At 44.0% G+C, this 286,992-nt stretch overlaps 4 protein-coding genes, 3 long non-coding RNA genes and 1 pseudogene across 11 annotated transcripts; 1 reads left to right on the top strand and 7 right to left on the bottom strand.

Annotated features, from left to right (window-relative positions):
• Positions 1 to 16,233: 16,233 nt before the first annotated feature.
• CCSAP (centriole, cilia and spindle associated protein) lies at positions 16,234 to 38,676 on the bottom strand. 2 transcript variants are annotated; one of them, XM_045391896.2, is made up of 4 exons: positions 38,573 to 38,676; positions 37,771 to 38,185; positions 21,905 to 22,173; positions 16,234 to 20,574 (listed from the first exon to the last, which is right to left on the bottom strand). In XM_045391896.2, exons 2-4 carry the CDS (start codon positions 38,135 to 38,137, stop codon positions 20,398 to 20,400), a joined length of 813 nt encoding a protein of 270 aa, XP_045247831.1. In that variant the 5' UTR covers positions 38,138 to 38,185; positions 38,573 to 38,676; the 3' UTR covers positions 16,234 to 20,397. The 2 variants fall into 2 exon arrangements, with proteins under 2 accessions (XP_045247831.1, XP_073855966.1); XM_073999865.1 differs by lacking the exon at positions 38,573 to 38,676 and having other exon boundaries at positions 37,771 to 38,228.
• A 60,802-nt stretch (positions 38,677 to 99,478) lies between these two features.
• On the bottom strand, positions 99,479 to 126,681 carry LOC141407479 (uncharacterized). 3 transcript variants are annotated; one of them, XR_012416812.1, is made up of 3 exons: positions 112,731 to 112,806; positions 111,960 to 112,140; positions 99,479 to 99,757 (listed from the first exon to the last, which is right to left on the bottom strand). It is a non-coding gene; the product is annotated as an uncharacterized lncRNA (long non-coding RNA). The 3 variants fall into 3 exon arrangements; XR_012416789.1 differs by lacking the exons at positions 99,479 to 99,757; positions 112,731 to 112,806 and adding an exon at positions 125,702 to 126,681 and having other exon boundaries at positions 110,773 to 112,140; XR_012416780.1 differs by lacking the exon at positions 99,479 to 99,757 and having other exon boundaries at positions 110,773 to 112,140.
• Positions 108,020 to 110,044, bottom strand: LOC123573454 (uncharacterized). The gene is made up of 2 exons (XR_010588245.2): positions 109,792 to 110,044; positions 108,020 to 108,678 (listed from the first exon to the last, which is right to left on the bottom strand). It is a non-coding gene; the product is annotated as an uncharacterized lncRNA (long non-coding RNA).
• ACTA1 (actin alpha 1, skeletal muscle) lies at positions 126,679 to 129,523 on the bottom strand. Its single transcript, XM_005539819.4, has 7 exons — positions 129,433 to 129,523; positions 128,422 to 128,562; positions 127,991 to 128,315; positions 127,701 to 127,862; positions 127,425 to 127,616; positions 127,152 to 127,333; positions 126,679 to 127,073 (listed from the first exon to the last, which is right to left on the bottom strand). Exons 2-7 carry the CDS (start codon positions 128,548 to 128,550, stop codon positions 126,930 to 126,932), a joined length of 1,134 nt encoding a protein of 377 aa, XP_005539876.1. The 5' UTR covers positions 128,551 to 128,562; positions 129,433 to 129,523; the 3' UTR covers positions 126,679 to 126,929.
• Positions 129,524 to 137,629: 8,106 nt separating this feature from the next.
• NUP133 (nucleoporin 133) lies at positions 137,630 to 206,776 on the bottom strand. Of its 2 annotated transcripts, none has more exons than XM_005539816.4 (26): positions 206,485 to 206,776; positions 204,484 to 204,602; positions 200,211 to 200,314; positions 198,972 to 199,079; positions 197,907 to 198,041; positions 196,293 to 196,463; positions 194,093 to 194,248; positions 193,707 to 193,777; positions 188,199 to 188,346; positions 185,732 to 185,879; positions 184,620 to 184,777; positions 182,412 to 182,503; positions 175,705 to 175,868; positions 174,061 to 174,155; positions 168,380 to 168,604; positions 164,420 to 164,542; positions 163,194 to 163,293; positions 162,080 to 162,331; positions 161,002 to 161,135; positions 158,206 to 158,364; positions 155,311 to 155,446; positions 149,612 to 149,730; positions 147,461 to 147,541; positions 146,079 to 146,143; positions 141,553 to 141,641; positions 137,630 to 137,971 (listed from the first exon to the last, which is right to left on the bottom strand). In XM_005539816.4, the coding sequence occupies exons 1-26, from the start codon at positions 206,664 to 206,666 to the stop codon at positions 137,835 to 137,837; spliced, it is 3,471 nt and encodes a 1,156-aa protein (XP_005539873.3). In that variant the 5' UTR covers positions 206,667 to 206,776; the 3' UTR covers positions 137,630 to 137,834. The 2 variants fall into 2 exon arrangements, with proteins under 2 accessions (XP_005539873.3, XP_045247807.2); XM_045391872.3 differs by lacking the exon at positions 137,630 to 137,971 and adding an exon at positions 140,070 to 140,176.
• An 8,609-nt stretch (positions 206,777 to 215,385) lies between these two features.
• Positions 215,386 to 259,006, bottom strand: ABCB10 (ATP binding cassette subfamily B member 10). Its single transcript, XM_005539815.4, has 13 exons — positions 258,217 to 259,006; positions 249,308 to 249,508; positions 247,555 to 247,757; positions 242,063 to 242,197; positions 240,138 to 240,284; positions 238,988 to 239,123; positions 230,999 to 231,094; positions 229,564 to 229,773; positions 226,927 to 227,006; positions 225,313 to 225,493; positions 220,636 to 220,679; positions 217,648 to 217,682; positions 215,386 to 217,205 (listed from the first exon to the last, which is right to left on the bottom strand). The coding sequence occupies exons 1-13, from the start codon at positions 258,731 to 258,733 to the stop codon at positions 216,974 to 216,976; spliced, it is 2,217 nt and encodes a 738-aa protein (XP_005539872.3). The 5' UTR covers positions 258,734 to 259,006; the 3' UTR covers positions 215,386 to 216,973.
• On the bottom strand, positions 234,409 to 234,560 carry LOC123570680 (U4 spliceosomal RNA; annotated as a pseudogene).
• A 206-nt stretch (positions 259,007 to 259,212) lies between the features above and the next one.
• LOC135969387 (uncharacterized) lies at positions 259,213 to 271,779 on the top strand. Its single transcript, XR_012416656.1, has 2 exons — positions 259,213 to 259,416; positions 271,599 to 271,779. It is a non-coding gene; the product is annotated as an uncharacterized lncRNA (long non-coding RNA).
• The last annotated feature ends 15,213 nt before the right edge of the window (positions 271,780 to 286,992 follow it).

Here is a 286,992-nt window from a genome sequence, read left to right as displayed (position 1 = left end):
TACTGTGCTTTTTCTGGAATTCAGTAGAATGGCATCACTGCCTGTTTTTCATATCTTTTGTTTCCTGTTCATTTTAAGGAAACCTGCTAAATCCAGTTAATATGAAAAGGACACCACTCATTAAGAAATTTCTTTATGGCTTCTGCTGAATACTTAAATGCCTTACTACAGTTATCAAGTTGACATGTTTTTAATTCATTTAAGGTATATTGGGTATATTGAAGTATATATTGTATTACAAAGACTTGTTCTTATATTTTAAAATGTCAGTGCAAAAAATATATGGTGGAACCTTTCTTTAAAGTTGAAATACAGTATTATTTAAGTCTGAAAGGTTAAAAAGCTTTCTTCACCTTATATATGTTCTTCCACTGTGACTTTTTAGTTGAAGACTAGTAAATTAACTTTTAGTTAGAAGATGCCTACTGCTTTTGTTGTTTATTTTAATCAGCAGAGCACAGAGACACACAAAAACTCTGGGAAGTAACTAGGATAAAAATACCAGTATGTATCTGTTTTAGATATTTTGAGTTTTGCTTTTTTTATGCCTTGAATATTTTATTTCAAAAAGTATCTGAAGCAAATTCTCAGACTGAACTACTTCTTAGACCTCACTGTAAGAATGTTTTATTCAATGTCTCATTTATGATAGATTTGCAAGCTGCTCATTTTTGAACAGCTTTTTGCATGGGATAGGAGCATGTCTATTCTAACACATCAGCTTATTCAAAAGCAAGAATTTTAAAAATAAGATAAATGTAAAGTTGTTTTATAAACGATCCTGTTAATTAACCCACAGACACCATATATCCTTCTGCATCCTTTGACCAATAAAAGTTGCTGGAGAACCAAACCATGGTGGTTCTTAATCAGGCTTTGCCTTTAGGGAGAATGAGGAGGGGAGATAATTCGGTATTGTTCAGGCTAGTAATAAATGTTATGTTTCTATTTCCCGTAACTCATTAAGTTTTCAGGAAGCTCTTAATTTAGATTTCTAGGAAAGTAATTATTCCGTCTTCCTAGAAAAAGATTATAAAGACCATTTAAACTGGAGATCGTAATTTATTCTTTTACAGTCCAGCATTTAAGTAAAAATGAGAACATCACAATTTGGGAATCTGTAATGGTTTTGTTGAAAACATTACTTGTGGCTTGTATAAGACTTGCTGAATTCAAGAACATTGATTCCTAGCAGATCAATAATAGTATTTAAAGAATCTGATGCTAAAATTAGAAACCTAAATGATCTGTAATTTGTACTGTGACACAGCAGATGATGTTTCCTTATTTTCTGTCATCTTTTTATGTTTTTGGAGAGGCAAATTAGAGGTGCTTTAAAAAAAACCCGTGAATTTTTAATGTTTTGTGGTGCCATTTGTGAAGCACCTCTTTCCTGATCCATCTAACTACTCATGTACTTACAATCTGAGTTTGTTCCACTTGTTGACTTGGTTACTTCCCTATTGTATTTATTTCTTTAAAGGGTTGTTTTAGAATTTTAGAGGAATTTATCTAAGAACACAAGATCTACCACTTTCAGTAGGACAAGTGACCCAAGTTGTTGGTCACCAGCCTCAAAGGTTAGGAAACACTACCTACTGATAGAAAATAATGTGGTTAGGGAATCTGTTTTTTCATTTAAAAGAGCATTTATGTACTTTTTTCCCTTCATATTTCCCCCTCATTTTTTGTTCTTTTTCTTTCTTTCTTTCTTTCTTTTTTCTTTATTTTATTTTTTGTAGAGACAGGGTCTCACTGTGTTGCCCAGGCTGGTCTCAAACTCCTGGCCTCAAGGGATCTTCCCACCTCAGCCTCCCAAAATGCTGGGATTACAGGCATGAGCCACCATGCCTGGCCCCCCCCAGATTCTCCCTTTATATACTTATAAATTTTTTATAATGAAGATTTTCAAATATACACAAATATAGAGAAAAATAGCCTAATGAACCACTATATCAGCCAGCTTTAACAATTGCCTACATTTTGCCATCTTGTTTTCTTTATCTTTACCCAGCGTTTTCATGCTATATATAGTACTTGAAAACATCTGAGGCATCTGTCATTTCACCCAAAAATACATCAGGGCCGGGTGCGGTGGCTCACGCCTGTAATCCCAGCACTTTGGGAGGCTGAGGTGGGTGGATCACTTGAGGTCAGGAGTTCAAGACCAGCGTGGCCAACATGGTATAACCCCATCTCTACTAAAAATACAAAAATTAGCCAGGGGTGATGGTGGGTGCCCGTAGTCCCGGCTACTTGGGAGGCTGAGGTGGGAGAATTGCTTGAACCCAGGAGGCAGAGGTTGTAGTGAGCTGAGATCATGCCATTGCTCTCCAGCCTGGGCAACAGAGAAAGACTCCATCTAAAAAAAAAAAAAAAAAAAAAAATAGGTCAGTATGCATCTTTGACAATAGCATTTTCTAAAAATTTTATGAAATTTTCCATACCATTGGGAACTTACAAAGCCAAGGCTATTTATGTTTTTCATATCTTGCAATCATATAAAGTTGGTTTTCTGGTATGTGCTAAAACAGCAAAATGTGTCTTTCGTGAAGCATTGGAGGCAGTGACTTCCCAGCGTGTGTCCAGTTGTACAGAAGTGCTGTTCCCTGGCTCAGGGGCAGTGTACCTTTAGCAGGGACACCAGGACCATCAGCCTGCTATACATAACCAGCATGGCTTTGGAGGGCTGGTACCCCTTGTTGTACTGGTTTCAAAACACTCCTGCCAATGTAGTAACATGAGGCATATTTACTTTAAATCATCTCTACAAATTTAAAGATCTCATCTTCAAACTACTCTATTTTGAAGAATGTATTTTACTGTAAAGGAAACATTTAACTTTGATGCACGCTTGTCTGGACCATATGTAACTATATAGAAGATGGGTTGAGCCATTCCTTTTTTTGTTTGTTGTTGTTCTTTGTTTTCTTTTTTAATTTTCAGAGACACAGTCTTGCTGTCACCCAGGCTGGAGTGCATTGGCACAGTCATAGCTCACCACAGCCTCAACCTCCTGGGCTCAAGCAATTCTCGTGCCTCAGCCTCCTGAGTAGCTGGGACTACAGGCATGCACCACTTAACCTGGCTAATTTTTTTTTAATGTTTTGCCTCCATGTTTCTTAGGCTGGTCTCAAACTTCTGGCCTAAAGCATTCCTCCCATCTTGACCTCCCAAAGCCTTGGGATTATAGGCATGAGCCGCCACACCTGGTCCTCCATTTCTTGCAATAATCTCGGTGTCCTTCTTCATGCTGTAGGGCATTGTCATGAAGTGTCTGTGGAAAACTCCATGGAAATTGGATAAGCCTGTGCTCTCAAAACTAACTTCTTGATGCAATGTGTAAACTTCATTTTAAAGAAAACTAGAGTGAAGAAAACAAACTTGCTTAATTTCTGAGTATTTTGCATTCTAAAATGTCATGAAAATAATTAAGTTTACTAAATATTGATGGACCAAGGAATGATGTATGATGGTAAAAATGCTAATTTCTGTATGTTTGAGTGTGAGCCCTCAAAGAATTTTAAGTTGAATAGGAAATTTTATAATATGATTGATTTTGGGTAAATCTACCACATTATTACCTTTTACAGAAAATTCATCATATTGGTTTGTGTGGCCATAAAGGTACCTACCATGCCCTTGTACTATTCTCACTTTCAGGGGAAAATGGTGCTTTTATAGGACACTCGTGCACATCTCTGAACACCCTTGGCTTCTCACAGTCTCTGTGGGGACTCGAGTTCCTCACCCGGAATGCTCCTCAGCCAGCCCCCCAAGTCAGTCGAGCGAAAGGCCTGCTGCTCTTTGGGGTGCAGTGAAAACTTGTCTGCTGTGACGCTGTCCCTGACCTCAGCATATGCAGACACCTAGCACTCATGATTCTCTGTCCGGACCTCCTTTCTTGCTATTGATCTCATTGATTGTACCTTGTCCTTGTTTGTCTTCTCTCCTGGGCTGAGAGCTCCCTGGGACACAGCTTTGGTGTGCCTGATGCCTGGCACATAGGAGGGACCCCAGGGCTTGTGGGAAAAAATGATCACAGAGCCAGGTGTGTCCCTAAGACTTCCCAGCGCATCTGCGTATCGCTGGTGCAGCCTATCCCCTGCAAGATCCCCCTTCGCAAAATTTCCAAACAGGCAGTTAAAACCCTTCCTTCCTGCAGCAGCTCACTTTGTTTTTGAATATTGACTACAGTACATGTTTGACCTTCCGGGATTGATAGTTTCCAATATTTAGGCCTCGTGTTTTGTTGTCAGGTAAACAACAACAGGAGTGCACAGGATTCTGTCTGCACTCCTTCTTGACTCTTGGCACATCTCACAGCACAGTCTGTGAACAAGCAGTTATGCCTGCTGTGTTCTCCATCTTAGCAGGATTTGATATTGTAAGAATGGGGAGCTTTAGCTCGAGGGTTGTCAGATGCAATTGAGGTTATAATTGTCCATGAGCCTCTGATCTAAGGCCTAGCCACGATCAGTTGTTGTAGTATTTTATGCTGCCTCATAAATGATTAGGGGTGAAATGTGTTGAATCTCTCACTTCTGTTAATTACACACTCTTAAGTTACAGTTGACAAGTCCCCATGTTGAAGCAGAGGCCAGAACTATAATTAGATCTTGGAAACTTAGTAACTCTGCTGCCTTTTCAAAGGAATAGAGGAATGACAAATAGTTTTCCTGCCCTAATTTTAAGACTCACTCTTTTCACCTGACACTTAAATTCTGAATTCTATTTAGGTTCTTTTTATGTGTTTCTATCTGATTTTTCCAAACTTCAGCCCTATCTGAGCTATAAGAACTTGACTCCTGCACTTGGAGAGATCCCACTGTGAGGATCTGCGGTTGCTGAGGGCTCCTTTTGCTGTTCACTGCATCTCCCATCCCTTGACAAAGTATAGGACTCAGTGGCCACCTTTCTTTTCTTCTTTAAAACCATAGTGTGCTGGAGAAACACTAGATGATATTTAGTTTAACAAGAACCTGTTTATAATACTATCAATTGAAATGTCTGTAACAGTAAAACCTTGAAGGGGCATAGCATATTTTACAACTTGAGCGTATTCTCACATTTAGCATTTAACCTGCAGAACCACCCATTGCAGTGGGTCATTAGGCCCATCTCACAAATGAGGGGCCTGAGCCACCCAGGCAAAGGGCTGGCCCAAGGCCAAACCCAGAGAGCAGGCAGCAGCCCTGGTTGCAGGCCCCTCTGCACGGCACAGTGGACGAGGAACTGGGATTTCTGTTGACTGGAATCCTTTTTCCCCAACATTTTATTATGAAAGTTTCAAATATTTTGAAAATTTGTTGTAAGAACAATAAACAGTTCTGATTTTAATTGGTATAGGAGTATTTTCCATTAAAAAAAATACATATTTTTGAGACCGGGTCTCAGTGTGTCACCCAGGTAGGAGCACAGTGGTGCAATCACAGCTCACTGCAACCTCGAACTCCGGACCTCAAGCTGTCCTCCCACCTCAGCCTCTCAAGTAGCTGGGACTACAGGAGCACACCACCATGCCCAGCTAATTATTTTTATTTATTTATTTATTTATTCATTTTGAGACAGAGTCTCACTGTCGCCCAGGCTGGAGTGCAGTGGCGTGATCTCAGCTCACTGCAACCTCTGCCTCCCAGGTCCAAGCGATTTTCCTGCCTTAGCCTCCTGAGTAGCTGGCATTACAGGCACACACCACCACACCTGGCTAATTTTTGTGTTTTCAGTAGAGACGGGGTTTCACTATATTGGTCAGGCTGGTCCTGACCTCATGATCTGCCCATCTTGGCCTCCCAAAGTGCTGGGATGACAGGTGTGAGCCACCGCACCCAGCCACTAATTATTATTATTTTTTTTTTTTAGAGATGGGCTCTCACTATTTTGCCCAGGCTTGTCTCAAACTCCGGGGCTCAAGTGATCCTCCTGCCCCAGCCTCCCAAAGTGCTGGGATTACAGGCATATGCCACAGCACCCAGCTAGTACTAAATTATCTGGAGTGAGGGGTAAACTTATCATTGTGAAACCATGTTTTGATTTTTTAGAAAATCTTGCAAGTTTGGTAGCTTGCTTTTTTTTGATTCTGCCTCCACCAAATTGAATTCATTAAATTAAAAGTATTACAGGTTGGAAGTACATGAGTGAAAACGCATGTCAATTGACTTTCAGAATGCCTGTCACAGTCTGCTTCTCAGCGGTTAAGGCAGTCTGGTACTGACGTGTTGGTTAGATCTTCCTCTCATCAAGGTAAGAAGGTGCCTGTGAGGCCTTCGCAGGGAGGCTATTCTCCATCCTGTATGATTGGATCTGCCTTTCTAGCCGCAGCAGTTACTGTATTCATTCTGGCAGCATTCCTGTGCTGTCTGCCAATAAACTATTGACCCACGCTAGCCCTCACCTGCGCTACTCATCTCTACTTAGTCCTTGAGCAAGAGTAGAAGAAAAATTTCATTTTTCACTCATGAATTTTTCTTTAATCTGTAACTATGCAAGTATTCTACTACTGGCTATCCTCTCTTCCTCTTTTTTATTTCCAGGAATAATTTTGGCTTTAAATGCTAGCCTGTTGCTCCAGACTTCTACCATATGTAGTTACATTTTAGGAAACGTCTAGTGGCCTGAAGTTTAGGCACGGAGTCTGGTGTTTGTTCACAGGGATCTTCTGTGGGGATGATACCTTACTCTGGTTTGTACCTTGGCTGGGTGATATTATACAGGTTTGTTCCATGGCTGGGTGACACTACACAGCAAAGGAATACTTGAGCTGGGCTTCAAGGAAACATTTAGCTATGTGGTCATTGCAGAAAGCACAGATGACAAACGGGGGCTGAGTGTAAGTATCCACAAGTGAGCACAGGTCGAGGCCTGAGGGCATCGCAGGAGCAGGCTGGGTTGCCATGCATTGTCCATGGGGCAGCACGAGAGGTTGTCCTAGGAGGCTGTTGCCAGAAAGTATGTGCTTAGTCCAGACTTCCCAGGTTCTCAAAAACCAGACAGCATCCTGGACACAGAGGAACTTCCCAGTTCTTCTGAAATCCTGATACTCTAAAACAATGAAACAGAAATGGATGCAGCAGTTGTCACAGGTATTAGTCAATAACCTAAGTGTTAAGAACAGTAAAACATGAACTAATAGCGATGTTAATTTTCACAAAATAGTCATCCCTTTTTTTTTTTTTTTTAATGGAGTTTTGCTCTTGTTGCATAGCCTGGAGTGCAGTGGTGTGATCTTGGCTCACTGCAACCTCCACCTCCCGGGTTCAAGTGATTTTCCTGCCTCAGCCTCGTGAGTACAGGTGCCTGCCACTATGCCCGGCTAATTTTTGTGTTTTTAGCAGAGACAGGGTTTCACCATGTTGGCCAGGCTGGTCTCAAACTCCTGACCTCAAGTGATCTGCCCACCTTGGCCTCCCAAAGTGCTGGGATTACAGGCGTGAGCCACCACACATGACCAAAATAGTCATCCTTAACTGGTTTGGACCATCTTTCATTAGTAAAATGAAAAGCATATGTGCACAGTAAAATTCCTAGCTGCAGATACAGGCTCACCTCCCACTGCCAACCCCTTAGCCCCTTGAACTGCTCATGTGAGGACCTCAGACGCACTTCTCTGAACACCGCGTTTCATATGAAAATACTGGAGGCAGAGTGTCCTTCCATTTGTGAGTTTCTGTTATTTTTGAGACAGGATCTCACTTTGTCACCCAGCCTGGAGTGCAGTGGTGTGATCACAGCTCACTGCAGCCTCAACCTCCCGGGCTCAAGCGATCCTCTTACCTCAAGCCTCCCAAGTCGCTGCGACCACAGTTGCACACTGCCATGTCTGGCTAATTTTTTTGTTTTGTAGAGATGGAATTTTGCTATGCTTCCCAGCCCAGTCTTGAATTCCTGGGCTCTAGCGATCCTCCTGCCTCGGCCTCCCAAAGTACTGAGATTATAGGCGTAAACCACAGCACCTGGCCCATTTGTGTTCTTAGCATGCTTTAAGACTCTTCCACGCTTTCCTTTTTTGCATTTCCTCCTGTCGAGGTCCAGCTTATGACTCGAGGCAGGCAGTGTGGATGTGACACACTCTGATCCGTGTCCTGCACCGTGTGAACACCTTTGTTCAGTGTGTCTGCACATATGGATGTATCAGAAAACTTTTAGGAGCAAAATTGCTAAATCAAAGGCATACTCCTTAAATATCAATAAAGCTACATTGCCCTCTGAAGAACTTGACCAGTTTACCCTCCCACTTACAGAACAGGAAACCCAACTATTTAAAATGCACAACTTTTTAAAAGAGATTTATGGTTTACATTTTGTCTTTATTAAATTGTAATATTGGCCATTTTATGGTAGCCATGAAGACTGTGTCCTTTCATTCTACAAGTAGCAGTCACACAGGCTTCTGGAGCATCGCATTATGCTGCACACATGGTGGGACGCCCTGGCGACAGTCCCTGCTGTGGAAGAAAGTGGAGCAGAACCTGGGTCCAGAACAAGGGAGAGATGAAGTCACACCCAGGGCTTTCAGAAATGCTGAATGAGCATCAGCAGCAGTCCGAAGATGCTGTACTGTGTATTTTATTGTGGGTTAACAGAATCATGTCAAAATTCTGTTCCTAGAAAAGGTTCATTGTTTTGGTGAAAATCCAGGATTTATACCTTATCATCCAAAACTTGCAGAGTTTTAAATATTGTAATGTGCCAGAGCCCCATTCCAGACCAGCAGGAAGTGGAGGGGTCCCGCGCTGTTCTCCTTTCCGCTGCCAGACAGTGGCCTCCTGAGTGGGAAGCTCCACTTGCAGGACCCTCCAGGCGGCTCGGTTATTAGTCTAGCTTAAGAATCACACAGCTGAGACTCTTCAGTGGGAGGGCATATCTTGAAGAGTGGTTGTTTGTATTTGTTTCTCTTTTGTTTTCTCTAGGATTATTTTTTAATGGTTAATGCATTCTTATGGTTTAAAAATCAAGGCCGCATGAAAAGGTGAACACTGAAGGCTCCCTGCCCATCCCATCACTCCATTTCTTCCTCTAGCCCTGCAAGCAGCCACTAGTTAGTTTGTGAATCCGGAGGTTCTTAATGTAGATACAGATATTTTCATTGGCCTTCACTTTCTTAAAAGGTAACATGTTACGTACAGCATCTTTTGTACACCTAAACTCTCTTGGAGCTCTTTCCACTTCTCAGTACATTGAGAGCTTTCCATTAAAGGCTACATAGGGTTCCATTTTGTGGAAATAATGTTTTCTTTAGCCAGTTTCTTACTGATGAACTGGGTCATTTCCAGTTCTCTTTTGAGGTAATTGCAAAACAATTTGGTTAATGACAGCATCCTTAATTTTTGTTTTCACTCATATGCTCCTCCCATTTATCAGAAAAGGTAATAATTTTCCTTCCAATTTAGTCCTTTCCCTACACATCGGCAGGAACCATTTAGAAAATTTGATGGAGGTGGGGAGCAAATCCAACGAGAGGTGTGCAGGACTTTTTATTCATGAAAACTTTAAATCCTGCTGAAATAAATATAGGAAGACCGACCTAAATGGAGACATACTATATTTGGGGATAAAAATACTCAATATTAGAAAGCTGTTAATCTTCCAAAATTAGTAAATTCAGTGCAGTTTAATGAAACTGCCAAATGGAATTAAAAATAGAATTTGACGTGCTCATTTTAAAGTTTATATTTAGAAAATAACCAAGAAAAGAGAACAAGGTGGGCATGTGGAGACTTGGCCTCCCAGATACGAAGTAAATGCAAAATTTATTTTGCAGTTTAGAAGAATATGGTGAGCTCAGGTTTGTCCAAACTGATCCATAGAAGAGCAGCACCTAAAAACCTTCCCATGTATCTATAGGAATTTATTTTTTAAAAAATGATGTAACACTCTATATCAGAAAGGACTGTTCACCAGATGGTGTTAAACCCATCTGCTACCCATTTGATTAAAAAAGAAAGGTTGGGCCAGGCAGGGTGGCTCACGCCTGTAATCCCAGTAATTTGGGAGGCTGAGGCCAGCAGATGGCTTGAGCCCAGGAATTGGAGACCAGCCTGGGCAACATGGCAAAACCCCATCTCTACTAAAAATGCAAGCAGTAACCGGGTGTGGTGGTGCATGCTTGCTGTCCCAGTGATGGGAGGCTGATGTGGGAGGATCACCTGAGCCCAGGGAGGTCAAGGCTGCAGTGAGCTGTGGTCACACCACTCTACTCCAGCCTGAGCAACAGAGTGAGACTTGGTCTCAAAAAAAAAGGAAGGTTAGATTTTTACTTCATATTCACAAAAAATTAACTTCCGTTGGATTAAAGCACTAACACCGGAAGCAAGGTTTTTCTTTTAAACCATTGGATGACAATGTTGCATTTTTTATAATCGAAGGGTAAATCTTTCTGAAAGTGACACAAAGTCCCCCATCTGTAAAGGAAAGGTTTCAGATTTGAGTATGCAAATTGATATTTTCCATAAGACAAAAGAAAGCATAAAGGAAAGCAATGGGCTGTATAAAATATTCACAAAATATCTGTCTGAAGATGGATATCAGATATATAGAGAGACCCTAACAAGGTCAGTAAGAGAAAGAAACTCACTTAAAAAAAAAGTCAGTGAGCTTTTCTATATTTTTTTCCAAAACAATTTTAAAAGGATTGGCAAAGCACATAAGCAGGCCATTCATCAAAGAAGTAAAGATGACTGATTAATAAGAAAAAGATGCTAGCATCACTAATAATCAATAAGTTCACACCTGACTTTGGGATCCCTTGAACCCAGGAGTTCGAGTCCAGCCTGGGCAAGATGGCGAAACCCTATCTCTACAAAAAAAATACAAAAATCACCTGGGTGTGGTGGCACATGCCTGTAGTCCCAGCTACTTGGGGGGGCTGAGGTGGAAGGATCACTTGAGCCCAGGAGTTCGAGGCTGCAGTGAGCCGTGTTTGCGCCACTGCCCTCCAGCCTGGATGACAAAGTGAGACCCAATTTAAAAAAAAAAAAAATCAGTAAAATGTAAATCATTGCATTCCTGATGTTGATATGCATGGCTTCTTTTTTTTAAAATGTTCAGTCTTACTAGAGGTTTCTCAATAATTTTTTCAAAGCAACAGCTCCCGGCCTCATTCATATTCCATTTTTGTTTTCAATTTCATTGGTGTCTGCTTTTTTTCTTCCTTTGTTCTGCTAGATGTGGGTTCATTTTACTTACAGTTTTCTGTTACTGTGGAAGCTCAGATTATTGATCTGAAACCTTTCATAATAAAAGCACTCAATGCAATAAATGTCCCTCTAAGCACTGCATTATGTGTGCCCACATACTTTAATATGCTATAATTTCACTTTTCTTCCCTTTAAAATACTTTCTGATTTCTCTTGAGAATTCCTCTTTGGTGGTTTATTTATGAGTATGTTGTTTAACTTCCAGGCAATTTCAGATTTTCCTGTTACCCTTCTATGACTGAATTTTAGTTCAATTCCATTTATGGTCAGAAACAAATTTTGTATGATTTCAGTTATTTTACATTCTTTAAGGTTTATTTTATAAACCAGGATATGGTCTTAGAGAATGTTCCATGTGCCCTTGGAAGAATATATGTATCACGCTGTTGTTGGGTGGAGTGCTATAAATGTCAATTACAGCCACTTGATTAATGATACTCAATTCTTCTGTCTTGGCTGATTTTCTGTTAGTTCTATTACTGTTAGGAGTATTAAAGTCTTCAACTGTAATGGTGAATTTGTCTAGTTCTCCTTTCAGTTGTCAGATTTGCTTCACATATATTGCCTCAGCACAATCTTCTTTGTCATGTTAGCCTTTTTCCAGTAATTCACCTGTCCACCATCACCGTCTGCTTCCTGTCATAACCCTGCTTTTCCTGGGCATACGGAGAATCTTATGTTCTATTTTTCTTGTACTGTCTCATTTTTTAGGGATGACGCTTGCCACACTTAGAGTAAGTCCAGCAGGTTTTAGAGAGTGTCACTGTGCTTATGCACTGTGGGCACAGAAGCTCTGTGAAGTTCTGCTGCCAGGTGCATACACCTTTAAACGTGGTGCATCTTCTTGGTGAACTGAACCTTTTGTATAAAAACCCTCTTTATCCCTGGTAATTTCCTTTGCTCTGAAATCAATTTCGCTATTGCTTTCTTTTTTGGTTAGCGTTTTTATTATATTTTTTTATTTTTTATTTTTTATTTATTTATTTTTTTGAGACAGAGTCGTCCAGGCTGGAGTGCAGTGGCGCGATCTCGGCTCACTGCAACCTTCACCTCCCAGGTTCAACCAAGTCTTAGGCCTCAGCCTCCTGAGTAACTGGGATTACAGGCATGTGCCACCACACCAGGCTAATTTTTGTATTTGTTTTTGTTGTTTTAGAGATGGGGTTTCACCATATTGACCAGGCTGGTCTTGAACTGGCCTCAAGTGATCCCTCCTCAGCCTCCCAAAGTACTGGGATTATAGGTGTGAGCCACCGCGCCCGACCTGGTCCATCTTTTTCTGTCCTTTGCTATTAACCTACTCATATGATTGCATTTAAAATGAATTTCTTACAGACATCATATAGCTGAATCATGTTTTTGAAAAATCATTCTGATACTTTTAGTTGGTGTGTTTATACTATTTACATTTAATGTAATTACTAATGTGTGTGGCTTCTTTTTCTCTGTTTTTTGTTCTTTGGTTCCCCCTTTTCCTGTTTTCTTTGGGGTTATTTGAACTTTTTTGTTGTTGTTGAGATGGAGTCTTGCCCTGTCGCCCAGGCTGGAGTGCAGTGGCGTGATCTTGGCTCACTGCAAACCTCTGCCTCCTAGATTCTGGGTTCAAGTGAGTCTCCTGCCTCAGCCTCCTGAGTAGCTGAGACTACAGGCACCCACCACCATACCTGGCTAATTTTTGTATTTTCAGTAGAGACAGGGTTTCTCTATGTTGGCCAGGCTGGTCTCAAACTCCTGACCTCAGGTGATCCACCTGCCTGGGCCTCCCAAAGTCTTGGGATTAACAGGCGTGGGCCGCCACACCTGGCCTATTTGAACATTTTTAGTATTCCATGTTATCTATTATGATTTTGACCATATCTTTGTATAAAGTTTTGAAAGGAAAACATTAGCCTATTTAGAACCATTTTTGTCACTTAAATTTACTTGGAATACAGAAACCTTCCCACCATGTGGGTGCCTTTACTCGCCCCTCTTTCTGTTACAGTTGTCTTACAGATTGCATCTACATAAGTTGAAAACCTTATCAGATGATGTTATATTTTTTGCTTTCAACAATCAAACATGTTATAAAAACTCAAGAGGAGACTAGTCTATTCTATTTTACCCATTTTGGTTGCTTTTCTTCATTCCTGACGTTGCAAGTTTCCTTTTGGTGCTGTTTTCCTCTGAAGGACCAGCTGCCTGTGCAGTTCCTCTGAGCAGGTCAGCTGCTGCCAGTCCTCTCTGTTTTCATGCCTCTGACAATGTCTTTATTTCACTTTCATTCCTGAGGGATATCTCATTGGATAAGAATTCTGAATTGACAGTGATTTTCTTGCAGCACTTTAAAAAATGGGCCACTTCCTTCTGACCTCCATGGTTTCTGATGAAAATTCTGATGTCATTCAAACTGTTGTTTCTCTACAGATAATGCGTCATTTTTCTCTGGCTGTTTTCAAGATGTCTTTTAGTTTTTAGCAGTTTATGACGCGTCTGGGCGCTGACTTCTTTGAATTTATCCTGTTTAGGATTTACTCAGCCTCTTGCATCTGTAAGATTTCACCCATCTTGGGAATTTCTCAGCCATTAATTATACAGATGTTTGTTAAGCACTGCACTTTTTTGTTTGTTTGAGAGAGTCTCGCCCTGTCGCCCAGGCTGGAGTGCAATAGCACAACCTTGGTTCACTAAAACCTCCGCCTCCCAGGTTCAAACGATTCTCCTGCCTCAGCCTCCCGAGTAGCTGGGATTACAGGCACCCACCACCATGCCCAGCTAAGTTTTGTATTTTTTGTGGAGACGGGGTTTTGCCATGTTGGCCATGATGGTCTTGAACTCCTGACCTCGTGATCTGCCCACCTCAGCCTCCCAAAGTGCTGAGACTATAGGCATGAGCCACCGCACCCGGCCAGCACGGCACTCTCTTATCCATCTGGGACATGACTGAGACCTGTCAATATCATCCCACAGGTCCCTGAAAGTCTGTTCGTTTTTCAGTGACTTTTTTCTGTTCATATTGGATGATTTTATCAATCTGTCTTTCGTCATCTCCATTCCATTGAATCTATCCAGTTAATTTTTAAAATGTTATAGTATTTTTCAGTTCTAATACTTTCCTTTGTTTCTGCTTTATATCATCTATTTCTTTACTGATAATTTCTATTTTAATATGTTTCAGGAATGACTGCTTATTTAAGCTTTTTATTATTAACTACTTTAAAGTCTATAATGACTTCTGTTGTCTTTTCTCATTAGAATTATTTTCATGGTTCTTTATATGCTGAATAATTTGGGATTGTATTCTAGACATTTTGAATGTTACATGACGAGACGCGACTTTTAAGTCCTATAGAAAATGTTGATATTTTTGTTTTATTATAGCAGGAAATTGATCGGGTGAGGCTCACGCCGAAGACTCCAACCTTCCTTCTCTGAGTTTTGGTCCCAATGTCACTTCAGTCTTCAAAGCTTTTGCAATGCTATTTGGATTCATCCCATATAGGCCCCATCTTGCGGTCAGTCTGAGGCCTCACAGGGCTCACCTGTAAGCTCAGTTCTCTGCTGTCTTTGGTATAGACTTAGGATCAGCTCTACCCATAAGCACTGTGAACAGTGTGAGTAGGTGGGGAAGGGCTCAGGTGTTCATAAACAACTTTGTGGAGTCACTTTCTTAAGCTCTTCCCTCTCTGCTCTCTCCCTAGCACTTTCTAGTTCCCTGGGGCTCCCCTTTTTTTGGTCCTCTGGCCCAAAATTGCCCACTTCTGCAATTCAGCCATATCCTTCAGAGAGAAAAAACGCGCATTGGCTCACTCCCGCACTCTTGGTGATGCAGCCCTACTCAGTGGAGATGTGCGAGGCTCTCCCTCAGGCTTCCGGCTCCTGCAGGCTCCCACTGGCAGCCAGGGGGTTACCTGGGAGCTTCAGCACAAAAAAAAATGAGGAAAAGGAGAGGTAAGGGGGGCATTTCCCCCACTCTCTGAGCTTCCGCTGTTCCCTCCCCTCCTGTTCCTGGAGCCAGGCTGCTTCTGGATCTCCACACCACAGTGCTCACTTCTGTGTTTTGGCCTGTGTTAAGGCTGGACGATACGTGAATAATCAAAAAAAAAGGAAGACTCACCACCACTTTAGTGGTCCTTAGAAGTCTAGTGTACCCAATCCGTGTGTTGCTGTTTACTTTTCAGAGTCCTCAAATAGCTGTGTGACGCAGTCCATCTATATTTTATAGACGTGTTCAGTAAGAACAAAGTGGGGGAAATGTGTGCTCCCTCCATCTTCCTGGAACTAGACTCTTCCCTAAGATATTAAGGGGAAAAAAATTGGAGAATGTCCATAGCGTTATCCAATATTTGTGCAAAACAAAACGTGTATGTATCTCCATAAATGCTTAGAAAAAAGGTCTGCAAGTTTACACACAAAATTTAAAAATGATTTATTCTAAGAAGAGGAGTAGAATTTCGATGAGAAGGGAACTTTCACTTTTCACTTTTAACTCTATACTTTTTTTTTTTTTTTTTGAGGCGGAGTTTTGCTCTGTCGCCCAGGCTGGGGTACAATGGCATGATCTCGGCTCACTGCAACCTCTGCCTCCTGGGTTAAAGCGATTCTCCTGCCTCAGCCTCCTGAGTAGCTGGGATTACAGGCACATGCCATCATGCCTGGCTAATTTTTGTATTTTTAGTAAAGACAGAGTTTCACCATGTTGGCCAGGCTGGTCACGAACTCCTGACCTCAAGTGATCTGCCTGCTTCAGCCTCCCAAAGTGCGGGATTACAGGCATGAGTCACCACACCCAGTCAAGTCTATACTTCTTTTTGAGTTATTTTAACCATACACTATTACTTTTGTAACTTGGAAAACAATAAGATGTGATGGAAAAGACTGGGAAAAATTATAGCTCAACTCAAAGTGTATAATACACTATCTTCTCATGGACATAACTAATGTATCTTATTAAACATTTATCTACTGAAACATCCATTTAGGAGTCAATATGATCGTACATTTTCTTCAAGTCATATATGTACTAAGCAGAATTACTTCTCACAAGAGTCTCAGCCTGTAATGTTAATTAACTTTATTCACATTTTTCCAAGTAAATACAATATTAACTATAAGCTAAAAACAATACATAGTTCTTAGAAAATACAACCCCAAATTACTGTGTGGCCTGGGCTCTATGATTATATGTGCCCAGACTTTGTTCCTCCGAATTCTTAAAGTGAATGCAGTGCTCAAAACAAACTTACAATAGCACAGGGAAACCTTCCCTAAATAAAGTTTTGTTATAATTATAAGATACATCCAAAAAGAAGCCTCTACCGTCTTCATTCAAGTGTCCAGAATTTCAAAATGGAAATAATATTAAAAGAGCAACCGATTTGTTTCCATCTCACACTAGTAGGCTTGAAGGAGGCAAATTTGGACCAAAAATCTAGACATACCTCCTTGCATAGGGTTTGGTATTAAGCGCACACTTGCACTGAATAACTCCATATCCACCCTGTAGTACAAAAATTCATTTCGAATGCAAACATTGTGAAATGACCAGGTCATATTTTGAAGATCACTCTTTAAAATATCATTTAACTGATCACAAAATTATATAGTAAGGACCTTATATGGATCAGGTATTAAGTTTGATACCAAAGCAACTACAGCATCAAGCTACATAGATATTAGCACCATTTTTTATCTAGTCCAGTGAAATGTAAAACTGTGCATCACACGGTTTTTTAACCAAAGCAGTCAACAAGAAAAATTGTTTTAATTCTGATATATGCTTTGCTCCCCCCTCCTCTTTGCTGGTCATACTTTTGAACACTTTAAACAAAGTGCAGTTGACCCTTTATCCGTGAGTTCTGCGTCCATGGATTCAACCACATACAAATTGAAAATATTTGAGGGAAAAAAGGATGGTTTCATTTGTGCTGAACATGTACAGGCTTTTTTTCCTTGTCATTATTCCCTAAACAATACAGTATAACAACTATTTACAGAGCATTTACATTGTATTAGGTATTTTAAGTAATCTAGAGATGATTTAAAGTATACAGGAGGATGTGTCTAGGTTATATGCAAATTCTACACCATTTTATAGAAGGGGCTTGAGTATCCGTGCAGTTTGGCATCCTAAGGGAGGCCTGGAACCAATGCCCCATGGATACTGAGAGGCGACCGTACCATAACATACAACAGACTTTGTAACATAAATTACAAAGTCTGTGCCCAGTACAGCATTATCAACCTAAAAAAGGATAGTGGAAGACCCTACAGATTTTTCTTAACTTACAAATTGTGCAGAATTCTCTTCTGGAAGTTATGGCTTCCAATAACAGCCATGTTGCTTGCTCTCTTTCTTACCATTTAGTCAGCTGAGTTCAAGTGACCTAAGTATAATACCCTTCAAGTTGCTAGCAGTTGTGTTCTTTGATGGAACACAATGACAAAGATACTACATATGAAATGGTATAAATATGTGCCTCCTACATAATATGCAAGATCATCTATAGCCTATTATACATCTATTCATTTTTAAAATGAATCATGTGCTTAGAAATTTTAGGGGGGAGAACATATATATAACCAGAGGTGCCAAGTATTTTAACAGCTCCTAAATAAGGGCAGTTAAAAGACAAAAAATCGATTCCATTCACTTCTCACCCACAGACTTAATGTCCAGCAGAGTGCTAGACAATATTGCTTCAATATTCTATTACTTTTATCTTATATTAAAATTGGTAACATAAAAAACAAAAAGCATATTTATGACAAATTGTTTTAATTAAGAACTTAAAATCAAAATTTTGAAGTTTTATGTAGCATTTATTTTTAAATATCATTGGATTCTCGGTTTCAGGCTTTTTCAACATGAAAGGTAGTTTTTAAACTATCTCACTGTCTTGCAGGTTGTCCCAAGAATTAGGAACATGATTACAACCACATTCATTTCTAGAATAAAAAGAAAGAAGTAGGATCATCAAATTGTAACAACTATAAAATCTGCACAGGTTCAAAAGGTAATTGTCACTCTTTAAAAAAGAAAGAAAAGAAACCCTAACCAACTAAGGACTTGGACATAAGATGAAGGCTTACAATTCATACTGATTTATTCACTATTCTTGCACTTTAAAAGTACTTTAAAAATCCCGTTCATTTGTCTTCCACTTTAAAAGAGGAAAAAATTTGCCCATAATTGCTTTCTATGTTTTATCTCTGTCTGGAGTTTTAAGTAGCAAGTACATTAAGTACAACTTTGTTTTCTAAACGAGAGAAAAGTCTGGCTGTTCAAAGTCTAGAGGAAGTTGGGTTTCTAAGGCAGTCCGTCAGTGTGGGGTCTGAACCACTCTCTAAGGCCATCTTTCCTGGATTGTCAGCTGCAACACAAGCCTGAGCTGGATGGCTAACACCGAACATGCAAGAAGCGACTTTAAAGGAACAGTTTTCACAATCAGCTAGCTACACCATCACATATTGCCACATTAAGGTGATCTTTAGATACCTGTGTCGTTTAAAGACTTTAATAATAGTTAATACCAAAATTCACCAGTTACTAGCAAGGCTGTTTTGGACAACATGTAAAATTTCCTCTTTTGAAATATGCATCTCAATGATTAGGAAAGATCTCTAAGGAAACAAATTCACCTCAAAACGATGCAAATATTTTAAAAGGTTTTTTAAGCTCACAATACTTCAGTATGTGTTTTCAAAGCTTAAACAGTTATGATCATGTGTGAAGATTTTATGGGGAATGAAAGCAATCTGTTCTAAAAATTGACTATGGTCTTCCAAAGACCCGGAGAAAAATACCAAGGTAATGCTCAGCCTCACGTCCACTCACACATCTTCGGTGCCAAGCTGGCACAGGCAAAGCACCTTTCTTATCTCTCATAAGAAACTTAGCATATGTCCTTCTAGCAGATTCTTGTCTCCACAGGATGGAGAAGATGTCATTCATTTGATGGAAACCAGTGTTTGTTAAAACCATCTTCTACCCCCAAAGCAAACACACTAAAGAGAAGGAGCACTATTTACATAAATTTCTGCCTACCCACACACCACCATTCTCTCCCATTGAAGTGTAGATAAGATCTACTGGCTAGGAATCAAAGAGTAATGTATTTCAACCTAAAGTCTGAATACTGTACATCATACATCATCAAGACTTTGTTATTGTTAAGTGCTGTAAAGAAAAAGTAGAGAAAGTAGAGGTGGGCAGTCTGTCTTAACAGGCATCTTAACACTGGTCCCCATCCCAGTGGAACAAGCAATGCCAGTGTACCAAATGCAATTCCAGATTGTAAGTTCAAAATGTCATTGCCAGCCATTACAGAAGAGGCAAAAGTCCACAGGGGGTGTATGCCAAAAGGTCAAGTGTGACAAAGGACTGAATCCACAGTATGTGTTCTAAAAAAAAAAAAAAAAAAAAAAAAAAAAAAAAACTTGCAATAAAAATGGGAGTCTTTGACTACTCAAAAGAAACTTACTACTACTCTACACACATATTGTGTTGTGTGCACTTTGTCTATTGGAATGTATTTGAGCTATTAAACTATTAAATAATAACTGCCTAGATGATCACTGAAAAAGAGACCCTCGCCCAGCCCAGATAATTCTTAAATATCACAGTCTACACAAAGATGCTGCTGAACTGAAATACAAATAAGTTAAAATTTTTCAGGAACTAGCAAAGTTCTAGTTTCATTATACATGGAATCAATAGTAGTGTTGACACTCATTTTTGACTTGATATTCTTTCACAAACAAAACAGCACATAAGGAAAACGAGTCTTATGCTGTAGGATGGAATGATCTTATAGCTATGGAATCTGGAAAGTTATTTAGAACAAGATGAAAATAGGCTCTACCTAAACTTATGAAAAGAATACTGAAGTGTAAGCATCTGTCGCCATTTAAAGGCATTTGGTGTCAGTATCTTAAAAGATTAAGATGCTTTAAAACAAAACCCTTATAAGAATATCAAAGATTTAGGGAATTATCTTCATAAATAACCAAATATCTATGGCTTCAACTGTCTGCCCTACTGCCGAGGTAGGTGACCAATATTCATCAAAATAAAACAATCTTTTACAAATTCCCTAAAAAAAACCTTGCATAATCAGTTGGTTTCTTAAACCTGTGTCCAGTTTCTTTTGATGGTTTTTGTTTTGTTTTTCCTTTCAGTCATTTACACTTTTTAAAAGAGGCTGTCCACGCAAGTGTTTCTTTAAGCTCTTGCCGAATAGCACCTCATGTATTCTGTCATCCACGGGTTCTCTGACGAGGAAGCCTTCACCTTTCTGTTCTTCTCCACATCCACAGAGTGAGCACGCTGTCTTTGAGCAACCAGTCTCCTTTTCTCCACCTGTCTTCTGTTCTTGGCTCGTAATGCTGATTCATGAATCTAAAGAGAGTTCAAAATAAAAGGATAGCAACTTAACGGGCTATTATACTAATGTTCAACAAAGGTTGCAATGAAGCTGGCTACTGCCAGGTCACCTGCAGCGGGGCAGAGTCAAGCCCTGCCTCTCTATATAGTTCTTCTTTACATAAAACCTTCCACAGAAGAGCCATTCTCACTTCATGCTATTCTCACTTGATTCATATCAGGGATAATGAAACTAAGCAACAGCAAACTAAATGTTAGAAATGGTAAGCAACCAATTTGCATGTACCTCTAGAGTTGGCTCTGGAAAGCTGTCCGAACTGCTTAGCATTAAGCATAAGTATTTCATCAAACACTTATAAACAGGTCATAAAAAGCAGGGAAAATAAAAGAACTTTTAAATGTTTAACATCAGTAGACCAAAGACATCTCAAGGGATTTTACCACCTAAGATGTCTTATACTACAGATAAATCCTGTTAAAATTAATCCCATGGACTTGTCAGAGATCTTTTGTTAAACAGCAGCTTTGTTGTCTCAAATATCACTCCAAATAACACCATCTGCTGGGGTTCAGATGTCTGTTCAGTGCAATTTTCATTATGCTATTTATCCAGAACTCAAGCAGTTTGCAGTTTCCCTTTCTGCTTCCTTAAACGCATCCTTTGCTTTAGGCTATCCTAACAGTATTAATGCTAACATACATGTTTTGTGACTACACCCATGAAGGTCCTCTCATTTGAAATGTTTCCGGGTCTTGACACAGGGAGACAAGCTAAGGCTAAGTCAGGGAAGGACTAAAGCTCCTGAGAGTAAAATGCATTTGTTACAGATGAACAGGGGAAATGCAGCCATTTGAATTTAATCAGAAGAGCAAAAGGGAGTCTATGGCAGATGCCAGGCAATCAATCAGACAAACCAAAGATAAAGGAGTCAAAGAAGTGCCAGGTTATCCAAGCTGAAGGAAACTAAAATGGCTCAAGAGACCAGTGGCAAATCCAGATGGGCCATTACCAGCCTTGGCTGTGCTGCTCCTCCTGACCTCCCGGCCCCGCAGGAACTTGCGAACCCCAACTCCATCTACGTCTTTGCCTGGCTTGGTGTCACTAAACCCTTCTAGCTAACTCCCAGCCAAAACCCCTCGCTCTCCAGGCCACCAACATACAGAATCCTCCTTTGGTTAATCAGAGGTTCCATTCTGGAGTTCCCCAACCCACCACGTCATCCCCTAAGATTTCCCATGGGCCCAAAGCACTCAGTGACCAAAGGACGTGATGCCAGATGACAGGCGCATGGCCCAGCTCGCCACTCTCAAAGAGAACACAGAACCACAAGGGCCCAGAGCGCACCTCGTGCACAGGAGCGGACGCGCAGACGTTGTGAGTCTTCTGGCTTCCTGTATCCGTCTGTTTTTCTCCCCAGCCATAAAGAGCAAATGGATGCTTGTTTTCTTTTATTTTACTCGATGATCTTTGGGGACTTTTGACCGCTTTCCTGTTTCCTCTAGCAAATAAGGCACTTGGTTGCTGTCGAGGCTCAGTACTGGTGGGTGATTTGTCAGTTTCTCTTGTTCTGGTTTGTTGTTCAGGTTTGTCTTCTACATCTTTCACTGGCAGTGCTTTTGAAGAGAGATAAATGAGATGAAAATACTTTGAAATCAGATTTATATGTAATTACTTAAAATATTTAGGTTGAAAAATCATAATGCTTAATTAAGTCAGTAACATTTTCACGTATGGCTCAACTCACACGATCCACTTAAAGCAGAAACACGGGAACAAATTAGCATAATTTTCAAACCATTTATCTCATTTTAAAATCAACAACAAATATACCAAGATTGAACCAAGCCTATTCAAAAGCAACCACTGCCACTCTGATTCTGAGATTTGGCACCTGGAATGTTAAAAGCTAGACAGCACCAGGCCCTAAGGGCTTTCTCCGCAATCCCCCAAAATAAATCCAATCATCTCAATTTTGCTTTCCTTCAGGGAAAGATCTGGATTTGTGGTCATTCTCCAGCAGCTGCAGAAAGTAGATGTTTGAGTTACTCCACCCGAAAATGCTCCTTAGTCCTTCCGGGCTCCTCCTGAGAGCCGCCTCCTTCACTGGAAAGCCCCTCCACCCAACAGGCAGTGGTTTCCATGTTACGGCCTAGGTGCGCAGCCAGGCGTTCCCCGTGGGGAGAGTTAAAAATGAGGGCCCCAGCCGGGCGCGGTGGCTCACACCTGTAATCCCAGCACTTTGGGAGGCCGAGGTGAGCGGATCACAAGCTCGAGACCATCCTGGCCAACATGGTGAAACCCTGTCTCTACTAAAATACAAAAAAAAAATTAGCCTGGCATAGTGGCGCGTGCCTGTAGTCCCAGCTACTCGGGAGGCTGGCGCGGGGGAATCGCTTGAACCTGGGAGGTGGAGGCTGCAGTGAGCCGAGATTGCGCCACTGCACTCCAGCCTGGCGACAGAGCGAGACTCTGTCTCAGGAAAAAAAAAAAAAAAAAGACGGCTCCAGTTTTAAGGGAGCTTCCCCAACACTTGCAACGGAAATGACTCCATGAATCAGGCTCGGGTCTGTACCACAGCCCTAAATTCTGGGGAACCCCTGCTGGCTGCCCCACCTAAGGGGAACCTCAGATAGCAAGGATGTACTCCAAAAAATACCTCTTCCCCTGAATTACCTTTTATGATTTTCCCATTTATTATTTTGTAAGGTTTTTTTGTTTTGTTTTTTGTTTTTTTTGAGACAGTCTCACTCTGTCGCCCAGGCTGGAGTGCAGTGGGCAATCTCGGCTCACTGCAAGCTCCGCCTCCAGGGTTCACGCCATTCTCCTGCCTCAACCTCGTGAGTAGCTGGGACGACAGGTGCCCACCACCATGCCCGGCTAATTTTTTTTGTATTTTTAGTAGAGCTGGGGTTTCACAGTGTAACTCGATCTCCTGGCCTCGTGATCCGCCCATCTCGGCCTCCCAAAGTGCTGGGATTACAGGCATGAGCAATCGTGCCCAGCCAAGCCTTTCTTTTTTTATGAAATCAATGCAATTCGGTATAAACCCTTTGTGAGCCTGTTTCCTTCCACCTATAGCTCCGCTGAAGTAAGAGTTCCTGATGGGTCTAGGGCTCCATCTGAGGGGCCCCAGTTGTTTAGGCCACAGGAGACCCTTTGTTTCAGGTGCTCCAGAGTTTTGCTGTTGGTCATGATGTTATTTTTTTGTTTCCTTTTTCAGAGACAGGGTCTTGCTCTGTCGCCCAGGCTGGAGTGCAGTGGGCACAATCATAGCTTACTGCAGCCTCAACGTTCTGGGGTCAAGTGATCCTCCCACCTCAGCCTCCTGGGTATGTGCCACCAGGCCCGGGTAATTAAAACAATTTTTTTTTTTTTTTTTTGTAGAGATGGGGTCTCACTATGTTGATCAGGCTGGTCTTAAACTCCTGACCTCAAACAATCCTCCTGCCTCAGCCTCCCAAAGCGCTGGGATTACAGGCCTGAGCCACCGCACCCAGCCATCAGTGATGATTTTACAGACTGCTATTACAATCTATATAAGGTCTCATCACCTCTGTAGGACAGAATTTTGCCATTACTTTTAGTTGTGACTCTTCTCTTGGCTATTTCTACTTCCCTTTAAAGTTGAAGGAACCCCTGCGTGGGCAGTGCATGCAAACTGGCACATACTTGTAAGAAACCTTTAGAGGTCATCTGCCATGTCTGCCTTCAGGGATGACCCTGACTCTAGCAAACCATTGCATTTATTACTAAACATCTGAAGGAACAGACACTTCATGTCTGAATCTGGGTGTAATGTTCTGCATTGGTGTGCATCGTCTCTTTAAACCCAGCACTGGAGTTGCTGGGGATGAGGCAGGACACCAGCCTTCCATTTCATCATGAGACGATATCCATTCACTGCTCAAACGTTTATCTGAGTGATGTGTCCATACACTCTCCTCTCCTCTTCCCTGGTGTTTAAGAAGAAAAGGAAAGAAGAGATCATCAGGACCAAGACGAAAGGGAAAGAGAAGTGGGGAAGTGCAAGCAAGAACTGTACAGTGGCACAGTGATACTGAGAGACTCTGAGAGAAGAGCAGCCACCCAGGTCATCTTCATTGATTCACTTCCCCTCTCTTCCTCCTGTTCCAGGCGTGTCTAGCCCAGATCTCCCACAGAAGCCTGCCCATAGAAGGCAATAAGGATTTTGCTGAAAGGGCAATCTGGGGCTAGCCGGGCAGAAAACAGGAAAGAGAATTCCAGAAAGAGGGCGTGGCTTCTTCAATGGCACGGAGAGAAGAGAAAAAAGGGAATTATAAGTAGTTCAAAATGGCAAGTACGTAGAGGCCATGGATGAAGGCCTGGAGCAGATAGCGTGGGGAAAATAAAGGCTTTCCATGCCAAACTCTGGCATTTTTATTTTATTCTGGAAATGAAGAATCATCATGGGAGGACTTTAAGCTGCAAAATGACATGGTCCTATTTGTATTTTAGGAATGAGGCCCCTGGCTCCACACGTTGGAGGATGGGTGAGATCAGAAATAGGGGCAGAGAGGCCAGTTAGAAAAACACACTGATCAGATCAGCTGGGAGGTGGTGCCAGGATGCTTTTTTTTAACAAGGCCCCTCCAGCCAAGCACGGTGGCTCAATCCTGTAACCCCAGCACTTTGGGAGGCCAACGCTGGTGGATCACCTGAGGTCTGGAGTTCGAGACCAGCCTGACCAACATGGTGAAGCCCCGTCTCTACTAAAAGTACAAAAATTAGCCAGGCGTGGTGGCACACACCTATGATCCCAGCTACTCGGGAGACTGAGGCAGGAGAATCGCTTGAACCCAGGAGGCAGAGGTTGCAGTGAGCCGAGATCGCACCATTGCACTTTAGCCTGGGCAACAAGAGCAAAACTCCATCTCAAAAAAAAAAAATAAGGCCCCTCCAAAGCAGACAGCCCAGCAGCACTGCATCAGACTTACAGGTGGATAGACAGACACCATGAGGACACCAGGAAGGACCATGTGGGTGCTGGGTTCTGTGGCTCCTGGAGGTGTTCTGAGTGGATGGTCATGCTGCCCTCTGGCATAGACTCCCCAAAGGATCAGGAAAGGGTGCTTGTCACCTCGGATGCAAGACACTCCTGGTCCCAGCGGCCAGACCTTCAACTGGAGCTCAGGAAAGACAGCATGAGATGAAAGCCACGGCTCTGGGTGTGGACCAGGTCACCCAGAAGAAACGCAGAGCCAGAAGACAGGAGGCACAAACAGGCCTGGGGACACCGTTATTTAATGCGCAGGCAAAGAAAGGAGAACTCGAGACGGGGGCACGGGAAGGGTAGCAAGAGAGTAAAAAAGTAATAACCAGGAAAGAGGCTGAGCAAAGAGTTCCAGAAAAAGAAAGCACAATTAACAGTCCAAAAATTATAGAGAGATTGGTACGATGAAGATGAAGAGACTTTGCCATGGCAGCTCGGTGGTCATTGGTGCCAGAGGGGAAGTGTGGGAAAGTCCAGGCTTTGGAACCAGACCCCAGCTTTTAGAACCAGACCCCAGCTGGCTGAGGACTGAACAGAGTGGAGCCTACCCATCCTGGTTCTGGGAGGCCACTGGACACACCCTCCCCACTAAGGATGACGTGGAAAAGCTAAATGAAATTCAAAAGTGGCCCCAGGTTAACAATGTCTATGGGTACCCAACACAAGAAACTAAAAAATCTTCTCAGGAAACCCTTAGGCCTCAAATTATTCCTAGAAATAGCTTTTCCAACACAAAGACCAATGTGTGGTAAAGATAACCAGGCACACAGGAGGGCAGGCAACAAGGGGGACCTGGAGAAGCAAGAGGCCTGAAATCCAGGGAGTCTTATTCAGACAACAAAATAGCTGTGCTTATAGAAAAAGACACAGGAATTATCTGCAACAGGAGGAGAGAAAAGATGGAAAATACAGAAGAGAAAAGGGAAAACTCATCACCGTAACATTAATATTTATAAAACTCTTTTGTAAAACTCTTGAAATAGTGGCTGGCACAAGAGAAGTGTATATAAGTGTGGTATTATTATATTCGTGTGTGTGTCTCTATGTGTATTCGTTTTTGTCCATAGTTCGTGGCTCCTAACTCCCATAGCCCTTGTTCCAGCCTTTTGTTATAATGTTGGCTGTGTTAAACCTCAGGGGCAGGCCCCCAGAAACCGAATCTCTCCTGCTCTCCTTTGCCCTGCCCCTAGGCAGGACACTAATCTTTCAACCTTCCGATTGTAGCTGAGCTCAGGAGGTTCCTGGAGGCTGGCGAGAGAGTATGGAAGCTTCTCACCCCTTTCCCCATATCTCACCCCGTTCATCTCTTCATCTGTGTCCTTTCTAATATCCTATTATTATTATTATTATTATTATTATTATAAGAGACAGAATCTTGCTCTGTTGCCCAGGCTGGAATGCAATGTTGCAATCTCAGTTCACAGTAACCTCTGCCTCCCAAATAGCTGGGATTACAGGTGTGTGCTGGGCTCAAGCAATTCTCTCCCCTCAGCCTCCCAAACAGCTGAGATTACAGGTGTGTGCCACAATGTCCAGCTAATTTTTGTATTTTTAGTAGAGACGGGGTTTCATCATGTTAACCAAACTGGTCTCGAACTCCTGACTTCAAGTGATCCACCTGCCTCGGCATCCCAAAGTGCTGGGATTACAGGCGTGAGCCACCGTGCCCGGCCTCTAATATCCCTTATAATAAACTCGCAAACATTGTTTCCCTGAGTTCTGTGAGCCACTCCAGCAAATTAAACCTAAACAGGGATCATGGGAACCCCAGTTTGAAGATGGTCGGTCAGAAGTTCCCAAAGCCTGGACTTTCGACTGGTGGGAAGGAGGGGCCAGTCTGTGAGACTGAGCCTTCAACCTGTGGGACCTGACGCTATCTCCAGGCAGACAGTGTTGGAACTGATTGCTTGCTTGCTGGTGGGGAAATAGCCCCACATATTTTGGGGTCACAGAAGTCTGTGTTGATGGTTGTTGTGTGACAACAGAGAAAAGAGTTTGAGAGTTTTTTCCAAACAGTAAGTATATGTTTCTAAAATCCTGTTTGAAAATATAGTTTAAAATACAGACTTCTTCAAACAAAAACAGCATTATCCACCAGTTACGGTGGAAGATTACAATGCCCCTCTCAGTAACTGGCAGATCATTCAAATAAAAATAAATTCAGTCTCAATTTAGAACTGGGCGTTCCAATACAATAGCCATGAACCAGATGTGGTTAGTAAATATAAATTGTAATTAATTAATTAAAAGTAAATAAAATTAAAGATTCAGTTCCTCAGTTACACTAGTTATCGTTCAAGTGCTCAATACCCACATGTGGCTAGTGGCTACCCTGGTAGACAGCGCAAATGGAGAACACGCCCATCATCACAGAGAGAGCTATACCGAACATCTGATTTTCCAAATGTACTTAAACAGAATTAATAAACTTGACCTAATGGGTATATATAGAACATTGAACCCAACAACTGCAGAATATAAATGTTTATCGATCATACATGGAACATTTATATGAATCTGCATATCCAAGGCCATAAAGAAATCTTAAGATATTTACAAAACTGAAATTTTGTAGAACGTATTCTCTAACCACAATGTAATTAAACTAGATACAACAAAAAAAAACTTCAAAAAATCCCTCCCAGTTTTGAAATTTAAAAACATTTCTAAATAACCTATAGGTCAAAGTGAAAACAGGGTTGCACAAAAATGTGAAGGTACTTAATGCCACTGAGCTGTACACTTTATTTATTTATTTATTTATTTATTTATTTAGAAATGGAATCTCACTCTGTCGCCCAGGCTGGAGTGCAGAGGCGTGATCTCAGCTCACTGCAACCTCCACTTCCCGGGTTCCAGCGAGTCTCCTGCCTCAGCCTCCCCAGTAGCTGGGACTACAGGTGCCCGACACCACGCCTGGCTAATTTTTTGTATTTTTTAGTAGAGATGGGGGTTTCACCATGTTGGCCACACTGGTCTCGAACTCCTGACCTCAAGTGATCCACCCACCTTGGCCTCCCAAAGCCTTCCAAAGTGCTGGTATTACACACGTGAGCCACTGCGCCCAGCCAAACTGTACACTTTAAATCAGTTAAAGAAGGCCAGGCACGGTGGCTCACGCCTGTAATCCCAGCATTTGGAAGGCTGAGGCAGGAGGATCACTTGAGCCCAAGAGTTTAACACCAGCCTGGCCAGCATAGAAAAATCCTGTCTCTACCAAAAAAAAAAAAAAAATTTTTTTTTCATACAGGGTCTCACTCTGTTGCCCAGGCTGGAGTGCAATAGCATGATCTTGGCTCACTGCAACCTCTTCCTCCCAGAGTTAAGCAATCCTCCTACTTCAGCCTCCTAAGTAGCTGGGACTACAGGTGCACACCATCACACCTGACTAAGTTTGTATTTTTTGGAAGAGACAAGGTTCCATCACATATCCCAGGGTTCAAGCCCAGGTCTTGAACTCCTGGGCTCAAGTGATCTGCCCACCTCAGCCTCCCAAAGCGTTGGGAGTATAGGCATAAACCACTATGCCCAGTGCCAGCTCCTCCCCACCGTTTTATTTTTTTTCTTAATTAGCCAAGTATGGTGGCATGCAGCTGCGGTAGAAGCTACTTGGGAGGCTGAGGTGGGAGGGTTCTTGAGCCCAGGAGGTTGAGGCTGCATGCAGTGAGTGATGACTGTGTCACTGCACTTGAGCCTGGATGACAGAGCAAGACCCTGTTTCAAAAATAAATAAGGCCAGGCACATGGCTCACGCCTGTAATCCCAGCACTTTGGGAGGCTGAGGTGGGTACATCGCCTGAACCAGCCTGGACAACATGGGGAAACCCCGTCTCTACTAAAAATACAAAAAATTAGCCAGGTGTGGTGGCACATGCCGGTGGGCCCAGCTACTCAGGAGGCTGAGGTGGGAGGATCACTTGAACCTGGGAGGCAGAGGTTGCAGTGAGCCAAGATCATGCCACTGCACCCCCGCCTAAGTGACAGAGTAAGATTCCATCTCAAATAATAATAATTAACAAATAAATAATAAAATGGTTAAAATCATAACATGTATTATGTGTATTTCAGCACCATTTTTCAAAATTTCAAGTAGTGGTAATACAGGGCATTCCTTTCTTTGATATTATTGGGAATGTTTCTAGTTTTCTCATTGAGCATAACGTTTGCATTAGGTTTTTTTGTTTGTCTGTTTGTTTGTTTTGAGACAGTCTCGCTGTCACCCAGATTGCAGTGCAATGGCGTGATCTCAGCTCACTGCGACCTCCACCTCCTAGCTTCAGGTGATTCTTACGCCTCAGTCACCCAAATAGCTGGGATTACAGGCACGCGCCACCACACCCACCTAATTTTTGTATTCTTAGTAGAGATGGGCTTTTGCCATGTTGACCAGGCTGGAATATATGTTTTCTTTAAAAAATAAATGTTTCTTTATGTGAATACTATATATAAATGTTAAATTTTATGAATTTTTGTGACTATTTTTAAAAATCATAATGAAAATTTGAAAATGAGTTAGAATAAAAATGTTATATGGCAAAACATATGTGATGTAGCTAAAACAGTTATCAGAGGGAAATTTATAACCTGACATGAACATATCAAAAAAGAAAGGCAGGGGGCAAAAAAATCAATGATAAGCATCCATCTCAAAAAGTTAGAAAAATTAAACTAAGGAAAAAATAATAATAAATGAATGAAAATATACAATAAAGAGAATCCACAAATCCTTAGTATAGGGAAAAACTAAACAAATTCACAAACCTCTGGCAAGTCTGATCAAGAAACAGAGAAAAAAGTAAAAATAAAAATCAGTTAAAACAAATATAGCAAATTGGAGGGTTCAGGTTAAATTTGCACTGAAAACCTGTGCCTTATAGTTCCTTAAAGCTTAGAGTCTCTTCCTCTCCAAATCCTACTAAAGCGAAGGAAAAAAGGTATAAAGCCACAAGGACAGAGAGCAAGGGAGGTGATGACATCAGGCAAAAGGCATCAGTAAAATTTGGAGGAAAAGAAAAGCAGGTGAAGAGGTAAAAATGGCCTCACAGAACTGAGTAGGATGAATCCTAACTGCCAGAGGGGAAAGGCCTCCAGGACAGAAGCTGAGCCCTAGAAAGAATGACATGAGCCAGGTGTGGTGGCTCACATCTATCATCCCAGCACTTTGGGAGGCCAAGGCCAGAGGATTGCTTGAGCTCAGGAGTTTAAGACCAGCTAGGCAACACAGCAAGACCTCACCGCTACTAAAAATTAAAATTAAAAATTAGCCAGGTATAGTGACGCACACTTGTGGTCCCAGCTACTCAGGAGGCTGAGGCTGGAGGATTACTTGAACCTAGGAGGTCAATGCTGCAGTGAGCTTAGATCATGCCATTGCACTCCAGCTTAGGCAACAGACTGAGACCCTGTCTCAAAAGAAAAAAAAAAAAAATGAAATAGTTGTACAAGGCACCAGCTTCCTCAGAAAGCTAGTGAAGTGGATTCTCTTTTCCAAAAGTTCAGTATCACTCAGCACTCCAGCCCTCGTGCTCTTCTGACTATAATATGGATGTGCTCTGCTGAGAGTTGGGATCCATGGGTCCTCCCCTTGAACCTGGGCAGACTTTTATAATAGGGTGTTGTGAAAATAATTGCACCAAGTAATAACTTCCCCAGCGAGGGTAGAATGGGGTGAGAAAAGGCCTGCAAAGCTCCCGAGGATAAAAGAGAACAAGCAACGCAGCATCCACCTGGGTGTGTCTCCGGACGCTGTCCTTATAGGCCAGCCAGTGTGTTCTGAGGAAGGCCAGGCACAGGAAGAGGTCATGCATGTGAGGGTCCCAGCAACAGCCCAGCCGGGTCCCTCCAGCCTGGAGCCTTCCAGTACAGGCTGCAGACAAGGTATCTCACTGCCCAGGGCCAACTTCCAGCCCAGGAAACCACAGCAGCAGCAAAGGAGGACAGCAGGCCGGGGGCCTCGGTATCCGGGGGTTCTGCATCTGCAGACTTACTCAACCATGAATTGAAAATATTTGAGAAAAATAAACAAAAAATAATACAACAATAAAAAGTAATACAAATTAAAAATACGGTAGAAAAACTACATAGTATTTAATTGTATTAGGTATTATAAGTTATCTAGAGATGATTTAAAGTATTCGGGGGATGTGCACAGGTTATATGCAAATACTACACCATTTTATATAGGGACTTGAAGATCCACGGATTTTGGTATCTGTGGGGGTATTTTGGATGCAATCTCTCACAGATACCAAGGAACAACTGTTTTTACTAATTTTAAGCTACTCATTTTCAAGGTAATTTTGTTACACAGCAATTGACACTTCTATATTCTTTCCCCTAGCTCATGTGCCAGGTAGTCGCTCCTCTCCTACCCAGAAGGCCTGTGGATTTCAGTCTCAAGTGGCAGAAGCAGGGGAGGCTTGGACTTCAGATGACCCTAGGGACAGCAGAAGCCAAAGGAAACAGCTTCCTGAAAACAGAATTAGGTGAAAGGCCTCATGGTAAAGGAGACCCCTCCTCAGCACCTTCCTCTGCCTCTGTTCCCAGGATGCTGGTGGTGCCAGGCTTATTCCCCATGAGACAGGAGACTGCAGATGCACTGTCTGGGCAGCTCACTCAAGAGACGCTGGCAAGTATACATGTTTGGAGTCCCCAGAGGAACAGCTGGGTCCTCATCCAATTACAGAAAACAGGCATCCCCCATGCACAGCTCTCCTAAAAAGCTCTTTCAGGCCTTACTCTTAAATATGAGCAGACAGGCTAAGAGCAAACATCTGAGCACATCCTCTATTAGTAAGGAAGAGACCAAAATGATGCAGAAAAAGGCAAGGCAGGAAATGGAAGACAGCTTTGAAAAGATATTTCTGTCCTTTTCTTTTATTTTATTTTTATTTTTTTTTCTTTGTAGGTTAAAAGAAATGTGAAAACAGAATGCTATTTTTTTTTAATGTAAAGAACATGCCGGGCGCGGTGGCTCAAGCCTGTAATCCCAGCACTTTGGGAGGCCGAGACGGGCGGATCACGAGGTCAGGAGATCGAGACCATCCTGGCTAACACGGTGAAACCCCGTCTCTACTAAAAAATACAAAAAAGTAGCCGGGTGAGGTGGCGGGCGCCTGTAGTCCCAGCTACTCGGGAGGCTGAGGCAGGAGAATGGCGTAAACCTGGGAGGCGGAGCTTGCAGTGAGCTGAGATCCGGCCACTGCACCCCAGCCTGGGCAGCAGAGCAAGACTCCGTCTCAAAAAAAAAAAAAAAAAAAAAAAAAGAACATTAGGGACCAAAAATAGATGATCTCTTGGGAATTTAAAGCTAAGGTGAGAATTAAAAATTTCAATAGAAATGTTGTGAGATAAAATTGAAGGGTTCTCCCAGAAAATAGAACCCAAAATTCCAAATTCCAATGTAGAAACATTTTTAAGTAAAAATGTTAGAAGACTGATCCAGGAGGTACACCATCCAACTAAGGATAATTATAGAAAGAGAAAATAAAGCATATGGAGCACAGAAAATTATTTTTAAACAGGAAAATAGGAAATATCACTGAACTGAAAGAAGCTTCCAGAATGAAAAGGGCCAGCCAAATGAAAGAAAAAAAGACACACACAGGCACATCACAAAATTTCAGAACATCTCCTAAAAAGATAAAAAGATAAAATAAAAAAGATAAAAAGAATCTCCTAAAAGTTTCCAACAAAACAACAAAAACAAACATAGTGGGGTCACACACACAAAGCGGGTGTCAGAATGGCATGGTACTTCTCAACACTATGACCAGAAGCTAGGATTCAGTGTTATTATAACGCCTCAAATGCTGAGGTTTCCAATCTAGATGTATCTACCTTGCCAAAATATCAAACCTGGATATAATAAAGGCATTTTCAGATATGCAAGGTTACAAAATTTCTAATTCCCACTCTGCAGATCCTCAGGATCTACAGAGGATGTGTTCCATCAGAAGGAAGGAATAGGCCAAGCAAAAGGAAGACTTGAGATGTGCAAGACAGGGGATCACACAAAGGAGGGAAATGGTAAAGAAAGCCCAGTTCAGCAGCTGTGCCAGGGCTGGACAGTATAAAATCTAGACTGGAACAAAAAGATCAAGGGCTCAAAAAAAAAAAAAAGTCTCCAAGGGAAAAAAATAAAATCAGATGAATAGAACACCCAATATATCTGACATATGGCAAGTTTCACAGTACTATCAGACCATTTCAGGCATTAGTGATAGCTAAAACAAATAAGAAATAAGAAACAGTGATAGGCAGTGATAGGTAGCTTATTTTTAAATAATCCTATTACTGGAGTAGGCGCAAAAAACAAAAACGAAATGAGCAATAAAAAAGTGAAACAATTATTAATTTCAGGAAAACCATAAATTTTAACAAAAAAAAATGTAATCAGATATATATTACATGGCTCACCTGCAAATATTTACACAGTCATAATTCAAACACAGAACAGAGATTAAACAAAGCAATCATATAGTTAATATTGTGGGGATCTGGTGGAGATGGGTGTTGGTATGTGTCTGGGGGTAGAGTAGGGAAGGCAGAGCTAAGATCCTGAGCTAAATCTTCATCTCCCATAATGGGAAGTCAGTAAATAATGTTCACAATCAAAAAAGCCAACACATAAGTTTAAAGGAAAAGAGGGTGGCCAATGCTGAAAGGAAAGTGAAATTGAGTTGAAAGCAGCAAGGGACATACGTGGGAAATGGGGCAAGATCATATTTTTTTCATTTTAAGTGAAAATTTTAAAATTACTGCATATGTAAACTTTGCTAAAAATAAAATCTAACCTAAAAAGAAAACGTGACTATGAAGTAAGGAATGGGAGACAGTCTAGACCACTCTTCACAGCATATTGGCTATAGGAGGAAAATAATCTCACACACACACACACACACACACACACATACATACACACATACACACACAGAATTTCCTAACAGCTTTTTAGTATCCATTCCTTAAATAGGAATAAAAAACCAAGGATCATTAGACATTTCAGAAAAGTGCCTAACATGAAATAGAGAATTGCCAGCAAAAAGAAACAAAGAGGCAGGGGTGAAAGACTGCTGAAGAAACACAGGAAGAGAAGAAAACAAACAAAAACTTCTAATATATATCCTCAGTAAGATAAAACCCTATATGCATGAATCAGGAACCAGATACTGTGTTTTAAAAAGAAATAAAAAGGGAAGGAAAGGAGTGAGGGAAGGAAGGGAATAAATGGCAGCCCAGAAAACAATTCAAGAGCTCTTAAATTTAAAAGAAAAATAGGATCTGAAAGACCCTGAAAGCTTCCTGAGAGGGACACGTTACCTATGAAACATCAAGATGAAGAATCATAATGATGCAGGCTGTAACATCAGCAGTCATAACACATAAGGAGGAATGCCTCCAGACAACTTTTCCAACCTAGAATTCCATGCCCAGCCACACTCACCAAATTGTAAGGGTAGAATAAAGCTACCTCTTGGCATTCAAAGAAAACTAACCTCTGAACCATCCTTTCTTGGGAATCTACTAGAAGATGTGCTCCACCAAGAAGGGGTAAACCAAGAAAGAAAATGACATGAGAGCCACACGACAGAGACTCAAACCTAAGAGAGAAGCCAAGAAAGGTCCTAGGAGGATGGCCAAGGGCCCTCCCAAGATGCCAACCAGGCAGCAGGCCACAAGAGCAGCAGCAGGCCACAGGAGCAGCAGCCAGCCCGGACAGAAGTAGGTCAGGGGCCCTGGGAGGGGTGACTTTAGATGACAAGAGTGATAGAGAACCTGATGTGTTGGTTATATTGTGAAAGAAAAAAGGGAATCATGGGAAACAGTATGGGTCGGCTTTGAGTAACTTTTTCCATGGGCACAATATGGTAGATACTAATTATGAATCCAACAAACTCTATGACGACTGTACTGAGCAGGTGTGGAGATGGGTCGTGTCTGTGTGGGTGAGGAGAGCAGTAAAAAAGAATTAAAGTCAACAGATAATGTTAAAAACTGAAGAAAAAAAAAGCAATCAAATATCAATAAAAGTCATGTTACTTAGAGGTACAGAAATAAATACCAAAGGAAAAACCAGGGTGTTATGTGTGGCAGGAGGCTGATGTGCTTTTGTAGTAAGTCAGATGGAACTACGTGATTCTATATGCATCTGTGGCTTCAGGGAAAGTGAGAACTTTTATATTTCATAGAAACTCAAAAGAGTGCTCATTGCACTAGTATTTAAAACCATCCACTTAAAAACCAGGATATTTAATCTTGTGCAAGCAACACAGGAGTCAAGAGGGCCTCTTACAGGTGGGAGCAAAACAAAAGATGCTGTGATTGTGAGTCCTGAAAGCAGAAAATATCCTTTCTTCTTCCTGATGCCTAAACCAGAAATGTGAGCAGGGAAGAAATAACTGAGAGGACGCTCTCTCTAAGGAAACCAAAAGGATCATGAACTCAGAGCTTACCCGAGCTGGTAAACACAGGCACCATCCATAGCACAATGCTGCCTAAAAATTGTATTTACATTGCATATAAACATTTGACAGCTCCATCACAAACCATAAAAGATGGGGTAGAGAAAAGCCATTTAGCCTGATAAAGTACATCTCAATTTAGCTAGCAGATCAGCACCCACAGGAATAATCTGGAAGGCATGTTCCCTACCCCCTCCACCTTCTGTTATTTGCATTTCTAGCAGTGATCACTGAAGCATCAGGATTTGTGGGAATTCACAAGTAACATGATGATGGCAGGAGGCAGCCCTGCCTCCCATGATGTGCTGAAAATAGCTGAAGATGGTAAAACCAAGAGCAAAGCAACCCGGCTCACAGCCGAAATTTCATCTCCTCCTCAGCCTCTCACAGAGAAGCCAGGAACAGTCTGATTGGCTTGCAATCGGGTAAACAAAAATAAACACATAAGTGAATAAAGTCACTGATTCTGAGCTTCCGTTTCTTCATCTATAAAACTGAGACTAGGGCCGAGCATGGTGACTCACTCCTGTAATCCCAACACTTCGGGAGGCCGAGGCGGGCGCATCACGAGGTCCAGAGTTTGAGATCAGCCTGACCAACATGGTGAAACCCCGTCTCCACCAAAAACACACAAATTAGCCGAGCGTGGTGGCGCGTGCGCGTAATCCCAGCTACTCCGGAGGCTGAGGCAGGAGAATCGCTTGAACCCGGGAGGCAGAGGTTGCAGTGAGCTGAGACCGCGCCACTGCACTCCAGCCTGGGCTACAGAGCGAGACTCCATCTCAAATGAAAACACACACACACACACACACACACACACACACACACACACACACAGATTAAAACAGGGTCTGTTTGGGGATTGTTTTGAACATTAAATGACAACATACATATTCCTATATCAGTGATTGATCTAGGAATACATTTTCCAAATACATCTTCCATGTTTTCCTCACTCAAGCCTTTTTAAAATCCAGTGATCTGGTGGTGCCTGGCCAACGTAAGAGGAGCAGGAAGGAACCATTGGTTACTCCAGGCTGTACTGAGGCGTTGAACTGGGTCCTCGGCACCAGCCTCACATGCTGACAGTCCCCAGTCTACAACCCTCTGGGCAGGAAAGAAGGTGAAGGGCCATGGCTGAAAACACGCGCAGCGCCACCGGTGCTTTCGGATCTGGAGGGGCGAGGGAGGATGCGGTGGGACGGAAGGGGAGAGGACCTAGCACTTACAAAGATGCTCTCACAGCCAAGTTATACAACACTCCATGTAAACAAATGCAAAATATTCTTTAGGGACAGCGCAGCGAGGTCGGGGAGTTAATACGAAAAACAACGGCCCCATTCATCAGACAGAAAGCTTAGTCCTGTGGTTCTTAACCTTTTGGGTCACCTTTGAGAATGTGATGAAAGCTGGGGCTCCTCTGATCAAAAATGGGCGCTTAGAAATAAGCAGATGGGACTCAGTGGTTCGCCAAGCCGCAGAGGCCCACAAGGAAAGACCCCGGACTCAGCCAGCGGCGTTTGAATTGAGTTCACCGCTGGCTCCATCGAAAGCCACCTAATTAAGCAAATAAAGGGTGGCAAAGGCTGCCACCTGATTCTGTCAACCGGAAAAAAAAAAAAAAAAAAAGGAAGAGCCCACTCCAAGCGGCGCAAGAAATAGAGATCAGCTGCTGCGAGCTTCGAGCAAACTGTCCCTGCGCGCAGGCCCCTCGCGTTCCCCTCCAGGCCCAGTACCTGGCAGAGCCGCGTCCTCCGCGTCCTCGGCCTCCGCGTCCCCGGCCTCCGCGCCCTGCTCCTCCGGGGCCCCGCGCGCCCGCCGTTCCGCTTCCTCCTGGACAGCCTGCTCTACCGGCGGCGGGGGCGAGGGCGGGGCGCACCGGGGTGCTGGGCCCCCGGCGCCCGACGACTCTGACGACGCCGAGTCCTCCGAGGAGCCGGCCGGGCCCCAGTCGTCCCAGAGCCAGGGCGCGTGCGCCTGCTCCAGCAGCCGGCGGCCCAGGCGGTAGTGCAGCAGCTCGCGGTAGCACGGCCCGTACTCGTCCCAGCGCGGCTCCTGGTAGCGCTTCATGTACTCGCTCTTCACCCCGCTCCCCGGGGACATGGTGCCGTCCGCCGTCTCAAGCGCCAGCCGCTCCGCGCTGCCCGCAGCCTACGGGACCCGGTACACGACACAGAGGCCGCCCCGCCCCTCCGCCGGCCCTGCCCGCCGCGACGTTTAAACCCGGAGCCCCGCCCGGACGGGAGCAGGGGGCGGGTCCCGGCGGGGGCGGGGCGGGGGCGGCCTCACTCGGCGGCCCAGACCAAGAGCAGAGGCGGGGACCCGGGCTGCTGGGGTTGAGGGGCGCGACGCCGAGGAGGGCTGCTCAGAGGGTGGAAGGCAGGGAGGCTGCGGGCTGGGGCGAGGGGACCGCGGGAAACGGGGGCTGAGCGGGAGGAAGAGCGAGGCAGGGGAGCGGCGGGGCCCGTGATCGGGTGATCCTGGGGTCTCCCGAGACGCCCCCTGAGCTAGGCGTGCGGTCCCGCGGGGCTGCCTTACCTCCTTCCCGCCACGCCCGGCCGATCCTCTGCGCCCAGGCCCGAGGTGCGCGTGGCGCAGCAGCTAAAGCGCGCCTCGCTCTCCCGCGCGCTTTCCTCCTGAACAAGATGTCGCCGCGGCTGCCCGCGCTCCAGCAGCAGGCGGGAGGCGGTGGCGCCGCCTCAGTCCGGGAGCCTCCCCGCGCGCTCCTGGCCCCTGGGCCTCCGCCCGCTCCGTGGGGGCGGCTGCTTCCGTGCAGAGCGCGAGGCGTGGGGGTGCGGGCGGGCCTGACAGTCCAAGGGGCCCAGGCCCAGGTCCCTGGCCCACTTATTCGAGGTGCCCGCTCACCCTGGTCCCAGCACGCGTCACTCTGCAGGAGTCGTCAGTTAGGGGCAAGAGATGCTCCCTTCAGAAATGTAGCCCCCCAGGCTGAGACTGGGGGCGACACTCTCTGTCCCCATTCGAAGCCTACCCGTTCTTCCTCTGTGTGTTCACAACACCTGTTACTCTGGCTCCCTTTTATGTCTACACCCCCCAAATTCTTTTAGATTTTCATCAAAACCATTTCACTTGCTCAGAGACCCGTTTGCACATAAAACCTTGACAGATTCAGTTACGTTGTGCAGAAGTGTACAACATTGCCCCATTTGTTACAGTTTCCAAAGTGGCCCCGCACTATTTTCCCTTTTTGCACTTAAAACCTTCACAGATCCAGTTACGTTGTGCAGAAGTGTACAACGTTGCCCCATTTGTTACAGTTTCCAAAGTGGTCCTGCACTATTTTCCGTTTCTTAAAAAAGAGCCTTGATACAGTAGCCGCAAAAAGATTTGAAAGGAAAAAAACTTTTGGAAAATCAAAATATATGTAGCAGTTAAAAAGCAGGCCCAGGTCGTGAGTAGCACTCACGGCTTCCACGTCAGGATTCCCACGAATTCACCTACTTTCTACGTGTCCGCATCCTGCCTCCCACCAGCGCCCCCCACCTCATCATAGCTAAATGATTCAGAGGCGGGTACTGGCCCAAAATGGGGAGGCTCAGACCGTCTGCTCTGAAAACTTGAAGTTACTAGTCCAGTCATTAGCACGGGATTGTGTTAATGGCAGTCTCTTCTGGACGGAAACTCCATGATACCCTGCTGCTAATGAGTCCGCGGACGCCGTGATTTCTCCGCTTCCCAACTTTATTTTCTCTTCCTTGACTTACATTAGGAACATTCTAATGCACTTTCCTTTTGTTTAAGCTGGCTGGGGTTGGTTTATGATGTTTGCAACCAAAGTAGCCTTAATAAAGATTTAATAAGGTGGGAAAATGGTTATATGCAGTTCTGTGGGACATGCAGGACACCATCAGTTTCAGCTTTTGCTGCATAATTCACTCCAAAACTTAGTGGTTTAAAACAGCTAAGATTTATTATTTCTTATGATTCTGAGGGTTAGCTGGGCAGTTCCTCCACAGCTGGATTCTGATGGAGAGACAGCAGGGTTCAAGATGACCTCCTGATATAGTTGGGATAATTCTCTCCTCCAAATTTGAAGTTGAAATTGGTCCCCAATGTTGGAGATGGGGCCTAGTGGGAAGTGTGTGGGTCATGGGAGCAGATCCCTCATGCATGGCTTGGCGCCGTTCTTCAGTAATGAGTGAGTTCTCACTCTTTTAGTTTGCATGAGAGTTGGTTGTTCAAAAAGATCCTGGCATGTCCTCCTCTCTCTCTCGCTCCCTTTCTCTCTCCATGTGACATGACAGTTTCCCTTCCCTTTCCACCATGATTGGAAGCTCCCTGAGGCCTCACCAGAAGCAGATGCTGACACTATGCTTCCTGTAGAGCCTGCAGAACCATGAGCCAAATAAACCTGTTTTCTTTATAAATTACCCAGCCTCCGGTATTCCTTTATAACAGCACAAAACGAACTAGTACACCTCCCTCACATACCTGGCAGTGGGGTGGGCTGTGGGTTGAGCTGTCTTGGTCACACCCTCCAGAAGGTTGTACTGGCATCTCAAGGTCATATACATCTCCTGCTGCATTCTCACGTTTAAATAAATCACAAGGCTAAGAGTCAAGGGAGAGAAATAAACTTCCCTTCTGCATAAGGGGAGAGGAAAATTCACATTCCAAAAGAGATTGCATACTGGATGAAGGAATTTGCGGGCATATTTTACAATCTTCAACACAACACACACGCACACACACACACGAATATAAGGGTACTCTGGGAGGCTAAGGCAGACGGATCACCTGAGGTCAGGAGTTTGAGACCAGCCTGGCCAGCATGGCGAAATCTCATCTTTACCAAAAATACAAAACTTAGCTGGACTTGGTGGTGCCTGCCTGTGGTCCCAGCTACTCTGGAGGCTGACAGGAGAACTGCTTGAACCTGGGAGGCAGAGATAAGCTGAGATCATACCATTGCACTCCAACCTGAGCAACAGAACAAGACTCTGTCTCAGAAAAAAATTAAAATAAAAATAAATAAGGTTAGGAATGATTTAGGGTTTTTCTTTTTACTTGTCTCTATTTTTCATAATTAAAATGTATTACTTCATTCTAATATTTAAGCATATTATTATGTCAGGACTTATCCATTTGGAAGTGACAAAAAAATTCAAACTAGCTTAAACAGAAAGGATATTTGTGGGTTCAGGCAGAGCTAGAGCCGGGGGTTCAACCAATGTCACTGGGACTGTCTTTCCTTCTCTTTATCTTTGAGCTCTGTTTTCCTGCTGAAGGCTGGCCTCTTCTTCTCCCACTGGAAAAGGACTTCCTCCATATACCTGGAGAAAGTGCCACTTATAACCTCGAGCTTATATTGTCTGAGCCAAAGACCACCAGCAAAAGAGAACTTCTTGGTATTCCAATTATAGACAAAGATTCTTCCAGTTACATGCGCAGCTGTTTCCAGGGGCATGAGATGATCTGATTGCCCAAGCCCAGGTCACATCCCTATCCCTGTAGATGGGGACAGAGTGGGAGGCTGGGGTCGACAGCCCCGCGAGAACCACAGGGGGACAGGGAAGAGCAGTGAGCAGATGAAGCAATAAGTGGCCATCTATACATTTGCCTTTGTGTTAAAATAACAAGAAGATGATGAGAAAGACCAAATTGGACTGCACTCATGGGGTGGGAAGGGATATAATTGACTATATGTAAGGTCCAGCTGTTAAATAATCAAATATAGTCACAAGCAGAATCTCTAAGATTGTATTTCTAGATCAGAGGAGGTAAGCCTTCCTCCAGAGAATCCCCCATTGATACAGCACTGAAGGGCAGACACAGTGGACGAGGGTGTCCATTTGTTCTGCAGATGAGATGAGGACTGACGAGCAGAGATAAAAGATAGGACTGTGGCAAACGTTACTGGCTTGGGACTGGTTTCTTAAGCAAGAGGGAACTTTTAGGAATGGCCTAAGGCAGTGGTCCCCAAACTTTTTGGCACCAAGGACCAGTTTTGTGGAAGACAATTTTTCCACGGATGTGGGGTGGCAAGGCAGCGTGGTTTAGTGATGAAACTGTCCCACCTCAGATCATCAGGCATTAGATAGATTCCCATAAGGAGTGCGCAGCTTAGATCCCTCGCATGCACAGTTCATAAGGGGATTCGCACTCCTATGAGAATCTAACGCTGCTGCTGATCTGACAGGAGGCTGAGCTCAGGTGGTAATTGTTCACCCGCTGCTCACTTCCTGCAATGCGGCCCAGAACCTAACAGGCCACTGACGATACCAGGACCCCTAGCCTAAGAGGCTCGCAAAAAAAAAATGGAAAGAGTGGAAATTTAGGAGACACCAAGGGGACTCCAGAAACCAGGCTGCAAGATCCAGGCATAGGCAGGAGAGTCTGTGCCCTTAATTTCAGCAGAGGAAGCCCTGGCTGGGAGGCAGCCCTGGGTGAGGAGGGGCATCTCCCCCTGGTGGAGATTGGGGAGCCAATAGAAAGGAAGATCTGGCCGGGCACAGTGGCTCACACCTGTAATCCCAGCACTTTGAGAGGCCTAGGTGGATAGATCACCTGAGGTCAGGAGTTCAAGACCAGGCTGGCCAACATGGTGAAACTCCATCTCTACTAAAAATACAAAATTTAGCTGGGCATGGTGGTGGGTGCCTGTAGTCCCAGTTACTTAGAAGGCTGAGGCAGGGGAATCGCTTGAACCCAGGAAGGGGAGGTTGCAGTCAGCCAAGATCGCACCACCATGCTCCAGCCTGGGCGACAGAGTGAGACTTCATCTCCAAAAGAAAAAAGGAAGGTCTGGATCTGTACATCTGAAAGATAAACAATAGATATTTGCCACGTAGGCCTACAGATTCCACATGAGAAAACCTGCTGGCGACCAAGTCTGGCCAGGAGCAGAACAGGCAGCCTCACAGGGACATGAAGGCTGTCCACCTCTCAGGGGGCGTGGCTGAACCTCTCAGAGCCCTTCCACCCTAAGCCTCTGGCACTATCACTCCCTCGGCTTGCCAGCCCATCCTGTCTGAATAACTTTTTTCTTCTGAGCCAGGGGAGGCCATCCTCCGAGGGCTTCCTTGACTTCCCTCTTCCTTGCTTCTGAGAAAAAGCTGATCTTCCATCTCGCATGCTCTGAACCCACTCCTCCTGACTCCTTCCCAATTCACGTGCTCTGTATCCACTCCTCCCACAAAGTGCTCCCTCCCTCCACTGCCCTCTCCTTCCCATTTGTCTCTGGATGGTGCTGTTCTCTCTCTCGGCCCCCCACCGCTCCTTCCAAATACAAGCATACTCAGGAGACATTCCCTATCCACTTGACACTTTTTATGGATTCCCATGCCAGTGTAGAAGCTAGAAAAGCCAGATATTTGCAAGCCTTCCTTGTAAATAGGGTGCAGTTGTGAGACCTACCTCTGCTCTCCAGGTACCCCATCCCCAGACTTCGATTCAGGATCTATGATGCATAGAAATAAAGACCAGGAGGATCCCTCTTTGACTGAAATGCCAATTTAAAGACCAAACTCTTAGAGCAGCAGTGGCCACAGTGCTGAGAAAAATGTCAGCATCTAGAGCTAATGGTGTCAGTGGTGGGATACAGCATATCTAGTACCCCAAAAGAGTGGCAGTCTCTATTGGTATTCTTCCTGCCAGAGCACCAAACCTGGTGTTTCAGCCCTTCCAGAGAATCTTTTAGATATGTGTGGTTTATCCTAAAATTAACCAGAGTTGATTTTTTTCTTTTTCTTTGTCTTTTTTTTTTTTTATGGGGTCTCATTCTGTCACCTAGACTGGAGCACAGTGGTGCAATCACCTTCTTTGGGATCCCATGATCCTCCCACCTCAGCCTGCTGAGTAGCTGAGACTAGAGGCATACACCACCATGCCCGACTAATTTTTTTTTTTTTTGTATATTTTGTAGAGACAGGGTTTTGGCATATTGAAGGCTGGTCTTAACTCCTGGGTTTAAGCAACCCCACCTCCCAATGTTCCAGGATTACAGGCACCTGCCTCCCTCTGTGCCCAGCCCAGAGTTGATTTCTATAGTGTGCAATTAAGTATTTTGTTTAATACATTGGACTGTCCTGCCTCCTTCCTCTTGACTTGGCCTCTCAGTTTCTTTGATAGCTTCCTATGCCTTCTCTTCCTTTTTTTTTTTTTTGAGATGGAGTCTCGCTCTGTCTCCCAGGCTGGAGTGCAGTGGTGCAGTCTCCACTCACTGCAACCTCTGCCTCCTGGGCTCAAGCGATTCTCTTGCCTCAACCTCACGAATAGCTGGGATTACAGGAGTGCAACACGACGCCCAGCTAATTTTTGTATTTTTAGCAGAGATGGGGTTTCACCATGTTGGCCAGGGTGGTCTCGAAATCCTGACCTCAAGTGATCTACCCACCTTGGCCTCCCAAAGTGCTGGGATTACAGGCATGAGCCACTGTGCCCAGCCTCTCTTCCATTTTAAACCAAGGATTCCCCATCCTTTCCTCATCTCTCTTAACATACCATCTCTGCACAGGTGACCACATGAGGGTCATTATAAATATCTCAATGTCTGGCCTCTCTGGAGGTCCAGACCACCCTTTCAACTTTACTAATCATTGTCTCCTTGTGCACAGCTTGCCAACACCTTCTGCTGTGATCATATCTACATTTTTCTTGTCTTCCCCCACCTCCATCCTCCAACAGTCCCTTTTTCTATATTCCTGATTTCTATTAGTGACACTTTCTTTCTCCCAGTCACAGAATCAGAATGTCAGACCCACCTCTGAGACTGGGTGCCTTACATGCAATAACTTGCTAGGGTGAGTCTTGTCTATCAGACCATGTCTCACTTGTCTATCCCCTCCCTTATCACCTTGGCCGGGGCTGACCAGCCACAGTGTCCCAAGTGGTACACAGTCATACACACATCAAGCCCCTTCATTGCCCTGCAGAGAGGAAAGACCAGATCCACACAAAGGGTCTGCAGGCAGGGCCCGCCTAACTGAGCTTCAGCACTCACAGAGGCCTAACTGAGCTTCAGCACTCACAGGGCCTCCAGTCCACGGCTGATAGGAGCCACAGCTGCGGTTTAGGAGGGAGCTGTCAGAGCTCCCAGCTCCCAGGCTGATCCAAACTGCTAAATGGCAGCAAAGAGAAAGACCTAAAAAAAAAAAAAAAAGCAAAAAACTACAACCATTACTGTTTAACTGTCCTATTTTCCTTCTTGTCTACATGAAAACAGCCAGGAACTAGCATAAGAAAAATGTATGCGTGTAGTTACTATTATATGGACAAGATTTAGCCTAAGCATTTGTTCTACTGGATTACTCCTGGTAGTCACAATCTTATTTCTCAAGGCCATATTAGCCACAGGAAAAAGTAAGGATATGTGTTAAAAACAGCGAACTATTTAGCCTGAGTTCCTATCAAGGAGCCTGGGGAAATACTCCCAACTAGGTGGCCTGGATCCACTGTTAACAGGAGGAGGATTGCTGAGCAAAGGCACCATCCACATATCCTGTCTCCATGCAGAAGTCACAGCTACCAAGACGCCCACCTACATCAGGGCCTTCTGGAGCCCCACAAGAAAACTACCTTGAGACCTTAACTCACTGAGAAGCAGCAAAGGGATGTTCTGGGCCAGGACCCACCAACCACAGACTCTACTATGAGATGAGCTCCTGAAAAGCTACTGAAGACCCTTGTGTCCCTTCTCTGCCCTTCCTTCACTGTGCTGCCTTTTCCCTACAAGTGACTTCTCTGAGCAACCAACGGAGTCTCTTCCTCTCCCTCTCTACTGCCTTCTCTCTCCTTCTCATCCTCTCTTCATTCCCTCTTCCCTCCCTCCACCTCCCACCCTCCCTCCATTGGCTTTTCCCTCTCTTCCTTTCTTTCTCTCTGCATCCCTCCCTCTCTCCTTTCCCTTTCCCTCTCCCTCTTTCTCTCTCTTCCTCCCTCTCCCCCTCCTTCCCTCTTTCTCTCTCTCCCTCCTTCCCCTCCTTTATCTTTCCGTCTCCCTCCCTTCCTCTCCCTTCCTTCCTCTCTTTTTCTCCCTCCCCTCTCTCCCCTCTCTTTTTCTCTGCCCCTCCCTCTCTCTCCCTCCTCCCCTCTCTCTCTATCCACCCATCCCTTTCCCCCTTTTCCTCTCCCCCACCTTCTCCTCACTTCTAAGTTTCACAGCACTGTGCCTCTGTCTCCTTCCAGAACAGTCTCCTTTCCCTGATGTTCCCACTCTTAGACCTATCTAACAAAAAGCAAAAATCTCCCCCAATTACCTTGACTACCAGATAATAAGCCATCAAATCCAGAAGCACAGTGTGACTGCCATGGCAGTTTTCAGAACATAGAATTCTATGCGCAGTCTCACTGGAAACGCCTGCTTTGAGAGAGTGCCCAGACTGCAATGCTGCCTGCTTTGCCCTACGGGTGTACAATGCTGAGCCCAGGGTTGCCTATTGGTTTGCATTTCTGAGAAAATTCTTGGTCCTATCTATGTAGCCTCCATCAGTCTGCCACATGCAGATCAGGATACCAATCTTTTTATGAAGCTTCCGACTTTTCTTGAGTGGATGGACATTCCATTGTCCACTTAGTTAAGCAGTGTAGAATAGCTGCACTCCAGCTTCTTTTTTTTTTTTTTTTTTTGAGAGGGAGTCTCGCTCTGTCGCCCAGGCTGGAGTGCAGTGGCGCAATCTCGGCTCACTGAAAGCTCTGTCTCCCGGGTTTACGCCATTCTGCTGCCTCAGCCCCCAGAGTAGCTGGGACTACAGGCGCCCGCCACCATGCCCGGCTAGTTTTTTTTATATTTTTAGTAGAGACGAGGTTTCACCGTGTTACCCAGGATGGTCTCGATGTCCTGACCTCGTGATCCGCCCGTCTCGGCCTCCCAAAGTGCCGGGATTACAGGCGTGAGTCACCGCGCCCGGCCTGTTTTGTTTGTTTGTTTGTTTGTTTTTCTACTAGAGATTATAGTCTTCAACTCTATTAAGCTGGAGAACAAGAAAATAATTTTCATGGAAGATAGCCTAATGCATATACTTGCCTCATTGCTTTAGGCCAAATCATTAGAAAGCAAGGTACTTTAAGAACATTTCTCTGACCCCTCACGGAATTGATTTTTCTGGGCCGGGCAAGGTGGCTCATGCCTGTAATCCCAGCACTTTGGGAGGCCAAGGCGGATGGATCACCTGAGGTCAGGTCAGGAGTTCAAAACCAGCCTGGCCAACATGGTGAAACCCCATCTCTACTAAAAAATAATAATAATAATAACAACAACAGAAAAAAATAGGGGTGATGGAACACACCTGTAGTCCCAGCTACTCGGGAAACTGAGGCAGGAGAATCACTTGAACCTGGCTGGGAGCCAGAGGTTGCAGTGAGCCAAGATGGCACCACTACACTCCAGCCTGGGTGACAGAATGAGGCTCCATCTCAAAATAAAATAAAATAAAATAAAATAAAATTAAAATAAAATAAAATAAATTGCTTTTTCTGAATCGCACTTAGTGTTAGGGTACTGGCTTCACTGACACACTCTACAAGCAACGGCCAAACTCAATTCCCTCCTACATCGTGCAAGACAAATTGTGCAACTTGGCCTGCCACTTCACCCGTTATCCCCTTCGCGAAACCCACAGGAGAAATCCTTCTCGGTCCTCTATTGACAAATGCACTTATTTTTTACCTTTGGACACTGCAGGTTTTAGATTTTGTTTGTTTGCCTGTTTGTTTGAATTTGGTTTTGAGGTTGTTTGTTTTAATTAGGTTTCTGTCTTTTTGGTTTTTGTTTGTTTATTTTTTGTTCATCTGTTTGTTTGCTTGCTTTGACTCCTAGAATGTAGACAGCCAACCTGATGGCCCACTTTTATGCACTCACCTATCACAATTTTCTTCTATTTTCTATGCTTATCTCAGTCTTGCTCTGGTTTCCTCTCTTGCTGATTTTATTCGTTTGTATTATGTACACTTTGGGAAGTTTACTTAAATCCTTTTTCAAATGTTTGAAAATTGTTATTAATTCTCTACAATGAATGTAAAAAGTAAGCATTTTTAAAAATTCAGCTGGGCACGGTGTCTCATGCCTGTAATCCCAGCACTCTGGGAGGCTAAGGTAGATGGATCACCTGAGGTCAGGAGTTTGAGACCAGCCTGGCCAACATGGTGAAACCCCATCTCTACTAAAAATACAAAAATTTGCCGGGCGTGGTGGCAGGCACCTGTAATCCCAGCTACTCAGGAGGCTGAGGCAGGAGAATTGCTTGAACCCGGGAGGCGGAGGTTGCGGATCACACCACTGTACTCCAGCCTGGGCAATAGAGCAAGACTCCATCTCAAAAAAAAAAATTCAGTGAGACTGGCAGCAGTATGTCATATAAAACTATACAGATGCCACATAGAAAGGTGATACAGTTCGGGTACTTGTACGTTCCAAATCTCATGTTAAAATTGATCCCCGCTGCTGGAGGTGAGGTCTGGTGGGAGGTGTTTGGCTCATTGGGGGCGGATCCCTCAGGCATGGTTTGGTGCCCTCCCAGCAGTAATGAGTGAGTTCTTGCTCTATTAGCTCATGTGGGAGCTGGCTGTTTAAAAGTGCTTGGCATCTCTCTTGCTCCCTCTTTTTCCGTGTGACATACCTGTTGCCTTTTCCCCTTCTGCTATGGCTGTGAGCTTCCTGCCCCCCGCCACCCCCCGCCACCCCCCACCACCCCCGCCACCCCCCGCCCCCCTGCAAGAAGCAGATGCCAGCACCGTGCTTCTTATACAGCCTGCAGAACCATGAGCCAAAAAAACCTCCTTTTTTTAAAAAATAAGTCACCCAATTCTGGAATTCCTTTATATCAACGCAAAATGGACTAGTTCACAGAAGATAAGACATATTAAATATCTTAATTGGAATCAGTATCTAAATGTGCTTAGATTCATTTTGAATTGAGGAGGGGTATAAAGAAACCATAAGAATGGATACAAATTAAAATAAAAGAGTTTTTGTTTGCGTTCTTTCTGTGGTAGCTGCTATTATCTTAAATCCTCAAATGAAGGTAAGGCAAAGAATGCTAACACAGACCCGCCACATCAACAGCTGCCCCCTGCACACTTCAGCCAGCAGTGAAGGTCACAGTTGTGCAGTTTGAGGGATGTAATCAGCACCGTTTCCCAATGCAGCATGTGAAATACTCAGCTTTGAAATGTTGTTATTGGACTGAAGAAGTGATTTCAGAAAACTTTTCACAGTGGGCATCTTTGTGTAGAATGAAGACAGGTGACAACGTCAGGAACCCTACTGTCCACGGCCTTGACATAGCTGCTGCGTTCCAGTGAGGATTCAATTCCATGCACATTAGTGAAAACTGGCTGTATCCCTGGCTATGCTGAGGGCAGGAAATGTAAAAGACGCAGGTCTCAACCTTTAGGCTTATTTATTTATTTATTCATTTTTGAGACGGAGTCTTGCTGTGTCACCCAGGCTGGAGAGCAGTAGCATGATCTCGACTCACTGCAACCTCTGCCTCCCTGGTTCGAGCTATTCTCCTGCCTCAGCCTCCCAAGTAGCTGGGATTACAGGCACACGCTGACATGCTGGGCTAATTTTTGTATTTTTAATAGAGACGAGGTTTTGCCATGTTGCCCAGGCTGGTCTTGAACTCCTGACCTCAGGTGATCCGCCCGCCTCAGCCTCTCGAAGTGCTGGGATTACAGACATGAGCCACCATGCCAGGCCCTTTTAGACTCATTCAAAGCTCGGCGGTTCCCAACTTTTGGGGTTCATATACTCCTTTGAGAATATGATCGAACTTATGGACTTTCTCCCCAGAAAAAATAAATGTACACACAAAACATTTGCCTGCCTGTAACCCTTCCCCATGCTGGCTTATGGATCCCAGGAAAAGAACCTAGGTCCTCTGTTCCACAGACAAACAACATATAATTAGATGACTAATAGTACCAGCATCCAATGCCTTCTCAATGTCAGGCATTTTACTCATATTAGCTCGATTAATTCTCATAGCAACTCTGTGAGAATTAGAAATAGAATCTGTTATGTGCCCATTTTACAGATGATGAAATTGAGGACTAGACCTAATAAAGAACTCAGCTAAGATTACACAGCTAATAAGTAGCAGTGGTGGAATTGGAGCTCAGAGATGGCTGACTCTGGAGTTAATAGCCATTTGAGGTTGGCCAAGGGATAATTGGCCAGGCACTCAAAGGCAAAAGATAGAGAAGGTGGAGACTGCGTAGTCTGCCTCAAGGCAGAACCAGACTGCCTGAGTTTGAGTCTTGGTTTTGCCACTAACTACGTGACTTTGGTCAGGTAACTTCTCTATGTTTCAGTGTCCCTAGGCATGAAACAGAGATAATAACAGTTCTCGTGAGGAGTGGATAAAATTGCAGTTTATGAAGTAGTGAGAAGTGTGTCTGCATTGAATAAGCAATCAATACGTGGTAACTCTTTTTATTGTTAAGCAGGATGACCCCAGTGCTTTGGGGATGGCTCCACATAAGAAAGAATGACAAAGAACAGATGTATCCAGAAACAAAAGCAGAGAACTGGGTTAGGGTCTTCAAACTGCAGGTGAACAGTTGTCACTAGTACTATGTAATTTAGGATAGTGAGGAATGAAGAAAACTTGGGTTTTGCAGTAGAATAGTTCATGGTGAGTTTCAAGAATGAGGTTTTGCCAGCCATGGTGGCTCATGCCTGTAATCCCAGTACTTTAGGAGGCCAAGGCAGAAGGACCACTTGAGGCCAGGAGTTCAAGACCAGCCTGGGCAATGTAACAAGACCCTGTCTCTTAAAAAATAAAAAATATTACCCAGGCATGGTGGAGCACGCCTGTAGACCCAGCTACTCAGGAGGTTGAGGTGGGAGGATTATTTGACCCCAGGATGTCAAGGCTGCAGTGAGCTATGATCACACCACTTCACTCCAACCGGGGTGACAGAGCAAGACCCATCTGCTTAAAAAATGAGGTTTTGACTGGGCACAGTGGCTCATGCCTGTAATCCCAGCACTTTGGGAGGCCAAGGGTAGTGGATCACCTGAGGTCAGAAGTTCAAGACCAGCCTGGCCAACATGGTGAAACCCCATCTCTACCAAAAAATACAAAAATTATTCAATCGTGATTGATGCATGCCTGTAGTCCCAGCTTCTCGGGAGGCTGAGACACAAGAATGGCTTGAACCCAGGAGGCGGAGGTTGCAGTGAGCTGACATCATGCCACTGCACTCGAGCCTGGGTGACAAGAGTGAGAGCCTGTCTCCAAATAAAGTAAATAAAAATAAAAAATAAAAAATGAGGTTTAATAAAGCGAGAGGGTAAATGTCAAATCTGGGAAGCTAAGGGATGTGTGAATAGTGAGGAAATGAATGTAGCTGGTATAAGTCTCTCATTTAAAAAGTCTAATACAGAGCCAGGCTTGTTATCATGCTGATCCCATCATTGATGGATTAAAATAAATCAGGCCAGGCGTGGTGGCTCACGCCTGTAATCCCAGCACTTCGAGAGGCCGAGGCGGGCGGATCACCTGAGGTCGGGAGTTCGAGACCAGCCTGACCAACATGGAGAAACCCTGTCTCAACTAAAAATACAAAATTAGCCAGGCATGGTGGTGCATGCCTGTAATCCCAGCTACTTGGGAGGCTGAGGCAGGAGAATCACTTCAACCTGGTAGGCAGAGGTTGTGGAGAGCCGATATCGTGCCATTGCATTCCAACCTGGGCAACAAGAGTGAAACTCCATCTGAAAAAAAAAAAAAGAAAGAAAAACTTTGTGTTTGTAAGAGAGTCATGTTGATAACTTTTTGGGGAATTATACTCCATTAGTCTACTAGAGCTGCCATAAAAAAAAGTACCATAGACTGGGTGGCTTAAACAACAGAACTTTATTTCTCACAGTTATGGCTGTGAAATCCAAGAGTAAAGTGCCGCATCATTGGTTTCTGGCAAAGGGTTTTCTTCCTGGCTTGTAGAGGGCCCCTATCTCCCTGTATCCTCACATGGCTGAGAGTTCTGGGGTCTCCCTCTTCTTATGAGGGCATCAGCCCTATCAGATCAGGGCTTAAGTCTTATGACCCCATTCAACCTTTAACACCTCCTCACAGGCCCCATCTCCAAATATAGTCACATCGGAGGTCAGGGTTTCAACATAAGAATTTTGGATTAGCACTTCAACATATACAATTCAGTTCATTGCACATACTTTGACAGTTTTGGTTATCTCATTGAGATGTCCAAGCGGACTCAACTTCCAGAACCAATTAAACTTAAATGACCAAAAAAGTGTACTTCCTGGCCAGGTAAGCCCAGGAGCACCTTTTGTTGGCTCCTGAAGTGAATCTCAAATGCAAACAGAATTTATCTTCCTTGACTCTGTTTCTCTGTGCATCTCACCACCCCGTCCCTGCTGCCACCCCATCTCATTACTTTTGTTTCTGTTTCTTGTCCTTAGACAAGTTTGTTTCCAGTTCAGATTTGCGCATGGCCAAGAATTTATTCCCCAATGGTAGCAGCAATGATTAGGAATGTGGTTTTATGGTCCAACCATTTTGTGATATAGCAGGATGATGTGAACCTATTCTCTGCCATGTGAGATACGACAAAGAATTGGGTAAATAACCTTGTTCATTTGTCTGTCAATTTATGAGTTCAAATGAATTAAGAAAATATTTCATGCACACTGGAAAGGAAAATGATTCTTTGTGATATGGACTGGCTCTACTCTAAGCTATAGATTCTAAAACTTAGATCTACAACAAAGGACTGTCTCAGAGTGTTGGTTGGAAAGGACTGTATCAGATACTTCTAACTACTGATATCTCAAGGAATGGATTTATGACTGTGGACTTGCAAGCTGATGCTGCCTAGACAACTGTCAGTATTCGGGACTGAGTGGGGGATTTCAGAACTCTTATTCGTGGTTCTCAACTGGTGGTGATTTTGTGCCCCGGGAGGGCAGCATTCGGCAATGTCCAGAGACATTTTTGGTTATCACAGCAGGGGAGGGGATTGCTACTGAGATTGAGTGGGAAGACAGCAGGGATGCTACTACATGCCCCACAAGACACAGGACACTGCCCACAACAAAGAATTATCTGGTTCAAAATATCAGTAGTGCTGAGCTTGAGAAACCCTGTTCTAGAGGCAGGTGCCTTTGTTTGGCTATTGCTTCGGAAATTTTAAATTCTGTAAGGATTGATGTAACTTATAAAATGCAAATGATTTTCTGTTGTTGTAGTAAAATATATGTAACATAAAACTTACCATTTTAAGAAATAAAAAAAGAAAAAGATTACCATTTTAACCATTTGTAAGTGTACAATTCAGTAACACTAAGTGCATTTATGTTGTGTGCAAATATCACCAATGTCCACCTCCAGAATTTTTCATCATCTCAAACTAAAACTGTGCCTATTAAACGATATTTCTCTATTCTCCTCTGCCCCAAGTCCCTAGTTATCACTATTCCATTTTCTGCCTCTATGAATTTGCCTACTCTAGGGTACCTCATGTAAGTGAAATCATACAGTCTGGCTTATGTCACTTAAAATAATGTCTTCTAAGGTTCAACCACAATGTAGCAATGTGTCAGCATTTTCCTCTTTTCAAGGCTGAATGATATTGCATTGTCTGGATAGACCACACTTTGCTTATCCATTCGTCTGTCAACAGATACTTTGGTTGCCTCTGTATTTTAGCTATTGTGAATAATGCTGCTATGAACATGGATGTACAAATATCTCTTCCAGACCCTGCTTTCAATTCTTTGGTATATGCCCAGCAGTGGAATCACTGTATCATATGGTAATTCTATTTTTAATTTTTTTTGAGGAACTGCCATACTATTTTTGACAGAAACTGTACTTTTTTTTTTTGAGACAGGATCTCGTGTCCAGGCTGGAGTGCCATGGTACAATCTCGGCTCACTGCAACTTTTCCCTCCTGGGTTCAAGTGATCCTCCTACCTCAGCCTCCCAAGTAGCTGGGACCATAGACACGCACCACCATACCTGGCTAATTTTTGTATTTTTTGTAGAGATAGGGTTTCACCATGTTGCTCAGGCTGGTCTTGACATCCTGAGCTCAAGCAATCTGCCCACCTCAGCCTCTCAAATTGCTGGGATTACAGGCATGAAACACCACACTGAGCCACCATTTTTATCTCTGCCAGCAATGCACAAGGATTCCAATTTCTCCATATCCTTGTCCACTCTTAATATATTGTTTGTTTTTTTAATAATAGCCATCCTGATATGTGTGAGGTGGTATCTCATTGTCGTTTTGATTTGCATTTTCCTAATGTTAGTGATGTTCAGCATCTTTTCATGGGCTCTTGGTCATTTGTATATCTTCTTTGCAAAATGTCTATTCATGTTATTTGCCTATTTTTGAATTGAACTGTTTGTTTTTCTGTTATTGAATTTTAAGAGTTTTCTATGCGTTTGAATACCAATCCCTTATCAGGTATATGATTTGCAAATATTTTCTCCCATTCTGTAGATTTCCTATTATTCTAGTGATAGCTTCTTTTGGTGCACAAATTTTAAAAAAATTTTGTAAAGCTCAATTTGTCTATTTCTTATGTTTTTGCCTGTGCCTTCAGTGTTATATCCAAGAAATCACTGCCAAACCCAATGTAATGTAGCTTTTGCCCAACTTTTTCTTCTAAGAATTTTAAAGGTTTAGGTCTTACATTTAGGTCTTTGACCCATTTTGAGTTAAATTTTGTTTATGGTGTTAGGTAAGGGTCCAGCTTCATTCTTTTATGAGTAAATATCCAATTTTCCTAGCATTATTTGTTGAAAAGACTTTACTTTTCCCATTGAATGGTCTTGGCATCCTTGTCAAAAATCATTTGACCATATGTCTGAGGGCTGATTACTGGGCTCTGTATTCCATTGGTCTAGATGTCTGGCTTTTTGTGCATACTATACTGTTTTGACTACTACAGCTTTGCAATATGTTTTGAAATTGGGAAGTGTGAGTCTTCCAACATTGTTCTTCTTTTCCAGACTATTTTAGCTATTCAAGGTGCCTTAAAATTCCATATGTATTTTAAGATGGGTTTTTCCATTTCTGCAAAAAAAATTGTTGGGCTTTTGATAGAGATTGTATTAAATATGTAGGTTATTTTGGGTAGTAATAGCATCTTATTAGTATTAAATCTTCCAATCCATTAACATGAGATGTCTTTCCATTTACTAGTATCTTCTTTAATTTATCTCACCAATCTTTTATAATTTTAATCTGTTTTTTTTAAAAGACAGGGTCTCATTATGTTGCCCAGGCTGGTCTCAAACTCCTGGGCTCAACTGATCCTCTCACCTCAGCCCCCTGAGTAGCTGGGACTGCAGGCACACACCACCATGCCTGGCAACAATTTGTAGTTTAAATGTGCAAGATTTTGCATCCTTGATTAAATTTATTCCTAAGTATTTTATTCTTTTTGTTGCTATTGTAAATAGAATTTTTAAAAATTTCTCGTTGGATTGTTGATTGTCAGTTTATGCAAATGCAACTGATTTTTCTATGTTAATTTTGTATTCTGCAACTTTGTGGAAGTCATTTATTAGTCCTCACAGTTCGTGTGTATGTTATATGTCTTTAGGGTTTTCTATATATAAGATCATTTATCTGCAAACAGGTAATTTTACTTCTTACTTTCTAATTTGAATGGTTTTTATTTCTTTTTCTTACCTAACTGCTCTGGCTAGGACTTCCAATGCTATGTTGAGCAGAAATAGCAAAAGAAGGCAACCTTGTCTTGTATCTGATCTTGGGGGAAAGCTTTCAGTTATTCACCATTGAAGGCAATGCTAGCTGTGGGGTTTCATATATGGCCTTTATTATGTTGAAGAAGTTTATTTTCCAGTCCTAGGTTTTTTCTGAGTTTTGGTCACAAACAAGTGTTGAATTTTATCAAATGATATTTTTCTGAATCAATTAAAATGTTCATAGGATTTGTTTCCTTCATTCTGTTATCATGGAGTATACATTGATTGATTGATTGATTGATTTTGGAGGGGGCGGGGCAGGGATAGGGTCTCACTTCCATCACCCAGGTGGGAATGCTGTGGCACACTATCACAGCTCACTGCAGCCTCAACCTCCCGGCTCAAGTGATGCTTCTGCCTCATTTTTTTATTTTTTTGTAGAGATGAGGTCTCACTGTGTCACCCAGGTTGGTCTTGAATTCGTGGGTTCAAGTGATCCTGCCACCTTGGCCTCCCAAAATTCTGGGATTATAGGCATGAGCCACTGCACCTGGTCAGATTTGTTTTCATAGTTGAACTATCCTTGCATTCTGAGAGTAAATCTCACTTGGTAATGGGGTATAATCCTTTTACTATGCAGCTGATTTTGTTTCTCAGTGTTTTGTTGAAGCTTTTTATTTGCATCAATATTTGTAAGTAGAGATTTGTGGTTTTCTTTTGCTGTCTTTGGTTTTGGTGTTTGAGTAATGCTGGCCTCAAAGGTTAAGTTAACAAGTGTTCTCTCTAACATTTCAGCAGAATGTGAGAAGGATTTGGTGTTAAATCCTCTCTAAATACTTGGTAAAATGCACCAATGAAGCAATCTTGTCCAGGGTTTTCTTTGTTGACAGGTTTTTGATTACCAATACAGTCTCCTTATTACTTATATATCTATTCATATTTTCTGTTTCTTCATGATTCACTCTTGATACATTGTGTGTTTCTATGAATTTGTGCATTTCATCTATGTGTACATAATTTGTTGGCATATAGTTGTTCCTACTACTCTCTTATAATTCTTTTCATTCCTGGAAAATCAATATGTCCCCACTTGTACTTCTCACTTTAGTAACTTGAGTCTTCTCTTTTTCATGGTCAATCTACCTAAAGATTTGTAAATTTTGTGGATCTTTTTCAAGAATCCCCTTTCATTGGCTTTCTCTGTTGTTTTTCTTTTTTATTTTATTTTTCCATAAGTTATTGGGGTACAGATGGTGTTTGGTTACACGAGTAAGTTCTTTAGTGGTGATTTGTGAGATTTTGGTGCACCCATCACCTGAGCAGTATACACTGAACCATATTTGTAGTTTTCTATCCCCTTGCCCACTCCCATTTTTCCCCCCAAGTCACCAAAGTCCATTGCATCATTCTTACCCCTTTATATACTCACAGCTTAGCTCCCACATATCAGTGAGAACATATGATGTTTGGTTTTTCATTCCTGAGCTACTTAGAGTAATAGTCTCCAATCTCATCCAGGTCATTGCAAATGCTGTTAATTCATTCCTTTTTATGGCTGTGTGGTATTCAATCATATAGGTATTTCATCACAGTTTCTTTATCCACTCACTGATTGATGGGCATTTGATTTGGTTCCATGATTTTGCAACTGTGAATTGTGCTGTTATAAACATGCATGTGCAATTATCTTTTTTGAACAATGATTTCTTTTCCTCTGGGTAAATACCCAGTAGTGGGATTGCTGGATCAAATGGTAGTTCTACTTTTAGTTTCTTAGGAATCTCCACACTGTTCTCCATAGCGGCTATACTAGTTTACATTCCCACCAGCAGTGTAGAAGTGTTCCCTGTTCACTACTTCCACACCAACATCTACTGTTTTTTGATTTTTTTTTTTTTAATTATGGCCATTCTTGCAGGAGTGAGGTGGTATCACATTGTGGTTTTGATTTCCATTTCCCTGATCATTAGTGATGTTGAGCATTTTTTCATATGTTGGTTGGCCATTTGCATATCTTCTTTTGAGAATTGTCTATTCATGTCCTTAGCCCACTTTTTGATGGAATTGTTTGTTTTTTTCTTACTGATTTGTTTGAGTTTGTTGTCGATTCTGGATTTAGTCCTTTGTCAGATGTATCGATTGTGAAGATTTTTCTCCCACTCTGTGGGCTGTCTGTTTACTCTGCCGGCTGTTCCTTTTGCTGTGCAAAAGCTTTTTAGTTTAATTAGGTTCCAGCTATTTAGCTTTGTTTATATTGCATTCACTTTGGGGTTCTTGGTCATGAAATCCTTGCCTAAGCCAATGTCTAGAAGGGTTTTTCCAATGTTATATTCTATGATTTTTACAGTTTCAAGTCTTACGTTTAAGTCCTTAATCCATCTTGAGTTGATTTTTATATAAGGTGAGAGACGAGGATCCAGTTTCATTTTCCAACATATGGCTAGCCAATTATCCCAGCACCATTTGTTGAAAGGAGTGTCTTTTCCCCACTTTGTGTTTTTGTTTGCTTTGTCGAAAATCAGTTGGCTGTAAATATTTGGGTTTATTTCTGGGTTCTCTATTCTGTTCCGTTGGTCTATGGGCCTATGTTTATACCAGTACCACACTGTTTTGGTGACTATGGCCTTATAGTGTACTTTGAAATCAGGTAGTGTAATGCGTCCAGATTTGTTCTTTTTGTTTAGTCTTGCTGTGGCTATGTGGGATCTTTTTTGGTTCCATACAAATTTTATAATTTTTTTTCTAATTCTCTGAAGACTGATGGTGGTATTTTGATGGGAATTGCACTGAATTTGTAGATTGCTTTTGGCAGTGTGGTCATTTTCACAATATTGATTCTACCCATCCATGAGCATGGGATGTGTTTCCATTTGTTTGTGTTGTCTATGATTTCTTTCCACAGTGTTTTGCAGTTTTCCTTGTAAAGTCTTTTGACTTCTTGGTTAGGTATATTCCTAAGTTGTTGTGTGTGTGTGTGTGTGTGTGTGTGTTTTTTTTTTTTTTTTTTTTTTTTTTTTTTTTTGCAGCTATTATAAAAGGGGTTGTGTTCTTGATTTGATTCTACACTGGGTCACTATTGGTGTATAGAAGAGCTACTGATTTGTGTACATTAGTCTTGTATCTGGAAACTTTGCTGAATTCTTTTATCAGTTCTAGGAGCTTTCTGGAGGCGTTCTTAGGGTTTTCAAGGTAAACAATCATATTGTCAGCAAACAGGGACAGTTTGACTTCCTCTTTACCGATCTGGATGCCCTTCATTTCTTTCTCTTATCTGATTGCCCTGGCTAGGACTTTCAGTACTATGTTGAAGAGGAGTGGTGAGAGTGGGCATCCTTGTCTTGTTCCAGTTCTCAGAGGGAATGCTTTCAACTTTTCTCCATTCAGTATCATGTTGGCTGCCGGTTTGTCATAGATGGTTTTTATTACATTAAGGTATGTCCCTTGTATGCAGATTTTGCTGGCAGCTTTAATCATAAAGGGATGCTGGATTTTGTCAAATGCTTTTTCTGCATCTATTGAAATGATCATGTGATTTTTGTTTTTAATTCTGTTTATGTGGTGTATCACATGAATTGATTTGCATATGTTAAACCATCCCTGCATCCCTAGTACGAAACCCACTTGATCATGGTGGATTATCTTTTTGATATGTTGTTGGATTCGGTTAGCTAGTATTTTGTTAAGGATTTTAGCATCTATATTCATCAAGGATATCAGTCTGTAGTTTTCTTTTTTGATTATGTCCTTTCCTGGTTTTGGTATTAGGGTGATGCTGGCTTCATAGAATGAATTAGGGAGGGTTCCTTCTTTCTCTATCTTGTGGAATAGTGTCAAAGGATTAGTACCAACTCTTCTTTGAATGTCTGGTAGAATTCAGCTGTGAATCTCTCTGGTCCTGGACTTTTTTGTGGTTTTTGGGTAATTTTTAAATTACCATTTGAATCTCACTGCTCATTATTTGTCTGTTCAGGGTATCTAATTCTTCCTAATTTAAGCTAGGAAGGTTGTATGTTTCTAGGAATTTACTCATCTCTTGTAGGTTTTCTAGTTTATGTGCATAAAGTTGTTCATAGTAGCTTCGAAGGATCTTCTGTATTTCAGTGGTGTCAGTTATAATATCTCCTGTTTCATTTCTTTGTGAGGTTACTTGGATTTTCTCCCTTCTTTTCTTGGTTAATCAATTGTATAATAGTCAATCAATTGTATTTATCTTTTCAAAGAATCAGCTTTGTTTCATTTGTCTTTTGTATTTTTTTCTTATTTGTTTCAATTTCATTTAGTTCTGCTCTGATCTAGGTTATTTCCTTTCTTCTGCTGGGTTTGGGTTTGGTTTGTTCTTGTTTCTCTAGTTCCTTGAGGTGTGACCTTGGAGCGTCAGTTTGTGCTCATTCCGTCTTTTTGATGTAGGCATTTAGGGCTGTGAACTTTCCGCTTAGCACCATGTTTGCCATATCCCACAGGTTTTGACAGGTTGTGTCATTATTGTTGGTCAGTTCAAAGAATTTTTTAATTTCCATCTTGATTTCATTTTTGATCCAGTGCTCATTCAGGAGCAGGTTATTTAATTTCCATGTATTTGCATGGTTTTGAAGGTTCCTTTTGGAGTTGATTTCCAGTTTTATTCCATTGTGATCTGAAAGAGTGCTTGATATAATTTCAATTTTCTTAAATGTATTTAGCCTCATTTTATGGTCTATCTCAGAGAAAGTTCCACACACTGTTGAGTAGAATGTGTATTCTGCGATTGTTGGATGAAATGTTGTTCTGTATGTATCTGTTAAGTCCATTTGTTCCAACATATAGTTTAAATCCATTGTTTCTTTGTTGACCTTCTGTCTTGATGACCTGTCTAGTGCTGTCAGTGGAGGACTGAAGTCCCCCACTAATATTGTGTTGCAGTCTATCTCACTTCTTAGGTCTGTTAGCAATTGTTTTATAAATTTTGAAGCTCTAGTGTCAGGTGCATATATGTTTAGGATTGTGATATTTTCCTGTTGGACAAGGTTTTTTACCATTATATAATGTCTCTCTTTGTCTCTTTTAACAGCTGTTGCTTTAAGGTTTGTTTTGTCTGATATAAGAATAGCTACCCCTGCTCACTTTTGGTGTCCATTTACATGAAATGCCTTTTTCTACCCCGTTACTTTAAGTTTATATGAGTCCTTATGTGCTAGATGAGTCTCCTGAAGGCAGCAGATAGTTGGTTGATGAGTTCTTATCCATTCTGCAGTTCTGTATCTTTTAAATGGAGCCCTTTAGGACATTTACAGTCAATGTCAGTATTAAATTCAACATGCATTCATCATGCTCTTTGTTGCCTGTGTGCTTTTGTTTTTTGTTTTTGCTTTTTAACTTGAATTTTTGCTTTATAGATCCTGTGTGATTTATGCTTTAAAGAGGTTCTGTTTTGATGTGTTTCCAGGATTTGTTTCCAAATTTAGAACTCCTTTTAGCAGTTCTTTTAGTGGTGGATTGGTAGTGGCGAATTCTCTCAGCATTTGTTTGTCTGAAAAAGACTATATCTTTCCTTCATATATGATGCTTAATTTCACTGGATACAAAAATTCTTGGCTGATAATTGCTTTGTTTGAGCAGGCTGAAGATAGGATCCCAATCCCTTCTAGCTTGTAGGGTTTCTGCTGAGAAATCTGCTGTAAATTTGATAGGTTTTCCTTTATAGGTTACCTGGCGCTTCTGTCTCACAGCTCTTAAGATTCTTTCCTTTGTCTTAACTTTGGATAACCTGATGACAATGTGGCTAGGTGAAGATCTTTTTGCAATGAATCTCCTGGGTGTTCTTTGTGCTTCTTGTATTTGGCTGTCTAGGTCTCTAGTGAGGCCGGGGAAGTTTTCCTTGATTATTCCCCCAAATATGTTTTCAAAGTTTTTAACATTCTCTTCTTCCTCAGGAACACTGATTATTCTTAGTTTTGGTTGTTTAACATAATCCCAGACTCCTTGGAGGCTTTGTTCATATTTTCTTATTCTTTTTTCTTTGTCTTTATTGGATTGGGTTAATTCGAAGACCTTGTCTTCAAGCTCTGAATTTCTTTCTTCTACTTGTTCAATTCTATTGCTGAGACTTTCCAGAGCATTTCACATTTCTAAATGTGTGTACAAAGTTTCCTGATTTTTTTATTGCTTTTTCTTTAAGCTATCTATTTCCGTGAACATTTCTCCCTTCACTTCTTGTATCATATTTTGGATTTCCTTGCATCGGGCTTTGCCTTCCTCTGCTCCCTCCCTGATTAGCTTAATAACCAACCTCCTAAATTATTTTTCAGGTAAATCAGGGATTTTTCTTGGTTTGTTGAATCCATTGCTGGTGAATTAGTGTGATTTTGCGGGGGTACCAAAGAGCCTTGTTTTGTCACATTACCAGGGTTGGTTTTCTGGTTCCTTCTCATTTGGGTAGTCTCTGTCGGAGAGAAGGTCCAGGGCTGAAGGCTGTTGTTCAGATTCTTTTGTCCCATGGGGTGTTCCCTTGATGTAGTACTCTCCCCCTTTTCTTATGGATACAGCTTCCTGCAAGCCGAACTGCAGTGATTGTTGTCTCTTTTCTGGGTCTAACCACCCATGGAGTCTACCCGGCTCTGGGCTGATACTGGGAGTTGTCTGCACAGAGTCCTATGATGTGAACTGTCTATGGGTCTCTCAGCTGTGGATACCAGCGCCTGTTCTAGTGGAGGTGGAGGGAACGGGGGTTGCAATAGGCCTGTTGTTTTTCTTCTCTTTTTATTTGTCCCTGCTGTGATTTTTATTTTTCTTTCTGCTCGTTAGCTGTGGGTTAAGTTTTTTCTTCTTTTTCTTATTACTTAAGACATAAACTTTTGAGATGGGTTCTCACTCTGTCGCCCAGGCTGGAGTGCAGTGGCGTGATCTTGGCTCACTGCAACCTCCACCACCCGGTTCAAGTGAGTCTCATGCCTCAGTCTCCTGAGTAGCTGGGACTACAGGTGCCCGCCACCTTGCTTGGCTAATTTTTTTTGCATTTTTAGTAGAGATGGGGTTTCACCATGTTGGCCAGGCTGGTCTCGAACTTGTGACCTCAGGTGATCTCCCCACCTCCCAAAGTGCTGGGATTACAGTTGTGAGCCACGGCGCCTGGCTTGGCTGACTTTAATCTGTATCCTTTCACTGTAGTAAACTATAACCAGCTAGGTGCAGTGGCTCACACCTCTAATCTTTTTTTTTTTTTTTGAGACGGAGTCTCGCTGTGTCTCCCAGGCTGGAGTGCAGTGGCCGGATCTCGGCTCACTGCAAGCTCCGCCTCCCTGCAAGCTCCGCCTCCCGGGTTCACGCCATTCTCCCGCCTCAGCCTCCCAAGTAGCTGGGACTACAGGCGCCCGCCACCACGCCCGGCTAGTTTTTTTTTTTTTTGTATTTTTAGTAGAGACGGGGTTTCACCATGTTAGCCAGGATAGTCTCGATCTCCTGACCTCGTGATCCACCCGCCTCGGCCTCCCAAAGTGCTGGGATTACAGGCTTGAGCCACCGCGCCTGGCCTCACACCTCTACTCTTAACACTTTGGGAGGCCAAGACAGGAGGATCACTTAAGCCTAGGAGTTTGAGATCAGTCTGGGCAACAAAGCAAGACCCTGTCTCTGCTAAAAATCAAAATTAAAAAAAAAAAAAATCAGCTGGGCGTGGTCATATGTGCCTGTAGTCCCAGCCATGTTGGAGGTTAAGGCAGGAAGATCACTTGAGCCTGGGAGACTGAGGCTGTAGTGAGCTATGAATGCACCACTGCACTCCACCCTGGGTGATACAGCAAAACCCTGTCGAAAAAAAATTATAACAAAAACAAAAATAGAGCAAAACAAAAAAAAACCTGTAACCTGTAACTATGGGAATTTCAGCTTTCAGTGAGTTCTATGAGTCCTTCTAGAGAATTATCAAACCTTGACAGTGGTCTTGGGAAGCCTCAAATTTGCAATCAATGTTTGAAGTGAAAGTGGTCTTGTGAACCATGCCCCCTAACTTTACACTGCTACAGACTAAACAAAAGCGCACAGTGGATGTAGGAATCGGAGGCTGAGAAAACAGTATCTGAGGCTTCTGACCATATGACGAAGTTAGGTTAGAATCCCTGTTGAAGAGGTCGGATATAACAAATCTTTTCTCGCGGACCTTCTGAAATTCAGAAGCTGCTCAGATATTTGTTCCTCTACATCCCTTTAGTCTGCAGCTGAGAACACATTTTAATTAATTAATTAATTAATTTTGAGACAGAATCTCACTCTGTCGCCCAGGCTGGAGTGCAGTGGCACAATCTTTGCTCACTGCAACCTCCGCCTCCTGGGTTCAAGCCATTCTCCTGCCTCAGCCTCCTGAGAAGTTGGGACTACAGGCGCCCGCCACCACGCCCGGCTAATTTTTTGTGTTTTTAGTAGAGACGGAATTTCACCATGTTAGCCAAGATAGTCTCGATCTCCTGACCTTGTTATCTGCCCACCTCGGCCTCCCAAAGTGCTGGGATTACAGGCGTGAGCCACCGCGCCCAGTCAAGAATGCATTTATAAGGTCCTAGTGAAAGGGAATCAGAGCTGAGACTAGAATTTGTTATGAATGACATCATATTAGTCATTCACACAGGAAGAACATATATTGTATTTTGAGAGTGTGCATCGGATTTAAGCCCCTAGGATGATTCAGGGGAAACACTGCTGTCCATGAGTCACAATAAAGGTGTTTCAAATACGTGATTTAGATGTGCAGGATGTTAAAAGACCAACAAGACTATAGCATCGGCGGGGCTATGGATCCTAGAACTGACGGCCAATGCCATATGCATTCCTTGCTAGGATGTTGAAATGCACTATTTTATAATAATCATTGCTGTTGCATAACTCCTCTCTCTGCAGTGGAAAACTATAATATCTGGAAACAGTTTATTAGCTCTTTCCTTTTCCTAGACAAATCCTTTGTTTTCTTAAAATGGAAAGATACATACATAACATAGCAGTCCCAGTATAGGAAGAAATAAATGACTCTAGTCAAGAAGCATTTACGAGAGTCCCGGGAGGCAGATTTTCCCTTTGGGTAAAGAAGAACTTTCTTACAAATTAAAAAAGACAGAGCTGTGATTGGCTGTTCTACCAGGTAGGAAGTAAAAGATCCTTGCTGAAGATTTGAGCCTTCAACGGACGACTGAATTAGACCAGTGGAGTCACTCAGGAGTTAGGAGCAAGCGCTTTGCAGTCAGACAGAGCTGGGCTGAAACCCCGGCTTTCCCTACCCACTCCCAGTGTCACCCAGACTAGCCATTCGCTTCTGTAAGACTTAGTTTCCAAACCTGAAAAATGCAGATAGTGACAATATCTACATCACAGAGGTGTTATGAGGAGTAAGCCAGATAACACACACTGAAGGCTTCACTGTGGGCAGGTGGTTAACCAGCCGCCATTGATGCTAATTTCATGTATTTTATGCCTTGGTGGTTTTTTTAATGCAAATGAGTCTTTTATTAAAGAAAATCTGAGTGGCCGGGCGCGGTGGGTCACATCTGTAATCCCAGCACTTTGGGAGGTTGAGGCCAGCAGATCACAAGGTCAGAGGTTCGAGACCAGCCTGGACAACATGGTGAAACCGCATCTCTACTAAAAATACAAAAATTAGCAGGGCGTGGTGGTGTGTGCCTGTAGTCCCAGCTACTCGGGAGGCTGAAGCAGGAGAATGACTTGAACCCGGAAGGTGGAGGTGCAGTAAGATGAGATGATGTCCTGCACTCTGGCATGAGCGACAGAGCAAGACCAGGTCTCAAAAAAAAAAAAAAAAAAAAAAAGAAAGAAAGAAAAAGAAAAAGAAAATCTGATCAATAATGCTTAAACAAGTGTGCTATAGTTTGGATGTTTGTTCTCTCCAACTCTCATGTTGGAATGTGGTCCCCAAAGTTGGAGGTGGGGCTGGATGGGAGGTGTCTGCATCCTGGGGATGGATCCCTCATGAATGGCTTGGTACTGTCCTTGAAGTAACGAGTTCTCTCTCTATTAGTTGCTGTGAAAGCTGATTGGTAGAAAGACACGGGCACCTCCCCTTTCGCTCTCTCTCTGGCTTCTCTTGCTGTGTGATCTCCGCCCATGCCAGCTCGCCTTTGACTTGCACATGAGTGGAAGCAGCGTGAGCCCTCACCGGATGCCCAGGCTTCTGATCAGCAGAACCATGAGCCAAATAACCCTTTTTTTCTTTACAAATCCTCCAGTCTCAGATATTTCTTTAAAGCAACACCAATGATGTAAGACAAAGCAAGATAGATAGAAAAAGTGTTGTTTTAGATGAAACTGAGGTGAGAATGCTCACTCTCTAGAAAAGTAGAGAAAGCTACATGAGATTTTTACTTTTTGTTCATCTCATCTGGATAAGGACGATGCCTGTGAGCATTCTCTACTTGGTCAGTGTATCAGATGGGTGTATTCACCGCCAGCATCTACAGAAGCCAATTCCAGATTTATTACTCACCCAGACAAAGAGCAGGCTCTCCGCCAGGCAGTGAGTCAGAGATCCAGGACCCCTTCTTGTCACACGGCCATCCCAACATGGCCATCCGTGGTCCCAGGGAGGAGAAAGGGAAGGAAGGGAGGGAGGAGACACACCAGCTCTTAACATACTTGGCCAGGAAGTATCACGCATCATTTTTAGATCTGGTCACATGAACTCAACTGAAAAAATAGAAAGTGCAAGGGAGCCCATGGGTTTACTCACTGAGCTCTGTCTCTGCCAAGGGCAGCCATCTGGGCCTTCCAATGTGTGATGGGCCACCACACTTCTGGGATTCTGTCTGGATGCGCTGTTCCCCCTGCAACCCCCTTGTCCTGGTGTCAGGTGGCCGGACTCTGACTTGTCCTTAAACTCAACTCAGGAATTCAGTCCTCAATACCTTGACCAGCACCAACTCTCAGGAAACACGGAGCACTTCTTCTCCCAGATGATTTTTGGCACATACTTGCATTTCAGGAATTATCTTGTGGAATCCTTGTTGTTCGCCTCTCCCTACCAGACTGCAAGGTCTTTGAGGCAGGGACCTGACATCTGCTCAACAGATACTGATGAAGCCCCTACTGGGTTCCTGGCACCCGTGTAGGGACAGAAGGTACAGCATGAACAAGACCTAACCTCCAGGAGGTCACAGAACAAACAAGTGAAAAAGCAAGTAGGATAATTTCTGGGATTGAAGGACATGTAAACGGGGGGAAGACTTCTCTGAAGAGGGGACATTTGAGCAGAAACTGAAGCTATGCAAACATGGCAAGGAAATGAGTCCCAGGCACAGGTGACAGTAAATGAAAGGCCCGAGAGAAGAAATGCCTCCGCTGGCTGGGAGAGGAGGAAGGAGAGTGGTCAGACAATTCGTGACGAGACCCCTGTGTCTTCCCGATTCCCACCAGCCTGTGACGTGTGTGACATTTGTGAGAGAGCAGGATTCAAGAGCTGTCATCCATGCAGTTATCCTCCCTGAACTTTATCCGAGAGTTCTTCATTTCCAGTCTTGCAGGAATACCAGCATTTTCCAAGCAAATCACCATCTTAAAATCAAGGCTGATACTGAAATCTACAGAGAATTCCTTATCACTGAAAACTTAAAAGCAGAAAGGAAAAAGCAGGTAGAAGGCCAGCAGGAGAGGAAAATTTGTGAAAATTTTTGAATTATAGTATTTAAAGGGCTATATTTTTCTGGACATCAGTGCAATGTATAATGCAAATTAAAATGCATCTGGGTACAGATAATTAATTTTTTCTCCTTATTATCCACCTTTTTATTTTTTATTATATATATTGATATGGTTTGGATTTGTGTCCCTGTCCAAATCTCATGTTGAATTGTAATCCCCAACGTTGGAGGAGGGACCTGGTGGGAGGTGAGGAGATTGGATGATGGGGGCGTACTTCCTCCTTGCTGTTCTCATCATAGTGAGAGAGTTCTCATGAGATCTGGTTGTTTAAAAGTGTGTAGCACCTCCCCCTTTTCTCTCTTCCTCCTTCTCTGGCCACGTAAGACTTTCCTTGCTTCCCCTTCACCTTCCATCATGATTGTAAGTTTCCTGAGGCATTCCCAGCCATGCTACCTGTATAGCCTGTGGAACTGTGAGTAATTAAACCCTCTTTCTCTATAAATTACCCAGTCTTGAGTAGTTTTTATAGCAATGCGATAAGGGACTAATACATACTTTTTTTATTTCAATAGCTTTTGGGATACCAGTGGGTTTGGGTTACATGGATGAAACATATAGCAGTGAAGTCTGAGATTTTGGTGCACCCATCACCCGAATAGTGTACATTGTATGCAATGTGTAGTTTTTTATCCCTCACTCCCCTTCCACCCTCCCCCTTCTGAGTCTCCAAAGTCTATTATACCACCCTGTATGTTTTTGTGTACCCATAGCTTAGCTCCCCTCCCACTTATAAGTAAGAACATATGGTATTTGATTTTCCATTCCCGAGTTACCTCACTTAGAACAGTGGCTTTCAGTTCCATCCAAATTGCTGCAAAAAACATTGTTTCATTCTTTTTTATGGCTGAGTAGTATTCCATGGTGTATCTATACACCATATTTTCTTTATCCACACATCAACTGATGAGTATTTAGGTTGGTTACATGTTTTTGCAATCGTACAGCTAATTGTAGGACTAATTAATGAGCATAACCAGGCTTTCATAGTTAGACATCATTATGTAATGGCATGCTATGAAAACAGAAAACCTTTCATATGTATACATTTGTAGTTAGACCAGGAACATGAAAAGGTACAGCAATGATCTTCAATTTATTGGGCTCTCTTTGAAAAAGTCTTCTCAGGCACACAGTGGGTCATATCTGTCATCCCAGCAGTTTGGGAGGCCAAGGTGGGAGAATCACTTGAGGCCAGGAATTTGAGATCTGCCTGGGCAACATAGTGAGACCCTCATCTCCACACACAGACACACACACACACACACAAATTAGCCAGGCATGGCAGTGCACACCTGTCATCCCAGCTATTCAGGAGGCTGAGGAGGACGGCTTGAGCCCGGGAATTTGAGGTTGCAGTGAGCTATAATCACACCACTGCACTCCAGCCCGGATGAGAGTGAGACTTGTCTCAAAAGAAGAAAAAGTCTTGCTATTTAATAATGTTTTCCTTTTTTATGTTTTTATGTTTCACGGCTCACTGCAGCCTTGACCTCCTGGGCTCAAGGGATCCTTCCACCTCGGGCTCCTGAGTAGCTGGGACTACAAGCGTGCACCACCGTGTCTGGTAAACTTTTAAACTATTTTTGGTAGAGATGAGGTTTTGCCATATTGCCCAGGCTGGTCTCAAACTCCTGGGCTCAAGTGATCTTCCTGCCTTCGCCTCTCAGAGTGTTTTGAAAATGCAGAGGAAGAATTATTTCAACACCTTTAGCATTGAGTAAGAATTTCTCTCCTTTTTTTTTTAATGAGACAGGGTCTCACTTTTCACCCAGGTGGAGTACAGTGGCACAATCACAGCTCACTGCAGCCTCAGCCTCCCTGGGCTCAGCTGATTCTCTCACCTGAGCATCCAGAGTAGCTGGGACCATGGTGCACACCACCCTACCTGGCTAATTTTTGTATTTTTTGTAGAGACAAATTTTCACCATGTTGCCCAGGCTGGTTTCAAACTCCTAGGCTCAAGCAATTCACCTGACTTGGCCTCTCAAAGTATTGGGATTACAGGCATGAGTCACTGCCTGGAAGGAATTTCCTTTCTCAACAAATGCAATTTCTTAATAAATGGTGTCTGGATTAACAAGGTTTTTTTTTTTTTTTTTTTCAAGACAGAGTTTCGTACTTGTTGCCCAGGCTGCAGTGCAATGGCATGATCTCGGCTCACTGCAACCTCCGCCTCCCGGGTTCTAGCAACTCTCCTGCCTCAGCTTCTCAAGTAGCTGGGATTACAGGCATGCGCCACCAACCCTGGCTAATTTTTGTATTTTTAGTAGAGATAGGGTTTCACCACGTTGGTCAGGCTGGTCTCGAACCCCTGACCACAGGTAATCCACCTGCCTCTGCCTTCAAAAGTGCTGGGATTACAGGCATGAGCCATTGCGCCCTGGAAATGAGGCTTTTGTAGGGGTTGAGATTCAGGAATTTAGAGGAATTTCAGAAATCTCTTAGCCAGCCGGATGTGGTGGCTCACGCCTGTAATCCCAGCAGTTTGGGAGGCCATGGCAGGCGGATCACCTGAGGTCAGGAGTTCGAGACCAGCCTGACCAACATGGTGAAACCCCGTCTCTACTAAAAATACAAAATTAGCTGGGCGTGGTGGCACATGCCTGTAATCCCAGCTACTCTGGAGGCTGAGGCAGGAGAATCACTTGAACCTGGGAGGTGGAGGTTGCAGTGAGCCAAGATTGCACCATTGCACTCCAGCCTGGACAGCAAGAGTAAAACTCCGTCTAAAAAAGAAATCTTCTCTTAACCAAACTGAAAGTGACAAGTGATCATTGGTTTACCCCATGTCAGTGTACTTGACACTTGACAACTTGTCTTAGTCAGTTTGTGTTGTTATAAAGGAAGACCTGAGACTGGGTAATTTATAAAGAAAAGAGGTTTATTTGGCTCACAGTTCTGCATGCTGTACAATAAGCATGGTGCCAGGATCTGCTTCTAGGGAGGGCTTCAGGCTGCTTCTACTCGTGGTGAGAGGTAAGGGGAAACAGGGGTCAAAAGGTGAGAGGAGGGAAGCAAGAGAGAGAGAAGGGAAGTGCCAGGCTCTTTTTAACAATTTGCTCTCAGGCAAACTCTCGTGGGAACTGGCAGAGGGAAAGTTCACTCATTACTGTGAGGTCAGATGCACCAACCTGATCATGAATACCTCCCACCAGGCCCCACCTCCAACACTGGGATTAAATTTCAACCTGAGCCTTGGCAAGGCCAAACAAACCATATTCAAACCATAGCACAAGTAGCCCTCTCTAGTTCTGGAAATACAGAGTAAAGTTTTCTTGGTTAATTTAAGTATCACCTCACCCACTTGTGGGGTTTCATCTTCTGAAATTCAGAACAGCATTGCTTAATCTGCTTCCTTTGATAGCCTCAGAGCCTTTCAGCTGTTGCAAACAGCCATATCCTATCAGTAAGTCATTCATTCCTAACATGAGAAGGGTCCTAACAGATCATCGAGTCAATCCCTTCGCTTTAGCGATAAGGAAATGGAACCTCAGAAGCCAAATCCGTGCCCCTGAGCCCTGGCCAAGCTCACTTCTCGCCTCCCCAGCCTCATCTTTGCTCCTTTACAAATGGCTTCTCCTTGGTGGGAATATGGGCATTTTCTTCTCCGCTGCTTCTTTATTTTTTCCTGATTTTTATAATATGCATTTTGTTGGTTTTCTTAAAGTAAAAAACTAAAAACATACATATGTTTTAAACATTAAAATGTTTCTGGCTTGGCGTGGTAGCTCATGCCTGTAATCTCAGCACTCCGAGAGGCGAAGGCAGGAAGATCACTTGAGCCCAGGAGTTTGAGACCAGCCTGGGCAACACGGCAAAACCTCATCTCTACCAAAAATAGTTTAAAAGTTTACTAGGCATGGTGGTGCACGCCTGTAGTCCCAGCTACTCAGGAGCCTGAGGTGGAAGGATCCCTTCAGCCAGGAGGTCAAGGCTGCAGTGAGCCGTGATGGCACCACTGCACTCCAGCCTGAGTGACAGAGTGAAACCCTGTCTCAAAAAAAAAAAAAAAAAAAATTCTTTATATTTGACTCCCCAGTTCTTTTTCACATGAATTGCCAAGATGTTCCCCCCCATGGTTAAAAATCTAAATCCAAACTTGACATTTATCCGGGCTCTCATTTGACTTGTTGGTCTGAGCCCATCATTCCAGGCCTGTCAAGCTTCTAAGTTGAATTGTGTTGTTGACATACTAGCTTTCCCTATAAGTTTTTTATTATTGACAGATTTGGCAGCAAGTGTAATATTTCTGAACATTGAAATTCAAAAATAGACGACTTCATTCTCCAGGATAATACTGATCCAGTTTTTTTCTTGTATTATATAATTTATTACATACAAATAATTACACTTAGCCCCATGCAAATTTAGTGAGAAATAAAAATACAGCAAATCTTCAAAAAGGAGCATGGAAATGACATATGGGGTAGACATATTTAAATCTGAGAACTCTAGGATTCTAACCACATCGCAGTATTTTTGAAAGTCCCAAGGTGGTTTTCTCCTTCCAACTGTGAATAGATGTTCTATGGTTGGAAGGGAATTTAGTGATTAAAATTTAACCTACCCCAAACTAAAATCTCTTATGCAACCACATCAAGAGATCCTTAAACATGATCCATGTTCTTACCTTCAAGGGTTTTTTCCTCTCGTATTTTATTTTTTATTTTTAAAATTGATATATCACAGATGTATATATTTTGGGGATACATGTGATATTTTGATACATGTGTACAATGTGTAATGAGCAAATCAGGGTAATTGGGACAGTGCAGGTTTTTTAATGTAGATGTTCAATCAATTGATCTTTCACCTGTCCAATTGTGCTACCACCAAGACCATATTTCTTTATTTTATACATGGGATTTTATGTCAAATGCTTGATAAAATGTTAAAATATGCTTTCTATGGGATTCTTCTGAGGTATGAACCAAGGACTACCCTCTAAACAAGGAACAGTGTGAGTTTGGCATGGCCTGCTCTTCTGAACTAGCACAGATTCCTGGCAATCTGTATTTCTTCCTAATGTTCATAAATCATATGCTCAACAATCAACCCCAGGAGTGCTCAGGAAGCTACGTCAAGCAACCCAACAGTTTCTTACGATCTACTCTATTTTTCTTCTCAAAAAAAGGAAGAGATGCTTACCTGATTCTAATCTTTTCGGTGCTTTTACCATTCTCTGTGATGCATTAAAAATCATTAAAAAAAAAAAAAAAAGTTTCAAATTATATCCAGGAGCACGGAGCACCATAGGAAAGCCCAGTTCTGGATCATCTGGGCCTGGAGTCTGCAGCTCCGTTAAAACATCCCGCTCTGCCCTGCACTCTGCTGTTACCTCAGAGGACAGTGCAGGATGCTGGGGCTGTGGGAAACTCCAGTCTCCATTGTAACTCATGAGAACTTCTCTAGGGGTATGAACTGACACAGAAAACTGAGTGCCAGTGAGTTCTCCACGCCCAGTGCAAGTTACAGCTGCAGACATTTTCAAACCAACCAGCTGGGGTCCTCAGGGACTGAACTTTCCCGTGGGGCTCCCTCAAGGGCTCAGATGGCATTCCCTGGGCAGCAGGCCAGGGCAGATTAGAGGGTAAATGATACCATGTCCTCCTCCCTAAACGTCCGGTTCTGGGTGATGCACTTGCCGAGCCCAGCACCATCGTGTGCTGCATTTATAAATAGCTCCCCACTTCTCTGCAGTAGCTTAGGAGGCTTCCCGCAGACACAAAAAAAGGGCGCTGGCTGCATAAGAAAGAAGAGAGATTTTACAGTTCTTTTTCGGCAGGCAGTTTGCATGAAACGAAAGTAGCAAACCAAGCCCGTTACAGAATCAAGGATTTTCAGATTAATTTCTTTGGGATTCGGATTTTGGGTTTTATGACAATAATGGCTTAGTCAGCACGTGATGGAAAAATTCCTTAGAGGTTGGGGAACTAAGTTTGAGGGGAAGATGTAAAGAATTGAGATGCGAAATAGAATGTTAATATATGACTTAGTTCCTAAAGACACTGATGACCTAATTTGTTTGAGAAGCTGGAAACCCTTTCTAAGCTTTCTTTCTTTCTTTTTTCTTTTTCTTTTCTTTCTTTCTTTCTTTTTTTTTTTTCTGGATATGGAGTCTCATTCTGTCACCCAGGCTGGAGTGCAGTGGTGTGGTCTGGGCTCACTGCAACCTCCACCTCCTGGGTTCAAGCAAGTGTCCTGCCTCAGTCTCCCAAGTAGCTGGAATTACAGGTGTGTGCCACCACACCTGGCTAATTTTTGTATTTTTTTTTTTTTTTTTTTTTTAGTAAAGATGGGGTTTTGCCATGTTGGCCAGGCTGGTCTCAAACACCTGACCTCAAGTGATCCACACACCTCGGCCTCCCAAAGTGCTGGGATTACAGGCATGAGCCACTGTGTCTGGCCCCTTTCTAAGCTTTCTGATTTGCTATTACATTCAGCCCAGTCCTCTCACAACACATCAGTGGAGAGCTCAACAACATCTTCTTACAACCACTGACAAAGGACTAGATCCAGCTTCTCCGAGAAACAGGAATGGAATCTACTTGGAGAGTGCCCGGCAGAAGTGATTCAGAGAACAAACATCCTTACCTGGTTGTATTCCACCTAAACCCGGGCAGACGGCTTCCATCCACAGCTCATAGAACACCGAGGGCTGTGGTTTGAAACATGACACACATTACCTGACCACCAAAATGAGGGACTGAGGCGTAGGTTTATTCAGCCACTTTAGGGAACATCTGGAAAAACACAAGCTACTTTACCAAGTCCTCTGAACAAAACTGCTGGCCCCCTCTGTGGTCTACGCCTTAAAACTGCTTAAAAACACACTGTTTGCGAAACTAGGACAAGTGGTCCTGTTGTTCTCCACGGCAGCCCTCAGCTTCAAGTCTTTGGGTCCTGATATCTGAGTATGAAGACACACTATGAAAGAAGGCTCTAGAAGGGTGAATAGTGTTTGACTTTCTAAGCAGTCAGGCCAAATCCAGGCTTTCTCTGGCTCTGCGGTCTGCTGCACAGGCCGTGCTCAGGTAGACTCAGGAACCTAGCTGGGGACAAGATGTCGTGGGTTCTGCAAGTTTGGGTCTCTGCACTGTGGTGTGAGCTTTTCAAAGCCTGGGCCCATGTCTTTTACTCAATTCAACAAATATTTGCAGCAAATATTCACCAATGTGACTGTATAGTAAAGCTAATTAAGCTTCAGTTTTAGGGACCCTTATTTGCACAGGTACCTATCAAGACCCTGGGAGGAACTTTTCAATGCTTATGTAAAAGGTCAGGTTTTGGTAAAGTTTGCAAAAGTAAGGTATCTTTCCTACAACTTTCCCTGGATTACACTTCCCTCTACATGGGATAGGGGTAGCCACGGGGGATTCAGGATCTAGCTAGAGGGGTGTTGGGACGGAGATCCTTTAACTTGGGTCTGGCGGGCTGTCTGATGATGAGCAGGAAGTGATAGTCACTTCCACATGTAGCCATCTCGGGTACAGCTCCCACACCTCCTCCTGCCCACTGCGCTGACTCCCTGGGCACCCTGAGGCCACGGTGCAGCACAGGAGCTGTGCCATGGCCTGAATGTCCCCTACTGAGCCCAGCACTGGGCATGTGAGCAAAGGTGACACAACAGAGTGGAAATCAATGGTGCCAGAAGCTAGTCTGCAGACAAGCACTTCGGAGACAGGCAAGTGAACTAATTCATAAAAAATATGTGATTGTCCTACATCTTAGGATAACATGGCCTGCAAGGCTTTTTAAAATCTGCAATTGTTATGATTTTTCAGTCTAAATAAATTATTTTGAAACTTTTTTTTTTTGAGACGAAGCCTTGCTCCTTCGCCCAGGCTGCAGTGCAATGGCCAGACCTCTGCTCACTGCAACCTCTGCCTCCCGGTTCAAGCAATTCTCCTGTCGCAGCCTCCCAAGTAGCTGGGATTACAGGCACACACCACCATGCCTGGGTGATTTTTGTATTTTTTTAGTAGAGACAGGTTTTCATCATGTTGGCCACACTGGTCTCGAACTCCTGACCTTGTGATCCACCCACCTCGGCCTCCCAAAGTGCTGGGATTACAGGCATGAGTCACTGCGCCCAGTCTCCTTTTCTTAAAGAAGCCCTCCAGACCAGGTGTGGTGGCTCACACCTGTAATCCCAACACTTTGGGAGGGCCAAGGTGGGCGAATTATCTGAGGTCTCCAGTTCAAGACCAGCCTGGCCAACATGGTGAAATCCCATCTCCACAAAAACACAAAACTTGGCCGGGTGTGGTGGCGCGTGACTGTAATCCCAGCTACTCAGGAGGCTAAGGCAGGAGAATCACTTGAACCCAGGAGGCAGAGGTTGCGGTGAGCTGAGATTGTGCCACTGCACTCCAACCTGAGTGACAGAGCAAGACTCCATATCAAAAAAAACGAAGAAGAAGCAGCCCTCCAAAACTGTCTGTGCTGTGAGCCTATGGAAGCTGGATATGACTGTCACTGTATGTTCACTCTGCAGACGTTCTTCCAGCTAGTGAGCAAAACAGAAAAGACAACTGCCCATAGGTACTACTAATGCCTGTGACAATGCTGCCACTCGGCAGACACCTCATGACTGTTAATGTAAACCCAATGGCACCCTATAAGAGTCAACTTCTCAGGGCGGTCCAGGGCTAATCCCAACAGCATCCCAGGGTCACTGGGTATCTTAGCCTGTTTGTGCTGCTGCTGTAAAGGAATGCTTGATGCTGGGTAGTTTATAAAGAAAAGAAGCTTATTTGGCTCACGGCTCTGCAAGCTGTACAAGAAGCATGGCACTAAGCAAGGAATCCCTGGCTTAGTAAAGTCAGTCCATTTATCTGCTTCTGGTGAGGGCTTCAGGGAGCCTCCACTCATGGTAGAAGGGGAAGGAGAGCCAGCATGTGCAGAGATAACACGTCAAGAGAGAAAAGAAAAGATAGAGAAAGGCCAGGCACGGTGGCTCACGACTGTAATCCCAGCACTTTGGGAGGCTGAGGTGGGCAGATCACTTGTGGTCAGGAGTTCGAGACCAGCCTGACCAACGTGGTGAAACGCCATCTCTACTAAAAATACAAAAATTAGCTGAGTGTGGTGGCGCACCTCTGTAATCCCAGCTACTTGGGAGGCTGAGGCAGGAGAATAGCTTGAACCTGGAAGGCGGAGGTTGCAGTGAGCTGAGATCGTGCCACTGCCCTCCAGTCTGTGTGACAGAGTGAGACTCTGTATAAAAAAAAAAGAGAGAGAGAGAGAGAAAGAGAAAGAGGAGGTGCCAGGCTCTTTTACTAAGAATGAGGACTTCCTCATTACTGTGAGAAAGGCAGAAGCCACTCCTGATGGATCCGCTCCCATGACCAAAGCACCTCCCACCAGGCCCATCTCAAACACTGGAAATCAAATTTCAACATGAGATTTGGAGGGTCAAACATTCAAACTATCCTGCTGGATCAGGCTTTCAGAGCTACTCCCTCACCCCTTCAGAAAGGTAAGGAGTCCACTCTGACATCAGCCTCCCTGCCTCTGCTGCAGGGCAGAAAGGTAAGGAGAAACCTCCCTCCAGTCCTCTGCGGTGAGTGATGAGCTACTGTCCCACAGCCCGAGCTCCAAAATAGCTCTCATCGGCCCGTCCCATGGCCTAAAATACTTCCATAAAGATGATTCTCTGGTCTGAACATTTGTGTCCCCGCAAAATTCATCTGTTGAAATCGAATCCGCAATGTGGTGGATTGAGAGCCAGGGTTTTTGGGAAGTAGGCTCTGCCCTCATGAATAGGCTCTGCCCTCATGAATGGGATCAGTGCCCTTATGAGGAGGCCCAGGGGAGCCTGTCCACCCCTTCTGCTGTGTGGGAACTCAACAAGGAGGCGCCATCTGTAAAGCAGAGAAGCGCTCACCAGACACCAGATCTGCTGGTACCTTGACCTTGGACTTCCCAGCTTCCAGAACTGTCAACAATCCATTTCTGTTGTTTATAAACAACCTAGTCTGTGGTATTTTGTTATAGTCACCTATAGAGACTAAGACCATGACCTTTGTGTTTTTTGGGAAACACTCTAAAATACAAGGAATCCCTGGCTTAGTAAAGTCAGTCAATTTATCATTTATGTCTTCTCCAGAGCGAGTATAATCCGCTCCCTTTTCTCTGTGATTGGAAATTAAGACCGGCTCACTGCGGCACAGGTGGCACAGGTGCACACGCAGGAGGGTGCTTCTCAGCCAGGTGGCATCATGAAGGCCCTGGAAGCCAGCCTGTGGGGTAGGAGAGGGTGCAGGGAGTAAGGGATGGGTACAGAAAAGGAAGCAAGAGGGCCCAGAGAACCTGCCCCATGCGGTATAATTGCACCCAAGCCCCTGCCTCCCCTGCAGGGAGAAGGGCAGTCTCTCCCTCACCCATGGGGGAGCACTGAGTGGCCACCTCTGCGCAGGCCCTCTGCAGGGGCAGAACCCTCTCCCCGCCTGGCCGACCAAAGAGCCCACGACACTCCATCTGGCCCAACCGCAGCTGAAGGCGGCACCAGCTTGCTGTGCCTTCAGGGACTCACCAGGGCCACTTGAGTGTGGTAAACATGCATTTTAGGTTAAGTTTTTTAAAATAATTATTAGAGAGGTCATATTTATTGTAGAAAACTGGCAAAGGCCGGGCACGGTGGCTCATGGCTGTAATCCCAGCACTTTGGTAGGCCACAGCGGGTGGATCACCTGAGGTTAGGAGTTTGAGACCAGCCTGACCAACATGGAGGAACCCCATCTCTACTAAAAATGCACAATTAGCTGGGTGTGGTGGCACATGCCTATAATCCCAGCTACTTAAGAGACTGAGGCAAAAGAATCGCTTGAACCCGGGAGGCGGAGTTTGCAGTGAGCTGAGATCGCACCACTGCACTCCAGCCTGGGCAACAAGAGCGAAACTCCATCTCAAAAAAAAGGAAAAAGAAAAAAGAAAACTGGCAAAATGTAGAGAAATAGAAACATTCCTTTAAAAGAAAACACTCATAACCTCCCCACGTGGAGACATGTGCTTCTAGTATTTAAGTTTATTTCATACACATTTTATTTATTTTTATTTTTATTTATTTATTTATTCATTTATTTATTTTTGAGACAGAGCCTCACTCTATCGCCCAGGCTGGAGTGCAGCGGCGAGATCTCTGCTCACTGCAACCTCTGCCTCCTGGGTTCAAGCAATTCTCCTGCCTCAGCCTCCTGAGTAACTGGGATTATAGGTGCCGGCCACCACAGTTGGCTAATTTTTGTATCTTTAGTAAAGACGGGGTTTCACCATGTTGGCCAGGCTGATTTTGAACTCCTCACCTCAGGTGATCTGCCCGCCTTGGCTTCCCAAAGTGCTGGGATTAGAGGCATGAGCCACCGACCTATTTTTTATTTTTATATTTTAATTTATGTATTTTAAGATACACAGGGGTCTTGCTCTGTCCCCCGGGCTGGAGTGCAGTGATGCGATCATAGCTCACTGCAGCCTCGAAACCTTGGGCTCAAGTGATCCTCCTGCTTCAGCCTCTAACTAGGATTATAGGCCTGTACCACCACACCTGGCTAATTTTTAAATTTTTGGTTTTTGTAGAGATGTGGTCTTGCTATGTTGTTGCCCAGGCTGGTCTGAAACTCCTGGGCTCAAGAGATCCTCTGCTCTCAGCCTCCCGAAGTGCTGGAATTACAGGCATGAGCTACTGCACCCAGCTTATACACATTTTAAAAAATAAAATTGGGAGCATGCTGATTTTATGATGTAATGTGCTGCTTTTTTATAGAATATGGCGTCACAGTCGTTTTCCTATATCACTTCAAAACCTTTGAGTATATGCCTCTAGTGGCCACACAGCAGTACATCATAGACCACAGGCCATTAAACCATCATGCTACGCTGTATCCTTACATGACCCATCACTTCCTACTCAGTTCAGGATTAGCATAAACAGCACGACGCTCATTGTCTTCAGATTCACATCTTTGCTGCCTCCTTTATTATTCCCTTCAGATAGATTTCTGAAAGTAAGAACACAGAATAAGACATTTTTATGGCTTTTGGCTTTCATTTTCCAAAGTGCTTTCTAGAAACGTTTCCAATTTCCATACCCCCAGCAGTGTGAGGGAGGGCCCACCTCACTGCAGCTCCCCGGCACATCTCAGAGGTCTGTGTTTGGTTCTTAGTCTGTCAATCTGATTTGTGAAAGGACTGATTAAGCTGCTTAGATGATCACTACCTCGGTCACTCCTAGTGTTAAATATTCTTCATGTGTATTGATTTAGAGATTTCTTATTTTATGTTCCCTGTGCTTCTATATATTATTTACCTGAAGCTCTTATTTGTTTACATATGTCCATTGTTTGCTTTTCTATTTGGGTCTTTTTAAGGTTAATTTTGTGTTTTCTTCAGGTAGGAATATATTGACTGTGTCTCAGATTATGGCAAGTGTTTTCCCCATTGATTGCTTGAAGATGAATTTGGTGGCTGGTTCTGTCAGTCCTGCCACCTCTGTCTCAGGCATGAGGGATGTCTTCGTGCAATAGATTTATCCAGGACACTGATATCTTTCTTGAAACACAGCCTGAAGGGTAGTGGGCAAACTGATCCATAACGGACACTTAAGTCTGCAAACTTCCCTCTACTGGATCAAGTGCAGAACGAATTCATCTGCCAGGTCTTTCTTTCTGGCTGTCAGCTGTGCATGAGGCTTGCACACGCCTCCTCCAGCATCTTCCTCAGCAACCTTACTTAAGGTGCCCCATTGCTTAAGGTCTTAGGCAGCTCCTGCGGAGGGAAAGCCAAACCCCTTGGCAGGATACAAAAAACCTTTCCCGCTCTGGCCTCTGCCTGCCTTTCCATCCCCATCTCCTCCAGCCCACGCTTAGCCTAAGCTCCAGCAATGCTGTGTTGAACATCCACAGATCTCTGGGTGAGAAACCTTCTATGCTCAGTATGTTTCCCTGTGAAGCTACTGATCCATGTCCAGGGCTCTCTGGAGGCAGTGCCCCTTTCTGGAAGTCTCCCTCTGTCCACACGCACCTCTCTCCTTGCCCTCATCACAGTGGCGTGCACTGTTTGCTTGCTTCTGTCCTGCCAACATGCTGTGTCTGGCTTGGCACCGGGAGCTGGATTTCTTCTCTTTGCAAAGCCCACTTGCACATAGTAGGCACGCAATGCAAATTTGCAGAAGGAATGAGGGGAGGGAGCAGAACTGGTTGCTCCCTGTCTCTATAGATTTTGCGTTACAGAAGAGTGCTTTGCAAAGTGAGTCCTTCTACCCATGCAGGGCATCTTAGTAGCTGTTGGCGGCAGCGGTCATATTGGGGTTGTTACTATCATCTACTTTAAAATTAAAGTAGGAGCCATCTGTAAAGTCTCACACTGAGCAGGCAGAAAAACACAACCTTCATGGAAGAAAAATCTTTCTTGAAGGGTGAAATTTCTCACTTGGCAAGAGAAACGAATATATGAAGCCAAGGTGGTTTGTTTGCTAATTGCACTCTCTTTCTAGGGTTTCAGCAGCCACCAGGTGTGAATGTCAAGGGGACCACACCATCTGCTCGATGATTCTCTGGGGGGCCTGTGATTAGATCTGTATATGACATGTCACCCACATTTTACAAGCACAGGATAGAGTGTGTGTACACCTAGGGGCGTAGGGGTGTCACAAGACAATGCCCCGCCAGGGGCTAGGCAGGAGCAGAGCCTGCCATGCTAAAACGCATTTCTTTGCAGTGTTGAAGGTGGATTTGTTGGGAGACTTTGCCACCCGCCACCTCAGAGGACATCAATGCTGCATCCTGGGTTAGCATCCAGGGTCCTGCCTGCCAGCTCTGCAGGGGCCACCGCCTTGCCGCCTGTGTCCCGCATGAGTAACTGCTCTTTGACGAATACTGGAACTATAAGCGATGTTCATGAAGGGCCCTCCCCATCTGGTCCCCGCATCGGGCCCTTCTGAGTTGTTTTTTCCTTAAGGCAGCATTGCCTGTAGGCCTTCCTTATCCCAAGATCTGAAGTGCTAATTGTCAGAGCCATCCTAGGAAGCACATCTCCCAGTTCCAGGAGTCAGGAGGCCAAGACCTGGGGCTACAGCAGCAGTACAAGCCCACGGACCTTAGCAACCTAGGCTCTGCTGGGGATGGGACACTTCTGTTCCCTGGAGCAAACATTCACCAACATTCATCCACTTGAGGATCATCCAGGACTTAGATAATCTGCAGGGTCCAGGTGTCCTGCCCTAGTTGCTGACTGGATGGGAGCCCTGGAATCTGCATGCTCCCATCTGCCCTAGGGGACTCTGATGAGGCGGCCTGAGGCCCAGTCATCAGGAAACACCACCCTCACTGGGCTGACACACACAGCAAGCAGCAGGTGGAGGAAAAGAGCTTCTAGCGTATCAGGCAGCACTTTCGCCACCTCATTCTGGATCAAAATAGACACCATCTCTCCTCCCACATTTATCAGGTCCCTCCCTGCCCCATGCATTAAAGGATGGTTCAAACCAGAGTGGGTTTTTTTTTTCCCCAAAAAGGAATTAATGTTAGTATTTTTATTTGAATTACATTAGAGTTATATTTTTACTCTAAATATAGAGTTATATTTTAACTGGGAGCATGGGTAACTATAAAACTGTTGTTTTTCTAAGAACAGGTCATACATTTGCTTTTTAAAAATTTTTTTAGAAGAGGGTCTCACTCTGTCACCCAGGCAGGCTGGAGTGCCCCTCTGTGACAGCCTGTCCAGGGATGCCAGTGCCAGGCTAACTCCAGCCGTTCTGGCCCACCCTGAAAAAGTTAGAATGCGAGTCAGAATGGCATCAATCGAGGGACCATCTTAACCCATCAGACACAGGCTCAATCATTAGCAGATGGTTTATTGTTACTATTAATCACTTTGGATTGGTTACTATTAGGGCAACAGACTACAGGCAATCCAGCTATTCGGAGCACCTAGACCTGGCCAGAGGGCATGGAATTCCTCCCCACCCCCAGGGATGGGTACAATGACAGGTTGGCATGTGCGGTGGGGCAGACAGTGGAGTGGGCGGCTGGAGGGAGGAGGAGGAGATGCTCAGAGAGCAAAAGGATACAAGTTCAAAGCGGAGTTTTGCCTCAAGCAGGGCTCAGAAATGTGTGCCTGTGGAACTGGAACAGGTCCCTGGGGGATTAAGGGAGAATCAAGCGTCAGTTGCAACCTCCCTGAGCGCAGCCTGGTGCCTCGTGACTGAGGCCTGCTGGCCCCGGCCTGATTGCTGACCCTTCCCCTGGTGTCAGGAGGCAGAGGGGTTTTGATGGGGCCACACACCCCTAGCACTAGCAAGAGGAGCCCCGGGAAGCCACTGCCTCTCTCAGCGTGTGAACAAGGAAGGGTAGGGGCTGAATGCTCTCGTAGGCCATTCCAGCTTTAAGGTTCTGTGATTCTGGGTCAGAGAGATTTAATATATATATATTAAATTTATATATAATATATAATATATTATGTTAATATATTAATTATTATTTTAATATATTAATTATTAATTATATTAATATAATAATATATTAAATATATATATAATAATATAATATATATTTTTTTGAGACAGGGTCTCACTCTCACCCAGGCGCGAGTGCAGGGGTGTGATCACAACTCACAGGAGCCTCGACCTCCCAGGCTCAGGTGATCCTCCCCACTCAGTTTCCTGAGTAGCTGGGACCACAGGCAGGCAGCACCACACCCAGCTAATTTTTGTATTTTTTGTAGAGATGGGCTTTTGCCATGTTGCCCAGGCTGGTCTTGAACTCGTGGACTCAAGTGATCCACTCCCTTTGGCCTCCCAAAGTGCTGGGATTATAGGCATGAGTCACTGCATCTGGCTGAAATTTAATATTGGTCGATTATTTTCACTCAAGGCCTAGGGGTAATTATAGGCTAAGGGTGACTCCCCAGCAAAAATCAAAGTATCAGACAAGTAAAACGGAATGATTTACCCTCAGAGTTCAGCATCAGATAACATCGCTAGTGGAAAATTTTTTTTAAGAAATCTGTCTCGGAATGCTCACTTCAGCAGCACATATACTAACATTGAAACGATATGGAGAAGATTAGCATGACCTCCCCAAAAAGAATAAACAAATAAATTTGTCTGCAAAAGCAAATCAGATGGGAAATGTTGCCTCGATCATTCATGAGAGACTGAAGGAAAGACGGCCCAGAAGGGAACCTCTAAGACCCACCTTGCCTAGATACTCAGTAAGTTTGTTTCTTGAGACAGGGTCTTATTCTGTTGCCCCGGCTGGAGTGCAGTGGCACCATCACAGCTCACTGCAGCCTTGACCTCCTGGGCTCAAGTGATCCTCCCAATTCTCAACCTCCTGAGTAGCTGGAACTACAGGCACATTCCACCATGCCCGGCTAATTATTTTATTTTATTTTATTTTATTTTATTTTATTTTATTTTAGAGACGGGGTTTTGCTCTTCTTGCCCAGGCTGGAGTGCAGTGGTGCAATCTCCGCTCACGGCAACCTCTGCCTCCCGGGTACAAGCGATTCTCCTGCCTCAGCCTCCTGAGAAGCTGGGATTATAGGCACCTGCCACCATGCCGACTAACTTTTTTGTATTTTTAGTAGAGACAGAGTTTCACCGTGTTGGCCAGGCTGGTCTCGAACTCCTGACCTCAGGTGATCCACCCGCTTTCGCCTCCCAAAGTGCTAGGATTATAGGCATGAGCCACTGCACCCGGCCGCTAATTTTTGTATTTTCTGTAGAGATGGGTTTCACTATGTTGCCCAGGGCTGGTCTCAGTAAATGTTTTTTTAAGTAAATGGACATACATAAAATATACCTAAACTACTGTGTTCATCAGAGATTGCTAGTTGCCATCCAAAACCACCCTCCTTTTTTCCATCTTCATTGAATCCCCACTTTTTATTTGAGCATATGCACCCCCAGAATAAAAATTACTTTTCTTCGTCGCCTTTGAAGTAACATATGGTCATATGACCAAGTTCTGACTAATGAGATGTAAGTGGCAGTATCCCATGGCAGCTTCCAAAAGTTTTCCATAAGGACAGCCGCTCATGTCCTTTCCCTTCCTCCTTCCTTCTGGCTGGAATGTTTGTGTGATGACTGGACCTGTGCAACCATATTGGACCAAGAGGCAACCATATGAATTGAGATGATGGACAGCAACATAGAAGAAACCTGGGTGTCTGAGGACTCTGTGGAGCAGACTCACAATTCTGGCCCTGGACTACCTACTGCCAGACTTTTATAGGAAGGAGAAATACATTTATATCTTGTCACTAACAGTGTCTCTTACTCGCAGTCGCATCTAATCCAAACTGATGTACCATACCATTAGGGATTACAATATCCCTAATCATCTGACACTTTTCCAATAAAACACAAATAAATTTACCCCTGGCCGTAAGATTACACATTATAATAGCTAGCATTCATTCCTCCTTACTACAGAACAGACACTGTTATGATAGTAACTCACTTACTCTAAACAACAAATTTTGATTATTACCATTTCCTATTTGGCAAATGAGGAAACCAAGACACAGAGGGATTTGATAATTTGCCGAAGGTTCTACGGCTAGTAAATGGTTGAGCTGGGATTAAAACACTATTTCTCATGCGTGTGTGAAGATTCAATGAGGGTGCACACTTTCCGCCTTATTCACTCACCTGTGCCCACTGACTAGAACGGTGCCTCAGGAGTGTTTACTTACCAAATAAATGCCACAGAAATAATGCACATTGTCAAAAAATGAAGAAATATAGACAAACTATTTTCCTATAGAACGAAAGAGAAAATTTGAGGCTCATCCTGAGTCCTGCCTACAGCTACAGAACTGGGTATTAGTGGGCACGAAACAACTGTTTGCACAGCAAATGCCAAAATACTGTGCGCCGAGCTTCCCTGGAACCTGAGGGCTCAACCATGCAAAAACAAAACCAGATTTTTTTTTCTTTTTTTTTTTTTTCTTTTTTGTGAGATGGAGTCTCGCTGTGTCACCCAGGCTGGAGTGCAGTGGCTGGATTTCAGCTCACTGCAAGCTCCGCCTCCCGGGTTTACGCCATTCTCCTGCCTCAGCCTCCCGAGTAGCTGGGACTACAGGCACCCGCCACCTCGCCCGGCCTTTTTTTTTTTTTTTTTTTTTTTGTATTTTTTAGTAGAGACGGGGTTTCACCATGTTAGCCAGGACGGTTTCGATCTCCTGACCTCGTGATCCGCCCATCTCAGCCTCCCAAAGTGCTGGGATTACAGGCTTGAGCCACCGCGCCTGGCCCCGGATTTTTCTATAATCAAGTTTTACTTTTGTTTTGAGCCCCTATTTTCTCCCAAGAGCAAATAATCGTGTTATTTCCATACCAACTCCATTAAATGATTAATGATGAAGTTGTTTCAGGATTTAAATTGAGCTATTCCCCCACCCTCACCCTGCTGTGCCCTGGGGATGTGTGGAGACTCTGGGAGACTCAGGCAATGCTGCAGGTTTAGGGAGCAGGTGCTGGCCTCAGTCCACCTCTGCCTGACTTGCCCTTCTGCAGGGGTTTCATCTCCTGCCTCCCAATCCTTCTACTCTGGAGGCTGAGGCAGGAGGATCACTTGAGCCCAGGGGTTCGAGGTTATAATGAGCTATTATGGCGTCACTGCCCTCCAGTCTGGGGGACAGAGGGAGTATTTTCCCATAACATTAAGTTAAACAGATCTATTAGGTATCAGAAAGTGCTCAGGGGTGAAGCAAAAACAAACAAACAAATAAAAAACCAAAAAATCCTAAACAAGCCAAGCTCCGCTGGAGCTGTAAATTCCCCGGAACCACTCTACCTCTGAACTTTCGTGTTTAAGTCCCTTTTAGTCAGTTTCTATTCCTCGTTGAGGAAGCATTCTAATGGGTCCCGAGGGGCTCCACTATGGATGTGGCTTTGAGGACATTGCTTACTTCATGACACTTTCTTTAAGAAGGCTCACAGGAGGCAGTGACATCTGGCCTCAGTTTTATGAACCATTGTACTTCTGAGCAATTGGCTTCTTTTTCTCACTGGACACCATGAATTATTGCGAACTGTACCTGGATTATCTTACTCAGCGATGGTAAGAAAAACAGGAACAGAAATGTCTGTCAGGAAGGAAGCAGTTCGTATGCCACAGGTCCGCAGAAACAGGAGGCAGGGTACAGGATGCAGGGCCACTGGGGAAGCACCAGCGTGGGTCAGGAGGAAGGAGCAGGAGAAGACGATGGGGAAGAGCCTTGACTGTGGTATCTAGGGAAGGAAAGGCAACACATGCAAGCTTGGGCTTGGCTGGTGTCTACTATTTCAGCAGACTCTGGGACATAGAAACTGTCCCCGGTTGTCTGGTAGCCAGCCCTGCGGTGACTTGGGTAAGGGAGAGTGGTCCAGAGGATGACAGCCCCACAGAGAAGGTGGCTGGGGCTGTGGGCTCTGGAGTAGTTGGTTTGCTTCTGAAGGGCATGCTGAGAGTCCTAGCCCTTTACTATCTTTGGAAACTGGCCAACCCTGGGAGGACAGTCTTCCAGGGTCAGTAAGGCTCCCAAAATGTCTAAGCATCAGAATAGAAAGTCATGATTGGCTGGGAGCAGTGGCTCATCTCTGAAATCTTAGCACTTTGGGAGGCCAAGGTAGGTGGATCACCTGAAGTCAGGGGTTCAAGACCAGTCCGGCTGACATGGCGAAACCCTATCTCTATTAAAAATACAAAAATTAGCCAGGCCTGTGGCGGGTGCCTATAATCCCAGCTACTCGGGAGGCTGAGGCAGGGGAGTCGCTTGAATCCGGGAGGCGGAGGTTGTGGTGAGCTGAGATTGCGCCATTGCACTCCAGCCTGGGCAACAAGAGCAAAACTCGATCACACACACACACACACCCACACACACACACAAAGATAAATCAGTCATAAACCTGCTTGTATGTCCCTCTCAGCATAGCTGTTAATAATCTCAGAACCAAATTTATGGTTCACTCTGCACCTGCCTGCGTACTACTAATCCACTCCTAGATGCAGCTTAGCTTTCCAATCTCTATATCCCGTTTCTTCACTTAGTTATTCTTATTTTGTCTTCTATAATCTTGTATAAACTATCATAAATCCTTCCTGGAATGAGACAATGTATCAATAAATAAACAAAGAAGAAAAACATTGCAGCCTCTTGCGAGGATTTGCACCTTATGAAAAAAGACATACGATAATTTTATAAGAAATAATCATGAACCCCACAGTACAACATCCTGCAGCTCATAAAAAAGGCATTGCAGGCCAGGAGCAGTGGCTCCTGCCTATAATCCCAACACTTTGGGAGGCCGGGGCAGGCAGATCACCTGAGGTCAAGAGTTCGAGACCAACCTGACTAACTTGGAGGAACCCCGTCTCTACTGAAAAATACAAAATTAGCTGGGCATGGTGGTGCATGCCTGTAATCCCAGCTACCCAGGAGGCTGAGGCAGGAAAAATTGCTTGAACCCAGGAGGCGCAGGTTGTGGTGAGTCGAGATGGCGTCATTGCACTCCGGCCTGGGCAACAAGAGTGAAACACTGTCTCAAAAAAAAAAAAAAAAAAAAAAAAGAGGCATTGCAGCTAGGTCATGAACGTGACCTCCTATTGTACAGTCATAAATGGGTATTTGTTACACATTTAGTTGAAAATAGCTCTGTCCTGGAATGTAACAGCAAGTTTTAGGGGTGAGTAGGAATTCCTTCTTTAAAGAGATCTCTGGAGAAACGGGAATGGTAGTTGTCTTCATCTATTCAGGCTTCCATAACAAAACCAACAAATTGGGCAGCTCCAAACAACAGATATTTATGTCTCACAGTTCTGGAGGCCGAGATCAAGGCACGGGCAGATCTGGTGTCTGGTGAGGGTCGATTCTTGGCTTGCAGATGGCCATCTTCTCATTGTATCCTCCATGATGGAGAGAGAGAGAGAGCGAGCAAGCTCTCTCATTTCTTCTTTTTTATTTATTTCAATTTGGGGTCTCACTCTGTGGCCCAGGGAGAGGTGGTACAAACACAGCTCACCGCAGCCTCAAACACCTGGGTTCCAGTGATCCTCCCACCTCAGCTTCCCAAGTAGCTGGAACTACTGGTGTATACCACCACACCCAACTATTTTTAAAAAACTGTTTGGGGCCGGTCGCGGTGGCTCACGCCTGTAATCCTAGCACTTTGGGAGGCCGAGACGGGCTGATCACGAGGTCAGGAGATCGAGACCATCCTGGCTAACACGGTGAAACCCCGTCGCTACTAAAAATACAAAAGTTAGCCCGGCGTGGTGGTGGGCGCCTGTAGTCCCAGCTACATGGGAGGCTGAGGCAGGAGAATGGCATGAACCCGGGAGGCGGAGCTTGCAGTGAGTGGAGATTGCGCCACTGCACTCCAACTTGGGCAACAGAGCGAGACTCCGTCTCCAAAAAAAAAAAAAAAAAAACTATTTGGGGAGACAGGGTCTCACTATGTTGCCAAGACTGGTCTTGAATTCTTGACCTCAAGCAATAACTCCTGCCTAGGCCTCCCAAAGTGCTGGGATTACAGGCATGAGCCACCACACCCGGCCCCGGTTTATGTTCTTCTGCTCAACCAGGACAGTGATGGTAGCTGGTTGGAGATGTCTGAGCAGATGGAGAGGCAGACCAAGAAGTTAAACCACTGCACCTGGACTGCTTCTTCTTCTAGAAAGACACTAATCACATCATGAAGGCTCTACTTTCACGACCTAATTACCTCCCAAAGGCCTCACCTCCTCATACCATCCCCTTAGGGATTCAGGTTTCAGCATATGAATTTGGAAGAAGTATGACTATTCAGATCATAACATTTATTTTATCTGTCAAGGGAATATTCAGAGACAAAGTCTTTCAAAAGGAGAAAAGTTTGTGGGCAAAAAAGGGGAAGAAAACTAGGCTTCACTAAGACTAGCTCATCCAACAAAAAGTCCAACAAGTAGTTAACGTTTTTTGGGATTTGTTTTGTTTTGAGACGGAGTCTGACTCTGTTGCCCAGGCTGGAGTGCAGTGGCGTGATCTCGGCTCACTACAGCTTTTGCCTCCTGGGTTCAGGCAATTCTCCTGCCTCAACCTCCCAAGTAGCTGGGACTACGTGCCGCCACTCCCGGCTAATTTTTGTATTTTCAGTAGAGACAGGGTTTCACCATCTTAGCCAGGATGGTCTTGATCTCCTGACCTTGTGCTCCACCTACCTCAGTCTCCCAAAGTGCTGGGATTAAAGGCGTGAACCACCGCGCCTGCCCTTAATGTTTTGTGTCTAAAGCCCGCAAGATCACCATGTTTATACCCACCTTTTCATGGTGGACAAACACCAAGTCCTCTCATAATTATCATGCACAACGCTGTGTTACTTCCTCCAACATCAACCCTGCAAAGGTCGGAGATGAGGTGGTTTCTGCTCAGGAGTCCAGGCTCACAGGAAATGCTCAAGATTTTGTTCTTTGGAAACCCAAGCTGGACAGAGTGGCGGTATTACTTTTGTTTTCTATAAAGGCACAAAGTGTTTTTTAATCCCTGTCTGTGGAAAATGATCTGCTCACACATTGTAAGAAGGGCTGAGCCACGTGCCGATTTCCAACATGATGAATCATTTGTTTACATTTTTACCCATTTCTTTTCTCATTGCAATATCGTTTCAGCCCCTTCAAATACATAATCAAAATCAGTGTCATTCCTAAGAGGACACCTTTTTCTTCTACTCATATTGGAAGTTCATGGGACCATACGGAAAAGTGACTTAAACAAAAGTGACATCTGTCATTCTGCATTAGAGAAGTTGAGACCGTCATACCAAGGTTGCTTAACTCTGGTTCTTTCAGATTTTTTCTTATTCCTTGAACACAGTCTGAGACATATGAGTCATTACATCTGTTGATCTTACCGAAGCAGAAGAATATCTGGAATTAGCACTATTCTTGGAACTTCCTTTCCACCCTATGACTCTCATATTAAAGAGGCGGAACTGAGAGATGGCAGAGTGTGTGTGTGCTCACTTTGACTTCGAAACCAGGCTCCTAAAACCCACACCAGAGAGAGTTTCAAAAATCAGCATCTTTGTTTGCAAGCACCTGCCTTACCTGCGAATAATAAGGGTATTGAAATCTCACAAGAAGACTCCGGGCAAAAGGATCACACACGTGCACCTGCACACGCATACATGAGCACACACACAGCGTTTTGGAAGGGCTCATGCTTAGCCTGTTTTCCTACCACTTTCGGAGGAGAGAAAGATTTTCCAGGTGGGGACTTGAGGGCCTGCTCTGCCAAGAAGACTCAACTTCGATCCTAGTTTCTGCACCATGGCTCCTGGAGCCTCTGAGACGTTGCTGGCCTTTTTCACTCATTCACTGAACACATAGTTGTGGTGCATCTATTTCACCCCTTCCAAAATAGAGACATTGAGCTGGGTTGACTTTAGCTCCCTGACACTCATGGAACATTCAGGAACAGATTTTGGGCTCACTCTGAATGTGATGCCAATGGGGATACTACCCTTGCTTTGTGTTATCTGGTCCACTTGCCTCCACTTAATTTGGAGGGGGACTCAGAGGGGAACTGTTATGGGTTGAACTGTGCTCCCTTCAAGTTCACATGTTGAAACCCCAATCTCCTGTATCTCAGAGTGTGACCTTATTAGGTGTTAGGGTTTTTACACGGGTAGTGGAGTTAAAATGAAGTTGGTCTAATTTAGGGTGGGGTTTAATCCAATATGTCCTGTGTCCTTATAAAAAGGGGAAATTTGGAGACAGTCATCCAGAGAAGAAGAATGTCCTGTGAAGATGAAAAAGGCCACCTTCAAGTCAAGGAGAGAGGCCTCAAAAGAAACCAACTCTGCTGACACCTCCATCTCGGACTTCCAGCCTCCAGAACTGAGACAATACATTTCTGTTGTTAGAGCGCTCAGTCTGTGGTGCTTTGTTACGGCAGCCTCAGACATTGAATACAGGCACCAATTCGAGCCCTTCAAACCCTTTGTCTCATGTCAGATGCCCTGAGCAGACTGAAGTCCATTGTGTTTTAATGTCTATGCATCCACCAAAGACTTCACGGACCCCCCTCATCCCAGTACAGGTGAAGAGGAATCCAGCACTGTGTGGGGTGGGTAGGTTGTGGCGTCTCTTGGCTTTGGATTGCTGAACTATCTGTTCCACCCATTCTTTTGAGGGTTATCTGTTGGAGTGCCTGCCCACCCACAGGCCAGTGACCCTCTTCTTTGGGAGCTTTTCTCTTCTCCTCCTTCTATCTGTGAGAGCAAACTCCCGTCGGCCACATTATGCTAGGGAATCCCCTTCCCCAGCCATTGCTTACTGGACCAGGGACAGAATCTTGATTCCAGCTAGATTTTCTTATTCCTGGAATCATCAACTAGAACTGAGAGACAGCTGAGCTCTGTGTCTGACTGGACCTGGAAGTGAATTTGGAACTGAAGGGTTCCCATTCCCTAAGGGAGGCTGGAGGAGCCCAGGAAACCACCTGACAAAGGGAGGAACAGAGCAGATGTGGCAAGAGAAAGCAGCAGTGGGGAGCGGTGCTCAGGCCAGTGCTGGAGGCTGGCCTCCCGCACCCTCACCATGGCTCCCACCCACCCCCGCTTTGCTGAAGCCAGCTGGGCTACTTTCTCTGTTCTCACTATCAAATCTCTAACATACCTCCTTCTCTTCATGTAGCTAAACACCTCCAAATACTAATTAAATAGCTGAAAGCAATCTGCATAACCCAAAAACATTGATCCATTTCTCTTTTTTCTTGTTTGGTGAGACAGGATCTCACTCTGTCGCCCAGGCTGGAGGGCAGTGGCACCATCATAGCTCACTGCAGCCTCAACCTCCTGGGCACAAGCAATCCTCCCACCTCAGCCTTCCAAGTACCTAGGACCACAGGTGCCTGCCACTATGCTCAGCTATTTTTTTTTTTTTCTTTTGTAGAGAAGGGGTCTTACTTCCCAGGCTGGTCTCGGACTCCTGGGCTCAAGTGATCCTCTTGCCTTTGCCTCCCAAAGTGCTGGGATTACAGGTATGAGCCACCGCACCCAACCAGTTCTTAGTACAAGTACAGGAATGCCAATTTCTTTTTGGTTGGAAATAAATATAATAGCTAAACGTATGTGCTTTGTATTAAGTCAGAGTTGAATCCAAGCCCCAGCTCTGCCACTTACTTGCTGGGTGATGTTGGACAAGTTTCTTAACCTCTCCCAGCCTCAGCCTCTTCGTGTCTCACACAGGGATGACGATAAGAGGCACTTAGCTCAATAGGTTGCCATAAGAAATCAGGTTCACATACAGCGTGGCAGGCATGTCTCTAGCCACGTGGAAAGATATCCACAATCTCATCATTTATTTTGGATAAGGTTACAGAAGTATGATACCATTTGTTTAATTACTCATATTTACTTGCACTAGAAAAAATCTACACTTAAACACAGTAAAATCAGATCTCTGAGTGATTGCCACTTTTTTTTGCCTCTATTTTCTCATTTTTCAACGAAAACACACATTACTTATATCAAATAAATTAGGAGGACTTACTCTGTGATCTCTGTGATTCTCTCTCTCTCCCTTCCTTCCCCTCACCTGTCTCTCTCTACCTCCTTCCCTTCTCTGCTTCCCTTCTTTCTTTTCTTTCTTTTTTTTTTTTTTGAGATGGAGTTTTGCTTTTGTTGCCCAAGCTGGAGTGCAATGGCATGATCTCGGCTCACTGCAGCCTCTGCCTCGCAGACTCAAGCAATTCTCCTGCCTCAGCCTCCCAAGTAGCTGGGATTACAGGCGTGCGCCACCACAGCAGGCTAATTTTTGTATTTTTAGTAGAGACGGGGTTTCACCATTTTGGTCAGACTGGTGTCAAACTCCTGGCCTCAGTTGATCCTCCCACCTTGGCCTCCCAAAGTACTGAGGTTACAGGCGTGAGCCACTGAGCCCGGCCTTTTTCTGACATTTTTTAAAAATTATAAGTAATAAAAAAGAAATTAAGAAAAAATACCTTCCTCAGTGAGGGGGGGGCCTGAAATCTTTTTCTTGAAAGATTGCCGTATTTGCCATCTTTGAAGTCAGACGTAACCTTAAGGATCATTTCATTTAAACACTTCTTTTTATGAACAGACTGAGGAACTAATTTCAAAAATATCTGGACAAGTTATATACCTGCAACTTACCTTAAAATGCATGTAAATATCAGTGGGTAGAGGGCTGACAGGTGGATAAATAGGTGATAAAGCAAGTGTGGCCAATGTCAGCAGTTGACTCTGGATGCTGAGTGCAGGATGCTTGTGTACAATCCTTGCAACCTTTCTGTCTGCTTGAAATGTTTCATAATACAATATTGAGAAAACTCACAAATACATGCAGGTGATAAAAACTCAAGTGGGCCAGGTGTGGTGGCTCACACTTATAATCCCAGCACTTTGGGAGGCCATGGGAAGATAGCTTGAAGCCAAGAGTTCGAGACCACCAGCCCGAGTAACATAGCTAGACCTCATCTCCACAAGAATCAAGAATTTTAGGCCGGGCGCGGTGGCTCAAGCCTGTAATCCCAGCACTTTGGGAGGCCGAGACGGGCGGATCACTAGGTCAAGAGATCGAGACCATCCTGGCGAACATGGTGAAACCCCGTCTCTACTAAAAAATACAAAAAACTAGCCGGGCGAGGCGGCGGGCGCCTGTAGTCCCAGCTACTCGGGAGGCTGAGGCAGGAGAATGGCGTAAACCCGGGGGGCGGAGCTTGCAGTGAGCTGAGATCCGGCCACTGCACTCCAGCCCGGGCGACAGAGCCAGACTCCGTCTCAAAAAAAAAAAAAAAAAAGAATTTTAAAAATTAGCCAGGCGCAGTGATGCACACCTGTAGTCCCAGCTACTCAGGAAGCTGAGGTGGGAGGATCGTTTGAGCCCAGGAGTTTGAGGTTGCAGTGAGGTATGATCTTACTACTTCATTCCAGTCTGAGAGGCAGAGTGAGACACTGTCTCAAAAATAAATAAATAAATAAATAAATAAATAAATAAATAAATAAATCTCAAGGGCCAGGTACGGTGGCTCACATCTGTAATCCCAGTACTTTGGGAGGCCGAGATAAGTGGATCTCCTGAGGTCAGGAGTTCGAGACCAGCCTGGTCAACACAATGAAACCCCGTCGCTACTAAAAAAAAAAAAAAAAAAATTAGCCAGGTGTGGTGGCCCACACCTGTAGTCCCAGCTATTCAGGAGACAGAGGCAGGAGAATTGTTTGAACCCAGGAGGCAGAGGTTGCAGTGAGCAGTGACAGAGTGAGAGTCAATTTCAAAAAAAATAAAATAAAACTCAAGTGGAACAGAAGTATAGAAAGGAAACAGTACAAGTTCCCTTTCATATCTGCTCTCCACACCCGCTGGTCTCCCCAAGTCAACTGCTGCAGACTTCCAGCTGAACCCCCTAAACGTCACTGCCTTACTTTTTAGAAGAGCCCTGGAGAAATTCCATTTCTTGCCAGGATCTCATTGCAAGTTACGAGGCTTCTATCTCCCAGTCTAAGCCCTCATCATTATTCTCCCTGTCACCCAGGGCTTTGAACCACCCAATATTTCTTTTCACACTCAACAAGCAAGAGTGTCTTAACAGCTGGTAAAGCCCATGAAGTACTCTCAGCCCCATTCATTCAAAGACACTTGAGGGAAGCAAATTTATCATCCCTAGTGACAAGAGTTTTCCTTGCCAGCATGCAATCCAAAAATTGGCTCCAACCATAGAAATGCACACCTACGCTGACTGATAGTGTGTAAATAACTGCACATCCACCTCAACGTGGCCATTTAGAAAGAAGTTGCCTGGCACTGATGAACCAGAAAAAACAATGTACAACATGCAGACCGGCCTGGATATTAGAATGTAAATAGTCTTTACAAACTAATAAGGAAAATGGACATGCCCTTCAACAAATGCGGAAAGGATACAAACAGGCAAGTCACCAGAGAAAAAATCTGGCCAATAAGCATCTTCCACACACACTCCACAAAAAATAAAGTTCTGACCCAGCCATCCCATTCTTGGGTATATAGCCAAAGGATTATAAATCATTCTACTATAAAGACACATGCACACATATGTTTATTGCAGCACTATTTACAATATCAAAGACTTGGAACCAACCCAAATGCCCATCAATGATAGACGGGATAAAGAAAAGGTGGCACATATACACCACAGAATACTATGCAGCCATAAAAAAGAATGAGACCATGTCCTTTGCAGGGACATGCATGAAGCTGGAAACCATCATCCTCAGCAAACTAACACAGGAACAGAAAGTCAAACACTTCATGTTTTCACTCATAAGTGGGAGGTGAACAATGAGAACACATGGACACAGGGAGGGAAACATCATAACGGGGCCTGTTGGGGGGTGGGAGGCAAAGGGAGGGAGAGCATTAGGACAAAAACCTAATGCATGTGGCACTTAAAACCTAAATGACAGGTTGATAGGTCCAGCAAACCACCATGGCACATATATACCTATGTAACAAACCTGCATGTTCTGCACATGTATCCCAGAACTTAAAAAATAAAATAAAATAATCTGGGCGTGATGGCTCACACCTGTAATCCCAGTGCTTTGGGAGGCCGAGGCAGGTGAATCACCTGAGGTCAGGAATTCGAGATCAGCCTGGCCAACAAGGCGAAACCCCATCTCTACTAAAAAGTACAAAAATTAGCTGGGCGTGATGGCGGGAGCCGGTAATCTCAGCTACTCAGGAGGTTGAAGCAGGAGAATCATTTGAACCCGGGAGGCAGAGGTTGCAGAGAGCTGGGATCTCACCATTGCACTCTAGCCCGGGCAACAAGAGGGAGACACTGTCTCAAAAAAATAAATAAAATAAAGAAAAAAGTAAAAGAAAAGTAAAGTTCAATTTCACTAGTAAACAAAGAAATACACAAGTGAAGTCAACAATTACATTTTTTTCACACATTGGATTTCTCAAGGTCCAAACAATGATAATAACCAGTGTTGGGATGGGTTGGCCCCTTCACACCACTCCCATGTCCGCCCCCCTTTTTGTTTTACTGATTGACTCTTTTCTACACTTTTTGTGCAGCTAGGGGCTGGCAGCCCACCTCCCCTGAGTCTTCACTTTCTTCTGGTCCAGGAAGTCACTTGTTTGGCTCCACAGCCAAAGGGAATTCATCTATGTTTGGAAAATGCCAGCCACACATTAGGCTACTTTGGAGAATTGTGTGGTCAGAGAGTTAATTCTACAGGAACTAGAACAAATATTATTTCCCAGTATAGACTTGGTTTAGAAAAAAATTTAGCTGGAGACTGTGCACCTAACACACCTTTTTGGTAATAGTGTCACCTTCCCACTCTCTGTTGCCATTTTCAGGGTCCCACTCCCAAACAAAAGTCAATTCAAAAAGAAAAGAGGAGAGCTGGGTGCCATGGTGCATGCCTGTAGTCCCAGCTTCTCGGAGGCTGAGGTGAGAAGATCACTTGCGACCAGGAGTTTGAGGCTGTGGTGTGCAATTTTCATATCTGTGAATAGCCACTGTACTCCAGCCTCGTCTACTAAGTTGGGCAATACAACGAGACCTTGTCTCTAAAAGAAAAAAAAAATTTTTTTTTAAGATGGTGTCTCACTCTGTCACCAGGCTGGAGTGCAGTGGTGTGATCTCAGCTCACTGCAATCTTTGCCTCCCGGGTTCAAGCAATTCTCCTGCCTCAGCCTCCCGAGTAGCTGGGACTAGAGGCACATGCCACCATGCCCAGCTAATTTTTGTATTTTTAGCGGAAACGGGGTTTCACCATGTTGGCCAGGATAGTCTTGATCTCTTGACCTCGTGATCTGCCTGCCTCAGCCTCCTAAAGTGCTGGGATAACAGGCATGAGCCACCGTGCCTGGCCCTAAAAAAAGTTCTTAAATAGTAAGCCTGGACAACAGAGTGGATCCTGTCTCTACAAAAAAACTACAAAATTAACCTGGCCATTGGTATGGTGGTGCGCACCTGTGGTCCTAGCTGCTTCAGGGGTACTGAGGCAGGAAGATCGCTTGAGCCTGGGAGGTCAAGGCTGCAATGAGCTACGATCGCTCCACTGCACTCCTGCCTGGGCAAAAGAACGAGACTCTGTTTCAAAGAAATAAATACAAAATGCAAATTAAAAACAAATAAAGAAAGAAAATAAGACATGGGCTACAGGTGCGCCAGTCTACTTCCTCCCTCACTTTCCCCTCCAGGCAGCACTTCATTGCTGAAGTCATGGGTGGGAAGATTTGTCAAAACACTTGGGAAATTTGACAGCACTCAGGGCAGAGCAACAACAGGGAAAGAATATGCTTCATTTCAGAGCTGTCAGCAGCTGAGACTGGCATATCCAACTTAAAAAATATACCGCACACACAATTAGGGGTTTAGTAGAATAGCCTTTAAAATTGTAGAATTGGCTGGGCACAGTGGCTCACGCCTGTAATCCCAGCACTTTGGGAGACCGATGTGGGTGGATCACCTGAGGTCAGGAGTTCGAGACCAGCCAGGCCAACATGGTGAAACCCTGTCTCTATTAAAAATACAAAAATAAAAATAAAAAATAAAAATTAGCCGAGCTTGGTGGTGGACACCTGTAATCTCAGCTTCTCAGGAGGCTGAGGCAGGAGAATCGCTTGAACCTGGGAGGCAGAGGTTGCAGTGAGCTGAGATCTCACCACTGCACTCCAGCCTGGGCAACAGAGTAAGACTCTGTTTCCAAAAAAAAAAAAAAAAAAAAATGCAGAATTTGCCAAAGCAAACATATAATTTCATTTATTTATTCATTAATTCCCTACTATTTATTAGGCATCTACTAAGTTCCAGGCATTAGCTAGACACAGGATGCACTAGAAAACAACATGCGGCCCCTTTCCCCAGACCTTGTGTTCTAGTGAAGGAAGCTGACAAAACTCTAGGAGACAGAGGAAATACGATAAACATCATAGAGACATGGAGTGCTTATGGGAAGGTCTCTGGACTACGCATGCCTTTTATTTGTGATACTTCTGATGCATTTTCTCTGGGGTCTTGCTGATCCTGGAGGGACTGCCCCTCCCAGGGTGAGTCAATTCCTAGAGAGAGTAAACAACTCGGCTGCAAGTGAACAAGCCTCTCAAATGCAAACCAACCCATCCAGAGCCAACACCCCAACCACTTCCTCTGTGGGGCTGTCACACTCTGGGCCACTCTCTCCTGCCCTAATCACCCTAGCCAGAAAATTATGTATAGTCCCTAAGCCCCACAGCCCTCAGATGATCCAAAGCAGCCCATCCTCAGCCCGCTTATCCTGCCCCCTCCTTCCTTCCCATGGAAATCACAGCAAAGACTCTTGCCCACTGCTCCCTCACTCCCCCTCTGCCTCCTGACCTACCTGGAACCTCCCCGTGCGGCTCTGAGTGGCGTGCCGGGCCTCCTGTTTCTAGGGACCTGCGCATATAAACTTCCTCCTTCGTGACAGTCATTCCTGTGCTCATGTGTCTCACCAGACCTGAGGAAACAAATCCTGGGTCCGCTTAAAACAGCTTCTCTGCAAGGAAATGCTTCAGCTGATCTCTGAAGGGTGGGAAGGATGCCCAGAAAGGAGGAAGGTTGAGACTCACAGGCAGAGGGAGCAGCTGTGCAAAGCCTCAGGTCAGGAAGGAGATTGCTTGGTTGGGGGTCTGAAAGAGACCCCAGTGGGCAGAATGTGGTGGACAGGGAGCTACCAGCAGGTGCATCCTCCACAAGTGTTTTATTTGTTTGTTTGTTCTAGAGGTGAGGTCTCTGTCATGCAGGCTAGAATGCAGTGGTGTGACACTAGCTCACTGCAGCCTCAAACTCCTGGCCTGAAGTGATCCTCCCTCCTCAGCCTCCCGAGTAGCTGAGACTACAGGCACGCAACACTGTCCCAGGCCACACCTGAAGATCTGGAAGCCTGTGGCACTTACAGCTCCTTCTTGGCGTCATTGATGAAAAAAGCGGTGACACAAATCCACACAGAATGCCCTCCTAAGGCTCCACTGGGAGCTCCTCACGCCACCCACCACTGCCCGAGCAGGGCTCTCGGCCTTCCACCTCTGGAGAGGAACTGCATGAGCTCCTGCTCATAAGCAACCTGACATAGGAGAAAATTCTTTTGAAACTTTCATGAAAATGATTTAAGAGAATATTTTGTACCAGTTAGCGTGGTGTTTAATAATTGAAGCAGAAAGAACCTTTCAAATATTAAACGTTCATGCCCATTTTTCTTGCCATCTGGAGTCTAGTAAACTCTTCCCTCAGTAGATTACCTATTGCATTCTTCATTAGGATTCCACAACAGAGTCCTCTTGGAGGATTTAGCTGTGATGTGTGAAGTCTCCACTGTGGGCAATGCAACTGTCTTGAGATCACATCAGCTATTGGTGAGAGGACTGAGACAGGCTTCTTTCCTCTCCAAACTGCACTTCTGAAAGAAATCAGGAAGACCAACAGGTGAGGGAGGAGGACTGGTGAGGGAGCTGGGGGGCGGGGGTGGAGATGAAGAATTGTGGAGCCCTCATATGCTCCAGGCACTGTCTTGGGCACTTCTTTTCCATTTTAACTTTTTTATAGATGTATAATATACATTCAGCAAAGCATCAGATCATGTGCATAGCTTGATGAATTTTCACACACGGTGAAGGCACTGGTATATTCCACGCCCTAATTAGGAAACAGAACGTAACTGGCAACCCGGAAGTCCTTCGCTGTCCTCTTTCCATCATCATATCCTCCCATGAGTAATCATTGTCTTATTTATTTATTTTTTAAGATGGAGTCTTGCTCTATTGCCCAGGCTGGAGTGCAGTGGTGCAATCTCGGCTCACTGCAACCTCTGCCTCCCAGGTTCAAGCGATTTTCCCTCCTTAATTTTTTATTGAGATGAAATTAAGATAAGATTTACCATTTTAGAGTGAACAATCTACTCAGTGGCATTTAGTACATTCACAGTGTTGTGTGTTGTGCAGCCACCATCTACCCCTGGTTCCAAAACATTTTCATCCACCCCAAATGAACCCCACCTCCACTGGACAGTTCTTCCCCATTCCTCTCCTCCCATGGGCTCTGAACAGCTGCCTGTCTGCTCTCTGTCTGCGGGGATGTACCTGTTTTGGATATCCCATACAAATGGGCTCATACAATATGTGGCCTTTTGTGTCTGGCTTTTCACTTAGCCTGATGTTTTCGAGATTCATCCACGGTACAGTGTGTATCAGCTCTTCAATCCTTTTATGGCTAAATAATATTCCATTGTATGCACAGACCGCATTTTGTCCATCCATTCATCTGGTGGGGACAATTGAGTTGTTTCCACCTTGTGGCTATTGTGAAGAGTGCTGGTATGAACACGGGTGTGCAAATATCTGTTCGAGTCCCTGCTTTCCGTTCTTTGGGGCATATCCCTAAGAGTGCAATTTCTGGGTCCTATGATGAGTTTATATTTAATCTGGGGGGAACTGCAAACTGTTTTCCAAAGGAGCCGCACCATTCTTTTCTCCCATTGAACTGTCTTGGCGCCTCTGTTGAAAATCAACTGGTCATCACAGATTATACAAGACTCAGACTAATCCTGTTAGAGTTATTGCCTCACAGCCAAACAACCTAACATAGGAGGAAATTCTCTCTCTGATGGGGAGAAAGAAGTCTTTCTTGGAGAGGCCAGCAAGACACCGAAGTGAGTTCAGTCCAACTGGAACCTAAGCGCCAGCTACAAATACCCGCCTTGAAAGGATACAGTGAGCATCTCTTACATGCCTGGTACCATTCTGAGCACCCTACAAATATCATCTCACGTCATCCTCACAGCCATCTCCAGGATACCTAACAGAGGAGGGAACGAAGGAACTAAGAGGTGACGAAGTTTGAGAGCAAAGCCATGCAGCTGGTAAGAGTGGGAGCCAGGACTCAAACCCAGGCAGTTTGGCTCCCACGTCTGGGCTCCCAAACACTATACAGGCTGGGTATTCCTCACCTGAAATACTTGGGACCAGAGGTGTTTTGGATGTGGAATTTTTTTTTTTTTTTTTTTTTTTCCTTTTCAAACAGGGTCTAGCTCTGTTGCCCAGGCTGGAGTATAGTGATGCCACCATACATTACTGCAACCTTGAACTTGGGCTTGAGCAATCTGCGCAGCTCAACCTCCCAAAGCACTGGGATTGCAGGTGTGAGCCACTGTGCCCAGCCAGATTTTTTTGAATTTTGAAATATTTGCATATATTATATAACGAGATCTCTTGAGGATGGGACCCACCTCTAAACATGAAATTCATTTTTGTTTCATATACATCTTATACACATAGGCTCAAGGCAATTGTATACAATGTTTTAGAAAATTTTGTGCATGAAACAAAGCTTTTATTTCATTACTCTTTGTGAGCATGCTTGCATGGGGGATCTGGGCATGTGTGGAAAAGACATATTGCAGCCAAAGGGGACTGGGAAGGCCTTTTCCCCCTCGGGGACACTGAATAAACTCTGTGTAGTGCAACTGCATTTTGACTGTGACCCATCACATGAGGTCAGAGGTCAGGTGTGGAATTTTCTTTTTTTTCTTGTTTTTGAGATGGAGTCTCCCTGTCACTCAGGTTGGAGTACAGTGGCACAATCATTGCAACCTCCACCTCCCAGGTTCAAGGAATTTTCCTGCCTCAACATCCTGAGAAGCAGCTGGTATTACAAGTGTGTGCCACCACATCCAGCTATTTTTTTGTATTTTTAGTAGAGACGGGGTTTCGTCATGTTGGCCAGGCTGGTTTTGAACTCCTGACTTCAGGCAGTTCACCCGCCTCAGCCTTCCAAAGTGCTGGGATTATAGGCATGAACCACCGTGCCAGATCAGGCGTGGAATTTTCTACTTGTGGCATTATGTCAGTGCTTAAAAAGTTTTGGATTCAGGAGCATTTGGGTATTGGATTTTCAGATTAAGGATGCTCAACTTGTACTAATTAAATAAGGTACTTGTACTAAGTAACTAAGCAAGGAGCCTAACACAGGCCCTGCCAAATCTCAAGCTCTCAAAAAAGAAAAAGGAAAAAAGCCACACGGTGGCTCATGCCTGTAATCTCAGCACTTCGAGAGGCTGAGGTGGGAGGATTGCTTGAGCCCAGGAGTTTGAGACCAGCCTGGGCAACATAGCAAGAGCTTGCGTCTACTAAAAATAATAATTTTTAAACTAGGCGGGCATGGTCGTGTGTTCCTGTAGTCTTAGCTACTCAGGAGGCTGAGATGAGAGGATCGCTTAAGCCCAGGGATTTGAGGCTGCAGTCAGCTAGGATCGCACCACTGCACTCTAGCCTGGGAGACAGAGTGAGACCCTGTCTCAAAAAAAAAAAAAAAAAAAGGAAAAAAAGAGGAACTATTCTTCATGAAAGGGAATAATAACATCTACCTCATAGGTTTGAGATTATACATGTGCAAGTGCTGCTACATAAACTCCCTAGTGCCATTTCAACATGGCTTCATGAGCTCCAGATGAAGGACAGGTTCTGCCAGTTTTTTCACTGGCCACGTCTGTGAGACAACCGAGGACTCCTATTTGTGGAGAGTCCTGCTGGCTGGCGGAGGAACCTTACATCAAGGGACATATTTCTGGTTTAATCTTAAACCAGCTTTACAATGCCAAAGAATAGAGCAGGTTTTTTTTTTTTTTCAAGGCTTCCTCAAACTCACTGAAAGCTCAGCCCATCTATTTCTGGAAGGGCTGAGAACACATGGAGCCCCCACACTCACAGGCACGTGCACACACACACACCAACTCCACCGTCCCGCATGCCCAGCTCCAGGAAGCTACATTTCCCTTGGAGACGCTTTGTTATTTGGAAAGAAAAAGCAACGCGTGAAAATAAATCTTCAGGTTGCAGAGGATCTATCTATAGGATATTGTTGTCATCCTGATATTCAGGAAATGAAGATGCTCTAAATAGCAAAGGCAGATCGTTACTGCCTTCCAAGGAGAATTGGCAAGAACTCCAAAGAAGGGAAACCGAGTTTGCCTCCATCCAAGTAGGACTGATGCATATAACAAATTTGCTTTTGATGTGGAAGTGATGGAAATGAAAGTGTCAGTGTTAATTACCCCAGGGTAACAAGTTTGTAACACGGATCCCAAAGAAAAACATGCCCCTTTGCAACATGGTCTCTATTTAGCTTCTGCAGAAGGTTTGGCCCATCCCAAGAAGAGGAAAACCAGCCCAGGAAAGGGTCATTTTTCATAACACACTTGTATTCGTTTTCTATTGCTGCAGTAACAAATTACCACACATTTAGTGGCTTCCACAATACAAATGTATTATACTTTTAGAGGTCACAAGTTTGAAATGGGTCTCAAATCAAGGTGTTGACAAGGCTGTGTTCTAGGGGAGAATCCATGAGCCTAGGAGTGAGGCCACCTGCACTCCTGGGCTCATGGTCTCCTTCTGCCATTGCCCCTCCAACGCTGTGTCTATTGTCTCACCTCCTTCTCTGACTGACCCTCCTGCCTCCCTCTCATAAGGACCCTTGTGATTAAACTGAGCCTATTCAGAAAATACAGGATGGTCTCCCACCTACAGAGGTCCTTACCAGTCCTTTTTGCCATATTAAGATAACAAGTTCACAGATTCCAGGGATTAGGACATGGACATCTTTGGGGGCCATTATTGTGTCTACCATTCAACTGTAGCCTTTTCTGCTTCCAAGGGAACAGGTAAGGAGACTGCTGTGCCTGCTCCAATCTGAGGCAAGCGTAGAAGGCTGTGGTTCTGTTCTTCCAGGAGCGTCATGGAAGATGCAGCATCGAGAGTGTGGAGGATGAGAGTAGCTGGAGCAGGTGGCCTTGGACTTGGCCTTCCTTTTTATTTACTTAGGGTGTTTTTGTTTTTTTTTTGTTTTTTTTTTTTTTTTGTACAGGGTCTCATTCTATTGCCCAAACTGGAGTGCAGTGGTACAATCATAGCTCACTGCAGCCTTGAACTCCTGGGCTGAAGTGATCCTCCCACTTCAGCCTCCCAGGTAGCTGGGACTAAAGGCACATGCCACCATGCTCCACTAATTTTGTAATTTTTTGTAGCGATGGAGAGGTCTTGCTATGTTGCCCAGGCTGGTTTCGAACTCCTAGGCTCGAGCAGTCCTCTCACCTTGTCCTCCCAAAGTGCTAAGAATACAGGTGTGAGCCTCGACACCCTTTTAGAAAGGCCCTTTCTTTCTAAATAACAATGATGGCTACTACCAGTAACTGAACGGCTACTGTGTGCCACACACTCAGTTGAGCATTATGTAGACAACATCACCTTTATCCTCACAACAATCTTGCAAATATTTCTCTTGTTTTATAGACAAGGAAGTAGAGGCTTGGAGGAGCAAGGTGGAGCTCCCAAGATCACACATCTGGAGAGTGATCACACAGATTCAATAACCATCAGACTCAGGATCTGCTCCTAAACACCACACACGACCCGCTCTCCACCCTCCCAATCCCCAGCCTATGGGAAGCCTTTGTCAAGCAGTGCCAGCCCACAGAGGTCACATGGGCCCTGAACGTCTGAACTGCATGACCAGGACCCATGCTCCCAGGGTGGTCCCTGCACATCCTACCTTCTCCTGAAGACCATGAACTCTTCGGGACAGGAGCAAGGTCTCCCCTTGCCCTGTTATTTCCCCCAGTGGCCAGCAAGAGTGCTGGGTACACAGTGGGTGCACAATTAAAGCCTATCTCCTTGACTTACTTGCCTTAGATTTACATACCAGGATGGAGTACATATTAAGCACCACACCCCACATGCCCTCAGCACGGCCCCACCCAGTAAGGTCTTGAGCAGAAGGAAGAGTAGGACGTCTTCTCCACACAGCCTGTCCTCATAAAACCTTTCATGCTTCATCCTCCAGGGTTCTTTCAGCCAAGATTCTTTCTCCTTTAATCCAGAAGCATCTGGGATCTATGAGCCCTGTATGTCCCTTGGATATGTCTTCTGTGTCTTTGACTTACCGAGTGAGCGAGACCCAAAGCTCCAGTGACACAGCCCTTTTGCCCTGGTGCAGAGCAGGGACAGGTGGAAGGGAGCCGGGGCCCATTCCCACCCTGACCACAAACTCCTCTAAAACAGGCTGTGGGGGCAGTGGCCAGTCACTGCCATTGGCCCCAAAGGTGGAGGCAGAGCTCAGGCAATGACACTAAATTCAGGGCTACTTTTGGACTGCAGGACCAGGAAGCCAATAGCACCTGGCAGTGGGAGGAGATTGTGCTGCGAAGGAGGAAGACTAGAATGATCTTTTCCTGCAGGAGCGAAGACCAGGTTTCTCATGGTCCATGTGGCCAAAGCAGCACCTGTGGGCATGCCTCCCCCTCAGGAAAGGGGAACCCTTGGACTCTAATGATCCAGCCAGGGCACCTAGAGGTTCCTGAGCAAGGACACCCCATCCAGCAGGAGGTGCCAGCATCAGCTCTAAAGTGGCCAAGCAGCTACCAGCATAGTAAGGGGGAAGGGTGGCACCCAGAGACCAGAGAAAGGATGCCTAGAAGACAAAGGCCAGAGCATGAGGAAAGGACGCCTTCCCATCCTTACCAGAGCTGGCTCTGGCATGAGGGCTATTTTGTGGGGATGTGCCATTTCAGTCTGACTCCATTGGTAGCTATATGTTGGCAGGCAACTGGGTGAAAAGTAAAAATACAGAGTAATCAGATGTCCTCTCTGTAATCTAGTTGTCCTCTGGGGTCATATGTCCTCTTGAGATAGAAATAAGATAAGCAGCCAGGTGTGGTGGTGGCTCATGCCTGTAATCCCAGCACTTTGGGAAGCCGAGATGGGATGATTGCTTGAGTCCAGGAGTTCAGGACCAGCCTGGGCAACATAGGGAGAGCTCATCTCTACAAATAATAGTTTTTAAAATGTTAGCTGGGTGTGGTGGTGCATGCCTGTGGTCCCAGATACTCGGGAGGCTGGGGTGGGAGGATGGCTTGAGCTCGAACAGTTGAGGCTGCCGTGAGCCGGGATCACACCATGGCACTGCAGCCCGAGAGACAGATCAACACCCTTAGTAAGGAAGTGCTGGATAAGCAGAAGTATTAGGGCATGTCAAAAGAACAGAGGGGCCAATCCAAAAGAGCTTCAGATGGGCAAAGCTGGAACCATTTAAGCAACAAAATAAAGAACAAATAATTGAATTATAACCCAAGGTACAAAATAAATATATATACGTTTATACTGATATAAATTATGACTGAATAGTGAGAAGGGGTGGCTTCTCCCTACAAAGGATTCCAAACAGTATATTAGATGCATCCTGATCCAGGAGGTGGAGTTTAATCTCCCCACCCCCAACAAGCCTGGGTTCCAAAGAATGTGGTAGAAAAAGTGAAAAATAGTGACTTAAGAGTAGAGAGATCTGGCAGACACCACCTTAACCAAATGAGTAGTGTGAACATTACCAGGGATGGCATGCCACGTACCCACTGCTAGGATGCCGGGAGAAGGGCATTCTACCTCTTTTTTTTTTTTTTTTTTTTTTTTTTGAGATGGAGTTTTGCACTGTCGCCTGGGCTGGAGTACAGTGGTGCGATCTCAGATGACTGCAACCTCTGCCTCCCGGGTTCTAGCAATTCTCCTGCCTCAGCCTCCCAAGTAGCTGGGATTACAGGTGCCCGCCACCACACCACGCCCAGCTAATTTTTTGTATTTTTAGTAGAGACAGGGTTTCACTATGTGGGCCAGGCTGGTCTCAAACTCCTGACCTTGTGATCCACCAGCCTCAGCCTCCCAAAGTGATGAGATTGCAGGCGTGAGCCACCGTGCCTGGCTGGCACTCCACCTCTTTAGTGTTCTTTCCAAACGCCATAACCCCAGACTAATCATTGAGAGAAACATCAGAGAAAATCCACATTGAGGACATTCTGCAAATCTCCATCTACAAAGGAGTCTTACCGGGACTTCTCAAAATGGTCAAGGTCACAAAAAACAAGGAAAAACTGAGAATCTATTACAGACCAGGGAGAATAAGAAAACATGATGGCTATGTATAACGTGGCATTCTCAACGGGATCCTGGAATAGAAAGAGGGCATTCTATGGGAAAACAGGAAAAATCCAAGTAAAACCTGGAGTTTAAGTAATGTGAATGTGCCAGGGCATGGCGGCTCACACCTATGATCAAAGCACTTTCAGAGGCCAAGGTGGGAGGATCCCCTGAAGCCAGGAGTCCATAGACCAACCTGGACAACAAAGCAAGATCCCTCTCTCTACAAATAATTTTTTTATAATTAAAAAAATAGGCCAGGCAGGGTGGCTCATGCCTGTAATCCCAGCACTTTGGGAGGCCGAGACAGGTGGATCACTTGAGGTCAGGAGTTCGAGACCAGCCTGGCCAATAACGTGAAGACCCGTCTCTACTAAAAAATACAAAAATTAGCCGGGCGTGATGGTGTATGCCTATAGTCCCCGCTACCTAGGAGGCTGAGGCAGGAGAATCTCTTGAATCCGGAGGTGGAGGTTGCAGTGAGCCTAGATTGTGCCACCGACTCCACCCTGGGCGACAGAGCAAGACTCCATCTCAAAAACAAACAAACAAACAAACAAACAAATAGAATTCACCACAACTGATTCTTTAGTGTGATGGCTATAGCAAGGTAACATATGGTGTTAACAACAAGGGGAACTGGGTGCAGGATATGTGGAAACCTATGTCCTACCAGGGCAACTTCAAATTTTTCTGCAAATCTCAAATTTGCCCAAAATAAAAGTTTATTTGAATAAAAGCTCAAGCTCTAATTGAGGTTTTAAAAAATGTATCCTTTAAAAAATGCATTCAATGAACTCACATGTAGAACTTCACCTGCTCAAGGCACTGTTCCAAGTGCAGCACAAATGTTAATTCCTCATTGTGGTATTGTTATCACATGTAACCCCTCGGCTGCTGTCTGGCTCAGCCGGACATTCTCCTCCACTTACTATCTTACCTCTCAGCTCGTGTTTATAGCCTGTGGTCGGCACCATATCAACCAAGGTTGGTCTCAGCCCCTGCTCTGATCACCATCAAAAAAAAGTGTTGCGTCCTCCACACACCTCCCCAAAACCAAACAAAGGCCATTCACAAAAGACCTCTGTGTGTATCAGTTGTCTCTGCTGTTTCAGAAGCAGTGGTTGGGCTTCTCCACCAGACAGAGAGCCTGGCCTCTGACCCCTCCCCCCCTCTCTCCTCCCCTCCCGCCCTGGTCTCTAGGTTTAGTTCATGCTGAGGTTGGTCGCTTCTTTCATCCACTGTCTCCTACGCAGTCCGTGCCATGGGGGAAAAGTTTTTCACAAATGTCCTTTCTTCCCCACAGTGAAGAAACGTGCCCTGAGTCTGGAGTTCAACAGGCAAAATACGACGTGAACAACTCCTGCACACAAAAAAGGCTCCGAGTTAACTCTGCTGCATAGGCGAGGGGGGCACCGCGCCGCCAGTCGGGGACGCAGAGCGAGCGCGTCCTCTGGGATCTGAAGGCCGCCCCCATCGAAACAGGCATTCGGGGACCTGAGCGTCCCGGAGCTGTGGAGCGGCAACTGCGGCAGGAGCTCAGAGCTGGGGGGAAAGAGAGACCCTGGAAGTGATTAACGTGCCCCTTGCTTTACAAATGTGGCAGATAAAGCCCGAGAGGGAGCCTTGGTTCCTGAGGGGCTGTCCCGGGAGGGAGCGAGGTGGGGAGGAGGAGCAGGCCCTGCCCGGAGCGCCCCGCCGACTGAGCATCTGGCGTGCGCGGCGGAGGGGTTACCGCGGGGAGGTGACACCCTAGGGTGGAGAGGGCACGCAGATGAGCCTGGCCTGACGGGTGCCTGCTTTGGGGAAAGCGGTCTGTGGAGGGAGGGCGGGCGATCGCAGCCCCACGCGGGTTGTGGTGCTGCAGCTCCGCGCCGCAGGAAAGGCACCCTAGCCGGATTCGCCCTGGGATGCCCCAGCTGGGCGCACTCACGCGGCTCTCCTGCGGCTTCTCGGGAATTCGCCTCCAGGGTAATCAGCTCTTCACACAAACATTCGAACCAAGGTGAGGAGCGATCAGAACCAACCAGATCTGCTTTGCAGGCCTGGCCAGGGCCCTAAGCCCCCACCCTCCCGCTCAGAGGCGGGAGAGGCCGAGGCAGCGCGAACCCGCCCCACCGGATCAGCTCCAAGGCGCCCTGTTTAGCGTTACCTCTACGACCCTGGGATGGGCCTGGGCAGGGGCTCGCTTCCCCTGGCTAAACGCAGTCAATGAAGGGGGTTCACTTGCCTAAATACGCCGGGCCCTGCCCGTATCCCCCGTGCAGAGACGCAGGGCCCCTCTCCCTCCAGTCAATGGTCCTGAGGCTTCGGAAAGGGCGGGAGAGTTCGCTTTCCTCCCAGCCCGAAGCTCAGCCTAACAGGGACCTACTTGTGGCGCCAGGTGGCCTCTGCCCTGGATGGGCACCCCCCCCGACCCCTCCAGGAGCAGTAGGTCCCGACATTATCCACCCTGGTAAACTTGCCCGTATGTTACCAAGAGGAGAAAGCTGTTAGACCCTTGTCATCCGTGAGCTAAGATAATCTAGAGAACAGAAAGGATCCATCAGGTGCAGGGTGCCGGAGGGACATCTGAGCAAGGCAGGCCGCATGAGGCCTCAGGGACAGTGGGGATGAGAAGTGGCACCTTCTTCATTCTGCCTGGAAGCAGGCAGTGGGCCAGGTCTCTTTCAGCCGGGCTGAGGACCCTGGACAGAGCTCAGGTTCCCGATACAGTTCCTCCACAGAATGGGGTGGGAATCCGGGTGGGAATCCGGGTGGGCCCCACCCACTGAGGCTCACCCAGGCTGCAGGAATCCCTGGGACCTAATTATACACACAAATCAGAAAGCGGGCCGCAGGCCCTGGCCATGCAAGGAGAGAAAGAAAGCTGACGCCTGTCCTAGCCTGTCCCCACTGGCTTGCCCTAAAAGCAGCAGGGCGTCTGGTCCCAGAGCCCAAGGACTCACTGGCTGGGCAGCCAATAGCGCCCTATATCAAGAGGATGAGCATGCTGCAGGGAATGGCAGGCATGTGGCCCAGCTGTCACAGTGAGCACAGCCCCGTGGGCCCGCCCCGGCTGCCTGCTTCAGGCTTCTCCCACTCCACAGCCTCCTTCCTGTCCCAGGCTCTGGAGCCAGCAGAGGAGCTGCGGTCAGACCAGCTCAGGCACTGTCAGCCTAGTTAGGAGGACCAGGCAGCTGTAGGGAGGGGAAGGGGAATAAATGCAGCCTGATAATGGGGAGCCTGTGAAAGGAAACATGAGGAGGTCGAGGTCGCTTAGAGGCGAGCAAAGGTAAAAACCTGCTTATGGAAGGTGGAGGGTACCGTTCTCAACACTGGCTCTGACTGACGGGATCTAGAGGGAAACACTCCCTTTTATCTCCCACCCAGGAAGGAGTCTGAGAGCTTCCATGCCCCAGACTTGCCCACCATCCCCACCACCACATCCCCTCCGAACATTCCGTGACACTAGAGACACAGGCTCCATGACTTTATGATCAACCATCAGCCTTGTTTTTCAAAGCTACTCAATGGGAATACGTCTAGCTTTCCTCCCAAGCAGGCGGCTCATTAAGTTCTTGGCCCCGGAGGAAAGATCCTTTCACCCAGTTCAGGGTGGACAGAGATGCCAGGAGACTCGCTGATCAGTCACCAGGCCCTCCCTGAGCCAGCCCTGGGTGTAAGGACCTACATGGGCTCCTAAGGGGCACGTTATAAAGGACACTTGGTCACTGCTCTCAAGGAGTACCTGAGATTAACAAGACGTAAGTCAGAAAGCTGGTGCTGAGGGAGGGTGTCCAAGCAGTTCAAGGCTACCTTCTGCCCAGAGTCGCGGACCCCACGCACACAGCTCCGTGTGCTTGTGGAGGAAAGGCAAAGCAGTTTGAATTCCTGATCAGAAGGGTGGGGAGCACAGTGTGAAGTGAGCTCCCAGGCCTCCCTGGAGCCAGGCACCTGAGGCACTGAGAGACAATGTCCCTGAGAAGGGGCCAAAGTGCAGAGAAGGACGGGGTGGTGCAGGGGATGGGGGAGGGTGGCACAGGAGAGCACAGGGTATGCACTGGGGCCGTGGGCCCAGGGAGCTCCCAGGCAGGGTCTGGATGCTCTTGTCTTTCCCCCAGAGCATGAGAACCCTGGGGAGATGCCCACCAGAGCCGCTCTCCTGGCTCTTACGTTTGGGTTTAAAGCTGTGCTTATTGTCAAAGCGGCTGGGGGAAAGAACAAGCCCTTTGTCAGAGGCCCTCTTCTTCCTTCTACATTCAGGCAGAGTGTGGGAAGGAGAGGACAGCTGACACCCAGGAGCCTCCAGAAAGGAGAGGTCTGTGACATGGCCAGATGTCCCCACTCTAGGCATGGTCCTCGGGCCCTTGGAGCTATGCTGGGGCCAGGACTCTGCTTCTGCATGCAGTTAGGCCCTGGGAACCTGCATCTCCAGCATCTTGCTCTGAACACGGGGATTCTTCCTGAGGACAGATCAGACATGTGCCCATGCCTCTTCTCCACCAAACCCAGGAGCTGGGAGAGAACAGCAGGGCCGGCATCCATCCCAGGCACACAGGAGCACACATCAGCTCTGGCTGCCCATCTCTCTCTGAGCATTGCAGAAAGGGCGGTGCCGCAGAGCTCCCAGCTCACCCCAAGTTTCTCTTAGCAAAAGAAAACCTGAATTATCCTCTTCTGAATTCTCCTCTTCTGAGTACTTTGAAGGCAGCAGGATGTCCATGTTCACCATTCACCTTCTGGTTTGAGCTTGTCCGCGGTTCTAGCAGGGAACGGTATACACTTGACCACAGAACATTTGTCCTCTGTCAGAGAAGATCCTCCTCTTCCAGCCAGCACGAAGCTTCAGGAGAGATTCACATGGAGCAGTGAGGGAGGAAAGGGATGCTTGCCTAAGCCAGCAGGTGTCAACCCATTTGAATCAACCCTCTGCAGAAGGGTAGCCCCAGGCCTCGTGCCTGTCATTCGCTCTGATCATCTATTATGTGCACCGCACGATAGCAGCAGCCCCCCACCATCTGTTTAGGATCCTTATTATGTGGGTGTCACATGTAAGTGCCTATTAGCACAGCTTCCCTGAGCCCCTCCTGCAGCTGCTACCACCCTTTGGTGCCAAAGCCCAGGCGGTTGCTCTGGTTGACACTCTGTTCTCCTTCCCAGAACCCTGATTACTGCTGGGAGGGCTGGCAACTCCCCACAGCCCTCTAGAGCAGCAGCTGAAAGCGCCTGGTTATTAAAAAGGCGAAGAGCTCCTGATAAGAGAGAGGGATCGCTTTATAATTCCTGTGTAGACTTCTAAATTATTCCCTCAGCCCTCATCCTCTGCCACCAGATTCCCCTCCACCAGTTGGAAGGCTTAGTTAACGAGTCAGATATGAGCAGGCGCTGATATAAAAATAGAGGCAGGCAGTGGGAGCTGGCACCGTGACTCACCGTGTGGCAGGCGTGGGGCTCTGCAGACAGCTGCAGGCCTTCTGCCTTCCCCCTCGGCCTCCTCCTCCCCTCACCTATCTCTCCCTGTCCCCTCCTCCCCTCTCCCGCCCCTCCCTCTTCTCCACTCTCCTCCCCTCCTAGTTCCCTCTCCCTTCCTTCCCTTCCTTCCGTTTCCTCCCCTTTCCCTCTCTCTTCTCCTGTCCCTCTCCTTCATCTCTCCTTCCTCCCTCTCCCCTCCCCCCTTCCCTTTCCAGCACCAGAGCACAGGCCTTCGAACAGACCCTGGGTCCAGCCAGGCTATTTGAGCAGGTTTCTCATTTATCATTTACATTCCCTTGAGGCAGTGAGTCAAATGGGAGGGAATGCTGAAATAGCACAGACTCTCATTCTCCTGTGGGCTTTTTGAGTTTTCTGCAGAGAATATTCTAATGACCCTCCCTGCCAGCCCCAAGGCTCCAACAGACTGAGAGGAAGTAAAAAGCCTGGGACCCAGGTCATCCCGCAATCTCAGGCCCAGCCTGCCCTCCTCTCCCCACTAGGCACGCCATCTCCAGGGCTCCCATCCTGACTGGTTCCCCACACCAGTCAAAGCTCCCAAAGGAAGGTGCCCTCGGCGAGCATCCAAATGTGTGAATCAGAGACCTGAGAGCTGTCATTCAGTTCTCCCTCCTACACCCACCGAGGCCCGGTTCTGTGTGTATGTGTGTGTATGTGTGTGTACGTGCGTGTGTGTCTCTCTCTCCCTCTCTCTCCTTAAAACAGTTCAATGGATTTCCATTGCTCTTCAAATAAAAATTATATGTACATTCAGCAGTGGAGGGTCTGCATGGGTTGGGTTGCCACCTGTGCCTTCTCCACAACCCCACGCCACCCCTACCCTCTCTCACAGCTACACGGACCTCCCTTCAGGACCTTGCTAGAGCCGTTCAACCTGCCTTTCAGAGCTGCACTTGCTCTGAAAGCCCTCCCTGACCCGAGGCTCGGTCAATGCTGTCTCATGCCACACCCCTCCTTTGTAGCATGTGTGAAATGTGCACAGAGGTCCAAGTTGCTATTACTTGTTTGTCTGAGACGGAGTCTCGCTGTATTGCCCAGGCTGGAGGGCAGTGGCGCAATCTCGGTTCACTGCAACCTCAGCCTCCTGGGTTAGACGGATTCTCCCACCTCAGCCTCCCGAGTAATTGGGATTACAGGCACCCACCACCACACCTGGCTAATTTTTGTGTTTTTAAGAGAGATGGACCGGGCGCTGTCGCTTATGCCTGTAATCCTTTCTCTTTGGGAGGCCAAGGCGGGCGGATCACAAGGTCAGGAGTTGAAGACTGTCAGGCCTCTGAGCCCAAGCTAAGCCATCATATCCCTTGTGACCTGTGCATATACATCCAGATGGCCTGAAGCAACTGAAGAGCCACAAAAAAAGTGAAAATAGCCTTAACTGATGACATTCCACCATTGTACTTTGTTTCTGCCGCCACCCTAACTGATCAATGTACTTTGTAATCTCCCCCACCCTTAAAAAGGTTCTTTGTAATTCTCCCCACCCTTGAGAATGTACTTTGTGAGATCTACCCCCTGCCCGCAAAACATGCGCCTTAACTCCACCGCTTATCCCAAAACCTGTAAGTACTAATGATAATCCATCACCCTTTGCTGACTCTTTTCAGACTCAGCCCACCTGCACCCAGGTGAAATAAACAGCCTTGTTGCTCACACAAAGCCTGTTTGGTGGTCTCTTCACATGGACATATGAGACAGAGACCAACCTGGCCAACATAGTGAAACCCCATCTCTACTAAAACTAAACATTAGCCGGGCGTGGTGGCTCATGCCTGTAATCCCAGCTGCTCAGGAGGCTGAGGCGGGAGAATCGCTTGAACCTGAGAGGCGGAGGTTGCAGTGAGCCGAGATTGCGCCACTGCACTCCAGTCTGGATGACAGAGTGAGACTTTGTCTCAAAAAAGAGGAGAGAGAGAGAGAGAGAGAGATGGGGTTTTACCACGTTGGCCAGGCTGGTCTCGAACTCCTGACCTCAGGTAATCCACCTGCCTTGGCCTCCAAAAATGCTGGGATTACAGGCCTGAGCCACTGTGCTCAGCCCATGTTGCTGTTTGATCAATATCCACCTCTCAGGTAGACTGCCGGCTCCCTGAGGGCCCAGGCACTGATTTGTAGGTGCTAAGCAAGTGTCGGTTGAATAAATCGGTGAATTAATGGAGGATTGGAGTGGGTGTCAATAAGAAGGGCAATAGCAAGGGAGGGGGTTCTGGATCCGTTTGGAAAATAAGCTGAAGCATAATTTCTCAGGCTGAGGAGCAGCACAGCTCCCTCCCATGTAGTCCCATAACCAGGAAAGTACGTGGAGGAAAAAGGACACAGACACTTCCCTGGCTGGAGGCCACGGTGCCTGTGCTCTCCTGTAGCCTGGAACAATTTGCTTTGCCTCATGGTGCCCAGGGCTGCCCTTTGGAAAAACTACAGCCACCTAGTGCAGGGCTGGGACTAGGTATGGGGAGTGAGGCGCATCCTCTGTGCTGGTGGTACAAGTGCACGTGCGGATTCGGGGGCCTCTCATCTCATCCTCATCCCGGCCTGAACCAGTGTTTGCTTTGCCCATGTCGGGAAGAGATCCCATGATAATTTCAGAGATGCTGAGTTTCCTGGTTTTCAAATTCCTGGTCTCCAGTTCCAGCGTGGTGTGGGAAAACACATGCAGCTCCCCCATCCCCCAACCCGGGGAGAATGACCCTGGTAGGTTCCGCCCCAGGGCACCTGGAGATCTGAGCATGCGTCTTCCTGGGGCCTCGCTGTACCTGCATGGACTTGCTTCCACCTGCCTGCCTTGCACTGAGCCCTAGAGGCTGAAACTAACATTAGTGGAAAATCCAGATTCTAGAAACAGATGACATGCGCCCTGACATGTGCCCAGGGATGACAGGCATCCTTTTGAAGCATTTACTTGAGAAGAAGTTCAAGTAGGGCTAAGTTATTCCATATAACTATATTCCATATTGTGCCTCTCCGTGCCTGCAATGGTAGAGATACTCCATAAGTATGTGTTGATGAATGGACAAAACGAAAGAGAGGGAGGAAAGTGGGGGAGAATCTTGAGCTCTGTAGCATTGGAAGGAGAAAGAGTACAGTGGAGCCTTTTTCGAAGCTTTCAAGGAACGTGCCATTGGAAAAATGTGACTCTCCCACTTCTAGCTTGCTCCCTCATCCGGCAGAAATCTGCTCCTCCCTCTCCCATGGCAGAATGGTATTGGAGGGGGAAACCCAATGGGCTAGGCAGAGCTAGGACTAGAACTCAGTCTCCTGAACTCCAAGTGTTCTCTTTCCACGGATGTCTGCTGAGTACATCCAGAATTGCTCTGGTGCACAGGGCAGGTCAATGAAAGCAGCAACTTGAGCTCCTTCCAGCAGGTGCCGCCTTGCATCACCTATGATCCCGTGTGTCATACACGTGTATGACTGTGTATGATCCTCTGATCCCCTGCCCAGCCCAAGCCCCTAAGCTCCTCCATCTGTCGCAGAAGCCTGGCCTCTGGTCATCAGCAGGATTGTGAATGGATCCGCCCAAACTTGTCTCTGCTACTGGAAAGAGAATTCTGGGCTGCTGGACTAGTAGAGCCTTTCTTTTCTGTTTAATTATTCATTTGTGCCTTTTGATTTAATATTTTTAATGTTAACATAACACGTATTTGTTGAAAATATGACATTGGTGGAAACATTGAGGTACAAAAAGGTCAGGAAAAAAATCCCCCACTCTTCCACCCACGGAAGCTGTCATGGTGATTTATCACTTTGACCTACTTTCTTCGTCCCTTTCGCCCTTCGTTCTTTTATTTATTTATTTATTTTTTATGTTCATGGTTCAACTGATCCCTGTTGCCACATGGCACATTAGCTTTGGGCTGCAAGGACTCCAGGCATCTCGGCCTCCCAGCTGGTGGCCTGTCATCCTGGGAAAATTTTCAGATTCAGTGCATTTTTAGGCCCGGGAAAAAGGCAACAGCTTTAAAATAAGGCATCAGAATTTGGGGCACACTTTCCGAAGCCTACATGTGAGATTTGAGATGTTTTTCAGGAGTGGCTAAAGACAAAGTAGGGTACGTTGAGGTCTATTTTTAGGGATATGGTGGGTTAAATTCTTGGGACTAACACTTCTATTGAAACCAACTAAAAATGCTTGATACAACTTTTTTTTTTTTTTCTTGAGACAGGGTCTTATTCTGCTGCCCAGGCTGGAGTGAAGTGGCACAATCTCAGCTCACTGCAGCCTCCACCTCCTACGCTCAAATGACTCTCCCTCCTTAGCTTCCTGAGTAGCTGGGACTTCAGGTGCATGCCACTACCCCCGCTAATTAAAAAAAAAAAAAAAAAATTTCTTTTCAGGGGGTGGGGGGCAAGGTGAGGGAGAGCATTAGGACAAATAGCTAATGCATGCAGTGCTTAAAACCTAGATGACGGGTTGATAGGTGCAGCAAACCATCATGGCACATGTATGCCTATATAACAAACCTGTGTGTTCTGCACGTGTATCCCAGAATTTACAGTAAAAAATAAAAAATTATATATATATATATATTTGTAGAGACAAGATCTCACTATGTTGCCCAGGCTGATCTTGAACTCCTGGGCTCATGATCCTCCTGCCTCAGCCTCCCAAAGTCAAAGTGCTGGGATTATAGGCATAAGCCACCATGCCTGGCCTAAGATATTTTTTTAATCTTCTTATAAACACTGAAGAATTGATGGATGGTAAAGAATTACTAAGCCAGAGTGGGGCATTACGGCATGTGCCTGTAGTGGCAGCTACTCAGGAGGCTGAGGCAGGAGGATCGTTTGAGCCCAGGAGTTCAAGACCAGCCTGGGCAACATAATGAGACCCTGTCTCTAAAAAATAATAAATAAATAAATATTTTTTAAAAATTCAGACCAAAAAAAGAATTAGCCAAAATTTAAGAAAAGCTATAAGTGCAAGGATCCTAGAAATAGCTGTTGTTCAGAGAGTGTTTGCTTATTCCAACTACCTCGCACTGGGGTTTAACAGCTTTGCAAAGCCTGGGATCTCCTTACAGGAAACTAAGACCCTGAAAGTCTACACCATTGGGTAAGCTTATAGGAGTGAACTATAAGCTAACCCTACCTTAGAGCTACACTCAGGGAATTTGCAACTTGTCTTGGCAGTGAGCGCATGCTCATGGTATGGGATGCTGATGGTCGTGGTATGGGATGGAATGCAAACTTCTAGGAAATGGTAAATACAAACTCAGTTCTCATGTGTAGTTGCAGGACAGATTGATAATTCATATCACCTGGGGGACCAAGAGTCCTAAAGCTTTGAATTTACTTTAATATGGTCTTGGATTAGAAGCGTTTTTCTGGGAGAAGCAAACTCAAACCCTCTCTGGGGAGAGTCACCTTTATTCTAAGTGTCCCACAAGTAATTCTTCAAGGACAATGAACGTGGCACATTTAAGTGCACATGGAAATAAGGAAGCATGAGTAAGAACTAAAGCAGAAATGACAGAAACAAACACAATGATTTCAGCCACTGGGATTATCATATCTGTATTATTATTATTATTATTATTGTTATTATTATTTTTAGATTGAATCTCACTCTGTTGCCCAGGGTAAAGTGCAGTGGTGTGATCTCAGCTCACAGCAACCTCTGCCTCCTGGGTTCAAGTGATTCTCTTGCCTCAGCCCCCTGAGTAGCTGGGATTATGGGCACGTGCCACCACACCCGGCTAATTTTTGTATTGTAGTAGAGATGGGGTTTCACCATATTGAACAGGCTGGTCTCGAACTCCTGACCTCAGGTGATCCACCTGCCTTGGCCTCCCAAAGTGCTGGGATTACAGGCATGAGCCACTGTGCCTGGCCTCATATCTGTATTATTAAGAAACTATGCTTGCTCTGTTAAAGAAGTAAAAGATAAAGTAATAAATTTTTTCAGGGAACAGAAAACTATAAGAATGTGACCCAGTTGATTTGGAAAATAACAAAACAATTTATAAAACAAAAAAATTTAATACTAGAAATTTAAAACCCAATGATATTGGTTAACAGGCTATTAAGCAAGTTAAAGGAAGAGTTAGTGAACTGGAAGATCAGCTGGAGGAAATTACCTACAATGCCATTCAGCCAAACCCCCCAATAAAAATACAGAAGAGAAGTTGTAAAGTTGTAAAATGTAAGCAGCCTGGGAAACATAGTAAGACTTTGTCTCTACATTTTTTTTTTTTTTTTTTTTTTTTTTTAGCTGGGTGTGGTGGCGCATAATGGTAGTCCCAGCTACTTGGAAGGCTGAAGTGGGAGGATAATTTGTGCCAAGTTTGAGGCTGCAGTGAGCTGTGATCATGCTACTGCACTCCAGTCTCAAAAAAAATTATAGAGCAAGACCCTGCCTCAAAAAAAAATTATAAAAAATAAAAATTAAATAAAATGTAAAGAATATCAGGAAGTTCTGACATCCTAGTTTTTGCTTACAAAAAAATTTGCTTCTATTAAAAGGCATGTAAAGTAAAATGCACATCTTAAGAGTATAGTCCTGAATTTAACCTGTATATCCCAATCCTTTATCAAGATACAGAACATTTTCATCACCACCAAAGGTTTCATAATGCCGGTTCTTAATTTCCTTCTCTACTTTCCAGAGGCAACCACAGTTCTAATTTTTTTTTCCTAGTTTTGCCTATTCTCAAATTTCATATACATGGAATATTACAGTATATACTTCTCTGTGTAAATTTTCTTTTACTCAGCATATTCTAGGGATCCATCATGTTGTTTTGTGTATCCATGGTTTGTTCCTTTTTTTTTTTTTTTTTTTTTTTTGAGATGGAGTCTCGCTCTGCCGCCCAGGCTGGAGTGCAGTGGCTGGATCTCAGCTCACTGCAAGCTCCGCCTCCCGGGTTCACACCATTCTCCTGCCTCAGCCTCCCCAGCAGCTGGGACTACAGGCGCCCGCCACCTCGCCTGTCTAGTTTTCTGTATTTTTTAGTAGAGACGGGGTTTCACCGTGTCAGCCAGGATGGTCTCGATCTCCTGACCTCGTGATCCGCCCGTCTCGGCCTCCCAAAGTGCTGGGATTACAGGCTTGAGCCACCGCACCCGGCCGGTTTGTTCCTTTTTATTGCTGTGTAGTATTCATTATAAGCCTACACACAGTTTGTTTCTTCTTTTTCTTGTTGATGGATACCCAAGCTGTTACCAGTTTCTACTTTTATGAATAAAGCTGCTATTAGCATTCTTGCTCAAGTCTCTGTTTGAACATATGTTTTCATGCTTCATGGGTAAATTTGTAGGGGTGAAATTCTCAGGTATTAGAATAGTTGTATATTTAGTTTTATAGGAAACTGCCAAATGCCTTTCCAAACTTGTTGTACCATTTTATATTACCACTTAACAGAGTATGAGAATTTCAGTTACTCCACATGCTTGCCAATATTTGGTGTTACCAGTCTTTTTAATTTTAGCCATAATCATGGATGTATAGGAATGTCTGATATATCTTTTATTTTGAATCTTTCTGATGACATCAAGGGAATGGGCACTGTTCAAAAGGGAATGTCAGCCAGGAGCAGTGGCTCATGCCTGTAATCCCAGCACTTTGGGAGGCTGAGGTGGGTGGATCACTTGAGGTCAGGAGTTTGAGACCAGCCTGGCCAACATGGCAAAACCCCGTCTCTACTAAAAATACAAAAATTAGCTGGGCGTGGTGGCAGGAACTTGTAATCCCAGCTACTCAGGAGGCTGAGGCATGAGAATCACTTGAACCCAGGAGACGGAGGATGCAGTGAGCCGAGATCATGCCACTGTACTCCAGCCTATATGACACAGTGAGAGAGACTCCGCCTCAAAAAAAGGGGTGGGGGGAATGTCCCACAAATACAACGTTACCCAGCATGCTGTTGACATTGTTACAAACAAACAAGTTAAGGACAAGATTCTTGCGGACATAATAAATGTGGTTATTGAGAATATTAGGCACACAAGATAAATTCCTAAAACACATTGAAAAAAAAAAAAGATCATGGCTGGGTGCGGTGGCTCACGCCTGTAATCCCAGCACTTTGGGAGGCCGAGGTGGGCGGGTCACGAGGTCAGAAGATAGAGACCATCCTGTTTAACACGGTGAAAACCCGTCTCTACTAAAAATACAAAACATTAGCCGGGCATGGTTGCAGGCACATGTAGCCCCAGCTACTCAGGAGGTTGAGGCAGTAGAATGGCCTGAACCTGGGAGGCGGAGCTTGCAGTGAGCCGAGATGGCATCGCTGCACTCCAGCCTGGGCGACAGAGCGAGACTTCGTTTCAGAAAAAAAAAGAAAGACAGAAAAAAGAAAAAAAAATCAGTAAAAGAAAGAAGCCAAAGAGAAAGTTACCTAGGTTCAACTGAAACACCAGCCTACCTCATCTGGAACAGCACACTTCATGAGAACCGAAGAAGCCTGAGCTGCTGGAACCTATTCTCTATGAAATTGTGGCATAATAGGTGTAAAAAAATTAAGATTTCTGATTGAAGAAGAAGAGGAGGAGGGAAGGAGGAGGAAGAGGAGGAGTAGGCAGGGAGGATGAGAAGAGGAGGAGGAGGAAGAAAAGAAGGAGGAGGAGGAAGAAGAAAAGAGAAGGAGGAGGAAGAGGAGGGAAGGAGAGGAGGAGGAGGAAGGCGAGGAGGAAGGCGGCAGCCAGGTGAACACACAGAGATACATTGAAACACATGGGGAAGAAGACCATGTGGAGATGAAAGTAGAGGTTGGAGTGATGCATCTACAAGCCAAGGAATGCCAAGAATTGCTGGCAACAACCAGAAGCTGGGAGAGGATGGAAAGTTTCTCCCTCAGAGCCTTCAGACGGAACCTATCCTGCCAGCACTGGGATTCTAGGCTCCTGGCCCCCAGAACTGTGAGAATACACTCCTGTTGTTTGAAGCCACCCATTTTGTGGTACTTTGTTACAGCACCCAAAACAGAACACAGGCACCACGTAGGAAACTGGAGAAAATGGGGTGGTAAAAGGCAACTCTGATTCTATTCACACCCATGAGAACCACCAATATCATCTCTGCACCCTTCAAAATTTCCCTTTCCCTCACTCACCATCCCCAGAAATGGTTCAATATCAGAATAAGCCATTAAGAACCTGACAAGGAAGGCAGGGCCAGTCAAGGGCTTGGGGCTCCTTCACCCAGTGATAGGCCCTCCAGCTTCCTATGTGATATGAATGGCCTTGGGGGAGCCATCCATGTTCCCTTCTCCCACGAGCTACCCTGCAGTTGCTTCTGCCACCTCACACCCCTTTTGGAAGTTGCAGCTCATGGCCTGCCTGAACAGGGCTCTGGCTGGGAGTGACAAGGATGCAGGTGGACATGGGACCCCCGTGTTCCCACCATGCCACCTGTCTAAACAACAGAGCAGGCTTCCTCAGCTTCTTTTTGAGAGCCACATTGAAGCTCAAAAGTTCATGGTAGCTCCTCAAAAGCCCTGGGACATAGCAACAGTGGTAAAACGAATGCTTTCCAGAGGACACAGCAGGACAGAAAGGAAATGGAAATGACAGAAAGGGAGACAAAGAGCAGAGGCAGGCAGGCAGGCTGGCCCCATGGGCAGAGCTCATTTCCCTCCAGTCCTTCTGGCTGAGGCGCTGCTGGATGAGGCCATGCCACTTTCTGTGTCCCTGGAGCCAGGGAGAGAAGCAGGCCTTCTTGAGCACAATAAGGGATGTGTTTCCTCCACAAGAACCAGGATCTGGAACTCAGCCCATCTTGTGAGAAAGCAATACTGTGCCGTGGAGCAGCCTCACAGCCACAGCTAACTAAACAGAGTGAGAAACAGCACAGAACCCACAGAATCCACACAGTTCACAGTCAGGGTGTGCCCCCACCTCCTCTCCACCAGTAGCCCCCAGTGTGCTCTGTGCCAAAAAGAGACTCAAGAAGAGCCTAGTGCCATGGCCCATGCCTATAATCCCAGCTACTAGACCAGCTGGGAAACATAGTGAAACCCTGTCTTAACAAAGGGACAAGCACAGTGGCTCACACCTGCAACCTCAGTGCTTTGGAAGGCTGAGGCAGGAGGATCGCTTGAGCCCAGGAGATCAAGGCTGCAGTGAGTTATGACTGGACCACTGCACTCTAGCTTGAGTGAGAGAGTGAGACCCTGTCTCTAAAATATAAAAAATAAAAATGAATTCTAACAGGAAGAGCCAAGGCATGAGAGGCTAGTCGTGGTAAGGATCATGGCAGCAGACTCCTAAGGATGGGACATATCTTGGCCTTCTCTGTACCCCTTGCACATAGAGACTGGGCAATATGTCCAGGCATGGTGGCTCACGCCTGCAATCCCAACACTTTGGGAGGCCAAGGTGGGAGGATCAGTTGAGCCCAGGAGTTCAGATTGGCCTCGGCAACATAGCAAGACCCCATCTCTACAAAAATAAAATAAAATAAAAATTAGCCGGTGTGGTGGTACATGCTTGTAGTCCTAGCTACTTGGGAGGCTGAAGCAGGAGCATCATTTGATCCCAGGAGTTCAAGGCTGCAGTGAGCTATGATCACATAACTGTACTCCTACCTGGGCAACAGAGCTAGACTCTGTCTGCAGAAAAATAAAACAAAAAACCAAGAAGCTGAGCAATATAATAGTTCACTAACCCTTTGTACATTCGGCCACATCTGAGGTGAATGTGATAGGCCTTGGGACAGATGCAGCAGGAAGGACCTTGATACCCCCAAATTCTAATCTTCAAAGGTTTAAATGAGAGAGCCCAGGGTGCGCCCCAGTCCTGAGACCTTTCAGTCTTTTTTCTCAATCCTAGTCCCACGCTTTAATCGTGACACCTTTCCTCTTTCCATTTTCTTCTTTCCCCTATCTTTCTCCTCCTGTGCACTAGTAATATAGATTTAGTGGGGAAAATGTTAATGGCAACTTAATGAGCTTTTATGAGAAGGAAATAAGTCCAGTTAGATCCTTGATGAGTCCTTTTGCCACGTCTAAGGAAACACGATAAGCAATAGGTGGGGGGAATCTCTGTGGCCTTCACTTCTATCATAGCTCTAAATGGCTTCTCTGAGAGGGCTTTTCAGTGGGAAGTCTGCTGTGGTATAATCCCCTCTGCAGGGCCCAGCACAGTGTTGCCACACAGGGTCTTGGTTCTTGTTGCCACAAACACCGTGTAGCTGCAGAAAATAGTTATTTTTGTCCTCATATAGTATAAATATTTGTATATGTTCTGGATTGTTTTTAAAGATTCATTCCTGACCACACCATACCACAGAAAAAACTCCTCTTTCGGGCCTAATACTGGTAACACAATTTACAAAATATCTATAGCCACAACCCAATATGAGAGCAGAAAAGATATGGAATACTCATAAAATGCAAGATGCTTGTTTCCTTTTGGAGAAGTGTTGGAAGAGAAATGGCATTTTGGCCAGGCATGGTGGCTCTTGCCTGTAATCCCAGCACTTTGGGAGGCCAAGGCGGGCAGATCTCTTGAGGTCAGGAGTTCGAGACCCGCCTGGCCAACATGGTGAAACCCTGTCTCTACTAAAAATACAAAAATTAGCCAGGCGTGGTGCGCACCTGTAATCCCAGCTACTCGGGAGGCTGAGGCAGGAGAATTGTCTGAGCCCAGGCGCCGGAAGTTGCAGTGAGCTGAGATCGAGCCACTGCACTCCAGTCTGGGCGACAAAGCGAGACTCCATCTCAAAATAAATAAATAATAAATGACATTTTTTAGATTTTGTGCATTTCCAGTGAAAACATGTAATTTATAATTTTTGCACTTATTTTGGTAAAACAGTAATGTCAGTAATGGGTTTTAAAAATTGGTGCTTGACAAAATACTATCACAGTATATTGAAAACTTCTGTCAGTTCTAAACTATTATGAGTCATTTACAGATTATGATCATAGGAGAAATGGGCCTTATATATCTTACTTAAATCCCAGTTGATTTAGGTTTCTAGTTCAAACATCATTAGCATGACAGTCAGCTAACACATGTAATAGTGATATTTTACCAGGCTGATGGCTGCATGAATTTATTTATTTATTTATTTATGAAACAGGGTCTCACTGCCCCCAGGCTGGAGTTCAGTGGCATAATCTTGGCTCACTGCAACCTCTGCCTCTTGGGGCTCAAGTGATTCTCCCACCTCAGCGTCCCCAGTAGCTGGGACTACAGGTGCACACCACCATGCCCAGCTAATTTTTGTATTTTTAATAGAGACAGGGTTTCACCATGTTGGCCAGGCTGGTCTCGAACTCCTGGCCTCAAGTGATCCTCCTACCTCAGCCTCCCAAAGTGCTGAGATTACAGGTGTGAGCCACTGCACCTGGCCACGAATGAAATATTTAAGCTATGTGTTTATAGGTTGTGTTTGCTCAGATATGCCTTTCCATATTCAATATTACTAATATGCTGGTGTACTATTATATCAGATATGTCTATAGTGGTTAATATTATCAGCAAAAGCGGTATCTCTCTGAAAGACTAGTATTTAGCCCATTTTTAACCTTCATCCACCCCGAGTGGGACAATACAAGGTTTTCAATGAACATGGTATTATATAATTGTTTTATTAAAATCTTAAATTTTAGGATTATTGTCAATTCTCTTGATATCTGGATTTGACAGTACCACACCCTTGGAGGCCTCAGAGATTTCTGAAGTTTTTCAATAAGCCAGAAAATGAGGGATTAAACATATGACTATGTGGCATATAACATAGCTATGTTGTCAATTGCAGCTATAAACTTATTTACAAACGAGTTTATTACTTTGAGTCTGAATTTGTTGTATTTAGGGGCCACTGCTCTTGAGAACATTGACTAGGAAACTTTAAGTTCATTTTAAGGAATAGGTATTGCACTCTCCCACAGAAATTCAAACTGTTGATAAATTTGGTGCCTTTAAAACTTTTTTCGGAGGGGGAGGGTGTACCTCCTTCCCTTGCTTACCTCTCCATCTTCCAGTGCCAGCCTCAGCTTCCCACCCTGCGACGCTTCTTTGCTGCCCTTCTTTCTGGAGCTCTCACTTGGCCCTTCCTTGCTTCCTTTCCAGGCCCTGCAGGAGGGGGTACTTCTTTCTACCAGCAGCACCTGGTGTGAAGGAAAGGCCTTCCAATTGGAGACAGACAGTGACGGTCTTCACTTGCAAATTAAAACTCATTTATTAAGCCTGGACATAGTGGCACAGAACTGTAATCCCAGAACCTCGGGGGGCTGAGGCAGAAGCATTGGTTGTGGCCAGGAGTTCGAGACCAGCCTGGGCAGCATAACAAGATCCTGAGACCCTGTCTCTACAATAAATATAAAAAATTAGCTGGACGCGGTGGCACATACGAAAATATTAGCAACTGGGGAGGCTAAGGTGGGAGGACCCCTTGAGCTCAGTTAGAGGATACAGTTGGGCTCTGAGTGCACCACTGCTCTCCGCCCTGGGCGACAGGGGCAAGACCCTGTCTCTATTAAAAACAAAAACAAAAACAAAAACAAAATGACTTGTTAAATACAGAACACAGCCCCCTCTCAGATCTGGAGATTCAGTAAGGGAACACCGTAGGCGGAGCTGAGATGCCCTCTGAGAAACAGCTCTCCGGCCCCAGCACCATGGTCAGCGCCCGCTGCCAGAGGGGCCCAGGGCCACCAGCCGAGGCCGCCGCCGCAGGGCTGCAACTCTTGGGAGCGCTGCGCAGAGGAAGAAAGCTGCCTCACCACGTCCCAGAGGGTCAGGTCAGGCCACCAACAGCTGCCAGTGATCTGGGATGGATCTGATCCACTGGGGAAACCGGCAGGGGAGCATGGGAAGTTGTAACTTTTGTCTTCCAGGGAGCCCATTCATTTGGGGTATTGTGAAAAGTGATTAAGGAGGATGTGGGGGGATGGGAATCCCTCTTCTGGCTCCACTCCCACCCCAAGCAAATAAACACGACCACTTTACGCAGCTTAACAGAATGACTTTAATGCTTCTTCAAGTTTTCCATTTCCTTCCACAGGGCTTTGTTTCGAAAAATAACAAAATGAGGTAATAAGTTAATGTATGTACACGTTATAAACACTGTGTCAGTTTACGATGGCAACAAAGGAAGTTGTTACAAAGAAAGTGAATGCGGGGTGGCTGGTCAGTCGCCAGCCGATTGAGCAAATTCGTCGTCCTGAGAAGTCTCGCGCTGGAGGTGGAGTGTGTCTAGAAGCATTTGCGGTGGACGATGGAAGGGCCGGCCTCGTCGTACTCCTGCTTGGTGATCCACATCTGCTGGAAGGTGGACAGCGAGGCCAGGATGGAGCCGCCGATCCACACCGAGTACTTGCGCTCTGGCGGGGCGATGATCTGCAAGACAGAGCGTGAGGTGGGGAGACCTCACCCGAGAGCCCACCCCGCCGACAGCCCGCGCAGGCCGCCGCCCACCTTGATCTTCATGGTGCTGGGGGCCAGCGCGGTGATCTCTTTCTGCATGCGGTCAGCGATCCCGGGGTACATCGTGGTGCCCCCCGACATGACATTGTTCGCATACAGGTCCTTCCTGATGTCGATGTCGCACTTCATGATGCTGTTGTAGGTGGTCTCGTGAATGCCCGCCGACTCCATACCTGGGGACCGCGGAGGGGAGCGTGAGTGGGAGCTCCGGGCGCCGGGGGCCGGCGGGGCCTGGGGTAGGGGGCGCGGGCGCGCGGGGCTCACCGATGAAGGAGGGCTGGAAGAGCGTCTCCGGGCAGCGGAAGCGCTCGTTGCCGATGGTGATGACCTGCCCGTCTGGCAGCTCGTAGCTCTTTTCCAGAGAGGAGGAGGAAGCGGCCGTGGCCATCTCGTTCTCGAAGTCCAGGGCCACGTAGCACAGCTTTTCCTTGATGTCGCGCACGATCTCGCGCTCAGCTGCGTAGGGTAGAAGCAGGAGAGGAGCCCTCACTCAGGGCCCGCCGCCGGCCCTCCCTCCCGGGGTGTCGGGGCTCCGCGCACCTGTGGTCACGAAGGAGTAGCCGCGCTCAGTGAGGATCTTCATCAGGTAGTCGGTGAGATCGCGGCCCGCCAGGTCCAAGCGCATGATGGCGTGCGGCAGCGCGTAGCCCTCATAGATGGGCACGTTGTGGGTGACGCCGTCGCCGGAGTCCAGCACGATGCCTGTGCGCGCGGGAGAGAGTAAGTCGCTGGGGGCGAGGCCAAGGCTGGGCGCTCAGCGCTAGGGGCGGGGGCGGGGGCGGGGGCGGGGGCGGGGGCGGGAGAGGGGCCTGGGCGCAGCGGGCACTCACCGGTGGTCCTGCCGGAGGCGTAGAGGGACAGCACTGCCTGAATAGCCACGTACATGGCGGGCACGTTGAAGGTCTCAAACATGATCTGGGTCATCTTCTCGCGGTTGGCCTTGGGATTGAGGGGGGCCTCGGTGAGCAGGGTGGGGTGCTCCTCGGGAGCCACGCGGAGCTCGTTGTAGAAGGTGTGGTGCCAGATCTTCTCCATGTCGTCCCAGTTGGTGATGATGCCATGCTCGATAGGGTACTTCAGGGTCAGGATACCTCTCTTGCTCTGAGCCTCGTCGCCCACGTAGGAATCTTTCTGACCCATACCGACCATGACGCCCTGCGGATCCGAGACACCACGCACCCATTAACGCCGCTCCGGGTGGCACCAGACTGGGTTACGCGGGGACCCCGACCCGGCTCCTTCCGCAGAGCGGCAGCCTGACCTGGTGTCGGGGGCGGCCCACGATGGACGGGAACACGGCCCTAGGGGCGTCATCCCCGGCGAAGCCGGCTTTCACCAGGCCGGAGCCATTGTCGCACACGAGGGCGGTGGTCTCGTCTTCGTCGCACATTGTGTCTAGTTTCTGCAAGGACAGGGAGACCGCGAAGAGGCGCGGTGCATCAGCGCAGACGTCTCAGCGGCAGCGGGGGAGGCCTGGCCGGCTCAGACGTCCTCCCTCCCCAGGAACCTAGGGATATCCCCTGCCAGAACTACTCAAATTCTGCCAGGGCGGCGACCAGGGGTTCTCTTCCTGAGCTTTGCCCCTGGCTAAGGGCTGCCCTGCACCAGGAAAAGGGGCACAGGGTCGTGAGACCACACTGAGAAGTCCTCTGTCCACACAGCCAGGGGAACATGTCCCCCAAGACCTGTCTGCCCTCCCTGCCTGACACCTGCTCCAGGAGCTGGACGCTAGTGCCCATGCTCTCTGCACCTCCCTGACCACATCTGTCACCTAGGAAGATAAGGCCTGGGCACTGCCTGCTCGCTGGGCCAGCGTGAGGGTGGAAGGAGATGCCCATGGGAAAGGCGTTGGCACCCCATCCAGGGAAGAGTGACCTGTTAGGAACCCTATGACATTTCAAACTCAGAAAGGGCCTTTTTCCTGTTGGAAACGGAGCATGGGTGGTCCTGGCTGCTCGCTCATTAGCTCTAGCGCTAGTTCGGAAGGGAACTGCCTTGGCGACAACTAAAGCAAAACCGTTTATCTCCCTAGGCACATCCTACATGCCGCATAAAGCAGCCCAGAGGGGCTAGAGAAAAATCTGGAGACGTCTAATTTCCAGAGTCTGTCTTGTCTCCTTTTTAAAGCGCATGTAGCTCCGGAGACGAGGCACAGCGCTCGGGGCGCAGGCTTGGGGCTGACCAGGTGAACCGACTGGGTTCTGCCCCGGAGTCCTTCAGGTTCCCCTCGGTATTCCCCTGTCCCCCTGTCCCCTCCCAACTCCCGCCCTACCTGGGCGGGTAGCTACAACTGCTACTCTCGGCTCGGGCCCTGGTCGCCGCGGGAGGGAAGCGAGGCTTCACTTGGCGCTGTCCGCTGCGGTGGCCGCTTGTCCCTCTGCTCAGGTTTTATATAGCCCGCGGGCACTCCCTCCGCGCCACCCCGCAGGAATGTCGCTGCCCTTCTCCTGCCATATTTGGGTGTTGGGCACTAGAGCCCCCTCCCTCGGCCGGTTCGCGGCCTGGGCCCCCGCCCGGGTCCCCTGCGTTGACCAAAGAAGGAGAGGGTTGGCCCGGTCCCAGGTAACGCGGGCCGGGCCGTATATGGAGTGTCTCCCTAGCGGGTTTGCCCCTCCTGACCCGACCCAGTTGCCCGCTGGAGGGGATGGGGTGGGGCGAGGGTCACCGCGTGCGCCGGTGGGTGCATGTGTGCGCCTGCGCTCCGGGAACCACACCTGTTCCAAAGGCCTCCCCACCCATGCCCACTCTGAGCGCCCTGGGAGCTCGGGAAGGTGCCTGACTGCTAACTTCCAGTATTTCAACTCCTCTTCAGGTTCTTTGCTCAGATTCCCAAACTCCCACTTGCGACTACCGGGAGGAGGGAGACGTGTGGAGTGGTGGGCTTGGGCGGATTGGAGAAGCCGTCACTCCTGAGCCTCAGGCAGGGAAGGAAGGCGAACTCCCTCCCCCTTACGCCCCTGGAATTCCATTTCTCTCTTCCCACCCCTGAGCTCCCTGAATCCAAAAAGCTGAGCCACGTCGACCCCTTCCCCCACCGCGCAGAGGGCCACTGGCGGCCGGAGGGCGCGCAGCTGTCGCAGGACAGACAACTGGCGGGGGGGTAGGCGAGGGCGGAGCGCCGGGGAAGAGGCGCGGGGGCTCCCGGGGATAGGCCCGTCAGACGCAAAGCCTGGGCACACGGAGCTGTCCGCCTCAGGGACGCGCAGAGTACTTGGGTCTCCTAAAGGGATTGAAGGGGTGAGGGTTCCCCTCCTCTAGGACGCACTGGCCCCAGGTTTTGGTGGGCTGAGGCCCTCCCCCAACCTCTTCGGTGGCACTATGTGTGTCCCTCTCCTGGGGCTGAAAGACGAGGGTCATAACCCGGGACTGGCTAGACCTGGAATGGAGGTGGAGATGGGTGAGGGGCTCTTCCTAGATGAGGCTTTGCTGGTCCTTCCTGCCAATAAAGGGCGGGGGGAGAGGGGGGCAAGTACGCAGCACTCTAGGATGGGTGGCAGTTTTTCCTTCTGCAAAGGCTGAACAAACTCATCTTTATATTTAGAGGATGATGCCTGCCAAGGCCGGGCTGCCTCCCAGTCCACCTTAGAGTCATCACCTACCAGAGCCTGCTGCAGGTTCTATTTATATCACTGATATATGGGGCTATGCCTTTCAGATTTTCTAGAAGGATTTGGAGCTACTTATGGTAAAGTACAGTGGGGGTCAGCAGAGGTTACCCAGCTGGTGCCTGTCTCTCTCTCTCTCTCTCTCTCTCTCTCTCTCTCTTTTCCCCAAGACAAGGACAGTTCTAACCTTGTGGAGGGCACAGGAGGAGCAGTCTTTTGTGATGAACTCAGTGACATGCTTTAAGGGGGTACATCAGTGATACGGTGTGGGCCAGAACAGAATCACTCATTTTTCTGGTGTGCTTAAGTGCTCCTAAAATAGTTGCAATTCACATTTGGTAGTGGAAATCAGCAACTGGGACAGGAGCGGATTCTCTAAAAGGGGGATAGAAGCATATGTGACCCTCCTCTGTAGCCCACATCATGGCAGCTCATCCTAAAAATAAAGAAGTATTAACAAAAATGTTTTAGTGAATAAAATACTACCCTCCTAAAAACAATCAATTAAAAAATAAGGAGTTTGGCTAGTATAGGGACTACGTGGTGAGTATAAAGGCTCCTATGGTATCATATTTAGTTCTTCCAAGTATTTTGGAGAATAAGTGAATAACTGACAGAACTGTATTTCATTTTTAATATCCTGTGTCCTCCTGTGTCAGCGAGTAGTGGAGGTACTTGAAAAAAACCACCTGGCAAATGAGTTGCATGTAACATAAGGGGACTAGCTTACATTTAGGCCTTGAAAGTAGGAAATTTGCTGCCGTTCACTGGATACCTCAATATCTGTTCGCATTCCAAAGGAGAATGGGACTGTCACTATTTTTCAAAACTCTTGCTCAGTCCAACTCTTACCTTTCCTTACAGAAAGCTTTTCTAAGCTCAGTCTGTTACATTCAAACCCACACTAAATGCTGACCGTGATTAAAAACACTCACAAGCGAACAGAGACCTGCTAGTACAGCAAACTGTGGGAGATGGCCCCTGAAGTGGCCAGTTCAGGCATCTGTTCCCTGCCCACATGATTTGCAGCTGGTTTAAATAGTCCCTGACAGGTCACCACAGGCCACCCTCAGTCCCATTCTGGTCTTGTTGCATTCTCATTGGCTTAGAGAATAGACTGAACGGTGGGTGGCAGAGCCACGTCTCCATACATGTATGTTTTGGGGGAGCGCAGCAGCGCCCTGCACAGCATTTTGAGAACTGTCACTAAGTAAAGGTCAGCCATGTAGGGTGTGCTTGACAGGGAGTTCCTGCTTCTAAGTTTTCAGGTGCAGTCTCAGCTCTTCATACCCTGGTGGGGCCCTTCTGCTACCACTACGCCAGTGTGTTTGCACTTCCCTTCTCTCCACTCGTGCCACTCAACCGTACCCCAATCTCGCTCAGTCCCAGTCTTCCCTACTGTGTTTCCTATCAATTTAAACAGGAATTGGTAAAACACTTCATAATATGCTTTTATGTTTCAATTAACCTTTTAACTATCCTAAGGTAAATAAGATAGGTATTACTCATTCCAGTTTTTTTTTTTTTTTTAAAGAAAACTGAGGCTTAATGAGTTAAAACACACCCCAGGTTCCACAGCAGCCAGTGGAGGAGACAGGCTTGGGCTGTCCTTCCTTCTACTGCCAGTGGCCAGGGAGGGCAAGGACTGCGGCTTCTCTCTAATCTTCCCCAACACTGAGTACAGTGCAAAACACAACAGGCCCTTGAGGGATCTTTCCCAGTAATGAGCCAAAGCCATCCTAATATGAAAAGTCATGGCTTCCCCAGAAACTCAGCTTTGAGGGGCTGGCTGGGCACTCCAAGTTAGAGACATTCCAGGGACTGGGTAGACAAAGACAAACTCATTCTCCTTACAAGCTACTTAAAAAGGTCGGGTTGGCCAGGTGTGGTGGCCCACGCCTATAATCCCAGCACTCAGGGAGGCTGAGGCGGGTGGATCACTTGAGGTCAGGAGTTCAAGACCAGCCTGGCCAACATGGTGAAACCCCATCTCTACTAAAAATACAAAAATCAGGCCGGGCGCGGTGGCTCAAGCCTGTAATCCCAGCACTTTGGGAGGCCGAGACGGGCGGATCACGAGGTCAGGAGATCGAGACCATCCTGGCTAACACAGTGAAACCCCGTCTCTACTAAAAAATACAAAAAACTGGCCGGGCGAGGTGGCGGGCGCCTGTAGTCGCAGCTACGTGGGAGGCTGAGGCAGGAGAATGGCGTAAACCCGGGAGGCGGAGCTTGCAGTGAGCTGAGATCCGGCCACTGCACTCCATCCCGGGCGACAGAGCCAGACTCCGTCTCAAAAAAAAAAAAAAAAAAATTAGCCAGGCGTGGCGGTGCACGCCTGTAATCCCGGCTACTTGGGAGGCTGAGGCAGGAGAATCACTTGAACCTGGGAGGTGGAGGTTGCAGTGAGCCGAGATCCTACCACTGCACTCCAGCCTGGGCAGCAGAGACCCTATCTCAAAAACAAAAACAAAAACAAAAACAAAAAAAAAGGTTGGGTCGACTCCTGGCAGTCGCAAAAAAAGGGCTTGGATTTTCTCCTTTTTCCTCCTGCTGAAGCTGGTGGTGTGTGCACTCATGGCCACCTCCAAGAGCCTGTTGATTCATTGGAGCAGTGCCTACTCTTCAACCTCCTTTATACCCAGAATATCAAGAACTGGTTAGGAGCTTGCATTCTGGAGTCAAGCAGAGCTACATTTACCTTCCCCTCTGACTGGCTATGTGATCTTGGACAAGCGACTTTCCAGAAAGCATTCTCAACTCATGATACTCCCTAAGACTGATTTGAGGATTAAAAGTAGGGGAGAGCTGAGTGTAGTGACTCACGCCTGAAATCCCAGCACTTTGGGAGGCCCAGGTGGACAGATCACCTGAGGTCAGGAGTTCGAGACCAGCCTGGCCAACACGGTGAAACCTGGTCTCTACTAAAAATACAAAAAAATTAGCTGTGCATGGTGGCGGGTGCCTGTAATCCCAGCTACTAGGGAGGCTGAGGCAGAAGAATCTCTTGAACCCAAGAGACAGGTTGCAGTGAGCTGAGATCATGCCAGTACACTCCAGCCTAGGGACAGAGCAAGACTCCGTCTCAAAAAAAACAAAAACAAAAACAAAACCAAAAACAAACAAAACAACAAACTAGGTGAGTACCTGAGACATATGAAACATTCAGCACATGATGCCATGTCTTGCTTCCAATAACTAAGGGCTTGGGGCAGATGCACACAGTGCAGTGGCAGGAAAGGCGAGAAAAGAATATTAGAAATTGGCCTGCTCAGTATACACACATCAATGTCACAACTGAGCAGCGAGAGTCAATGTCATGTTCACCGTATTTGGAGGGCATAAAGATTTTTGTACAAAGATTTATTCTAGTATTTAAAATGGTCAAAACAAGACAAAACAAAAAAAAACACAAAACCCTGTGTGTCTTAATTTTTGAGAGAGAGAGAGAGATACAGCAAGAGGGTAAGGGCTGTTACGTTAATTATGGTTCTGCCATATGGTAAAGTATCACGCATTTTAAAAAATTGTATTCTAAAGAATAATTAAGATGGGCATTCTCAAAGGGGGAAAACTTGGTTCTTAGGGAGTGAAAAAAATTCAGCTAGTACAATGGTTTGTGGCTTCCAAAGGCCACAGTATATTTAAAAGATAGTCGGCCAAGTGTGGTGGCTCACGCCTATAATCCCAGCACTTTGGGAGGCCGAGGCAGGCAGATCACCTGAGGTCAGGAGTTCGAGACCAGCCTGGCTAACATGGTGAAATCCCGTCTCTACTAAAAATACAAAAATTAGCCAGGCGTGGTGGCGAGTGCCTGTAATCCCAGCTACTGGGGAGGCTGAGGCAGGAGAATTGCTTGAACCCAGGAGGCAGAGGTTGCAGTGAGCTGAGTCCATGCTACTGGACTCCAGCCTGGGTGACAGAGCAAGAACTCCATTTCCAAATAAATAAATGAATGAACGAACGAATGAATGATATATAGTAGGTGTGTGGTATTACACTTTCTTTGGAGTGGGAGGTGATTAGGAAAAACTGTCTAAAAAGGCTCCTCAGGAGGGGTGATTAATTCATTTTCTACAGTGTTTTTCTTAAAATTTAGAATTACATATTATTTGACACAGGGTCTTAATCTGTCACCCGGGCTGGAGTACAGTCGTATGATCATGGCTCACTGTAGTCACAAACTCCTGGGCTCAAGCAATCCTCCCAACTCAGCCTTCCAAGTAGCTGGGACCACAGGCACACATCACCATGCCTGGCTAATTTTTGTAATTTTTTTTTGTACAGACAGGGTCTTGCTATGTTGCCCAGGCTGCTTGTGAACTCCTGAGCTCAAGCGATTCTCCCATCTTGGTCTCCCAAAGTGCTAGGATTACAGATGTGAGCCATCATGCCTGACCCAGTATTATTTTTTTTTAATGTATGTTGGCTTTTAATCAGTGGATTTGTTTACACGGGTGTGTGTGTGTGTGTGTGTGTGTGTGTGTGTGTATATATATATATATATATATATATATATATATATATATATTTTTTTTTTTTTTCCCCAGGCATCCTCAGGATAACATGTCAGGAACAGGCTACACTGTTTTTAAAGTTAGCCTCAAAATGTCCAGGTGTGTAGGATGTAGGTGGGTGATGTTAGGAAAACTACAATTCAGCCCCTGAAGTAAAAAAAGAAACACAGTTCAATCATTAAAAACGAAAGCCCTCAGCCGGGCGCGGTGGCTCACACCTGTAATCCCAGCACTTTGGGAGGCCGAGATGGGCGGATCACGAGGTCGGGAGATCGAGACCACCCTGGCTAACACAGTGAAACCCCGCTCTACTAAAAACACAAAAATTAGCCAGGCGTGGTGGCGGGCGCCTGTAGTCCCAGCTACTCGGGAGGCTGAGGCAGGAGAATGGTGTGAACCCAAGAGGTGGAGCTTGCAGTGAGTGGAGATCGCGCCACTGCACTCCAGCCTGGGCGACAGAGAGAGACTCCGTCTCAAAAAAAACAAACAAAAAAAACAAACAATGAAAGCCCTCAAAGAGAGGTGTCAGTAGCCTTAACCTCACTCAGGAGTTCAGCAAGTTTTTACTGTCTCCAGGTCTGCCGTAATCCTTGACACCATTCTGTTCACAAATTCTCAAGACATGCCAGTCCCCACGCCTGCGCACACTCCCCTCTGCTCACGACCACACACAACACTTTCCTCTTGTATTCTGTCAAGGTCCCAAGCTGGGACTCTCAGGGCAGCACTTAAAGACAGGCATGATCACAAACCTTTTCCAAGTCAGTAAAGTGTCTCTTTCCATAGAAATGTCACACAGCACCTGTATAATTATCAGCTACTTTATACAAAAACCATTAATAATTCTTTGATGAAGACTCTGCTGTGAAACTACTTTTTAAAATTCTAGAGAAAAAATTATTCAAAATCCTAGGTCTTAATTTCATTTTCCCTGTTAAAATAATTTTTAAAAACTCAACCATTTGAGTGTAATAGCCACTAACTATGAGATAGAGAGAAAGAGGATTAGAAGAGTGAGCTTTTTCCTCCCTTGGCAGGATGCTCCACTTCACACCATAAGAGCAGTCGTTTTACATCCACACAATCAGTGGGTTCTGGGGCATGATCAGATCGGCTTTCCTGTGGTACCGTCCCATCCACCAGGGATCACTAGGTTTGCAGCTGCAAAGGAGGGTGGTGGGAGCCTGTGTGTCCCAGAGCACATTATCACCTGACAGAGTCCTACAGGTGAGAAGTGAACACTGACAGCTGACCTCCATGTAAAAACAAAGCCTTATCTTACAATACAAGTACTCAGCGGTTTCTTACCGGCCATCTGACAAGCTGCTCTTCCCAACTTCTCCTAGTACCTTCCAACATGTTCCCAACCCAGACCCTAATGCTGTCCTGACACACGAGCTGCAAAGAGAAAAAGACCAGGCTGCTAGTTTCTTCTCTTTGATTTACAAACAGTTCCATTAACCTGATCTTCCAAATATACTCAAGGGCTGGCCTTGCAGTCTGCGGGGGAGAAGGCCTGATGCAGGGATCTGTGAATCCAGGAACTGGACTCTTCACCATGTTTAACTTCTGACCTTTTCAGATGCTGGAGCAAGCTGGTTAGTGGGCATTCGACTGGGCCAAGGCGCGGACATGCCAGCAACTCCCTGTCCAACCTCTGGCCTTTATTTAAAACTCAGATAAACACCGAGTGAGTGATGACACCAGTCAGGACAAAGCTCAGAGAGAACAGTACCTTTTAGTCACATCGATTGCCATATTAGGACAGCCTATAATGGTTTCTAGTATCATTCATGCTTTTGACTAACTAGGCCGACTGTGGTCAAGATTCATGAAAGTCATTCTGAAAATACATGAGGCTGACTGAATCCCCATACTGAAAGAACTAAACATTAACAGTAATTTATAGACAGGTTAGAAAACCACGTAAATGTTTCATTCACTAAAATACTTTCACTAGTGCTCATTTATTATTTATGTAGAAAAGTTTAAAATGCTCCCAGTGAGTTCATAATTATCAAGCTCACATGAGTTAGGCCTGCTCTGCTTTTGTTTTTCATCTCATAATAAGTCAGCAAAGTTGACACTTATCTTACTGGACATTTCCCATTAGCCCTAAGTGAAACAGATACCAAACACCCTAGATTCTCTTTGGTGCAAAGTATCTGGAATCACAGAATTTTAGAGACAAGCTAGTGCAATCTAGTAATTTTCATGGTCACAGAAACTGAGGCCTACAAGTGATTTGTGCATGTGAGTAGCTAGAACCAGGACCAGAACTCTAGAACCTGGGGCCATGTCAGAGGAAGAAGAAAGGGCACCGAGTACAGGAACAACAACTGACACATTTCAGGTGGAAAAAACAAGTCACGTAACTGAAAACCAAAATCACAGTTACATAACTATTTTATATTAGCTTCCTACATATAAAGTGTAAAAACTCAGCTATACATGTTCTGAAATTGTACAAACTTATACTTGTTTATGGCCTAAAATTTTTATAAGGACACACTTATACAAATTTCATGAACGATGGCCATTTTTAGAAAAAGTTATATTTGTCCCTGAACATAATATTCATAATTTGCTTTCAAAACAAACTCGAAGTAAGGATTGGACTTTAAGCTTCCAAGCTGATCTGCTTGCAGCAGGTCTTTCACCTCCGGTAAGTACTCACTGAGCTGAATGCCTATAAACACAAACACAAGAAGTCATTTTTCAATTATTATAAAACTCTCAAATGAATTCAGATGATTGATGACAAAAACACCTGTGCTTCTATTTAAATATAATGTCACTTCGCTGTTGGGAAATACTCTCTTCTAAATTCCTTCCATCTGTTAAACATACTTTCAAGTCTAACAATGTGATACTTACTCTTCACAGGGGCTGCCTGAGTGTTTTTCCCTCCAGTGGTCAAAAGAGCCATTCTATTTAAAGTGTTTAGTAAGATCTGAAACGTTTTCATGTATTCCCAAGCTTGAAAACAAGTATTTCAAACACTTATAGGATCCCCTATTTAGGGAATAATTTAGTAGAAACACTGTTATGAATGCCAGCTATAGTATCTCAAAATGTATTTACAGTATAAATCTAAAATTAGATAGGCAAAAGAATCATTTCCTCACAAGTCATCCATAGAGCTGAAAAGCCAATGAACATGAACTAAATGGATTGTCTGACATCTGTGTAGTTACAAACAAGCATATACAATTTTCTCATTTGACAGAGAAAACTGGATGAAAATTTTCAAAATAATAAGCCAATAGTATTTTATAATTTGCTACATTACCGTAAGATTCTCAAAATCAAATACTGGTTTAAAAAAAAAATCCTCAAGGGGTCTTGCATCATTTTTTGTTTTTTGTTTTTTTTTTTTCAGACCGAGTCTCACTCTGCTGGCCAGGCTGGAGTGCGATGGTGCCATCTCAACTCAGAGCAACCTCTGCCTTCTGGGTACAAATGATTCTCTTGCCTCAGCCACCCCAGTAACTGGGATTGCAGGTGCCCATCACTACGCCCAGCTAATTTTTTGTATTTTTAGTAGAAATGGTGTTTCACCATGTTGGCTAGGCTGGTCTTGAACTCCTGACTTCAAGCGATCCACCCACCTCAGTCTCCTAAAGTGTTGGGATTACAGGCGTGAGCCACTGTGCCCAGCCTATTTTTTGGTTCTTAATTGTAGTTTTTATTTTTTATTGAGATAAGGTCTCCACTCTCACCCAGGCTGGAGTGGAGTGGTACGATCATAGCTCACTGTAACTTCAACCCTTTGACCTTCCCAGCTCAAGTGATCCTCCCACCTCAGCCTCCTGAGTAGCAGGGACTATAGGCATGCACCACCAAGCCTGGCTAATTTTTTTTTTCTGTAGAGGTGGGGTCTTGCTATGTGGCCCAGGCTGGTCTTGAACTCCTGAGCTCAAGGGATTCTCTTGCCTCTGCCTCCTAAAGTCCTGGGATTACAGGTTTGAGCTACCACACCTGGTACTTAATTGTTATACAAGAAAAATCTGAGTTGATAAGTGTTATGAGACTAAATCCAAACAAAATATTTGTATATCATTTATTATGATTAACAAACACACTTTCAATAAAAGTTATTTCTCTGTAAAATGATATACTTGTAAAGATACCACATTAATTTGTAAAAGATAAATTCTCTTTAAAAAGTAACATTTTATTTGACTTTTAAAACTCAAATGCTTGCAAAAGCTTGGTAGGTAACAGACTGTATGAGTGAAGGCAGCCATAGGGCATCTTGGTAAACTTAAGCCAATGGCCTGGCTGCAGGAGGGCAGCATTCTTCAGCCCAAGCTGACTGCTAAGTGTAACAGTTTCAGTCTCATATAGGCAAATCTTTGATTTTCAAGTGAAGCCAGAAAAATAAGACTTTTTGTTTTTTTTTTTGAGACGGAGTCTCGCTCTGTCGCCCAGGCTGGAGTACATTTGTGCAATCTCGGCTCACTGCAAGCTCCGCCTCCTGGGTTCACACCATTCTCCTGCCTCAGCCTCCCGAGTATCTGGGACTACAGGCGCCCTCCACCACACCCGGCTAATTATCTTGTAGTATTAGTGGAGACAAGGTTTCACCACGTTAGCTAGGATGGTCTCGATCTCCTGACCTCATGATCTGCCCGCCTCGGCCTCCCAAACTGTTGGGATTACAGGCATGAACCACCGCACCTGGCAAAATAAGACTTTCATAACACTATTCTCAACTATTAAATGTTGGTGACTAAGTAGAAAAAAATTTAAACTTCATTTAATGAGACAGGCATTTTGTTCTATATGTATAATGTATTTCAGGTAACATGTAAAAACAAACCTTGTGGGTAATTGAAATATGTCTGCAGGACGAATGCACAGGCTGAAGTAGCTGTTGCACTGTCAATGCCTATGAAATATAACGCAAGGTTATCTGTATCTCCCTACCTTCAGAATCTGTCCTTTAAAAACACTACTGTGCATGAAAGCCATATTATTAAGAAGGTTCTAAAAATACATTTGTCCTGTTCTTAAAAAAAAAAAAAAAAAACCACACGACTTATATAGGTAAAATATACATATATAATACACACACACATATATAATTTTTTTTTTTTTTTTGAGACAAGGTCTCACTCTATCACCCAGGCTGAAGTGCAGTGGCACCATGACAGCTCACTGCAGCCTCCATCTCCTGGGCTCAAGCAATCCTCCTACCTCAGCTTCCCCAGTAGCTGGAACCACAGGCATGCACCCCTGTGTCCAACTAATTCTTTTTTTCTTTTTTTTTTTAAATATAGCGACAGGATCTCCCTACGTTGCTCCGGCTGGTCTTGAACTACTGGGCTCAAGTGATTCTCTCACTTTGGCCTCCCAATGTGTGAGCCACTGCACCTGCCTATATTTTTATTTAAATAAAAATTTCAGCTGGGCACGGTGGCTCATGCCTGTAATCCCAGCACTCTAGGAGGCTAAGGCAGGCAGATCACAAGGTCAGGAGTTCGAGGCCAGCCTGACCAACATGGTGAAACCCTGTCTCTACTGAAAATACAAAAATTAGCCAGGCATGGTGGTGCGTGCCTGTAATCCCAGCTACTCAGAACGCTGAGGCAGGAGAATCACTTGAGCCTGGGAGGCGGAGGTTGTGGTAAGCCGAGACTGAGCCACTACACTCCAGCCTGGGCAACACAATGAGACTCCATCTCAAAAAAAAAAAAAAAAGTTTCTACTATTCTTGTCCTTTATGAAATTATGACTTTCCATTCCTGTTTTTCACCTGTTTTATAATCCACTAAGAATAACAAAAACTGCAAAGCTGCCCTTAAATATTAGCGCTAGATACTTAGACACAATTCAGTCTGTGGCGTTTTTACAGCTACAAATGGAAGCTACAAATCTGAAAACTAACGCATGGAGATCAATGTGAATAGACGTCAAATGAAAGCTTCTTGGTTTTTTTATTCTTTAGACAGAGGCTGAGGCAGGTGGATCACGAGGTCAGGAGTTTGACACCAGCCTGGCCAATATGGTGAAACCCTGCTTTTACTAAAAACATAAAAATTAGCCAGTCTTGGTGGCGCAGGCCTGTAGTCCCAGCTACTCCGGGGGCTGAGGCAGAAGATTCGCATGAACTCAGGAGGTGGAGGTTGCAGTGAGCCGAGATCACACCACTGCACTCCAGCCTAGGCGACAGAGCAGTACTCCATCTCAAAAACAAACAAACAAAAAACCCAAAAAACTGAAGAGTGACACTGTAATTTCCAACAGTATAGTCAAACCACTTACCATCTTTTAAAAGTTTCTGTAAGATCTTCACAAATATACTGTCTTTAGATACTTCAATTGGATCATCTTTGCCATCAGAACTGGACCAGCTAGAAAACAAAATCATTATGAGGGAAAAATGAAATCACTGATATAGCTGAAATAAATGATTTGCTTGCTATCATGGTTTTATTTTGATGGCTGTGGGGTATAGAGAATCTGAGTTTTGTGATACTGTTTCAAATCATTTAAATAAAGGCACTTTACATGTTGAATACACTGACAGTTTCTACATTAGATATAAGATGTTACACTCTAGGAAACATGCAAGAGAAGCCAAGGAAAATACATTTAAAAAAAGACGTTACACTCAAGGTAGCTACTGACTCAGTATAACTCTTATGTATTTGATTTCAAAAACTAAGTAGTGAGGTATCTTTCTGAAGAAAATTCAATTAGTAAGTAACATATTCAGTATGGACCCCAAAGCATGACTCACTGTAGCTTCGAACTCCTCTGCTCAAGCGTTCCTCCCACCTCAGCATTCCAAGTAGCTAGGACCATAGGCATGCACCATTTTGTGCCTGGCTAATTTTTTACTTTTGTGTACAGACAAAGTCTCGGTATGTTCCTAGGCTGGTCTTGAACTCCTGGGCTCCAGCAATCCTCCTGTCTTGGCCTCCCAAAGTGCTGGGATTGCAGCCATGAGCCACTGGACCCAACCAGAAGCTTTCTTTATGTAGTTGTGACTATCTACTACTAAATTAAAAATACCAAACCACTGCTCTGTAATCAATAGACATGATACTTTTAAAATTTTTAAACAAGAAACTAAGACAAGGAATTCTAATCAAAATGATAGCATCCTTTTGTACGACTGGGAAGGGACAAAACAATCAAGTAGGCATAAAGCTAGAAGCTTCAGGGAGTGACCTCTAAGACTAAACTTAACAGCAATTTTAACTATTTTGGAGTGATGAGAGGAGGGAAGAAATGGTTTAGTAAAAACAGCTCCTCTATAATATTTTACCACAGGAAAAAGGAAAATTGTGAGTAGAAGAAGGCTTTTAGCATTCAAGTCATGCTTTGTTTAAAATTCTTTTCCTGGAAAGAATTCGTTCCTTCAACTGATTATTCTTAGTCTTTGCCATTGAATCGTAACATAAACACCATTTCCATAGGTGGAAGTCCTCCTCTGCAGAAAGGATATGATAGTGAGAAAGTAGTACTTGCCAGGAGAGGTGGCCTGTAATCCCAGCACTTTGAGAGGCCGCGGCAGACGTATCGCTTGAGGTCAGGAGACCAGCCTGACCAACATGGAGAAATCCAGTCTCTACTAAAAATATAAAAAATTAGCTGGGCATGGTGGCGCATGCCTGTATTCCCAGCTACTCAGGAGGCTGAGGTAGGAGAATCGCTTGAACCTGGGAGGCGGAGGTTGCGGCAAGCCGAGATTGAGCCACTGCACTCCAGCCTAAGTGACAGAGCCAGACACTGTCTCAAAAACAAAAAACAAAAAGCAAAACAACAACAAAAAAAGAGAGAGTAGTACTTAATGCCTTAGAAAAGGGCACTGACCCTCAAATTGTAGTAACATAAGAAACAAAATAGACCGGGCATGGTGGCTCAAGCCTGTAATCCCAGGACTTTGGGAGGCCAGGGCGGGTGGATAACGAGGTCAGGAGATTGAGAACATCCTGGCTAACATGGTAAAACCCGGTCTTTTTTTTTTTTTTTTTGAGACGGAGTCTCGCTCTGTCGCCCAGGCTGGAGTGCAGTGGCGCGATCTCGGCTCACTGCAAGCTCCGCCTCCCGGGTTCACGCCATTCTCCTGCCTCAGCCTCCCGAGTAGCTGGGACTACAGGCGCCCACAACTGCGCCCGGCTAATTTTTTGTATTTTTAGTAGAGACGGGGTTTCACCGTGGTCTCGATCTCCTGACCTTGTGATCCGCCCGCCTCGGCCTCCCAAAGTGCTGGGATTACAGGCGTGAGCCACCGCGCCCGGCCAAACCCGGTCTTTACTAAAAATACATAAAAAAATTAGCCAGGCGTGGTGGCAGGTGCCTGTAGTCCCAGCTACTCGGGAGACTGAGGCAATGGTGTGAACCTGAGAGGTGGAGCTTACAGTGAGCCAAGATTGTGCCACTGAACTCCAGCCTGGGCGACAGAGCCAGACTCTGTCTCAAAAAAATAAAAAATAAAAATAAATAAATAAAAATAAAAATAAATACAAACAAAATCATAGCTTCAAGTCTCGTTTGGCATGATAAACCTTGCTTCTGTGAAAATAAGGGATGTGGCCAGGCATGGTGGCTCACGCCTATAATCCCAGCACTTTGGGAGGCTGAGGCAGGCAGATCACAAGGTCAGGAGTTCGAGACCAAACTAACATGGAGAAACCCTATCTCTACTAAAAATACAAAATTAGCCAGGCATGGTCGTGCACGCCTGTAATCCCAGCTACTTGGGAGGTTGAAGCAGGAGAATCACTTGAACCTAGGAGGCGGAGGTTGCGGTGAGCTGAGATTGTGCCACTGTACTCCAGCCTGGGCAACAAGAGTGAAACCCCACCACAAAAAATAAAGAAAATAAGCGATGTGTATTTCTATGCAAACTGATAATCTAAATTTTAAAATCAAAAGTAGTGATTTATTATATCAGTGGTCCTAAGTCTTTAGGTTATTCTTAATTATTAAAATAGAGAAGACCAAAGCTAAATAAATATTACTAATATAACCATTAAAATTGTCATAATATACGTTACAATACGGTTAGGTTATAAAACCATTTGACATATAATATCATAATCTTCCTGTGATACTGTGAAATATGTATTTAGTCTTCTTCCTCACCCTACTCCCTGCTTTGCAACTCCTAAAATCCTTAGGCTCTCCAGAGATGTCTTTTTTTTTTTTTTTTTAATACTAATGAGTTGACTGATAGCTGGCAGCCCCCAGCTAGCTTCAGGATAGGGGCTGGTCAGCAGAAAGAGCATAATTAGAGTTGGGACTTTCAGTCCTATTCCTCAATATCCAGGGAGGGAAGAGGGGCTGACGGTTAAGTTGGTCACCAACTTTAATCAATCATGTCTACATAACGAAGCTTCCATAAAAACGCAAAAGGACAGGGTTAGAAGGGCTTCCTAATAGCTGAACAGGTGGAGGTTCCTGGAAGGTGGAGGGCCAGAGAGGGTCTTGGAAGCTCCAAGCCCCTTCCCTCATACCTCACCCTCTGAATTCTTCATTTGTATTCTATGTGAGGCTTTCAGATGCCTTAGAATCAGCATTCCCAGAAGGTTAGGAATTCTTAGTCACAGGATGAGACAGGAGGTCAGCAGGACTGGTATCACAAGACACAGGTCACAAAGACCCCACTGATAAGACAGGCTGTGGTAAAGAAGCCAGCCAAAACCCACCAAAACCAAGACAGTGGTCTCTAGTCGTCCTCACTGGTCATTATACACTAATTGTAACGCATTAGCATGCTAAAAGACATTCCCATCAGCGCCATAACAGTTTACAAATACCGTGGCAACGTTGGGAAGTTACCCTATATGGTCTAAAAAGGAGAGGAGCCAGGCGAGGTGGCTCATGCCTATAATCTCAGCACTTTGGGAGGCTGAGGTGGGTGGATCACCTGAGGTCAGGAGTTTGAGATCAGCCTGACCAACATGGTGAAATCCCATCTCTACTAAAAATACAAAATTAGCCAGGCGTGGTGGTACATGCCTGTAATCCCATTTACTTGGGAGGCTGAGGCGGGAGAACTGCTTGAACCCGGGAGCGGCTGCAGTGAGTCAAGATCACACCACTGCACTCCAGCCTGGGCAACAAGAGCTAAACTCTGTCTCAAAATAAATAAATAAAAATTTTAAAAAAAGGGGAGGAACCCTCAGTTCTGGGAACGTCTCACATTTTTCCAGAAAAACTCATGAATAATGCACCCCTTGTTTAGCATATAATCAACAAATAACCATAAGTATACTCAAGTCAAGCAGCCCATGCCACTGCTCTGTGTAAGAAGTAGCCATTCTTTTATTTTCTTCTCTAATAAATTTGCTTTCACTTTACTCTGTGGACTTGTGCCAAATTCTTTCTTGCACGAGATCCAAGAAGCCTCTCTTGGGGTCTGGATCGGGACCCCTTTCTGGTAACAATTCCCTTTATAATAAATCGGTGGGCACGTTTTCCTGAGTTCTATGAGCTGCTCTAGCAAATTAATCAAACCCAAAGGGGGGGTTGTGGGAACCCCAATTTATAGCTGGTCGGTGAGAAGCACAGGCAAAACCATCTGGGGCTTAGACTGGCATCGAAGTCGGGGGCAGTCTGAGCCCTCAACCTGTGGTTGTAGACAGTGTCAGGACGGAACTAAATTAAAGGACATTCAGCAGGTGTCCACCAACAGAACTCACTGGTTGCCCAGTGTGGGAGGCGGCAAATCCCAACACGTTTGGTCACAGAAGTCTTCTGTATTGACTGTCGTGTGGTGACAGCAGAGGAAAAGCAGTTTCTATACTTTCCAAAGAAGCGATGCCATGAGCACTTACTTATCTCTCTGAAGAGCTTTGCAAAGGATTTCCAGTTTGAGATCATTTATATTTACATCTTCTTCCTTCACAGCAAAACAAAAAATCCTGATTAAATCCTGGCTTTGAAAGAAATACGTGCTTAAATTTTCATTATGCTAATACTACATGCATAGAAGCCAATTAATATCTATGAATTATTTTCAGGTTACTCTGTGATGATTTTATCAGCAACCTTGAGAGGGGTTAAGAGTTGTGTTTTTTTTTTTTTTTGAGACGCAGTCTCACTCTGTCGCCCAGGCTGGAGTGCAGTGGCGCGATCTCATCTCACTGCAACCTCTGCCTCCCTGATTCAAGCAATTCCCCTAACTCAGCCTCCCGAGTAGCTGGGACTATAGGTGCACGCCACCATGCCCGGCTAGTTTTTTTTTTTTTATTTTTAGTAGAGACAGGGTTTCACCATGTTGGCCAGACTGGTCTCGAACTCCTGACCTCAGGCAATCCGCTCACCTTGGCCTCCCAAAGTACAGAATTACAGGTGTGACCCACCTCGCCCGGCCTGAGAGGGGTAACATTTTAAAATAAGGTAATGTAAAAGTCAACATATTATGTTTTATAGAAGCTACCAAATTACTTTCAACTGCATGGACAGGTAATAGAACTACTTATCCTACAGAATTTTCACTATAACCTATTGAAACACAAGAAACAGCTACTCTTAGGATTAATACTATGAAGATTTTATATATATATATATATATATATATATATATTTTTTTTTTTTTTTTTTTTTTTTTTTGAGACAGTCACCCAGGTTGGAGTACAAGTGGCACAATCTCGGCTCACTGCAACCTCTGCCTCCTGGATTCAAGCAATTCTCATGCCTCAGCTTCCCAAGTAGCTGGGGTTACAGGTGTGTGCCACCACACCCATCTAATTTTTTTTTTTTTTTTGTATTTTTAGTAGAGGTGGAGTTTCACCATGTGTGCCAGGCTGGTCTCGAACTACTGACCTCAGGTGATCCATCTGGCTCGGCCTCCCAAAATGCTGGGATTACAGGCACGAGCCACTGCACCCAGCCAGAATAAACTGATAGAGTCATATATTAGATTCAGAAACTAATGACTTAATAAATGAAACAGAAAAAAAATCTCAGGACTTTTAAAAGCAGTATTTGTGCATAAAAAAAAAATATCCAGGAACGTGTGAGACTTATCACGAAAGGAGTCTCTTGACTTTGACAGCTTTTCTCAAGAGTTATATACATTCTATGGATTAAAGGTAGTTGAACCAGATACAGTCTTTTTTGCTTAATTCATTTTCATGATTGACTAGAAGAGGCATCTCCCTCTTTTTATAAATGTATTCAGTTGCCTGAGATCATCTCAAGTGGTTTTACTTACCTCATCAATATATTCCAGCAAGTCCAAAGCTTTCTTGAAATCATATTCATTAGCTCTTCTATTTTCTTCACAGATATATAGCTATGACAAGTTAAAATAAGGTAGAAGATTACTGTATACAATCATATAACTAATACTAGAGACATTTATGGAGAAAAGAAGTCATTATGTCTTAAAATAAGGTAGAAGATTACTGTATACAATCATATAACTAATACTAGACATTTATGGAGAAAAGAAATCATTATGTCTTAAAATAAGGTAGAAGATTACTGTATACAATCATATAACTAATACTAGAGACATTTATGGAGAAAAGAAGTCATTATGTCTTGTAAGGAAGTTGTAGTTTTTCGGTTTGTTTTGTTTTTTGAGACAGACTCTTGCTGTGTCACCCAGGCTAGATTGCAGTGGCACAATCTCGGCTCACTGAAACTTCTGCCTCCCAGGTACAAGTGATTCTCCTGCTTCAGCCTCCTGAGTAGCTGGAATTACAGGAATCCATCACCACACCTGGCTAATTTTTGTATTTTTTGTAGAGAAGAGGTTTTACCCTGTTGGCCAGGCTGGTCTCAAACTCCTGACTTCAAGTGATCTGCCTGCCTTGGCCCAAAAAGCTGGGATTTTAGGTGTGAGCCACTGCGCCTGGCCAGTTGTATTTTTATAGTAAAAACAGTCTCATATTTGGAAACTGAATTGCATCTACCTTAAACTGTCTTTTTAAAAAACGCGTATTTTAGGCACAGCACAGTGGCTCATGTCTATAATTCCAGCTCTTTGGGAGGCCTAGGCAGGCAGATTCCCTGAGAACAGGAGTTTGAGACCAGCCTGGGCAACACGGCGAAATGCTGTCTCTACAAAAAGTATAAAAATTAGCTGGATATGGTGGTGCACATCTGTGGTCCCAACTACTCCAGAGGCTGAGGTGGGAGGGTCACCTGAGCTTGGGAGGTCAAGACTACAGTGAGCTGTGACAGTGCCACTGCACTCCAGCCTGACAGCCTGAGCAACATCAAGACTTTGTCTCTAAAAAAAAAAAAAAAAAGAAAAAAAATTGAGACCTACAATAAAGTGTACAGTTGATCTATATTTACTTAAAATGTAAAAAAACACATCAACATATTGCCAACACTTATCCCTGGTTAGATTACAGCTGATCGCGTATTCATTTCTGTATTCAAATTTCCTGTAATTTTTATGGTCAGAAAAATACTTGCCTTATTAAAAATATCAATTTGAATTTTTCCCGTCTTCCTTTTCCAAAAACTATTTATAATTCAATTTTTAAAAAATTGTATATATAATCCTTTAATAGCAACAACACTGAGACCATTTCAGAAAAAAAGCTATCTGCTTGTTTTCATTGTCTTACAGCAGTCAAAAAATACTATTTTGTTGTTCTTAAACATCCTTTTTACCCCACCATCTCTGAAATTGGACTGTGGTATTAAAATTATGTATCAGAGTAAAATTGGCACTACTTTTTTTTTAGTGATATATAATGGTGAGTTGCAATAGATAGTATCTTACATTTCTAAATTAAATATATATTCTATCAGGAAGGGCTGTTGTAAATTCAGTTACAACAGGAAATCTGCTACTAATAATGGCTAACATGCTAACGTTTTTTAATTGTTTGCTTTCTTTTTCATACAGACAGGACAAATTTAAGGTGATCCTACAACAGATGCTTTTTCTCTAGGCTGCAGCCCGTACTCCGGTTCTGCCCTCGGGGATGTGTTGGGTTGCAGACGAAAGTTGTAAGGACAGCGCTGCCAGACCATGTAAACTGAGTTCCTTAATTTATTTTTTCTTATAGAAGAGCTTGAAAAGTAATTCTGTGGGGGAAATAAAAGTTATCTCATGGTACTTATTTGTCCTACACTAGAAAAGTAAAATATCAGTAATTTCTCCTGGTCGCCTAGATACAGCACCTTTAGGTGGAATGTATGGGGAGGCAGAAGCTGATGAATTGTTCTCTAATGAACTTTCTGTTCCCAAACAGCTTCCAAAAACATTTTTCTAGGAGAGTTTTCTGGAAGGTAGGAAGTAGAATGGTAACTCCCCTTAGGAACTATACTACACGGCCCAATAAACACCAACAATGTTTTGAGTTTAAGAAACAGTGTTAAGGATTTGAAAAGCACATACACCAATGAGTTGTGGTGCAGTCAATACTGGCATCGCACTGAGATGTAGCTGTTTCTCCGCTAGCAGCTGTTCAGGTAGGGTCTCCTGATGCAGTAGGAAGCGCTCCTGCTCAGCCATTTCTAGTATTCAAATGAGAGAGAGGGAAAGAGAAAATGATGGAACTTTGATTTTTGCTCTCATTTTTGCTGTCATAAAACAAATCTGAATCTTAAAAGAAAAAAATAGCTCCAGAGGTAATCCCATCGTTATTCAATGATCTTAGAATGCTTTTAATTCTTATTCTTGATTGCTGGTTATGTTTACAACATATCCATGGTTTGATCAAAGTCTTATAAATTATCGCAGCCACGAGAAATAGGAGGGGAGAGAACAGGTAAGGAAATACGTTCTACTGCTTGAAGAAGTTGGACAGCAGATAGCTATTTCATGAGGTATAAACTTCCTAAATGTGGAGATCTCTCAATCATATTTTATAATTCAGTAAAATTTTTCCCACTGGAATTTTTAATATATAGTTGGCCCTTAAATAACAAGGAGGATGGGCCACTAAGCTCCTGTGCTGTCAAAAATCCCAGCAAAACTTTTTAAAGAGATGGAGTCTTGCTATGCTGCCCAGGCTGGTCTCAAACTCTTGGGCTTGAGTGATCCTCCTGTTCTAGCCTCCCAAAGTGCTGGGAGGGTAACTTTTGACTTCCCAAAAACTTAACTGCTGCTGCCAGCTTCATAAATTTTCTTTTTTTTTTTCTTAAACAATGGTCATTAAGGAAGACTCATTTATATTGAAATGGGGGCAACCAAAACTGCAGACCTCAATCTGAGGTGCCTATCAAGCAATTCCACTTCTTGTAATGTCATGACTCTCCTATGCTTCTTGGGAGCATGCCAAGCATCACTTAGTGGCACTTCATATGAGTCCCAAGATGTTATTAAAGGTTTATGGTATTGCACTAAACACAGGAAAAAATACTTGAGAACTATGAGAAATCAATTCTTACTGCAATAGGAAATTTACTTCTTGCTGCAATAGGCAGTTTACTGGAGTGTAAACAAAATTCTCACACAGAGATGATCAGAATCATTTTAACTGGATCATCACTTTAATTGGGGTTTTAATTGAATACTGGTAACACTTGAACAAGCGGACACTTGCCCACAATAGCAACAGGACATGGCTATGAAATTATTATGGTGAGGACAGTATTACAGTTAATTTCAGGCAGTTGTGATTTAACGCTGTGTATTTACATTGTTTACATTTGCCTCCACTGTGAATGGTGCTATGTGAGGTCTGTGTTTGTGTGTTGATAAATTTTAACTTTTTATAACAGATCTGTGCATGTTCTAAGGTAGTAAATGATAAAATAGACTACATATTTTATGTATTCATAACCTGTCTTTTTCTGTTTTTGTTTGTTTGTTTTTGGTATTTCTAGGCTACACGGTTATACATGGTGTATATCTATGAGTGTTTTCATGTTGTTGAAAATCTCTGAAATATATTGATTGAAAATAATCTGCATGTAAGTGGACCCATGCAGTTCAAACCCATGTTGTTCAAGGGTTAACTGCAGTTTCATTCACAAATGGAAATGATATAAAAGCTACCATGAGTCTATCAAGAAAAACAAGACCTGGAAGAATATACAGCACATATCCTAGGTAGCAAGGGTTATCTCCACTGGAAGAGGTAACGGGCTTCTGTTTGCCATAAACTCCCCAGGTTGCAGCCCATGACCTGGCTCTACCCCAGGGAATGTGCCGAGTTGCAGGAAAGGGTGAGAACTGCTAGGTAGCCTCATAATAGGTAGCATTCACAGCAAAACAGTGACCAAAGCACAGATACTTTCATTCAAATACTGGCAGCATTTCCCATGATCCTGGTTTTGGAAAAATTAAATGGAACATTTTTGTCCATTTCTATACCTAGAAAAACAGACTGGGAGGATACCTACAAAACAGTACCAGTGGTTATCTCTGCGGAGGTGGGACTATACACGACTTATTTTTCCTGTTGTATTTTTTCTATAATTTACACATTTTCCATGAGGAATTATTTAATTACAAGAGTTATTTTTAAAAAGCCTATCCCCTCCGATTAGATACACTGTGCTAACAGTCCGTAGAATCACTGAGACCTGCAAATGTTCCCATTGTGTTAAGAAGTAAAAGCTAAGAAGTGATCAAATGCAAAGCAGGGAGAAAGAAGAAACAGGAAAGCCCTGTGGTAAAATACTTTGATTAACATGATCTATCTCTGGTGGCCAGGCTAAAATATGGCTTCCCCTCTCAGACTATCAGCCAGTCCTATAGAATATAAACACACGTTTTTTAGAAGAGACACTACTAGTGCAAAAAATAAAAAGATTGAAGGAAGATTATCCCAAACAGTGAAAAATAATTTTAATAATAAAAGGGGCTAATATCTAGAATTTACTGAGTACTTAATGTATGTAAGCCATTTTTCTCAAGACAGTGTCCTCAATCCTTACAACTACCCTTGTTATAGATGAACAAACTCAGATGAAGGAGCATAAATCAACTATCCAAGGTCACAAAGCTAGTAAGTTCTGGAGAAAATATTTGAAATCCCAATTCTTTCTACTATATCCACTCCCTCAAAAGGAAAAAAATGACAGCAGTAAAATTTAAACCCAGATCTTAGGCTGGACTCTGTGGATAAGTCACATAACCAGATATCCATATCTGCATATACTTGATCCAAACCACATAGCTGAGATTCCCCACTCCAATTTTTATTTTGAAAAATTCCAGGCTGGGTGTGGTGGCTCACGTCTATAATCCCAGCACTTTGGGAGGGCGAGGTGGACACACTGCTTGAGCTCAGAAGTTTGAGACCAGCCTGGGTACACATGGTGAAACCCCATCTCTACAAAAAAATACAAAAATTAGCTGGGCATGGAGTATGCACCTGTAGTCCCAGCTACTGGGGAAGCTGAAGCAAGAGCATCACCTGAGCCCAGGAGTTCGAGGCTGCAGTGAGCCATGATTGTGCCACTGTGCTCCAGCCTGGGCAACAGAGTGAGACCCTGTCTCAAAGAAAATAAATAAATAAATAAATAAATAAATAAATAAATAAAACAGAAAAAGTCCAAATCTACAGAAAAAAAATTTTAAATGCCAATGTGCACTTTATATCCTCCAGCTAGAGTCATCTGTTGCTAACACTCTGTCCCTTTTGTGAACTATGTATATAGGTAATTTTTTTTTAAGCATATGAAGGTTGCAGACATCATGACATTTCCTTTCTAAATACTCAGCATCGTCTCCTAAAAACAAGGACATTCAACCACAATATGATTATCAGACTTATAGAATTTAACATCAACTCAGTTATATCACCTAATATTAAGTATGTTCAAACTTTCCCACTTGTTTCCACAACATTCACCATAACTGTTATGGTTATTCTGAGGGTGATTCAGGATCGAGAATCTCACCCTGTATTTGCTTATGTGTCATGGCTCTTAGGTTCCTTTCATCTAAAAGAGCCTCTGTCTTTGTCTTTCATTTCATATTGGTAAAATTTTTGAAGAGTCTAGGGCAACTGTATTATACAATGTCCCACCAGCAGGTTATGTCTGATTGTTCTTGTGTGATTAGAATCATGGTGAACATTTTGGCAAGAACAGGACACAGGTGATGGTAGTACACTGCTTCAGAAGTACACAATGTGGGTTTATTTTGTGGTTGATGACAGGGTCTATCAGATCTGTCTACTGATACTCCAAAAACACGGGAATATCTTGTTCCCCTAGCCCCTAAACTCAATGGTCTCAGTACCCTTTGGTGACAGTTATTCACTGTGGTTGTAATAGTGACTTCTGCCATTCTTTCCACAATTATTAGTTGGCATTCTCCTGTAAAGAAGCATTTCACTGACCCTTTCCCTTTTTGAAAATCACTGTAGATTCATGAATTTTCTTCTTTTATAGACTGTGGAATATACCCTTTACTACCTTTCTTTCGATATTAAAATTGTCCCCAAACTTGAACAGTGGGAGCTGTTCAAGGCTCTTGTACTCTTTTAGTATCTGTACATTAACCTTGCTTTCTGGCCCAATAAGACTCTCCAAGATTTCTTCAATTAGCCCTCATTTCTTTTACTGGAAAATAGTACTCAGAAACCAAAATACGGAACTAGGTATACTCATGCTACTGGTGTGTCACTGCAAGAGACAAGATGTGTGTGTGTATATATAATAAAATGCATATATATGTGTATTACGTATATATACATACAATTTTATTATATATACACACATTTTGCTATCTATATCTACATTATATATATAATATATATTTTATATTATATATATTTTATATATATATATAGATATAGAGAGAGAGAGAGAGAGAGAGAGACTTACTTTTTTTTCCTGAGGCAGGGTTTTTACTCTGTTGCCCCAGTTGGAGGGCAGTGGCACAATCACATCTCACTGCCACCCCGACCTCCTAGGCCCAAGTGATTCTCTCACCTTAGCCTCCCCGCAGCTGGGACTACAGGCGCACACCACCACACCTGGCTAAGTTTAAATTTTTTGTAGAGACAAGTTCTAAGTTGCCTAGGCTGGTCTCAATCTCCGGGCTCAAGCAATCCTCCCACATCAGCCTCCCAAAGTGCTGGGATTACAGGCGTGAGCCACCACACCCAGCCAATGTATTTTTTTAATTGATGCATAATAATTATACATATTTTTGGGGTACAATGTGATGCTTCAATACATGTATACATTGTGTAATGATCACAGGGTAATTAGAATATCCATCACCTCAAACAAGAAAATATATTGTTTTTAAAAATCAGATTCTATCTGGTATTTCCAATGCAAATTCAGTAATACAGAGTTCTTCTTCACTGTCTTTCTCTTTGTATCTCCTTTCTCCTTGGTTCAGAAAATAATACCATCATGCCTCAATATCCGCTGACAACTGGTTCTAGGACCCCTGGGAATACCAAAAAGCTCAAGTCCCTTATATAAAAATGGTAGTTACTTGCACATAACCCACATACATCCTCCCATATACTTTAAATCACCTCTAGATTATAATACCTAATACAAAGTCAATGCGATGTAAATAGCTGTTATACTGTACTGGCTTTTTAAAATTTACACTATTTTGTTTCAATTTTGCATTATTTTTGTTGTTTTAATTTTTTGTTGTTGTAATTTTAACTGCTGTTGAATTATTTTTAATTCTTTTTTTCCCCAAGTATGTTTGATGTTTGGTCAAATCTGCAAGTGTGGAATCCAAGAATATGGAGGGTCAACTGTACTACATGTAATAGTTTTCATCTATAATATACACAAAATAGTTCAGAATTATTGCACCTATACCACACTACCTACAACAAACCCACTGTGTAAAGGTCAAGATTGCTTTGTAGTTCTTTTTGACCTTGGAATATGTATCACTAAGGGTACATAATCAGACCTCTCCATTCAAAACCATTTGAATCTATTCTTTAGGAATTCTTATTTAAAATACAAATAACTTTTCTCTAAAAAAATTCCAAGTATATAATTGAGTAACTACACCTGGACATTAACTAAATGCATTCCTCTTAGAGACAGGTCCTGTTTCTAACAGACAGATCCTGCTAACTGATGACAGGAATACATCATGAGTTAATTGATGGCATGACCAATCTGTAAATCTTTCTGTTTAAATTCTTTCACCTTCAATTTTTTCTTGCAGTATATCCTCTGGAAAGTCTGAAGCTAATGCAGCCAATTTACTCAAGCCAAGAAGGGTTTTCTTCTTTGCAAAGTAACGAGTTTCCATATTTGCCAAACCCAGAAGTGTTGCATGAGCCTACAATAAAATATGCAAACCATTGTAAGATACTGAGTACCAATTCAAGCTGAAACAAAGGTAAGTAAACCCCAAACTTGTTTTTCTCCCCAAGCCATATCAATGAATGAAAAGTCAAAAGTTAGCAAACCTAAAAACTGAGCAGTACCATAACATTGAGAGTAATCACACAGCAAAATATCAACCATCCTCATTAAGCATTGGGAAAAGAGACATGTACAAAACATTTGCTCTAAAACAATTACATATTCACCTGAACATCCTGTCAAGAACAAATTTTAAAATTAATGTGTGTTTTTACTCATAATTTGCATATTTATTACAACAATATGCTCATTGCAAAAAGGCCAATGACTGTTACAGACACATCATTAAAATTTTTGTGATTTTAATGTGATGTCAAATCATGATGGACTACTTTTTTTTTTTTTTTTTTTGAGAGACAGCCTCACTCTGTCACCCAGGCTGGAGTGCAGTGGTGTAGTCTCAGCTCACTCAACCTCCACCTCCGGTTCAAGTGATTCTCCTGCCTCAGGCTCCTGAGTAGCTGGGATTACAGGCATGTGCCTCCATGCCTGGCTGATTTTTGTTTTTTTTAGTAGAGACGGGGTTTCACCATGTTGGCCAGGCTGGTCTCAAACTCCTGAGCTCAAGCGATCCACCCACCTTGGCCCCTCAAAGTGCTGGGATTACAGGCATGAGCCACCACACCCAGCCTGGACTGCATATTTTCATTGAGATATTAGACGTAATGGCAATATCATCACAAATTAAGAACGTTTTATGCAAATTATGTGAGAGAATAGGAGTACACATTCTAAATAATCCATAATAAATGCTTTAAAATTTAAAAAAATTATTGTAGGCCGGGCGTGGTGGCTCAAGCCTGTAATCCCAGCACTTTGGGAGGCCGAGACAGGCGGATCACGAGGTCAGGAGATCGAGACCATCCTGGTTAACACGGTGAAACCCCGTCTCTACTAAAAAATACAAAAAATTAGCCGGGCGCGGTGGTGGGCGCCTGTAGTCCCAGCTACTTGGGAGGCTGAGGCAGGAGAATGGCCTGAACCCGGGAGGCGGAGCTTGCAGTGAGCTGAGATCCGGCCACTGCACTCCAGCCCGGGCGACAGAGCGAGACTCTGTCTCAAAAAAAAAAAAAAAAAAAAAAAAAAAAATTATTGTATACTGATGAATTATAATTGTATATATTTATGGATACAAAGTAATGTTATATGTATGTGATGTGGAATGATTAAATCAAGTGAATTAACATGCCCATCACCTCAAATACCTATTATTATGGTGAGAACATTTCAAATTTGTTCTCTTGGAAATTCTAAAATGTACAATACACTATTATTAACTTTAGCCACCATACTGTGCAATGTATTTAAAAAATCTTCCTGGCTGGGTGCAGTGGCCCATGCCTATCATCCCAGCACTTTGGGAGGCTGAGGTGGGTGGATCGCTTGAGCCCAGGAATTCGAGACCAGCCTGGGCAACACAGTGAGACCCTGTCTCTAAAAAACAAAAACAAAAATAATCTTCTTCCTCCTAACTGAAACTTGTACCCTTTGACCAACTTCTCTGGCCCTTTTGCCCATTTTTAAATTGGGTTGTTTCCTTGCAATTGAGCTGAGTTCCTTATATATGTATATATGGATATGTGTATGTGTGTGTATATAAAATCCCTTCACCCTTCTGACAACCACCGTTCTTCTGCTTCCATGAGTTCAACTGTTTTGGATTCCAGATATGAGTGAGATCATGTGGTATTTGCCTTTCTGTGTCTGGCTTATTTGGTTTAGTGTAATGTCCTCCAGCTTCATCAATGTTGTTGCAAATGAGAGAATGTCCTTCTTTCTTAAGTCTATTACTGCTTTGTGTATTCTACATACATCTTCTTTATCATTTACACTGATTGATGGACACTTAGGTAGATTCCATAACTTGCCTATTGTGAAAATGCTGCAATGAACATGGGAGTGCAGGTATCTCTTCAACATACTGACTTCAACTCCTCTGGATATATACTCACAAGTGGGATTGCCAGATCATATGGTATTTCTAAGTTTAACTTTTTCAGGAACCCTCATACAGTTTCCCATAATGGTTGTACTTACATTCCCACCAAGAGTGCATCAGAGTTCCCTTTTCTCCGTGTCTTCTCCAGCACTTGTTACCTTCACCTTTTTGATAATAGCCATTTGAACAAATGTAAGGTGATGTCTCATTGTGGTATAAATTTGCATTTTCCTAATGATAAGTGATGCAGAACATTTTTTTCACACATCTGCTGGTCATCTGCATGTCTTCTTTTGAGAAATGTCTATTCAGGTCTTTTGCCATTCATTCATTCATTCATTCGAGACAAGGCCTCACTCTGTTGCCCAGGCTAGAGTGCAATGGTGCAATCTCAGCTCACTGCAGCCTCGACCTCCAGAGCTCAAGTGATCCTCCTGCCTCAGCCTCCCAAGTAGCTGACACTATAGGTGTGCATCACCACACCTGGCTAATGTTTTTGTATTTATATTTCCTAGGCCGGTCTTGAACTCCTGCACTCAAGAGATCCACCTGCCTCAGCCTCCCAAAGTACTGGGATTACAGGTATAAGCCACCATGCCCAGCTCCTATATATATTTTGGATAGTAACCCCTTCTCAGGTGTATGACAGTAAACAGTATTTTAATTACTAAAAACAAAACTAATTAAAACTACCTAAATTGCACACATCTGCTCCATATAAAAATCCTTCTTACCTTTTCTAATTCTTGGCTATTAATTTCATGTAACCAGCTGAGATGTTCATGAGCTTGCAAAAAATTCGCCAACTGTCCATGCTGAGAAACGGGCTGAGATAATAATTTGCCTCGCTTTCCTTTCTCCAGATACCAACGGAAGAGAAAGTCTGAAAAATTCTACAAATAACAGAACATATAATTTATTCATAATAGTTTTAAAAAATACATTTCTGATAACAAAACATAACTTTGTTCTAAAGGCCTCCAAAACAGAAAACCTGTTCTAAACAATGATTTCCTATATTGTAGGATCACTTAATTCAATCATCTCATTTGACAAATGTGTACATTCACATTCAGAAAGGGCACCTCGCTCAAGATCACTGACAAGATTAATGGCAGACTCTAGATTGCGTTGGCCAATATGGTAGCAACTTAAATCAAAAATTAGATTGAAATTTAAAATTCAGTTCCTCAGGTACATTAGCCACATTTCAAGTGCTCAGTAGCCCCATTTGGCCAGTGGCTCCCATTTGGACAGCAAATATCAACAGCTCCATTATCACAGAAAGTTCTGTGGGACAGCATTGAGACTGTAACATTCCAGAATTATGTGCCAGCTGGCCACATGGGCTGGCACGATACATCAGAATCTAGAAAGGCCCAAATGCCCAGCCAGTTTTCCTCACTGGCTGTTTGTGGAGTGCTGGGGTGGTGTGGAGGCTGAGCTGGAGAGGAAGACCAAGACGTCCTACAGTCTCACAGTGTTTAAGAGATACTTCCCCTAAAGCAGGGATCCTGCCATGAAAGACTTCTGAAACCAGAAATGAAATGAATATCACAAACGCTGAGACTGAGTCCTGGGCCACCTCTATTCTTAATGGACTGAGTAATCTTCCTCTCCTCTAAATTGCCTAACACAGAAAAAGAAAAATCCACTAGGGAACAAATAACATCGATTTCCATACTATGGAGTTTTAAAAATATACAATGTCTAAAATACAATTTAAAAATTGCCAGATATAAGCAGAAAAATATGATTCAAGCAACATAAAAGCAGGCAACAGAAACAGACTCAAAGATGATCAGAGTAAGCACAAAAGGACTTTAAAATAACATTTAAACATGTTAAAGAAAATATAAGAAAAAATGCAAAAATGCATCAAAATGTCAAAAGAGAAAGAAAATCCATAAAAATAATTTTAAAATCATGATCAGTGCAAAAAATATTTATTTAGCAATGTTTTGAAATACTAAATAAGTTCATGTACAACGACTTTTTTTTTTTTTTTTTGAGACGGAGTCTTTGCTCTGTTGCCCAGCCTGGAGTGCAGTGACACAATCTCGGCTCACTGCAACCTCCTCCTCCTGGGTTCAAGTGATTCTCCTGCCTCAACCTCCAGCCACGAAATCCTGACCTTAGGTGATCCACCCACCTCGGCCTCCCAAAGTGCTGGGATTACAGGCATGAGCCACCGCACCCAGCCCAACTGATCGTTAATCAAGTAAGTCATACCCAGTCAATGAAATTCTATAATGCTATTAAAAATGCTGCTATAGAATATTTAATAACATGAACAAATGTTTGCAATGTATCAAGTGAAAAAAGCAATTGACAAAACATGTTTGTCTATAATACATAGAGTGGAAAGACTGAAAATATAAACCAAATGTTTAAAAGGTTCTCTCTGGGTGGTGGCATTTTGAGTGATTTTTATCTTTCCTGTTTATAGTGGTTTTCTAAATTTTATACAGTGTCACTTTTACAGTAATAAAAAAATAAGCTTTTCATAGTAATCAACTGACTAGACTGGCTTTAAGAAACAACTTTAAATTCACTTCAGATAGTGTCACAATGGAAACTTTTTTTTTTTTTAAAAGATAGGGTCTTGCTCTGTCACCTAGCTATAGTGTAGTGGCACAATCTTGGCTCACTGCCTTGACCTCCTGGGCTCAAATGATCCTCCCACCTTAGCCTCCTGAATAGGTGTGGCCATGGGCGTGTGCTGGCATGTTTCAAAAAAAAATTTTTTTTTTTGGTAAAGGCAGAGTCTCACTATGTTGCCCAGGCTGGCCTCAAACTCCTGGCCTCAAGTGATCCTACCGCCTTGGCCTTTCAAAGTGCTGGGATTACAGCATAAGCCACTGAGGCTGACTGGGAACTTTGTTTTTTAAACAGGAAGCATAATATCCCTCAAGGAAAATGAGAATGCTAGGTGTATGTAAAGCTAAGCTCTCTTAAAGTAGTGTTCTATGCTCCCGAATATCTTCTATCCAATTTTTAAGAACTTTATCAACATTCATATACCTAAGTACTTTTATAATAACTAGAAAATATATAAACAGAAATGAAAGTTATAACATATTTTCCAAAGGTCAAAGAACCTTTCAGTAATATTTATATATAAAGAATTGTGTGGCCAGGCGATGGTTCAAGCCTGTTATCCTAGCATTTCGGGAGGCTGAAGCAGGAGGATCGCTTGAGCCCAGGAGTTTGAGACCAGCCTGGGCAACATAGTGAGACTTTGTCTCTACTGAAAAATAAACAAAATTAGCCAGGCGTGGTAGCGAGCTCCTGTGGTCCCATCAACTGGAAGGCGGGAGGTGTGGGACAGGGTGAGGTGGGAGAAGTGATTGGACCCAGGAGGTTGAGGCTGTCGTGAGCTGTGATCTCGCTACTGCACAAAATTTACAAAGAAACACAACATACGAATTAGTATTTTCTCATCAAAGTTAACTACAAAAAGATCGTATCATATTCCAAAAGCCCTGATTACTAAAGGACTCAGTGGCCACACACCCAACACTCATCACCTGATCAGCAAACTGGGTCATGTAGCGCTGCAGTCGGCTCTGGTTGTCAGTCTGCTCACACATTTGTACCAAGATATCAAAGTCACAGTATTTCTCTGCTAGAGAAGCAGCCCACAGGTACTGGCCTAGTGTAACTGTGGGAATGAGAACAGATGGGAAAAAATCCTGTTAACAAAACTTAAAATCTGTAATAAAAAATATGACTTGAAATGTTATCTTTATTCCTATTATAAATCAAGAATCATTAATGGAATGGAAACCTTCCCACTTACTGGCAATTAGTTTCACAATTCACATCAATTCCTTAAACCTGCAAATTCAGGCCAGGTGTGGTGGCTCGCACCTGCAATCCCAGCACTTTGGGAGGGTGAGGTGGATAGATCACCTGAGGCCAGGAGTTCAAGTCCTGCCAGGCCAACATAGTGAAACCCCGTCCCTACCAAAAATACAAAATTAGCCAGGTGTGGTGGCACACACCTGTAATCCCAGCTACTTGGGAGGCTGAGGCAGGAGAATTGCTTGAACCCAGGAGGCAGAGGCTGTAGTGAGTTGAGATTATACCACTGCACTACAGCCTGGGCGAGAGAGTGATACTCTGCCTTGACAAAAAAAAGATGCAAATTCAGACCCTTGTTTCATCACTGCCTCCCCAAAACGCTATTCCCTTCCTTCGTGTAAGAGTAAAGCAAACTCTTCCCAATCCTAGCCTGGAGTATAATGTGTCCTTGGCTGAAGAGCCATACTATTTATCTGTCCCCCTCAAGCAGCCCTCATTAGGCTGTACTTTGCAATCCAGTTACTCATGTAAAGGTCTGTGATGCTAAGCTCTTTAAGGGTAGTCTCCACATACTGTTTATTTATGTATTCATTAATCATCTTCAGTATCATCTATGGTACTTATACCTAGATAGTACTGGAAAAAAAGTTGAATAAATGAGAACAGAAAGCTGCGCATATTTGCTTTAAGTTCTTTATTACAGTTGGATTAACATGACTACACTGAATATATTGCATTAACTATTCGATCCTGTCATCCATTCAGCAAATTTAAAACTCTTGCCAAGTATCATGAACTTACGAAGAGGAGATAAGAGATCTGATCTTTTCTGTAGGTATTCCATCTCCAGATTGTCATATCTTTCCCGATTACTGGATTTATCCACCGACTTCAGCTGAGAAACATAACCATCCAGGAAGCAATCGATCAGGGCTACCAGTTGCTCGGTCACGATGTTTCGGAGGTTGCTGTCTGCCTGTGGATAAACCACCTTCAGGACAATCTCATGCTGGCGTATTATTACCGTTCGGATGCCCCCAGGACCACTCGTTGCTGTGAAATTACACAAAATAATATGGTTAAGTAAGGGTTCTAGTGACGGCTAAAGGAAAGACTAATTGCATAAAAATTATGCCTCTTCATCACTGCTGGAAAATTAAATCAAACAGGGATTCAGGTGATACCTGTCAATGCCCTGCTTGAACCCCATCTTCTTTTTTTTTTTTTTTGAGACGGAGTCTTGCTCTGTCACCCAGGCTGGAGTGCAGTGGCCGGATCTCAGCTCACTGCAGCCTCCGCCTCCCGGGTTCACGCCATTCTCCTGCCTCAGCCTCCCGAGTAGCTGGGACTACAGGCGCCCGCCACCTCGCCCGGCTAGTTTTTTGTATTTTTTAGTAGAGACGGGGTTTCACCGTGTTAGCCAGGATGGTCTCGATCTCCTGACCTTGTGATCCGCCCGCCTCGGCCTCCCAAAGTGCTGGGATTACAGGCTTGAGCCACCGCGCCCGGCCGAACCCCATCTTCTCTAAAGAGATTTCTTCAGCAAAGCCAGGTAAACATGATTCTTCTTCCATCTAAATTCCTTTAATGCAACTCCACTACTCCACTTACTTTCTTGTATTAAATCAACACAAAATATAGTTCATACCTCTGAGGGCAGGACCTGCTTCTATGAATAACTATTTGAACTAAAACCTAGTAAATGCAAAAGTACCAGTTAAATACATACATTATAGAGAGATCAATAAATAAGAGCAAGGTAAGAATAAAGTGATTTTGACAAGAGCTGCTCATTTTGGAGATGGCACTTTTTCATTTCAGTTACAAACCTACACTAGGGGAATAACACAACTTCTAAAAATGATGGGTCATTAGAAATGTATTTTGAACAACCGTTAATAAATCAGTATATTACCCGTCCATGGAACATATTCAGGTTCTTTTTCTAGTGATTCTTCTCTTCTATACAAAGAGTTTCTATTTTGGCGATAATGACTAGCAGCCTGCAGCATATCCTGGAAAAAAAATTAATGTGTTATCACACGCAAAAGGTGATGGATCACAGTATTTCTGAAGATAATTTAAGACATCAAAGTAAATTAGTAAGAAAAAATACTCAGGGGCCAGAAATGTTGGCTCACACCTGTAATCCCAGTGCTTTCGGAGGCTGAGGTAGGAGGATTGCTCCTAGCCTGACAACATAGTGAGAGCCCCTCTCTACAAAAAAATTTTAAAAATTACCTGGGCATTGTGGTGTGCACCTGCAGTCCCAGCTACTTGGGAGACTGAGGCAGAAGGATTGCTGGAGCCCAGGACGTGGAGGCTACAGTGAGCTATAATCAAGCCACTGCAAACCCAGCCTGGGCAATGGAGTGAGACCATGTCTCAAAAAAAAATTAAAAAATGAAAAAAAATAAAAATAAAAAAGAAAAGAAAATAAGAGAAAAAAGTCAGCACAGATCTGCATGATTACTTTTTGGTTCTTTCTGCTTCTGAAGTTTGTTTTACTCCGTAATTTAACTTCAAGTTTTGGCAAACAATAGTTACCAAAGTAGGAAAATCATTACTATAAGTCCACTAGCTAAAATTAAATGCAACACTTTAGTCAACAGTAAAAGTAGCAAGGTTTTGAGTAATTAAAAAAATAGAAATGAGAAATATTTAGACAGTTACATTAATAATACGTTTGCAATCAGGCATGGTGTCTCAGGTATGTAATCCCAACACTCTTGGGGGCTGAGGCAGGAGGAACTTGTGAGCCCAAGAGTTCAAGGTTACAGTGAGCTATGACGGTGCCACTGCACTCCAGCTTGGGTGACAGTGAGACCTTCTCTCCAAAAAAAAACCAACTAAAAAAACTGCAAAGATACAAACACATCTTCCCAAATGAAAGGTTTACTATTCTACCAAATAGAAACTCAGGATTATAGGAATTTATTAATAGGCACCAGGTTAACATTCAAAATATTCACTAGCTGATTAATAATAAGATGACTGACATTTTTCTAACTTTTTTGGGATTAACAAATGTCTACAACCTTATAAATTATTGGCAATACAGAGTAGGAATATGGAAACCACTTCCTTGTCTATCTATGCTCTGGGCTTTGAAATGCTGAAACCTTTACTATATTTTTGTACCTTGAGAATATTGTTCACATTGATCACCACTTCAGCCCATTCAACGGCATCCATAGGTGTATCCCTCAAGACTTGCTCCTCATGCTCCAGTAAGCACTCACAGATGGTATCTACTTGGGACACCTGAGAGAATACACAGAAGTCAATGACTTCAACAAAAATTATGGTGATGGGTAACAACTACCCAGTGAGTTTTACTCATTAAGCCATATCCTCAGACCTATAGATGGAAGAAAATTTATTGACAGTTGATGGTAAAAATAAATTCAAAAATCAAGAAAAGTCAGATCTCCTAACTTTTAAAAGTTAAGAGTGCCCAAGTAAGTCTTATAAACAGGCAAATTCTGGATTGTTACCAAGTAGATTTTTTTCTTTAAACAACATTATTTATTATAGCTACTCTGCTCCAGGCACCTTTAAATGGCACTAGGTTACAGATGACGTCACTTTACAATGTCATACCCCAAACTAATGCACTACTAGACTAAAATAATGACCTCAAAACATGAACTTGCTAATTTCTTTCTTTGAGGAATTCCCCTTCTTCAGACATAACAGAAATGTTTGCAGAATAGAAGTAAGCAACATAAGAGAATAATGAACTAAATACATAACTTCTAACTCTTCCTTTGTCATTAATTAATACATGGAGGTAACAATGCAAAAATACCATCAGGCACTGAAACTCCTGTTTCAAGTTCAAGTCTGCATTTGAGCTTGCCCCCGTTATTAGAGTTTGCATAGCAATGGACAGAGATAAGAGGAAAGAAAAATCAGATCAGCTGCCCTCAAGGACCTCACAAACTGGCTGAAGGAACAAGACACACAGTCACAGATAAAACATGACCCAAACAAAATCCCTCCCTTTTGCAAACCTTGTTCTTCCTTTTGCATTTCTGATGTTAGCCAAAGGCATTCTAACAGCCCAGGCAAGAAATCTTCAGCATATTTAATTTGTAAGATTAAGCATAAGAATATTTTACATTGTTAACATGAAAAACACAATGAAAGCCTATATAATGGACAGGCGCGGTGGCTCACGCCCGCAATCCCAGCACTTTGGAGGTGGGCAGATAACGAGGTCAAGAGATCAAGACCATCCTGGCAAACACGGTGAAACCCTGTCTCCACTAAAAATGCAAAAATTAGCTGGGCGTGGTGGCACACACCTGGAGTCCCAGCTACTTGAGAGGCTGAGGCAGGAGAATTGCTTGAACCAAGGCGGAGGTTGCAGTGAGCAGAGATTGTGCCGCTGCACTCCAGCCTGGTGACAGAACAAGACTCTGTCTCCAAAAAAAAAAAAAAAAAAAAAAAAGGAAAGCATAAAAGAAAATAAAAGTGCATAAAATGCCAAAACACTTGTTAAATTATCTTATCATGTATATATTCAGTGATTTCAAATATTGCTCATATGCCGTGTCAACATAGTCTGTTTCTTAAGCAGTAAGCTCTGCTTTTCCAGAGCTCTGGGAGGTACAAGGCCTTCCCAAACTGGAGACAGAGGCAAAGTGGAGAGTGCACCCTCAGGCAGGCTCTGTATTGTTTTACTTTCTATCAGGGCTGCCAAGTCAAAATATTTTTCTATATGGCCCACCAATCAGAGATTGATTTTGGTTAACCAGCTCATCCCAAAACACAAATACTCCTTAGAAAGGTACTTTGTCACCCCCAAGGGAAAGGACAGGTAAAAAGAAAAACTACTATATGTACATAGCTATTATATTCTCTTTTCATGATGATTATGACAGGGGAGAAAACCTTTAGAACTACACCCCAGAGAAGCTGAAGACCAATGAACATCATGAGAAATGAAGATAAATAGTGACGTGAACAGTCCTAAACATTACCATTTTTCATATGGAACATTCTTTTGAGGAGCCAATCACACTTTTAGTTTTGCTGTATCATAGTCCTAAAATACTATTCTATATTATGTATCCAACTGATAATTTCCAGACCCTTCTCTAATAATTCAGCTAACTGAAACATGTACATACACTGCATTGACAATTACACTTTGCCCTTTGATACAAATGCAGAATAATAAACCAGGCTCTTGCTCAGTTCTTACAAGCAGTCTGTCATTAATTTTTAAAAATTCATTGCCTTATCATATAAAACTATGTATGAATAAACACCAAAAAGGACACAAAAAAGACAACAATTTGATTTGTTAGATCATGAAACTTGAGGTGATTTGTTTTTCTTTCAGATTTCTGGCATACTGTCTAGATTAAAAACAAAACATAACAAAGCACTTTTCCTTCCATTCCCTAGGAACTAACACAAACGTATAAAAACAAAGAATTCACACTAAACGCATTTATGGAATCAACAGAAGACTGAACTTAGGTTACAGTACATCAAACATTAAGAAAAAGAGACCTGTTGGCATAATGTGTTACATGCTAGAATACAGTTAGGCTATAGGAGGAAGGAAGCAAAATCTGAGACACCAAATAGAGTTTGAAGCTCCTCAAATGCATAAGGAATTCCAAATTTCACTGAGCTGAGGGAAGAGTTGGCACTGTTTCTAAAACTAGATCATTCTGCAGTCTCCGTTAAGACAATAGGTCTAAGTCCTAATGTCACACCTTTAAAGGGAGACAGCGAAGTCTACCCTGCTGCCTCAATAGGCTGTGAAGCTTCACAAAACCGTGAGGACTGTGCCACTATTTCCACAATGTCCAGCTGTCACTGGCTGACCAGCATCTTAACCATTTCTGTCTTTGAAGTTTGTAGCAGACTTTACTTTTTCTCTGAAAATAAATCTGATTTTACAAGTAAGGTGTAGCAACAGGATCCTAGGAGGTAGCTGAGGAGTTCAGTGAAGGGACTGTTTGCAAAGGTGTGGACAAGATTAAGGGGTCCAAAAGGGGATGGGGCAGCACCCTAGGATGAGGCATTATCAACCTCCAGCCTGAAGAGGCAAGAGGAGGGGCAGCTACTGGAAACAAGAGAAAGCAGTTGGACAGGAGGCATGGTCCCTGACAGAGGGGCACAGCCAATGTAAAGTGGGCACAGGCAAGGAAGAAAGCTGGGGGAATAACTACTACAACTTCCGGCCTTCTGGCAGGGCCTCCCATTCATCTGACCTGGTAGAAGTGGGAGGGCAAGGGAGCCCACTCAGGAAGGCTACTTGGCTGTGGCACAGTCAAGGGCAGATCTGCCTGGTCAACAGGGTGAAACAGGGTCTCTACTAAAAATACAAAAATTAGCTGGGTGTGGTGGCACAGGCCTGTAGTCCCAGCTACTTGAGAGGCTGAGGCAGGAGAATTGCTTGAAGCCTGGAGGCACAGGTTGCAGTGAGCCGACATTGCACCATTGCACTCCAGCCTGGCAACAGAGCGAGACTCAGTCTCAAAAAAAAAAAAAACAGTAGATCGAGAGACAAAGTAAGGAGATCAGGATGGACGCAGTGGCTCACGCCTGTAATCCCATTACTTTGGGAGGCTGAAGGGGTGGATCACCTGAGGTCAGAGTTCAATATCAGCCTGACTAACATGGCGAAACCCCACCTCTACTAAAAATATGAAAATTAGCCAGGCGTGGTGGCTGGCACCTGTAATCCCAGCTACTCAGGAGGCTGAGGTAGGAGAATCGCTGGAACCCGGGAGGTGGAGGTACCTGGGCAACCGAGTGAGACTCTATCTCAAAAAAAAAAAAAAAAAAAAAAAAAGGGAAGATCAGCACCCAAAGCAAATAGGTACTTGGAGATAGTTACTAACGGGAAAAAAAGTCAACAGGGAGCACTTCTCAGTCAACTTTGCAAGCTCTTCTTTATAGGTAACTGGTAAATGATACTTCTGAGTGATACTTTAGCCAGAAAATCTGGGGTCCAATTTAACATTTCAGTGAGATCTTTTGTGATTTAACTTGTCCTCACCCTCTTTCCTGCCTAGGGCATGATCACTAAATGGCACAGTTCTACAAAGCCACATGAAAGAGGACTCATCATACCTCCCTGAAAAAGACATCTGCAGGAGTCAGGTTGGATGGGATTTCATACTCCCTCTTGTTCAAAGCAATCAATATGGCCGTGTTGACGAGATCAGAAAGCCGGGAGTGGTGGTTCTTGAGAACAATGGTGGCTGACAGCTTTTCGGCATGCTCACAGAGCAACAATCGAGTGGCCATCGGTGTCCCTCTAACTGGAAAACTGCCTAGACGTCCAAATAAGCCAACCTTGCAAAAAGGCAAACATATATTCTTAGAAAGCAATATGGTAACATGCAAAATACCATAGCTGTATTTTCCCCAGAAGCACCCTGGGCAGTCACTGGCCCCAGCTCTCCCCCAGCAAGTCCCTCCAGCTGTCTCTTGTTTTAGCTGTTTCTAACACACAGACACACTTCAGCCAGGCCAGTAACACCCACAAGGAAGTGCAGACATTCCTGTTCTAAGAGCAGGGTCACTCCAGGGCTTCTGTCCACTACTATTGTCTCTACATATCATGTTTCCCAAATTATTGTTTATGGTTATCAAAACAGTCACACTGCTCTTTTCGCCTTTTTTGAGACAGGGTTTTGCTCTGTTGCCCAGGCTGGAGTGCAATGGTACAATCACAATCACAGGTCACCCTAACCTTGAACCCTCAACTCAAGCCGTCTTCCACCTCAGCCTCCCAAGCAGCACACCACCACAACAGGATAATTTTTACATTTTATTTTTGTAGAGATGGGGGTCTCTGCAAGGCTGATCTTGAACTCCTGGCCACAAGTGAGCCTCCTGACTCGGCCTCTCAAAGCACTGGAATTACAGGTGTGAACCACTGCACCTAGCCTCACATTGCCCTTTGCTAGCTATATCAGTTAACTCCCCTAGATTCCAGACTTTCGGGAATCAGAAACTCAGCAACCTCCACCTTCAAGGATTGATTCCATACCCCTAACGCTGCCGGGAGGGTGAAGACGTCTTCAACCCTTTGCATCTCCTACTGAGTTGCGTGGTGCCCATCTGTGCTGTGTTATGATCTTCTAGGGGTTTTCCTAAGCTTTCTCATTGCATACGACATTACAATAACCTGAACTCGGAAGAAGCCAAAAGACAGGCATAAATAATGAATACTTTTTCACATTTTAAGTATAATTCTCTTTTGTTAATAAGTGATCTGATTTTCTTATCCTTCATTTTCTGCATGCTCTTGTAGTATTTACATGCTAGGAGATATCTTTTTTATAATACAAAAGGGGTCACACTATATATATTTGTACCTTGTTTTATTTGGTAGTATCGTATTTTTTATAACACATTTAGATATTCTTCTTTATTTTTAATGACTGTGGAATACTTCACTGAATCCTAATGTATTCAACCTGTTCACCTTATTATTTTAAAATAAAAGTTACATGGTCTTTCCTGACTTGAATTTACTTCCTGGTTCCCTCAGAAATATTTTATGTGTAGTTGGCCAGGCGTGGTGGCTCACAACTGTAATCCCAGTACTTTGGGAGGCCAAGGCAGGCAGATCACGAGTTCAAGACATCGAGACCGTCCTGGCTGACACAGTGAAAATAAAAATACTCGGGAGGCTGAGGTAGGAGTCTCTACTAAAAATAAAAAAAAATTAGCCAGGCGTGGTGGCGGGTACCTGTTGTCCCAGCTACTCTGGAAGCTGAGGCAGGAGAATGGCATGAACCCAGGAGACGGAGCTTGCAGTGAGCAGAGACTGCACCACCGCACTCCAGCCTGGGTGACAAAGAAGACTCAATCTCAAAAAAAAAAAAAAAAAAAAATTTAGGTGTAGTTTTCACGCAAGGTTATCCCAATTGCCTGCTCTACTTTGCTTTGATTGTGGCACTGACAGGGAAGCAACAGTTCTAGATTAAAACTACCCTAGGCCAGGCACGGTGGCTCACACCTGTAATCCCAGCACTTGGTGGGAGGCAGAAGCAGGCCATCACCTGGGTAATGTGGTAAAACCTTGTCTCTACAGAAAATACAAAAATTAGCTGACTTCGTGGCACATGCCTGTAGTCACAGCTACTTGGGAGGCTGAGATGGGAAGATCAGCTAAGCCCAGGCAGGCTGTAGCTACAGTGAGCTATGATCATGCCACTGCACTCTAGCCTGGATGACAAGAGTGAGACCCTGTCTCAAAAAAATTTAAAAACTAAAAAAAAAAAAAAAAAAAAAAAAAAAATTCATTCTAGTCACACAGTGAATATGATCAGATTACCTCCCTGCTTCTGTATTGTATGGAGATACAATGTATGAACACAGAGGCTTCCCTTAACATCAGAAAACTAGAGGCGAGGGTACTGTTCTGAGGCACTGGTGTTACTTCCACTCCCTTCAGAATGATGATATGGCCCCGCAGATGCCAAGTTTGGCTCAAGGAGAAAAGGAATACTTCTCTATATTCAGAAGTATTCCCTAGGGCTGGGTGCAGTGGCTCAGGCTTACAATCCCATCACTTTAGGAAGCCTAGGCAAGAGGATCACTTGAGGCCAGAAATTTGAGACAAGCCTGGGCAACATTATGAGACCCTGTTTCTACAGAAAATAAAAAAATTAGCCGGGCGTGGTAGTGAGTGCCTGTGGTCCCAGCTATCGGGGAGGCAGAAGTGGGAAGATTGCTTGAGCCCAGGTGGTTGAGTCTGCAATGAGCTGCGATAGTGCCACTGCACTCCACCTTGGGCAATAGAGACCCTGTATCCAAAAAAACCTTTCCTTAGAAGTATCTAGTTATGCTTTTTCCTGATTATTATTATTTATTTTTATTTTTTTGAGATGGAGTCTTGCTCTGTCGCCCAGGCTGGAGTGCGGTGGTGCGATCTCGGCTCACTGCAACCTCTGCCTCCTGCGTTCACGCCATTCTCCCGCCTCAGCCTCCCAAGTAGCTGGGAATACAGGAGCCCACCATCACGCCTGGCTAACTTTTTTTTTTAATGTTTTTAGTAGAGACGGAGTTTCACCATGTTAGCCAGGATGGTCTGACCTTGCGATCTGCTCGCCTCAGCCTCCTAAAGTGCTGGGATTACAGGTGTGAGCCACAGCACCCGGCTTTCCTGATTATTAACATAAATTCTTCCCAATTAGTAAAATGAGCTCTAAATAGTAAAGGAAATAGAAACATAAAAGGCATGGCTGGAATGGGGTTTTCAGAACTAGCTACAGATTGCCTTGGGACAGATACTGCTACCAGCAGCCGTGGGACTTTGTCAGGGTTCTCTGGAACCCAGGAAGGCTGAGCCATGAGTGCTCACGCCCTCATGGCTTTCGGGCCTCTGATACATCCATGCTCTCAGTGTGCCAAATCAGGTCAGGGCAAGTTCCTCCCGGCCCAATATGCACATCCTCTTCCAATGAGAATGACTCTGCCACTCTTCCCATCAAGAGGTATAATCACACTGGGCACAGTGGCTCACACCTGTAATCTCACACTTTGGAAGGGAGAGGCAGGCAGATCACTTGAGCTTAGGAGTTTGAGACCAGCCTGAGCCACATGGCAAAACCCCTTCTCTACAAAAAATACAAAAATTTAGCCAGGTTCAGCACCATGCGCCTGTAGTACCAGCTACTGGGGAGGCTGAGGCAGGAGAATCACTTGAGCCCAGGAGGCAAAGGTTGCAGTGAGCTGAGATTACACCACTGCGCTCCAGCCTGGGCGGTGGTAGTGAAACCCTGTCACACAAATACAAAAAAAGAGGTATAATCAATTATTTAATCTTTCATCCCAGCTGAGCTTGTGACTTGCTTTGACCAATGTCACTTTACTGTAAGTAACATTATGTGACATCTGAGATGAGCCCTTAAGAAGCTTACAGCTTCTATGTTCATCCACTGAGACCACAGGAAGCCAGTCCAGCTCGGAGCAGGATGAGCAACTAAATGGAGGAGAACTACAGAGCCTTTGCTGACAGAACCAACTGTCAGAAAGCGGGAAGAAGCAGGCAGACTCTCCAGCTCAGTGCATCCTAAATGGAGTTCGAGTGATTCCAGGTGAAACCAACAGAAGAACTGCCTGACTAACCCACAGAATTATGTTAAGCCACCGTGTTTTGGGGTGGTTTATAAGGCAGTAATAGTTAACTGATACACCTGGCTAATTAAACGACCATATCGGGAGAAAATGTGTTTTTTCCTCATTAATCCATATCCCACCTAAAATACCAACAAAAAAAGAGAGAGACTAAATGAATGATTAGTTTCCTTGCCAAGACGATACAAGAGTAGACAGGAGACAAACCATGCACAAAATTGAAAAAGAATGTGGGATTAGGAACAATCAGTCATTTCTGAAATTATCTAGTGCTGCACTGTCCATTAAGGTAGCCACTGCCCATGGTGGCTGTTTAAATAAGTTAAAATTCAGTTCAGTTGCTAGTCACATTTCAACTGTTCAGGTTACACGTGGCCAGCAGCTGTCCCACTAGACGTCACACTAGGAGAACATTCCTATGATCACAGAAAGCACTGGATTGGACAGCACTCACTAGAATCTCCTTAACATAAAAAATTAGCCAGGTGTAGTAGTGAGTAGGCACTACTGAGTTTGAAAAACAATCAGGGAAGAGACTGGTAGCTCATGCCTGTAAACCTCAGCACCTTGGGAGGCTGAAGTGCAGGGATTGCTTAAGCCCAGGAGTTCCAGACCAGCCTGGGCAACGTAGTAAGAAAGACTCTGTCTCTATAAAAATTTAAAAAAAAAATAAAAAATAGCCGGGCGCGGTGGCTCAAGCCTGTAATCCCAGCACTTTGGGAGGCCGAGACGGGTGGATCACGAGGTCAGGAGATCAAGACCATCCTGGCTAACACAGTGAAACGCCGTCTCTACTAAAAAATACAAAAAACTAGCCGGGCGATGTGGCGGACGCCTGTAGTCCCAGCTACCCGGGAGGCTGAGGCAGGAGAATGGCGTGAACCCGGGAGGCGGAGCTTGCAGTGAGCTGAGATCTGGCCACTGCACTCCAGCCTGGGTGACAGAGCGAGACTCCGTCTCAAATAAATAAATAAATAAATAAATAAATAAAATAAAAATAAAAAATAAAAAATTATATGGGCATGGTGGCACAAACCTGCAGTCCCAGCTACCCAGGAGGCTCTGAGGACTGCTCGAGCCTAGGAGGTCAAGGCTGCAGTGAGCCAAGACTGTGCCACTACACTCCAGACTGGGCGACAGAGTGCCCTGTCTCAAAAAATAAACAAAATCCAAAACAGGTTGAAATTCATTCATTTGGCTATGTAATATGTCTGCAAGTCACTTTTAATGATGAGACAAGAATGGGTGAATTTATGTAACAATTCTATCCAGTAGCAAAAACATTTTCTAATTAAGGCACAATATATATGAGGATAATCTTTACACAAAAAAGAAAAGGAATACTTTAAATGAGGATTTGATTCTAATGGCACCTCAAAACTAAAAGTCGTATGTAAAAATCTGTCAAATACAAAATCAACTCATGAAAACTTTTTCCACAAATGCACACAGGAAATCCGAATGAAGTCCTGCTTCTTATACCTGGATTAACAGGCTTGTACCCAGCCCAGGAATTATGGACTTTTAAATTAGCACAGAAAATGGAAAACACTAGTCATGCCCCAACCAATGAAACACCTCAAAATAGAGAGAAGGGACTTCCTACTGTGTTGGAGAGACTGACAAAGGCAGAGCAGACGGACACCGCGGGCTCTTACTTGATGAATGAAGTCCATAAGGAAAGAGTGAGCTTTCATTTTGTCTTCCAGCTGGTGAAGGATAATCAGTGACGTATTGCTGAACCCAGGTGCTTCTGTTAAAACATAGTGATAAAACTTAAACATAGAACATAGTGGTTTTACAACTATGCTATTTTAATATTAGTGGCCAACTGCTATTAAAATACAAAGCTAAGGCCAGGCGTGGTGGCTCACGCCTGTAATCCCAGCACTTTGGAAGGCTGAGGCAGGCAGATCACGAAGTCAAGAGATCAAGACCATCCTGGCAAACATGGTGAAACCCCGTCTCTACTAAAAATGCAAAAATTAGCTGAGCATGGTGGCATGCGCCTGTAGTCCCAGCTAACTCAGGAGACTGAGGCAGGAGAATCGCTTGAACCCAGGAGGCAGAAGTTGCAGTGAGCCTAGATTGCGCCACTGCACTCCAGCCTGGCGAAACAGCAAGACTCTGTCTCAAAAAAGAAAAGGAAAAAAAAAAGAAGTTAAGAAAGTCTATACAAAAGAAAATTATCGACCTCATAATACAATTATTTATAACATTACTCAGGAGTTTTAAACATTTAGGAGAAAATTCTGGAGGTTTGATATAATTCATACTGTATTTATTCAAAAGGCAAAATATGTTATTTTTAGTTTAATCATTTATAACAATTTAAGCTTGACAGCACCAACAAAAACAGTCAAAGAAAGGAGATGAACTCTGATGTTTCCTTCCTAAATCTCTAATGCAGCTTAGTGAACTTGCTAAGAAGTAGGATAATTAGGGAGATAAACATGTTTGAGACAGTTCCCTGGCACCTGGGGACCCCAGAGTTCCCCTCAAGTTGCTGAAGTGGAAGTGTAAGAGGGGCAGTCACCTGGGATAGGCAGCAAGACATGTCTCGCCTACTTCTACATATTGACATTTGATCACTGCTGCTCTTAGGGGAATGGACCATTTCTATTAGTCAAATATACTGATTACGCCAAAATTATTTAATTTGGGAGTAAGTAGGCTGGGCATGTTGGCTCACACCTGTAATCCCAGCACTTTGGGAGGTCAAAGTGGGTGGACCGCCTGAGGTCAGGACTTCAAGACCAGCCCAGGCAACATGGTGAAATCACAACTCTACTAAAAATACAAAAATCAGCCAGGCGTGGTGGTGCACACCTGTAATCTCAGTTACTCGGGAGGCTGAGGTGAGAGGATCACTTGAACCCAGGAGGTGGAGGTTGCAGTCTGGGCGACAGAGTAAGGGAGACTCTGTCTCAAAAAAACAAAACAAAACAAAACAAAAACAAAAACAAAAACAAACTGGGGGGCAGGTAAGTGCCAACTGTCTACCTATGCTACCAATTTTGTTTTCGAAATAAAAGCCAGGAAAGCTAAGTAAAGCTAATTCATCTGCCTCAGATAGAACAATTAGGATTTGCCCCAATGTTCCTTTAGTTTCTTATTCTGTTATTTAGACCTGTTCTGAGCCTTTTTCAAAACATACTGTAAGGAAGGTTACAATATTTTAAAAAATATTGAATTAGTATTAAATTGTTTGAGAAGCTAAAAAACACGCTTTAAGAGATGCCTCTAATAAAGAAACCAGAGTATGTTCAAAACACACCATTCCATAATTGAAACGTTCTTACCCTCAGGGACAGACTCAGCCCACCGTGGGTCAGACGCTGGGTAGTCATCCATCAGGTCGACACTGATTTGGGTAACTGCCCTGTCTAGTTCAGAATCAGAATCCAAATCAGAGTGAGAGGAAAAGAGCTCATCAACCACCATTTGAGCATGACCTAAATCTTTTCTGAAATAAAATCAGAAACCACAAGTATTAAGGAAGGCAAAATATTTTCAAAAGTCACCAAGAAAAAAAATTAATTGTGGAGTACTATTCAGCCAAAAAAAAGAATGAGATCCTGTCATTTGCAACAGTATGGATGGAACTGGAGGACATGGTAAGTGAAATAAGTCAGGCACAGAAAGGCATGTAACCAACTTTACATGCTCTCACTCGTGGGAGCTAAAAACTAAAACAACTGAACTCATGGAGATAGACAGCAGAGTGATGGTTACCAGAGGGTAGGAAGGGTAGGAAGAGTAGTGGCAGTGGCGGGGAGTGGAAATGGCTAATGGGTAAAACAATATAGACAGAATGAAGAAGAGCTAGTATCTGACAGCACAACAGGCTGACTACAGTCAACAATTTATTGTACTGTAACTAAGAGCATAATTAGAATGTTCATAACACACAAAAAAGATGAATGCTTGAGGTGATGGATATCCCATTTACCCTGATGTGATTATTACACATTGTATGCCCGCATGAAAATATCTCAGGTACCCCACAAACATATATATCTACTATGTACCCATAAAAAATAAAAAATAAAAAATAAATTAAAGTTAATTGTGAAGTTAAATGTATCCTAAAAACCATTTATAGGTTTTGGCTCAAAGTTACTTTTAATAAAATTTATTTAATTAAAAGGGAGAAAACTATTATCCATTCATTAATTCAATAAATACACATGGAATACTTACAACGTGCTAGGCTCTGGACACAGACAGACAAAAAGACTTAAAAAATAGTCCAGGCAATTGAGCAACCAATGACACAGGTGATAAAAACTGACAGAGATGGGGAAAACTTCCTAACTGGTAAAGAGGAGGTCATGGAAAGCTGGGGAGAATTGGGAGAGGGGTATATAGCTACACACAGAACATACATCCACATTCATCAGCAAGTAAGCCTCTATCTCAGGAGAGAACTGAGCCTACGGGAGAGGCTGAGATCACGCAGGAAGCAAGAGTTTGGAAAAAAGCTTGCAGGATAACCAGTTAAAGGAAGGGTGAGCCCATAAAAAGCAGCAGAATCTTCTAACTTAGAGAGATTAGAGGACAACCAGGGTGTCCATGAACCCACCAGGGGATTAACCACGGCACATATGAAGAACTGAGGGATACTGAGAAGGGATGAATCACAAAATTAGAGGACACAGTCTTGTAAACCATGTTATGGGGTTTGAACCTAATACCAAGGACGATGGACAGGCACTGTAAAGGAGTGTCACAGTCTGTTCCAGTGTCCCAAAAGATTGCTCTATCATATGGAGAGGGGATCAGATGTCGGATCAGACAAGAGAAAAATCCAGTTAGGAGGTTACTGCAGAAAGGAAGACAGGAAAGAGAAAAATCCAGTTAGAAGGTTACTGCTGGATCGGAGGTACAGTAGCCCCCTCTTATCCATGGTTTCACTTCCCACAGTCACAGTTACCTGAAGTCAACTGCAGTCTGAAAACAGATGACAGAGACAGAAAGAGAGAAGGAGAGACCGACCACATTCACATATTTTTATTACAGTACAGTCATCTCTCAGTATACGTAGGAAAATGGTTACAGGACCCCCAACATACACCAAAATCCACCCATATTCAAGTCCTGCAGCTGGCTGTGTGGAGCTCCAGTGTACAAAAACGTAGCCCTCTGTATAGGTAAGTGAATTTCTGATCTGCTTTTGGTTGAAAACATGCTGTGAATTTTTGATCTGCATTTGGTTGAAAACAGCCTGCATATTATGTAGACATATGCAGTTCAAAGCCGTGTTGTTCAAAGGTCAATTGTATATTGTTATCGTTGTTTTATTACTATTGTTCTTAATCTCTTAGGGTGCCTAATTTATAAATTAAACATTATAGGTATGTATAGGAAAAACATAGTATATATATGATTCAGTACTATATGCAGTTTCAGGTTTCCACTGGGGGTCTTAAGACATATCCCCCTGTGGGTAAGGGGGAATGCCTATATAAGGATGACTCCTCTATTGTTGCTTTGAACTGAAGAGATGGTAGTGCCTGTCACTGGAGCAGGAGGTAGGGATGGAAGAATAAGCTTTGGAGAAGATAAGTTCGGTTTTGGATACGTTGAAATGCAGGTGCCTGTGAAATATATACTGCTGCTGGACACTCCATTTTCATATAATGGCCCAGCTCATGGTACATCTGTTTCTTCAGCAAATGAAGCCATGGAGGAGAAAAGATCACCAAGGGAGTAGAGAGAGGGGGAATGTGGTCGACAATAGCGAATGTAGACAACCTTTCAGGTGGTTTAGCCATTAACAGGAACAAACAGATAACGTGGTAGCTCAAAGGATGCAAAGTCAAAGACTGTTCTTTTTACAAACGGCAGACTACATATGATTAATTGCTGATGAGAAGGAGCCAGCACGAGAAAGGTCAAAAGACAGAGGAAAGGGAGAACTGAAAGGATGTAGTCTTAAGTGAAGCAGGAGACAGTGGCCTTCATAACAAAGAGCAGTCTCTGATAGGGAGAAGAGCACACCTTCCTACTTTATTGGGAGGGAAAGAGGAAGAGGATTTGGGATCCAGATACATTCATAGCTAGTAAGCTAGAAGGTACAGGGAGCTCTTATCAAGGGCTTCTGTGATTTCTGTGAAGTATGAAGTTAAGTCCTCTGCTAAGTCTGAGGGAAGTGGGAGAGAAATGGGAAGTGGGAGGAGATTGGAAAAGGGCTGTCATGGTCCCTTGGTAGAACAGGAGACACAGCTGACTGGAGAAACGCAGAAAAACTCTTGAAAACATGAAAGGCCAGGGTGAAACTGGAGACCCAGTCATGCTACAGATTATGGAAATACAAAGGTGACTATGGCAAGATTTAATAAAAAATTACAGAAAAAGTTCCCCAAAACTCTCATGAACAAAAGATTTTGTATTTTTTGGGCTAAGTAAAATGAAAACTGAAATAACATAAAAATTAATTTCAAAGAAATAATACTATAAAAACAGTAATACTATCTTAGCAAAAAATTAAACAGATAATAACACTTAAAAGTGTTATCTACCAATTGTGACCCCAGGGACCATCTGGCAATGTCTGACGATAACTTTGGTCATCACAAGTTGGGGGAAAGGGTGCTAATGACATCTAGGAGGAAACGGCTGGTGATGCTGCTAAACAGCCTACATTGTATCGCTGGAGTGCAGTGGCGGGATCTGGGCTCACCGCAACCTCCGCCTCCTGGGTTTAAGTGATTCTCCTGCCTCAGCCTCCCGAGTAGCTGAGATTACAAGCACGTGCCACCACACCCAGCAAATTTTTTTTTTTTTTTTTTTTTAGTAGAGACAAAGTTTTACCACGTTGGTCAGGCTGGTCTCGAAGTCCTGACCTCAAATGATCTGCCTGCCTTGGCCTCCCAAAGTACTGGGATGAAAGTACAGGTGTGAACCACCAAGTCTGGCCTCAAATGTCAATGTTAATGGGGTTGAGAAATCCTGCTTTAAAGGCACCACAATTCTGTTTGTAAGGAGTCTACATCTTTAAGAGAGCTAGCTGACACTCCCCCAGAAATCATCCCTTGTTAAGTCCACAGTACTTCACCCATGCTGGGCAGCATGAGTTCAGCACAGCTGTGCTACAGGGCCCATGACACTGTTCTTGAGACTACTGCTTGCTCAGGACTTAGATCAGGGGTCCCTTCTTGTGCCTAATTAATTTTCCCCTGTAAAACATCTTAAGATGACTACACCAGGTTGAACAGTGTTTCCCACAAATTCATATCTACCCAGTGCCTCAAAATGCAACTTTATTTGGAAATAAGGTTTTTGCAGATACAATGTGTTAAATTACGATGAGTCTAAATCCAATGACTGTTGTCCTTCTAAGAAGGCCATGTGGGCCGGGCATGGTGGCTCATGCCTGTAATCCCAGCACTCTGGGAGGCTGAGGCGGGCGGATCTCGAGTCCAGGAGTTTGAGACCAGTCTGGCCAATGTGGTGAAACCTCGTCTCTACTAAAAATACAAAAAATTAGCCAGGCATGGCAGTGCACACCTGCTGCTTGGGAAGCTGAGGCAGAAGAATTACTTGAAATAGGGAGGCGGAGGTTACAGTGAGCCGAGATGGCACCACTGCACTACAGTCTGGGTGACAGAGTGAAACTGTCTCAAAAAAAAAAAAAAAAAAAAAAGAAGGCCACGTGAATGTGAGGACAGCTACATGACGATGGAGGCAGAAACTGGAGTGACACATCTACAAGCCAAGGATTGCCAACAACCACCAGGAGCTGAGAGGTGAGGACAGGTCCTTTCCCAAAGCCTTCAGAGAGAGGGCTCTGTTCATGCCTCGCTCTCAGACTTCCGGCCTCCAGAACTGTGAGAGAAGACACTTCTGTTGTTTGAAGCTCCTGGTTTGTGGTGATTTGTTACGGCAGCCACAGGAAACAAATCTAATGACTAGTCACTTGCTGCATTATCATTTACATTTTGAGATGCCACAATGTAAAGAATTTTCATTACAGGATAAACTTGTGAAAGATAAAAACTCAGCATTTCAACCAAGATTTTTGAAGACTGAACCATGTAAAAGAACAAGATTAAAAGAACAAAATTTTAAACGGAAACAAAAAACTTGCCTAATGATGCCCCCTTCTGGCGACAAACTAAGCTCAGTAGATCATGAGACACAGAATGTTAGAACTGTAAAAGCACTTCGGAATCTGTTGTCTCTGTGAGTGAGCCTTTATGCCTCAGATACCAGTATGAGTGGGATTACGGAATCATGGGCTGAGAACTGGGGGAAATGAAGGTAGTAAACTCAGCATATTCCTTCAAAACAAAGATCTGACGATAAACTAATGATCCTTTAGCCATTCTAACTCGCTCCCCACTCAACACTTCAAAAAGGAAGAAATACAAACAGAATGGCAGAAATGTTCAGCAATCTGTCCAAAGTTTCCCACAGCTAACAACAGGCAGCGCATGGGGGCTGGATCACCATTTTCCTGACTATTTATTCAAATGTGAATTTGCCATACCTTTTAAGGAAAGTACCAGAATACATGAGCAGAATACATGTCTAAGATAAACTGAAATCTGCATTCGCCTTAAACCCAGAAGAGAATTAGAGCAGCAAGTGTGACCAAGTGAGGACAATCACTCCCCACCCCATACACGCATCTGCTTAGGCACGCTTTCACTACAACTGGACTTGCTCTGGCCAACAGGACACTAGCAAACGCCATCTAAGCAAAGACTTAGAGTGCTTGTGCAGTGACACTTGCTCTCTTGCCACTCTAGAACCCTGTGATACGTGAATAAGACCAGGGCAGCCTGCTAGTTGAGGAGATGTCACAGAAAGTAGAGAGCGAGCTGGTCAGCCAATGGCCCAAAAATGTGAGTACGGTAAAGAGCAGCCAGCCCAGTAGGAGACCAAAATGAGTGAGTCTACTCAGAATATAAAACTACCCCCCAAGCCCAGCCCCAAGAGTCAAACTGCAGAATCATCAGCTATGTTAAATGAGTCACTAAGGTTTGTGGTGATTTTGCATAAAGCAAAACTTAATAGGCCAGGTCTAATTCTTTTGCTTTTTTTGAGACAGGGTCTTGATCTGTCACTTAGGCTAGAGTACAGTGGTGTGATTATGGCTCACAGTAGACTTGGCCTCCTGGGCTCATATGATCCTCCCAACTCAGCCTCTCTGAGTAGCTGGGACTAGAGGCATGCATCACCATCCCCACTAATTATTTTTAAACTTTTTCTTCGTAGAGATGAGGTCTTTCTATGTTGTCCAGACTGGTCTTGAACTCCCATGCTCAAGAGATCCTTCTGCCTCAGCCTCCCAAAGTGCTGGAATTACAGGTGTGAGCCACTACACCAGGCCATAATTCTTTCATATTACCAATAAAACTTTGTATGCGGCTGGAAGTGGTGGCTCACGCCTGTAATCCCAGCACTTTAGGAGTCAGCCTAAAGTCAGGAGTTTGAGACCAGCCTGGCCAACATGGTGAAACCCCGTCTCTACTAAAAATAAAAAAAGTAGCCAGGCATAGTGGCACACGCATGCAGTCCCGCATACTTGGGAGGCTGAGGCAGGAGAATCGCTTGAACCCAGGAGGCAGAGGTTGCAGTGAGCTGAGATCACACCACTGCACTCTAGCCTGGGTGACAGAGTGAGATTGTGTCTCAAAAAAAAAAAAAGAAAAAAAAAAGAAAACTTTGTAAGCAACTTATTTGCACCTTAACATTATTCATAAAAGACGCTTGCAAGATGTCTTCATGATCACCATTTTTAATGGTACGTTGTTTTTCATGAAGTGGAGAGAGTATGTTAGATCCCATGTTTTTTTCCCTAGCCTAGCTAGCTGGAAACCTCCCATGGCTACTAACTTCAGAAGAACAGTCTATTAAAGTGCTAAAGCTCAAAAAAAATTCTCCTTTTGATAGCATCATTCCTCCAACTTGCTCCCACCAGTCAATAAATAAGTAGCACATGTCAGTAAAACATGTCCTCACACATAAAATAATCCATAACTTAAAAAACATGTTATACCTGCAGTATTGCAGAAAGGCAGCTTTCAGCAACTTGATTTTATCTTCCTGGGCTATAGTTTCATTCTTTGTAGTGGTCTCAAAAATCATACTCTGCAAAATAACAAATATAGTTTAGAGGTAAAGGCATCTGAATATTCTTAATTATTGGACTAAAAACTGTACCCATCCTATGACAGCAACTCTGCATATACACAAGCGGTTTGCCATATTGTCTGTACCAGGGGTATGCAATCTTTCGGCTTCCCTGGGCCACATTGGAAGAATTGTCTTGGCCCACACATAAAATACACTAACATTAATGATAGCTGATGAGTTTTAAAAAAAAATTCATGTTTCAAGAAAGTTTACAAATTTGTGCTGGGCTGCATTCAAAGCCATCCTGGTCCACATGCAGCCCATGGGTCGTGGGTTGACCAAGCTTCTATACCAGTCACTCATATACTTATTGAAACACTATAAATAGCACCAAATGATCAACCAGTCATACAGAAAAGGTACAGGTAATTCGGGGATTATGCTGTAAGTAAAACAATTTGGAGATTTCATCACAATTAACAGAATCTTTTTATAGGTTTGCTCTTACACGACTCACCACCGTGTATACTACCTAAGCATAATGGTTGATTACAAATTTAAACAAGGATTTAGAAAAATTTTAAAGAAATGGAACACTAAAATTGCTTCAGAATGTGTAACAGTATTACAATAACCATACAATTACAAAATAACCAAAGTATTAATCCTTTTTGTGAAAAGAAAAAAAAGTAAAAAATTGTTACTTTCCTTTAAAACTAGACTCAATCATTTTAATTTTGAATTATAGAGGTAGTCTATATATTTCATACACTATTCAAATGGAAATTACCCCAAACAGTATTAATTATTTTTAGTCTTCTGTAAAAGAATGATAAAAACCTCATGGATGGGATATTTCAGGCTTCAAGACAACAGGAAAAAAAATTGGTAATTTTTACCTGGGTATTCCTCTCAAAAAAATCATCCCAGAATAAAAAGAAACAGAAATACAAGTTCCATGGAAATATCTGTGATTCTAACTACAACAAAGGAAGACAGAAAGCAGAAGGAACAGGAAATGGCAGCACTGACAGGAAATGAGGCCACCTATGCATGGTGCAGGGACAGCTCCCAAGGATTTGAGGACCGTGGAAGAGAGAAGTTCCGGGATGACAGCTGTGCAGATGGAAGGTTTGTGGAGACTTGACTTTGGCAAAAACCACACTGAGGGGCACTCTACAGAACTCCCGGAGTGTGTAAAAAGATTAAGTCACATATGAAAGGAAAGTGAGAAAATATAAAATGAGGTCATGATACACTCCAAGAGTCACACAAAGTTGTATAATAAAGGAAATGTAATCAGTATTTGGCTCAGCAAACCATAAACAATATTCACATTGTCATTACAATGGAAAAAATGTATGTTAGAATGATAAAGGCAGAGGAAGGAGTATAAGGTAACCCAAAACCTCATTTTCTATAGTAGAAAATCAACAGATGAATCAGGAGACAGGAATATATGTACATTACTTAGATATATGGAGAAAAATACCAGAATAAATCACTAAAAGGCTTAAACGTAGTTGCTTCAGGCAAAGAGGACAGAGGGGATGAGGAAGACAAGAACTAATGTCTGCATTGTTAAGTCTTTGAAACTGTCTCAGTGTTGAGACCATTTGTATAAAATAATCTGATAAAAATAAAAATTAGGCTGGGCATGGTGGCTCCATGCCAGTAATCCCAGCACTTTGGGAGGCTGAGGCAGGAGGATGCTTGAGTCCAGGAGTTTGAGACCAGGTTAGGCAGCATAGGGAGATCCTGTCTCTACAAAAAATAAAAAATTAGGTGAGATGGTACATGTCTGTAGTTCCAGCTATTTGGGAGGCTAAGAGGGGAGGACTGCTTGATCCCGGGAGGTTGAGGTGAGGCTGCAGTAAGCTATGATTATGCCACTGCACTCTAGCCTGGGCAACAGAGTGAGACTCTGTCTCAAAAACCAAACCAAACCAAACCAAAATTAGCCAGGCACCTACTGGGAAGTCTGAGGCAGGACGATTGCTTGAGGCCAGGAGTTAGAGGCTGCAGTGAACTATGATTGTGCCACTGCACTCTAGCCTGGGTGACAGCGTGAGACCCTATCTCTAAAAAATAAATAACATAAAAACTTCAAAATCTTATAGAATCACATTACCTCATTGTTTGGTCCAGCAAATGAAGATGCTAAGGACTCTTCCAGGTCTTCTGCCAATATGGACACATTTTCCCGTGAAGTAATAGACACCAGTCCACTGTTTCTAGAAAAAATGATAGGAACACCACCACAGGCACCAGCACCTAAAACACTATCTCCTAAAAGAAAGAAAAACATAGAGTCAAATACATTTAACAAGAACAACAAAATGCTTTGTAAAACCTACCACCCTGGGCAGAAAATCATCTTGATGATATATTAAGCACATTTTTTCCTTTACAGTATTATTCCTACTTCAAACTCATCCTTTAAATCCCAGAATCAAATGTTAAGAACCGGCTGCTATTTGAAGAAGCAGGCTCTGTGTCTTTCAGCTTTAAAGACAATAAAAACTAGCCTTGCCAGAGAGCAATCTAGTAAGCCAAAAAAAAAAAAATTATTCATTCTGCAAAACTCAGAAGAGCTTTTTCAATCCTGTGGAGTTCTCTTGCTTAATTCTGACTTTAACTTACCACATCAGTCAACGGGGACTGAAAAAAAAATAAAAAAGTCTAAGCCTACCTTGCGCCTTAGTAACAGCCTACCCACCCTCCATCAAGGTTCTTGTGCTGGGACTAGAAAACCTGGGTTCCATGCTGTTAAACCTGGGTTCCATGCTGTTACCTACCTGGACTCTGTCCTCTGCTCAACCCCTTCAGCTAAGTATCTGCTTGGTTTCTCTTCAATCCTGACTGGCCCCCCTGCACGAGTCCAGCACCTGAGGCTCTTATCCAGGGGTGTGGAAAAGTTAAAGAGCATCAACTCAGAATAAGTCACTTTTACTAACTAGGAATGAGCAATTACTTCTCTTGGCATTAGTTCTTTGCTTCTTGGCATCTTCTCCTGGAACAAATGTTACTATTTTTGCCTGTAAATATAATAGTTTGGAAATTCTAGTACCCTTTTTGTTTCTTAGTAGGGTTGTCACTTCAGCTGCTGTAGTTGTGGTATGAAATGTCTCAGAGTAACATTTGAGGGCAGCATGCTTGAAGTGACACTCAGGGAAAGACAAAAAAAGCACTCAGAATGACTAATGAGCTCACCAATCATGCTTTCTAAAACTGCTACCATACCTTGTGCATTAAAGACAATTTTCTCCTGGGGAAGAGAAAATTTCCCAGTTCCCGTGGAGCACACATAGACAGCACTTTCGTTATACAGATAGGCAGTCTGGTTTGAAAAGTTTGGGACCGTCAACCGACACAAAATCAGGTCTTCAGACTGAAAGTTAAATTTAAGATTACATTTAACAAAAAGTAAAACAAAAATATTTGTTTGTATGATTTTTTAAATTCATTTTTGTACATTTCATAAAAATGATAAAATAATTCACCTATTTTCTTTCTAAAAATCTACCCATGAGATGATTAGCAAAATGTTACAAAGTTTATAAACATCAATTAGACATATATTTTGTTAACTTATTTTTTAAAAATTTATTTATTTATTTATTTGAGACAGAGTCCCACTCTGTTGCCCAGGCTGGAGTGCAGTGGTGCAATCTTGGCTCACTGCAACCTCCGCCTCCCAGGTTCAAGCGATTCTCCTGCCTCAGCCTCCTGAGTAGCTGCGATTACAGGCGCATGCCACCACACCCAGCTAATTTTTTTGTATTTTTAGTAGAGACAGGGTTTCACCATGTTGGCCAGGCTGGTCTCGAACCCCTGACCTCAGGTGATCCACCCACCTCAGCCTCCCAAAGTGATGGGATTACAGGCATGAGACACCACACCTGGCCTAATTTGTTAATGTCCAAAATTAACAAATTTTGAAAACATTTCCATGATGATGACTATAACTAGAAGCCTATGACAAATTCAAGGGAGAAAATGAAAGCACTAATTCATTGTATTAAGAACTGGCAATTTTTTATAAATGATCCCTGATAAACAAACATTTTGGTTCTTACCTTACTGGCAAGATATTAATGACAAGAAAACTTAGTTGATTTGTTTACATATAAAATCAGAGGCAGAAATAAAAATAAATCTCATTAAATAAAATTAGAATATGCTAAAAATAAGCTGTTATTAAAGAACTAATTTTATAGAAACATTAAATGTGAGGTCCTAGAATTGTTTTTTAATCCTCAAATTCTCTTTATAGTCTTCTGCCCTGGCTGAATTTTTTTCTAACATTGAGCATGTTTTCCACACTGCATAATCAGAACACACAATAAAGTTTATTTCTGTTTGACATAAAAGAACAAATCAAAAGATTTTCTTACAGGATTCAATTAAACAAGTCATGTTAAGAGTAAGGATTAAAAAAAAAAAAAAAAAAAAAGTGAAGATTTAAGCCAGGAACGGTGGTGCAGACCTGTAATCCCAGCTACCTGAGAGGACTGCTTGAGCCCAGGAGTTGGAGGCTACCATGCACTATTGACGGACCTGTGAATATCACTGCACTCCAGTCCAAGCAACATAGCAAGACTTTCCCTCTTCAAAAATAAACAAACAAGGATTTAACAGAATCAGATACCATGTAAGAGTAAATAAAATAAATTTATAGATGTTCAGCTTTTTCTTCATGAATATCTGTTATTAAACATGTTTAATTGCTATTAATGAATTTAAAATTAGAAAGGCCGTCTTTCAGTTGTTTAAAAGAACTTTGATGACTATGTAACACTGCTGAATACAAACATAATCTTGCTTTGGGTAAAAAGGGGGATTTTTCTATGATATGCAAAGCTCTAAACCAAACCCTAAATCCTACCAGCTTTCTTCTTTTCTTTTTCTTCTTGTTTTAGGATGGGGTCTCACTATATTGCCTAAGCTGGAATGCAGTGGTTATTCACAGGTGTGAACACGGCACACAACAGCCTCAAACCCCTGGGCTCAAGTGATCTTCCTGCCTCAGCCTTTTGAGTAGCTGGGACTACAGGCATGTACTCATCATGCCCAGCGTGGTTTCTTCCTTACTTTCACCCTGAAATTAATTAATACCTTCTTTCTACTTAAATACAGAGATGACAATCCCTCCAAAGACCTAGAGCAGAATAAACAAACTGCTTTCTGCTAGTTGCTTCCATTCTAATTTTCCTTTAGCCAAAACTAAGCAAAAGAACAAGCCTGAGATGGCAAAGAAAATGCAACAATGTCTAGAAACAAGCTATTTTAAAATATTGCCAAGCCCTGCAGATGAAATCTGTCAAGAAATTTGACCCTGAAATGGGCCGTGCATCGTGGCTCACGCCTGTAATCCCAACACTTTGGGAGGCCAAGTTGGGGGAATCACTTGAGATCAGGAGTTCGAGACCAGTCTGGCCAACATGGTGAAACCTTGTCTCTACTAAAACTATAAAAATTAGCTGGGCATAGTGGCACACGCCTACAGTCCCAGCTACTCGGGAGGCTGAGGCAGGAGAACCACTTGAACCTGGAAGGGGAGGCAGAGGTTGCAGTGAGCAGAGATCAAGGCACTGCACTCCAGCCTGGGTGACAGAGCAAAACTGTAAATAAACAAATAAGACCCTGAAATAGTTAGAAAACTATTCAACATATTATTGCTTTGTAATTTAACCAACATAAATCTTACCTGAAAAGGTGGATTATATTGAGTGACTTCTACAGTAACTGCATCTGACATTTGGCAACCATTATCTTCTATTGTTATCAGAGAGTAATAGATGAGACACGGATTGTCTGCTGAGTGCCATGCTGCTGCCAGAATCACCAGCCCATCACTAATCAATAAGAAATAAAGATGTAAAGCCTCCCTAAAAAACAACTTAGGAGTTTCCTATAAAATTAAACATATGCTTCCAATAACCTAGCAATCCCATTCGTGGATACCTATACAAGAGAAAATTAAAAAACAAAAACAAAAAACCAATAACTATGTTCACATGAAAACCTGTGTACCAATGACTGTAGTGGCTTTATTCATAATTGCCTAAAACTGAAAACAACCCAGTGTCTTCCAACTGCTGAACAGCCAAACAAACGGTGGTATCTCCATACAAAAGAATACTATTCAGTAGTTAAAAAAAAAAAAAAAAAAAACCAAATGAATTTGAAATATATTATGCTAAGTGACAGAAGCCAGACTCAAAAAGCTTTAAACTGTATGTTCCATTTCTGTGGCATTAAGCAAAAGGCAAAACTATAGAGACAGAAACCACATCAGTGGTCTCCAGGGGCTAAGGGTGGATGGAGGGGTCGATGACAGAATGGCACAAGGGAATCTGGGGGGTTATACAACTGTTCTGTATTGATTGTTGTGATTAAATGACTAAACTATGTATCTGTCAAAATTTGTAGAATTAGGGCCGGGTGCAGTGGCTCACGTCTATAATCCCAGCACTTTGGGAGGCCAAAGTGGGCAGATAACCTGAGCTCAGGAATTTAAGACCAGCCTGGCCAATGTGGCAAAGCCGTCTCTACAAAAATTAGCCAGGCATGGTGGCACATGCCTGTCGTCCCAGCTATTTGGGAGGCTGAGGCAGGAGAACTGCTTGAACCCGGGAGGCGGAGGTTGCAGTGAGCTGAGATCACACCACTGCACTCCAGTCTAGGTGATAGAGTAACACTCCATCTTAAAAAAAAAAAGAAGAAAAAAAATTTGTAGAATTATACACTAAAGAGGGTAAATTTTTTACTCTATATAAATTATAGCTCAATAAACCGGACTTTAAAAAAAAGATCAAAACAACTATCTGATCCAGAGATTAGCAAAGTACAGCCCTCCAGTGAAACTGATCTCAAACCAGTTTTTATAAACGAAGTTTTGTTGGAAGGCAACCATACACATTCATTTATGCATTTTCTAGGGATGTTTCATGATACTATTGGTGAAATAGAGTACCTGCAGTAAAGACTATATGGCCACCAAAGCCTAAAACAGTTACTTTTGGCCCTTTACAGAAAAGGTTTGCCAATCCCTGATGTACTCAGTTATTTAAAGGTTACTCGCTTTTGTCCAGAGGAAAAACATTAAAAAAAAAAATTTTACCACCAGGCGCGATGGCTCACACCTGTAATCCCAACACTTTGGGAGGCTGAGATAGGAGGATCATTTGAGCCCAAGAGTTCAAGACCAGCCTGGGCAACACGGTGAGACCATGTATCTCTAAAATAAATTTAAAAGGCCAGGTGTTGTGGTTCACACCTGTAACTCCAGCACTTTGGGAGGCCGAGGTGGGCATATCACTTGAGGCCAGAAGTTCGAGACCACTCTGGCCAACATGGCAAAATCCCATCTCAACTAAAATACAAAACACCCAGCATGGTGGCATGTGCCTGTAATCTCAGCTACTCAGGAGGCTGAGGCATGAGAATCACTTGAACCTGGGATGCAGAGGTTACAGTGAGCCAAGATCATACCACTGCACTCCAGCCTGGGCAACAGTGGGAGACTCTAACTAAAAAAAAAATAATAATAATTTTAGGCCAGGCACAGTGGCTTATGTGTTTAATCCAAGCACTTTGGGAGAGGCTGAAGCAGGAGGATCGCTTGAGCCCAGTAGTTCAAGACCAAACAGGGCAACTCTGTCTCTAATGTTTAAAAATATACATATATATGTAAATGATTTTTAACAATCGGTTATAGAAATTTCAAACTGCTGTATATGTAAAAACAAACCATTTTGCATCTTAAAGCTTATTTGTCCCTTAAGTCTAGCAAACTTGCTGCCCCCAATAAATTAAATGGTTCCTATTTTAGCTCTTCTAAAACATCTAATACTATTACTAGCAACTTTTTTTGTTTTCTTTTTGGCAGAGTTTCGCTCTTGCTGCCCAGGCTGGAGTGCAGTGGCGCCATCTCGGCTCACTGCAACCTCCGCCTCCCGGGTTCAAGCAATTTTCCTGCCTCAGCCTCCCGAGTAGCTGGGATTATAGGCATGCGCCACCATGCCCGGCTAATTTTTGTATTTTTAGTAGACACGGGGTTTCTCCATGTTGGTCAGGCTGGTCTCAAACTCCCAACCTCAGGTGATCCACCCACCTCAGCCTCCCAAAGTGCTGGGATTATAGGCATGAGCCACCGCGCCCAGCCCTATTACTAGCAACTTTCATTCAAGTCTCAGAAATATTAAAAGGGTGGCAAAACACCCTCTACTGACAATTAAAAACAAGAAACCAAGCAAGTAACTAAATGACATGACACTTCAAAGCAAGCAATCCTAGCACAGCTCTCATTTTCCTTCTTCACGGTTCTCTTCCCCCAGCTCCCCAAACTTTATCATTTCTGCTTGGACTCTTGAAAGGAATTCAAGAATATTGGTCCACATTATTCTAAGTGAAGTAACTCAGGAATGGAAAACCAAATATCATACGTTCTCACTTATAAGTGGGAGTTTAAGCTATGAGGACACAAAGACATAAGAATGATAATGGACTTTGGGGACTTGAAGGGGAAGGGTGGGAAGGAGGGTGAGGGATAAAAGACTACCTACTGGGTACAGTGTACACTGCTCAGGTGACAAGTGCACTAAAATTTCAGAAATCACCACTAAAGAACTTACCCATGTAACCAAAAACCACCCCAAAAACTACTGAAATAAAAAAAATTTTTTAAATCAATTTAAAAAAAAAGAATATTGGCCCAAACTTGTAACATGTTGGCAGTGTCTCTCTCTCTACAATGCCAGGCTGGCCTAGAATTCCTGGCCTCAAGTGATCCTCCTGCTTGACCAGTTAAGTTTTTATGTAAGTATATCCAAAGTAATGAAGTTAAGGTTAAAAAAATTCCAAACTTTATATCTAAAATGAAGATATCTAAACTTTGTATTAGTAATCATCTAGTAAAATTATTTATTTATTTTTGTTTTATTTGTCTCAGAAAAAAGGTCTTTCTCTGTTGCCCATGGTAGAGTGCAGTGGTGGGATCATAGCTCACTGCAGCCTCAATCTCCTGGGCTCAAGTGATCCTCTCGCCTCAGCCTCCTGAATAGCTGGGACTACAGTACACGCCATCATGCCTGGCTAATTTTTTATTTTTATTTGCGTGGAGATAGGGTCTCGTTTTGTTGACCAGGTGATCTTGAACTACTAGCTTCAAGCAATCCTCCTGTCTTGGTTTCCCAAAGTGCTGAGCCACCCAGCCCAGCTACTCACCGAAATTATAAGCTCAGATTGTAGCTCTGCCCAAATGGACAACAAATCAGTAGGTGTGAGTGACTATGAGGAAGACAGACACCATTCTTAAAATAAAGAAAATGGACCCATATGAGAAATTCTCTGTACAGTTCTGATCATGAAGCCTCAAAGACATAATAGAGTACTAACTGGATCATTTTGAGTAAAAGTGGAGAGGAAGGTCAAGGAGGATGAGGGCTGCACCTCACAGGGACCCTGCTGGTCAGCATGACACTGAGGGAGAGAAGCCCTGGGTGGACCCTGCATAGCAATTCCTAAGCATGCTTCTCATTCTCAACCCCATGTCTCCAGTTCAGAAAATTACGTGAAAAATGTCTGCATGGCCAGGCACGGTGGCTCATACCTGTAATCCCAGCACTTTGGGAGGCCGACGCGGGCAGATCACAAGGTCAGGAGTTCGAGACCAGCCTGGCCAACACAGTGAAAACCCGTCTCTACTAAAAATACAAAAATTAACCGGGAGTGGTGGCACCCACCTGTAGTCCCAGCTACTTGGGAGGCTGAGGTGGGAGAATTGCTTGAACCAGGAGGCGGAGGTTGTAGTAAGCTAAGACCACACCACTGCACTCCAGCCTGGGTGACAGAGTGAGACTCAGTCTCAAAAAAAAAATAAAAAAGAAAAATGTCTGCGTTATATGCCCACAGTGGGCTGTCCTAGCAGTAGTCCTACATTTCCAAAAGTCTGGTAAAGACAAATAAAAACAGGTAAATTGTATTTAATTAAAATGCTTACAGAAATTAAATAGTACTATTACTTTTACCTCTTTGATAGCTTTTATAAGGTTTCCAGACTGTAAAGGAGCCTACTAATAGTCTAAACAGCCCAACAGAGAGAAAAATTACACAAAGCAGTACAACTGCAATCTCTCTCCAAGGAACAAGTAGAATTCGTTCTACTAACCCAAAACGTGTAACAAGAACAGTAAAAATTACTCTAAAACTCATAAAAAATAGTCTTCAACTTCTGAGAAGTTGTCTTCTGAAGGATTACTAGTTATATATTTGGATTCATTATGAGCAATGTTACAAATGGTTTTTAAGTTCCATGTGACCTTGAGCATTCAAGTTAAATAGTAACATGGGATAATTAGCTTTATCAGACTAACCCGGGATCCTATGCACCACTTAGAGCACTGCTTCTATGAGGAAATTTACTCTGAGTATGAACTATGACAAAGTTCTAATTTGTACTAACAAGACAAAGCCTTATCCCATCCTTAACTCAGCATAGCCACAAACGTAGGCCGAAAGCTCCTTGAGCAACAGAGGGTGGGAAACATGTGCCTGATACATCCAATAAGAGAAAGATCACACCATGGGGCACCCACAGCAGTGGGCAATGACAGGGTCTCAGGTATCTCTTGGCAGTGAAGAAGAGAAGCTCTACTTGTAAGAGCAGAAAAGCTTTGTCTCTAATGAATGAGATACCAACGTAAGATTATACCATTTAAGGCTGACAAATGTCTCAATTTCCCAAATGAACTAGCATCACTCAATAAACAACAGCAAGACCATTCAGTAAAGCTTAATAGGTAGCATGAGAAGATCAGCATTAAAAGAACAGGCTGGGCACAGCAGCTCACACCTGTAATCCCAATACTTTGGGATGCTGAGGCAGGAGGGTTGCTTGAGCCCAGGAGTTCAAGACAAACCTAGGTGACATGGTGAGACCCTATCTCTACAAAAAATTTTAAAAATCAGACAGGTGCAACGGCACACGCCTGCAGTATAAGCTACTGGGAGGCTGAGGCAGAAGGATCACTTCAGCCCAGCAAGTCATGGCTGCAGTGAGCTATCATGGCGCCACTGTATTCCAGCCTGGGTTACAGAGTGAGACCCTGTCTCCAAAAAAAGAGCAGTGAGATTGCTCATCATTTTATAATAAACATCAACTTATTTTTTCCAAACTCTTATCTATGTTCTTTATGACAAATTAATTGCTTACCAGTTTTGTTTCAAGTCCAAATATCGAATGTTGACTCCTTCTTTAATAGCTTCATAGTTACTTTCAGATCCCTACATGAAAATATCAGTAATGTAAGCTTGAGTGTAGGAATGATTTATTTTCACCTTTATACCCCTAGCACCTAGTGAAGTGCTTCACCCATAACTCAGTTGATGAATGAATAATGTATACATTTAAAAAAATTGCTAAGTAAACCAGTACATTCCAATATTTACAGAGATTGACTACCCCATTTCCACTTAATCTGATAACTATACATTATGTTGTTTATTACACTGAAATGTGTTGAAATAAATAATTAACGGAACCAGCATTATCATACAACCAGAGCGTGAATTACAGAGATGAATATTATTGTTTCTTACCCAAATAGCATCGGTAATGTTTTCCTTCAGGGCTCTATTTATATCCCAACTGTATGCATGTTTTTCTGAAGAATCATCTAATTCCCATTTACTGATGTTTGAACTTGTCAAGCTATAAAAGCTTGATCTCTCACTATCCCAAAGAACACTTGAAAGCTATTCAGAAAAGAAAAAGAAGTCAAATTCATAGATTAAGTTCTAATGTTAAGGAAATATTGTTTTAAAACTCAAATTTCACATATGTGATTAGTAATCCTAGCAGAATTCTTCCTTTGGGATTTAAAGAAAGGAGTAATCCTGGGCCAGGTGTGCTGTCTTACCCCTGCAATCCTAGTACTTTGAGAGGCTGAGGCAGGTGGATTGCCTGAGCTCAGGAGTTCAAGACCACCCTGGGCAACATGGTGAAACCTCATCTCCACTAAAATACAAAAAAGTAGCCGGGTGTGGTGGCACACGCCTATAGTCCCAGCTACTTGGGAGACTGAGGCAGGAGAATCACTTGAATCCAGGAGGCAGAGGTTGCAGAGGTGCCGAGATCGCACCATTGTACTTCAGCCTGCTGACAGAGTGAGACACCATCTCAACAACAACAGCAGAAGTGATCCTGAAATAGAGTTTGAGGGCAACGTTGGACTCTAGAGGAAGAAGGATACAGGCGGAAGGCCCAGGAGGAGCAGAGCTGAAAGGTGGGAAAGTTACAGCGTCTTTAGAGAATAAGAAGTCATCCTCTAACATCGGAATGTAGATGACAAGTCAAAAAGAAGCAAAAATAAGGATTTTTTGAAAAATGAGGCCAGGTGTGGTGGCTCATGCTTATAATTCCAACAGTTTGGGATACCAAGGAGGGAGGCTCACTTGAGCTCAGGAGCTTGAGACCAGCCTGGGCAACATAGTGAGACCATGTCTCTATTTTTAAAAATAAATAAAAATAAAAAAATAATGAAAAATCAGGGACATACAGCAGAGAGTGTTGAATGTGAATTTGTAAGTGTAGCAAGCAAGGGAGATATTATCAATAGCTTCTGAACACAGAATTGTGTTCGAATGCATTTGGCAGAATGTATGTAGTCATACACAAGAGTATTATTTTGCCTTTTCAGTATATGCTTAATCATGAAGTATAGGTATTTGGCTTTTTAAAGCTGGATATACATGATTGCTTTGTGTTAAAACCCATCAGTGATGGGGCAGAAAGGTCAACAGCAAGCAAACTGAGCAGGTACCAGGAACTTAGGTGAAATTTATCAAGAATATAGGTTAGGGCATAACATCAAAAGCAGAAAGATGGGGATGGAAACCAGACTGGACAGAAGTTAAATCTACAGCACCTGGTAAATAACTAGTTTGCTATAGAAGGAGAGCGAGACACAAAAAATAACAAGGTTTTATACCTGGGTCACTGAGAAAAAGTGATGGTGCTCTTAACAAAAACAGAGCAAAAGAGAAATGAGTTTTATAGGGGTGAGTAGTCAATAGGAGAGATGAAAGAATACAATAAATTTGTTTTTAAACATGTTAAGTTTAGGTTTAAAGAACATTCAAGGAAGCAGGTGATGATAATTATCTGAAACAAGAGGGAAACAGCACAGTAAAAAGAGCAGGCCTGGGTATGATTCCCAGCTCTGCCACTCAGCAGTTACACACCTTCCCGCTGAGGGTGCTTCCTCATCTGTAAACTGGAGGGAAAGTGCACTATCTTACAGGTTGTCACAATGATTACACAATATGAATATAACAACTACAGAGCACCGAGCAGTGAGTAGATGGTCCATAAATATTAGTTCCCATCATCCTCCCTTCACTATACTAGAGTATGGGGCAGAGAAATCCAACCAACAGATCTAGATTTCAGTCATCCACACAGACAGCTGGAGGCATGGCAGTAGAGACACGCTTCCGGTTAAATCTAAAAAGTCAAATTAATCTTTAAGAAACACATTTTAAATTTTACATAATAGTTTTAGTTCCAAAAATGTTCTTGTGAGATAATCTGATTTAAAGATATTAGTGTTACAAGTTATGGGAGAAGGTTAGTATGAACTCATTTCATCATAATAAAAATAGTTCACTAAAAAGATCAAAGGTTCTATTTTGCATAAACTATTGTCCATATGGAGGCAACACTAACTTCAGAGCATACTTTCAACTTACTGATTTAACTAAGAAATAAGCTTGTAAAATAGTTATTTTATAAACTTACTGTGAGATCACTACTAGGAGATAAAATTCCAAAAAGAGAGGAAACCTTTCGACCAATTCCTGAAAGCACGCCTTGCCCCTGAGGCAGGACATGCTGATGAATCTTTCCTGAGCTCTCAGGTATCAACCGAATTAGTTGGCTTCCCGACGAGGACAAAATAAAACTTCCTCCCTGTGAAAAAATAGGAGATTAGTTCAGTTTAGCATCTAACGCTGAGATAAAGAAAGCTAACAAAAAATTCTTTGATACAGAGAAAAATCATTGTAATTGAAATAAATCTAAAAGAATACAAAATAGAATGTTGTTATTTTATTAAAGTAATACATTTCAGAATCCATTCAGTTGATATCATTAATCCTACATAGAAAAACTCTCTAAGAAAAAAGAAAAACTGGCCGGGCATGGTGGCTCACACCTGTTATCCCAGCACTTTGGGAGCCCAAGGTGGGTGGATCACTCGAGGTCAGGAGATTGAGACCATCCTGGCCAACAGGGTGAAACCCCGTCTCTGTTAAAAATACAAAAATTAGCTGGGTATGGCGGCACGCACCTGTAATCCCAGCCACTTGGGAGGCTGAGGCACAAGAATTGCTTGAACCCACGAGGCAGAGGTTGCAGTGAGCTGAGATTGCACACCGTTGCACTCCAGTCTGGGTGACAGAGTAAAACTGTGTCTTGAAAAAAGAAAAAAAAAAAAGAAAAAAAACACAAAACTTCTGTAGCAGAAAAGTCCATGTTTTTTAAATTCTGATTTTTAAACTACAAGCTCATATTTCAGATTCAACAAATTAGGTTATCAGATTTTATTTTTATTTATATTTTTTGTCTGCTATTTTATCAGAGACAGGGTCTCGCTCTGTCACCCAGGCTGAAGTGCATTGGTGAGATCATAGTTCACTGCAGCCTCACTCTCCTGGGCTCAAGAGATCCTCTTGCCTCAGCCTCCTGAGCAGCTGGGACTACAGGCACACACCACCACGTCCAGATAATTTTCAAATTTTTTTGTAGAGACAAAGTTTCGCTATGTGGCACAGGCTAGTCTTGAACTCCTGGCCTCAAACAATCCTTCCACTTCAGCTACCCAAAGTGGTGAGATTACAGGCATGAGCCACCATGCTCAGCCAGATTTTGTTTCTTTGTGAACCTACAAAGAAGATAATGCAAACTATTCTTTATAGTGTCTGATGGTGGCTTAAAAACAAGCCACTCTCATAAAATGTTTCTAAAAGAAATGCATATCACAAACTACTATCTGAAATTGGTATTTTAGAGCCCCGTGAGAAGAGCCTCCCTCGTCTAACTGTTCAGATCATAGATCCTTACATTCTTCTCTTCCTTGTCTCTTTTTGATTCCTCCCTGGTCTCTACAGTCTCTTCAAAACTCCACATTTTCAGTCATCAAATCTCATTTCCACAGCTGGGTGCAGTGGCTCATGCTTGTAATCCCAGTATTTTGGGAGGCCAAAGCAGGAGTTATTGCTTGAGCCCAGGAGTTTGAGAATTGCCTGGGCAACATAAGGAGATCTGGTCTCTATTTTAAAAAATAAATAAAAATCTCATTTCCAAGCCAAATCACAGCTTTCCAATAAATATAAAGGAATATCCATGGTATACCTGCACTGCTGTTAGGAAACTGTAAGTCTTATCACCTCCTGAATCAACAAAAGTCTCTGTGTAGGTATCTTCACTAGCAAGGCTTGACCAATAGCGGATGGATCCTTCTCTGGTGGCAACCATGACAGCAACAGCCTCAAAACAAGATCATAACAATCGGCAATCACAATACAAGAACCCCAAAACCAGGAGTCTGATGACACTGATATGAAAAAACAGGACAATCTACTATTTGATCAAGAAAAATCAGAAATAAGAACTCACTGGGGTTTTGGTTTGCATTTCTCTAATGGCTAATAATGCTGAACATCTCTTTATGTGCTTATTTGCCATCCTTATATCCTCACAAAGTGTCCGTTCAAGTCCTAGTCCCTATTTTTAAACTGCATTGTCTTATCAAGTTTTTAGAATTTTAAAAAATATTCGGGATACAAGTCCTTTACTGGATACATGATTTACAAATGTCTTCTTCCACTCTGTAGCTTGTCTCCTCATTTTCTTGTCTTTGGCAAAGCAACGCTTTAAATTTTTATTTTACTTTAATTTTAATATTAATTTTATCAAACTTTTCTTTTATGGATCATGCTTTTGGTGATTTCCAAGAACTCTGTCTAATCTCAGGTCATCATGATTTTTTCCTGTTTTCTTCTAAAAGTTTTACTGTTTTACATTTAGATCTATGACCCATTTCAAATTAATCTTTATAACAAGGTATGAGGTTTAAGGGAAAATTCAATACAATACAAATTGGTCATCTGTAATTTTAAAATTACAAATGTTCCTACACTATGCATTGATACAGAGAAAAGTCATCGTAAAAGACCATCCTTTCTGAATTGCTTCTGCACCTTCATCAAAGATCAAATTGGTGCCTTTATGTGGATCTGTAACTGTATTCTCTATTCTGTTACATTGCCCTATGTGTGTGGCTCTCTTTGCCAATACCGCAATGTCTTGATTTCTATAGCTTTATAGTTATGTCTCAAAATCAAATAGGATGATTCCTTCAACTTTGGATGTCCTCACTGTAAAAAGTTTATTTCAATAAGCTTTTAAGTCACCTACCTGAGTAGAATGTGCTTCACCTGAGGGAGCAGAGTAAGAAAGAGCCACTAAGTCGGCACTCCAGTGGAAATCACTAGATGGCAGCTGAAGTTCTTTGCAAACTGATAACTGTAGAACAAACCCAAACAGAAAATCTTTCACATCAAATCCAGTATTTTGAAGATGCATCTGATTTCCCTTCCCTACATACTTTAGATTCTGACTCATTGCTGGAAACACCATTCTACAAATATTCTTTCTTCTCACATCTCCTTTTAATCAGGCTTTCAGTAATTTTAAAACAAAGTATCTTAAGAGATATTGAATCATGAAAACTTAAAGCTAGACCAAACTCTGAAGAACAACTATCCTAACCTCTTCCCCTGCTAGAAAAGTCCACTCAAGAGAAGGCTAAATAAGGTTAAGAGAAGTACTTAGGCTTCCTATGGAACTTTCCCAATCTACTACTGATTTGTTTATTTGACATTTAAAATTAGCACAAACAAACAGTAATTATACCAAGTTACCTAGGAAATATTTCTTAGACTCTCAGCCAAATATCAGGATCCCTCAGCTAACTCAGTATGTCCCCTAGGACTTCTCCCTCACCTATTACTCCTAACCCCATATACCCTTTTCTAGGCAGCAGTAACACAGTTCAGCAGAAGTGAAGAGTTGAGGTAAGCAGGAGCCCTGAGTTCCAATGGAACGTGGCCAAGTGAGTAATGAGTGGTGGAAGAGAGTAGTGCATCTAAGCTGTAACGAACAGAAAAAGGTCGCTGAGGATAAGTTACTAGACATGCAAATGATAACCCACTGTTGGAAGTGGACAAGTGAAAAGTTTAACTAGCAATTAGTATCATATTTTCTTATTTTATTAAGTATTATTCAGTAGGTTCAACAAAACATAGTTCTATCTTCTCGGAAATATGCAAACTCAAAGTTCATTTGCTTATATAGGTGGCATTTAGTCTGATACTTTATTAGGCAGACGGATTCGCACAATATTCATTGAAAATTTCAATGTCTCTAATTTTATTAAATGTAAACATAGATCTTTAAAAGGGGGAAACTTTTTTCCCAATATACAAATGTGTATGCATGCTCATTATTTCACATCACTATGAAAATGCAAACCCTTAACACCTAAGTAGTTTCATATTAACTATCTTCCAACTGTAAAAAAAATTACGGTAAAAATTAAAAGTCAATTGGCATTCCTCTCCTCTATCTCCTTCCAGCTCTCTGAAGAGCCATTACCTTAGTAATAGGTGACAGAGCAATCTTCCAAATAATGAGCTTCTCTTTGCACACCAGACAAGCCCATCCACCTTCATCTATGTTAACAGTCAGCTGATCATCGACTAAAGGAAAAAATGAGGTGAGTGACTAATCATATAGTATAAATCTTTATCACCACACACTTTATCAAAAAAAAAAAAGTAATTGGCACACTCAGAAAGGACTAATTCACAACAAATACTTTTGAATATTCCAAAATTATCAACACCAAAAACAATAACCAGCTTTAGAAATATATCTAATGCCTGTAATCCCAGCACTTTGGGAGGTCAGGGTGGATGGATCACAAGGTCAGGAGATCGAGACCATCCTGGCTAATATGGTGAAACTCCATCTCTACTAAAACTACAAAAAATTAGCTGGGTGTGGTGGCACATGCCTGTAGTCCCAGCTACTCAGGAGGCTGAGGCAGGAGAATCGCTTGAATCTGGGAGGCAGAGGTTCCAGTGAGCCAAGATCGCACCACTGCACTCCAGCCTGGGCAACAGAGTCAGACTCCATCTCAGAAAAAAAGAAATATATCTAAAGGCAACAGTTGTATTTGGGACATTTAATATTCCTTAATTTTTTGTTACAAACAGACCAGATACCTTATTTCCTGTAAGTCATATTTAGGCCAGGCATGGTGGCTCAAGCTTATAAATCCCAATACTTTGGGAGGCCAACGTGGGAGGACTGCTTGAGGCCAGCCTGGGCAACAAAGTGAGACCCTATCTCTTTTAAAAAAAAAAAAAAACAAAAAAAAACAAAAAAAAAAAACAGCCAGGTTTGATGGTGCACTTCCCAGCTACTAGAGTGACCGAGGCACAGGAGGACCACTTGAGCCCAGGAGACTGAAGCTGCAGTAAACCATGATCACATCACTCCCACCTGGTCAAGAGAGCAAGACTCCACATCAAAAAATAAATAAACGGAAACAAAAACAAAAAAAGACTGGGCGGGGTGGCTCACGCCTGTAATCCCAGCACTTTGGGAGGCCAAGGTGGGCAGATCATGAGGTCAGGAGTTTGAGACCAGCCTGGCCAACATGATGAAAACCTGTCTCTACCAAAAACAGAAAAAAAAAAGTAGCCGGGTGTGGTGGCGTGCACCTGTAATCTCAGCTACTCTGGAGGCTGAGGTAGGAGAATGGTTTGAACCTGGGAGGCAGAGGATGCAATGAGCCAAGATTGCACCACTGCACTCCAGCCTGGGCAATAGAGCGAGGCTCTATCTCAAAACAAACAAACAAACAAAAAAGAAATATTTAGCAACATTTATATCGATAAATAATAAACTCATTAACTATATAAAACATTTCAAGGAAAATAATGTTCCTTCAAACACACATAATTTTCAAATAAGAGCTCCTTAAAGAAATGATAAATTATTTATTATATGGAGACAAAGAGTTTCATTCTCTATTAAGTGACAAAACTAAATTAGCATACGTCTTAGTATTGGTGGTAAACCTCCACAAACGTGTTAACAGCCCTGGAAATTTTATTAAGTCGAACTTTGCTCTTTAAAGAAAGGTAGAAGGGCGAAGTAAAAGGCACAATGTACAAGCGAAAATATCAAACCAAGCCCAGGCTGAGTGAGGACTTTTTGCTCAACTGAACTATCTGCTCAGTAATTTCCTTTTTCTTGAAAGCACTACAACTACTCCAGATCTTCAACTGGTGTGCCCTTAAGGGCTGACTTAACAGTAGTTGGCAGGTTTCTAAGTGCGGAAGAGTTCTTCAAGTTGACATATCTCTTTGTTTTATATATTCGGACTCCGAGGGACTCTGAATTTCTAGATATGGGGCTGTGTTATTTAATCTAGTCTGTTAAAATAGCAGGAGTACATTAAAAGGTTTAAATATAATTTAAAATGAAATTTTTAGAGGAGAAAAATATACATATATATATATATACACAATATGTATATTTATTTAAAACAGAACAATGTATATAGAGGTTGGTAGTTTAGTTGTCTGAAAACAACTATCCCTAAAGCTCCCAAGGACCTATAGGCAAGATGTGCAAGTTCCAGCTGATGAGATATATTCCTTCTTCTAAAACAGAGTACTTTCAGCTTTTTTTTTTTTACTGTTAACAGTAATATATACAGTAAATAGAGTTATTCACAGTGTAATACATTTTACATCATGATACACCCATATACAATTTAAGTAAAACAAACAAAAATTTACTAAACATTATATGAGATGCATTCTATTTCTTCTTTTTTTAAATGCTGGTCAAGAACCGCTAAATTTTGGTCACTCCTACAATTTGAAAAACACTGTTCCAGAAAAATCACAAAGATCTAGAATTCAATCCTCAATAAAAATGACTTCAGCAGATATTAAGGATGCTCTGAACTTTGCTCTTTCAGTGTCATCCAACTGTTCATCTTTAAAGTTGCCTAAGCTTGTGTTGATTGTATCTGTCAAAATTCCACACTAATTCTCTGCCAACAGACTCTTCTAAAGGTACACCACCACAATGGTAACATCATAAATTTGTGCACACAGCCTCTGGGATGCTACATAGGATCCAGAAATAGAGGTAGGACTTGATTTTACTATATTATTAAACCCAATAACATAAAGTGCCAGTTTTGGGTTTTTTTTTTTTTTAATGGTAAACTTCATAAACTTGATCAACTCTTCAAACAAGACTGAATTTTGCATATACAGTATTTCCCCCTTTTATCTGCAGTTTCAAATAAAATACCTGTGGTCAATTGCAGTCTGAAAATATTAAATGGAAAATTCAAATGAACAATTCCTAAGTTGTAAATTGCATGTTGTTCTGGGTAAAGTGATAAAAATCTCATACTGTCCTGTCTAAAGGTTGTGAATCAACCCTTCGTGCAGCATTTCCATACTGTATACACCAAGCTTGTCCAACCCACGGCCCAGGGACACGTGTGGCCCAGGACAGCTTTGAATGCAGTCCAACACAAGTTTGTAAACTTTTTAAAACATTATGAGATTTACACACAGATCTATTTATTTATTTATTTATAGCTCATCAGCTCTTGTTAGGGTAAGTGTATTTTACGTGTGGCCCAGGGAAGCCAAAAGATTGGACACCCCTAAGACTATCCAGCTGTTTGTCACTTAGTAGCTGTCTCAGTTACCAGATCAACTGTTGCAGTAATGCAATGCTCGTATTCTTATTTAATGACCCCAAAATACAAGAGTAGTGCTGGTATATTGTTATAATTGTTCCACTTTATTAGTTATTGCTATTCATCTCTTAACTGTGCCTAATTTATAAACTAAACTTTATCATAGGAGTGTACGCATGAAAAAACACAGTATATATAGGGTTTGGTACTATACAAGGTTTCAGGCATCCACCGGAGAATCTTGGAAAATATCCCTCAAAGATAATGGGGGACTAGTGTACAGTACCTAAAACCATTAGACTTAATTTGATTGTGTTCAAATGAACTCATTCTCCTTCTCAAATTTATTATATATCTCAATTATAGTAAAAAACTAGGGCTGGGCACGGTGGCTTACGCCTGTAATCCCAGCACTTTGGGGGGCTGAGGCGGGCAGATCACGAGGTCAGGAGATCAAGATCATCCTAACACACTGAAACCCAGCCTCTACTAAAAATACAAAATATTAGTCAGGCAAGGTGGCGGGTACCTGTAGTCCCAATGACTCGGGAGGCTGAGGCAGGAGAATGGCGTGAACCCAGGAGGACGAGCTTGCAGTGAGCCGAGATCACGCCACTGCACTCCAGCCTGGGCAACAGAGCGAGACTCCGTCTCAAAAAAAAAAAAAAAAGTAAATTAAAATAAAAAACTAGACAGGTGGCTGGGTGTGGTGGCTCATGCCTGTAATCCCAGCACTCTGGGAGGCCACGGTGGGCAGATTATCGGAGGTCAGGAGCTCCAGAACAGCCTGGTCAACATGGTGAAACCCCGTCTCTACTAAAAATAGAAAAAATTAGCCCGGCATGGTGGCTCACACCTATAATCCCAGCCACTTGGGAGGCTGAGGCAGGAAACTCGCTTGAACCTGGGAGGCGGTGGTTGCAGTGAGCTGAGATCGTGCCACTGGACTCTAGCCTGGGTGACAGAGTGAGACTCTGCCTCAAAAAAAAAAAAAGAAAACTAGAAAGGCTACCCATCTCTCTCCATTTACATAAAGGTATACGTGAGAAAACATAAATTTAATCTCTATGCCGCATCTAGGCTCCATCCTAAATTGCTAATATAGGTAAACGGAAAGATGACACCTACCTTCAGCCAATGTTAGCGCTTCCATGACTTTAACAGGAAGAGAAGATCCAAACGTTTTCACATCATAGTTCACAGACTCAGTTATGGAGTGGTGTGGGAACATTCGTGTTGGTGTTCCTCTAAAGAAAAAAGTCTAATTACCTTACTTATAACTTAAAATTTTCCATTATCCTAATTATTTATGTATATATTTTCACAATAAGGAGTTCTCTGAAAAAAATTAACACTGGCTCATATTTATCATGTAATTAAATGTAATATTTTTCATGTAAAAAGACAGGATTTAGGAAAACTTGGCTTCAATTCCATATGCTCTAGTAATAAAATGCATGCCTGTATTCACCTAAACTCCTTATAATTCTGCCTCTTTAGCTGTGAAATAAGGCTTAACTAGACCAGTGTTTTTTTCAAACAGTGGGTCGTTTTGCAGATCTCAATCAATATTTTTGAAAGACAGAATATAAAACATCAGCTTTTACCATATGTTGTGGTCAAATATATTTTACAAATATTGGCTTAGATGAGATTTAAGTTCTCATTTGGCTTTAGGGTTTTAAGAATCTACCAGATCTGGCTGGGGCAGTGGCTCATGCCTATAATCTCAGCACTTTGGGTGGCTGAAGTGGGAAGACTACTTGAGACCAAGAGTTCAAGACCAGCCTGGGCAACATGGCAAGACCTTGTCTCTACAAAAAAAATTTTACATTAGCCAGGCATTGTGGCACCAGCTTGTAGCCTGGGCGACAGAGAGTGAGACCCTGTCTCTTAAAAGAAAAATCTATCAGATCTGTACAACCAAGCAAGAAATCAAACAGGTTACGAGCATCAGCTGTTACATGGTCTTCAACAGCAGATATCAGAGTAAAAACTATTTCCTGCTCACACTCTTCTTAACATTTAGAATACTGTAAAGCCACCAGAATAAGTTATTCTATGTCTTATGAGAATTAAATGAGGAGATGCACATACAGAATGGCTGAGGGCTTTGTTTCTTGACAGAGGATAACAAAGGTTTTTATTCAAATGATCATCAGAAAGAAGAGATTTAAATAAAACAACATACATAGTAAATAAAGTACGCTTTTATTCTCCAACTTTTCGTTAAAGGAATAGAAAACAATGCCAAGATCTGCACTTTGTACTTTTCAAAATATGCCCAAAAAAAGTCACAAAGATACGGTGCATTCTTTAAAAACCACTTATCCTTTATAGTACTGCAAAATTTTACAGATAAATTTTAACCATAATTTCAAGACACAATACTCGGTGTTTTCCTGCAGGGAAAAATTCATTTATTATAGATGAATTCAGAGAAAACTATGCAGAAACACGTTATCTTCTAAAGTTTTAGGTTAATTGTGAACATGGTGTGTGTTGGGGGGCGGGGGGGAAGGGTGTGTGTGATTTTACTGGTGCTCCAAACCAGCAGTTTTAGTAACTAAATTACCACAGTACTCTTATCTCACTTATGTAAAGCCTTTTCCCTATAATTTACCTAGAAAGTTAAATTCCGTAGCTAGAAACCCTTCAATTACCAATCATCAGATATTAATGTCAGTTGGTATATTAGGCATTAAACAATTATATTTCAGGGTTGCAGGTCCTCATTATCACCATCACCTTACATCTGCATCGTGGCAATTCATACTAACTCCTCTGGCTCAGGTGACACATATTATCGCCATTTCACAGATGAAGAAAATCACGAGTGACTTACGCCCGATCACAGCGGTAGTAGGTGGGAAGTGGGTAACCATTGATGCGAATCCGGTTTGTACTTCACTTCTGCACAAAGGTATCCACGAAAAATGCAAAGTGGGGAATCAACTCAAAAAGTGAAGCAGGTATGACCTGCAAGAGCGGAAAACGTCTATTTTCCAATACTCTGGCATTCTCTTCCGCCGCCCCCGGTTCCGAAGGCTTCTGAAGACACTAACCGATCCGGCCCACTGCGGCCCGTGAGCCTGCTGGTTGCCAGACCCAACCAAGGAGATCACTTACCGCGAACTTAGTGAGCTACGCCGGCCCACCGGTGAGAAGAGCACTGGAGAGCTGACTGCAGACCCCAGGGGCAGACCCTTCCTGCTGGCCGTCCGGGGCGTGGAGCCGGGCCCGAGTCCGGCCAGGGGGCCCCTTCGGGACCCGGGACCCGGGGTCCGCGGAGAAGGGGCGGCTGGGAACATGATTCGAAGGAGCAGAGACTTGGACGGCGAGGTATCTGGCCGTCGGGTTTCAGCGCGGCCTGCGCGCGGAGATTAAACACCTAAGGGGAGGGATGGCGCGCGATGATGACGTCAAACGCAGTGGCTCTCGCGAGTTGCGGTAGGAGCGCTGGCGGGGGCGTGATCGTGACGTTAAGGGCGGCGCCCAGCCCGCGGGGGAGGTCGGGAAGGCGGCCCGTGGCCGCAGATCCAGAACCGTTGGAGTGCAGAGCTTCCAGGGACGTGAAGCCGCAAAGCCGGGCCTCCTTCTTGACTGCGCCTGGTTGGAACTGGCCCTCCAGCAACTTGAACGCAGCCTCTTTTCACACTGGTAGTTCCTGAGACTCTTGTGAAATGAAAGATGTTCCTCAGTCCAAGCTGAGGACGGAGAAAAGCCTTTTGTAAAGCTGACACTGGTATCGCACTGTGATATTTGCTGTTTTCTAGGTTTGCCATTTTCCCATTCAACTTTGCACAGTTTCTTCCACGCTAATGACGCCATAAATCCGTGTCTCTAACCTGGATCCAGCTCAAAACCCCCAGACCCCTATCAAATCAGCTCCCTAGGGGACACATTCACCTGTAAGTCTTGCGGACTCCTCACAATCCGCTTATGAAAAGCACATTCATGTTTTCCTTTTAGGACCCCTCTTCTACCACCATCTCTGTCCCAGCTTGGTAAGACTGGCCAGTTGTCCAAGGCAAAGAGAGGAGTTCTATCTGCAGTCATCCCTCACACTTACCTCCACCCTAAGATCCTGGTATACGTTGTAGCTCCTACGTATCTGTGTTAGATCACACATTTGCACCGCCTCTGCCCTGGTTCTGGTACTTTTCTTCAACCACTGCGTAGCCTCTTTACTGCCAGCGGGAGGGAGTGGGAGAGACGAGAGACGGGGAGATGGTTCCTTACCTGTGTCTAGTCTGACTCCACTCTATCTTCTCAGTGCCAACCCAATGAATTAAGGCAAACCTAATGCTGCTCTTGGGCCTGTAAATGCTTCAGTGGCTGACCATTGCCAGTAGTTATTTGCTAAGCTCCTTTGCAAGGTCTTATGTGATCTAAGTCAGGTTGGCTTTTCTGTCCGTGTTGTACTTCCACCACTTCCCACTTGTACTCCACATTCCAAGAACTTAAAAACCCAAATCCCCCTCCATTGCGCATATACATGTTTCACCTGGAATGCACTCTGTGCCTTGTTGGTCCGGAAGGCGCCTACCTTACGCATCAAGTCAGTTCTGTGCTGCCTTCTCAGTGAAACCTTCCACAGGATTAGATACCCCTTATCCTTTTTGTCCTCTCTGCTCCTTTGTGTAGACTGTATTTTTATCCTGCATAATAGTTTGTTTTCATAACTGTCTCTCAAGTACCTCCTTGTAAATGTCTTTTAAAAGCAGCAGGAGCAGTGACTTTGTTACCTTTGTGGCACACAGTAACAGACATATAGTAGACTTTCATTCAACACGTGTTGAAATAAGGGAATGGTTAAGTAAACACTGATGTATCCACATGTGGGAGACCACAGTGTGGGTGTCAGTTGTTGACATTCCCCTGGGAAGCCAGTCATCGATCTATGCATGTCAGTGGCATCTGAGCAGTTATCTTGCCAAGGTTCCATAGGCTAGCTGCTTTACTCCTTCTCCAACCTGGGTGTCTAATCCAACTTGGCAGCTTGTTGAGTCTTAGGGCTCTGAGAGCCCAGTGCATTTCCCTCCTGTTTCATTCTTACAAGGAGGGGTGTGAAATAGGCAATAAAGAGTATTAATAGTTGTGTCTGAGAGGATTGGTGGGATCAATTGTATTCTTGTGCCTTGTTGGACTGGTTAGTGGTTCCCCCACCATCCTATTGTAAAAGCTGTTGTTTGCAGGAGTTAGAATGACTTGCCGGCACCTTTGAGCAAGAACTTTCCTGGAGTCCAAATGTATGACTTGAAGGATAGTGAGCAGACAGCACTAAAAGTCATCCATTCGTTATGGATTTAGTGAGTACCTACTATTTGTCAGGCTATGTGATAAGTGCTAAGGTTTATAACTAAACAAAGCCCAACGGGTCCCACCCTCATGGAGATTACAGACCAACGAGAAAGACACTGAAAAAATGAACACAAATATCCAGCTACAAGCTGAGATGTGTACTATGAAATAAAACAGCAAAGTGTATGAGAGAGAATCACTGGGGCTACCTATTTTTGGATGGAGGTCTATAAAGGCCTCTGGGAGAAAAGGACATTTAACCTGAGACATGAAGCATAAGAGAATGCGAGGAAGAATATTTCAGGCAGAGGATCCTTGGCCAAAGGTCCTGAAGCAGCAAAGGACTTGGTGCATTCTAGGGACTTTATTTATTTTTATTTTACTTTATTATTTTTCTAGCGATTGGGTCTTACTCTGTTGCCCAGGCTGGAGTGCAGTGGCGTGATCAAAGCTCACCACATCCTTGACCTGGGCATCAGTGATCCTCCTGCCTCAGCCTCAGAGTTGGGACCATGGGCATGTACCACCACGCCTGCCTATTTTTTATTTATATATACATTTTTAGAAATGGGGTCTCACCGCCAGGCACAATGGCTCACGTCTGTAATCGCAGAACCTTGCAAGGCTAAGGTGTGGGAGGATGGCTTGAGGCCGGTAGTTCAAGACCAGCCCCTGGGCAACATAGTGAGACCCTGTCTCCCCAAGAAATTTTATTTTAAATTCTAAAAAAATACAATTTAAAAAATGGGGTCTTGCTATATTTCCCAGGCTGGTCTCAAACTCCTGTGGCTTTAAGTGATCCTCCAGCCTCAGCCTCCTGAGTAGCTGGGATTAGAACCAGGGACTTTAAACAGACAAATCAACCTGAAAGACTAAAAGTAAAGGAAATTGGAGAAATAAGGAGAGACTATGAAGGGCCTTTAGGCTCTGTCAAATAAGATCCTAGAGAACGCCGGGCGTGGTGGCTCACGCCTGTAATTCCAGCACTTTGGGAGGCCCAGGCAGGTGGATTGCCTGAGGTCAGGAGTTCAAGACCAGTCTGGCCAACATGATGAAATCCCGTCTCTACTAAAAATACCAAAAAATTAGCTGGGCATGGTGGTGTGCACCTGTAATCCTAGCTACTTGGGAGGCTGAGGCTGGGGAATTGCTTGAGCCAGGAAGGTGGAGGTTGCAGTGAGCCGTGATGGCGCCACTGCACTCCAACCTGGGCAACAGAGCAAAACTCTGTCTCAAAAAACAGAAAAGAAAAAATCCTAGAGAAAACAGATGGTACCCTCAAGCTAGGTAGTTAAAAGAATTTAATAAAGGAATGTTAGAGCCTGAGGGCGGTGGCTTACACCTGTAATCCCAGCACTTTGGGAGGCCAATGTGGGCAGATCACCTGAGGTCAGGAGTTCGAGACCAGCCTGGCCAACCTGGTGAAATCCCGTCTCTACTAAAAATACAAAAATTAGCTAGGCGTGGTGGTGCGCATCTGTAGTCCCAGCTATTTGGGTGGCTGAGGCAGGAGAATCACTTAAACCTTGGAGGTGGGGGTTGCAGTAAGCTGATACTATGCCGCTGTACTCACGCCTGAGCAACAGAGAGAGACTCTGTCTCAAAAAGTAAATAGGCTGGGCGCAGTGGCTAACGCACGTAATCCCAGCACTTTGGGAGACTGAAGCAGACAGATCACAAGGTCAGGAGTTCGAGACCAGCCGAACTGTGAAACCCCGTCTCTACTAAAAATACAGAAATTAGCCAGGCGTGGGGTGGTGCGCACCTGTAATCCCAGCTATTCACGAAGCTGAGGTAGGAGAATCGCTTGAACCTGGGAGGCGGAGGTTGCAGTGAGCCAGGATCGTGCCATTGCACTCCAGCCTGGGTGACAGGGCAAGACTTTCTCTCAAAAAAAAAAAATAATAATAAAATATGTGCCATGGTGGTTTGCTGCACCTATCAAATCCATCACCGAGGTATTAAGCCCCACATGAATTAGCTATTTTTCCTGATGCTCTTCCTCCCCCTACCCTCCCAAAGATGTTTTTTTATGATGGTAACAGTGGCCGGGTGCATATCTCACGCTTGTAATCCCAGCACTTTGGGAGGCCGAGGCAGGCGGATCACGAGGTCAGGAGTTTGAGACCAGCCTGGCCAACATGGTGAAATCCTGTCTCTATTAAAAATACAAAAATGAGCCGGGCGTGGTGGCACCCATCTGTAGTCCCAACCACTCGGGGGGGCTGAGGCAGAAAATCGCTTGAATCCAGGAGGCAGAGGTTGCAGGGAGCTGAGATTGCACCACTGCACTCCGGCCTGGACGACACAGCAAGACTCCATCTCCAAAAAAAAAAAAAAAGAAAAGAAAAAAAGATACAAAAATTAGCTGGGCATCGTGGGTGCACAGCTGTAATCCCAGCTACTCAGGAGGCTGAGGCAGGAGAATCGCTTGAACCCGGGAGGCAGAGATTGCAGTGAGCCAAGATCGGCCGCTGCACTCCAGCCTGGGCAACAGAGTGGAAAAAAAGAAATGGTAGCAGTTCATATTGAAAAGGCTGTGGGGAAACAAGCACTGCTTACATATCTATCTGGTGGGATTGTAAAAGTACAATCTTTTAAGAGGACAATTTCTATCAAAAAGCCTTATAATTACTTGGCAATTTCACCTTAGAAATTTATGTGAAAAAAATCAAATAATAAAGACAATATTGTTTATAATAGTGAAGGAAGTAGAAAGTAACATAAATTGTCAACTAGATTTATAGTGCATCCACATTATGGAAAACTGAAAAAAAAATACTAAGGTCCTGAGTCTGAAAAAAAAAGCATTATGAAAAGCTATATTTAAAAGAATACATATGGACGTGAGTAATGAACACTTAACAATGTAGGAAAATATTCGTGCAAATTTTCTAAAAAGCAGTTTGGTTAAAAATAGTATGTGAAGAGAATTAGGTCAAAGTTGCAGTTACAAAAGATGCATAAGTCTAGAGATCTAATGTACAGCATAAGGATTATAGTTAACAACATTGTATTATATCCCAAAAATTTGCTGAGAGGAGATTTTATAGACTCTTTCCTCAAAAAACCCCAAAAAAGGTAACTCTGGAAGATAATGGATATGATAATTTGCTTGACTATAGTTTACTATGCATACACATATCAACATCATGTACACCTTATAGAATAAAAAATAGTGTGTGCAGTGACAGGGTTTAGGACTTACCACCCCAAAATGTGACACCTTGGCATTTGAGAACACAGTAGAAGCAGGAAGATCATTCTCTGACCTTCTTCCACCCTTCTCCTCTAAAGCAGGTCATAAGACCCTCATTTGAGAGATGCCTTCCCCATACCTGGAGGAAAGAAACACCCTTATCTCTGAAGACACAGGGCCACAGAGAAGAGTCTGAACAAACAGGCTTTACCAAGTTCCCCCAGTTATTACCATTAGATCAGACCTTTGTCCAGTCATACCTTTCCACATGTTGTCCACTCATCAAACCTAAGCATAAAAATGCACAAGTTTCCCTGTTTGTTTGGGTCTTCATTTCCAAAGGCTCCTATGTCATGTTAAACTTTTAAATAAGTTTGCATGCTTTTCTCTTGTGAATCTGGTTTTTGTTATAAGGGCCTTAGCTATGAACCTAAGATGGGAAGAAAAGGTATTTCTTTCCCCCTACATGCAATATAAGCACATTTAAATTTTATTAAAATAAATAGAAAAATACCTCCCCAGTGTAGACATGTGTGTATGTGTGAGGCGCCAGCCAACTTGTGGTTCTACTTGGAGATGTGCCTCTCCTCTGTACGTCCTTCCCAAAATATCACCTTTGCAGTTCAGATCAAACTTTGATCTGTGTAGGACTAACAACTGCAGTCGACAACAGGAAAGCAGCCAGAATGATTCCCTGCCGATGTGGTGGAATTACTAGACTCCCATTCTCACAGCATGGTAATTAGTGTGTGAAAATGGAGAGGCACAGGAACAATGAAGAACACATATGAAAATTACACACACCCAGTCATTTTCAGGGCACTCATCTAATCCTGTCAATGGAACTTTTTGAGATGGCTCTAAATTTCAGCGCGGTTTAGAAGTCCTTCAAGTAGTGCGGAATTTTTTCACTATCTCTGGCATCAGTGAGGTTTCTGTCAGGCACCTCAGCTTGTACGCCATGTAGTCTCTGTCACAACTCCTCCCCCTTGTGGCTATAGTGTGAAAGCAGCCGTAGACAATTCGTACAAGAAGGAGTAAGCTGTTAATGGACACTGAAATTTGAATTTCATGATTTTTTTTTTTGAGACAGAGTCTCGCTCTGTTGCCCAGGCTGGAGTGCAGTGGTGTGATCTCGGCTCACTGCAAGCTCTGCCTCCTGGGTTCACGCCATTCTCCTGCCTCAGCCTCCGGAGTATTTGGGAATACGGGCGGTCGCCACAATGCCCCGCTAATTTTTTGTTTTTTTTTTTTTTTTTTTTTTTTTTTAGTAGAGACGGGGTTTCACCACGTTAGCCAGGATAGTCTCGAACTCCTAACCTCGTGACCGCCCGCCTTGGCCTCCCAAAGTGCTGGGATTACAAGCGTGAGCCACCATGCCTGGCCGAATTTCATGTATTTTTAATGTGTCATGAGATATTTTTCTCTCGATTTTTTCCAACAATTTAAAACTGTAAAAACTATCCTTAGCCTGCAGGCTATATGAAAACAGCTGTTTGCCAACCCTTGCACTAGCTTTGTGAGGGAGGCACAGTCGGCACCTAGCACAGGACCTAGCAAAATCGAAGATGCTCAGTAAATGTGCTCAGTAAATGTTTATTGAATGAATTCAGTGGACAGAGATGACCAGGAAAACCCCATGATGCCTCAGAAATACACTCCAAAGGAACATTTACAATGTAGTTTTCACATAATTATTTCATCTATATTTGTTTTGTAACATTTGTACTGGTTTTCACTTATTTATTTACTTTTGAGACAAGGTCTCACTCTGTCTTCCAGGCTGGAGTGCAGTGGTGCGATCTCCGGCTCACTAAAACCTCTGCCTCCCAGGTTCAAGCGATTCTCCTACCTCAGCCTCCTGAGTAGCTGGGATTACAGGCGTGAGCCACCACGCCTGGCCGGGAATTCATCTTATTTTATAAAACTGCCAAAGCTTATCAAAAATAAACTAAAACCAGGCCGGGCGCGGTGGCTCACGCCTGTAATCCTAGCACTTTGGGAGGCTAAGGCAGGCGGATCGCTTGAGCTCAGGAGTTCAAGATGAGCCTGGCCAACATGGTGAAACCCTCTCAACTAAAAATACAAAAAGCAGCCGGGCATGGTGGGGCACGCCTGTAGGCCCAGCTATTCGGGAGGCTGAGGCAAGAGAATCGCTCGAATCCAGGAGGCGGAGGTTGCAGTGGCCAAGATCGCGCCACTGCACTCCAGCCTGGGTAAGAGTGAGACTCCGTCTCAAAAAAAAAAAAAAAAAAAAAGATGAATTTCCAAAATGGAGCCCTACTTTTATAAGAGTGCACTTAACAAGGGTATGACCTACAATGGTTTAACTTGTGATTATTCTTTGAGAACCTGTCAGGCCCAGGGTCAGGGGAGACCTTGCACGTAGAGACAAGCCTGGGAGGGTATATAACAAAATGCTGAGCTCAACAATGTGAAAATTTTCTTTTCTTCTTTTTGAAATGGAGTCTCACTCTATCACCCAGGCTGAACTGCAGTGGTGCGATCTCGGCTCACTGCAACTTCTGCCTCCCGGGTTCAAGCAATTCTCTTGCCTCAGCCTCCCAAGTAGCTGGGATTACAGGTGCCTGCCACCACGCCCAGCTAATTTTTTGTATCTTTAGTAGAGACGGGGTTTCACCATGTTGGCCAGGCTGGTCTCGAACTCCTGGCCTCGTGATCCACCCGCCTCAGCCTCCCAAAGTGCTGAGATTACAGGCATGAGCCACCACACCTAGTCAACAATGTGAAATTTTATCTTCACATGGGGGATTTCAGGTAAATTTTCTTTTTTGCTTATTTTCTAAATTGTTTACATGAAGATACATATACCTTCAAAGGCTCTCCATGGAATAGGACAAAAGGTAGTATTTTCAGCATAGCTTTGAGCTGGCCCCTGCCTATCTCACTAATATCTTGTTTCATCACTTCTTGCCTGAAACTGTGTATATCATTAATGCTGAATTCACAACTTACCTATGCATATTTCCTCCTCTGTGAAATGGGGAAGATAAATATTTGTCTAAATTACAGGCTTGTCAAAGTATCAAATGTAACATACAAACACTGGGGAGACAAAAAAGTGATACCAGAACACAGTGTTACAACTACACCTCTTTATGGTGCCTAGCTGCATTCTTGTTATTCGTTTTCCCCTGCCTTACCCCTCCTTCAAAACTAGAAGTTCCTTGAGGGCAGAAACTGTGCTTTCCTCATCTATCATCAACTTCACAGCACAGTGCCTTGTCCCTGATGTGGGTAGGAGATACTTATTTACTGCAGTGAAACAACAGAATATTTGTAAGTAGGAAACAAGTGATGACATTAACAAACTTGATATGGAGGAATGAATGGAACTTTTAATTACAACATGTTTTTCTAGATGTGTAATGTTAGTCTTTTCTTTATTCCTGAATCTCCACAGCCAAATTCTAGTAAGAAACAATGTAGTGAGAAGTTTTATAAGAAATGACAGACTGCATCTTTGGTTCCGGGGTCATTAAAAAAAAAAAAGTGACAGACACAGATAAAGTTCACTATAAATTTTAATCTATGATATAAAATATTACCTAAAGATATAATTGAACATCATGTATCAGAAAATAAAACATAACAATGAAATGCAATTTTGTAAATACTTCTATGGCACAAGGATTATTTTCCTCAGATTCAACCTTGTAATTGTGTTTTGTTTGCTTTCTGAAAATCACACTTTATAAAGAACACAAGTAGAGCTTGTTAAAAATGATCGTCACAGCTGTACTGTTTACTAATTCAAAGAACACTACATTCATTCATATCAATTTTATTAATTATGAAGAATATAATATTCCATGCTTTTCATGAAATAGTGGTTTCTTCTTCCAGTCTAATCAGGGAACTGATAAATGCTTAGTTCATGGGAAAACTTCCATTCGATTTCCATTGACTTAATTACTTCTTAGGGTCTAGCCTCATCAATGGAGAAAAAGCACTTTTTCTTGAGGCAACAGCAAATTAACAGCACTGATACAAAATATGGCAAATTCAATGGTTGTAGCATTACTTTAGGAATTTTGAGACTATAAATAAAACTATAACCATAAATAAAAGGGCTTCTTAATATCTTCTTTTCAGGAGAGTAATACATTCTGAAGCTTTCTTGTTATTCTGTTGAATAGCAAGGACTTCCAAACTTAAATTTCTTAAGGCTGAAAATATTCCCCAGATTTTAGCCTTATTAAATGAAATTCCAAAAGTATTACAAAATAAGATTCAATTTGTCTTGAAAATATAAATTTGTAACAGATATTTTTCAAAATACATGCCTTCAAACAACTTAAATGCAAAAATCATTCATTGTTAATAATACCTAGTAGTTCATGCCTTGCTTCCCAAAAGTACTCATACAAACATGTGAATTTAAAAAATACATTTTCCTGTTCAAAAAATAAAGCTTCTGCCCTTTTAAAAACTTGTCAGGCTTTCATGTGCCACAATGTTGAAAACTGCACATATTCAAACATAGTTCCCATAGGAACACATATTCCTCAACTCTCACACCTTTGAAGACAAAGGAGACAGGCAATGGAAATGTTCCCTTCTTTCCAGCTGATGTTAAAGAGTTAGGTTTGTTTCATGAGATTATCAGAATAAAGGGTTAAATTTTCATTTTCCATTACTCTTATCTAGTAAAATTAGACTCAAAAGTAGGTAGAATACTACCAGAAGAATTACACAGTGATTGGTAAACTGGCCTAAAATAATCAGGCTTTTTATTTATAATTCCCTTTTTAAAGTTGTCATTTGACAATAGCTTTAATCTTTAACAGTAGGCAAAAGAAAATGAGGTGCCATGCTATATTGATTAAAGTATTCCACAATAAAAGAAAATACAGAACCTGAAAATAACTTCAGTGCTATAGACATTTAAAAAGTTACAATTTTTAAAACTCTGAATAAAAAGATCTTGAGAACAGGTACATTTCAAAACAATATTTTACACACTTTGGAAAAAAATAGGTATTTTTCAAATAACTTGATATATGGTTTACGTATTTCATACAGTCTCTTTTTTTTTTCTGTAACACTGTTTTGCATTAAAGTCTTTCATGTTGTTTACCAGTAATTGTTTCCTTATGCTGAAATAAAACTTTGTTTGTTCATTAGTTTTCTGTATATCCCATTTGGTTTTGAAAGCAGCTCTTCATGTTTTCCATATTCAGTAATTTTTCCTTGGTCAAGAACAGCAACCATATTAGCATTCTTAATGGTGGAGAGACGATGGGCAATAACTAACACCGTTCTTCCATCCATCAGTCGATCTAGAGCTTCTTGAACAAGGTGCTCATTTTCAGCATCTAGCGCACTGACTCAGGAGCACACACGAGAAAGCAAAGACGTCAGTGACACCTACACTACAGGCTCATGTGCTTCCTGATACACACACTGCAGCCCTTCCTGAGCAATGAATTTTTACTGTGATCAAAATTTCAATTGTTTGGGACTTTCTGATCTCCATAAAACTATACTGTAATATAAGGAGAAAAGCATTCTGCACAGTTACGGCTTACAGAGTGATTGGGATTGATGGCAACCATGTCTGAAGTGGACCTAGAACCCTCAACTAGGACTCAGACTGCCCACTCCTTTTCAACTGTCACTATTAATTCAGCCTCCCTCACTTTAAAGTAAAGGGGGAAAAAAAGCATTTTCAGTTGTATCACTTTGAGGGACAGAATTAAAATGTTTTGGTGAAGAAGAATTTGGTTTAACACACATAATCGCATATATTATTAAGATATCCTCACCTGGTTGCTTCATCTAGGAGAAGAATTTTGGGATTCTGAAGAAGGAAAAAAAAGGAAAAGATAAAACAATTTTATTGGAAAACACAAACTCTCAGCAATAAAAAGGAATAAAATTCTGACACATGCTACAATGTGGATGAGCCTTGGAAACTTATGCTAAGTAAAAGAAGCCAGACACAAAGGATCACACACTGTATGAGTTCACTTATATGAAATGTCCACAACAGGCACTTCTTTTTTTTTTTTTTTTTTTTTGAGACAGAGTCTCACTCTGTCGCCCCGGCTGGTGTGCAGTGGCCGGATCTCAGCTCACTGCAAGCTCCGCCTCCCGGGTTTACGCCATTCTCCTGCCTCAGCCTCCTGTGTAGCTGGGACCACAGGCGTCCACCACCTCGCCCGGCTAGTTTTTTGTATTTTTTAGTAGAGACGGGGTTTCACCGTGTTAGCCAGGATGGTCTCGATCTCCTGACCTCGTGATCCGCCCGCCTCGGCCTCCCAAAGTGCTGGGATTACAGGCTTGAGCCACTGCGCCTGGCCCACAACAGGCACTTCTACAGATTGGTGGATACCTGGGGCTGGGTTCAATGCAGGAAATAAAGAAGGGGAGCTGCATGGCTGCTAAAGAGTAGAGGGTCCCTGGGGGGGTGATGAAAATGTTCTAAAATTGAGATGATGGATGCACAACACTGAATAAACTAAAAACCAATGAATTATATTTTTTTTAATGGGCAAATTATGTAGTATGTGAATTATATCTCAAACTGTTATAAAAAACTCCACAAAGTATTAAGTGTCTGGGATAAGTACATAAATGAAAGAATTAGGGACTATTTTAAATGATCATCAGAGTAACCACTAGACCAGCTATCGTTTATAGCACAGTTTTATCCTGCTGGTCAGTGAGATGGGAATCTAAAATGAGTAAGGTGGCCGGGCCTGGTGGCTCACAACTGTAATCCCAGCACTTTGGGAGGCCGAGGCAGGTGGATCACCTGAGGTCAGGAGTTTGGGACTAGCCTGGCCAACATGGCGAAACCCTGTCTCTACTAAAAATACAAAAAAATTAGCCGGCCTGGTGGCGCGTGCCTGTAATCCCAGCTACTCAGGATGCTGAGACAGGGGAATCGCTTGAATCTGGGAAGTGGAGGTTGCAGTGAGCCAAGCTTACACCACTGCACTCCAGCCTGGGTGACAGACTGAGACTCTGTCTCAGAAAATAAATAAATAAGTAAATAAATAAATAAATAAGTAAAATGAGTAAGGCTGGGTATGGTGGCTCACACCTGTACTCCCAGCACTCTGGCAGGCTAAGAGGGGAGGACTGCTTGAGCCCAGGAGTTCAAGACCAGCCTGGGCAAAATAGCAAGACCCCATCCCTACCAAAAAAAAATGTTTTTTTAATTAGCTGAGTTTGGTATGGTATGCACCTATAGTCCTAGCTCCCCGGGAGGCTGAGACAGGAACATCACTGAAGCCCAGGAGGTCAAGGCTACAGTAAGCCATGATCACACCACTGCACTCCAGCCTGGGTGACAGAATGAGACCCTGTCACAAATTTAAAAATTAATAAGATAAAAATAAAATTAGAAAGATACAGTCTATAACTTTCAAGGTCCTGCTTATAATTTAAAAATAATTAACTTTGGGAGGCCGAGGCAGGTGGATCACTTGAGGTCAGGAGTTTGAGACCAGCCTGGCCAACATGGTGAAACCCCATCTCCACTAAAAATACAAAAATCAGCCTGGTGTGGTGGCATGCGTCTGTGATCCCAGCTACTTGGGAGGCTGAGGCGTGAGTATCACTTGCAACCTGGGAGGCAGAGGTTGCAGTGAGCTGAGATCGTACCATTGCACTACAGACTGGGTGATAGAACGAGACTCTCTGTCTCAAAAAAAAAAAAAAGCTAACACGTAAGATAAAAAAAAAAACACAACACTAATCTGATGTCGATAAAACATTACAATCCTAGCTTAGCTTTGCAAATGAAAACACACACCCTCACAAAAAGGTGGCTACTATCCTTCATATATTATTCACAATAGCCCCAAACTGGAAATGACCCAAGCGTTCATCAGCTGGTGAACAAATCAACAAATAGAGATCCATCCATACTACTCAACAGTAGAAGGGAATAAAGTACTGATACAAGCTACAAATTGGAGAAATCTCAAAAACACTCCATCTGTACTAAGTGAAAGAAGCGAGATGCCAAAAACCATATATTGTCTGATTCCATTTATCTGAAATGTTTGGAAAAGCAAATCTAGACAGAGAGAAAGTAGATTCGTGGCATCCTGGGGCTGGAAACAAGGAACGACTGCAAGTGGGCACGAGAGATCTTTTTAGGGTGACGGAAATGTTCTGAAACGGGACTTTGTGTGCAACCAACTCTGCAACTTTACTAAAAGTCACTGGAAAGTACATTTAAAATAAATGAATTTTATGTATGTAAATTCCACTTCAGTAAAGCTGCTTTAAAAAAAAAAATCACCTATAAGTCTGAGGAGAACAGTTGTATAACAAAGGGAAGGCTACTGCTTCCTTAAAAAGAGAATGCCTGCCTTTCAGCTAAAATGGCTCTTCCCTTTCCTTCTAGGAATCTTGCCTAAGTACTTCGAGTCTGTACTATTCATTTTAGCAGCTGATTACAGATTGTACAAATATGCATACTGTGCTGTTTTATATTTTGCATTAATAATCACTGTTTCACTGGCTAGAGTGTATGCTTCTTGATGCAGGGTCCATGTGTTAACATTCTTCTACCTCCAACAACCTTAGCACAGTACTGGGCTCATGATACCTAAGAAACACTTCTTAAATTTGGACAATATACTACACTAATTTACCTTTCACCAGAACTGTCACCCTCCCCCTCCAAGAAAAAAAAAACAAGAAAAGGAAGAAGATAAATACTAAATTACAAATTACAAGGTCCTTAATAAAAATAATCCCTAATTTTAAAAACATCCAAGTTGCTTCAGGCTTACCTTTAGCAGAGCACGGGCAATTGCAATCCGCTGTTTCTGCCCACCTGACAAAGACAATATTTAAAAAAAGAAAGCCTTAACAAAAAATCTTAGTAATAGGCTTTTATGATAAACCATATAGCAATTTGAAGGTAAGCTTCTTCTAGTTAGTCATAGCTGACACAGATAGACCAGAAACGTATTTTAAAATATAGGTTTAAAATATATCAATCCCAAAATTAATAATAACTATTATTATCATAGCCAACATTTGTTGAGGACTTCCTATATACCAGGTATTTTCTTTTCTTTATTTTTGAGACAGGGTCTTGCTCTGTCACACATGCTGGAGTGCAGTGGCGTGATCACTGCTCACTGCAGCCTCAATCTCCTGGGCTCAGGTGATCCTCCCACCTCAGCCTTCCAAGTAGCTGAGACTACAGGTGTGCACCAACACACCTGGCTAATTTGTGGTAAAGATGGGATTTTGCCATGTTGCCCAGGCTGGTTTCAAGCTCCTGGGCTCAAGCATTTCGCCCACCTCAGCCTCCCAAAGTGCTGGGATTATAGGTGGGAGCCACAGTGCCCAGCCAATACCAGGCATTTTCTATATGCACTGCATGCATTTATCTCATTTAATGTTTTTATTTTAAATAATTTCAAACAAGGTCTTGCTCTGTCACCCAATTGGAGTGCAACAGCATGAACACAGCTCATTGTAGCTTAATCTCCTGGGCTCAAGTGATCCTCCCGCCTCAGCCTCCTGAGTAGCTGGGACCACAGGCCCATACCACCACACCTGGCTAATTTTTAAAATTTTTTGTAGAGACGGTCTTGCTCTGTTGCCCAGGCTGGTGACAAACTCCCGGACTCAAGAGATCCTCCTGCCTTGGTCTCCCAAAGTGCTGAGATTGTGAGCCACTGTGCCTGGCTAATCTTTTAAAATATCCTATGCGATAGACCCTATAATTTTTCCCATTTTACAGATGATAAACTGAGATACAAAGTAACATGACCAAGATCTCACAGTTGGTAAGTAATGGAACTGAGATCTGAACCTACACAGTGCAAGGGGTATGCTCTTAAAAGCATGTAAAGATCTACGCTGTTCATTGCTACACATACTTCCTCCCTAGCAGAATATCCAATGTAGCAAGGAAACCAGAAACTCAAGATATTTGTAGGTTTCCAAAGTACACTTGAAATGTCTAGGAGCAAAGGACATCAATGGTGCTGAGACTGGTAATTCTAACATTCCCACATTATAGCAGTTATTTTTTATTTTTTATTTTTATGTTTTGAGATAAGAGTCTTGCTCTGTCTTCCAGGTGGAGTGCAGTAGTGCAATCATGGCTCACTGCAACCTTTCACTCCTGGGCTCAAGTGATTCTCCTGCCTCAGCCTCCCCAGTACCTGGGACTACAGGCAGTGCCACCATGCCCAGCTAACATAGCACTTATTCTTTATGATGTTCTTTTTTTCCCCTCCTCTAGAGGAACAAATAGTAGTATGTGTGTATGTATGACACTGAAAATTACAGTAGGCCACTCTAATCCTCCCTGTCTTTTTAAGTTCAAATTCTACTAAAAGTGAGGGAACAAACTGGAAGTAGGTGTGGGAGAAGGTGGGATGGAGTTGAGTCAGCAGTATCTGTGTTGATTCCCTCCCCATCTTTGTCTCACCCCATCCTCCCTCCTCTTCTCCAGGGACGCTGCTCCTAAGTCACACTTGGAAAGTCTCAGAGAGCTCACTCCTCCCAACTTACATTGTTTATAAAACCCAATTCCACTTCTGGGGATAAAAAACATTCCTTTTTGGTTGATTTTATTGGCTGAAGATACTTATCAACAGTAGTTGCTGGACATCATTTTATATCCTATAAGAGAGGTTCATCCTCTACATCTGAGGTGTGTGGTGCTGCTAAATGCTGCTCTCAAACAGGAAACCAGTGCACACAAGGAGAGCAGTGAGGAAAACCCTCTCCCGAGCCTCTGATTGGTGAGGATGCCTGAGTGCCCTGAGGTACGTCCTTAGAGCAGCCTGCTGATGGCTTAGGTCCCCTCTGAGTCATCTGTGGTGCCAGTCAGCACACTGGGAATCTATTACTAGGTGCTCTGTCTTCCTCCCAGAAAGTAAGAGCAGACTGGAACCTCTGGTTACTTCACTGAGAAACAGAGCTGGAGGATCCTGCCAGAGGGAAAGACATGCAGAATCTGTTGCAAGGGAGGTGATGTGCTCTTGGGACAAGCCTCACACTTCAATGTTCAATAATTTCACCACGAGCAGTTTAAACTGGTTTTCTGCCCCGTTTCTCAGATACATTTCAGAGATGGAGTAGCAGAGAGGAATTCTACTCCTGGAACAGCTCAGATCTATCAAAGATGCCTTTTCATCTACTGCTTATGTATGTTTTTTAATCATATACAATAAGCTTAAACCCTTTTGTTTTATATTTTCTGTGGTCTAACTTCAAATGAAAAGTTTAGCACTGGAAAAGACTACTGTTTTTTTTTTTTTTTTTTTTTGAGACGGAGTCTCGCTCTGCCGCCCAGGCTGGAGTGCAGTGGCCGGATCTCAGCTCACTGCAAGCTCCGCCTCCCGGGTTTACGCCATTCTCCTGCCTCAGCCTCCCCAGTAGCTGGGACTACAGGCGCCCGCCACCTCGCCTGGCTAGTTTTTTGTATTTTTTAGTAGAGACGGGGTTTCACCGTGTCAGCCAGGATGGTCTCGATCTCCTGACCTCGTGATCCGCCCGCCTCGGCCTCCCAAAGTGCTGGGATTACAGGCTTGAGCCACCACGCCCGGCCAAGACTACTGTTTTAATCTAATCTGCCAGCCTTCACTGTGGCAAAGAGGCACCCACCCTCTGCTCAAGCAGAGACAAGGAGTTTTTTTTTTTTTTTTTTTTTTCTTTTTAAGACAGGGTCTCACTCACTCTGTCACTAAGGGTGGAGTGCAGTGGTGCCATCTCAGCTCACTGCAACCTCTGCCCCGCTGGGCTCAAGCAGTACTCCCACCTCAGCCTCCTAAGTAGCTGGGACCATAGGTGCATACCACCACACCTGGCTATTGTTTTGTATTTTTGGTAGAGAGAGAGTCTCACCATGTTGCCCAGGCTGGTCTCGAACTACTGAGCTCAAGCAATCAGCCTGTCTTGGCCTTCCAGAGTGCTGGAACTACAGGCGTGAGCCACCGTGCCCGGCCAGGAGCTTGTTATCTTGCAAGGGAACATTTCAATATTTGTATTGACAAAAAAAAAAAAAAAAAAAAAAAAAGTGTTTAGCTGAAAATTTATTTCTCTTTAAGTTCTACTCATTGGTTCCATTTCTGCACTTTAAAGAAATACAAAGTAAGTCTTCTCTCTCCTCAAAATACGGCACCCATAATGTGATCCAGAATGATAGGTGTGGTCTGACATCACAGGGAACCACTCACTTTGTCTTACAGCTGTGAGTCCACTTAGCAAATTATGGCCCACAGGCCAGACCTGAACCATGGCTTGTTTTTGCACGGCCCTCAAGCTAAGAATGTGTTTTACATTTTTAGAGTTGTTAAAAAAACACACACACACAAAGAAGAATGTGTGACAGCAATCATATGTGGCCCATAAAACCCATGATTCTTTTTTTTTTTTTTTTTGAGACACAGTCTTGCTCTGTGTCCCACGCTGAAGTGTAATGGCACGATCTCGGCTCACTGCAACCTCCGCCTCCTGGGTTCAAGCAATTCTCATGCCTCAGCCTCCCGAGTAGCTGGGATTACAGGCACCCACCACCACACCCAGCTAACTTTTTGTATTTTCAGTAGAGACGGGGTTTCACCATGTTCACCAGGCTAGTCTTGAACTCTTGACCTCAAGTGATCCACCCGCCTCAGTCTCCCAAAGTGCTGGGATTACAGGTGTGAGCCACCGTGCCTGGACAAAACCCACAATATTTACTCTCTGGCTCTTTAAAGAAAAGTTTGTCAAACCCTGGTCTAGCATGTAGGGAGTAAATAACTCTTTCAGTTTCAGCTTTGTTCCTGATGCACATTCCCTGACTCCCTGGGCAAATCATCCTGCCACTTCTTATCTTATTTTCTTTAATTTTTGAGGGTCTCAGGTTGCAAAGCACAGTTTTTTTGTTTTGTTTTGTTTTTTTCCAGATGAAAAAAAGCTTGCTGTGGCTGAGTACTACTCAGAATTTTTGGAACACATATGGGGTAAAAAGTGAAAAAAAACACTGGGGAGTTTTCCACATGTAAGAGAGCAAGTGGTAAGGCTAATTTCAAAAACTCTAAAGATGAAAACCTAATTAGAAAATAATACTGCAATACAGAAACATGTGGGCCGGGCACAGTGGCTCATGCGTGTAATCCTAGCACTTTGCGAGGCCAAGGTGGGCGGATCATGAGGTCAGGAGATTGAGACCATCCTGGCTAACGCAGTGAAACCCTTTCTCTACTAAAAATACAAAACATTAGCTGGACTTGGTGGTGGGCGCCTGTGGTCCCAGCTACTCGGGAGGCTGAGGCAGGAAAATGGCATGAACCCGGGAGGCGGAGCTTGCAGAGAGCCGAGATCGCGCCACTGCACTCCAGCCTGGGCGACAGAGCAAGACTCCGTCTAAAAAAAAAAAAGACAAAAAACAAAACAAGAAACATGTGAAAAGTTCTTTGGATATAGAGATTTTGCTACAAAGCAGTAAAGAAATGCACCTGAGAGGAGAACACCCTTTTCTCCAACCACAGTGTTGAACCCTTGGGGGAAATTCCGGATGAAGGCCACTGCATTGGCCACTTCAGCTACTCTCTGGACTTCCTCAGTGGTCACAGAGGAAGGGTCATCAGCACCATAAGCAATGTTCTCAGCGATTGAGCAAGAAAACAAAATGGGTTCCTACAAATAGGAAATAAAACATATCACAAATTTCAAACAGACTTCCAACATGTCTAATAAATTGAGACCTAGCAGTCTTTTTTAAAATTTATGTTTTGCCATAAACAGGATTTTATCATCTGTAGTTCTCACCATGCTGCAGGCAATGAGACCTCACAGCAGGTGCCCGCGAGGCACCTGGCACATAGTAGGAACTTCATAAATGTCAGTCCCCTGCCTTAGGAATCAGGAGGCACCAGGAGACCCCGAGTCCCCCTTCATTTTCCAGCTGCTTGCCTTCCACTCAGGACAAAGTGGGGAATCCATCTCCATCCATTACTTTTTGAAATACACACAAACCAGATAGAAACAAACAATTCTGCCGGGCGCGGTGGCTCAAGCCTGTAATCCCAGCACTTTGGGAGGCCGAGACGGGCGGATCATGAGGTCAGGAGATCGAGACCATCCTGGATAACCCAGTGAAACCCCGTCTCTACTAAAAAAAATACAAAAAATTAGCCGGGCGAGGTGGCGGGTGCCTGTAGTTCCACCTACGTGGGAGGCTGAGGCAGGAGAATGGCGTGAACCCGGGAGGCGGAGCTTGCAGTGAGCTGAGATCCGGCCACTGTACTCCAGCCTGGGCGACAGAGCCAGACTCCGTCTCAAACAAAAACAAACAAACAAACAATTCTGACAGAACCGTATAAAGTAGTCCTAAAAAATAAGCAAACTTCCAGGCTCTTTTCTCCATCCCTAATAATATACACCACTCATGTCCCTACACTCCTGAGCACCCATCACTGTCCACCTGCCCTCACCCAAGTGGAGTGAGGAGAGAATGAGCTAATTGCAAAGAGAGGTTCAGAAATGGGGGGAGGCTCAGGTTTGTATGCTATGTGCACAGCCTGTTCAATAAAAATTAAAACAGCTGCAGCAACATTTCCCTGCCCCAAAGGGTCTTGTGAAAATGGCCTTATCAAAGTGACCACATTACATTAACACTCTGCTTTGAAATCTGCAACTTCTTTGCAGGGAGGACTCTGGCTCTTGCCAGTCTTTGCTCACTTCTCCCTGAAACTCATTATGCAGAATAGTAGACTGTGGCTGGTGATAAAAATGGGAAGTGGGGAAGAATCAATAAAAGCTAAAAAAGAGTCAATAAAATCTTCTATCATTTCCTCCCCATCCTCTAGACTATCTAGTAATGGCAGTCTCCAGCTTTCAATAACAAGTCAATGCTTCACTCTTGCTCAAGAGTTTAGGGTTTTCAGGAAACAGTGCCACTTGCAAACCTAAACAACCTGCCATGTGAGATGAGCTTAATACATCCCGAAGACTTCCATTCCTTCTCTCTTGAGACGTTCGAGACAAAAAAAAAAAAAAAACAACAAAAAACAAAAGACAAAAGTAATTTTAAAAGAAAGGGAAATGGAAATGGAAGCCTCTCTTCTTACCTGACTCACTGTCCCAATCTTGGATCTCAGCCACACTGGGTTTAGCTGACGGATGTCATGGCCATCAAGACTAATAGTTCCTTGTTGAGAGGAAAGGAAGAGTCACTGAGTGTGATGAGGCTGATGATCAACACAGAAAAGATCCGGTGGGAACATTCCAGACTCATTTTTTAAAGATCAAAATGTACGGAAAATCTCCAGATGGACTCTAAAACTAACGTATTTCATGAAATTTAAAGCTAAAAGGGTCTTTCTGGATTGTCCAACTTATTGCCTCCCTATAGTAGCTGGATGACTATCTCACCTAGTCCATCTGTCCAGCTTGCCTTCCTGTACCCTGGAGGTTGGAGGGAGTTTTCCCACAACTCCCTAGTGACTTAGGATTCTACCGATAAGATGCACTTGTGCAAAGCTTTAATTAAGAAGGGAGGGGCAAGCCATGAGGCGTCCACTTGCTGGCATGAATACTGGCAGAGGTGGCACAGTTCTGAAGCTGGTACTCATGATGGCAACCGCCTAAATTTGCAGCTTCCTGACCATGCCAGTGTCAGCAGCTACCTTGAAGGCTTGGTTCTGGGGTGGAGTTCTGGGAACTGTCCTGGACGTACAATCTAGAATCTATTTTGTCACCCCTGTCAGTGATTTTTGAGCTCTTATATTCTACTTAAAATATCCCTTTCTGTATAAGCTTAGTTGGTGAGGAATCTGTTGTCTGCAACTAAGAATCTGGTCGATACCATGGCAGAGCTTTTAAATAATCAGACGCTATCTCTATGACTTTCAGTAACGTAATTCTTCACATTGAGGGTGCTCAACAATACTTGGGGATGATGACAACAGTGACAGCATAAGAAATGCCATTTCTTCTCAGTTAATGTTGTGGAATTATAGGAGCCAGGGGGAAAGTTTCACAAACTGGCAAAAACTTGAGGTCTTTGATGAAAAAGCACAAAGCTCTCTATAGACTACACATGGCAGACATTTAACTGCAGCTTGCTTTGTCCTGGATTTATTCATTGTGGTGAAGAAACTAGAGACTCAGTATTTTTACTTAAATTACAGCAACCTAAATAGGATTGTTTTTTGTCTTTTTTTTTTTTTCCTTTTTGTGGAGAACAAGGTCTCACTATATTGCCCAGGCAGGTCTCAAACTCCTGGGCTCAAGCTATCCTCCCACCTCTGCCTCCTAAGAGCTGAGATTACGGGTGTGAACTACTGTGCCTGGCTAACTAGGATTTTTTTAAACTCCAAATTTTATAGCAAGTCAATGGTGAGTCAAGAAAGTGATTCCAGAGGCAAACAGTGTAGTAAGCCCCATTTTAACACAGGTGGTGATTCCGTGGGTCAGGATTTGCAAGTCACATATTTATCTGACATGTAACCAGCTCTCACATTATTTTAACCAAAAAGCATAAGCACAAAGACACAAAACATTCTTTTCATTTTTTAAATTAAAGAATTTTTTTTTTTTTTTTTTAAATAGAGACAGGGTCTCATTATGTTACCCAGGCTGGTCTCCAGCTTGTGGCCTCAAGTGATCCTCCCACCTCAGCTTCCCAAAGTGTTGGAATTACAGGTGTGGGGCTCCACATCCAACCAAAATACTCTTCTAAATTCATGATTTGATTTTTACTAAGAGTTGTTTGCTTGCTGATATTGTTGTCCCTACTACAGGGAAGACATAAAGAAGTAAAATCATGACAATCTCTGCTCTTAAAGATCTTATAATCCCGTTAAAAATAAAATAAAAACCAGAATGAGAGAAATCATCCATTACGAAAATCCCTACTAGCTCAAAATAGTTTCAATGGAAAAGTCACATAGAAGCGAATCACTGGCCAGGCATGGGGGCTCACGCCTGTAATCCCAGCACTTTGGAAGGCCGAGGCGGGCAGATCACGAGGTCAGGAGATCAAGACCATTCTGGCTAACATGGTGAAACCCCAACTCTACTAAAAATACAAAAAATTAGCCGGGCGTGGTGATGGGCGCCTGTAGTCCCAGCTACTCGGGAGGCTGAGGCAGGAGAATGGCGTGAACCTGGGAGGAGGAGCTTGCAGTGAGCGGAGATCACTCCACTGCACTCCAGCCTGGGTGACACAGTGAAACAAAAAGAAGCGAATCACTGATTGCCAAGTTAACTGTGTTATAACAAGCACTCGATGGGTCACAGGCAAAGGCAGAGGTTCTCCAGGAGCTCCCCATCACTCCTGCGCCTAGCACGCACGCTGGCAAACGGCGGTTCTCCAGGGTGCTGCTGGTGTGTAGGGATGTCCAGCAGCAGCCCCGGCACCTTCTCCTGGCTGCTGAGCACAGCCTCGTCCACCTGCTCCCAGTAGAGGGCATGTCCAGAGGAGATACCCACATGGGAGATGAGGACGTAGAACTGGGGAAGTCACTCTGGGCTTGAAGAGGTAGGACACATTATATACAAAATGCTCTAAAGGCCTCTGTATGAGCTGTCATGCCCCTGCAAATGACACCTTCTGTTTGAGGGATTTCTTTCCATTGGCACTTAGAAAAGAAGGTACTCTCACAAAAGAAGGTATCTGCATGGTTTGAGCATCTCCCAGGGCACAAAAGTGGGAGCAGAGCTCGGGACAGTCCGCTGGTGCTACAGTGTGGTGAACCACTTACCAGAAGCAGGGTCGTACAACCTCAACAGGAGCGAAAGCACTGTTGATTTGCCTGAACCACTTGGGCCAACCAGTGCCGTGACAGATCCTGATGGAATGGAAAGGCTGAAATCCTGAAATATGGGCACCTCTGGGCGAGCTGGATAGGCAAAATGCACGTTCTTAAACTCCAAAGCACCCTGGAAGCTTTTCTCATTTAAGATGACCCCCTCTGAAACATAAAATGGAATATTAATTACTTAAAGCAAAAAATTAAACTCACAGCTGAACTCGGTTCTCCTACTCATCTGGCTATGGATGGGTGACTCTATCACAGCTAGTCCTGGCATATGAGCTCTTAAAAGGCAAGTCAGAAGCAGGCTAAATGCTTCCCACATGCCAACTCCGCACCTACTATATCCAAGGTACTACACATAGATGGTCTTATTTGATCCTGACAACCCTGCAAGGTAGAAATTGATTCCAATTTTGCTGATGAGGACACTGAAGACCACAGACAACAACCTGCTTAAGCTAACAAGTAGTGGAGTTAAGATCCACCCTTGTAGTCTGGTTTCAAACCCAATGGCCTTCTGTCTATGCCACTGCCTCTGTGTAGCTCCAGTTTATTTTACCTACCCCGAATAAATATTTTGAAAGTTATGATGAATAGGGGAGCGCTACACAACAGCTGCAGAACTGGAGGGGGTCAGAGGTCTGTTCTGCCCTGGTGTTCACCTGCTCTGCTTGGGCAGACACCACTCAAACTCTCTCAGTTGGGCCTATTTCCTAGGCCTATCACATTGGAGAATATTTGGCTTTCACTTATGGACCTGGGGCTACCTAACAATGTCCTAGGAAGTCAATAAGCAGTTGGGAGTGGTTACTACTCAGCCATTTCTCCTGAATCCTGGCTAGTTGGTCTAGACCCTACAGCTCCAGGGAAGTCACTGGTAAGAAGGAGATGGCTCCAGCCAATGAGTACCAGCCTCCCCTACCCCACCCCAAAAAGCCAAGAAACTTAGATATTTTCTTATGTCTGATTCCTCCTCCCTTCCTCCCACCCTAGCCCTCCACAGAGATGTCAGAATCACTAGGGAAGATCAATTTGGTGGACTAGCCGGGACCCTTCCTAGTCACAGCCCTGGGCCACAATGACTTCCATCCTGCCCTTGGCAGTAATGCCCAGATGCAGGGAGGGGAACAGAGGGCAGCACACTATGTGGCCAGCCCATGCATCCAGGGGCATCCTGGCCCACAACAGTGCCACAGCAGCTGTCCCTCCCCTTCTCATAGAAAACCTGACCACCCCCCTGCCCGGCCCGCCATGCAGCAGGACCCACACCTTTATGGTGGCTCATCCCTCACTCCCTCGCAGGCAGGGGAAGAGCTGGTTTCATTGTTCGAAGCCACATTTGTTTAATCCTAGCAAAGAAACAACCCATTTTGAGACCCACCGTTAAAAGGCAGCTTGGGCTCTCTCTCCAGGAGCTCCCAGAGGCGCCCCCCGGCACCCAGTCCTTTCATCAGCTCCGAGTAGAAAGAGCTCAGACCTGAGGATGAGAAGAAGAATCCACACACATGTCCACCACTGGCACCGGCACTGACCACCACTCCTCCGAGAGGAGCGACAATGATTGCTTTTAATATGAAATCTGTTATTAATATTTTCAAAAAACAACTTGAAGCAGCTTCCTGGGAACTGATACTCAAAATTCCCTTGCCTCATACTCTAGTTTTCCTTTGGCTTTTCCTCCTCCAGTTTCATTGATTGATTTATTGATTGATTTTTTTTTTTTTTTTTTTGAGACAGAGTCTCACTCTGTCACCCAGGCTGGAGTGCAGTGGCACGATCTTGGCTCACTGCAATCTCTATCTCCCTGGTTCAAGTGATTTTCCTGCCTCAGCCTCCCGAGTAGCTGGGATTACAGGCGCACACCACCAGGCCTGGAAATTTTTTAATTTTTAGTAGAGATGGGGTTTCGCCATGTTGGCCAGGCTGCTCTCAAACTCCTGACCTTAGGTGATCCACCCCTCTCAGCCTCCCAAAGTGTGGGATTATAGGCGTGAGCCACTGCGCCCAGCCACATTTCACTGATTTCTAATAAGGATTTAATGTTTGATCAGGGATTGAAAAACATATATAGTCATACTCATCAACCACTGGATTAAAATCATAATGCTGCAGAGGAAGTCTACCTAGTTAAAAGCATAGCAATTTAACTGTAATGCTATCTCATAATTTAAAAAAATACAAAATACTTCAATGTTGATTTTAAAGACAAATCCACAAAATAATACCTCACCTTCAGGTGATCAATAAATACAACTTTGATAAGCTACTCACATTCTCCCATATACTTCAAGTAATCTCTAGATTACTTATAATACCTAATACAATGTTATGTTATGTAAAATAGATAAATAAATAAATAAAATAAAAATGAGGCCAGGCAAAGTGGTTCCTGGCTGTAATCTCAACACTTTGGGAGGCCAAGGTGGGAGGACTGCTAGAGCCCAGGAGTTCAACACCACCCTGGGCAACACAGAGACAACCCTGTTTCTACAAAAAATAATTTTAAGGCCAGGCCTGGTAGCATGTGCCTATATTCCTAATTACTTGGGAGGCTGAGGCGGGAGGATCACTTGAGTCCAAGAGGTTAAGGCTGCAATGAGGTATTACTGCACCCCGGCACTCTGGCAGCACTCAGGGCAACAGAGCGAGACCCTGTCTCAAAAAAAAAAAAAAAAAAAAAGACTTTCACAGTAGCAAACACTGAAATAAATTTGGTTAATGTTAAACGTTCCAGCAATCTCTTTATTTTTATTTTTTTTGTGGAGACAGGGCCTCACTGTGTTGCATAGGCTGGTCTTCAACTCCTGGGCTCCAGCAACACTCCTGCCTTGGCCTCGCAAAGTGCTGGGATTACAAATGTGCGTCTCCTTCCTTGGCCTCTAGCGATCACTTTTTAAAGTCAGCTTTGAACCATGATTTTTTTTTTTTTTGAGAGGGAGTCTTGCTCTGCTATGGTGTAATCTCTACTCACTGCAACCTCTGCCTCCCGAGTTGCTGGGATTACAGGCATCCCCCACCATGCCTGGCTAATCTTTGTATTTTTAGTAGAGACGGGGTTTCACCAGGCTGGTGTTGGCCAGGCTGGTCTCGAACTCCCGACCTCAATTGATGCACCCGCCTCAGCCTCCCAAAGTGCTGGGATTATAGGTGTGAGTCATCGTGCCCGGCCTGAACTGTTATTTAACAATTAAAACCCAAATGCAATGGTCTACATCAAATGTGAGGACATATATTTGTAACATTTTCCCTCAGTGAGGATACTGAAAAAAAAAAAAAAACAATTCGAATATTCTATGGTATGAATATTTATGCAAGATACAATGGACTAAAATGTTTAGGCTAAATTAAAAATGCATTTGGCAAAAATAGGACCTCACAAATAGTCAACTGATTTTTGACAAAGAAGTAAAGGCAATACAATGGAGATGCAACGGCAATATATGTATTGTCTTTTTAACAAATGGTTCTAGAACAACTGAACATCCACATGCAAATAAGGAATCTAGACACAGACCTTACACCTTTCCCAAAAACTAATTTAGAGTGAATTACAGACCTAATATAAAACACAAAACAATAAACTCCTAGAAGGCAACACAGGAGCAAGTGTAGATGACCTTGAATTTGGTGATGACTTTTTAGATACAATACCAAAGGTACAATCCATGAAAGAAAGAAGGTGGACTTCATTAAAATTAAAAATGTATGCTTTGCAAAAGACAATGCGAAAAGAAGAGGACCAGCCACAAACTGGGAGAAGATATCTGTAAAAGACCTATCCAATAAAGGACTGCTACCCAAAATTTACAAAGAACTCTTAAAACGCAACAATACGGAAACATGAAGACTTATTTTAAAATGGTCGAAAGTCCTGAACAGACAACTCACCAGAGAAGATATACAGAGAACAAATAAGCATATGAACAGATGCTCAACATCATATGTCACCAGGGAAATGCAAACTAAAACAACAATGAAATATCATGCATCTATCAGAATGGCTAAAAGCTAGAACATCGATGCCACCAAATGCTGGGGTGGACGTGGAGCAACAAGAACTCTCATTTCTTGCTGGTGGGGATGCAAATGGGACACACACTTTGCAAGGCAGTTTGGGAGTTTCTTACAAAACTAAAAATTTTTTTGTAAGAAATTCATTCAGTCTCCATAGAGATGTCAAAAATTGCCAATGCTGGTCGGGTGCGGTGGCTCACACCTGTAATCCCAGCACTTTGGGAGGCCAAGGTAGGCAGATCACTTGAGGCCAGGAATTCAAGATCAGCCTGGCCAACACGGTAAAACCCTGTCTCTACAGAAAAAAACAAAAAAACAAAAAAACAAAAATTAGACCAGGCGCGGGTGGCTCATGCCTGTAATCCCAGGACTTTCAGAGGCCGAGGTGGGTGGATCACTTGAGGTCAGAGTTCGAAACCAGCCTGGCCAACATGGTGAAACCCCTTCTCTACTAAAAATAATAATAATAAAAAAAATAGCTGGACGTGGTGGCACACAACTGTAGTCCCAGCTACTCAGGAGGCTGAGGCTGGAGAATCGCTAGAACCTGGGAGGTGGAGGTTGCAGTGGCCGAGACTGCGCCATTACACTCCAGACGGGGTGACAGAGCGAGACTCCATCTCAAAAAAAAAAAAAAAAAAGTCAGGCATGGTGGCGGATGCCTGTAATCCTAGCTATTTGGGAGGCTGAGGCACAAGAATTCCTTGAACCTGGGAGGTGGAGTGAGCCGAGATGGTGCCACTGCACTCCAGCCTGGGCAACAGAATGAGATTCCCTTTTTTTAAAAACAAAAACAAAAACAAAAACACCTTGCCAATGCTGACTACGTTGCAAGTCATCACAGCAGGGTATTGGGAAAAGTTTTCAATTAGCAGTAATCATGCCTCGGATAAACCTCAGTGCCTATGATACTGCCACTGTGCTAAGCTGAACACATTCTTACCATCCAATCAAGCAGTTGTACTCCTTGGTATTTGCCTAAATGAGCTGAAAACTTCCATCTACACAAAAACCTACACATGGATGTTTATAGCAGCTTTATTCATCATTGCCAAAACTTAGAAGCAGCCAAGTGTCCTTTAGTAGGTGAACGAATAAACTGTTGTACATCCACACAATGGAATATTATTCAGTGCTAAAAATAAATGAGCTATCAAGCCATAAAAAGACATGGAGAAATCTTAAATGCATATTTCTATGAAAAGAGCCAACCAAATGCTACATACTGTATGATTAAAACTATATGACATTCTAGAAAAGGCATAACCATGGAAACAGTAAAAACCATCGGTGGTTGTCAGGGGTTTCAGAAGGGTGATGAATAAACAGAGCTCAGAGGATCTTTGGGGCAGTGAAAATACTTTGTATGGTACAGTAATGTTGGATACATGTCATTTTGCATTTGTCCAAACGCATAGAATGTACACCACCAAGAGTGAACCCTAATGTAAACTGTGGACTTTGGGTGTAATGCTGTGTCAATGTAGGCTTTTTTTCTTCTTTTGAGACAGGGTCTCACTCTGTCACCCAGGCTGGAGTGCAGTGGCGCAATCTCAGCTCACTGCAACCTCTGCCTCCCAGGTTCAAGCAATTCTCCTGCCTCAGCCTCCCAAGTAGCTGGGATTACAGGCATGCACCACCACACCCAGCTAATTTTTGTATTTTTAGTAGAGACAGGGTTTTGCCATGTTGGCCAGGCTGGTCTCGAACTCCTGGCCTCAAGTGATCTGCCCGCCTCAGCCTCGCAAAGTGCTGGGATTACAGAAGTGAGTCACTGCCCCTGGCTGTAGATTCATTAATTGTATCAAATGTACCACTCTGCGGGGGATGTTAATAGGGAGGCTGTGCGTGTATGAGGGCATGGGTATGCACCCCTTTCTCTACACAATTTTGCTATGAACGTAAAACTACTTTGAAAATGGTATTAATTTTTAAAAAGAAGGGAGGGAGGGAAGAAAGAAAGAAGAAAAAAATTAAGGCTGGGCATGGTGGTACACACCTATAATCCCAGCACTTCGAGAGGCCAAGGCAGGAGAATCACTTGAGCCCAGGAGTTTGAGACCAGCCTGGGCAACACAACATAGCGAGACCCTGTCTCTACAAAAAAAAAAAATTAATAATTAGCTGAGTATGGTTGTGTATGCCTGCAGTCCTAGCTACTCAGGAGGCTGAGGCAGAAGGATCACTTGAGCCCAGGAGGTCGAGGCTGCAGTGGGCTAGGATTGTGCCATTGCACTCCCTCCTGGAGACAAAGTGAGATCCTGTCTCTAAAACAAAACAAAACAAAACAAAACAAAAAAGAAGTAAAGGGAAACAGTCAAAAGTAGTTTAACAAAGTAAAGAGCTTTGACTCCGAAGAACAAAAGCACAACGGCCCTGGATAAACAAAATGTGATCTCTCTTTACAATGTAATATTCAACCATAAAAAGGAACGACCCACTAGCCCAGTAGTGGTGGCTCATGCCTGTCATCCCAACACTCTGGGAGGCAGAGGCGGGCAGACTGCTTGAGCCCAGAAGTTCAAGACTAGCCTGGGAAACATGGTGAAACTCTGTCTCTACAAAAAATACAAAAGCTAGCCAGGCATGGTGGCACATGCCTGTAAGTCCCAGCTACTCAGGGGGCTGAGGTGAGAGGACTGCTTGAGCCCAGGAGGTCAAGGCTGCACTACTGCACTCCAGCCTGGGTGACAGAGCAAGCCCCTGTCTCGGGAAAAAATAAAAAAAAAATAAAAGAAAAAAGGAATGACATACTGATACGTGCTACAATGTAGATGAACTTTGAAAATACTATGCTAAGTGTAAGAAGCCAGGCACAAAAGGACATATATTGTGTGATTCCTTTTATATGAAATATCTACAATAAGTAAATACATAAAGACAGAAAGCAAACTGTGGTTGCCAGGAGCTGGCAGGAGGAAGTAATGTAGATAGATTGCTTAATGAGTATTGGTTTTCTTTTCAGTGATGGAACTGTTTGAGAGGTAGATGGAGGTAGTGGTTGCACAGCATTGTGAATGTACTAAACACCACTGAATTGTAAACTTGAAAATGGTTAGGTTTTGCTTCTTCATACAGTACTTCTGACTTCATTTTAGAAGAGAATGTACTTAGAATCAGTGGGGTTTTTACCCCTAGTATGCCCTTCTAAGCCGAAATCAAAATAAAAATTATTACTTAATAAATAAAATAGAATTTCTTGCTTTGTAGATTTATTATAGAATCACTTTGGATAGCCTCCCAAGTAGCTGAGACTACAGGCGCCCGCCACCACGCCCGGCTAGTTTTTTGTATTTTTAGTAGAGACGGGGTTTCACCATGTTAGCCACGATAGTCTTGATCTCCTGACCTCGAGATCCACCCGCCTTGGCCTCCCAAAGTGCTGGGATTACAGGCTTGAGCCACCGCGCCCGGCCTAAAATTACTTTAAAAACATAAAAGCATGGCTGGGTGCGGTGGCTCACACCTGTAATCCCAGTACTTTGGGAGTCTGAGGTGGGCGGATTGCCAGAGTTCAGGAGTTCGAGACCAGCCTGGGCAACACGGTGAAACCCCGTCTCTACTAAAAAATCCAAAAAATTAGCCAGGTGTGGCGGCATGTGCCTGTAGTCCCAGCTACTCAGAAGGCTGAGGCAGGACAATTGCTTGAATCCAGGAGGCAGAGGTTGCAGTGAGCCGAGATCATGCCACTGCACTCCAGCCTGGGTGACAGAGTGAAACTCCGTCTCTAAATAAATAAACAAACAAGCACTTAAAATCCAATTTAAGTTGTTGGGCATTGGTGGTTCAGTGGTAGAATCCTCACCTGCTAATTCAAGTTGCTGGATTAAATTCCTATCACCTTAGGCATCTATGTTATAAATGTGGAAGAACCGGTGGCAACAGGTGTACACTGACCTACCCATATTTTCTTTCATCCCTCCTCGCACCAGATGGCAGATCCTGAACAATACAGTTGACCAAAGTTGTGGGCTGGCCTGTGGTTAAGAAAGCCAAATTACCCAATCTCTGCACGCAGACAAAGCCTTAGCAGCACCTCCTATAACCAGTGGTGGTAACCGACTATAGCAATGGATTAGAACTGTGTTTTCCAACCCATTCTGTGCAAGACACAGTTGTGAACTTGCCCCTTGTGAATAGAGAGGACAATAGAACAACCACAAAAAGAAATAACTTCTATCATGCCAAGTGGTACAGAGGAGGGAAGAGGAGGGGCTGAGAAAGATTATGTCAAATGTGGCAGAAAACATTAAGATGAGGGGAGGCCAGGGAGGAAATCTGGAATGTGAACAGAAAGGCCAGGGAGAAGGGAAGTGGGGTAGGTAGTCCACCTGAAGGAGGACAGAAGACCTAAGGGAACACGACCATAACAGGGTGTGAAACCTCCAGCCCAGCAGGCTTAATCCAAGAAATGGAGAGGGAAGAGCTGCATACTGTCTGTGGGTCCTCCTGAACCAGTCCACCTTCTCGCTTCCCAAACCATCCAGCACCCCAAAACATCTTAATCAGTTTTTATTTAAGACCAGCCAGCAGAACTAAAATGCTTTTTTCAGGGGTCTCTGAAAATATCATTCCAGAAAAAAATCTTCACTTGCCTGCAGATGTCTACGGAAATGCCTCTACCTTCAACAGTTAGACAAAAAACCCTGAAAATAAAACCCTCTGGTTGAAGCAACACCATAGGATACCTGATAATATTCCATTAATCAGACCTTAAGCTACTTACCCGACCTTTCCATCTTGAGTTTCAAAGACAAGAAGGGAAACAAAAACTAGGAAATCATTTGTCCCAAGTCGACTGGGGATGCATTCCTGCTTTCCTTCATCCGGGAATGAAAAATAAAAGCTGAACTCTGACAGTCTTAATAAAAGCAAGCAACTCTGTTTCATGCACTTGATAATTTATAAATATTTTTTGATTGCTCATTAGTTTTGAATATGGTTGACTTTGTACAAAAGGAATTGCATTCTCCACTGATTTGCTAATCACGAAACCATCACTAACACAGGACTATGGGTTTCTGTGTCCATACTTGCTCAGCGCCGCCCTCCTCCTGCCTGCACCTGTGAGCAAGTGAACAAACGGTCTGAAGACACAATACCACTCCAGAGCGATGCTGAGCTACAAGAGGCCTGCAAAGATCCCCAAATGTCCCAATCAAGGAGGTGTTTGCTCGTCTGCTGTGGAGGGTCACATTCATTTCACTTCTTTAAAAGCCCAATTGGAATAGTAACGTTCTAGGAAATGCTTTTTCAGTCGAAGTTAATTGAAGTAATGTGAAAGTTCAGTTTCTATTTCAGAAATGATGCTCTGATTTTTAATTTGTAACACCCCAAGCCTATTTAAATTATTTACCTCCAATGCTTATTCCAACCCAGAAAGCATACATTAGGAAGGAAGAGAGTTCACCCACGGTCATGTGGGCACTGCCCATCAGCAGCCCTCCTTTGTACAGGACAGAAAGCACAATCAGGTTTCCGGAGAGCCCAGTCTGTCGAATGAACAAAACAGAGAAGTCAGGTGGGAATCAAGGACCCAGAATGCAAAAAGCGTGAACACAGCCTGTAATGTACCTTTTTCATTCAACTGTCACAGCAAGATTTTTCCAAAATATTAATTTTACCTGAGTTTCAAATTAAAAATGGTTTTGTAATATTGCAATAATGAAGAAAACAATCTAATCACCATGAAAACCTATAAGCTAAGTCTCCCATCAGATCCCGATTTTACCCCATCTACTCAGTTTGCAAAGGATAAAAGTAATACCAAAGGTTCCTTCCCTAACTAGAGGAAACAAATAAATATCTACTACGTGGGTTTATATAATACAATGAGATGTTCTGGGCAAGGACACAAGCCTGAGGAGCTGGCCTCCTGTATCTGTGGCCTGCTTTTACCTTGGTTGCATGTGTGGTTGTCTTAGGCATAGGGGCAGCCTTCTCCGGGCTGCTGCTCCTTATCTGTTAATCATAGCAATGATGGAATTGTCTCTGAAGTTCTTTTCAGTTTACACGTATCTTGAATTTGCCTTCATGGTGATTTTCTATTTCCATGTCCTATTTAAGTGCATTGTGATTGATTTTTTATACTTCTTTCTTGAAACACATTGAGGTGATTTTGGTTAATCCTCAGACTTTGCTGGCATGAGAATGACCCAGAGGGCCTGTTAAACAGATTGCTGGCCCCAGTTTCCTACCGAGCAGATCTGCGATGGAGCTGAGTCTCGGCGAGGCTGACCAGGGCCCAGGCAAAGCTGATGCCACTGGCCTGCACCGCACAAATAATCAGTGCCCGATCGCACCATGCACTGACTTTTCTCTAAGGACATTTACTTGTTTCTTCCTTTTTCACAAAAATATTTTAAAGAAAGTCATTCTCAGCCTTGAAATTAAGACTAAAATTTTAAAAATTAAAATCATTTTCTACTTATGCTGAACACCACAGAATAAAACTCTCACCATTCTAACATCTGCCACTTTCACTTTTTCCAAAATGATCTACTTACTGCTCCAAAGAAGCCAGCCCGAGCGAATGCCTCTTTCCTTGCTAACTGCATCACATAGTCCACTTTGCTGGCATATTTGTCTCTTTCAGTCATTTCTTTCCCAAAAGCTCGAACAGTTCTTACATTTCCAATACGTTCCTCAGCTAGCTGGGAGAATAATAAATACATTTCAGGAGGAGAAGGGTCATATTTCAAGAGCTTCTAGAAGCAAAAATAAAATGTGGTTCTCATTTCATTTATTTACTTATTAAAAAGAAAAGAAAAGAAATAGTGATAGTAAGAAGTGAGAACTCCCTAAAAGACATTATCAATGGAAAACCACTCTTGATACATGACTAAGTCAAAAAAGAGTGACAGCAGAGTACACAAAGCAATCCTAGTTTTGGGGGAAAAAACTATACCTAAACATATCATATATATAGACAGAAAAATAGGAGCATATGTAGATGCAGAAATACATTTTTATGCAGAGAAAAACAGACTCCAAAATGTTAATTCTAAAAGACAGGATTATGGGTATTTTTGTTTTCTATTTTCAAAATTTTCAACAATAAACATGCATGGTTTTTTTTGTGCTTTTTTGAGATGGAGTCTCGCCCTGTCACCCAGGCTGGAGTACTGTGGCTCAATCTCGGCTCACTGCAAGCTCCGCCTCCTGGGCTCACACCATTCTCTTGCCTCAGCGTCCGGAGTAGCTGGGACTACAGGCGCCCGCCACCACACCCGACTAATTTTTTGTATTTTTAGTAGAGACGGGGTTTCACCATGTTAGCCAGGATGTTCTCGATCTCCTGACCTTGTGATCTACCTGCCTCGGCCTCCCGAAGTACTGGGATTATAGGCGTGAGCCACTGCACCCAGCCCCATGCATGGTTTTTGTACCATGAAAGTATAATGGTTATTTTTAATTTTTCTTTTTTTTTTGGAACGGAGTTTCACTCTTGTCACCCAGGCTGGAGTGCAATGGCACAATCTTGGCTCACTGCAACCTCTGCCTCCCGGGTTCAAAATTCTCCTTGTCTCAGTCTCCCAAGTAGCTGGGATTACAGGCAGGAACCAGCGCGCCCAGCTAATTTTTGTATTTTTAGTAGAAACAAGGTTTCTCCACGTTGGTCGGGCTGGTCTCAAACTCCTGACCTCAAGCGATCCACCCGACTTGGCCTCCCAAGGTACTGGGATTATAGGCACGAGCCACTGCACCGGGCCATTTTTAATTTTTGAAAAGATAATGTTGCACAGCATTGCAAAGCCAGATTTATTAAATTAATGAAACACAGTGTTATCTAGTAACTATTTTCAAAACCTGATTAACTGTTTTGTCCCATAACAAATAGTGATAGTGGCTATGTATGGTGGTTCACGCCTGTAATCCCAGCACTCCAGGAGGCTGAGGTGGGAGAATCGCTTGAGCCCAGGAATTTGAAACCAGCCTGGGCAACACAGTAAGATCCTGTCTCTACAAAAAATTTTAAAAATTACTGGGCATGGTGGCATGTGGCTATAGTCCCAGCTACTGAGGAGGCTGAGGTGGGAGGATCACTCAAGCCTGGGAGGTTAAAGCTTCACTTAGCTGTGATTATACCACTGCACTCTAGCCTAGAGTGCCTGAAAAAGACTTTTCTCATGTACCCTGTCTCAAAAAAAAAAAAAAAGAAAGAAAGAAAGAAAGAAAAGAAATAGTGATAGTAAGAAGTGAGGACTCCACAAAATGTTTAGTCGAGTTGAATCTACTTTGAGATATGGGTAGAAACCTAGTCTAGAAAACAGAGTAGTTTAAGTTTCTGGGATCTTGGGGTAATTTCTAATGAAAGGAAAGGAAGGCACTTTATTGAAAAACCTAAGCACATCCCTTAGGATCTGCCGTCTAGGATCCTGGCTGTGACCCCATTCTGCTGGAAACCACACGGATGAGAAGGGGCTTTTACCTGAGTGGCTTGTGCCAGGGAATCCTGGGTGACTTTGGTCAGTTTCCGTAGATATCGTCCATAAATTACAGCAATGATTGACACTGGAGGCACCACGCTCAAAACAAAGGTGGCCAGATTAGGTGAGATAAAAAACTGTCAAAAACAAAAAAAATTGAGAGGTGTTTGTTACATAGGGTGGCAAGACATTCTTATTACCTACGATAGGGGAGTGTGTGTAGGGGTGTGTCTGTGTGTGTGTGAGTGTGTTTAAATTAACAGCAGGCTTGAAGGTACTGTCCCCAAGTTGTTACATCCTGTTTGGGTGGAATTTTTCAGACATCTTTATTCTTCACAAAACCCCATAAATATTCAGCATGCCACACAGAAGAAATGTGACAAGCAATTGCTGAAGAAAGAATCCTCAGGCCAATACTAGATCAGACCATGCTGTTTAACAACAGAGTGGGAAGAGACAGGGGGAGTGTGGCAGAGGCCTGCTCTGCTCCACACTCCAGACCATATCAGGAGTTGTGTATTCAGGTCCGAACCACCTGCAGGCACTGAACAACCAGAGCAACACGTCCCATCAAAATGACCAAGACGGTGAAGTCACCAAAAAACCTCACACTGGGTAGGGTGTGGTGGCTCACGCCTGTAATCTCAGTACTTTGGGAGGCCAAGGCAGGCAGATCACCTGAGGTCAGGAGTTCGAGACCAGTCTGACCAACATGGTGAAACCCTGTCTCTACTAAAAATACAAAAATTAGCCGGGAGTTGGGGTGCACGCCTGTAATCCCAGGTACTCGGCAGGCTGAGGCAGGAGAATCGCTTGAACCCGGGAGGTGGAGGTTGCAGTGAGCCAAGATTGAGTCACTGCACTCCAGCCTGGATAACAAGAGCAAAACTCTGTCTCAAAACAAAAACAAAAACAAAAACCACACATTGTATGACAAACAGTCAACAGAGGACTTGGAGGACACAACCAACAAGTCGAAGAAGAATTAAAGCTGCTTTCATGGTTCAGTGGACTGAAGTCTGCAGGATGGATCTGGGCTCAACATACCGAGGAGCTTCTAGCAACTGGAATTGCTGAAAGAATAACCTAACTTCTAGAAGTAAGTAACAGAGGGTTTCCCTGTCAACCTTGCAATTTGGTGACTGTACTTTCAATAGTACTAGCATCTCTTTGACAAATTACTAAAATCTACCATATCTCATTTGCACAGAAAATAGTATAATCAGTACAAGGCTAAATAATACTAACGAAAAGCTGCAAACTGAAATGTAAGTAGATGGATCAACCAATCATTCACTCATTCATTTACTCATTCAACAAGTTGTTACTGAGTGCCTGTGTTACTGAGTGCAAGCACTATTCCAGGCACCTGGGAGATAACCAACCCTCACAGAGTTTTCATGTAAGAAAGAAGAGATAAGACTTAGATAATAGACAAGTATAAGAGAGAGAAAGTATCACTTCAGATGTAACATGATCTTGGAAGACCTCACCACCAACAGGGAAGAGCCATTGCATAAAGGCCCTGAGGCAGAAAGGAGGTTGGCACCTTCACAGAGAAGCAAGCAGATGTGTACACAAATGTCCCACCCTGAGAAGACAAGTCCATCAGGACACCTGGGGTGAGCCTCGGGGAGCATAATCGTATCTCTGATGGTCACTATCAGGACATGAGACCAACAGGACAGGTCTAACACTTCTGGGGCCTGAACACAACTGATGTCAAATGAACCAACTGGACAGGTGTCCTCTGTGTGGGGCAGGCACAGTCCATCAAGATTCTCCTAGAACTGTCCCAGAACCACCCCCTTCCTTCACTGTGGTTCCATACTTAATGAAAAACCTTCTGGCCAGGCGCGGTGGCTCAAGCCTGTAATCCCAGCTCTTTGGGAGGCCGAGACAAGCGGATCACGAGGTCAGGAGATCGAGATCACCCTGGCTAACACAGTGAAACCCCATCTCTACTAAAAAATATAAAAAACTAGCCGGGCGAGGTGGCAGGCGCCTGTAGTCCCAGCTACTTGGGAGGCTGAGGCAGGAGAATGGCCTGAACCCAGGAGGCGGAGCTTGCAGTGAGCTGAGATCCAGCCAGACAGAGCAAGACTCCGTCTCAAAAAAACCAAAACGAAACAAAACAAAAAAAATCCAAAAAAACCTTCTGATGACTAATACAGGGTCCTGGCACCATAATGAAGTGTTTTGAATAGCAGAAATGGGCTAGGCGTGGGGGCTCACGACTGTAATCCTAGCATTTCGGGAGGCTGAGGTGGGTGGATCGCTTGAGCCCAGGAGTTCAAAACCAGTGGGCTGGACAACATGGTGAGACACTGTCTCTATAGAAAAAAATACAAAAATTAGCCGGGCATGGTGGTGCACGCCTGTAGTTCCAGCTACTCGGGAGGCTGACGTGGGAGGATCGCTAGAGCTCAGGAGGCGGAGGGTGCAGTGAGCCAAGATGACACCACTGCACTACAGCCTAGGCACCAGAGGGAGACCCTGTCTCACACACACACACACAAAATTGGAATAGCAGAAACACAACTTAATAGTAGGAAGGCCCACTATGTAAATTAATAAATTGGCAGTATGGCATACACAGTATCAGGTTCTTATAATTGGACGTCCCCTATGTCAGGTCCATGAGTTTGTGCAGGAGAAACAAAGTCACATTTCTGATCCTCTAGAGCCAAAGATCGGATCCTAGGTGAAGCCACTTCCTGAGGCCCTTTTATAGACTGAATGTTTCCCCCTGAAATTCATGTGTTGAAGCCTTAACCCCAGCATGGCTGTATTTGGAGATGGGGCCTCTAAGAAAGTAACTAAGGTTAAATGAGGTCCTAAGTGTGGGGCCACAATCCAACAGGATTAGTGTCCTTATAAGAGACACTCTAGAGCACACTCTCTCTCCACTATGTGAGCCCATGGCAAGATGGCAGCTGCCTACAAGCCAAGAGAAGAAGCCTCAGAATGAAGCTATTTTGCTAGTACCTTGACCCTGGACTTCCAACCTCCAGAACTGTGAGAAATACATTTCTTTTGTTTCAGCCACCCAGTCTGTGGTATTATTATGGCAGCCCAAACAGACCCCTTTGAATTGCTCATCTGATCCAACACTGAATTCCCTTTCCTTGTTAAAAAAAGTACCCCAAGTGATTTTTTCCCAGCTTGAACTTTTCCTGATTCCCCAAACTATTCATATTTGGAAAATGGCATGTTAGTGCAGGAAGGGTCCTCTTCCAGAGGTTTGCTTCTCTCTTAGCTGGAAAATCATGAGTTTTCAAAGCTGTTTTTCATTCCGTAAGTCAGATCTAATAGGCAACACACCCTTCCTCTCTGAACTGAGTGCTTCATGGGATACAAAGGACAAAATCCAAGCTTTTCCACTTGCGAGAAAGGATTATTTACAGTTCTTTTTCCACAGGTCTAGAACTGCACTGCCCAAAACGACAGCCTTACATGGCCACTGGAAACTTGAAATGTGGCAGGTATGACTGAGACACTGAAGTTTTAATTGTATTTAGGTTTAATTAAAATTTAAAAGCCTATATTCCATTCAGTTATTGGCAAACTATTAAGTATGTCTGGAAAAACTGAGTATGTCAAACTACTTTTTCAATTGTACATTTTATAAAATCTAAATATAGATCAAGTACTTTCAATGAAAATTTAGCATCCGAATTAAGATGCTCCATAAGTAGAGAATACACACCAAATTTGGAAATGCAGTTGACCTTTGAACAACATAGGTTTGAACTGCATGGGTCAACTTAAACATAGATTTTCTTTCATCTCTGCCATCCCTGAGACAGCAAGAACAACTTTTCTTCCTCTTCTCAGTCTACTTAGTGTGAAGACAATGAGGATAAACACTTTTATGATGGGCCGGGCACGGTGGCTCACGCCTGTAATCCCAGCAATTTGGGAGGCCGAGGCTGGCAGATCACAAGGTCAGGAGTTCAAGACCAGCCTGGCCAACATAGTGAAACCCCATCTCTACTAAAAATACAAAAAAATTAGCGAGGCGTGGTGGCAGGCACCTATAATCCCAGTACTCAGGAGGCTGAGGCAAGAGAATCACTTGAATCTGGGAGGCGGAGTTTGCAGGGAGCCAAGATCCCGCCATTGCACTCCAGCCCGGATGACAGTGCGAGACTCTGTCTCAAAAAAAAAAAAAAACTTTTATGATGATTCACTTCCACTTAATAAATAATAAGTATATTTTACCTTCCTTATGATTTTCTTAATAACACTTCCTTTTATCTAGCTTACTCTGTTATAAGAACATAGTATATAATACATACAACATACCAAATACATGGTAATTGACTGTATGTTATCAGTAAGGCTTCTGGTCAACAGTAGGCTATTAGTAGTTAAGTTTTTGGGGAGTCAAAAGTTACACTTCGATTTTTGACTGTGTGGGGTTCAGTGTCCCAACCCCTGCATTGTTCAAGGGTCAACTATAATATGAAAGAAATAATATAAAATACCTCATTAATAATTTTGATATTAATTACATGTTGAGATGACAATAATTTGTTTATACTGGCTTAAACAAAACATTAAAATTAATCTCAGCCAGATATGGTGGCTCAAGCCTGTAATCCCAGCACTTTGGGAGGCCGAGGCAGGAGGATCACTTGAGGCCAAGAGTTGGAGACCAGCCTGGGCAACACAAAGAGACCCTGCCTCTACAAAAAATATATATATATATTTTTCAAATTAGCCAAGCTTGGTGGTGTGTGCCTGTAGTCCCAGATACTTGGAAGACTGAGGTAGGAGAATCACTTGAGTCCAGAAGTTTAAGACTGCAGTGAGCTATGATCTTGCCACTGTACTCCAGCCTGGGTAACAGAGTAACACTCTGTCTCAAAAAAAAAAAAAAAAATTAAAAAAATTAAATTAATCTGATTGGCTTCTTTTTGCTTTTTTTAAATGTGGCTACTGAAACATTAAAATCACACATGTGGCTTGCATTGCCTCTCTACTGACCTGCAGCATTGGGCTAAATAGAAACACTGGTTGAAGAGGTAAGGCAAGCAGACAGGACAGGCACAAGCCACCCAGTTAAGGAAAGGAAAAAAGGCCATGGGAGTGAAGAGCTCTCCCCTTAAAAGAGCACAGCTCGACTTACACACACAGAGGAATGGAATTTAGTCACTGCTTGGTGCCACCCACAGGGTAGTACCCAGTGCTCCTTCTACCTGATGCTCTTTTCTGTCTTAACACCCCGGGTTCACACATCTCAGAATACCCAGCAGTAACACAAGAGTCCATTTTCCAGATAATCAGTCATTCTGGAGAAATGAAGGTACAAGAGGCCATGCAGGTAGAGGCAATCCCCATGTTCCAGCAGCCTCTGCAATAGCACTTTTGGCTCTAGGCACTTACAGAATGATGCGAATCGCTCACCTTGAGCTCATCTCACACTTGAGAGGCCTGGTGCAAGCCAAGCCCTGGCAGGAAGGTACCAAGGGGAACCAGGCCAACATACCATCATGCTGATGCCTACAGAAGCCTGGGCCCCGGCCCTGAGCCCATCTGAGAGGTTTTCAGTCACTGAGCGCCCCAGGAGTTCAGTGTCTGATGAGAGGCGGTTAATCAATTCTCCTGTGCGAGTCTTGTCAAAGAAAGCAACCTCCTGCCTCAGGATGGAGGAGAATAACGAAGTTCTCAGCCTATTCACAATGCGCTGACCTGCAAAAGTAAACACGAACAGACTCACCAGGGGTAAAGACATCCATTACCATTATGGGGCAGCCACCTACTGTGCAGCAGCTTGGCCTGGAGTTGTAACCCTTCTGAGCAATGCAGCCTCTGAGAGTGTCTGCTGCACTGTATCCCACGGGGAGAAAGAGCCTCTCCCAAACCAGGCACATTAACTGTCATGCACTACCAACACTACTCTTCTCTTATTAACTACAGACTGTGGGGGCTAGTGAGAGGATACAGGAATAAAATAAATATAACGTGACTCAGAGGCTTTTTATTTCTACTTTTTTTTTTTTTTTTTTTTTTTAAGAGACTGGGTCTTGCTCTATCACCCAGGCTTGAATGCAGTGGCACGATCATAGTCCACTATAGCCTCAACCTTGTGGCTCAAGCCATCCTCCCACCTCAGCCTCCTGGGTAGCTGAAACTACAGATGTCTGCCACTACACCCAGCTAATTTATTTTTAGTACAGACGGAGTCTTGCTATGTGGCTCAGGCTGGTCTCAAACTCATGGGCTCAAGCAATCCTCCTGCCTCAGCCTCCCAAAGTGCTAGGATTACAGGCGTGAACCATCACACTTGGCCGAGAGTTTTTTAAGGTATTATTTACAAAGAAGTTTTATTACATTAACTTCCAAAAGCTCATTTTGTTCCTCCCTGGAAACCTTTTCCTGTATTGAACCTTTAAATGGCAAAAACGGTTAATCATCCACAGAGTTAAATGGAGAGCAACCGACTTCCAGTTGGTGTCCCGGGTTCTCTCATTATTGTGGCAGTGACCTGCCTGTACCAAGGAGATCTCTTCACAGAAATACTAACAAAGTTATCATCCCAGCTGCTACTCAAGGAGAAACACAAGCATGGGGCATGTAAATGGGTTTCTGAAGCCTTCAGGAAGCCTCAGAAGTCCAGCTTCATGGCCAGGGGTCTCATTTTCTTTTTTTCTTTTTCTTTCTTTTTTTTTTGTTTTGAGATGGAGTCTCGCTCTGTCCCCCAGGCTGGAGGACCCCCAGCAGTGGTGTGATCTGGGCTCACTGCAACCTCAGCCTCCTGGGTTCAAGTGAGTCTCCTGCCTCAGCCTCCTGAAGTAGCTGAGATTATAGGCACACGCCACCACACCTGGCTAATTTTTGTATGTTTAGTAGAGACGGGGTTTCACCATGTTGGCTAGCCGGGTCTCAAACTCCTGACCTCATGATCCACCTGCCTCGGCCTCCCAAAGTGCTGGGATTACAGGCGTGAGCCACCGCGCCCAGCCTGAGGGGCATATTTCCAAACCTCCCGTAAGACCGACATGATTGCCCTTACAGCTCAACTTCAACTGGAAAAGAAGAGTTGAGAACAGTGCTTGATCTAAAATAATCTGTACCTCCAACATCTGGGCAGTCATTGGGCTCTATCCCTACTTAACAGGATGCCAGCAAGACAGGAAGAGAATGGAGCCTGGAGCACATGAGATTCGAGCCCGAACAAACCCACAGGACTCTACATCTTCTTCAGGATGACTCACATCCCTGAGAGGAGAGACTGTTACCTGAAGTTTGCATGAGGTAGACACGAATGGCATTGGCGGCAGCACCACACAGAAACACACCACTGAGCCCAAGGCAGAGGCGGGTCAGGTTGTCGCTGTAGTCCACAGTGGGGTTGGTATAGATGACATCGATGATCTTCCCCAGGAAGAAAGGGGCAGACATGGAGATAACACTGGATATCGTGAGAAATCCAACCGCAGCTAGAAAACACAAGCACTCTCAATGCTCAGGGTGCTTCAGCAAAGGGGCTGTTGCTGGGGTGCTGAGCCCAGGAGGCTTCCTTGCCAAATAAGCTGTTTTCAGAGTATGCGTTGATCTCAGTCTCTAGCAGTTTCCTCCCTTTTGCTCCTCGACCCCTGACTCAAGGGAAGAACCAAATGGTTCCAGGTGAGAACAAGCAGGTTGACTAAGGAAGTGAGTGATCATATCTGAATCAGAGAAGATGACTTCTTAGTCTGATCAACTCTTCCTCACCAAGAAAAACTGGGAGCCAACTACAGAACCCGTTCTGGCCAGCCCCTCCCTCCCTGTCTCTTGATTTTGGTGTTCATCTCAGATCATATTTTTCCTCCATTCATGCTATACATGCTATACTCCTTGGCATCTAACTATACTGTAACTTGAAGATCAAGCTGTCTAGTTAAAGCACTTGATTACATCTAGTATCTCAAAACCCTCTTGTCTACGGCCATACACTCCGAACGCACCCAATCTTGTCTGACCTCAGAAGCTACGCAGGGTGGGACCTCATTAGTACTTGGATGGGAAACTGCCTGGGAATACAAGACGCTGTAGGCCTTAAGCAAACAAACAACCCATTCTAGATAACTTTTGGAAAACAGTTTCACGGATCATTACAAAGAAGCAAATGTCAATAAAACGTGATATATTGCTTCTTAATATTATATTATTGCTTTGGGAAATATCAACATGATATGAAAATAAATACAAACAGAATTGTTCATGCACCCAAAAAAAAGGCAAACAAGATAGAGTCTTATCAGAAGAGAAATATTGGCTTGGCACAGTGGCTCACGCCTGTAATCCCAGCACTTTGGGAGGCTGAGGTGGGTGGGTCACTTCAGGTCAGGAGTTCAAGATCACCCTGGCCAACATGGTGAAACCCTGTCTCTACTAAAAAAAAAAAAAATACAAAAAATTAGCCAGGTGTGGTGGTACGCATCTGTAGTCCTAGCTGCTTGGGAGGCTGAGGCAGGAGAATCGCTTGAACCTGGGAGGTGGAGGATGCAGTGAGCTAAGATCGTGCTGCTACACTCCAGCCTGGATGACAGAGCAAGACTCTGTCTCAAAAAATAAAAAAATAAAAAATAGAAAAGAAAACCCAATTAGTAACAACACATCACAGATAACTGCATTCAGAATAAGAGAAATGAATTTTTTTAAAAGATAGTGACGGGGATCTTACTATGTTGCCCAGGCTGGTATCAAACTCCTGGCCTCAAGCAGTCCTCCCATCTCAGACTTGCAAAGTGCTGGGATTGCGGGCATGAGCCACTGCACCTAGCCAAAAGTATAATTTTTATATAACCTTAATAAAGAGTCCAGAACAAACTCAGTGCCAACTGGACATTTAGTCGACAGAGTTCTAGGAAAAACATAGGTCTTTTTAAGTGGGGAACATTTCGAACAATTGCTCTTGCCCCTCCTTAAGGTCTTTATTCTAAAGTCCCCTCCCCAAAAAGGCCTGCTCTGACAGCCTCACTTAAAATACAGACACCCTACACTGCCCACCTCACTCCCTCTCCATTTGTGTTCTCGAAGCTCCTACCTTTCAGCATTCTAAATGTTTCATTTGTTTATTTAGTTTCTCTCTCCATTAGGACAGAAAAGATTTTGGCCTGGTTTGTCACCAATTGCCTACATTGACAGGCACATAGGAAAATCTCAATCACTATTTGTTGAATGAACAAACAAATAAATTGAACTTTGGCAATAGAGCAATAACATCTATCAGATCAAAATTCTTCAATAACCTAAGCAGAAATGTGAGCTCTGGCAGCTCATAAAGTCCATATGCCTGGCTTAAAAACCCATAATCACAATCCAACTGAATAATAGGAAGCTGGGCAAGGGCCACTTCATTTTGACATAAAGCCCGGGGTCTTGTTTCAAAGCACCATGCTTCTTACAAGTGTCCAAGGGGGCCTGAAGGCCCAAAGGACGGGGAGAGTGTCTAACTTGAGGTTCCGAATACCTCAGCCTCGATGAACTGGCAGCTCCAGAAGGAGTCATCCCGGCAAATTCGGGATTCAGCAGAAAATTCTTTTTGTCCTTCATCAGTAGCCAATTTCTATTCTTTCGCCTCAGAGAATAACTCCAAAAGCACAGTGTGCATGACCTGCTATATAAAGGTCCACCTCTTCCCTCCTCCTCTAGTTTTCTAAATCAGTTATGATTCTACAATAAGAATCTATATGACATGAATGAAGTGCCCCCTGATTATGATTCTGAGTCTTGTTCTCACATAGTAATGATGCTGATTACAAAGAGAAAGTAATTTAGCTGAATCCAAATTAATTTCAGGATATCCCTCCACACTTTTACTTTTTAATAATCATTTAAAAATTATTAGCTTGTTTTGTTGACATTTGCTTCTTTGTCCAACTTGAATAAGAAAAGTAAAACAAGATATTTTTCAGCTTTTAGTTAAGTGCATTCTTGTTAACCAAGATCTGACTACATATCACTGTCTTCTGATATTAATGCATACTTTAGACTTGCTCCATAAACATCATTTCAGATTCCACCATAAGCCCTGGACACAACTGAGCATACTGCAATTCTGAAATTCTCCCACACCTTTTCTCCATAGTTAAGTCTCTTGCTTGCCCCTACCTTTGCCTGATGTGGCCCCAGCAACTTCTCCCATTATCTATTTCTTGAGAGATACCTTCAAGTATCTTTCTGTTACCTCATTCTACTGAATGGCGGCAAAGATGGAAACAAATATACTTCAAAAGAATGGGGAAGGACAATCTGAAATGCAGATTGCTGGACAACAGGGCTGGATAGAAGGACAAAGGTTGGGGGTGGTTGGAGGAGGCTGTACACCGTGCCTACCACCTGCCACTGCCGAACACGGCACCCATCTGGTGGTATCAGGCAGGTACAGCAATCCCCACTGTCATTCAAGGACTCAAAGGCAGCACCTCAGAGCCCTCGCCATTATGTGAAGGATCTGGCATTCATCATCTTATCCTCCGTTTCACCCTCATCTTATCCTCGTTTTTCAGAGAGGAATCTCGAACACAGAGAGAGGGAGCCTATGCAAGGTCTCCCAGTTTACACAATGCAGAACCACATTCTGCGACAAAGCCTGTCCTTGGTATCTTCCCATGTCCCAAGCAGAGGAAGCAGCACAGGCCTCACCTGGGAGTCAGGGAAGGGAGCAGAAAGCCTGGCAGGATGGAGCAGGGGCAGAGATCTCATGGGTGCACAGGAAGGAGAACTGAGAAATGAAACGAAGGCTCTAGATTATAGAACAGAAGGATTTTTTGGCAAGGTCGGCCTAAAAAGGCTTTACACTGGGAAATGATACAGTCAGATTTGCTTTTTCTTTTTGAGATAGAGTTTCACTGTTGTTGCCCAGTGCAATGGCATGATCTCAACTCACTGCAACCTCCACCTCCCAGGTTCAAGTGATTCTCCTGCCTCAGCCTCCCGAGTAGCTGGGATTACAGGCGTGCGCCACCACGCCTGGCTAATTTTGTATTTTTAGTAGAGACAGGGTTTCTCCGTGTTGGTCAGGCTGGTCTTGAACTCTCGACCTCAGGTGATCTGCCTGTCTCAGCCTCCCAAAGTGCTGGGATTACAGGCGTGAGCCACCATGCCCGGCCAGATTTGCATTTTTAAATGATCCACTCCGGCTACAGAGTGAAAGGAGTCGCCATGAGGGCACTGTTCCAGAGCCCTAGGTGAGAAGCAAACTTAGGGTGAAGTAGGTGGGGGACAGAGGGATAAAGGGCAGAGAAAAGGACTGGAGAAATTTTTAAGAACTAGGACGTGATGACTGGTTGGATGTGAGCATTTTTCCTCTCTGAAAAATGAGGATAAGATGAGGGTTAAAGGGAGGATTTAGGATGATGAAGGCCTAACCGAGGAGGGCCGTTCCCAGGTTGAGTGGTCAGGATTGGGTTGGAACCCTGACCAACTCAATCTCAGAACCAGCCCTCCTAGGTTAGGCGTTCAATATCTTAAATCCTCCTTTTAAGCTCTGCCATCTAGCTGTTTGACCTTGCTTAAGTCACTCCATCTCTCTGTGCCGTTTCCTCATCTGAAAAACGGCAATAAAAGCAATCCCTCCCTAATAGAATTACGAGTCAACTAGACACATATGCAAAGCATCTGGTACAATGCCCAGGGCTGAGTACGCAAGACATATTAACTATTATCTTAACTACTATTGTTATCATTATAAGAATGACCTGTGTCTCTGGCCAAGGCCAAGAGGTTCACGCTGCCGTCTCTCTCACTGAGCCTAGAGACAGAAGAGGAAAGATGCTTTGTGGAGAAACGTAACTTTGGTTTTTAGACATGTTGGGTTTGCTGGAGTCTGGGACACATTTCCACAGATGCAGGTGGGTGTGATGGAGAACACAGGAGTCAAGGGTGTGGGGGAGATGGAGGCTGAGCGAAGGGACTCAGCATTAGCGCTGGGTAGAGAATAAGTGAGGACATGAGGGGCTAACAGATGAGAAGGGAATAGAGGAAGAAGCCAGAGACTCCAGGTTCTGGAAATCTGGAGAAGAAAGATCCGAGCCCCCATGTGTCTGGTGCGAGATCAGACTGTCTCTGTCCATGCTATTAGCATGCTCTAGAGTTAGGGGGTACCCCAAAGACAAAATTAAAAAAAACAGTTAGGGGTACCTGCCCCATGACCCACAGGGGGGCTTGCCGTGGACTCTAAACAGACAAATGATGGGAGCCACCTAGGTAATTTAAACTTCTCTAGCTGCCACATTATAAAAAGGAAGATGTAAAATTAATTTTAATGACATTTTACTTGACCCAATATATCCAAAATATTATCCACACATGATCAACATAAAAAATTGGTAAGGTATTTTACATTTTTTCTCTCTGGAATCTGGTGTGACAGCACAGCTACAGAAGGCTCGGTTTCTCTGAAACAATGTATTTCCATAGCACACACACATCCCTGGCTTTCGGGGGCAGTTCCGATTTCAAAGGTTCATCCTCCCCAGCCCCCACAGGGCACTGTCCCTGTGGGATCTCCATCCTCACTGGGCTTCAGGAAGTAGCTACTCTGGCCTCCTTGCCCACCATACCCACTGCTTTTGTCACTATATTCACTGTGGTCACTCATGGTCCATCTTCATAAAAGGTAACTACAAACTCAGCAAAAGCTGTCAGCAGTCTTCAGGTTCTCAGAGCAGTCCTGCCCTCAAACCACACACCCTTATCAGTAACTGCAGTGAGAGGAGCCCTCCGGAGTCCTCCAAACAGGCACCAACTGAACACGCCCCAGTGGAGGGGATAGACGTGTACAGTCCAGTTTAACGAGAAGCCTGCCTGGGAGGTGTGGGGAAGGCATGCTGCCCCACCCCCGAAGTCCCCCACACAAAGAACCTCCAGGAGGCAGCTGTGCCCTAATCTCACAGTACTGTAGGGGCCCACATTTGCTCCTAAAACCCTGCCCCTAACTCATTCAGGTCAGAGTCTCCTCTATCTGCCAGGCACAGCCAGAGGGTTCTGATGAAGTGTCGCTTATCCCATCAGTCCATACCCTGCTCCTCCTCAAGCACCTGCATCTTTTAAGATTTCTTCTGGCCAGAGTGATAAGATGGAGAATTATCAGTGAAAAGGGACCTTACATCTGTATGAAGATAGCTGCGCATCCCTCCCCAAAGGGGCGGCTTAGGAGAGGAATGGAACACAGTAATGCTAAAGCTGCTTTCGGCACACGTCTGTACATAGTTCATGGTAGACTGCGTTTTTAAAGTTTCTGATACAAACTACTTATCAAAGTTTTCTGTTCACAAAATTTAGGAGGCATACTCAGCAAAATGCTGAGAGAGATGGAGGTATTATTATTAAAATATAAAGCTGTGTTTTTGAAAAAAGATTTTTGTATTTGTTTTTCCAAAAATTAACAAATTAACATTGGAATTCCTTTTCAGCTCAGCTTTTTTAGTGTTTTGATTAGAAAATACACACACACAATTGCTCTTTACCTCCAGCATTTCAAAGAGATGTGCCAACACCTCAGGCTGCTCTTAGAATTATACATTTTTTTTTTTAATTACAAATTAACAATGACCCCTACTTCCTCTTAATCCTAACTGGCTTTAATATATGATTTCTCAGGAAATCATACATCTAAATAAGGGCTTTTTATCAGATATCCTCATAATATACAATATGTATTTATCTGTTTGAAAGCAAAAAAAAAAAGGCCGGGCGCGGTGGTTCAAGCCTGTAATCCCAGCACTTTGGGAGGCCGAGACGGGCGGATCACGAGGTCAGGAGATCGAGAGCATCCTGGCTAACACAGTGAAACCCTGTCTCTACTAAAAAATACAAAAAATTAACCGGGCGAGGTGGCAGGTGCCTGTAGTCCCAGCTACTCGGGAGGCTGAGGCAGGAGAATGGCGTAAACCCGGGAGGCGGAGCTTGCAGTGAGCTGAGATCTGACCACTGCACTCCAGCCTGGGCAACAGAGTGAGACTCCGTCTCAAAAACACTCAAAAAAAAAAAAAAAAAAAAAAAAAAATTAGTGTGGCAACCCTAGGCTTGTTTTTTTCAAATTATACATTCATAATTTCTCAATGTGGTGGAACAAAATATATCCTGTTCTTAAAATAGAAAGAAGGCTGGGTGTGGTGGCTCACACCTGTAATCCCAGCACCTTTGGGAGGCCAAGGTGGGCAGATCACCTGAGGTCGGGAGTTTGAGACCACCCTGACCAACACGGAGAAACTCTGTCTCTAAACATACAAAATTAGCCGGGTATGGTGGCATATGCCTGTAATCCCAGCTACTTGGGAGGCTGAGGCAGGAGAATTGCTTGAACCTGGGAGGCGGAGGTTGCGGTCAGACGAGATCATGCCATGGCACTCCAGCCTGGGCAACAAGAGCAAAACTCCAGCTCAAAAAAAAAAAAAAAAAAAGGTACAAGCCGGGTGTAGTGGCACATGCCTGTAGTCCCAACTACTCAGGAGGTAGAGGCAGGGCTGCTTGAGCTGAGGAGTTCGACACAAGTCTCAGCAACACAGTGAGACCCCTATCCCAGAAAAACAAAAGGAAGAAAGAAAAAAGGAGGCACAGTCTTGCCTTGTTTAAGGCTGTCACCAAAACATACTAGTATGGCAGGATATCGGGGGACAGAGTAGGGGCTCACAGGAGCAATGGTCATAGGATAAGCAGGACTGGGCACGTGTAGGCACCACCAAAGCCTGACATCTAAACACCATTCCTGACATCTAGTATTTCACAAACAAAACAGAACTGGATTCCCTTACACTTACTTTGAGTCACATACAGAAGTGGTGGGTGCACCCTATGATGCTTAGGGTTTCTAAAGGCCTCACTCTGTGCCTGGTGGTATGGTCATTTATTCCTTCACTGAAGGCACTCTGAGTGCTTGCTCTGTGCTGTGCACATGCTAAGAACTGGAGGCAGAAAGATGAATCAGACAGTCCCTGTCTCAAGCAGCTCAAAGTCCAGTGAGAGCTCCTAGTCTCCAATGTTTTTAAAGAGAGAAAAAGAAAGATTTTTACATCAAAATCTACACTCAACCAACTGAACAATGAAATAATTCTCTTTATACCCGAGCGATACCAAGAGTCCCCCTAAGCTTTCATAGTAACTGGCAGATGAAAAGTCGCCACCCTAACTGCTCTCTTCCACTGTGCAAACCTACTCTAAATCCCAAATCACTACTCAGGAGGGTCCTTTCTAAAGCAATGGATTTGCAGCAAAGAATGCTTTTCTGGTGTTGCACCTGACAACCTCACAGGCCCCTTTCCACAGCCCACAGGTGCAGGCTGACCTCTACACATATGAATAGTTCAGAGATGCTTCTCCCCACTAAGCCAGAAGTCCCGGCAGAAGCGGGAACCATGTTTCCTTGTGCATGCCACTGTAACCCCAGGGCCCAGTTCAGAATGAGGGCTCAACAAATGTTTATAGAAGGAATGAAAATTTAGAGAAATCAAAAAGTTTAGATCTTACAAGGCCCTTGCATCTAAACACTCCTCCAATTAATGGTTAAAAAATGAGGAGCTATAGAAAACTGTACTATTTAAATTTTGTTTCTAAAAGCATTCATTTTGGCTTCTTTAAAAAAAGTTACTCAATTACTGAACAGATAACTGGTTGGTGTGGACTGATGAACAGTGCTATAACTTCCTGCTTCCCACTTAGCACGAGACGAGTGTGAAAGTTCTGCTTTCCGTTGTGAAAGCATTGGTGACTGCTTGACAGACTCGCTTAAAGCAAACAATTTTTTTTTTTTTGGTTAAAAAAAAAGTATAAATGCCTAATAACAAAATAGGCATATTTTTGGCTACAATTTATTTTTTTTCCAAGGAAAAACCTCCAGCTCATTTTGCTGCCTAAGCCAAAACAGATGCTCCCACTAAGTTGGTGACGGAACAGACCCAAAGATTCCAATAAGGACATATACAATGTGTGTCAACAAGAAAAAAAGTGTAAAATCTGCCAACGAGTCCCCAGCTAAGGCGAAATCTTGACAACGCTACTCCGAGGAGAGCCATCCCCTCCCTCCTCCGGGGTTAGGAGTGGCCCAGGAGAGGCGGCGGTGACAGGCGCTCTGCGGCCCGGCCGTGTCCCTCTCGGCGCCCCGGGATCCCGCGCGTGGAGAAGGAGCGGCCCGGAGGAGGGAAGTGGTCGGGGAGGGCCCTACCTGCCAGCCTCCGGCGCTCAGGGTACGCCAGCCCCAGGAGCTTCCGGGCTTCCGGGAGTTCGGGTGACCGGGGGCGCAGCCGCCCGTTGTCCCCAGGAGGCGCCGCTTGCCCGCGCCGCCAGGCCTCGTCCCCTGCCCAGGCAGCGGCTGCCGGACCGCCCGGGAACCCGGCGCGCGGGAGCCGAGGAGCGCCCAGCCCAGCAAAAGCCCCGCACGTGCAGCTGCCAGGGGCCCGAGCCCACAGCCCCATGAGCCGCGCGAGGCCCAGGCCGCCCCCCGAGTAGCCCGGACCCCCGTTCCGGCAGCCGCTCCTCCAGCGGCGCGCGGCTCCAACGCCCCCGAGCAGCGCCGGCCCCGCGCCCCATAGCCGTGTGGGCCTCAGGCCAGTGAACGGCGATAGGGATCCAGGGGAGCGGATGGCCGGGGCCCACACGCAGGCTACCGGCAGGAGCCGACCTGGCTCGGCTGGGCCCGGGGGCGCGAGCAGCCGCAGCGGCCAAGCAGGGGGGCCGCGCATGGCGCTGCGTGCGACCCGTACGCCTCAGCCCGCGGGCCAGGCGCGCGCAGAGGCCGAGGACCCTCCCGGACCGGCCCCGAGCAAAGGGCGTGGACGCAGTGGCGCCCGCCCCTCCCTGCTGGCTGTCACTCGCCTTATCGTGCCTGCATCCCTGGGCTGCGCCCGCCCCCGCCCCATCCTCGTCCGCGCGGTGCTGCGCCCCTCCGCCCCACCCCGAGGACTGCAGCTACCCGGACCATGCAAGCCACCCTTCCAAGCGCCCCCAACCCGCTCGGGTGCCCTCCCTGCAGCGCCCCCAACTGTCCGCTGGCGGAGTAGCGCCGGGCGCGCCGACTGGGACGAGGCCCGGGAAGCCCAGGAGCACGGCTGCGCCTGCGTACTGGCCGCAGGGAATTTTTTTCGCGCTTCGCCGTCCCCTCTGGTCTGAACTCGGGAGCCGCACGAGCTCTTTCTCACGCCGGCAGACCGGCGGAGCGCGCAGACGCGACTACACGATGCCCGGCACAAGGATGGGGCGGGAGGACAGCGCGCTGGACACGGCGTGGGGCGGGTCCGCGGCCCGGGAGACCCATGCTGGGGCGGCCCTGTCACCAGTCTCGCTGCCAAGCACAGGGCTGAGGTGCGGAGGGACCACTGAGAGGACTTCGCTGCGTGTCAGCTCAGCTCTGGACGGCGTGGAGGAGGTGGTTGGCGAATAGTGAAATGTATATAACTTTCAGAAGGGAGGAGATCGTTTCTTTTCTTTTCTTTTCTTTTTTTTCTTGAGACGGAGTCTTGCTCTGTGTCTTAGGCTGGAGTGCAGTGGCGCGATCTCGGCTCACTGCAACCTCCGCCTCCCAGGTTGAAGTGATTCTCCCGCCTCAGCCTCCCAAGTGGCTGAGATTACAGGCATGCGCCACCACCCCCGGCTGATGTTGTATTTTTAGTAGAGACGGCATGTTGGTCAGGCTCGTCTCCAACTCCTGACTTCAGGTGATCCGCCCGCCTCGGCCTCCCAAAGTGCTGGGATTACAGGCGTGAGCCACCGCTCCGGGCCAGAGATCGTTTCTTAACTAGAGCAGAAATTTGAAAACAGACGTGGTCGAGGCATTTCCGCTGTTCGAAGTGGAAAACACCAATCAGAAGGCAATGCATTTTAATACACGTGCATGGAAAGAGAGGAGAGAACATTAAAACTCACTGGGACACTTTATGGAGACTTCATGGTGGGGGATATATACCTGGGGCACAGTAAGTCGTGGGTAGATTTTTGTAGACTCCTAGGTATTTTTACTGGACCTGGACAGGGTACTGTCAATTGCAAATTTTATGGGTTCACAAAACAAAAAAACCTCAATAATCAGCATAAATATTTTCGTGCAATATTTTTAAAACTCAAAATTAATTTTAAAAATCCATAATGAACAAAATATCAAAAATTTTAATTGAGTATCCACTCCTGACCTTTCACAATCCTGCCTCTCTTCTCTCGCTCTAATCCCAACCCTGAAAACTATTTACAAAAACTGCAGCAGCTGCCATTAGTTTGGCAGCTGGAAAATGGGAAAGAGAAAGTAAGAGGAAGATTAGATTTGGGTTAAAGTTGTCACTTTCTCTTCAACTGGAGAGTATCAATCCTTGATGTTTCTTTAGTTGGGCTCAAAAAGGAGGTAGCAGCCGGACACAGTGGCTCACACCTATAATCCCAACATTTTGGGAAGCCAAGGCAGGCGGATCACGAGGTCAGGAGTTCAAGACCAGCCTGACCAACGTGGTGAAACCCAGTCTCTACTAAAAATACAAAAATTAGCCAGGTGTGGTGGAGTGCGCCTGTAATCCCAGCTACGCAGGAGGCTGAGGCAGGAGAATTGCTTGAACCTGGGGGGTGGAGGTTGCAGTGAGCTGAGATGGTGCCACACTGCACTGCAGCCTGGGAGACAGAGCAAGACTGTCTCAAAAAAAAAAAAAAAAAAAAAAAAGAGGAGGTAGCAGCTGGGCGGTGGCTCACACCTGTAATCCCAACATTTTAGGAGGCTGAGGCAGGTGGATCCCTTGAAGTCTGGAGTTCGAGACCAGCCTGGCCAACATGGTGAAACTCCATCTCTACTGAAAATACAAAAATTAGCCAGGCTTGGTGGTGCATGCCTGTAGTCTCAGCTACTGGGGAGGCTAAGGCAGCATAATTGGTTGAATCCAGGAGGTGGAGGTTGCAGTGAGCTGAGATGATGTCACTGCACTCCATGCACTCCAGCCTGGGTGACACAGCAAGACTGCATCTCAAAACAAAAACAAAAAAAAACAAAGAGGAGGTAGCAAGATGCATGATGAAAACAATCCCATTTCTTTTCAGAAGTCTCCTCATAAAACCTGACTTTTAAAAAATTTTCAATTAAAATAAATTTTGCATTATTTGATTAATGAGACTTTTTAGCACATCTTTAAATTTTGTCCCCAGTAGAGTGCCTTAAGTATATGGTCCTGGTAGGTAAGGAGTGAGATGGGGAAAGGATCGATAATAGAAAGCGTGGGGTTAATCGGGCCTTAAGTGGGCCTGTGAAGTGAGCAGGAAGCATGTAATCGTCTAAAATCCAACCTCTTAAACCCAGGGGACCTGGAGTCTCGCCTCCCTCCCCCGCACCCCCCTCTACTTTCCTGCCCCCAAGGTGACTACAATTCAAGCTAGTCTCATCAGTGCAGAAGTTCCAGAATTGCAGGTGTAGTGTGAAATCTGCTCCACTGATATTTATGAGTAAGCATGTTCCTTTTAGCAAATATGTTATGCAGTGACTTCTGAAAAGAAGTGGGATCATTCCTCATCATGCATCCTGCTACCTCTTCTTTGAGCCCAGCTGAAGAAACATCAATGAACGACACTCTCCCAGTTGGAGAGAAAGTGACAATTTTAACCCAGACCTAAGCTTCATCTTTCTCTTACCCACTTTCCAGAAAACTCCTGCTGCTGCAAGGGCCGGGAAATGTCAGACTGGCTTTCCCTTCCTGCCTTCCCCGGCGTGGCATCCCACTGTCTTTTTCTGCCATTGCTCTCTGGGGCCTCCAGGCAATAGAAAAATAACTCATGTGTAGCTGATTAAAAGACAAAATTTGACCAGGTGTGGTGGCTCACCCCTGTAATCCCAACACTTTGGGAAGCCAAGGTGGGAAGATCATTTGAGGCCAGGAGTTTGAGACCAGCCTGTGCAACATTGGGAGACCCCCCCCCTATTCTGTACAAAAACTAAAAACGTAAAAATTAGCTGGATGTGGTCATGTGTGCCTGTAGTCCCAGATACTTGGGAGGCTAAAGTGGAAGGATTCCCTGAGCCCGGGATGTCAAAGCTTCAGTGAGCTGTGATCGGGCCACTGCACTCAAGTCCGGGCAACAGAGTGAGACCCTGTCTCAAGGGAAAAAAAAAAAAAAAAAGCCTGTAATCCCAGCACTTTGGGAGGCTGAAGCAGGTAGATCACCTGAGGTCAGGAGTTTGAGACCTGCCTGGCCAACATGGTGAAACCCCATCTCTACTAAAAACACAAAAATTAGCTGGGTGTGGTGGCAGGTGCCTGGAATCCTAGCTACGGGGGAGGCTGAGGCAGGAGAATGGCTTAAACCCAGGAGGTGGAGGTTGCAGTGAGCAGAGATCACACCACTGCACTCCAGCCTGGGTGACAGGGCAAGACTCCGTCTCAAAAAAGAAAAAAAAAAAGTCAATGGCTCTTAAAAGTACAATGAGGGATGAATATTAGCAAAAGGATCACCTGGACCTATATAGCCATCATACCAAAAAAAAAAAAAAAAAAAAAAGAAAAGAAAGATGACCTACTCTAAAATATATATATATGTTTATATAACATATATAATTCATATATATGAATTATTGCCTTGTATTTCTATGACCATCTCTTCTCACTTGAAAATAAGAATACCTTCACTGCCTCTTTTTTTTTTTTTTTTGAGACGAAGTCTGACTCTGTCGGCCAGACTGGAGTGGAGTGGAACAATCTCGGCTCACTGCAACCTCCACCTCCCATGTTCAAGCAATTCTCCTGCCTCAGCCCCCTGAGTAGTTGGGATTATAGGTGCACACCACCACGCCTGGCTAATTTTGTATTTTTAGTAGAAAAGAGGTTTCACCACGTTGGCGAGGCTGGTCTGAAATTCCTGACGTCAGGTAATCCGCCTGCCTCGGCCTCCTAAAGTGCTGGGATTACAGGCATGAGCCACCGCGTCCGACCCTTCACTGCCTCTTTAGAAATTAGGATAAAGTTCCTAGGCCTCTGAAAAAAAAGAAGAAAAAAATGCTCTAAGGGGTGTTTGGAAAAGAATAAAACAAGCCAGTTAGATGTGATTGGATTAATAAAATACCAGAGCAAAATAAGAAAGGGCTGTGTATTAATGCCAAGAGAATAACAAACAAAAGTTTAAGTCCTGCCCACAAGAAAGACACAGAAGGCTCTTGGTGGAGGTGTGACTGAACCAAGAGGTAAAATCTGGCCCTCTGAATAGACTCTTAATAGGTTTAGTGGCTAATAGGTATTGAATTCTAAAGGGACTTCTTTTGATGTAACTTGAGAGCTGTTGGGATTATTTCAAGAGCAATTCCACCTGTGGGTGCTTGTCCCTCTCTAAGTGTGGCAAAGGAGGGAGCCCATGTGGACAGCAGGAACGGTACACGATAGCACAAGAAGCAAAACAAAGGCTCTCTGGTCGGAGTTTGCAAGCTGATTGGGGGTGTCATTTGACCCTTATTGGTACATTCTTTTTCTTTCAACTCAAGCCTGCTGCTCATCATGTCAAAGGTAGGGTGTCAGGACTGTGGCGGAAGATGAAGCAAGCAGCTCAGTAAAGCATGCACAGCAAAGGCGTGGAATCCACATGGGGCAGGAGTGCTTTGTAAATTCCTCTGAAGAGGTTAGGATCGAAGCTTTTGGTAACCTATCTGTACTGTGTGATTACAGTGAATGCTGAGGCTGTAACCTTAACCTCTTAGCTCTATGACTTAGGCAGGTGAGTGCACTGTAGATAGAAGGCTTCAGCATCTTTAGCTTTTACATTTCTTTCACCTTCTCCCAAAAGAGCCCAAAGAAAGGTTGATGTGGTTTGAATTGTGTTCCCCCAAGTAAGATATGTTGAAGTTCCTAACTCCCCAGGACCTCAGAATGTGACCTTATTTGGAAATCAGGTCATTGCAGATATAATTAGTTCACATAAGGTGAGGTCATATTGGAGCAGAGTGCCCTTATAAGACAGCTATGCAAAGACAGACACACACAGGGAAAACGCCATGTGATGAGGAAGGCAGAGGTGGTGGGAGTTATGCAGCTGCAAGCCAGGGGGAACGCCAGGGATTGCCAGCAAATCCCCAGAGGCTACGAAGAGACACAGAAGGACTCCTCTGCAGCCCTGCTGCTAATACCTTACTCTCTTTTTTTTTTTTTTTTTGAGACTGAGTCTGGCTCTGTTGCCCAGGCTGGAGTGCAGTAGCTCACTGCAAAGTTCTGCCTTCCGGGTTCACGCCATTCTCCTGCCTTAGCCTCCTGGGTAGCGGGACTACAGGTGCCTGGCACCACGCCCAGCTAATTTTTTGTATTTTTAGTAGAGACGGGGTTTCACCGTGTTAGCCAGGATGGTCTCGATCTCCTGACCTCATGATCCACCCGCCTCAGCTTCCCAAAGTGCTGGGATTATAGGCGTGAGCCACCGTGCCTGGCTGCTAATACCTTAATCTCGAACTTCTAGCCTCCAGAACTGTGAGACTTTTTTGTTTTTGTTTTTGTTTTTGTTTTTGAGATGGAGTCTCACTTTGTTGCCCAGGCTGGAGTGCACTGGTGCCTCTTGGCCCACTGCAACCTCCGCCTCCTGGGTTCAAGCGATTCTCCTGCCTCAGCCTCCTGAGTAGCCGCGATTACAGGCCTGTACCACCACGGCCTGGCTAATTTTTGTATTTTTAGTATTTTGTAATTTCGTATTTTTAGTAGAGACCGAGTTTCACCATGTTGGCCAGGCTGATCTCGAACTCCTGACCTCAGAGGATCCACCTCAGCTTCTCAAAGTGCTGGGATTACAGGCTGAGCTACCCGCTTGTTTTTTTAAGCTATCCAGTTCCTGGTACTTTGTTATGGCTTATGGCAACCCTAGCAAACGGATACAAAGTCCTGACATCAGTATCTTGAATAATACTGCAGTAGATGTTCAGTATTTGTCTATTTACTCACCTTTGGCCAAAAAAGCAACTGAGTTACTGAGGGTGCTTTGGATAGTCAGTTTGCTGATCATATCTGTTACAATACTTACCTTCATTTTACCGCAAGTATGTTCAACAGCCATCCAGATTTCAGACTACACAAAGAACCTTGCAGGATGTAATGAAATGTAGCTCAGGACTCTTCTACTACAGACAAGACAGTGAGCCTGCTTCTATAGGTTTTACAATATTTAGATACATAGCGGGGTGGGCGAAAAAAATTAGATACAGTATTCTTTCATATGTTAAGAGTCTGAGGTTGGACTCAGACAAATAGAAAAAGCGTCCATACCCTATCACTTGTTTGCTTTTTAAATTAATGTTATTTTTAATTGACAAGTCATAATTGTATATATTTATGGGGTACAGTGTGATGTTTTGATAAATGTATACAATGTGAAATGATTAAAAGCAAGCTAATTAACATTTCCATCACCCCACTTATTTTTGTAGTGAGAAATTTGAAACTTACTCTTAGCTATTTGAAATATACAATACATTATTATTAACTATAGTCATATTGCTGTGCAATAGAGCTCAAAAATTTATTCATTTCTAAGGGAAACAAATGTGTTCACCTTGAGAGTGTCATACAGAGCAGTTGCACTGCCCTAAACATTCTCCCTGCTCTGCCTATTCACCCTTCCCTTCTTTTTTTTTTTTTTGTATGTATATGGATGTGTATATATATATATGAGATGGGGTCTTATATGTAAACCCCTATCTATGTTGCCCAAGCCAGTCTTGAAATACTGGGCTCAAGCGATTCTCTCACCTCGGCTTTCCGAAGTGTTGGGATTACAGGCACGAGGCACCACGCCCAGCCCTTCCCTTCTTCTTAACCTCTGGCAACCTTTAATCTTTCTACTGTCACTATGGTTTTTTCTTTTCCAGAATGTCATACAACCGAAGTCATATAGCCTTATGAGAGTTGCTTCTTTTACTTAGTAATATGCACTTAAGTTACTGCCATGTCTTTTTTTTTTTTTTTTTTTTTGAGACGGAGTCTCGCTCTGCCGCCCAGGCTGGAGTGCAGTGGCCGGATCTCAGCTCACTGCAAGCTCCGCCTCCCGGGTTTTCGCCATTCTCCTGCCTCAGCCTCCCGAGTAGCTGGGACTACAGGGGCCCGCCACCTCGCCCGGCTACTTTTTTGTATTTTTTAGTAGAGATGGGGTTTCACCGTGTTAGCCAGGATGGTCTCGATCTCCTGACCTCGTGATCCGCCCGTCTCGGCCTCCCAAACTGCCATGTCTTTATGTGGCTTGATAACTAATTTTCTTTTTAGCACTGAATTATATTTCATTGTCTGGATGTATCAGTTTGTTTATCCATTCACCGACTGAAGGACATCTTGGTGACTTTCAAGTTCTGGCAATTATGAATGAAGCTGCTATAAACATCTTCGTGCAGGTTTTTGTGCGGGCATGAGTTTTCAGCTCATTTGGGTAGATTACATGGAGTGCAGTTATTGGATTGTATGGTTAGTGTGTATTTAATTTTATAAGAAACTACCAAACTGTCTTCCAAAGTGTCTGTACCATTTTGGGTTTCCACCAGTAATGAATGAGAGTTCCTGTTGCTCCATATACTCACCGGCATTTGGTGTTGTCAGAGTTTTGGATATGAGTCATTCTAAAAGGTGTGCCGGCTGGGTGTGGCGGCTCATGCACCCTCCCAAAGTGCTGGGAGGCTGAGGCAGGTGGATCACCTGATGTCAGGAGTTCGAGACCAGCTTGGCCAACATGGTGAAATCCTGTCTCTACTAAAAATACAAAAAATTAGCTGGGCGTTGTGGCAGGCACCTGTAATCCCAGCTACATGGAAGGCTGAAGCAGGAGAATTGCTTGAACCCAGTAGGCAGAGGTTGCAGTGAGCCAAGATAGTGCCATTGCACTCCAGCCTGGGCAACAAGAGTGAAACTCCATCTCAAAATTAAAAAAAAAAAACACAAAAAGTGTGCCACTTCTAGGAATTTAAGGTACATTTAAACTCCCACATGTGTAGAATGATAAATATATACAAAGAAACTTTCTGTAATATTGTTGGTAATAGCAAAAGACTGGAAAAAGACTGGAAACTACTTTCCAGCATTAGTGCATTAGTTACGTAACTTGTAGTATACCCAGGCAATGGAAGACTATGCAATCCTCAGAAAGAATGAGGCAGCTATACATGTCCTCACTTGGTACCATACCCTAACATGTACAATGAAAAAGCAAGGTGCAGGATTGTGTGTACAGCATGCTGTATCGTACACACAGGATGAATAGGCAAAGCACATACTATATTTGTGTAAAAAATTAAAAATGTATCAATGTACACATACTTGCACTTATATTCATGTGTTCATTGAATATCTTTGGGAGGATACACCAAGACCTCTGGGGGGAAGTAAATATCTGAAGTATAAGGGTATGTGTTCCTTTGTAGCTTTCAAATTGTATACCATTTATTCAAAAATAAATAAATTTACTGATTAAAAAATAAAAACTAATAAAGGATAATCTCCTATATATTATAGTAAAAAGGGAAGAAAAGTGTAAAGATATCAAAGAATTGCTTGAAAAATACAAAGATTCCTAAATGCCAAGAGAAAATTTTAAAATAGAGCAAAGAAAACACATCACATGGGCAAAAACAAAGCAAACAATCATGTACACAGTAAAATTTTAACAAAAAATAAATGGGAATGGATTTAATCTATGAAATGAAAATATTTGCAATTTGGGTACAAAACAAGGCCAATTATATTCTGCATGTAAGAAAAAGGCTAAAAATAAAGGAATGGGGAAATGAAAACAAACGCTGTGGTCTTTTCTGGCGGGGAGATGTGGGGAACAGGGTCTCGCTTTGTCACCCAGGCTGGAGTGCAATGGTGCGATGACGGCTCACTGCAGCCTCAACCTCCTAGGCTTACGTGATCCTCCTGCCTCAGCCTCCCAAGTAGCTGGGACTATAGGCACGCACAACTATGCCTGGCTACGGTTAGTTTTGGTATTTATTTTGTAGAGATAGGGTTTCACCATGTTGCCCAGGCTGGTCTCGAACTCCTGGGCTCAAGTGATCCACCTGCCTCAGCTTCTCAAAGTGCTAGGATTACAGGCATGAGCCATCATGCCCGGACTCTGCTGTGGTCTTGATATTAAAGTAGAACTTAAGCCAAAATGCATCAAATATGAAGAAGTACATGTTTTAAAGCTAAAGCCACAATTACCAACAACGAGTACCTTTGGAAGGAAAAAGAACAGGAAATGCAAGGAGAAACAGAAGTATGCCAACAACAGCATGCTTTAACATGTCACTCTTACAAGACAGACCAAGGTCGACTAAACGTGAATGAGGACATAGAAAATCTAAACAACAAAATCAATAAGGTGGAGTTTATGGATATATATATTTAACTTTATACCCCAATATAATAGAGATTCAAGTGCAAATGATCACAAAAAATAGTCATATGTTATGTCACTAAAAAGCATAAGTTTCATAACAACACACTCTGATTACAATCCAATATAATTCAGAATTAATAACAAATCAGAAAATAAAAGCACACTTAACAGCGAAATTTTTTTCAAAAAAACACGTTTCTATTAAACAACTCTTGAAAGGGAAATTATGAATAAAAATTACAGAATTTAAATAAATAAATTATAATTTAAATACAAGTTGAGCATCCATAATCCTAAGATTTTAAATTTGGGCTAGGCATGGTGGCTTGTGCCTGTAATCCTAGCACCTTGGGAGGCTGAGGTGGGGGATCATCTGAGGTCAGGAGTTTGAGTCCAGCCTGGCTAACATGGTGAAACCTCGTTTCTACTAAAAATACAAAAATTAGCTGGGCGTGGTGGCAGATGCCTGTAATCCCAGCTACTTAGGAGTTTGAGGCAGGAGAATCGCTTGAACCCAGGAGACAGTGCACATGAACCCGAGAGGTCGAGGTTGCAGTGAGGGAAGATGAAGGGAGAGGATTGCTTAAGCCCAGAAGGTTGAGGCTGCAGTGAGCCATGACTGTGCCACTGCACTTTAGCCCAGGGAAGAAAGCAAGATCCTATTTAAAAAAAAAATTAGTAAACAGACTCTAATACCTCATTAAGAAAATAATGCATCATATCCAAATACCATTTGATCCTGGAATGCAAGGTGAGTTCACTATTTAGAAATGCATTAATACCATATACTATATTAATAGATTTAAGAAAAAATACGATTACCTCCATAGAATCTGAAAAATAATTCAACACATTTCTGATTTTTGAAAACATTAAGAAAATAAAAATTGATGTATACTTTTTCTTTCTTTCTTTTTGGAGACAGAGTTTCTCTGTGTCACCCAGGCTGGAGTGCAGTGGCATGATCTTGGCTCACTGCAACCTCTGCCTCCTGAGTTTAAGCAATTCTTGTGCCTCAGCCTCCCAAGTAGCCGGGACTACAGGCATGCACCACCATGCCCAGCTAATTTTCTTTTGTATTTTAGTAGAGATGGGGTTTCACCATGTTGCCCAAGGTGGTCTTGAATTCCTGAGCTCAGGCAATCTGCCTGCCTCAGCCTCCTAAAGTGCTAGGATTACAGGCATGAGCCACTGTGCCCAGTCTGATGTACCCTTTCTTAATGTGCTAAAATACATATATCTTAGTTCCTTTTTTTTTTTTTTTTTTCCAAAACAAGGTCTGGCTCTGTCACCCAGGCTGAAGTGCAAGCGGCACAATCTTGGTTCACTGTAACCTCCTAACCTCCATCTCCTGGGCTCAAGCCATCCTTCCACCTCAGCCTCCCGAATAGTTGGGACCACAAGCGCATGCCACCATGCCTGGCTAACTTTTGTATTTTTTTGTAGAGATGGGGTTTCGCCATGTTGCTCAGACTGGTCTTGAACTCCTGAACTCAGGTGATTCACCCACTTTGGTCTCCCTCCCAAAGTGCTGGCATTAAAGGAGTGAGCCACTGCATCCAGCATATATGCCTTAGTTCTAAACCAGCATTTTAGAGAGAAACGCTAGAGGCATGTTTATTAAAATCAGGAACAGGAAAGGGCACTGAGTGTCCATGAAGATGAGCCCATGTGTGGCGTCCATCTCTGGCAATATGGCCACTCCATTTATGTGCCTATGTTTCCCCTCGTGGGGTGGCTGATGACAAGGGTTGGTTAATGTCAACAGGGGGAGTCATTTTGTCTGTGCAGTTATCGGTGCGTCTTCAGAAGTGGACGCTTTCCACTGAGCACAGCATGTACTTCAGAGATCATCCCTCTTTTTACCCATTCCCATATGCCCACCCAAATGCCTTTTCCCCAGACCTCCATGGCCTTCCAGGTCCCTGACACAGGTCACTTGCTGCTTCCCTTGAGTCCAGATGTGTTTTTATCTTGGGCTGCTTTTCTTTCTACACAACACACATACCCAGGTGCATGCTCAATGTTTTGCCCATTGGGAAGGGTTCCTCTCTCCACTGTCTTTCAAGGTCACCCCCGAGTGTGGCTACAGTGGTGCTGCCATCCATCTGTGGCTTGAGCCAACCCAAGATAAGTCAATTTCACGCATTTTCTTCCTGCTTCAAGTGGTAGTATGAGGCCCTCCCCTCTTTGCATATATCCATTAGTGCGAGTTGAGGGAGGGGTACTGGTGGGACCATGGTGGATGACCAACGTCTGGCTACCTGCTCACGTGGCTCACCTGTACCCTGTTGTCCTGCTTGAGCTCAGTCCAGATGTATGATTTCCATTTTATGATAGATTGTCTCTCGGCTTCTCTGATCTTATGATTTAATGAGTTTGTCAGAAGCCAGAAGTCATGACTAGCAGTTCTGGATTCACAGGCACTTGCTGTTCCATGGTCAAACATTCAGTCTCTTCCAGGGCCCAGTAACAGACAAGATATCCTTGTTCCAGGTCCCCTGAGCCTGCACTGTGACTCTCCCTCTAGAGCTTGGCATCAACTCCTCACTGAATCTCCTCCACTGTTGCTACTTCCAGCATCTTTAGGCCTGCCGAACCATATGGTCCAAAGCAAGGCTTCTTTGCCGGCAGCCTGGGCCTGCTGCAGAGCTCCTTCCTGTCTAGGCCGCATTCAAAGTGAGGAGTGTGCTGTGTCACTTGGCATGTGGACTGGAAAAGTAGTCCTGAGTGTGGATCTGTTGCCTCCAGGATCCAGTGAGGCTTCATTCCTTGTGGTGAGGGATGCAAGAAGTAGCAATTTGTCTTTTGTTTTGCAGGAGTATCTCAGTATGCCCCGGACCACCATACCTCTCAATACCGTATTGATGAGGCAAGCCCCTCAATCTTTCTATGGTTTATCTCTCACCTTCCAAAGCAGGTCTTACAGAGACCTTACAGCATGCCTCCAGCATGTTTGCCACTTCTTGCTCATCCTGCTGGGAGCAGCATGATGTCATCATTTTAATATACCAATGTTTTGAGGGATGTAAAGAACTCTGCTGCAATCTCTTTTAAGCATAGACACTGTTGTTAGAGAGCACTTTAGTTAGAGGATGAATTATGTCCCCTGCAAACGTTCATATGTTGAAGTCTTAATTCCCAGTACTTCAGAATGTGACTGTATTTGTAAAGGGCCTTTAATGAGGTAATTAATGTTAAATGAGGCCATTAGGGTGGGCCCTAATCCAATATAACTGGTATTCTTATCAAAAGAAATTAGGACACAGATGCACACAGAAGGAAGCCCATGTGGAGACACAGGGAGAAGACGGCCATCTGCAAGCCCAGGAGGGAGGCCTCAGGAGAAACCACCCCTGCTGACACCTGGATCTCAGACTTCCAGCCTCTAGAACCTCTAGAACCTCTAGAGAGAATAAATGTCTGTTGATTAACCCACCCAGTCTGTAGTACTTTGTTATGGCAGCCCTAGACTAATATAGCGCTGATTACAATCATCAGGCAGCAGAAAAAAAATCTTCTTTCAGTGGATTACTTAAGAGACAGCATTTAAAATCACAAACTTAAGAAAGTACTGATACTATGTATTGTTTTTTATATATTTTTGTTTGTTTGTTTTGACATAGCGTCTCACTCTGTCTCCCAGGCTGTAGTGCAGCGGTACCATCATAGCTCACTGCAGCCTTAACCTCCTGGGCTCAAGTGATCCTCCTGCCTGCAGGTGTGTGCCACCATGCCTGGCTAACTTTTAAAAAAACTTTTAGTAGAGATGAAGTCCCCCTTTGTTGTCTAGGCTCTGATACTGTGTACTGGAATAGAGAAAAAGCAACACCTATCAGTTCTTTGCTTGTAGTGGTGTTATTTATAACCAGACACTTTGATTATAGCTGAAATAGACTTTAGACATGATTGCCTAAACTTTCCAATGCACATGTGAGGAAATGGAAGCCCAGAGAAGTGACTTTTGCTGGAGTGATGCTATCAATGGTAATTTACTGAATGCTTTTCATAAGCTAACCCATTATATATCTAATATAATTTGTTTATTTTTTTTTCTTTTTTGAGACAGGATCTCTCTCTCTCACCCATGCTGGAGAGTCTCGCTCTTTCACCCAGGCTGGAGTGCAGTGGTGTGGTAATAGCTCACCATAGCATTGAGCTGCTGGGTTCAAGCAATCTTCTGCCTCAGCCTCCTAGGTAGCTGGGACTACAGGTGTGCACTACCACACCCTATTATGACCCAAGTGTGACCCCCATCATCCAGGCATGACCCTGTCATTTTTTTTTTTAGAGACAAGGTCTTGCTATGTTGCCCAGGCTGGTCTTGAACTCCCAGCCTCAAGTGATCCTCCCACCTTGGCCTCCCAAGTACTGGTATTACAGGTGTGAGCCACTGAGCCTGGCACTAATATAATTTTTATAATATCATCAGCCTGATAATCTGCATTTTACAGATGAGGAAACAGAGGCACAGAAATCATGCGTGGTTTGCTTAAGTAGGTAATGGCCTTGGGATGTAGATGGGTCTGACTCCAGACAAGTGCTGTCAGTCACAGTGCTGCCCCAAGTTGCTCTGCAGTGAGGACCTTGCTCTTCCCACCCCACCCTCCCGCCTTTTCAGGAGCTGTAGCTTGAGTTAGGGAGTTTATAATTTAATAAATGGATTGCTTGAGGCCTTAGGACATTCAAATACCTGGAAAGGTTGGCTGCCTCCTCACTGATTGGGTCAGGCTCATAAAAAGGCAGAAAAAGTGCAAATATCTCCACCATAACATGTGTGTTTTTCGTTTTTTTTCTTTCTTTCTTTCCGTTTTTTTTTTGAGATGGAGTTTCGCTCTTGTTGCCCAGGCTGGAGTGCAATGGCACGATCTCGGCTCACCGCAACCTCCACCTCCTGAGTTCAAGCGATTCTTCTGCCTCAGCCTCCCAAGGACTCGGGATTATAGGCATGCACCATCATGCCCAGCTAATTTTGTGTTTTTAGTAGAGATGAGGTTTCTCCATGTTGGTCAGGCTGGTCTCGAACTCCTGACCTCAGGTGATCCGCCCGCCTCGGCCTCCCAAAGTACTGAGATTACAGGTGTGAGCTACCGTGCCTGGCCGACGATGTGGTCTTAAAGCATTACAAGAGTGATTAAGGAAAATATTTGGCCATGCTGATGTTTGGGGCCATATCATCTGATCAGACCACATGAAACATGACAAAAATCAGAGTTACGTTTCAGACTAAGTGATGAAGTTTTCCATAAAACTTGATTTTGAGCAATGTTTTAAAGAAATTGAGTTTAAGAGAGAGAGGAAATTTGTGTATCCTTATTAGTCTAGATCCAGGGCATTAATGTTAATGGGGATTTCTTAAACTGTTGGGCATTTTTATCAAGAAACAGCAAAACCCAAACAATTTATCAGGCAGGCTTAGCAAACCCAAACAATTTATCAGGCAGGCTTAGCAAACATTTCAATTTAACAGATGTCTGAGTAGCTATCGTGTGCAAGATCAGCCTCTCTGTTAACTGAAAAATGGAGGTACCAATTGAACAAAGCTGCATGTGTGAAATATTCCCTCTCCATCAAATAGGCCTCATAAACTTCTTCCTGAAGTGGGTGCCATCTAGGAACAGTTGGAGGGCTTAGTTGAAGTAGTGCTAAGTGTAACAGCATTTTATATGCTCTCATAGTTTCTGAACTGCACTTAAACACTCTCCTCTTGCCAGGCGCTGTGGCTCACGCCTGTAATCCCAGCACCCTGGAAGGTTGAGGCGGGCGGATCACCTTGATGTCAGGAGTTTGTGACCAGCCTGGCCAACGTGGTGAAACCCCGTCTCTACTAAAAATACAAAAATTAGCTGGGCGTAGTGGTGGGCGCCTGTAATTCCAGCTACTCAGGAGGCTGAGGCAGAAGAATCGCTTGAACCTGGGAGGCAGAGGTTGCAGTGAGCTGAGATTGCGCCACTGCACTCTAGCCTGGGCAACAGAGACTCCGTCTCAAAAAATAAATAAAAAATAAAATAAATAAAATAAAATAAAATAAAATAAAATCTCTCCTCTTTGAATTTGCAGAACACTGCATCTAGAGGCGGGAGGCTATGCTCCACCTCCCAAAGTGATTGCCAGTTTCTCTGCCAGGAGTACTTTGGGTATTCTTCATTAAGAGGCTAGATCCACGGTATTACTGTCCAAAGGAATTTCTTGAACTATTGCAGACACAAGCAGGAGAATGTAGAGCAAACATTGCTGATGTTCAACCTACTAGCAAACATTTCAATTCAATGATGTTGAGTCTCCACTATGAGCAGGGCATCTATTAACTGAAAAATGGAGTTATCAGGTGAACACCACCTCTACCTAACTTATCGACGAATATCTGGTATCTAACACAATGCCTGGCACACAATATGTATTTTTACAAGTGGTAGCTTTTATTATTCCCTGATTTCTTCATTTCTTCTTTTCTTTTCTTTTCTTTCTTCTTTCTTTTTTTTTTTTTGAGACACAGTTTCACTCTGTAGCCCAGGCTGGAGTGCCGCGGCACAATCTCGGCTCACTACAACCTTCGCCTCCTGGGTTCAAGCGATTCTCCTGTCTCAACCTCCCTAGTAGCTGGGATTACAGGCTTACGCCACCACGCCCAGCTAATTTTTGTATTTTTTTTTAGTGGAGGTGGGGTTTTGCCATGTTGGCCAGGCTGTTGTTGGCCAGGTGATCCGCCCGCCTTGGCCTCCCAAAGTCCTAGGATTACAGGCATGAGCCACCATGCCCAGCCCCTGATTTCTTCTTGTGTCTACTCCCACCCTCCCTCTGAAAATGTCCCAGAGCCCAAGAATCTATTAGCATTTTACTATAGCTTTGTTTTGGCTTAACATTGATCATAACCTAAGGGCAAATCTGCTGCCACAGTATGGCAGCAAAGAAATGAAGTGTCCGGAAGAGCAGGGGAGAAATTGTGTTTCCTCCTTCTCAAAAGGTTCACCTTTCTATCTCACCTTCATCATTCACAAGAAGGTGAAAGGATGCCAGGAGCGAGGAGGATCTACAGGACTTTTGAAAAGAAATGTACTGACCTTTGGCTGTAAAAACTGTGTCATGAGAACAGAAAGCCTTGGGAGAATAAGTCAGAAAATAGAGAAAAGGGGAAGGGAAAATAACTCCTGGCCTGCCTCCAATTCATTTAAATATTGCTCAGAGCTCAGCAGAGTGGGATGAGAGACACTGGCAAGAGGCTGTGCTGCAGTTAATGAGAGAATCTCAGGTGTCCTTATAATGGCACTGTTCTGGATCGCGGCTTGGATGGGCACTTCACATAAATGCAAGGCCATTTCAGGACTCCCCAGCTGCAGTCAGCAGGCCCTCTGTGTGCTTTGGCGTCTGCAGCTGGAAGGAAGCCTGCACAGCTCCCTTCTGTCCTCTCATTGTTCACAGGACAGCCATTCATGGGATCTATGGTGCACTCTGTGCTAGGGCAGAACGCCAGGGAAGAGCTGCCTGTCTTCAGTGCCCTTGCTGGGAACCACAGGCCAGAACCCGACCTTGCCATGCTTTGTGCTTCAGGCAGCAGGACCCCACCCCTAACAGAGTCTCAAGTCAGACACTAAGCGATGATCACGATTTGGGAACTCAACAAGGAAAGAAAAGACATACAGCTTGAAAACAATGTGGGAAATGGCCGAGAAAGAGAGGAAGATAAGAAAGAAAGAGGGCTCTCCAAAGAGTGAGCTGACCTTTGGTTGTGACAGGTTCTCAACAGCACCAAAATCCATGAACTTCTTTTTTTGAGGATTCAAAAAAGTTTATAATGAAAGAGAAATGTTTCTAACTAAAGAGACAGTTTTCTGTCCTTGGGAGACGGGGTTTGTTTGTTTGTTTGTTTTTGATTTCTCTGTTGTGCCTTTATATAACTAGCCCTTAGCAAAGGTAATAATCGTGAAGTAGATTACTACGTGTACAGCACACTATGCTTCTGGGCATTTACTTATAGCTTGATATCTCCCCAAATTGCTTTACCTTTTTCTTCTTAGCTTCAGCAGAAATTGCATTATCTTGTCCCTTGTTATACTTACCTATGGTTTTATGTATTTATTTAATTTTTTAGATGGAGTTTCACTCTTGTCGCCCAGGCTGGAGAGCAATGGCGTGATCTCGGTTCGCTGCAACCTCTGCCTCCCAGGTTCAAGCGATGATTCTCCTGCCTTAGCCTCCTGAGTAGCTGAGATTATAGGTGCCTGCCACCATGCCCAGCTAATTTTTGTATTTTTACAAATCCTTTTACAAATGGTTTCGCCATGATGGCTGGGCTGGTCTCGAACTCCTGACCTCAGGCGATCCACCCGCCTCAGCCTCCCAAAGTGCTGGGATTACAAGCATGAGCCACCATGCCTGGCCTATTCTTTTTTTAAAATCTAAATTTTATTTTTAGAGACAGGGTCTCACTCTGTTGCACAAGCTGAAATGCAGTGGCATAATCATGGCTCACTGCAACCTTGAACTTCTGGGCTCAAATGCTACTCCCACCTCTAACTCCTGAGTAGCTGGGACTATAGGCACATGCCACCATGTCTGGCTATTTTTAAATTATTTTATTTTATTTATTTATTTTTTTTGTAGAGACAGGGTTTCACTATGTTGCCCAGGCTGGTCTCGAACTCATGGCCTCAAGCAATCCTCCCAGCTCAGCCTCCCAAAGTTCTGGGATTACAGGCCACTGCACCTGGTCTGGTTTTATTCCGGGAGGCAAAAGTATTTTACCAACATAAATTTATGAGCCATCAGAACAACTTGTGAGTTAGTTCAGATTTGAACTTTGTTTTATAGAAAGTCACAAACTTTGAGACATTGATAAATCCAGTAATACTGGCTTAATCAAGAAGAGCATTTTATGGCATGGAGTAGGTAGACATTAAAAATTGCCTTTCAAAAAAATTTTGGACACACTTTTAGAAGCATAAGTCTCATTTTAAAAAACATCAAAAGAAACAAGAATAATTCAAAACACAAAAGTTCATGCATTGAGTTAATATTTGTGATCTTCTTCCAATAAATTCATCCTTAAAAGTCCTACAGGTAGTTGAGTTGAAGTCTCCTCAAAGTCAAAAGGAACCCAGACTGCAGTTTTGTTTCATGAATGAATAGCTATCTTTTGCCATACATTCATTTACTCAATCATTCGATAAGCATTATTGAATTATTGCCAATTACAGGCCATTGCATCTTACTTTTTCAATTTTGGGGGCTAACGACTTTATTGAGGTTGAATTCACGTACCATACAATTCCTCCTCTTAAAATGTACAACTCAGCCAGGCACAATGGCTCATGCCTATAATCCCAGTACTTTGGGAGGCTGAGGCGGGCAGCTTACCTTAGGTCAGGTGTTCAAGACCAGCCTGATCAACATGGCGAAATCCTGTCTCTACTAAAAATATAAAAATTAGCTGGGCCTGGGGGGTGCATGCCTGTAATCCCAGCTACTTGGGAGGCTGAGGCAGGAGAATTGCTTGAACCCAGGAGGCGAAGGTTGCAGTGAGCCGAGATGGCACCATTGCACTCCAGCCTGGGCAACAAGAGCGAAACTCTGTCTCAAACAAACAAACAAAACAGTACAACTCAGTGGTTTTAAATATATTCAGTATCGCACAAATATCACCAAAATCAATTTTCATTACCTCAAATGACCTTCCAAATTTAACGTTTTCTCAAGGCAAAATTGTTGGCTTTCCCATATTTTTAGTAAGAGATTAGACTTTTCACTTACCATTTCTAAGTTCCATTATGGTGTCACTTGACTATTAAAGTTTAACCCTCTTAAATGCTACTTCAATTATTTTCTTCCCTCAGACTTGAATTGAATTTTTTATATGATCTAAGGAAGCAGAGGGTTTTACATAATAACTAAATGCATACCTATGAAGGGTGCTTAATCTTTTCTTTAATTTTTTATTCTTGGGAAATATAATCACATAAAAATTACCATTTTAACAATTTTCCTTCATTTTTTCACTTCATTTCTCAAAATATTACAACTCTCCCCACCTCCCAAACCCACGGTCAATTCAGACCGAGCATCTTCTTGTACAGCCAAAAGCAGAACAAAGCGTCAAGGAAAGGAGGGAGCTGGACTGCAGCTTAGCGGAACCAGAGGCCAGGTCCGCTTGTGCTCTTGAATCCCTGCTGCCCAGCAGACCGCCTGACATAGCTGGTGACTAGAGGAGGGAATATGGTGGTGGATCTCAGCCAGGAAGGTTGGGAAGCACAGCAAAATCCCAGGGAGGACCAAGTCAAGCCCAGCAGGCTCTCCTTCCTCCCACGCTGTTCTGGCACAGTTCCACCTCCATATTTTGAAGAAGTTACCCCAGATGATTGAGTTATTGTGAGGCAGGAAAACATTAATATTGAGTATGTGCTATGGGTGGGGCCTATATTCTTTCTGTCATTTAATCTTGCCAACATACCTGGTAGGTATAAATATGTCCACATTCATAGGTGAGCCAACAGGCTCAGGGAGGCCAAGGACTTACCCAATGCCACGGGCATACCTCACTCAAGCTGGAATTCAACAGCACATGTCCCCTGTCCAGCCTTAGCATTCCATACTCTGCAAATAAACACCGGACCCCTCTCCCTGCACCAGCCCAAACTCAGCAAGCCAAGTAAAACTCCCTTCCTCCCTCCCTAAAAAGCCCAGCTTTCTTCTATAGATGTGCACATTTCATAATATTTGAATTCAGTGTCTGCAGTGCTACAGAGAGTAAATTGTGCATACTATGGTTTTTCCTAGACCAGATTGACAGCAAAGGCTGCTGAGCTATGAGAAAATCAAGTCCAGGCAAAAGGAGTTAGAATTACTGTGATTTTTATCAGACAATAGCCAGCATCAGTTGAGCTCTCTAGAGCCCATCACACTCTTGTTTTATTTATTTATTTATTTATTTATTTATTTATTTATTTAGAGACACAGTCTCGCTGTGTCACCGAGGCTGGAGTGCAAAGGCGCAATCTCGGCTCTCTGCATCCTCCACCTCCCAGATTCAAGTGATTTTCTTGCCTCAGCCTCCTGAGTAGCTGGGATTATAGGCACGCACTACCACACCTAATTTTTGTAGAGACGGGGTTTCACCATGTTGGCCAGGCTGGACTTGAACTCCTGGCCTCAAGTGATCCGCCCACCTTGGCCTCCCAAAGTGTTGGGATTTCAGGCGTGAGCCACAACGCCCAACCTACCCTCTTGTTTTAAAAAAGGCTGTTATCAAAGCTGAATGTTGTGAACAAAGCCTGATGCATAAGTATTAATCTGAGTGAACCAAAATAAACCACGTTGACTAAAGTGAGTGTAGACTGAATGGTCTCACAAGCTTATTCTTTTATTTACAACCTACCTCCCTGTCTCTTTTCTTTCCTTCTTCCCACATGGAACACTGAGGAAGAGCCTTGGTAATTCAGGGCCAGGCCTGCCCCCAGGACTTCTGACCCCAGCCTACTCCAATACCAGCCTCTTGTCTCCACTTCCCTCCCCACTATGCACACTGCTTATTGGTGTTCAGCTAGTCCCTACTGCCCTTTCCAGCTTGCACATAATGGCCTCACTAGTGGGCCATGGAATTAATTAGTGGGAAGTGACCAATATTAAAAATTTTACCTCACAGTACATCTCACATAGAAATGGTTTATTTATTTATTTATTTTTTGAGACAGAGTCTTACTCTGTCGCCCAAGCTGGAGTGCAGTGGCACAATCTCAGCTCAATGCAACCTCTGTCTCCTGGGTTCAAGTGATTCTTGTGCCTCAGCCTCCCGAGGAGCTGGGATTACAGGTGTGCACACCACTGTGCCCGGCTAATTTTTGTATTTTTAGTAGACCCGGGGTTTCACCATGTTGGCCAGGCTGGTCTAGAACTCCTGGCCTCAAGTGATCCACCCGCCCCAGCCTCCCAAAGTGCTGGGATTACAGGTGTGAGCCACTGCACCTGGCCAGAAATGGTTTTCTTATATACTACCCTTTGTTGAGCCTCATCTGTAATTAAAAATTTGGGGGAACATTTCTGAAATCAGGAGAGGACAGGACTTATAATGGGATGGCATCTTGCCAGAGGGTGGTTGTGACATTTGACGTGGGTTGTTAGTCCAGGTGGCAGGACTGCATCACTCCCATCTTCATCAGCTGGGTCAGAAAAACACTGAATGACAATTTAAGGAAAGAATATAAAGCATGAAAGTCTCTGTTAACACCTTCTGCTAAGATCAAGGTTTTGAGGAGCACAGAGGGGAATAGTTAGACACTGACGACCAATTCAAAAAGTTGGACTTAGTGTGAGGAAGTTTTAGGAACACCAATACTAGTGGATTTCACTTATATCATAAAAACAATGTACGGTCTAAAGGAAAGGACTTTAAATAAGCACAAAATAAGTTGGGTGTGCTGGAGCGCATCTGTAGTCCCAGCTACTCAGGAGGCTGAGGCAGGAAGAGTGCTTGAGCCTCGGAGTTTGAACCAGCCTGGACAATCTAGTGAGGCCTTGTCTCAAAAAAAACAGCAAACACAGACATAAAATAAAATTAACTTCTAAGTGAAGACAAAGCATTCTTCATCATCTAATTGACAGTTTTAAAAAATGGTACATAAGATAACAGTGCATCTTCTAATCAAAGGAGTCTTAGATTCAGTAAACACAGCATATGTGTATGTCAGGACACAGTGTGAAGTACATTTGTTACTACGGGTTGAAGTCTACAAATGTGGGTTGAAGTCAACAAGTGTGAAAGTCCCTGCTCTAGGAACCTTCATTAAAACAAATACATAAAACCAAAACAAAACCAACGAGCAGACAGAACAATTATTTCTTGCTTCCATGCCACCATGCCACCTTCAGTAATCTCTTCATCTCTGCTCCCCTCAGCTGCCTGAAATTGTCTGCAACCCCAAAACCTCTCTCTACTCTTCATCTCCTTTTTTTTTTTTTTTTTTTTTTGAGACGGAGTCCTGTTCTGTCTCCCACAGATCTCAGCTTACTGCAGCCTCTGTCTCTTGGGTTCAAGTGATCCTCCTGCCTCAGCCTCCCAAGTAGCTGGGACTACAGGCATGTGCCACCATACCCAGCTAATTTTTGTATTTTTTTGATGGATCTGGGGTTTCACCGTGTTGGCCAGGCTGGTCTCGAACTCCTAACCTCGGGTGATTCACCCACCTTGGCCTCCCAAAGTGCTGGGATTACAGGTGTGCGCCACTGCGACCAGCCTAACGTGGTTAAATTTAAATGAATAAAATAAGAAGTTCAGTTGGTCAGTTGTATGAGCAATATTTCACGTGCTCAGTAGCAACACATGGCTAGTGGCTATTCTGCTGGACAGCAGAAGTTACAGAACATTCCCATCCTCATGGCACATTCTGCAGGACAGGACAGAACTCCAGAACATTCCTATCCTCACATCACATTCTATAGGACAGGACAGAGCTGTAGAACATTCCTCTACTGCAGTCACATTCTACACAAAGGCACACAACAACGTAACAGTCCCCTCCTCACGTCACATTCTACAGGAAGGAGCAGACGTGCAGAACATTCCACAATCACAGCACATCCTACTGGGCTTGCTCTCTCTAGACACTAGTTTGCTGTTGCTCGTGTTTTACAAGCATCTTTTCACATTCTGTAGCATGCCTTTTCATTCTTTTTGTGGTGTCTTTGAGTAAGAGATGTTTTACAATTGGATCCATCTTTTCCCTTTTGGTTAGTGCTTTTTCATTTCTTTAAAAATTTCTGGCCAGGCGCGGTGGCCCACACCTGTAATCCCAGCACTTTGGGAGGCAGAGGTGAGCGGATCACCTGAGGTTGGGAGTTCAAGACCAGCCTGACCAACATGCAGAAGTCCTGTCTTTACTAAAAACACAAAATTAGCTGAGTGTGGTGGCACATGCCTGTAATCCCAGCTACTTGAGAGGCTGAGGCAGGAGAATTGCTTGAATCTGGGAGGCGGAGGTTGCGGTGAGCTGAGATCACGCCATTGCACTCCAGCCTGGGCAACAAGAGCAAAACTCCGTCAAAAACAAAAAAAAAACCCAAAAAACAAAAACAAACAAAATCCAGGCGCTGTGGCTCACATCTGTAATCTCAGCACTTTGGGAGGCTCAGGCAGGTGGATTGCCTGAGGTCAGGAGGTGGAGACCAGCTTGGCTAATGTAGTGAAACTCCATCTCTACTAAAAATAAAAAAATTAGCTGGGCATGGTGGCAGGCGCCTGTAATCCCAGCTACTAGGGAGGCTGAGACAGGAGAATCACTTGAACCCAGGAGGTGGAGGTTGGAGTGAGCTGAGATCGCGCCATTGCACTCCAGCCTGGGCAACAAGAGTGAAACTCTGTCTCAAGAAAAAAAAAAAAAAAAGAAATTTCCTCCTATTTCAAGGTCACAGGGATACCCTTTTAAGTGCCTCATAGTTTTATATGGCCTTCTTCTGTTTTTCTTCCTTTGTTGGCTACTCCTTTCTGACCTCTGAGTTTTAGTGGACTCCACAGCATACGTCTAAGTTCTTATCCCTTCTCTCTCTATCCTGTTATCGTTGGTCATCACATTTATTTGCAAGGCTTCAAATTCCAATTACATGCCAGTGACTCTTGGGGAAGATATTGTTCTTGACTCCAATATTCACTTTTCCCCTAGTATGTCAGGATTGGGGGACCGCCCTCAACTTATGATAAGCCAGTATGACTATACCTTGTCAGGGACTGGTTCAATGACTGAAGGCCTAATCCAAACTGGAGAGGTTTAAGGGGCTGCGCTTAAGAGTGAAGAACAGGAGCTCACACTCTCCCTAGACATGAGTAAGGACTGGCCCTAGTTGCAGTTGGTAGCCCTCTCACAACCATGGGAAAAGCCAGCCACAGAAGAGGGCACAGGTGGGGTACAGAACAGAGGTAGGCTCATAGTGAGTTGCACATGAGACCCTCCTGAGCCCTCAGACTTTCCATTATGTGAACCAGTAAAACTCCTTACTTAAAAAGGCCACCTGGAGTCAGATTTCGGTCCCTCGTAGCAGAAAGCACTCAAACGGAAACAATTCCCAAATGAGCACAAGCCCAGACTTCTGAGCTCCAGGTATGTCTCCCCAAGTGCCTATCTGCTATCTTCACGTGGTTCTCTGACAAAGCATCTCACACTTAGGAAGTTGAAAACTGAACTCTTGATCCTTTCCCCTGAACCTCCTCTTGATCCGTTTCCCTGAACCTCCTCTTTCTGTAGTTGTGCACCATGATACATGGCAACCCTATCCAAGTTGCTCATAACAGAAAGGTGCGGGTCATCCATAATTCTTTTTTCTCCTCCCTTCCCACATTCAACCCTGATACAACGTCTGGCTAATCCTACCTCTAAAGTGCTCATTGGACCTGTCCATGCTCTCCACTTCCATTGTGATCCACATCACCCTTGTCCCTCCCTTTTATGACGATTGTAACCAGTCTCCTTGCTCTCATTCTTATGTCCTCCAATCTACGTTCCTTACAGTTGCCAGTGATTTAAAAAAATTAGTAATTATTTTATTTTCTATAGCATAGCAGTAAAAAGAATGGGCTGTGCAGCCAGATGGGATAGTTATGTATTGCTGCATCTCATCACTTCTGCCTGCCTGCCTTTTTCCTTCCTTCCTTCCTTCCTTCCTTCCTTCCTTCCTTCCCTCCATTCCTCCCTCCCTCCCTCCCTCCCTCCCTCCCTCCCTCCCTCCCTCCCTCCCTCCCTCCCTCCCTCCCTCCCTCCCTCCCTCCTTCCTTCCTTCCTTCCTTCCTTCCTTCCTTCCTTCCTTCCTTCCTTCCTTCCTTCCTTCCTTCCTTCCTTCCTTCCTTCCTTCCTTCCTTTTGACAGTCTCACTGTTACCCAGCTTAAGTGCAGTGGTGCAATCTTGGCTCAGTGTGGCCTCAACCTCCCAGGCTTAGGTGATCCTCCCACCTCAGCCTCCCAGGTAGCTGGGACTACAGGTGCATGCCACTACACCCAGCTAATTTTTTTTTTTTTTAAATAGAAACAGGGTTTCACAGGTTGTCCAGGCTGATCTCAAACTAATGGGCTCAAGGGATCTGCCTGCCTCAGCCTCCCAAAGTCCTGGGATTACAGGTGTGAGTCACCTGGTCACCTCATGGCTTCTGTGGTCAGGGATCTGGGCATGCCTGAGCTGGGAGCCTCTGCCTCCAGGCCTGCCACAAGTCTGCAATCAAGGTGTCAGCCAGGGCTTTGGTCTCATCTGAAAGCTGAAGTTGGGCAGGATCTGCATCCAAACTCACTCAAGTGGTTGGTGACAGGATTCACGTCCTTATGAGTTACTGGTTGGAGGCCTCATTGAGTCGATTGCCCCATGGGCTGCTGGTATCCATCATCAGCTGTGCCCTGACGTGTTTGGCACAGATCAGGCTCAGTGAATGTTGAGTTATCCTGATATTAAAGTGGAATTGCGGTTGTAAATCTGCTGTCTCTGTCCTCCTGTCACTGGTGATACCCAGGGATAGGCTGGATCACATCACTGTCCTCTTCAACATCCTGCAATGGCTTCCATGCCATTGAAGATAAAACCAAACTCCCGCTGGTGCCCAAGGCCCTGCCAACTGTCCAACCTTCTCTTACACTGCCTCAGTCCCACTGGGCTTCTTTGAGTGCACCAGTCTCTTTCTCATTTTGGGGTCTGCACGCCATTCAACTCTGCCTGACTAACTCCTACTTATCCTCCAGGTATAAGCTTAATTACTACTTCCTCAGAGAAGCCTTCTTTGAATACTTAATCTAAATTAGATCCCCTGGTATATATTTCCACAACACACTGGATTGTACTTACTATAGTTTGAAATTATATCTTTATGGTGTTTTTGATTAATACCTGTCTCTCAGCCGGGCTCGGTGGCTGACGCCTGTAATCCCAGCACTTTGGGAGGCCAAGGCAGGTGGATCACTTGTGGTCAGGAGTTCAAGACCAGCCTGACCAATATGGTGAAACCCCGTCTCTGCTAAAAACACAAAAATTAGCCGGGCGTGGTGGTGTGCACCTGTAATCCCAGCTACTTGGGAGGCTGAGGCAGGAGAATAGCTTGAATCTGGGAGGCGGAGGTTGCAGTGAGCCGAGATCGCACCATTGCACTATAGCCTGGGTGACAAGAGCAAAATTCCATCTCAAAAAACAAACAAACAAACAAAAGCAAAAACAAAAACCTGCCTCGCTCTCTAAACTATAAACTCAAGTCAGGGACTATATCAGTTTTGCTTTCCACCATATTTCTACCCACGGATACAATGTCCACTCATAGTAGAAGCTCACATTTTTTATATGCAAATTTCTTTTAGGCTAGGTGCAGTGACTCAGGCCTATAATCCCAGCACTTTGGGAGACTGAGGTGGGAGGATTGCTTGAGCCCAGGAGTTTGAGACCAGCCTGGACAATATAGTGAGAGACCTCATTTCTACAAAAATTTAAAAAATTAGCCTAGCATGGTGTGCAAGTCTGTGGTCCCAGCTACTTGGGAGACTGAGGTGGGAGGATCACTTGAGTCTAGGAGGCGAAGGTTGCAATGAGCCGTGTTCACACCACTGTACTCATCTGGGCAGACAGAGTGAGATTCTGTCTCAAAAAAAGATTAAATAAATATTTCTTTTAGAGATTTCAGTCGATCATAGCTAAGTTAATACATTGTCCTTCAATTGGTCAAATTGGCAAGAAACATTTGTGTTCCTGGCTGGGCACGGCGGCTCATACCTATAATCCCAGCACTTTGGGAGGCTGAGGCAAGTGGATCACCTGAGGTCAGGAGTTTGAGACCAGCCTGGCCAACATGATGAAACCCCGTCTCTTCTAAAAATACAAAAATCAGCCAGGTGTGATTGTACATGCCTGTAATCCCAGCTGCTTGGGAGGCTGAGGCAGGAGTATTGCTTGAACCCGGGAGGCAGAGGTTGCAGTGAGCCAAGATCACGCCACTGCACTCCAGCCTGGGTGACAGAGTGAGACTTCGCTTCCAAAAAAAAAAGTGTGTTCCTTAAATTTTATAATAGAGACTTTCTGTTTAGCACAATGCAGTTTCAGACTCACTTTGCTGCTATGTAGGTGTCAATAATATGAATTTTTGGCCAGGTGCGGTGGCTCATTCCTGTAATCCCAGCACTTTGGGAGGCCGAGGCAGGTGGATTGACTGAGGTTAAGAGTTCGAGACTGGTCTGGCCAACATGGTGAAATCCTGTCTCTATTAAAATTACAAAAAATCAGCCATGTATGGTGGTGCACACCTGTAATCCCAGTTACTCGGGAGGCTGAGGCAGCGGAATTGCTTGAGCCAGGGAGGTGGAGGTTGCATGAGCTGAGATCACGCCACTAGACTCCAGCCTGGGTGACACAGCAAGACTCTGTCTCAAAAAAAAAAAAAAAAAAAAAAAAAAGAAGAATTTTTGGTCTGGGCTGGGTAGATAATGAATACCTTTCTAAAATATGTGACTGAGAGCCAAGTTGAAGCACAGACTAATCTTTTAATCCGTACACTTAAAACACCAATCTGGGCAATAACAAAATCAGAAGCCTACCATGCTCAATACATTTTCTTATGCCACCAAGACATTTTAAACATGTAAATAAAACAAACAGAAAGGTGGTAATCATATCCTTAGAAGCTGAATCTTGAATACAAAAACTTTAAATT

Source organism: Macaca fascicularis, chromosome 1 (genome assembly GCF_037993035.2).
Source record: "Macaca fascicularis isolate 582-1 chromosome 1, T2T-MFA8v1.1".
Classification (NCBI taxonomy): Eukaryota; Metazoa; Chordata; class Mammalia; order Primates; family Cercopithecidae; genus Macaca; species Macaca fascicularis.
The sequence above is the reverse complement of the archived record's forward strand: the minus strand, read 5'-3'. Positions and strand labels throughout refer to the sequence as shown.

Bases quoted from the DNA above. Each gene is read 5' to 3' on its own strand.
- CCSAP (XM_045391896.2), bottom strand. From the start codon at position 38,137: ATGTCCCCGGGGAGCGGGGTGAAGAGCGAGTACATGAAGCGCTACCAG. The intron at 22,174-37,770 runs GTACTGGGCCTG...TCTCTTCAAAAG, and splicing joins GGAGGACGCGGCTCTGCCAG to CACTGCCAGTGAAAGATGTA. The intron at 20,575-21,904 runs GTGCGCTCTGGG...AACTCTCTTTAG, and splicing joins CGTCCGCTCCTGTGCACGAG to ATTCATGAATCAGCATTACG.
- ACTA1 (XM_005539819.4), bottom strand. From the start codon at position 128,550: ATGTGCGACGAAGACGAGACCACCGCCCTCGTGTGCGACAATGGCTCC. The intron at 127,863-127,990 runs GTGAGTGCCCGC...CCGCGCGCACAG, and splicing joins CGCCTCCGGCAGGACCACCG to GCATCGTGCTGGACTCCGGC. The intron at 127,074-127,151 runs GTGGGCGGCGGC...TCTGTCTTGCAG, and splicing joins CCAGCACCATGAAGATCAAG to ATCATCGCCCCGCCAGAGCG.
- NUP133 (XM_005539816.4), bottom strand. From the start codon at position 206,666: ATGTTCCCAGCCGCCCCTTCTCCGCGGACCCCGGGTCCCGGGTCCCGA. The intron at 175,869-182,411 runs GTATAACATGTT...ATTTTATTTCAG, and splicing joins GCCTTTCTGCAATACTGCAG to AAAAGATTTAGGTCATGCTC. The intron at 147,542-149,611 runs GTATGTGCTTTT...AACTTGTCATAG, and splicing joins CTGCACCACAACTCATTGGT to CTATATATCTGTGAAGAAAA.
- ABCB10 (XM_005539815.4), bottom strand. From the start codon at position 258,733: ATGCGCGGCCCCCCTGCTTGGCCGCTGCGGCTGCTCGCGCCCCCGGGC. The intron at 229,774-230,998 runs GTGGGTCTCAAA...TTTATGTTTCAG, and splicing joins GCCCAAGCTGCCTTTTAACG to AGGGGGTCATCTTAAATGAG. The intron at 217,206-217,647 runs GTGAGGATATCT...CTCCTGAGTCAG, and splicing joins CTCCTAGATGAAGCAACCAG to TGCGCTAGATGCTGAAAATG.